Genomic DNA, 243,793 nt, shown 5'->3' with positions numbered 1-243,793 from the left:
CTATAACAATAATACTCTATAAAACTACAACAAAAACGAATCTAGATTACAGTAAAATCATAGCCATCCCATACATTAAAGGGTTATCAGAAAAAAATCAACAGAATCCTACAACATTATAACCTCAATATTATCTTTAAACCACCCACTAAACTTAAAACCATATTCAACTCCCCTAAGGATCCTCTCCTCCCATTAGCACATCCTGGAGTCTATTGCATCCGCTGCACCTGTAACTTACTGTACACTGGTGAAACAGGACGGACAATCCCTATACGCAAGAAAGGAAACATTAAATATAACCATTATGGTGAAGCAGGCCTCTCAGACCATGCACTCAACACCTCACACCAAATCAACTGGAAAAGCACCTGCTCTTTACACTGCACAAAACCCTGGTATGAAAGGAAATTTAAGGAATCCTGATAAACCACCCAAATATCAACAACAAATATGGCATGAAAATTCCAAGGATCTGGATGGCACACATTCAGCCTACCTAAGATGTAATATCAAGCATAAATCAGGACTCTAGCCAGTCCTCAGCTAGTATTAGAAACCATTCCATACCAACTGGCTGGAATTATGTTAATATATGTATATAGCAGACAACACTAATAATAGGACTCTAGTGTTGATGTATAATTTTTTATTTTTATTTTTTTTCCCACCAGAGGTCAGACCAACAATTGTTGTAGCGGTTGGTCAGTGTCTTTAACAAACCAGTTTGATTGTAGTATAGCTTGTTGCCTGTGTATAGTTGTATGCTCCAGAAGATGACCTTGAGATAAAGGTCGGAACGTCGAATGTAGATCTTAGTTATATTAAACTAAAGTTTTTATTCAAACACGGTAGTTGTCTCCATAATTTTCAAAGTTACCAAAGTATATTATAAACATAAGTTGTAAAACCATCATCAAATTTCTGTCATGTACCCTCAGGGTGTGTACACTACTACATGAAAAATCTACATCATTACTAACTTCCTATTTATAATTATCCTCCAAATACGTCTGTTACTTATCAAGACTCCAACATTATCAGATCTTATATTTCTATCGTCTAAGACACTTTGTACAGTATTAATCCACTTATATCTTGATCTTCTCTTCTTGTGGGTTGTTTTCTTGCCAACCTGGCAGAGAACACTTGTTTTGCTAATCTTTCCTTGCCCATTCTGTTTAAGTGACCATAGCACCTGAGAAGCTCTGCTAATGCATTCCTGGATGCTGACAATGTCAAGTTCTTTACTAATATCCTCGTTTTTAATATATTGCCATTGATGTGCCATCTGTCCATACCCTCAGGACTCTGATATCTGCAGTCTCTAGTCTTTGGTCAAGTGTTTTACTTCTGACCCAGCTCTCAGATCCATAAGTTAAAACTGGTTTGAACACTGTCTTGTATATAGCTCATTTAGTGTTCTGACTAATTTCTCTCTTATTCCATATGAATTTATTCAATTGACTTCCTACCATATCAGCTTTGTTGATTCTGTTGTCTATTTCCATATATAATTTACCATCTTCACTAAAAATTGGGCCCAAGTAGCTGAAATGTTTTAGTTGTTCCACGGGTTCTCCGTTCACAACACAGTTGATATCTTCAACGATTCTGCCTATTTTCATTGTCTTTTTATTGCTGACCTTTATACAGGGCTGCGGTTGTGCAGATTGTGCTCTGCACAAGGGTGCTCTAATTTGAGGGGTGTCATTTCACCACAGGAAATAATAAAATATATATATATATATAAATTTTCTTATTCTTTAATTATATCGTACTATATAAATTACACAATTACAAAAAATAAAATTTAAAATCAGTTAAATTATGAATTCTTAATAATCTAACACGGGTGCTTAAGGGTCAAAGCTGTATAACTGAGAGGAATCCTCCACATAGCCTTTAAAGGAATGCAGAGAACCGATCAGGGCTTCTGACCTAATGTCCAATCCTCACCTTCTCGTGGTGCACCCTGTTGGGTATCTGCCTGGATACTAAACGAACAAGGATGGGCTGGCAATTTGGGATTTAGCCGCCCAAATTGTATTCTTATTGGATTAAACCAATACAGAAAATGATGGTACAACATGACAAAATTTCATGCTGGCTGGGGCATCGTCCGGTTAAACAAGGGGGTGGGGGCCCGTGTTGTTTTCGCCAGGGCGAACAGCAAAAAGTCAGCTACTGGAACGAAACTGAAAGTCCACCCCAACTCAACATCACTGGAGTTAAAGATCAGTACTATCAACATGAGAGGCCTGAATGGCAAAGAAATGGAGCTAGCTGAGGAATTAGATAAGTACCAGATAGACATAATAGGGATGAGATTATGTTATTGTTGATAGTGATGTTTTCTCCCTCGTGCAGGACACCAGAGTGTAAAGAAGATTTGAAATTGGAAGCGATCACTATTTAGTATTGAGCAGGATAAAATTGAATTTAATATTGAAAAGAATAACATGTAAGGAAGTTTTAAAGCGAATTAGTTGAGCAGCTCTCAGATGTGAATTGTAGACTAAAATATACAAAAACTATTGGGGAAAAAAATGAGTTTCGGAACAGGAACCAAACTTTGGAGATTCAGTGGCAAGCCTTGAAGAAAACCCTGATTGATTCAGCAAGAGGGGCATGTGGTGAGGTCAGCAAGGATAGAAAAATCAGAACTCCATGGTGGACACAGGAAGTTAAAGAGGCAGTGAAGGAAATGAAGAAAGCATATCAAAAGTTCTTGGCAAATAAGTCAGTTTGTGCTCTTAGAGAATACAGAAACAAATGTAACAAAGCTAAACACTGTAAAACTAGCTAAACAAAAGTCATGGGCGGACTTTGGTAAGAATATAAAAAATAAATATCAAGAAGGTGGCAAGATATTCTGGAGGTTGTTGAAGAAGCATAAAATGGAGGAAAGAGTGCTGTAAAAGGAGTTAGAGATGATAAAGATGACATGATAACGGAAGAAAAAGATATCCTTCAAGTATGGAGTAATTACTTTGAAAAATTGCTAAATGAAACAAGCAATGATATCACAGCGGTAAAAAACACTCAATAGGCATACAGTCAGGAATACATATCCATACTTGAAGTAGAAAAAGCAATCAAAGGCTTGAGATGTGGAAAGGCAGCAGGAGTAGATGATATTCGACCAGAAATGCTGAAGTATGGTGGTATAAAAGTCTTACAGTGGCTGCACTGCATCGTTCAGAAAGCTTTGATGGAGGACGGAACAAAGTTTGCACCTAAAGTATCTTCAGGACTGAGGCAACTCGTGGTAATGGTGGACCAAGCTCTCATCACTCCTTGTCTCAGTATCTCCCATAACGCAAAGCACATCTTCTTGTGGACATGTAATGCTATGCATTAAGGGACCCAGACCGGTTTTGACCTTTTTTGAGGTCTCGTCAGTGGGAGCCAAGCCCAAAAGTGGTGATACTAAGGCAGAAGCAATGGAGTTGCCTCAGTCCTGAAGATACTTAATTTGCAAACTTTGTTTGCTTACATTTGGATAAAAGATTAAACTAAATTTATTATAGTCTATCCAAGTGGTTAGACTATAATAAATCTTCCAACATCTTTCTCTAAATCCAGAGTAATCTAATAAAGTGGTACACCTTTTGGCAATTCGTATAGGTAAATATGACCTCTCCATTTCTTCTGCCTTAGTATCACCACTTCTGGGTCTGGCTCCCACTAAAGAGACCTCAATAAAGTTCAAAACCTGTCTGGGTAGTGGCCCTTCCCTTAATGCATAGCCTTATATGTCCGCAAGGAGATGTGTTTTGCATTATGGGAGATACTGAGACAAGAAGTGATGAGAGCTTGGTCCTCCTTTGCCACGAATTGCCTCAGTCCTGAAGATACTAAAGGCACAAACTTTGTTTGCTTACACTTGGTTAGACTATAATAAATTTACTTTAATCCTTTATCCAAGTGGAAAACTTCCAACAGGATATGTACTGTCTGAAATAATGTGGGTTCTGTGGTCAATTTTCTTGGGACTAAAAAACTCGTTCATGCCAGAGATCGACTAACTCTGGAACCGGTCAACGATATGGTTAGATAAAGTTCCTCCAGTCAGTGACTAGGCTTGAACTTAAGTCTCTCTGCTTCATGTGGCAAGCACTAATTCCAATGAACTACACAGGCCTTTTTGAAAAGATTTTTGTCATTAACTTATCAATTTTCCTCCAAATTTGTCAGGATTCCAATGGCAAATCTTCTGAGACGCTTCTTAACTATCAATATGCCTAGATCTTGATCAGATTTTTGCCATAATGACAAAAATAAACTTCCTTTGCTAACTTTTTCGCTCCCACTCTGTTAAAGTGATCATGGCAACTGAGATTAGCTCTACCTAGACATTCCTAAATGCAAACGATGTTAAGTTTCTTTGTAATATCCTTCTTTTTAATTATTCTGGTATCTGTTCATTCCCCTAATCATAAATTCTTGTATGTGGTGTCCAGTCTTTGATCAAGTATTTTATCTCTAACCCTGTTTTCAAATCTTATTTTTTGCTTACCTTAAATTAGTCAAAATATGAAACTGTGTAGTGCTTTGAAAACTGTCTCTTATTTCCTTATTATTTCATGAAGTTGAGAACTTGCACCTTTTTCACTTAAAAAGACGCACTTTACAGCTTCTCTTTGACATTCCGAATTGCTCTTACATTTTGGGACCATTAATTAAAATAAGGGTCACTTGAACACAAGCACTGTGATATCACAATAGTCGATCTGATAACCAAGATGGCTACTAAGTGAGTAGTATATATAACCTGTGGGTAGTATATATGGTACAGTGAATACGCTGGACAAAGGGATGATTCATGGCATAAGATTTCATCACATTACTCAGAACGGCACACAATTTGAAACTTATAAATTGTTTATTTCTATAATTTTCAGACCAGAGTTGGTGGGGGAATTATGGTAGTTGCTCTTAGCCTGCACAGTGTGGGCTAATTGATGCCAACAGAAAATAGTGGGGGCATATTAGTGTCTACTGTGTAGACCAGGGATCAGCAACCTTTTTCATACTGCAAGCCAAATTTTGCAGTTTCTATGTTCACCACTTAATGCACAGGTCATGATGTTAGTAAAAAAAAATATGGTTTATAAATGAAGTACTAAGAATAAAAACCTTTATTCTTCTTATGGAAAAAATTAGTACAAAATTCTGTTAAAAATTATTTTGATATTGCAAACAAACATTTACGTAATACGAAATACTAAGCAGAAAAACCTTTATTCTTCTTATGGAAAAAATTAGCATAAAATTATGTTTAAAACTATTTTGATATTGCAAACGAACATTTAAATAACAAATTTATATATAAATTATTACACACGTACAGTGTCCCATAAATTTGTAAACATTTCAATAATTCGTAAAACTTGGTATATTAGAGTGCGATTTGCATGAAAGTCAATCGCGGGTGAGGGGGAGATTTCCATGGAAAAGGTTTTAGTTCAAAATTTCACCGATGTAGCGATGACAGAATGGCATTAAAACTTATTCTTATGCAGGAAACCCAAAACATATCACTACAGTAATTGTTCAGCGTGTCTGCTGGCACTAGCAATTACATGTCGCAAGCTGGTCAGAACGCCATTTACAGAGGCATGGAGCCTATCTGGGTGGATATGCAAGCAATTTCGCAGCGAATGTCACTTTTAAACCTGCTATGGAAGATGTGCTGCTCAGGACTTTAAACAGCCTGCAATCAAAAATATATATATTGGTGTAAAGTCCCGGGACCGAGAGGATTTGCAATTACACATGTTCGTGCTGATGAAAAACTGCTTCAAGGGAGATGCATTATGAGGTATTGCCCTGCATGAATGTGACTGTGAAGTACATTTTTTCCCCACAAGCATGATACCACGTTTTCGCGCAGCATTTGCAAGTAGTGCTGTGCATTTACTTAGCATGTCTTCCAGCTCCTTGTTGCACATGGCTATTCAAAGAAATAGGGGACCCACGGTGAATGCAACAGCTCCTCTATATATATATATAGGCATGTATGTGTAGATTGTCCTGCACTCACATTCGGCAGTTATGCGTCCCATGCAATGAACAGTGCGCCTTGTCTATCCAGATGTCCATTGTGGATCTTCTGCAACTTTTGTCAAAGCCCACATTGCGAATTCCTCCTGCTTAGTGGTATCACTTGGTAACAGTTGGTAATGAGATTGCAGCGTGTATGGATACAAATTTAACCCACTGAAGGATGCAGAATAACGACGTGTTTGCTATGCCCGTGATTCTTAGAGCTTCCCATGCACTACTTACAGGGCCCCCAGGTCAGGATTTTTGGCAGGTCCCCTACCTGTCGCTCAGGTTAAGGACAACACATTGCTCTACAGGGTTTAGGATCAATTAGTATAAATGATAACACAAAAGCTTAGCCAAATTGTTTTCGATGTACAAAATTACTAGGGGATTAAGTCGTTCTTTGCTATATCTAATATACCTAAGAAATTCCCATTATGAACATCTCCAATCTTCGTGTTCTCTCCTTGAAATGCTAAACCCCTGGTTGATAAAAAATATAACGTTACATCTACAATCCATTGCAGAAGTGCCCTCCACTTATTTGTTTCATATTGAATTTGTAGTTGTAAGTCTTTATCGATTCCATGTTCTTTCAATGACTGCAAAAGGAATTTCCAAGCCAGATATTGTTTTCTGTGTTCGGCACTATTTTCGTGAAGAGGCAACATACCATACAACTTTTTCCAATGCTTATTTCTAGGCGAAAATTCTTCTTGGGCTAAACTGCTTAAGTTTTTGTTATTAGAGTCGCAAAAAATACGACATGGTATGGTAGACAATAAAGATTTTCTTTCGATACACACAATGTTAACCATTCTCTTGGAAAATGTTTTCTTGTTCTTTCATCTTTCGTTTTTGTATATATAGCAAAAAATCTTGAAATTTCATACCATTAAGATCTCATGGCAATTCCTTATAAATCTTTTGGAATTCTTGAAAGCTGATAGTTCGTACTGTCACTTGCCACATGTTGTTTGAGATTACTCTAAGCCAAATACTAGGGTCATATTTTATATCAGATTTTTCAACAGGATCTGCAACTGAAGCATCAACTGTATCATATTCTTCCATTTTTTCGCAAGTGAAAAACCTGCAGGTTTTTCACTTGCGGCCGTTTCTTCCGTTACAAGAGGTTCACATGTAACAGTCGCTTGACTTTCTACTGCTTTAAGAGTTTCGATTTGACACTGATATTCTGTTTGGATTTCAATGTCACAAACATTATCACCACCTTCACTATGATCAGTACTGGGAACTATGTCCTTTTCATTTTCAGATTTTAAAAATTTGGTTATGAAGTGACGATCTCGAGATACTTTAGATTCTCTCTCTCATATTTAAGTTTCCTCTTCTCAGCTCCAGACTTATGTTTGTACTTTGAATCAGACATTGGGATTTTATTTATTTTAACTAAAACGTCTTTGCTTGCTTGAGAGCAATTTATTTAAATATTTTTAATATCTCAAATTTGTATGATCTGGGAAAAAAAATTAAGTTTGTTTCATACAAAAAAAAATCATAACTAAAAAAGCTTTTTATTTTCTTTTTATTACTAACTAGCAAGAATTTAATTCAAATAAGACGAATTGTTCTCAAATAAAGAATTTTGTAGAAAATTTTCAGTTTCTTGAGATCAACTTAGCCAACTAAAACTATCAAATAAAGCTTTCTTTTATGAATAAAATAAAATTCTCTCAGCATCCGTAGCATACGCACCGGTAGGGTAGTGTGCTGGTAACATCGGGGAAAGCGTCGGCATTGAAACGACGGCATGCACAGAAAACGAGACGGACGAACGAAAACTATAGTAAATCCTTTCGAATGGGAAGTTCAGAAGCGTAACCATAAGTCTGAAAAGATGGATAATGGGTTGAAAACGATTGCAAAATATAGTAGTCCCTCTCAGCACATATTCATTCTTATTTTATAAAGTTTCTTTTTGTCTTTTGTTAGTCTCACTTAACTGGCCGACCCAACAAGACGGGCCCCCAGGCTAAGAGCCCTGTCAGCCCTACCCTTGTGTGTGTGTGGGGGGGGCATGACTACTTACACCACTCGTTGATTCTGATGCTACGGCATTCATTTGCGATACCATATCGCTGGTACGGGCTTTGGATAACACCGATCTGCCAGTGTTATCTGGCGGATAATCGCAGTCTGGCGAACTTCCAGTTCCTCAAAACGTCGTATTAAAACGCCTCAAAACGACTAGTCGGGCATGAGTGATAGGACTTCGACCTTTCTTCATTCTTTTCTGCTTTCGAAACCTTCCGCTGCCGATTCCCCTCTTAAGTAAAACAACTTCACTAACAATGCATTAATCACCAACGTCAGCATCACAGCAACAAACCTTTCTTTTCACAAAAACATTTCTCTTCACACCAACAACTGGAATAGCACGCGTTCATTACGTGCTGCCAGCAGTGAACTCTGACTCATTTGCATATATCTAACAATTGGAGCATATGGTGCCGTACCCTCTATTGGTGAAAATTCGAAGTAAATTTATTCTCTGCCAAAAAAAAAAAAAAAAAAAAAAAAAAAAAAAAAAAAAAAAAAACCCACGCCTACTTGCGATTCACTTTCGTGCAAATCGCACTCTAATATTCCAGTCTTCCCGATTTTTATGAATTACTGATACTGAAATATTTACAAATTTATGGTATATCCTGTATTTGAAAGAGATTAAACGACTAGAAGCCGACAGATAAAAATAAAGTTGTCACATATTACTAACATTTGAAAGCGTTCCAGATATCACAGTATTAGGCACGTGCATGCGATCATGATCCTGTAAACGCCGAAGGTGGACAGCACAGCGCAGTGACAAAGATAATACTGAGGTTAGTGTTCAGATGTAATGGATTGAAAACGATTTTCTTTGATTCCACAATTCTGTCAAGTTCGTCTTAGCATCTAAAGATGTTCTCTGATTTGTTCCAGATGAGTGATAGAATTTTTATCATTAGGATCAGTAGAATTAAAGACCTACTTAGTGTGCTTCTTTAGTCTGACCAAAATACGGCATGTTGCAGTTGCACCAAAGACAGTAAACGCTGAGATTTTTTAATCTGTTATGCTTTCGTTTAGGTGTATATTAAGTAAGGAAAGGAATTTAGACAAAGCGAAAGAAGTCTGGAATGTAAATTTCTTGAGAACTTCAGCTAACTTAGGAGAAACAGAGCTGATATACAGTAAAGATATATACAGTATAGCCTTTTACATCATTCCTATCTTCAATATGGCAAGGAGGTGGATTAAATTGTAACTTTCTATCTGTTTAGAATACCTACAAAGAAACTAGTTTAATTCTTTGTTGATATCCTCTTCTTCACAGAGGAGGGAGCGAGCACGTTTACTTAATGTAGAGATGCCAGAGGCAGATAATGAGATTATGCATGAAGCTATCTATTGGTGTGAGTGGGTTTTCTATATAAATGGAGATCTTCAATTTTTCGGATACACGAGTGAGTTTGACATCTAGGAACGGGAGAGAGCCATCAACTTCTAATTCCAAAATAAATTGTATTTTTGGGTGTTGACTTGATGGTTTAGGAACTCTTTTAAGGAATCAGGTCCATAACTCCAGATTAAGAAAATATCATATATATCCACCATAACCTAGACTTTAATGGGAATGAAGTGATAGCTTTTCTTCAAATGTTTTCTTCCAAGTATAAATTTACAGTATGGGGGATAAATGATTGCCCATAGCTAAGCCAAACTTCTGTTTATAAACGGTATCATTGAAAAGAAAACCAAAATTAACAATTACGTGGAAATGATTGCTTTCATAAAGCTAAATATGGCAGCAATCATTTTCCTATGTTTTGCATATATCCTCACAGGAACCATGCTCTTCCTACATTGACTCCTATATGGAAAATTGACGAGGCTGACCAAAATACATTTTCCCATCTTGCAGAATTTAGTATTGAGGCAGTTAGCTGAACGCCAATAAATTAATAAATCCTCAGTTCATTTTTACACCTCGAATAGAAAAATTAAAATAATCAAAGAAAATGTGTTGAATGATTTGCAAATTTATTGCATAGAAAATAATTATTACCAAATATGAATTAGCATCTAAATCTATGTACTTTGTGGATTATATAACCATGTAAACACATAAAAATGTAACAAATTATAAGAAAACTGTTATTTGAAAACATTCACAAAATTAGAATAATGAGAAAATAAATGCACAAACATTACATTCAAAGGAAACAATGTGATAATTAGTACTTTGTTGCATCCCCGCTTAGCTTTTATGACCGTTCGTAAACGGGTGGGCATATTTACTAGTGGTTCAGTCTTTTTTTTTTAATCAAAACATGCTCATGTGGTCTGCAGACTAGAAACAAGTTCATTTTTTTCTTGGGGAAACTTCTTGAAGACGTTTCTTTATAATTCTCCACAAATTCTCAATAGGGTTTAAATCTGGTGAGTTTTTCAGCCAAGGAATTACATCGATTTGCCTTTCTTTGAGAACCATCTAGTAGTGGTCTTGGAAGTGTGACAAGAAGCCGAATCTGAATGAAAAATAAAATCACTATCACATAAATCCTCCGATGCCGGTAACAAAGTGCTCAGGAAATTCTTGGTACACTTTGGAATTGACTCTTTTGTACACAATACACAGACTGCCTGTGCCCTCTGCAGTTATACAAGCCCATATCATGACAGAAGTTGCATTCACCAAACATTTCATGCATTCTTTATCAAATGCTTCTCTTGATAACGTGGGACACAAAACATACTTTCATCGCTAAAAAGTAACTTTTTCCAGTCTTGGCCCCACAACAGTCTTTGCTTACACCATTGCACTCTAGCTGCTTTTGCTTGGAAGTCATAAGCGGCTTCATCTTAGGCACACATGATTTAAAATTCAATTTGTGAAGTCGTCTCAACGTCGTAGATTTAGACTCGTTTATACCTAGTTCTTTCCATTTCATGTGAAATTACCTTATGCTTCGGAAGCGGTTTTTCTTAACGATATTCTCCAACCGACCAGTTTTGCCTTTTACTCTGTGAAGAACTCCACCTAAGCACACAATATTTTCCATTACCATCTAGTCATTCTCTTCGTTTTCCACCGTTTCATTCTTGCAGTCACTGATACAGCTTTCAAGTCAATCTCAATAATCACATTCTTATGCATTTTGTCTTTCAACTCAATGCTATCATTCTTACTCTTCTCATACTTCTGTCATATGCTGTCGAAACACTTAAGACAAAGCCGCTCTGCACTTTCGTTCTCTTTCCATGAATGTCTCGCTCTGCGAAGTGGTGCATACATTTTGCATATGTGCAGTGCATTATTTTTGAGATACAACACAACATACAATTAAACAAAAAAAAACACTTATAATAATGCAGAAAGAATGATCTAATTATTGCTAAATACTTTCAAAAAAGCATCTTTTGGCACCAAAAAATCACCACTTAGCATCTGTTATGTTCATTAAACAAACTCTTTCAGCTTCAGTACTACTATCTTTTAGTTTTTTGAATACTTGTAGGAATTGACAGATTTTTTCATTTGACGTGATCTAAGAAATATTTAAAATCATTCAAATCAATTTCTTATTTAAAATTTCACTTCAATGGTACATTTTCCCCCCACCATTATGAAGTTAGTAAGTAGGTGGTTCTAATCAAAATAATTTAAAATCCTTTAATAACAAAGAAAAGCTGAATAGCTTGGAGGAAAAGGGGGGGGGGGGAATCAAATTTGGGTTCATTATGTAAAAAAGTAATGAATCTAGTTATCATATACAAATAGATGATGCTGTCAGCAGTATATATGCAAATATGCCATGACATAAAACCAGGCATTTTGGAATGGTTTATATTTCATATCTGGAGTGAAAATGACATTTTGTGATAGCAAAATTCTTGGATTTAGCTTCAAGACATCATTCAACCAATGAATTCAAATAGCAATCCATCATCAAAGCTGGCTGAAATCAGGCAGTGGTAGCCAGCTGGTGGCATGCAAGTTGTTCTGTTGTTCACAGATTATGGAACCAATGCCAACAGTCACAAACATCCCAGAGATACAGCAAAGGCCACAAGGCACAATTGCAGTGGGTGGCTGATATCTGTAAATATCTGGTTACCAAAAGAGGAGTGTTACCTTATTAAATCTGCTATGATCTAACCTCACATTAACTACAGGAATATCCATGTCTGCTTCCACTGTGCACAGGCTTCACACAGGTGGTCTGCATGCCACTATCCAAACTCCACAAGAGAGAATGTGTGAAATGGGCCAGGTTCCAAGACCAATGGGGTTAGTATTGTTTACACAGAATTCCAAATTTCCTGTACAAAGCAATACTGGACATGCCATGATACTGAGAGAAGCAGTGGAGGTTGTGTGATGATTTGGGGAGGCATCTTGTTGTGTGAATGCACCGACCTCTATGTGCTTCCTAGTTGCAATATATATATATATATATATATATATATATAGAGAGAGAGAGAAGGTTGTGGACCTCTACGTTTGTCTATATGTGTGTGTGTGATAGGGAAGACAATTATCTTACAGAACAATGCTTGTCATTATCAAGCGTAGCTAAAGAAGAGACTATCATATATATATATATGGAGTAACCACCCAAGTCTTCTGATCTTTGGTCCTATTCAGGAACTATCTGGAAGATACGTCTCAGTATAAAAGTACTTCATCCTCATGAATGCTACATCAGATATACGTGCATTAGGAACAGGAGATGAGGCTGTGATGAACAAACAGGAGGGATATGAGAAATTTACTAAACTGGATGTGAATATGACAAGCTTAATTAAATTGGATATCTGATTAGCATGCTGGATTAGCGATTGGTTGTCTGAGAGATGAGATGTATACAGACCAGTATCCCAGAAAACAACAGTCATTAGCGGTGTATACGTCAATAGTTTTTTTTGGGCTGTTGCTGCTTATCTTGGATTTTAAAGATATTGGAAAGGTTTTAATAGTGATATGCAGTTGTTTGCAGATGATGATGCAATGTTGAGAACTGTGAGGAGTAGAGCAGGATGTTATGCCAGACATGGGCCAAATAGGAAAATAAGTGGGTCTGCTAGTTTCAATGTTGTGAAGTAAAAGATTTTAAATTCGAGATGCATAGATGGAATGCCAAGAATGCAATTGGCAGGGAGATCTTAGAGGATGTGAAGAAGATGAGGGATCTGGTGGACAAAGACATGACATTTCAGAGATGACCAGATGGTAATGGAAAGGATAGCACACTTATGTGGAGTTCTTTGCAGAAGAAAATGAGAGATTGAGTGGTTGGAGAACCACCTGGTGAATGATATGATATAGAAGCAAAAGACAAGGGGGGGGAGAGAGAGAGAGAAAGGAGCAAAAGCGTGAAAATAATGATTGGATTTTGTATATTGATTCATTGATACAAGGTTCTTGAGGAGAGCGTGACAAAAAATCGGGTACAAGTGATATGAATTAATAGCTTCATTAAGCAGGAGTTGCACACAAAGAAGTTGTGGAGGGATAAAGAAAAAGGTGATCACGTGGCAAGTAAATGGAAGAATGACTTTAAAAAGTGCTGATGTTAGGAAGGTAACAGAACTGAATCAAATATCTGAATTACTGAGTGAGCATTTTGCAAGGGTGTATTATCTAGGTGCATTGCCATATCAATGTTATATCTGGCATTGCAATGAATAGAAGCTGAAGAAATGGAGGTCCTTAAAATATTGCAGAACCTAAATACCGATCACAGCCATGTGATTCGGCCCACGTATTAGGAGAATGTGCAAGGAAATTATCAGTTCCATTTGACCAAGCTGTTTAATTTAAGCCTCAGTAGTAAGAAGGTGCCTATGGAGTAGGAGGAGGACAAAATAGTCCTAATGAATAAGGCTCCAAGACAGATGTAGCAAATTAGGCCAATCAGCATCTCAGGAGTGGTGATTAAGCTATTGGAGAAATTGGTGAATGACAGTTCAAGACTGGATGGATAGAAATATGATACTCTATAAGCGGCAAGATGGTTTTGTGAAGGGTAAGGTCTTGTCTTAGTAATTTGCTTACTTTTTTTTTTCTTTTATAATCAAGTGACAATGGAGTTGGATAAATTAACGGCTACTCAGTGATATTACTATACTCTGCTGTTGAGTTTTTCACTTGGTTATATTATAAATTAAATTAAAGATACCAAGAAATTATATACTTGGTTTAATCCATTATCCAAGTGTAAGCAAATCAAAGTTTGCACTTGAAGTATCTTTCAGGATTGTGGCAACTCATGGCAAGGTGGTATACTGAGGCAAGTATCCCGTAATGCAAAGCACATCTGCTTGCGGACATGTATAATGTTATGCATTATGGGAAGGGTCACTACCCAGACCGGTTTCGACCTTTATTGGTCTCATCAGTGGGAGCCAGACCCAGAAGTGGTGATACTGAGGTGGAAGTGATGGAGAAGTCATATTTCCTTATACCAGTTGCCAAAGGGTGTTACACCTTATTATTAAAAATACTCTGGATTAGAGATAAATAATTGTTGAAAGTTTTTCACTTGGTTATATAATAAATTAAAGATACCAAGAAATTATATACTTGGTTTAATCCATTATCCACATACTGAGGAAGTGATGAGAACTTATACCACCTTTGCCACGAATTGTCCCAGTCTTGAAAGATACTTCAGGTGCAAACTTTGTTTTGCTTACACTTGGATAATGGATTAAATTAAGTATATAATTTCTTGGTATCTTTAATTTATGATATAGCCAAGCAAAAAACTTTCAACCATTTATTTCTAATCCAGAGTATTTTTTAATAAGGTGTAACACCCTTTGGCAACTGGTATATGGAAATATGACTTCTCCGTCACTTCCATCTCAGTATCACCACTTCTGGGTCTGGCTCCCACTGATGTGCTTTTGCATAGAAACTGGCTGCTTTCGCTGAGATGTGAGAGGCTCTGCCTGGGGGTAGGTTTTTGCATGTCTCTGAGTGAGGCCACCACTGAGATTATGGCTCTACTTGGTGGTGGGGTGAGCCTGTCACTGAGCGGAACCAACGCTGAGTTGGACGGTCCTTTGGTCACTCGTAAGGAGTGGTCTGGGGGGACCGTCTAATTTATTGAGAGGTCTTTACTTAGACAGCACCTCAATAAAGGTCGAAACCAGTCTGGGTAGTGATCCTTCCCTTAATGCCTGCATTATACATGTCCGCAAGGAGATGTGCTTTGCATTATGGGATACTAAGGCAAGTGATGAGAACTTATACCACCTTTGCCACGATTTGCACCAGTCCTAAAAGATACTTCAGGCACAAACTTTGTTTTGCTTATGCTTGGATAATGGATTAAACCAAGTATATAATTTCTTGGTATCTTTAATTACTAGACATTGTAAAAGCATTTGACAAGATTCCACATAGAACTCTACTGCATAAATTGGAGCAAATGAATTGATCCTCTGTTGTTTAATTTGTATGTCAATGATATAGAAAATGATCTGACAGGAAATATTGAGTTGTTTGCTGAGTTGTAAATTGGGAAAGAGCAACAGTAAATGCAAGTGATGAAAAGGGGGGATACTATGTAAAAAATCGAGATATACACTAATGATAATTAGCCTATATCTAATTAATAGAGTAAGGATTATTTTAAGATATAACATTTAAGTATTCAAGTATTTTAAGGTGTAACTTAATAATTTAATATTCTTTTTCTTCCTCTTGTTTTTACTTAAGCCTTTCTTATATTAAGAGTTTCAATGTAATTAATTCCATAATATGCACACTATACATGAATTACCTAGATTGATTATATATGTTGGCACCCATTTTTAAAAGATAAAGAATATATATATATGTGTGTGTGTGTGTGTGTGTGTGTGTAAATATAATTACATTTCATGTGCTGTGTGTTCTGAACAACTTAAAAAGCATCTGGATGCTCCTTAAGATAAATTGTAATGTCTCTTTCTGCAGACTGATCTAAACAATATAAATATTCAGAGCAACAATGTCTAAATTAAATTTATTTCATGATAAATAATCTATAAAAGGCATGAAGGGACTATTAGATATGAAAATTATACATGTATCTTAAAATACAAAGTTATGTTTTGTATGTATTAAACAAAAATTCATTTTTCTTTAATCATCTGAATAGTAAAATGGATGCTAAGTCAATATAATTACAGTCAACTCTCACTACACAGATAGTATTAGTAATACAGCAAATGCACTCATTATTGAAAATACTATGTCCCATAGCACCAACATTAAAGGAAATTTGCAATAGCAATCCTCCCACTGTAACACTTTTTGGTCCCTATGGGCTCACTATAGTGAGCATTGACTGTAGTAATGATATGAAAAAACGTCAATGATTTTTTAATACTTTGTACTTATGGTTTACAAATAAAAAAATCTGATGGAAATGAACAAAGTACTTTCAAAATAGCCGCAATTAAGCATTTCCTTTATTACAAAAGGAGATAAATATGACAAGCTGATGTACTTAATGACTATCCACAAAAAATTTGCACAAACATGCACTGACTACATAAAACAATTTGTTAAAGCATGGTACATATGATATAAAAATGCAATGTTTTGTAAATATTTGACTAGGTGATTATTTCTTTTTGCTCTTGCCCAAAGTTAAAGTGTGTGACTGGAATGGTGGTTGCTGAGTTTGTACTTGTTGAAGGGCAGCTTTCCTTTTATTGAACTGATTGACTTCTTCCTCTAATTTTTTCTTCTCCTCTTCTAGCTTCTTCTTTTCTTCAGCATGCTGTTTTTTCAGAGAATCAAATTTGGAATGAAGCTGAAATAGTAAATATGCCATTATAAATTAATATCCTTTTAGAATATTAATCTTATAATTCATAAAAATAATACATTATTTGTTGGGTAAACTAGGGCACCCACCCTACAACCTTCAGTCTCCATCACTCAAATCCAGCTTGGTTGGCCGAGTGGTTAGTATATCTGGTCTCCAGCCAAAAGGCTGAGGGTTTGAATCCCGCCATGGATGCTTGCGATTGTCTGTGAAAATAATAGTGGTGGTGGTGGTGGTCGGTGGAGACAGAGCTGTAGAGTAGGTGCCCTCCCTCAATGAGTCTTTGCACTCCCTGGATATGTTACATAATAAAAAAAATAAAAAAAACTGGCACAGGATTATTATATCTGAATTATGTATTTTGCTTACTTGCATGAGCTCAAAGGCAGATTTAGGAGAAATCTTGACAAATATTTTAAGCAAAGCAACAGTTAGCCATTTTCAAAATTCCAAGCAAGAGTACTATTGCTCTAGTGAAACAGAGATGCATGAACCTATTACATTATATACTAAGATTAAAATTATTAAATTTTGTGACAACTATGTATTAAACACAGAGAGAGAGGTCACAGGCTAAACTTACCTAACACTACTGCTGTTACAATTGTTTAAAAAAAGAGAAAATTTTAAGTGAAGGAGAGTGCTACACTACTTAATACTACAGCTATAAGTAAATATGGCAATCTTATTGCCAAAATAAAAAAACTTTTAATGGTACAGATCAGGGCTGTCCAACCTTAGATAATCCGAGGGCCATATTAAAAAAAAAAAAAAAAAAAAAAAGATTTATCTGAGGGCCACATTCAATGTGTATATAGTAATTTAGTGAGCGGCAGTGACACAACGTTAGAACAAAACAGTATAAGAACACTTCTGTTGAATTTTGAATGAATAAAATTCATTACGAATTTATTCAATCACAATTTAACAAGATAAACCCTGAAAGAGTTTAACTTGTTAAATTCTGATGTTAAATTGCTTGCATCCTAGTATATATATTATATATATCTTGGCAAATATAGGACACGGTGATTAAGAAGTAAAATTGTGTATATTTCAGTGTAAAAGAATTTCTACTAGATTGTATATTTGATAGTGAAGTTTGGTAAATTTTATATTACTTGTTAAGATTGATACACAATGAATTGCTGTATAAATTGCATATAACAAAGTGAGAACACAAGGACAAACTATTGGATTAAGAAGTTGCCCCAAGCAGTCTCGTACGTATACGGCACATAAAGACCTAATCTATTCGGAGAAGACACTACGGAAGCAAGACCCACGTGTACAAATAAAAGCGTGACGGGTGAACAACTTAGGTTACAGAGAGTACAGGTAGGGGTTCGTATAAAAGAGTTAGGACCCCATCCCCCCCTTGACAGTGCTTTGATAATCATGTCTTAAGACGTATTGAAGTGTCTTTATTTGAGTAATTTAGTCAAAGTCTAAAGTTTCATTTTTGTTTTATGATCTAAGAATGCTAGATTATGATTCTTTTAGAGAAATGTTTCTATGATATTCATATTTATTTAAAATGCATGTCATCATCAAATTCCTAACATATACACTCAAGGGATGTGATACAGGATATGATAGTACTACATGAACATCACTGCTAACTTCCTATCTACAATTTTACTCCAAATCAGTCTATTACTTGCCAAGACTCCAACATTATCAGATCTTATATTTCTATCGTCTAAGGCACTTTGTACCGTATCAATCCACCTATATCTTGGTCTTCCTCTGGGTCGTTTTCCTGCCAACCTGGCAGAGAACACTTGTTTTGCTAATCTTTCCTCGCCCATTCTGTTTAAGTGATCATACCACCTGAGATTAGCTCTGCTAAAGCATTCCTGAATGCTGAATGTCAAGTTCTTTCCTAATAGCCTCAATTATTAATATGATATTGCCATTGATGCCATCTGTTCATGCCTCTAATCTTTCTCAGCACTCTCATATCCGCTGTCTCTAGTCTTTGGTCAAGTGTTTTACTTCTGACCCAGCTCTCAGATCCATAAGTTAAAATTGGCTTGAATGCTGTCTTGTATACAGCCAATTTAGTATTTTGGCTAATTTCTCTCTTATTCCATATAAATTTACTCAGTCGACTTCCTACCATACCAGCTTTGTTGATTCTGTTGTCTATTTCCATATTTAATTTACCGTCTTCACTAAAAATTTTGTCTAAGTAGCTGAACATTTTCAACAATTCTACCTATTTTCATTGTCTTTTTTATGCTGACCATATCTATTACAGCAGTTATTCAATTTAGTCAGGGAATCTTGCAAACTTGTAGCGGATTTATTTAGAAGTATAACATCGTCCGCATAAAGCAAACAGCAGACATTAACATCTCCAATTTTGATATCATTTTAATACCACTTTCCTTCATAATGTGATCCATATAGATAATGAATAACAGAGGGATAATGTACATCCTTGTCTCACACCAGATTTAACATTAAACCACATTCCTGTACTTCCTTCAATTCTAACTGCTGACTTACAACTCAAATAAAGACTAAGTATTGCTTGATATAATGTCCCATTGACTCCATATAACTGTAGCGTATTGAATAGATTCTCTCTTGGCACCTTGTCATATGCCTTTTCCAAATCGACAAAACTTAAATACAGATCTTTGTTATATTCCCATGCTTTCTCAACTATTTGTCGTAAAGTGAAGATCTGATCCTGGCGGTCTCTATTTGGCCTGAATCCAGCTTGTTCTTCACCAAGCTTTTCTTCTACAATTCTTCTCAACCATTTCTCAAGTATACCTGCATAGATCTTGCCAGGAACACTCAAGTAAGGAAATACCTCTGTAATTCTCACATTCAGTTTTATTTCCATTTTTATATATGGGTACTATTAGAGCTCTACTCCAATCATCAGGAATTCGTCCCTATGTGCAGGCTTTCTGAACTATGCAGTGCAGCCACTGTAAGACTTTTATACCACCATACTTCAGCATTTCTGGTCGAATATCATCTACTCCTGCTGCCTTTCCACATTTCAAGCCTTTGATGGCTTTTTCTACTTGAAGTATGGATATATATTCCTGACTGTATGCCTGTTTTTTTTTTTTTTACCACTGTGCTATCACTGCTTGTTTCATTTAGCAATTTTTTGAAGTAATTACTCCATACTTCAAGGATATCTTTTTCTCCTGTTTTCATGTCACCTTTATCATCTCTAACACCTTTTACTGCAGGATAAAATTTCTAAGCTTCTTCAACAACCTCCAAAATATCTTACCATCTTCTTGATATTTATTTTCTATGTTCTTGCCAAAGTCCTCCCATGACTTTTATTTAGCTAGTTTTACACAGTGTTTCGCTTAATTACATTTGTCTCTGTATTCTCTAAAAGCAGAAGCTGACTTATTTGCCAGGAACTTTTGATATGCTTTCTTCTTTTCCTTCACAATCATGCCTCTCTGGCTGAATCAATCAAGTTTTCTTTAAGGCTTGCCACTAAATATCCAAGGTTGGATTCCTGCTCTCAAACTCGTTCATTTTTCCTTCAATAATCTTTGTGCATTTTAGTCTACAGTTCACATCTGAGAGCTGCTCAACTTTTATTCGCTTTAAGACTTTCTTACATGTCATTCTTTTCAATATGAAATTCAATTTTATCCTGCTCAAGATTAAATAGTGATCACTTCCAATTTCAAATCCTCTGTACACCTAGTGTTCTGCACCAGGGAGAAAACATCACTATCAACAATAACATAGTCAATGAGACTTTTCTTATTCCTTGCTTCTTCTCTTCATGTGAATTTGTGCACATTTTTATGTTGGAACATGGTGTTAGTAATAAGAAGTCCATGTCCTGATCAGAAATCCAACAGGTATTTGCTGTTATTATTAGCTTTGCTCTTTTCTCCAAATTTTCCCAAAATATTTTTGTATGTCTGACAATCATTTCCTACTCTGCTATTTAGATCCCCAACAAGGACCAACTTTTACTTTTTCATTGTGTCAGTTGCTTTTTCTAAAGCATCAAAAAATTCCTCCAGTTTTACCTTAGTAGAACCTTCTGTTTGACCATAGGCACAAATAAGTCTCATTGTCCAATTCCCCATTCTGCTACTTCATCTTTTCCTTGTCATTTCCTGAATATAACATTTTGTATTTGTTGCTCAGAAAGATCTCACCAGTTTTTCTTTTTTTGTTTCAGTCACCCCTATTATGTTAATCTGGTACTTATCTAATTCCTCAGTTAGCTCCATTTCTTTGCCATTCAGGCTGCTTATGTTGACAGTACCGATCTTTAACTCTGGTGATGTTGAGTTTGGGTGTGCTTTCAAATTTGTAAAATGTAAGTTATTTTATTTAACATTCTAATAGTAATGATTGATTATTCTTTACACTGTATGACAACAAATATGATGAATAAACCTTTTGCTATTTTTAATTTAATTTGATTGCCTGTGTCTAAGAATCCGATGCACCACTCATAAATTATTCGAATCTGAGCAGTAGGGAATAAACGATAGTTAAGGTCATGACTGCAAAGGTCAATAGTGGGTACATCTGCAAGTTCACTTCTTGATTGGGAAACTCTTTTCTTAATCTAAGGGTTCTGGGTGGCGCAGTAATAAAAAAAAAATTTTCCCAGAAGTTTAAGAGAGGCAAATTTCAAGCTTTGTCACCTAGGAATTGGCTTGACCTTGAGGCAATTCCTTCGTGTTCTCAATAGTACCACGTGACATCCAAGGAGAGGTATACTATACAACATATAGATATATAATAAGAAGATTAGGACATAACACTTCTTTGACATATTTAATATTTGAAAATCACGTGGGTATAAGTGATATAAAGACACCAAATAAAATTACCAACATCAAGATTATCAATTAGTGATAGAATTAAAATATGTAATACGCATTCCGTTTAAATTGTTATTGTATTTTTTTGCTGGTGAAAATCAAAACCCACTGGCGGGCTGCACAAAATTGCACCATGGGCTGTGTTTTGGACAGCCCTGGTGTAGATGACCAAACTGGCTGGAATGTTTCCTTAATCCAAGCTATTCAGAATAACTTTCTTTGCAAAAATTATTCTAATTTTTCATCTGCATATCTGTTGTAAATAAAGGATTTTTTATGTCATTTATGACTGAGTAAAAATATTATTAAACCATCACATGCATTTACAAGTAAAAAAAAAAAAAAAAACAGGCAGTGATTTGCTATATGATGGTGGGCTAGAACTTAATGTGTTGTATGACTGAGGTATGCCGATTCTATTATTTTTCTCCTCCTCCAGAATTAGGCATTTGCCTGTTGCAGCTTCAGTGGTCTTTCCATCTTACAGTTGGTCTCTATCTCTCGCTCTCTCCCCCTTCCTTTCAGACCATATTTATCCACTTCTTTTGGTATCCAATATCTTTCCATTCTGCTCTATATTCCTTGATATTTTCATTGTAAATATCTAGCTCTCTCCAGGTGTCTGTTTCTTATGTGGTCCAATTTTGAGAATCCTTTAACTGCTCTTAAAAATTTCATTTCTGCAGCTTGTATTTTACTTTCATCTTTCTTTTTAACAGTCCATATTTCTGAACCATATAATAGTGAGAGAATGGCCATTACTTTTTTAAATGAGTCGTTTCTTGTCTTTTAAAAAAAAATTTTTTTTTTTTTTTAATTCGCTGTTCCTCAGATTTTCAGTAATTTATTTTTTCATCAATGTCTATCTTTTAGAATGGCCATTAATATCCTAGATAATGTTATTATGCAGCCTAAATAATTAAACCGTATCACCTGTTGTATCATTTTATTTTCTATGACTATTTTTGATCTAACATAATCTCAACCTTTAAATGCCATGACTTTTTTTCTTTTGTGAAATTCTGAAATTCTATTGTTAGATTATTTTGTTTAATTCATAAACCAATTTTTGAAGATCATCTTCATGGTCTTGTAATATAATCTGATCATCTGCATACAGCATTGTATTAATAATAATAATAATAACAGTTCTGGTTACTGGAAACCTTGTTTTATTGTTATTTTCCACATTTTAATAATCTGATCAATATATACACAGTTTGGAAAGAAGTCAACAGACACCCCTTAATGGACAAGGTGCATCGTGCCATGCAACTAGTCATGTTTTTAGCCAGTATAAATTGGAGGAATATGATGCTCCCAAGTCGGTGCAACTATGACTGGGTGAAATGGCTGTGAGAAGGAAACTAATGGAGTTTGAAAGAGGCGTTGTAATAGGATGCCATGTTGCAGGCCTATCTGTTCAGCAAACTGAGCCAGTCCCAGGTCAACAATCAGTGATACCATACTGAGATGGAAGTGTAGAGAGTCAACTGCAAGTGCTACCTGCAGTGGACGACCAACCACACTCATCGAACATGACTGTAGGATGCTACAAAGGATAACATGTAAAAACCATTATTCACTGGCCAACATGTTGAACGTAGAGTTTCTGGCGCTGACTAAAACACGAATCTGCACAAAATCATTCGGAACCAAGGCTCACAACATGGGTTTCAATGGTAGAACTGCAATAAGTAAGCCCAATGAAATAATAAGCTCTCTAAATTCCCTCAAGGTCTTAGAGAAAGATGGTTGAGAGCAGTGATACTACCTAAAGACATCCCAGATATGCTTAATAGGATTAAGGTCAGGAGACCTAGCTGGCCAGTCCATACATACAATAGTCTCTTCTTGAAAATATAGGTCCACGAGCTTCACTTGATGAGGACAAGCCTTGTCTTGTAGGATAAATGTCTTCCTATGCACTTCCATATGGATGAACATAGGGACCAGGACCTCGTCTCTAAGTTGTAGCATTCATGGCTCTGCCAGGAAACATACAGATCAGTATATACCAACCAAATAAGATACCTACCCAAACCAACACATTGCCTCCACCATAAATGTCCCTTTAACAGATATTAGAATGATGATAATATGTCCTTTGTCCTCTGCAGATCATAGCAAGTCTTGTATCACTCTCGAATCAGGGCTTGTCTATAGACAAAAATAGACATATGGTAAAGGTAGAGTGATGATTTTGGATCCCAGTGGGTGGATGCACCGACCTGTGTGTGCTACCAAGCAGAATCACGAATGCTGCAACTTATAGAGACAAGTTCTAGGATACCAATGTTTGTCTGAATGTGGGGGTACAATAAGAAGACATCATGTAAGATGATAATGCTCATCCTCGTTGAACAAAGCTCGTGGACCTGTATTTTCAAGAAGAGAATATGGGATGCTCTCATCCTCCTTCCTGAAACCTTAATATTATATATAAACTGAGCTCCTTGACACCACTATAAACAGTATGAAACATTATCATGAGTGTTGCATTGCTTGCTGTCAGAGTGACCACATTCCTTATTGAGACACTGACAATCTCATTTTGACCTATTGTTTTGGACCATCGTCTTCACGTACCTATTTGTTACTGAATTAAACTATTCCTTTACAATTTTTGTGGACGTTTCTTATGCAACTCATATCGTACTGCTTTTTCATCAAAATGCATAAATGTTCATCATACAGTTTTCTGAGTTGTGATTTTTCTGTTTGTTCCTTAATTTATGGAAACCAGTGTACATACAAGGCTGAGTTTGAAGTCTGTATTTCTATAAAGTAAATAAACATCCCTTATTCAAGTTGTATATGCTATCCATATGATGACTTTTTAAACATGAATTCAGGTAATATAGGTGGACTAGTTTGGTTTAACTGACATTATGGCCAAAGCAATCAAGGATATGAGGCCAATATATTATGCTTTGTGTATTCCATCAGCCAGTTTGCCTGCTGTGCAGGATTAAAAAAATCCTGCATCTTCAACAAGTGACGGACTAACCTGCCTTCAGCTGAAAAGCCTTTATAAAAAATTATTCGCATCCTAGAATGAGAGCAAAGAGGTCAAAAATGAGTCATCCTAACAAGTGCTTTATTCAGTGAACTCCATAAGGCATTTATAATCACCCTAGCAAATGCCTTATGGAGGTTCACTGAATAAAGCACTTGACCTGAGTGATGGCACTTCTAATGGGCATACAGCTAGGCTTCATGAAATGTTGATGCTGTTTATGTGTGAGTAGGATAGTATGAGTTATAAGTGAGCTTGATAGTTTGTATCAGGAGTGAAAAGCATTTTAGATCCAGAAGAATTTGCCACACGAGTGCTTAACTTCAAACAAACTTTGATGAAATTATTTTTTTATTAAAAGTGTAAATAAAAATAATGAATGAATTGCCATTCACTTTCCTCATTCACCCATTTCACTATCCTCCAAGCAAAAAAATCTCATCTTAACACCCTTGCTAATGCTAACCACACTCTTATACAATTCTCAGGAGTGACTACTTGTTTTCTCTCCACGCCTGCCTTGTACTGAAGTCTTCAGTGATATGTCAATGCTATAAAATCCCTTCAATAACTTGTATGTCTCTATCATAGCCCTCTTTTTTGCCTATCAACTAGATTTTGTAGTCCACCAGAGACCTTCAATCTATTGTCAGGGAGCATTCCAGAGACTTCTCACAATCATCTTCACTCACCTCTGAATCTTCACCACCACCTCATCCCCATGAATACAGGTAACTAGATTCATGTGCAGTTGTCCAGATATGGCCTTATTAAAGACCTATAAAGCGAAACAATAACCTCTACCATCTCTGCTTGTCAGTGTGTTTTTCAACAACCACGTAATGTTATGTGCTGTTTGACCACCTTCGGAACATGGTCTCATTTTCCAAAAGTTTAATTCCATCAAATATAGTACACAGCTTATCTCTTCTTCCCAAAGAATTGTATTACCTTAAACTTTGGCATGTTAAACCGGCAGCCTTTATCTTCACCCCCATATTGCCAGTATATCCGAGTCATTCTGCAGGATTGCCAGCCACATCATCTTCATTAACTAACTATCACTCCTTCCCAGCTCTGCATCAGCAGCAAATAACTAAACATTTCCCCTCAAATCATTTCCTTTAATCACTGATGTCCAAATTAAACAGCAGAGGACCAAGTAATGAGTCTTGAAGCACACCATTAGTCGCTGGCCTTCTCATAGACTCAACTTCCCTATAAACACTGATATCTATCCATCCTCTAATCCAAATCACCAGCATTACATTCATTCCCATTTGCTCCAATTTATGCAACAGAGTTCCAAGCGGAATCCTGTCAAATGTTCTTATATGATCCATCAGTATCAGCGAGTAGCCATTTCTCCTATTAAACTCAACTGTCACTATTATAAAATAGTAAGCAAAATTACCAAGGCAAAACCATCACTTCACAACACCATGTTGTCTCCTATAAGGCATCACATTCCTGTCTGTTCAGTCTTGAATTTTGCCTTTTTTTTTATTTTTTTATATCAACTTCTCCAATATTCTAACCATCAGTCCTGAGATACCAACTAGCTCATAACCTGCCACTTATATCCTGGAGTTCATCCCCTCCCCCACATGCAAGTGGAACCACTTTGTCTTCCTTCTCTGTTGGCACATTTTCAAAAGTGAGGCACAAATTGAACAGCTCGGTTTGATATTCTAGTAAAACACAGGCTGGCATACTATCTAATCCCACAGCAAAATACACATTAAGGTTCTGCCAAATTTATCAACCCTTCTCTCTCTCTCTCTCTTATCAGTCAAATGTCACATCTGGCAAGCAGGTGCAAAAGCAAATGTAATACAACCTGAATGATACACACTTGCAAAATAATCGCTCAGTAACAACTATTTCATTTGATTCTGCCACCTGCCATCAGCACTTTTTAAAGTCATCCCTTCCACAGTCATTCTTACCCTTACTTGCTATGTAGCAAACTCCCCAGGATTTTTTTTGACCTACTCATAATTTGCTCTGATCCTCCTTACCATACATGTCATCCCTCTTGCCTCTGCCTTGTACTGGTCACAGAGATACTGTCACTCCATTTTTTTCTCCACATTCTCTCCACAACGTTTTCCTTTCCACAAATCCTGCTTAATGATGTGGTTCATCCATCCAACTCGTACTCAATTTATCTTCCTGCTCTGGGCATACAGTCCAACACTGCTCTCCTCAAACACCCCTGACCACTTCCCATGCACTTCCAACATCTCTGGCCTCAATTCTTATGATATGGCACTGCTGCAAGCTGATTTCCTAGCTTGAATAAGTGAAGCAAAAATTAAAGAAGGCATTTATGTTGTTCCACAAATTCATACTTATAAAGAAAAGTTCTTTCCACAACATTTTAAATGATACTGCCAATTCTTTTGTTAAATAACAGAATCTTGTAAAAAATATACATACAACCCAATGGAATTGCAACAAGCTATTTTAAGACTTGCTTTCTGTATTCACATTTGGATTTCTTTCCAAACTTGAATGCTGTCAATAATAAACATGGCTAAGGAAACTGGAAATGCAGTATGCTTACTCATGTTTGTTAACTCTTAAAGAAATCAGTGATGTCAGCTATAAGAAGAGGATTCTTAAATTGTAAACAATTTAGATAAATATATGCTATTTTTTTACATCAAATGCAGTTAGTGTCAACATGCAATTCTGATTCCTGAATACCAATTGATGGCATATGGTAATAATGGCAATTTCAAGTTCAAGGGAACTTGGCATACTTAAAATAAATCATTTACCTACAGTCATTTTAAAACAAAAATGTTCGGTGTAATTTAATATATTAAGAGTTGAAATATTATAAAAGCACAATGTTCATTAGATTTCACCCAAACCTCTAACAGTGTTAAATAGTGATTAGGCATATGCATAGGCTACAGGGGCGGTGCCATATGCTTGTACACTGTGCGAGTTCTTGCCAGTGTACAAGCATATGCAACGCCCCTGTAGCCTCTGCATATGCCTAATCATTATTTAGCAGGAGGATACTTAGCAAGTAACATGCTCCTAAGAATCAAATTATTCAAATGGAGCATCCAAGGATGGAGGTTTAGGGAAATTGCTATTAAACCATATAAGAGTCCTAAGCAGGCTGTAATAAAGAGACCATAGTTACCTCCTTCTCTGCTTCTTTTAACTCTGTCTCTTTCTCTTTGACACGCACTACAAACATCTGTCTCATTTCTTCTTCTTTTCTTTGCAGCTCCTGTAACAAAGAATATTTTCATATAATTAATAATAAATGCATATTTAAACATATAATCAAGTTTGTATTGACTTTTACAACTTCAGTGGAAGTTGTCTAATTACTGAACAAAGCTGCTATATTAGGCATGTTAAAAGAAGGCAGTATCAATCTGGTGTTACTTTAGCTATTCATAAGGCTTATTATGAAATGAATAACCAATTGGTGCTGCTGGGTCTAGTAACACTTTTGCAGTTACTAGCAAAACAAAATACATGCAACTTCATTACTTAAACCAATACAATTACTCAGTCAACAAATAATATTGCACTACAGAAACATAAAATTAACCAATTCACCATTATATTTTACTTCTCTGAATCATGTGCCATTTCTTGTATGCCTAATTCTGTAACCTGTATTTATTTATATATATATATATATATATATATATATATATATATATATTTATTTTTAATATTAACTGACTTAAAACCCGAGAATTATAACAAAATGAGATTTATTTGAAAACGCAACATGTTTCGTCGAGATTGACTTCATCAGGCGTTAAGAACATAGAAAGATATTAAAAGACACTGAAAATAACATTGAGACACTCTAAAGCTATACAATTATAAAGTTATAATATTCGACTGTGAATTACAGTTATTATGAACTTGAGCTATAGTCCGTGTTAAAGTTCTATTGTTGTACACTTGTGCGTGTGTGGAACCACGCGATCTCCAGTATCTGATAGTAGAGCTGAAAGAGTCAGGCAAATTATAGCTGAGATTATTGTTCATATGAAGCGGGTCCAAGGTGATTTCTTTTGACTCCACAATGCAGCGTTCCACCTCATCACGGCAAATGTGTAGGTTTGAAGTTGATGTCCAATTTATCTCATGTTGGCGGCTTTCGTTGTTCATGTTTATTGAAAACAGGACATGGCCCGACAGAGCAGTTGCTCTGGTTCTCTTATAAGCAATATCTCTCTGGTGTTCCTCGAGACGTAGTAGGATAGATTTTTCCGTTTTCCCATAGTAAGGCTTTCCGCACTCACATGTGACCTTGTATACACCTGGGAATTGTAGAAGGTTGTGAGATTGTTTATAGTTGTTGAAATGTGATCTTATTTTTGGCAGAGTCGAGAAGCACGTTTGTATGTTAAACTTCTTTAGGATTCTACTCAGCTTTTTGGATAGTGTGCTGATACATGGCAAGACGATATGACCTTTGGAGTCATCCTGTGTCTCTACGTTGCACATTGACGGTGGGATAATTGGTTGTTAATACTTTTTAAAGAGTAGCCATTGTTTTTAAAGGTCCATTTAAGATGTTATAGTTCTTTTTTTAGTTCTTCATCTGACAGTACAGATCTTGCACGATTCGCAAGAGTTGATATAATACCCAACTTTTGCGCTGGATGGTGATGTGAGGACGCATGCAAATATCTGTCCGTGTGTGTTGGCTTTCTAAATATAGAGACTTTTATTGATTCAGGCGTCTTGGTGAGTTTAAGATCTAGGAAACAGATGGAACTATTTTCTATATAAAATAAAGGACTTAAAACTAAAATCTTCTGACATCATGGTGAGCTTTGATGTGGTAGCACTCTTTACCAACATTCCGACACAGGACGTTCTCCATATTTTAAAGAACAAGATTTCAAATAAAATGTTCTCTCTGCTATCTCACTGTGTAAACTCTGGCTATTTTGAATTCGAAGGTAAACTATATAAACAGGTCAAAGGATTAGCTATGGGAAGCCCCCCCTCTCTCCTGTATTAGCCAATATTTTTTTTGAGGATTTTAAACAAAAGGCAATCTTCTCTTTTAGTTTAAAACCAAGAATTTGGCTTAGATATGTGGACGATATTTTCCTCATATGGGAGCATGGTATTGAGAATCTTCACAGGTTTCTCAACCACTTAAACAACCTCCATCAGGATATAAAATTGACCATGGAGATTGAAGAAAATAGTTCCATCTGTTTCCTAGATGTTAAACTCATCAAGATGCCTGAATCAATAAAAGTCTCTATATTTAGAAAGCCAGCACACACGGACAGATATTTGCATGCGTCCTCACATCACCATCCAGTGCAAAAGTTGGATATTATATCAATTCTTGCGAATCGTGCAAGATCTGTACTGTCAGATGAAGAAGAACTAAAAAAAGAACTACAACATCTTAAATGGACCTTTAAAAACAATGGCTACTCTTTAAAAAGTATTAACAACCAATTATCCCACCGTCAATGTAGCAACGTAGAGACACAGGATGACTCCAAAGGTCATATCGTCTTGCCATATATCAGCACACTATCCAAAAAGCTGAGTAGAATCCTAAAGAAGTTTAACATACAAACGTGCTTCTCGACTCTGCCAAAAATAAGATCATGTTTCAACAACTATAAACAATCTCACAACCTTCTACAATTCCCAGGTGTATACAAGGTCACATGTGAGTGCGGAAAGCCTTACTATGGGCAAACGGAGAAATCTATCCTACTACGTCTCGAGGAGCACCAGAGAGATATTGCTTATAAGAGAACCAGAGCAACTGCTCTGTCGGGCCATGTCCTGTTTTCAATAAACATGAACAACGAAAGCCGCCAACATGAGATAAATTGGACATCAACTTCAAACCTACACATTTGCCGTGATGAGGTGGAACGCCGCATTGTGGAGTCAAAAGAAATCACCTTGGACCCGCTTCATATGAACAATAATCTCAGCTATAATTTGCCTGACTCTTTCAGCTCTACTATCAGATACTGGAGATCGCGTGGTTCCACACACGCACAAGTGTACAACAATAGAACTTTAACACGGACTATAGCTCAAGTTCATAATAACTGTAATTCACAGTCGAATATTATAACTTTATAATTGTATAGCTTTAGAGTGTCTCAATGTTATTTTCAGTGTCTTTTAATATCTTTCTATGTTCTTAACGCCTGATGAAGTCGATCTAGACGAAACATATTGCGTTTTCAAATAAATCTCATTTTGTTATAATTCTCGGGTTTTAAGTCAGTTAATATTAAAAATGAACATATCCCAACCCCGAGTTAATAGTAGTAGTCATATATATATATATATATATTAATGTCCTTATATAAAGAAATAATTTCTTTTGCATATGCTACAAGATTTCAAATGACCTCACTCTCATGTAACTCCAAACCATGAAAAGTTGTAATTTTAATGGTTTGGAAATTTTTTTTTACCTGATCTAGAGACCAAATATAGAACTTTTTAAGCCACTTCAAGCCTTCAAATAAGCAGGGTAGCAGTCTTACACCAGGTGATGAAATTCATCTACTACCACAGGATAATCACACACACATCCATGCCCACAATGGGATTCCAACCACTGGGCTGCAGGTTGGAATAAGCTAACCATTTGGCCAACTACGCCAGTAACTTGAAATCAGATAGTTTTGCCCCATGCTTTTTAAACACTAGAAATACAATCATCTATCATGTTACTTATTTCTTGACTTGCAACAGAACCATGGCATTGTGTTTATCTCTTTTTTTTTTCCCCCAGGACTTAATGAACATTTATTCAAAATATGACTCTTGTTTTTTTTTTTTTTTTTGATAAAAAGATGGTCTATTTCTGATTCATTACTAGAGGTCTGATTCACATTACTATATCATCACATGAGAAAAAAAATAATTTTAACATCTCTTCAACAGTGAATCCTCTTCATCTACAAAAAATGCAGCTTTCACCCACAGTCTGTTGAGAAGATTCTATAGTAGATGAAGAGCTCTTTTGTGTGTTAATATTGTTCTGAGTGGTGAAAGAAAAATCCCTTCCCATTAAAAAAGCATAAGTAAACTCAGCTGCTAAGGTATAAAACCATCCTATAATCAAAAATTATAAGCTTATTTGCATACTAGACAAACTAAAAAATTACTGAATACTGACAAAATCCAATTATTATGAACATAATGACTTCTTGGAAATGTGTTTACAAAAAAAGTTTGCAAGCTCAATTAAATTAACTTTTTTTTATAAGCTATATGGTTCAATTTGTTAATGCATTTCTGCAATAAATTACCTTAATACAAAGAAATGCGATATGAAAATAAATTTTTCACTTAATTTTTTTTTTTTTTTTAAGTTTCTTCGTACATCTGTTGGTAGCAGAACAACTCTGTTAATGCTTTTGCAGCAGTGTAGAAAAACTGTGAGTTGAGTTTTTTTCTAATTCTGATCCTGAATCTGGGTTGTGGCTAGCCTTCTGCAGACTTCTGTGAGGAAAGGATATATATGGGATTATAAGGTTGGTGATTATGACAAGCTTATAATCTTGTTGAACAACTTGAGACAGGTTGGAGCTATAGCATGAAATGAGGAGTTGAGCAATAAGGAAATAAATGCTGCTTGGGAACTGACAAAGAAATACATAACAGCATCAATGTGTGAATGCATTCGAAGGCCAAAAAGCAGAATAAGGTAGGAGTAAAATGGATGAATGAGAGGCTTAAACATGAAATCTGGAAGAAGGTACTTTGGAGACAGTACAGCATAATGGTAATTATCAGTTACGTGAAGAGTATAAAGAACAAGCCAGGAGAGTGATTCAGTAAGGAAAACAAAAGTGCAGCATGAGCAGGAATTGGAAAATCGGGCAAAAAAAACCTAGAGACTTCTTTAGATATGTAGCAAGTAGAAGGAAGAATGATTATGGTAAGATGATGTTAATAGATGAAGATGAAAATGGTAGAATGGTTAACTGCTGCAGAAGACATTCTTGAAGTATTCAGTGATCAATTTATAAGGGTGTTTCATCGTGACAGGGTGCAGGAACTTAGGTGTAGAAATCATAGGAGAGGATGGCTTAATTGTGAGTGAGTAGGAGGTATTTGAGGAAATAAATAACCTTGATGTCAATAAGGCAAAAGAATTCATTGACATATCACCACACAGTGAATCCTCAGGGAATTGGCAGTAACATTGGCATGCCTGTTAATAAGTCTTACGACAACACAGGTTCAAAGAAAGAAAGTAAAATTGTTCCTGCATAAAGGAGGTGATAACTGTCTCTTCAAATTATAGGCCAATCTGTATATCTGGAGTTCTTGTGAACGACAGAAATGGGTTGATAACAGCAGTATTCTTTGTGGTTATCGGCATGGGTTTGTTAAAGGGAGATCATGTTATACTAACTTTTGCACTATAGGTGACAAATACCTTGCACAGGGGAGATGAATAAACAGTGGTGTATTTGGATTTTGCGCAAGCTTTTGATAGACTGCCACATGACAAGCTGTTAAATAAATTGAAGCAGATGGGATTGAATAACAGACTTCTGAGTTGGATTGGTGACTGGCTGTCAGATAGGTATGAGAAACTTGTATATAAGGCAGTATCCCAAGAGAGGAAGTGGTGTGCAGCATGGGTCAGGGACCATTGTTGTTCAATTTGTATGTTAATGATTTTGGGATAGGTTTAACTAGTGATATGCAGCTATTGAAGATGATGCAAAATTGGGGAGAGTAATGCAGAGTCAAGCAGATGCTATGGCTTTACAGTAGGACTTGAATAGATTGCATGAATGAGCAGATAAGTGGAAATGTCAGTTCAATCTTGCAAAGTGTAAGATTTTGAGATTTGGTAAGCAACAATAGGATGCAAAGTATACACTTGGCAGTGAAACTTTAAAGGAAGTAGGGGAGATGAGAGATCTGGGAGAGGTGGTGGAGGACAAGGACCTGAAATTCAGGGGCCACATTGCACAAGTTGTGAAGACATCAGTCCAATGAACTATGTTTGTTATTAATAACATGCTCTGTAAGTCCAGACTGTTCAGGCTCATGGTATTTAATATAAGAATTTTGTTTTTCTAGACAAATAAAAGCACATCTTCCTGTTTGTCTAAAATAAGATAATCCACAAGAGCAAGGAATTTGGTAGATGCCTTGAAAAACCTGGAAGGCGAAAACTTGTCCTTAGGAGAAGCAAGAAATGTGGAGATTTTTCTGATGGGAAGAAAGGTAACAAAAATATTCAGTGGTTTTTCAAACTTTCGCCATACATTCAGAAATGCTTTGCACATAAGAAATATAAAAGCAAGTTATTTCTTCTGTATTGGAAGAGGCAGATATAGTATGAATGTTAGAAGCTTTTTTGATGAAAAAATCCTTAACACTATTTGATAAAATGTGGATTTAATATGTTTTAATTCTTTCTGTAAAAATTCATCTGAAGAACCTAAAGAATGAGTATGATGTAATAAAATCTTAATAGTTCCAGCTTTTTTTTTTTTTTTTTGACTAAGATGGTGGTGAGATTCAATGTGGATATAATGGCCTGTACAATTCTTCTGAAAAACTAAAAATTGTTTTCATGTTATACCATGAATTAGCATAACCATGCCAATTCATGGTATTCCATTAGGGAAACAAATCACTAGACTTTATGGAGAGTTTAATTCTAACAATGTGCTAGATATGCAAACTTTTACTAAAAAGGCTAAATGCCTTAACAGAATTTTATATTTCTAAAATGCAAGATGGCTCAAGTTATTCCTACTTGTTGTTAAATAAAATAAATTCATAGGACTCCTAAAGTCCATCAGATTTAATTAAAGACTAGTAGATACTTTTAACTGATCATTACAAAGCTAAAAAATCTCGAGCCCCCCTCTTAAACAGGGAAATCAATTCTGTCAAGATTGCTACAGAATCTGTAATAGTGGCTGAAATTTTTAGCATTATTCTTCTCATTTCATCTTCTTATCAATGTGTTTTTTTTAAAAATTATACTCATGATAATTTAAAGCATAAATCTGATTCACTTGTAAGTCACTTTAGAACCAGTACTCATGTCTGTTACACAGATAAGCTCTTCTTTATCAAAAGGACATGCTTTGGCATTGCTCCTAATAAGAATTTTTTTTCATTGCATAGATAGATGTCATCATTCCTTATCTCTTAAAACAGCAAATAGGATTCATTTCGAATGTGCAAAATTGTTTCAGTGATAAGCCTCCATGTTTTAATCTTTCTTTTTCTGAATTTAAAGCACTGAAGTCCTTTAAGAATAACAACAATTTAATTATTACTAAAGCTGAGAAGGGAAAGGCTGCTGTTCAAGAAAGGACAATATGATAGAAAAGTATGTCATATTTTGAGACATCTCATATCTGATCCTACCTGTAGTCAGATAAACAAACACCATATTTTTCACCTTATACGATGCACATTTTTGTACATAAAATTTATATGAAAATTAGGATGTGTCCCATAAGCCGAATGCATCTTATAAACCAGTGCATCTTACGGTGCATCATCGCTTGTCGATGTGATCAGTTTGAATAGTTTATGACTTAATTTTTAATGGTATTAAAAACACTAAACAATTTTATCAAAAGATATTTTATTAACTGCGTATATTTCGCTGAATTTCAAATCAGCATCAGAGAATAACACACTTGTACATGCGACAGTGAGTAAATGAAACAATACAATTGCAATGGACAAAAGATCTAGAGTCCTATTGGCACTCTCTAATGATGTAAAAAAAAAAATAATAATAATAAATCATGAATAACCATCAACTAGTAGCAATAACCAGCATGCATTTAAACTAGTAATCAATAGATTATCATATTTAATTTTTTTAATAACACATGGATTCTATGAAGTACAGACACAGCTATACAACCAAGTTTAAATAGTGACTGAGTAAGCAAAAAAGAATGGCAATAGGGCAGCACTTTGGGCCTCTGCCTAGATAAAAAATTGTATGAACATAATGATACATAATGATACAAACAGATTCATCAAAAATGCTAGAAAACAAGACAATTTTGAATTTTCTCTTTTAATTTTGAACTAACTAACATGGATGAAGTACCCTCTGACTTTTGATGTGTCCTCTAACAAGAATGTTGACTCCAAGGATAAAAAAAATATTCTTAAAACTTCTGGTCACAAAAAACCCACTATACTGTTGTTTTGTTGTGCTGTGCAGATGGAACAAAATTGCCACCTTTAATTTTTAAAAAACAATGCCCAAAGAAAAACTTCCCAAAGGCATTTGCATTCATATTCATACAAAAGGATGGATGTATAGATGAGAAAGGGATGAAGTTAGAGATAATAATAATAATATTTACACGAAAAATTTGATGCATAATTCGTGCGTCTTATACTGCAAAGAATATATATCATCATCAAATTCCTGATACATACACACACACACACACACCCTCAAGGGGTGTACAGCATATGACACTACTACATGAAAAATTACATCATTACTAACTTCCAATCTACAATTTTCCTCCAACTCAGTCTGTTACTTGTCAAGACTCCAACATTATCAGATCTTATATTTCTATCGTCTAAGGCACTTTTTACTGTATCAATCCACCTATACCTTGGTATTCCTCTGGGTCGTTTTGTTGCCAACTTCACAGAGAACACTTGTTTTACTAATCTTTCCTCTCCCATTCTGTTTAAGTGACCACACCACCTGAGATTAGCTCTGCTAAAGCATTCCTGGATGCTGACAATGTCAAGTTCTTTCCTAATATCATCATTTTTAATATGATATTGCCATTAATGCCGTCTGTTCACGGCTCTAATTTTTCTCAGGACTCTCATATCTGTGGACTCTAGTCTTTGGTCAAGTGTTTTACTTCTGACCCAGCTCTCAGATCCATAAGTTAAAACTGGTTTGACCACTGTCTTGTATATAGCTAATTTAGTGTTCCGACTAATTTCTCTTTTATTCCATATGAATTTATTCAATTGACTTCCTACCATACCAGCTTTGTCGATTCTGTTGTCTATTTCCATATTTAATTTACCATCTTCACTAAAAATCGTGCCTAAGTAGCTGAAATATTTTACTTGTTCCACAGGTTCCCCTTTCACAATGCAGTTGACATTTTCAATAATTCTACCTATTTTCATTGTCCTCGTCTTTTTAATGCTGACCTTCATACCATATCTATTACAACAGTTATTCAATTTAGTCGGGGAATCTTGCAAACTTGTAGCAGATTTATTTAGAAGTATAACATCATCCGCATAAAGCAAAGAGCTGACATTAACATCTCCAATACTGATATCATGTTTAATACCACTTTCCTTCATAATGTGATCCATGTAGATAATGAATAACAGAGGGGATAATGTACATCCTTGTCTGACACCAGATTTAACATTACACCACCTTCCTGTACTTCTTTCAATTCTAACTGCTGAACTTACAACTCAAATAAAGACTAAATATTGCTTGATATAATGCCCCATTGACACCATATAACTGTAGCGTATTGAATAGCTTCTCTCTTGGCACCTTGTTATATGCTTTTTCCAGATCTACACAACTTAAATACTGATCTTTGTTATATTCTCATGATTTCTCAACTATCTGTCGTAAAGTGAAAATCTGATCCTGACAGTTTCTATTTGGACTGAATCCAGCTTGTTCTTCACAAAGCTTCTCTTCCACAATTCTTCTCAACCGTTTCTCAAGTATACTTGCATAAATGTTACCAGGAACACTCAGTAGAGAAATACCTCTAATTCTCACATTCAGTTTTATTTTCCTTTTTATATATGGGTACTATGAGAGCTCTACTCCAATCATCTGGAATTCATCTGTCTGTCCAGGCTTTCTGACCTATGCAGTGCAGCCACTAACTTTTATACTTCCACACTTGAGCATTTCTGATCGAAATGCTCAAGTATGCTAAAGTAGAAACAGCCATCATCTACTCCTGCTGCCTTTCCACATTTCAGGCTTTTGATGGCTTTTTCTACTTCAAGTATGGATATGTATTCCTGACTGCATGTCTGGTCAGTGTTTTTTACCACTGTGCTGTCATCAATGCTCGTTTCTTTTAACAATTTTTCGAAACAATTACTCCATACATCAAGGACATATTTTTCTCCAGTTTTCATGTCACCTTTATCATCTCTAACTCCTTTTATAGTACTCTTTCCTCCATTTCTGAGCTTCTTCAACAATCTCCAGAATATCTTACCACCTTCTTGATATTTATTTTCTATATTCTTCCCAAAGTCCTCCCATGACTTTTGGTTAGCTAGTTTTACATAGTGTTTAGCATTCTTGCATTTGTCTCTATATTCTCTAACAGCACAAGCTGACTTATTTGCCAGGAACTTTTGATATGCTTTCTTCTTTTCCTTCATTGCCTCTTTAACTTCCTGTGTCCACCATGGAGTTCTAATTTTTCTGTCCTTGCAGACAACTTCACCACATGCCTCTCTAGCTGAATCAATCAGAGCTTTCTTCAAGGCTTGCCACTGAATCTCCAAGGTTTGATTCCCGCTCTCAAACTCTTTCATTTTTTTTTTCAATAAACGTTGTGTATTTTAGTCTACAGTTCACATCTGAGAGCTGCTCAACTTTTATTCGCTTAAAAACTTTCTTACATGTTATTCTTTTCAATATGAAATTCAATTTTATCCTGCTCAAGACTAAATAGTGATCACTTCCAATTTCAAATCCTCTGTACACTCTGGTGTCCAGCACCAGGGAGAAAACATCACTATCAACAATAACATAGTCAATGAGTTACTAAATATATGAAGAGCCAAAGGCTTCAATTCGACGACATATAACTTGTAACTTAAACATAGTCAATGAGACTTTTCGTTTTCCTTGCCTCTTCTCTCCATGTGAATTTGTGCACATTTTTATGTTGGAACATGGTGTTAGTAATAACCAGTCCATGTCCTGAGCAGAAATCCAACAAATATTTGCCATTATCATTAGCTTTGCTCTTTTCTCCAAATTTTCCCAAAATATTTTTGTATATCTCGCAATCATTTCCCACTCTGCTATTTAGATCCCCAACAAGGACCAACTTTTCCTTTTTCATTGTGTCAGTTGCTTTTTCTAGAGCCTCAAAAAATTTCTCCACTTCTACCTTAGTAGAACCTTCTGTGGGACCATAGGCACAAATAAGTCTCATTGTCCAGTTCCCCATTCTCATATTTGCCCACATTACTCTACTTGAGACTGACTGCCATTCAAGAAGATTAGCCTCGTATTTGTGTTGAATACTATGGCTACTCCTTTTCCTTGATTGTCAGTACCTGAATATAACATTTTGTATTTATTGCTCAAAAAGATCTCACCAGTTTTTGTCTTTTTTGTTTCAGTCACCCCTATTATGTCGATCTGGTACTTATCTAATTCCTCAGCTAGCTCCATTTCTTTGCCATTCAAGCTTCTTATGTTGATAGTACTGATCTTTATCTCTGGTGATGTTGAGTTGTGGTGTGTTTTCAGATTTTTTCCAGTAGCTGACTTTTCGCTGTTCGGCCTGGTTCCCTGGCGAAAACAACGGGGGGGGGGGGGGGGCTTGTTCAACCGGGTGACACCCCAGCCGGCATGAAATTTTGTCATGTTGTACCATCATTTTTTATTTTGGTTTAACCAATAAGAATATAATTTGGTCGGCTAAATCCCAAATTGCCAGCCCATCAGTTATTTCACGACTGAGCTACTTATATATAGAGGCTAATGACTTCACATCAATTTCCTTAGTATCCCATAATGCAAAGTATAGTCTGCCCACAGTCGCGAGAACCATAGCTGACAGAATGCCAAGAAGCATCAATTCATGTTCAAGGGGAGAAAGGAATAAAGCAATGTAAGAATTCATTATCGACATGCAAAATCACCATATGTAAAATTTTCCAACTGTTGTACAAGCAAAATAGTTACCACTTTAAAAACTGGAACGTTCATAAAAGAAAAGAAAAGCTTAATAAACAAACTCATCTCATGAAACGCATTGATTACCCTATTATCAGAACACCTTCTGTCATGCGCAGAAGTGTTAAGGGGTCTGTGGTTGGACTAAACATATCCTTATGGATATGTATAATGCTATGCATTATGGGAAGGGCCACTATCCAGACTGGTTTTGATCTTTATTGAGGTCTCATCAGTGGGAGCCAGACCCAGAAGTGATAAAGATTGAAATAATTCATAAGTCATATTTCCATATACAAGTAGTCAAAAAGTGTCACACCTTATTACTAAAATACTCTGGAAGAGAGATGCTGAAAGTTTTTTTTCACTTAGTTATACCATAAATTAAAGATGCCAAGAAATTATATTCTTGGTTTCAGCCTCTATCCAAGTGTAAGCAGCAAACAAAGTTTGCACGTGAAGTAATTTCTTACTGGGCTACTTGTATATAGAAACTAATGACTTCACATCAATTGCCTTAGTATCCCAAAATGCAATGCACATATCCTTATGGACATGTATAATGCTATACATTATGGAAAAGGCCACTACCCAGACTGGCTTTGACCTTTATTGAGATCTCATCAGTGGGATCCAGACCTAGCTCCCACTGATGAGACCTTCCCATAACACATAGCATTATACATGTCCATAAGGATATGTGCATTGCATTTTGGGATACTAAGGCAATTGATGTGAAGTCATTAGCCTCTATATACAAGTAGCCCATTCATGAAATTACTTCACATGCAAACTTTTGTTTGCTTATGCTTGGACAGAGGATGAAACCAAGAATATAATTTATTATTATTATGTGATGCCTCTGGGGAGTCCAAAGACTCATCAAGGGAGGACACCTACTCTACAACTTTCCGTCTCCACTCAATCCACCAACTACAATGAGCCACTACACCAATGCCATCTACCGCCCACCACCACTAGTATTTTCATAGACAATCACAAACATCCATGCCCACAGCAGGATTTGAACCAGTGACCTTTTGGCCTGAGAGCAGATATGCTAACCACTCGGCCAACCATGCTGACTAATTTCTTGGCATCTTTAATTTATAACGTAAGTTATCTTCATAACTCTGCTACTAGTATGCTCTTGTGGTTATATCAGTTGCTTTAATATCGTTTTTGCTCTAGGTGTTTACTGGAACTCCCCCCCCCCCTCCCATGTATGTTGTGAGTTGGGGACTGATTGTATTGAATTCTTACTTCAATTCTCTCACACACACTTGGATATTAGAATGACAACATTCTAATATCCAAGTATTAGAATAAGTCATCCATCAGTCAGCTATTTGAATGCCTGAAAACTTGGGTTTAGCATGTGAAACACCAAACACATAAGAACCCATTTAGTTATAAAAAAAAAAAAGGGGGGGGAGGGAAGGGGGTTCTTAAAGATTCGTTTTTCAAACATTTCTGAGAGAGGAGTAATTAACATCTGATGTAGTCTATCACAGAATTTATTAATGAACTGATCTAGCAAACTTATTGAATGTATTTAAATTAATTAACTTCGATGCCCCACATTTTTTTTTAAACTGAACAGAAGCACTAAAATAAAATAGGAATTATCAACAGTTAATTTATTAAATGTATCCAATGCTTGTTTCAGTGAATTTATTAAATTCAATGAAACAAGCTACATTATTATTTTTCATGAATTTTTTTTTTTTTTAAATCATACCTGCAGATGTTCCTGTCTTTTCTGCTCATAAGTTTCTTGAAAGCTTACAGGTTTATTGTCTGCTCCAATATCAGAAAAACCCATCTGCTCTAAGCGCATCCTCCTATACAATTCATAGTGACGAGTATGGGTCTGTTCCCTCATGTCTTCCATATTAGTTCTGATTAACATTTCACGTAACTTTACAAAATCACAATGATTTTCATTTTCCACTACAAAAAAGTAAATTTTTTTTTAATTTTAATAAAATTCATTACACAATGTGTTGTTGGAACTTATGAAAGCTGCTAATTTTTATTGAACTATGCTTCACAAAAATTGTGGTTTATTACTTTCAATTTGATTTCCTTTCTAAACTAGATATTTTAATACTGGGTTCAAATTTTTCCTAAAGAAAGAACTATTTTGAATTATGTAATTCAAAGAGTAGGTAAATACTCAAAAGATCATAAGTATTATCTGACTCGGTGGTCAGCAGTTTTTTTTTTTTTTTTTTACCTGAAAGATAAATTTGCATCCAGCTTCACAACAAATAACTGATCAAGAAGAAGAGAATACCTAGTTTAGATGCTTGGAAAGCTATTAATGTCACATGTTTAGCTCAGGAGATACTGAAGGTAAATATTAGTCCAAGCAAAGGGATCTGATCCTGTTTGGTGTTTTGTGTATTATTGAAGGTACGAATAGGTGAACCAAGATCCTTAGGCAAGAGAAAGGGCAACACTGCATTCTGGTGGCACTGAAGGTGGCTAGATTCTCTTCATCCCACTGAAGGATTTTACAGAGATTAGTGTTTAAGAATAATTGAAAATGATCTTGAAGAGGAGATGTCTGAGCAATGCATAGTTTGTCAAAGGAGTAGGAAGTAGAGCATACTATTATTGGCAAAACTGTGAATGGGATTAGTGGTGATTGAGAATAGGTAGTTTATGTATAGGAGAAAGATGATAAGTGATAAAACAAAGTCCCAGGCACTCCTACATTGGTGATAGAGCTTGGAGACAGAGAACCATCAAAATTACATGTAATGAAAGTTAAGAGAGGAAGCTGGCTATAACATTAAGAGAGGGTGGCAGATAAAGCAACAGATAACAATTTGTTTAGCAGACCTTGATGCCCTTGCAACCAAAAACTCTGGAAATGTCTAGAGCAACAATATATATATATCTCAAAACATTTTCATGGCAGTGGTGGGTGATGTAGGCTGTGGATTTTGATTGGTGAAATCCATACTAGTAGTCACTGATTAACTGGTGGGCCTCTAGGTAGTAGAGAAATTGACTGTTGATTACTTCTTTCATTATTCTGGAGAGGACTGAGGTGATGGTGTTTGGTTGACAATTTGAAGGCAGACTTCTATTTCCCATATATGCAAGTATACTTCTACACATTGGAATAAGTGACAGCTAAGTACAGAAGATTGAAGAGACAATACCGGACAGGTATTAGCTCTGCAGCACAATGTTTGAGTACAAATGGAGACAGCCATTGGGATCAGAAAACTTTTATGTCTAGTATGTTTAGTATTCTTCTGATGTCTTTTAAAACCAAACTAAAAATCATATAGTGCTCAGATTCTGCTATGGTGGGTGATTTGCTTTGTCAGGTGGTGACCTTTGTCTTTAGGTACTGTAAAAATGGTATCATCTGTGAGAGAGAGAAGTAAAGTGCAGGTGAACAGAAATTCCATCCAATGGTTCCGGCAAGGGCCCATTGGATGCAAGATGGCACAGCTCCCATTTAAACAGAAAGCAAGTTTTCTACTACTGGAATTTAGGAATTCAGATTTTTTTTTTTTTTGATTTTTATAAAAAGCCATTTCATTAACAGATTCATTAAACTAGAAGTTTTTATGAATTCCATTAAAAAAAACTTAGTTTAATAACATTTCATGTTATATGTAAAGAACTCAGTAAATAATTACCATACATACTTTTTTATGCATAACTACTCGAAAATTATTCAAAATACTTTTTTTTTAAATAATTCAAATATATTATAAAGTAGAGATAAGATATAATAACTAAGGTATATTACAAGATATTAAGAAGATGTGACAGGAAGTTAAAAGTGAACCATTAAAATAATTTCAGAACCATTATTACAGATAACAAAGGACATAGTGCTATTACTAGTATTTGATAATTATTGCAATAATCAAATTCATTCATCATTTTGAATGAAAAAGTTATGGAATATTTAGTGCAAAAATATTAGTATTGAGGATTTATTTTCCATAAAGACTAATAAAAATAAATCCATGCTACTTACCATGAACTGTACCCCAAGGATACTGCCTTGCTCGAACCATTTTGTTTGCTACTCTCACAAAATCTACACTCCCAACCACTGCAAATGGAATATGTGCCTAAAAAATGTTTAATACATAGTTTTTTCCCCTTAACTTTGATAAACCAAAATAATACAATAAATTAAGAATTATGAAATATGTAAGTTAAAAACTTAGCAAATGATTTAAACAACAGGTTTAATAAAATAAACAATATGACCAAACAAGTTTCATTACGCATCTGATTTACAACAGGGGTACCAAAACTTATGTAAAAAAGACTAGAAAAAAATTAATTACATAGCAGATGTTATCGGAACTTCACAATTAGTGCATACAAACAAGTGACCAGAATATTGATTACTCTATACATATTGGAACAATGCTAGTTGTTGCTGTCATGTTCTGTGGCATGATGTGTGTTATATCCCAGGTCTTATTACAAAATGTAAAAAGTTACCAAAGCAAGACTACCCCTTAACAAGCTCATGCTGCTATCAGAAAGACTTCCATACTCAATCAAGTTTTGTATCTCTAAATATCTTCTAATATCTCTCTAATATCTTCACTACCACCACCACCTTCTCACCATAAGAGAATCTCAAAACAGGTGTAGTGGTGGTTAACTTCCTTTTTGCATTCCTGATATATTTTGTTCTAATTTTTTGTATTTCTTTTTCATCTTTCTACTTCTGACATGCATAAGAGTAAGCTCGATGATCTTCCTGACAGTTGACACATTTAGCTTTTTTTTTTTTGCTTTTTTTTTTTTTTTTTTTTTTTTGCAGAACAAGATTTGTTATCACATCGAGCATGGTAGTGAAGCTACAACAGGCAGTTTGAACATGCCCATATTTCTAACATTTGAAATATCTTAGTGGATTAGGAATGTATGGTTTAACAGGACAGTTGAGATACCCTGCTTTTACAGATGTTGGGGACTTAGGTGTATCAAAAGTATGGATGATGTTCCTTGTTGAAACCAGGTGACCATCCCTACATATCACAGAATGCACCTCACATCTATCACTCCCTGATCTTTAAGCTCTGAACATATCTCTTCATCAGGAAGATCAAAGAGATCTCATTCTCTTATCACTCCTCTACAAGAGTTGGGTTTTTTTATGAGGTGTTACTGTGATTGGTATTCCACCTATTGATGTTGATCCCAGTAGTTTCTTGAAATTGCTAACATGATGTTTCAACAAGGCTATCATCAGAACATAATATCTGAACTTTTGGAGATCCTGCCAGTTCTAAATCCTTTTGAATAAAGAAGGGCAGCATTTTCCCTATTGACTTTTCACCTGTTGTGTGGATAAAAACATTGGTATATTTATAATAGTATCATATAGCTTTTGTTTCTTACTTCTGTTACCAAAACACTGTATCTATGGTATCAGTAATTGGTTGGGATTTTGTTAGGGCCCCCCTGAAAAATTTGAGGATAAAGAATTCATGCTTGCTGAAAGAATGAAATTTCTGTTTAGATCAAGAAAAGTCATAATTTTCTCCTTCCACAAATTTATATTAACTTTTAATTTGAAAATGTTATATAACTGAAACATGCATTCAAAAGATTAAAACAGGACTATTTTTAAAACAAAGTTGAAAACACTTGATTTTAGCACTCTGTTGGTAGTGAAATATACAAAGAAACATACTGCTACACTCAATTTCATTAGGGCAAATACTGTTTAAACAAACTCATTCCTCACAATAAACTACTGGACAGTCCTTAATAGGTGCAATAATCTCAAAGAAATTCACTATAGCAAACTATCTCCACAACAAAATATTACTATGATCAAGAGTGTTATGATAAGAATCAACTGTATTTGAAAGAAGCAGGTACCTTAAAAATATAGCTACATGAGGAACTGTGCTTTATAGAAAAGCTCGAGTTTTGATATTTCTAAAATGTGAAAACAATTTGAAACTCACTAGTATCATTTCCTTCATTGTTAGATCTTGTTATATCACTGAAGGTTTTAGTGAGTATAGACAGAGCATGGCAGTTGTATTATCCCAATTGATGTGATTTGTGGTAACATCGAACTTTTTCTTTTTTGAAATGCCAAAGATGTCAAAAAGTAAATCAACAATCACTTGCCTTCTGGCAGAAATAAAATAAACATAGTATATAAAATTAATGTTTCTACTCGGGAGGGGGGGTTAAAAGCCAGTATGACTTAAAATTTGTTTTTCATGGTGGAAAAGTAAACAATGCTTACAAATTAAAGCATATTTCAGATAAACCATTAGAAAACAACAATCAAAATAAGTCCCAAGTGAAGAGCAGCATACATCATATGTTTTCTAGGATTACTTGGAAGTGACAGAAAAGTTGAAATCAAGTATGCTGAAAGATCTGATTTAATTTTAGACATCTTAAATGAGCTCGGGTTTCTTGAGGATCCAAGTGAAATGAATGCAATGCATTCCATGATATGACATGAAAAAATTTGTCTTCTGGATAGTGCATGGTGGCTATATACCAATCACTGCAATTTATAGTAGACGAATGATGTACAAATGCCAGATTTTTCTCCCTTTTTTTGTATTCCACACTGCCGAGATGTTTTTTTATTTCAAAAACCACTTTTCTAACCTATGTATGCAAAACCACAAGAACAGAATTCTATAGAATATCTTTCAAAGATCTGTGACAGCTTCATATAGTTTGAATAGTTTGCTCTACTCAAAAGCATCATGATGTCAGAGGTTGCTGGAGTAACCTCACCCACACACTTATCTTGGTGGATTTCTGAACAATTTCCAGACAGTGATTCTTTTGTCAAGAAATCAGTCATCTTGTTCAGGAAAAAAAATAAAATAAAATAAAAATAAATATCGAATATTTCCATTCCATTGTCTGACATCCATCCAAATTCCAAACTTACCTATATAATTACTCTTAAACTATATAGGTTAGTTAGAAGTACTGACAGCTTCATCTAACCAAATGTCACAACCAAGCACTAACATAACAAGATGAAAATCATTTGTTTCTAAAATTAAATACTTTGTTTCAGAATACTTCTGAAACAAAGAGGTTTCAAAATGCTGAAAGTGAATAAGACTTAACTGCATTTTTTTAAGTGCAAACATTTCATTTAATTACACATCCAGTAATTAAACTTCAAAATATACTTCCACTTTAATAAAAATTAAATAAATAAATAATGATGCTCAATGGTCTTAACACAACTTTTTTTTTTTAAATGAAAGTATCTTAAAGAAATGCTTACATTCATAGAAGAATTCAATTCAGCAACTGTATCATCATCAGTGGGAAATTGATATATCTGCACTCCATTACTAACCAATTCACTCATTATCTGTATTAAAAAGATTACCATTGAAAAAGATAGAAAAGATTAAAAACTTGCCCTATCAATTTATAAACACAACCTATTTACAATTAATTAATACAAACTGTAAATATATATCAAATATCTTTGTTTACTGATACATGCAAGCCATTTCAATATTGGATAATTTGTGTAATTTTTTTGAATATGCATTCAAAAAAACATGACAAAATTTCATGCCGGCTGGGGCGTTGCCTGGTTAAACAAGGCCCCCGTTGTTTTCGCCAGGGAACCAGGGCGAACAGCGAAAAGTCAGCTACGGGAACAAATCTGAAAACAAACCACTACTCAACATCACCAGAGTTAAAGATCAGTACTATCAACGTAAAAAGACTGAATGGCAAAGAAATGGAGCTAGCTGAGGAATTAGATAAGTACCAGATCGACATAATAGGGGTGACTGAAACAAAAAAGACAAAAACTGGTGAGATCTTTCTGAGCAATAAATACAAGATGTTATATTCAGGCAATGACAATCTAGGAAAAGAAGGAGTAGCCATAGTATTCAACACAAAATACGAGGCTAATCTTCTTGAATGGCAGTCAGTCTCAAGTAGAGTAATGTGGGCAAATATGAGAATGGGGAACTGGACAATGAGACTTATTTGTGCCTATGGTCCCACAGAAGGTTCTACTAAGGTAGAAGTGGAGGAATTTTTTTGAGGCTCTAGAGAAAGCTACTGACACAATGAAAAAGGAAGCATTGGTCCTTGTTGGGGATCTAAATAGCAGAGTAGGAAGTGATTGTCAGACATACAAAAATGTTTTGGGGAAATTTGGAGAAAAGAGCAAAGCCAATAATAATGGCAAATATTTGTTGGATTTCTGCTCAGGACATGGACTGGTTATTACTAACACCATGTTCCAACATAGAAATGTGCACAAATTCACATTGAGAGAAGAGGCTAGAAATAAGAAAAGTCTCATTGACTATGTTATTGTTGATAGTGATGTTTTCTCCCTGGTGCAAGATACTAGAGTGTACAGAGGATTTGAAATTGGAAGTGATTACTTTTAGTCTTGAGCAGGATAAAATTGAATTTCATATTGAAAAGAATAACATGTAAGAAAGTTTTAAAGCGAATAAAAGTTGAGCAGCTCCTCTCAGATGTGAACTGTAGACTAAAATACACAAAGATTATTGAAGAAAAAAATGAAAGAGTTTGAGAACAGGAATCAAACCTTGGAGATTCAGTGGCAAACTCTGAAGAAAACATTGATTGATTCTGCCAGAGAGGCATGTGGTGAGGTTGTCTGCAAGGATAAAAAAATCAGAACTCACTGGAGGACACAGGAAGTAAAAGAGACAGTGAAGGAAAAGAAGAAAGCATATCAAAAGTTCCTGGCAAATAAGTCAGCTTGTGCTCTTAGAGAATATAGAGACAAATGCAAGAATGCTAAACACTGTGTAAAACTAGCTAAACAAAAGTCATGGGAGGACTTTGGCAAGAATATAGAAAATAAATATCAAGAAGGTGGCAAAATATTCTGGAGGTTGTTGAAGAAGCTTAGGAATGGAGGAAAGAGTGCTGTAAAAGGAGTTAGAGATGATAAAGGTGACATGAAAACGGGAAGAAAAGATATCCTTGAAGTATGGAGTAATTACTTTGAAAAACTGCTAAATGAAACAAGCAGTGATGACAGCACAGTGGTAAAAAACACTGCCCAGGCATGCAGTCAGGAATACATATCCATACTTGAAGTAGAAAAAGCCATCAAAGGCTTGAAATGTGGAAAGGCAGCAGATGCAAATAATATTCGACCAGAAATGCTAAAGTATGGAGGTATAAGAGTCTTACAGTGGCTGCACTGCATAGTTCAGAAAGCCTGGATACAGGGACGAATTCCCAACGATTGGAGCAGAGCTCTCATAGTACCCATATATAAAAAGGGAAATAAAACTGAATGTGAGAATTACAGAGGTATTTCCCTACTGAGTGTTCCTGGCAAGATCTATGCAAATATACTTGAGAAACGATTAACCATTGTGGAAGAAAAGCTTGGTGAAGAACAAGCTGGATTCAGGCCAAATAGAGACTGTCAGGATCAGATCTTCACTTTACGACAAATAGTCGAGAAAGCATGGAAATATAACAAAGATTTGCCCAAAGAGAAATTAGTCAAGATATAACAAAGATTTGTCCAAATCGACAAAACATTAAGTTTTGTCGATTTGGAAAAGGCATATGACAAGGTGCCAATAGAGAAGCTATTCAATATGCTTCAGTTATATGGTGTGAATGAGGCATTGTATCAAGCAATACTTAGTCTTTATTTGAGTTGTAAGTCAGCATTTATAATTGAAGGAAGTACAGCAAGATGGTTTAATGTTAAATCTGGTGTGAGACAAGGATGTACATTATCCCCTCTGTTATTCATTATCTATATGGATCACATTATGAAGGAAAGTGGTATTAAACATAACATCAAAATTGGAGATGTTACTGTCAGCTCTTTGCTTTATGCGGATGTTATATTTTTAAATAAATCCGCTACAAGTCTGCAAGATTCTCTGACTAAATTGAATAGCTGTTGTAATAATAAATATGTTATGAAGGTCAGCAATAAAAAAGACAATGAAAATAGGCAGAATCATTGAAAATATCAACTGTGTTGTGAATGGAGAACTCAGCTACTTAGGCACGATTTTTACTGAAGATGGTAAATTAAATATAGAAATAGACAACAGAATCAGCAAAGCTGGTATGGTGGGAAGTCAATTGAATGAATTCATATGGAATAAGAGAGAAATTAGTCAAGACACTAATTTAGCTGTATACAAGACAGTGTTGAAACCAGTTTTAACTTATGGATCTGAGAGCTGGGTCAGAAGTAAAACACTTGACCAAAGACTAGAGACTGCAGATATGAGCATCCTGAGAAAGATTAGAGGTGTGAACAGATGGCATCAATGGCAATATCATATTAAAAACGAGGATATTAGGAAAGAACTTGACATTGTTAGCATCCAGGAATGCATTAGCAGAGCTAATTTCAAGTGGTATGGTCACTTAAACAGAATGGGCGAAGAAAGATTAGCAAAACAAGTGTTCTCTGCCAGGTTGGCAGCAAAACGATCCAGAGGAAGACCAAGATATAGGTGGATTGATACGGTACAAAGTGCCTTAGACGATAGAAACATAAGATCTGATAATGTTGGAGTCTTGACAAGTAACAGACTGATTTGGAGGAAAATTGTAGATATGAAGTTAGTAATGATGTAATTTTTTTCATGTAGTACTATGGTATCCTGTACACCCTTGAGGGTACATGGCAGGAATTTGATGATGATGATAAAATGCATGTTCTTGCTTTAATTATTTCATTAAAATTACAATATAATAAAGGCTTTTATTCTGCAATGGATGAATTTCAATATACAAGTTTTATCAGTGTTCTGTACTATTATTTGCAATTACTCATTATGCTGTAATTATTTAGCTAACACTTTTTTTTAATCTAAAACAATATAAAATTTTATCTGAATACTATACTTTACCTCCAACAAAGAAGGTAAATTATAAATTATGTATCTTTAAACAGTTATCAACAGTCACATGATTGTCAAAGACTATCATTTGCCCCGAATATCATTAGCAAGCTTATATGAATTGACTTATGTAACTGAGTGAGTGAGTGAGCACTTCCTGTCATTCAGAATACTGATTAAAAATTCAAAGTGGAGGGGGGTGGGAACAGCTCTATCATGAATAAAAAAGATGGAAAATATGAATGTTATGAGAAGTGCAGTGATGGAAAAAAAAACTTACTTTTCACAGAAATAGTTATAGAAAAAAATAAAATAAAAATAAGTATACAGACATCACAGGATGTTTAATCACCGTACCGGCCTAGACATGTATATATGTCCATAATTACATGAATGCAAAGTACCCATTGAAGTCAATATAATCTTCATACATGATAGAAAGAATGATATGGATACAAAGTGTATATTTTCAATATATTATCTGTGCGGCCGGTAGGGTGGTTAATTAAAAAAACTTCTTAGTCTTATTGAAATGGAATAATTCTAAGTCTGATTTCATCAGATTTATGAAAATCTCATGAACAGTAAACACCACATTAATATTTACCTGTACTATTCATGAACATACTGCTGTAAAACTCAGATAATGACTTCATGAATCAGAATGTTTTCCTTTGTCAAGAAATTTGTTTCATTATAACTTTGAATCTGTTGCTGTTTATTGGTGACTTGAACAGAAGAAACTAATATCTTGATTTTGATTTTATTATGCTATAAGTACTATTAAGAATGCAAAAAATCAGTATAGACTTTGGAAGAAATTTTCTCCCCCATTGTAGCACATTCGATTTGGGGAAAAACCAACGACAGAGAATACAAATTTGATTTTGCTATTCAAAATAATTTTATGATTACTAATATTTTATATCTTCATAAGCCATCAAGAAATTGGACATGAACCTCGCCTAATAAATGTGTCCACAAGTTAACTAAATGCATACTTGTTTGGACAATGCATATAAAACATCAGTTTACTTCCTAAAACCAAATCTTTCCCAGGAGTCGATACGGCAGTGACCACAACATAGTCATTGCTACCTTGAATCTAAAATTAAAACAAAAAGATAAATCAAAACTAAAAAAAAAAAAAAAAGACAGCATTAAGAAGTTGGAATCACCCCATCTCAGACAACAACATAAATCCCATACTGCTAATTCCTTGAATACTTTCCATAAAGAATTTGGAAGTATTGAAAATGAATACAAACTCTTTTCCAAAGTAATTTTATAAGTAGCTGGAACTGTAATAGAGAAATCTCATAGGATAATCAAACTCTGGATTACAGAAGACATTTTACAGTAATGTGAACAAAGGGGAAACTATAAAATCCAGCATAAACAAGAATAACGACAACAAGAAACAAATATAAAGAACTAAACAAAATAAGAAAAAATAAAAACAGCTAAAACCAACTAGATTTTGAAAGAATGTGAAAAGACTGAAGAACTACAAAAGAAAACTTAAGAAATGCTTTCAAACAATAAGCATATAACAAAATCCTTTATAAACACTAACTGGTCACTTTAGGAAGAAATGACATTTTAACTGGAAAGGACTAAAATCACTAAACTCTTGCATGCTGACATGATTACACAGCTACCTGTTTTTCAAAAGACTTAATAATCAAAAACTTTAAGACATAATACAACTAACATTGGATGAAGGACACTGCCCTATTTTAAGAGAAGAGGGTAGCAGCAGTTAATTCTTTGAGAGTGGGAAAAGTGCCAAGCACAGATGGGGTAACTTCAGAGCTACCGAAAGCAAGGGGGAGAATCTATCATAGATGCTCTTTTCAAAATCTGTCAAGATGTATGAAATAAAGAATAATGGCCTAATGATTGGTGCAACTCTATTCTTATTTCTCTACCCAAAAAAGGGAACAGTACAAAATGTAGCAATTATAGAACTATCAGCCTAATCAATCGCCCAAGAAAAATGTTCTAAACATTTTACTCTCAAAAACTGAAAGGAAAATAGAAAGTATACTTTCAGAGCACCAAGAAGGATTTGGATTCTGTATAAAGAAAAGTACAACAGACCATTTCTCACTGGGAAAAAATATATGAACATAGTATTCTTCATCTGTTCATTGGATATCCACAGATGCCGTATGGTCACTCCGATGCTCGGTGATGTGTTACACCAGTCCTCCCCATGTCCTGTTGTATGCTTAAGGCTCTGACTGTCTGAAGATCAGTCACTCCGCACGCACACACACACACACACAATCCATCTGATTGATAGTCTATCCCTTCTTTTTCCAGAAACTTTACCATCTATTATTGTTCTGAAAGTCCTCCATTTCAGTATATGATATCCTCAAGAACCTTCTGTAACACCATATCTCAAAAGTAGCTATCCTTTTTTTTTTTTTTTTTATCTAACTTCTTTAGGTTCTAAGTCTTGCATCCATAATCCTCATCTTTGTTCCCATTGAGAGAGATCCATCCTTCCAGATTTTAGACAAGTCTCTGACTGTTGTTTTAGTCATTCCTAATCTTCTGATGTCTTCTGAACAGCAATTCTTCACACTGATAATGAATCTTGAACTTGAGTTTCTCAGGAGCTTCCCTGTCTGCATTTCTTTGAGAACCATAATCTTTGTCTTGCTAGTTTTGAGCTGAAGTCCTTTGTTCTTACTAATCTTATTAACTTTGTCAAGAATTTGTCCTAACATAGACAGCCAAACCTTTATCTAAATCCCCCCCCCCCCATACACAGGCAACTATTAAAAATTCTCTATGCTTTAAAACATTAATAAAAAATCTAACTTGAAAAATACTTGCATTGTATAGCCAGTTTCAATATTACTTCACTATCACTAATATACCTTGACTTAATCCACATTTCTTTCCTGACATAACTGAATTATTCATATTCAACATGTATTCAAGTTACTTCTTATGGAAGGGAAAACAGTGGGAATAGATTGCAATGGGTACCTCCTCCCCTTCTATAGCTAATTTCTATATGGGCAAGAGCCTATCAAAATTCTAGTCAATAATGGAAAATTAGAAGAAAGATTCATTTACTTGGAAAATGTACAACAAAGAGCAGCCAGTCCAAACAGGATAGTCAAGTGTGCACTGCTAAAGCAGCTGCTGCCACTCCAATTGCTTATGGAAGTACAATAAAATGCAGTTAATCACAAGACTACCACATCGACACCCTTGTTAACCCCATCCTGCTATATGGAAGTGAGAGTTGGGCATTGGTAAGGGAAGATGAGAAAAGATCATAAGCCTTCAAGATGAAGTGTTAGAGAAAACTTTTGAAGATACCATATACTGCACATGAGAAATGTGCAAGTTTAAGAGTAAAATCTGATCAATTACCAGAAGACAAAAAATATCACAAAAATACATCAAAAACAGCTCCAGTGACTGGGTCATGTGGTTAGATCTGATAGTTTGCCAAAAATAGTGGTGTGTGATTGCAATGGATTGCCTTTGGATGCTGTGAGTGCAAGCGATGTGAATGAATTCAAGAATAAGTACGATAGCTGGTGTGTGTGTGTGTGTGTGTGTGTGTGTGTGTGTGTGTGTGTGTGTGTGTAGTATGTGGCCTCCACAATTTAGGAAGATAACACATGAACATATGTGCAAGCAGAGAGAGAGAGAGAAAATGATCTTGCATACAAAATTCATAATCACATTCTTTATGATTAAAAAGGTTAGGAAAAATGTTTAAAAACTATATGTAATGCTTAACTACACAATTTAATCTACCTGAAAGTTTTTCAATTAAAAAATCACCATCATGGATTTTACCATTTTCAATCAGAGAATCTTGTTTATGCTACTAATCACTGTACAAACTTCTTGAAAAATTCTGAAGAAAATGAAGTGATTGCTCTTGGAACATCTAAAAAGAGCATCTTGACAGAAGCCTATTAAGTAAGATCATCTTATTTCTCTCTTCTGTAACTAGATTTCCAGTTTTCTCTGGTCACACATTACATGTGATTGTGGATGGCTCTTTATCAACATATGTCAATTACAGCCTGTTCAAAATGTCTGCTATAGTGCCAGTTCATAATTTGACAGAACAATGCAGTACATCACTCTTAATTAGCAACTGGTGTTTTAACAGGCTTATCATAAAAAAAAAAGGTAAGTCAAGTGGTATGTGATCTGAAAGAGAATTGGTGGAAGTTCACATGACAGCTTATGATGCTATGATTCTGAAGAGCAATTCAGAAATGAGTATCTATTTAGAGTGTAAAAATGTGTCGTCTGCACCATTGTAATATATATGATACTAATTTTCTTTAAGTTGATGGTATACTTCATTCAAAATTTATACTTATCTTGTTTATTTTAACTCACTTAACTCTTTATACTTAACAGTCATGACTCCATTGTTCTTAATCTATTGCTTGATTTAGTCTACTACAGTTAATCCTTTCACTCAATTAGACCCCATTTTTTTTTCTCAATGTCGTAACTATGCTTATTCACGTGCACGAATTTTTATGACATAGGAATTGCTTCTGGCTGGAGTCAATCCCTTTGTCTAAACCAGGGGTCACCAAACTTATTTGACCGGTGACCCCTTCAAGAGTTTGACTTTTTATCGACCCCCTCTATTTTACTATTATGTAATTATAATAGGACAAGCAAAAAAAGATGCTTATGCGAGTTTTTAGATTGTTTATTTTATAGTTACAGTGTTTATTGTATGTATAATATAGTATATATTATTATATTACTATTACTACTACTATCACTAGTAATACTAGTGATATTAATCAACTACTGGTATTAATATCCCTGGTATTACTACCAGTCCTGCTCAACTCTTCAACATAGAGAAGTTTAGTTCGTGAATGAATAACGATTGAATTATAATATGTATGTTGATGAATTTTAGAACATTAACGCTCACTTGTATGTCGATGCGCAAAAATGAGACTGGGATTGAATACGTGTAAGTAAATAAGAACCGCGCAGGTGTTGCAATCTCGCTCCCGCCACGCAGGAACCACAAACATCCGTTTATTGGTAAATACGTCATTTTGGCCTACTTGATTGGCCTCTAACTATTTTCATGACCTTGCTCCATCTTACAGGTCCTATTCATGTCACTGTTCCCACGATTCACTCTTAATTGCATTGTCATTCAGGATGGAGGTAATCCAAGTTAACCAAATTAAATATTACCCGTACAATGATGTCTTATATTTTTCTATCGACCCCTAACAATGTTATTTTGACCCCTGGGGGTCGATATCGACCATTGGTCTAAACAGTAAGCGTTTTTCTATATTGATTTCTAAAAAATCACAGATAAGACTATTAGAAAAACACTCAGCAAAGCACGGAATTATCTTTTAACTTATCGCTATATCAAGCAATGCAATACTCTATTCTTCAGTCGTGGCTACTTAGCTCCCTAGGTCACACAGGTTCGGTCTTTTTATGAGAAGTGCATTGGTATATAGGAATCAGGAAAGTTATTTGACAAACAAAACAACTTATTCATGCTAATTAAAGCACAATGAAGTTAACACTAAGCACACAATCTTTTTCCCGACTCTATACTTCTCAGCAATATTAACTTAGATTGTAAATTATCCAATCTAGTTCAACAATTCTCCTTTAAGTAAACAGACTAAGGTAATATTTGTGCCTACACTTAATTCATACAAAACAACAGACCTTCACATACTATACCACAGGCAAGCTTAGACAATAAATAACATTACGCACGTTAACTTTCATCTTGTAACAACGCTAACTTATCTCACACAACTAAGCAAGTTAATTCTCAATGGTTAGCTAATTGCCTTCAGTCCTGAAGTAACATTAACAAAAAAAAAAAAGAGCTAGAGCAATCTCTGCCTCTAGTTAAATCACATATAATAGACCTTACTTGGTATTTAGTCATCTAGTCCACATCAGTAGATCCTTGAGATCATTATCATCTTCTTCCAATATTGCGTACACGCACACGGACACCGTTTTCCGTTATCGACGAGGGCATTTCCACTGGCAGAGATAATCAGGAACCTTGGCGGCTAGAAATCCAGAGCTTGCTTTCTACACTGCATAAACGACCCATCTAGCATCTTTGAGCATCTGTTGGCTGGAACGAGGTCCCTTGACCTAGAATCGGCAGGACATACTCAAACCGGGAGTCGGAACAGAAACTGGGCGAAATCGAACTTATCCAGCGACGACCATCGAAACCAGAACTTGCTTTCTACACTGCATAAACGACCCATCTAGCATCTTTGAGCATCTGTTGGCTGGAACGAGGTCCCTTGACCTAGAATTGGCAGGACATACTCAAACCGGGAGTCGGAACAGAAACTGGGCGAAATCGAACTTATCCAGGGACGACCATCGAAACAACCTCTCCTCCTAAGCGGTCTTCTAGCTAGCTATGGCTGACCTTCTCCACAATGAACCCTCTTCATGATGACTGACCTTCCTCAAAAAAAGCTTCTCTTCCCCATGTCTGTGTGTCCTGCTCTCTCAATGTCATCTTGCTACTATTTTATTCCCCTGGGTATTCATAGAGGTATTTTTCCCCACTTTTTAGATCGCTGCATTAAGGTGGGAAACCCAGTACATTCTTGACCTTTGTATGTGCGTGCGACGGTCTTAGGTCTTATTCTTAATCCCGTCTGGGATATTTCTTTGTCTTAACAATCTATTGTTACAATTCATTCAGACATTTCTTCTTTGTCTTTTGTTGTTGTACAGCAAATCAATAGTTAAATATTAACCAAAATTATAAGTATGTTAAATTAATTTGAATTCCTAAGTAAAATCGGTATAGAAAGAATCTAATCTAAAAATTCTGTCTATATAAGATTTTACAGAGACATTCATTTAAGGGAGATGCAATCTTCAATACGTAAATATCATTAACCTCATGGGGGGGGGGGAGATTTCTTGTACTAACATGAAATATAATTAAATCATTATAATTCATCTGAATAAATCCACACAAAATTTCTCACACTTTTTTTTTGTCCTCTCCATGAGATCTGGCAATATGCATACACAGTGTGCCCAGTAAATAATGAGACAGGATTTTTAACAGGCTTATTGTAGATAGAACTGGCATATCACTTTAATCACTATGGTGTGTATTCAACAAGCATGAGTGTTGCAATTGCTTTATTAGTTCTTGTGTGAACACTGAGTGAGTATAGACTATTTAGTGACTACACCAAGTGTAATCACTAAACAGAATTGGGCAAAACAGTATACCATTTTAACCACTATAGTGTACAACACTCCTGCTGTTTCCAATGAGCATGAGTGTTGCAACAGCTTTATTAGTTTTTGTGCAGACAATGAGTTGGTGTTAGTGCCTGGTGTCAAAAATCACTGCCAAGGTTGTACCATTTTAAAAAGAATGTGATTGGTGATTAATCCTAATGCTTCCAATATCATTAGAAATGAAATGGCAAAGCATGGAATGGCAATAACCAACATTTCCAAGACAGCAAAAGGTTCAACTGCAGAAGTCTGGAATTAAAAGAATGGTGATTTTTTTTTCAATATTCATGGAATTGTTCATAAGGAATTTGTTCTAGATGGCCCAATGATTAAAAGTTTATCAAAGATTATCTTAGCATCATTGCAACACCTGAATTGACACGAGGTAAGATGGGGGGGGGGGGTAATATCAAATAGGCTGCAGCATGACAATGAGCCTGCACATTGTACATTAAACATGAGTCTCCACTTCCAAATCCATCAGAGCTCAAATACCCAAACTGTTTCTGAAAGTGAAAATGAAATTCAAAAGCTGTTCAACTCAGTGGATGTCATCCAAAAAGAGTCTGAATGCCAAGCTCAATGCTACCCTTTTAGATGCCTTTTAAATGATGTAAACAATGCATTATGAGCACATTATATTGAAAATAATTTTTTTCCCTGTAGTTGGTTTTAATTTTAATTATATGAATTTTGTCTTTTTATTTAATAGGCACATTGTGTACATCAATATATCTGAATAATAAATACTTGTTTGCAAAACATACCTTAATTTTAAATCTTTGTAATTCTGTTTTGGATATGGTGTCAGCTTTGGCAATAATAGGAATGATGTTTACTTTGCTATCTAACTTCTTCATGCACACAAGGTCAATAGACTTCAGTCTGAAAACAAATTCCATAAAAAGAAATTCATTAGTGTTTAAACTATATACATAATTCTAATATTAATCACACACACACACACACACGAGAAGGCTATTCAACCTATAGTAAATTAGTACATGGATAGGCAAAAAAAAGCTAAGGAGAAAGAAATAAAAATTTTTAACGTCATGTTCTTTAAAAGATACTTGTGCCATTGAGGTTTCTTTAATTGACATGAAAAAAACAAAAGGAAATAAGTAATAATATTTATTTAAAGCCATATCGTTCAGTCTGAATATGACAGGCCATCATCAGTGGCGACGATAGTTAATTACAACGTTGAATGCGAACAATTGATTGATATGAAACAATAGCAGCAGCATGATGTTATACATAAAACAACTCAATGGCATAACTGAAGAAGCATGGTTTATTAAAAATTCATTAACTGTATTAATTTTACACATAAGTATTATTTGATATGCTCTATAATGCAACAAAATTTGAGCTGAGGTTCCCAGAAAAGCTGAAGTTTATCCCTTTCAACAATATCATCATCAAATTCCTGCCATGTACCCTCAAGGGGTGTACAGGATATGATAGTACTCCATGAAAAATTTGCATCAATACTAACTTCCTATCTACGATTTTCCTCCAAATCACTCTTTTACTTCTCAAGATGCCAACATTATCAAATCTTATATTTCTATCGTCTAAGGCACTTTTTACCGCATCAATCCACCTATATCTTGGTCTTCCTCTGGGTTGTTTTCCTGCCAACCTGGCAGAGAACACTTGTTTTACTAATCTTCCCTCTCCCATTCTGTTTAATAGATCATACACCCAAGATTAGCTCTGCTAATGCATTCCTGGATGCTGACAATGTCAAGTTCTTTCCTAATATCCTCGTTTTTAATATGATATTGCCACTGATGCCATCTGTTCACACCTCTAATCTTTCTCAGGACTCTCATATCTGCGGTCTCTAGTCTTTGGTCAAGTGTTTTATTTCTGACCCAGCTCTCAGATCCATAAGTTAAAACTGGTTTAAACACTGTCTTGTATACAGCTAATTTAGTGTTCCGACTAATTTCTCTCTTATTCCATATGAATTAATTCAATTGACTTCCTACCATACCAGCTTTGTTGATTTTGTTGTCTATTTCCATATTTAATTTACGATATTCACTAAAAATCATGCCTAAGTAGCTGAAATGTTTTACTTGTTCCACAGGTTTTCCATCACAACACCGTTGACCTTTTCAATGCTTCTGCCTATTTTCATTATCTTTGTCTCGTTATTGCTGACTTTCACACCATTCTATTACAACAGTTATTCAATTTAGTCAGGGAATCTTGCAAACTTGTAGCAGATTTATTTAGATGTATAACATCATCTGTATAAAGCAAAGAGCTGATATTAACATCTCCAATTTTGATATCAGGTTTAATACCACTTTCATTCATAATGTGATCCATATAGATAATGAATGACAAAGGGGATAATGTTCATCCTTGTCTGACACCAGATTTAACATTAAATCATTTTATAATTGAAGGAAGCTGTACTTCCTTCAATTATAAATGCTGACTTACAACTCAAATAAAGACTAAGTATTGCTTGATATAATGCTCCATTGACACCGTATAACTGTAGCGTATTGAATAGTTTATCTCTTGGCACCTTGTCATATGCCTTTTCCAGATCGACAAAACGTGAATACAGATCTTTGTTATAATATGTCGTAAAGTGAAGATCTGATCCTGACAGCCTCTATTTGGCCTGAATCCAGCTTGTTCTTCACCAAGCTTTTCTTCCACAATTCTTCTCAACCGTTTTCTCAAGTATACTTGCATAAATCTTGCCAGGAACACTCAGTAGGGAAATACCTCTGTAATTCTCACATTCAGTTTTATTTCCCTTTTTATATATAGGCACTATGAGAGCTACTCCAATCATCGGGAATTCGTCCCGCTGTCCAGGCCTTCTGAATTATGCAGTGCAGCCATTGTAAGACTTTGATACCTCCATACTTGAGCATTTCTGGTCGAATATCATCTACTCCTGCAGCCTTTCCACATTTCAGTCCTTTGATGGCTTTTTCTACTTCAAGTATGAATACATATTCCTGAGTGTTTGTTTACCACTGTGCTATTACTGTTTGTTTCATTTAGCAATTTTTCGAAGTAATTACTCCATACTTCAAGGATATCTTTTTCTCCAATTTTTATGTCACCTTTATATCTCTAATTCCTTTTACAGCAGTCTTTCCTCCATTTCTGAGCTTCTTCAACAACCTTCAACCTCCAGAATATCTTGCCACCTTCTTGATATTTATTTTCTATGTTCTTAAAAGTCTTCCCATGACTTTTATTTAGCTAGTTTTACACAGTGTTTAGCTTTCTTACATTTGTCTCTGTATTCCCTATAAGCACAAGCTGACTTATTTGCCAGGAACGTTTGATATGCTTTCTTCTTTTCCTTCACTGCCTCTTTAACTTCTTGTGTCCACCATGGAGTTTTGATTTTTCTATCCTTACAGACAAACTCACCTCATGCCTCTCTGGCTTAATCAGGATTTTCTTCAAGGCTTGTCAACTGAATCTGGAAGGTTTGGTTCCTTTTCTCAAACTCTTTCATTTTTTCTTCAATAATCTTTGTGTATTTTAGTTTACAGTTCACACCTGAGAGCTGCTCAACTTTTATTCGCTTTAAAACTTTCTTACATGTTATTCTTTTCAATATGAAATTCAATTTTATCCTGCTCAAGACTAAATAGTGATCACTTCCAATTTCAAATCCTCTGTACACTCTGGTGTCCTGCACCAGGGAGAAAACATCACTATCAACAATAACATAGTCAATGAGACTTTTCTTATTCCTTGCCTCTTCTTTCCATGTGAATGTGTGCACATTTTTATGTTGGAACATGGTGTTAGTAGTAACCAGTCCATGTCCTGAGCAGAAATCCAACAGGCATTTGCTATTATTATTAGCTTTGCTCTTTTAACCAAATTTTCTCAAAATATTTTTGTATGTCTGACAATCACTTCCTACTCTGCTATTTAGATCCCCAACAAGGACCAACTTTTCCCTTTTTGTTGTGTCAGTTGCTTTCTCTAAAGCCTAAAAAAAAAATTCCTCCACTTCTACTTTAGTAGAACCTTGTGTAGCCATAAATAAGTCTCATTGTCCAGTTCTCCATTGTGATATTTGCCCACATAACTCTACCTGAGACTGCCTGCCATTGAAGAAGATTAGCCTCTTATTTAGTGTTGAATACTATGGCTACTCCTTTTCTTTGATTGTCATTGCTTGAATATAACATTTTGTATTTATTGCTCAGAAAGATCTCACCAGTTTTTGTCTTTTTTTGTTTCAGTCACCCGTATTATGTCGATCTGGTACTTATCTAATTACTCAGCTATCTCCATTTCTTTGTCATTCAGGCTTCTGATGTTGATAGAACCGATCTTTAAACTCTGGTGATGTTAATTTGGAGTGTTTTTCAGATTTGTTCCAGTAGCTGGCTTTTCACTGTTTGCCCTGGTTCCCTGGCGAAAACATCGGGGGCCTTGTTTAACTGGGGAATGCCCCAGCCGGCATGATATTCTGTTATGTTGTACCATCATTCTATATTTTGGTTTAAGCCAATAAGAATACAATTTGGTCAGCTAAATCCCAAATTGCCAGCCCATTCTTGTTCGTTCAGTTTCCAGGTAGATACCTAACAGGGTGCACCATGAGGTGAGAATTGGACATTAGGTCAGAAGCCCTGGTCGGTTCTCCACATTCCTTTAAAGGCTATGGGGAGGTCTCCTCTCAGTTATATGGCTTTGACCCTTAAGCGCCCCCCCCCCCTTTGCATGATGCAAATAGACACCAAAAAGCCAATGAATTTGAGGTTTTAAGATTTCAGGCTGAAAGGATTTGATTAATTTTGAAATTTAACTCTGTTTTTTTAAGTATAATGTTATAACTGAAACATCATTAAAAGGCTAGCATTATGCAGCCAACTCAAAACTTAAAAAAAAAACCTGAAGTAACTTACCCATGACCAGTTGGACATATGAAATAAAGGCAGATATGGATTCTAGTATCATGATATGTGGATAGTGAACGTTTGATCTTTAGTTCTTCTTGTAGATATGCTTCAAACTGAGCATCAATATAGTCCACAATTGCTTTGAAGCTGGAAAAAAAAAAAAAAGAAAAAATATTATACACTCACATTTTACTAACATAATAGCCAAAATATTAGAATCATCCCATGATAAATGAAATCCATCAGTAACACATCACTAACAACATGTGACAAGCAGCAAACTGCCAGTAATCCATATTCAAATATGTGCAATAATGGACAAAGTTGTGACTGAGTAACTTTAAATAGGAGGATAACAGTGGGGGCCAGACAAGTCATGAGAAATACACAGTGTGCCTGTTAAGTAATGAGAAAATTATTATATCAAAACAAAGAACTATATTTGGAATTGTCAATTACATATTCAAAAATAATCTCTCTCCAACTCCACACATTTACATTTGTCATACAGATGTTTGAAGGCACAGTGGAAGTCATAAACAGGAACCTCCTTCAGTGTCTAGGTCACACTGCACTGTATGTCTTCAATGCCACTGAAGCACTCCCTTTTCAAAGCACACTTCATCTTTGGGAAGAGGAAAAACTGCAGCAGCCAAATAGGGAGGGATGTTCGATCACACACACAGATCAACTTCGAAGCCAGAAAGTGCTTCACAGGCAGCACACAGTGCATCAATGCATTATAATGCAACAGAAACCAGTTGTTGTGGAACAGTTCTTTCCTGACACATCGCATGCAGACATTGCATTACTCCTAATCTCATCACTGTGGCTCAGGAACAAATTCAGTGTGGATAATTCCAACAGCGTCGAAAAAATGACCATTATCTTGACATAAAAGATAATGTGATTTTTGCAACCTGACTTTCTTCTGCTGGGGAGAAGATGTTCGATGTTCTGACATTTCGTTTTCAGATCAAACTGAAAACACCAACTTTCATCACTGGTGACAATTCTTTGCAACACATCATGATCTTGATCAACTGCATGGATAAAATTTTGACAACATACAACCTGATGTTCTCCCTATTCATGTGTCAACGTGTGGTACAAACCTCAAATAAATCATCTTCTTGTGCAAATCTCTTTCTAAGATTAATCTGGCCATTTCCTTACCGACACCAAGCTGTAGAGCAAGTAACCAAGTAGTTATTCGCCTGTCATGGGAAACAATTTTCCTAGCTTTTACCACATTTTCATTTGTCCATGCAGAAACTGGCCATCCACAGCATGGCTCGTTCGCCAGACTTCTTTAAATGTTGAAAACCAGCAGAACATCTGTGCACAGCTCAGACAGCCATTGCTGTCAATTTTTTTTTTTTTTTTTAAGGTCTTGGCACACTTCTGTCGCAGTTTTTCCTAATTTACAGTCAAATTTTATCACTTCTCTTTGATCCATGATGCAAATAGTGACATTCCACTCACACACAATCTTACTTCAATGGTTGCCACATGAAAACTGTTGCAAAACCCGACTCAAAAGTTACACCTGCGATTATAACACACACTAGCAGTTAAAACTATAAACATGTTTGTTACTTTTATTCAAACGGCTGTCCTGTAAAAAAAAAAAAAAAATAATCTCATTACTTAACAGGCACACTATGTATCTCAGATGTTGCCTTACCAGCTGAAACGACTACACAATACTAGGTACTACAAGGAAATGTACCAGAATCAACCAATTCTTAATCTTCTAAGCATTGTAACCATTGGCTAGAAAGGTCTCGTGAATAAAGGAGAGTTAAGCAGAAAAGGAAGCCTGGATGGAACAGAGGTCTGGATAGTTGCTCTTCCCATACTGAGCATTATGAGATACTAAGGCAATTAATGTGAAGTCATTAGCCTCTATATACAAAGTAGCTTAGTCGTGATGATACTTCACGTGCAAACTCTGCTTACACTTAGATAAGGGATAAACCAAAGAATATAATTTCTTGGCATCTTTAATTTAATGCTTAACCAAGTGAAAAAACATTCAACTAGCTCTGATCCAGAATAGTTTAATAATAAGGTGTGACACCCTTTCACTATTTGTGTATGAAAAATATGATTTCTGCATTACTTCAACCTTGATATCACTTCTGGGTCTGGCTCCCAGTGATGTTTATTAATGTTAATCTCTAGGTTTGCTTGCATTTTGTGGAGTAGAAATGCTCTGCTCAGTGGCAGGTTTTCACCTGTCACCTGAGTGGAGCTGCTGCTGGGCTTCTGTCCTGGAGTGATTCAGGTAGAAGTGATGAGTTTAGTATTGATCCTTTAGGATCACTCAGTTTTTGAAGTGGTATACTTTTACTTTAACATACCTCCATAAAGATCAAAAGCTGTCTAGGTAGCAGCCCTTCCCATAATGCTTAGCATCATACACACCCAAAAGGATGTGCTTTGTATTATAGGATACTAAGGCAATTAATGTGAAGTCATTAGCATCTATATACAAGTGGCTTAGTCATGAAGATACTTCATGACTAAGCCACTTGTATATTCATGACGAAGCCAATTGTTAGCTTATACTTGGATAAGGGATGAATCAAGATCATGATTTCTGGTCCAGCCACATTCCCTAGACCTAGCAAGTGTATAATAAGGCCCCTAGTAGTTGTAAACTGTGCTACTACAGCCAACATCAGAATTTTTGAACACAAGGACTACATCCAGTTACATCGTTACACCCATTGAGGAATTGCTGAAGCTTTGAACACCCATCAAATACAAATATGAGAGACTATTCTTCAAACCTCTCAGTCCTGAAAAATTTTCCAAACTTCAACAAATTTGGAGACTGTCCTAAATTTGTTGGGAAGCACTCATCCTCAGATCTTCAGCTCGATGGCCAAGACAACCCAATATAGACCACTAGGGATGCCATTTAGGACTCTAGGCCCAACTTTCTTCAGCTTCATTTGTCCAAGTGTTAGTGCCTGCAGGCCACATATCATTGTTTCTGTGGTCCCTGATGATGGCAAAATAACATTGCAAAAATATAGGAAAGTATTAATTAAAGTTATTATAATTAATATTTTAGTATGTTATTTCCTGAAAAACAATAGTCATCCAATACCAATAATACTACAAATTAAAAGTCTTTCATAATATTCAACCCTCAATACGAAGAAAAACTACTTGAATGGAAAACAATTTAAAGTCAAGAAACAGAGATATATGAAAAAGTGATGCATGCAAACTTCAAACTGAGAAATTGGACAATAAGCCATTTCTATCTAAATCCAACAGAAGGTTCTATTAGGAAAGTATACAAATTTTTTGAATCATCATAAAAGGCAGAGGTGATTAAAAACAAAAAACAAGTTGATTTTTGTAGGAAACCTAATTTCTGGAACTGACATCTGGGATTGAGTAAGAAATAAATCCCATCCCAAACGAATAAATGTTTGGAAAAACTTGGAGAAAAAGGGCATTAATATTAATGGCAAGCACCTGCTAGATTTCAGCTTAGCACTTGGCTCAGTCTGGTAGTGATGTCTTCAGACTGTTCTAAACAGAAGAGTGTACATATAATTTGAAAGCAAATGGTCACCACCTCATGATGTTGAGCAAGTTAAGAATACATAACTATATCCATTTTAGAAATTATGGACTTTACAACCGTGTTATAAATAATTATTTTAATTTCCCAACGTTTCGACTTTCATATTAAGGTCATCATCCAGAGTATATACAAATATACAAGGTCAAGCTGAGTTACATTTCACACAGTAAGCTAAAGAAACAATGATTTGATCACTGGTTATTCTACTGGCATGACCTCTAGTGAAAAAAAAATATAATAAAAAAAATAAATACAGATAAAATTAAAATTTAATTATTTAGAAACTACATCAAAGCTAAATTCTATTTAAGATAACATGAGAGAAACATTCTTTCATATAGATGGTTTTCTTACAGTAATAATGATGTCCTACTTTTAACATGACAATTGTTATATTAGATTTAGGATTCTGGATTATCTACAGTCCTGTTTATAGTTAGCTCTTAGGGAGAAAGGTTCCGTGGATGGAATATGTGCCTTCCATATGCTTTGGACTTTTAGACCATCATTATTGTTCAGATTGGGAAGGTTGATAAGAATCTCACAGTCTTCCTTAAATTTGCGTTCATACCATGTTTTGGTGTGATGTAAACAACTGGTGCTTTTCCAGTCAGTTCTTTGTAAAGTGTTCAGGACATGATCAGAAAGGCCAGCTTCACCATAGTGATTATATTTAATGTGTTATTTATGTTCCTTTTGTCTGATAGGAATTGTGCATCCTGTTTCCCCTATATATGGTATATAGGGGAAACAGGATGCACAATTTTAAAGTTATCAGCAATACTTTTCTAAAAAATGGTTATAGCCAAAACACTATTAACAAAATTCTCTACAAGATCTCAATAAAAAAACAAAGATAAACCAGACTACAATAAAACTATAACCATTCCTTATATTAAAGGGACATCAGATAAAGTAAACAGAATGCTATAGAAATACAACCTCAAAGCCACCTTTAAATTAAAAAATGGTTATAGCCAAAACACTATTAACAAAATTCTTTACAAGACCTCAATAAAAAACAAAGATAAACCAGACTACAATAAAACTATAACCATTCCTTATATTAAAGGGACATCAGATAAAGTAAACAGAATACTACACAAATACACCTTTAAACCTCCTGCACAATTAAAAAGCTTGCTCAACTCATCCAAAGACCCACTCACTCCACTGGCCCACTCTGGAGTATACTGTATTTATTGCACATGTAATCTACCATATAGAGGAGAAACAGGATGCACAATTCCTATCAGGCAAAAGGAACATAAATGACACATTAAATATAACTATGGTGAAGTTGGCCTTTCTGATCATGTCCTGAACACTTTACAAAGAACTGACTGGAAAAGCACCAGTTGTTTACATCACACCAAAACATGGTATGAACGCAAATTTAAAGAAGCCTGCGAGATTCTTATCAACCACCCCAATCTGAACAATAATGATGGTCCAAAAATCCCACGCATATGGAAGGCACATATTCTACCCATGGTACCTTTCTCTCAAGAGTTAACTATAAACAGGACTGTAAATAATCCAGAATCCTAATTCTAATATAACAATTGTCATGTTAAAAATAGGACATCATTGTTACTGTAAGAATGTTTCTCTCATGTTATCTTAAATAGAATTTAGCTTTCATGTTGTTTCTAAATAATTAATTATCTGTATTTATTTATTTATTTTTTTTCCACTAGAGGTTATGCCAGTAGAATAACCAGTGATCAAATCACCATTTCTTTAGCTTACTGTATTAAATGCAACTCAACTCGTCCTTGTATATACTCCAGAGATGACCTTAATATGAAGGTCTAAATGTCAGGAAATTAAAATAGTTATTTATAGCGCGGTTGTAAAGTCCATAATTTCTAAAATGAACGCTGATCACCGTGCAACACTAAAAAAAAGGATAAAACTATATTCACTAAAGCTCTGAAAAGAATCTACATCAAAGAACTCTCAGATTGAACTGTATACTCAAATATGTAAATCGATGCAAAATATATAGCCTCTCGCAGTCAAGTCACCCTCCACTTTGTAGTGGTATAGCCTGTTTCCACAAATGGGGCTTTCACAAACCTGGTGAGCATTGCCACCACAAAGGCATATTATCTTCCCTAGTTGGAGCAAATGCCAACTAAGTGAGTGATACCCTCAAAAACATACCAATCTCACCGTAGGGGGGACCGAACCCCTCTCCCATTCGAGGGTACAGCAGTAAAACAGTTTCACAAGCCAGCCACTGGTTAGTAACAAACCTTCCTTTTTTTGCTAATTAGTTAGCAAAAAAATCCTGCAACCACATATTTTGCCAGTTTATAGCTGGAGGGGAAAAAAATACTATGGCTGCAGGGGGAACTGTTGAGGCTATGTATGGATGGGAGACTGGATCCATCTCTGTGTGGATGGTACGTTTGCAAGTCTGTTGCCCCTCTCTCTGCATGCACCATTTCCTTTTTATATCTTCCTCACCAAACAAAATGACCACAACTGAAAGAAATATGTTTTTACTGTGGATCTCAAAAATTCTCCCACACAAAATAGTTTAAAAAAAAAAAAAAAACATCAAAAATCCAACCAAAAAAATGATAAAAGACAGAAAATGATAAACAACAGAAATCCAACCAAACAACCCACCAACAAAGTCTTACAAAAAAAAAAAATAATAATAAGTTCACATCCACTTCAACATTTGTGGCATAAATAGCAATATAAATTATCTGCATCACCACCTACAGTCATCTAAATCAGAACTAATATTCCTTTCAGAACCCAACTGTCGACCTCAACAGCCACTGTTCACCTCAACTGCCCAAACTACACATTACACAGCTTTTTCTGCCACAAGGGTGGCACATGCATTTGTGAGAACTAACATATCATGCTAAAGACTGCAAATCCTTGAATCCCCACTATTTGATCTGCTTTGGCTCAAAATTTCACTACCAAATCAACCTGCCCTTTTCATGCTCTCTCTATCATTCTCCAAACTCAGTCAACCATTCTGACTCTTCAACTTTCTTTCATCCTTCTTGGGGATTTCAATATTCACAACTCATATTGGATCCCCTTCTCTAGTTTCACTGATCAAGAAGGCAGAGATGCTGAGGTCTCAGAGTATTTTCAGTATACTTTCAAACCAAGTATATAATTTCTTGGTATCTTTAATTTATAGTATAACCAAGTGGAAAAACTTTCAACAATTAACTATTAAGGTGTGACACCTTTTGGCAACTCGTATATAAAAATATGAGTTCTGCATTACTTCAACCTTGGTATCACCTCTGGATCTGGCTCCCACTGATGAGACCTCAATAAAGGTTAAAACCGGTCTGGGTAGTGACTCTTCCCATAATGCATGGCATTATACATGTCTGCAAGGAGATGCGCTTTGCATTATGGGATACTAAGGCAACTGATATGAAGTCATACCACTTTTACCACGAGTTGCCCCAGTACTGAAAATACTTCAGGTGCAAACTTTGTTTGCTTACACTTGGATAAAGGATTAACCAAGTATATAATATAACAAGTACAAAAAACCAAGTATATAATTACCAAATACAAAATACCAAGTATAATTTCTTGGTATCTTTAATTTATGGAAACAGGTCCACATCCATCCTATCCCAAAGAAAGGTGATAAAAATCGACCAATGAACTACTGTCCAATTGCTCTCAAAAATTATGGAGAAGGTCAACAACCAACTCTTGAACTATCTAGAGACATACCAACTAATCAGTGACCAGCAATACGGATTCTGCCACTCGTGATCTACAGCTGATCTTGCTTTCATCACCCACCCACCTATGGACTCAAGTCATGAAGAAATCTGAAGAAACTCATGTGGTTGCCCTCAAGATTTCAAAGGCATTTTATCAGGTTTGGCACAGTGGCCTACTCATCAAATTGCCATCCTATAGTTTGCCCTCCCCACTCTGCAACTGGATTGCCAACTTTCCCACTCACATGATGGATGGCTTACTCTCCTCAGGTTTCCCAACCAATGTGAAAGTACCCCAGAATTCTGTTCTTTCACCCACTCTCTTCCTCTTGTATATAAATGATCTGGCCTCACAGAGTTCCAATCCTATCCATAGCTTTGCTGACGACAGTACTCCATTCCTCCTTTTCATTTGACAAACCTTTTAGTACTCACGTATTAGAATCCTCAAGATCAACCATGACCAGGGACCTGAACTCAGATCACTTATCTATATCCCAACGGGGCAAGGCAACCTTGTAAACTTCAATGCCATCAAAACTCTGTTCTGTCTGATCTCTCACAAGAAAGAGCTGGCATCCCTCTCCCTGACCTTCAGTAATACTGAGATATCCAAACATGATCAGCTTTCTCTTCTTGGACTGACTTGCACTTCCCATCTTTCCTGGCACAACCATATTTCAACTACTGCTTCTGCAGCCACCAAAAAACTCTTACTTTTTCACACAAGACACTACTTCACACCTGCTAACTCTATATATACAAAGCCCAAATCTGTTCCAGCTATGAAATATTGCTTGCATATTTGGTACTGGTGCACCAAAATCCTCTCTCAGATTGGTCGATTCTATCCAGAAGAGGGCAATCTGGCTAATTAATGATCCCTCTGTCACAGCCCCACTTCAATCCCTCTTTCATAGACATTCAGTTTCTGCTTTGTGCCTACCTCTTCTACAGACATAAACAGTGCTCTGCTGTATTGGTATTGGCTACTGTTATTCCTCCACTCTCCTCCAAAATCATTAAAACAAGAGCCACTGCTAACCAACACCCTTTTTACAGTCCATCTTGAAACTCAACAAACAAACTTCACTGCAAGGGTTTTTAAAAGTTTTTAAAAGCCAAATTTTTAAGCAAATTAGCAGCCTTGGATGGGATATCAGTCAACACTATCACAAAAAGTAAGTTTATTACGGAAAGTTTCACAAGCAAAGGAATGCAGTTGCCAAGAAGTCCATCTTCAGTTATGACACTAATACATAATTATTATAGTAAAGTGAAACAACTGTACATCCAGAAACTGGAAGTATTCAAATGTGATAATAAAAAACTGAGTATTTCAATAGATGAGTGGACCAGTTGCAAGAATTGCAGATACATGAACATTCATGTATACTGCAATGAGACCTCTACGAACCTTGGTTTAATAAGAATACATGGGAACTGTCCTGCAGAAAAAGTGTTATCCTTGCTTCAGGAAAGATTAGGAAACTTTCAGTTAAAACTTGTAATTGATGCAGTTGCAATTACAAGTGACAGTGCTGTTCTGGAAAAATTCGGAAAATTATCATCGACTATTCAACAGTACTGCTACAACCATGCACTACATCTAGCTGTAACAAAAGTATTTTATGTTAAAAAGTTGAAAGGTGAATCATCAGTGACTTGTAGCAGTGATAGTAAATTCAATACAGATTCTGAATATGATAAAGATGATTAACAGTGATTCTGAGTTAGATGGTGTGGCCCGAGCTGATCAGTATGATTTGCGAGATGATCTATCTTCGGCAATTAGCAGCATACGAAGAATTATGAAAATATTTAAATATTCTCCAGTAAAACATTCTCTTTTGCAGCAAGAAATAACCAAGAGTGAAAAGAGGAAACTAGAAGTCATTTTGGACTGTAAAATATGCTGGAACACAATGGAGAGAATGATAGAAAGATTTTTAAAGACTGTAAATCCGATTAAGACTGTTTTACGAGAGCTGAAACTCGATCACTTATGGAAAGAAAAGTATTATGAAATATTGAGAGGTATGTTGAATTGCTTACAACCAATTAAGATTAGTAGTTGAAGCCTTAAGCAATAGAGAAGCTAATATTCTCACAAGTGAAGGAATTTTTAAGTTCCTGTTCCTTTAGAAAACCAGAATTCTTCAATGAGCCAAATAAAGGAAATAAAATTTGAATTAGTTAAACGTAGAAATAGAGATCTTGTGTCTGTCTCTCACAAAGTACTTGAGCAACGTTAGTTGTTTATGTGAGATGGAAGAGGGTGAAATTTTTGCCTTGTCAAGTAAGAACGAAATTGCACAATTGGTGACATCATTAATGGAAAGACTTTTTAAAGGAACATTTACAGCAGAAGTTCCAATAAAAGAAATAAAGGATGTCCTTACAGAGAGTTCTGACATTAAATCAGAATCTGATCTGAAGAGTGAATTGACTAAAGCAATATCAGTTTCGACATCAAAGCCTAGCCCTATGCATGCAGACAAAATATTTGCTTCTCTAAGGAAATGAGCTTATATGAAGCAACGCATTCTTTCACTCCCAACTTGAAGATGCTTTTAGACACACTCTGAACAATTTGACCAACGTCTACAGAAAATGAAAGAAATTTTTCCACATCTTTCCACATCTATACTTTCCAAGTATATTTGTTACAAAGCGAAGATCACAATTGTCTGATCGGGCAATTAATGCCTATGTTTCTTAAAGTAATGACAAATAAAAACTAATTGAAGTATTTTTTAATTTTCAAACGAATAATATTTGCATTTGTTTTCTATTAATGTTTAATTTAATAAATAAAATATTTAAATGAGATTGAGAATGTTAATACATTGTGTGATATATGCAAAAACTCACTGTATACTATAAGGTTTGGTTAAATAAAGTTTGCATTAATTACATTGTTTATATTTTGAGAAAACCTGAAATATAACAGAAACCTAGCCAAAAAGATACCGTAGTGATCCCTGTTTAGCGCACAGGGCAAGAGATGCACATGAAATTCCGGTCGACCTCCATTTAGGAAATTTCATTTACTCATCTTATGCTTTGACCTTTTACATATAGGAGTGTCTCGAAACCTCTGAAAGACTGCGGCGAGGCCACGAACCCCGTTTGCCCCACCTTCTCTACGACTTTTCTGTTTATTAACTTTTACTGTTATAGCCATTATTACAGATGATGAATGAAAATTAAATAAAAAAGATTATTTTGAGAATTCTCGGGAAATACGATTTCCCGTTCTCGATTCCCGAAGGTTCCAAAATGTCGGGAATTTGGAAACACTAGTCTAGAATATATCCAAATTCTTGTATGGAAACAGATTCTGATGATAAGTATATTGGAGATGGAGAAACTACTAATCAGGGCAATGCTCTAAAACAGGGATGGGGAACCTTTTTAGTATCAAGGGCGAAAATTGCTAATTTAAGAACTTCCACGGACGACTGGCAATTTTAACTCTTATATATAGTGTATGTGGTGTGCAATATATATCTCAATAAGTAAATGTGCAACGTTCTCATCTGATATGGTATCTTTTCATTACAATTGTGTAGACATAATTATAACAATCAAGCAAAGGCTATATTTAATTTATTTAAAAAATTATATTTATTTTATTTTAACTGAGAACTTTATTAAAGTAATAATAGCATAATAAATATTTCATCAAAGTTAATGAAGCTTACCTTTAATCTTAAACTTTTTAGTGAGAAGGCTGAAACTGCATTTTTTGTGAAAGCTTAGAAATATTAGCCGCCCTTATGAGACTCACTGACTAAATCTTGTCACTGAACTACTCGTAGTTCAGTGACAAGATTTAGTCAGTGAGTCTTGTACGAAGGCAATTTTTTGCCAGAGTTAATTGTGAAAAAAATTGCTCGCACTGATAAGTAGTAGAAAACTGAGAAGCTATTTTTCAAGGCATTATTTTTGAAAGAAGGGAATTTCTCAGAATTAATAGATTTGTAAAAGTCAATATAGGCAGATTACTATATTTTGATCTCAAAGTGTTATCACACTGCAAATCAATCAACACTAATTGCAAGGAATCGGAAGCTTCCTCAGGGCATATATCAAAAGATGTTTTAAATATTTGTAACTCAATTCTTTGATTTTTTATATCTTCAAATCTCCTTTGAAATTGATTCAAAACCCTTTAACACTCATCAACATACTCACTTGTTGATTTTGGATTGTGTTCTCTTAATTTTGGAAGATGTATAAAGCAGTTTTTTTTTTTTCAGTTGGGTAAGAAATAATTGAAGCATCGATTCAAAGCTCTTGATATGAGTGAGCAAAGAGGTCATTAGATGATTGGGACCTTGTAATTTCAAATTTAGATTATTCAAATGACTAGTTATGTCTACTAAAAATGCTAAATCACTTTGAAACTTTTTATCCTCCAATTCTTAAATGGAGACACCTTTAATGTCCAAGAAAATTTTCACTTTGTCTTTAAGTTCATAAAATCGCTTGAGCATTTGAGCTCTACTTAGCCACCTAACTTCACAATGGTACAATAAGTCCCCATATTCAACTTCAAGATCTTGCAAAAATTCTTTGAATTCCCTGTTGTTCAACCCTTTACTTTTTATCAAATTAATGGCCTTTGTTACTACATTCATGACGCTGTTCATCTTGAGTGACTTTGCACATAGATTTTCCATATGAATGAAGCAGTGGCACAATTAAAGTATTTGGGTTCAATTGACGTTTCTTAAATTCATTCTTAATCAGAGCCACAAGCCCTTTTTCATGACCTACCATGGATGGAGCATCATCTGTAGCGAGACCACTCAGTTTTTCATACGGTAAATCAAAATCCTTTAATGCTGAATTGACCATTTCAAATAAATCTTCACCTTTAGTTGTCCCCTTCATTGATTTTAAAGGAAGAAATTTTCTCGCATATTGAAATCTGTAGTAATTCCCTGTATAAATATAGCCATTTGTGCAGCATTTGACAGATCAGTAGTCTCATTGCTAATGAGTAAAACACAAATTCTGCTGAACCTACTTTCAAAGAAGTTTGGATATCATCAGCGATATCTTTAATATGGTCAGAAACAGTTCTTGATAGGCTAATATTTTTAAACAAACCCAGTTTTTCTGGACATAAAATTTCAATGGCAGTAAGGATGTAATCTTTCACAAACTCACCTTCATTATGGGTTTTAAGTTTTTTAGCAATTTGTTCACACAACGCATAACTAGCTTGAGTTACAGATGGTCTTTCCTGAATAAGCTTTTTAAAAAGAGATTGGCTTTTGATTATATTTTCTTTCAAAGTCGCTATCTTGTCTAAACGTTCTGATCCTTCTAAATTTTCATATTTCTTATGCTTACTCAAATAATGTTCAAGATTATATTTTTTGTAAACTGCAACATGTTCGTTACAAATAAGACAAATGCACTTGTCATTAATTTCAATAAATGAAGTATAGTTCTGTCCATTTTTCACAAAACAGCACACATTCACCACTTCTTTTATGCTTTTCGCTACAACTTGTCATTTAAAAAAATAAATTGAATAAAGTTGTCAACTGGTTAATTACAAGGCACTCGCAACACTGCATGAGAAAAACAAAGTCAAAAGCCAATGTTTTGACATGCAGGAAAAGGTCATGGCAGTAATTGGGAATTGACCAATCAGAGAAAGTCTGAACTTACCTGCGAGAAATGCTCCCGATTTCTTTTTATTTTAATGGCTAGTCTCAATTTGATGGTTGCCAGATGTATGACGATTATATTTTATGTAATATAGTTATTTTTGATTTTGTATATTTAATTATTTAAATTTAAATAAATGTAATTATTATAAAATTTTATTTACATGTACATACAAGTATATCAGCAAAGGGGCGAATTGAAATAAGACTTGCGGGCAAAATTTTGCCTGCAGGCGAGGGGTTCACCACCCCTGCTCTAAAAGAAGCCATGGAAAAATCAATTCACAGGTTTCTTGAGGAACCGGAAGAAATAATATCAAATCCAAAGACACTGAAGGCTGAATTTTCAGTATTTGAGGCAACCAATAAAAGAACAAAGAATTTAGATTTATTATTTGATACCCGGAAAACAATAAAATCAAGTTCATTAGCCAGTGAGAGAGCATTTTCTATTTCAGGCAATTTTGTATCTAGAATAAGAACAAGATTGTTTTCTGAAATCATATTTCCTGAAGAAAAATACTAAATGAAATAATTTATAATTTGTACGGATTTTAGTTATTTTAGTTTTTTTTATTTGGTTTTGTATGGAATATATTTTAATTTGTTATTTTTTTTTTAGTTCCATAAATATTAAACTGAAAAATTTTTAAATAAGTATAATTTTTTTTTACTGCTTTAATTATATATTTTTTGTAAAAATTCAAAAACCAGTTTTACCTGTTTTTTTGAAAATACTGGAATTCGAAAACCGGTTTTTTCAAAAGTTAAGTTTTTGTATAAACCCTATTCACTCTCTACTTCATTCTATCTACTTCTGTCCTTTGGAACATTCTCCTCCACTCTGCCTTCCCCAAAGTTTACAACCCTCAGCTGTTCAAGCAAAATGTGAACAGACTCTTCCTTTCTACTATTCCTCTTGCCCCACACACAGCACTAGTGTGCTATAAGTCTTGCAGCCTTTCATGTGTGTAAACCAGATTAAAACACACACAGTATATATTACTGGGAGAAGTAAACAAGTTTAAAAATGTGTACCTTAGAAACTGAGTATTAAAATGTGAAGACAGTGACCAACTCAACCAGGGATATATAATGAAACTGTTTGCAAAGAAAGAAAAATAATTCCATAGAGGACACTAAAAGAAGCAGCCCATTAAATGAAAAAAAAAAACATACAAAAAAGTTCTGGCCAGCAAGTCATGTAAAAAAGTAAACAAAACGCATGGGAAGATTCTGAAAAGAGCACACACATTATGAAGGTAGCAAAATGTAATAGAAATTACTAAGAAAGCTTAGAAATAGGACCACATAAAAGAATGAAGATTCTTCTTCTTCTTAGCATTATGTCCCACCATTTCATTCAGTTTTGCAGCACCAGTAGGGCAGACACCCATGGTTCACATGTTTTCTTTTAAGTTGTCCATCCATCACTCTTATACTTAAACATCTGGGCTAACTGTAAGGTCCTGTCCTGCAACAGATTCCTTGTTAGCTCTGGCCACATGCCCATACATCATAGGTATGCTTCCCAAATCTTCTCTGGAATTGGAACAACAAGGATTTTCCGAATGTCATCATTTGTAATGTGGTACAGTTCAGTGTATCCTAGTCTCCATCGGAGCATCTGCATCTCCATAACATGTAGTTCCTGTTCATGCCGTTTTGTTGAAGGCCAGCACTCTGCTCCATAAAGCAGCATAATTGGTCGGATGACTGTGCAGTAAATCTTGGAATGAACACACACACACACACACACACATACACAAAGAATTAGTTAAACTAGGAAACACTATCAAACCTAAAATGTGGAAATCAGCTAGAGTAGATGATAATGGATCTGAAATGGACATCTCACTGAGTCCAAAGATTCACTGTAGTAAGCCCCCACTAAGTATTATTCACACAATACCTATCAAACCTCTCAAATTTGTTCACTGACAAAGAACAAATGCCTCTGGAAACTCATTCTATTTCTTCAGCTCTTTCAGCAAAAAATCTAATCACCACTCCATTGCTACACATGCTCTTACATAACTTCATTACATCTACACTATTTTTGCCTATCATTATCTAATTTGCAAAACTCTGATATATTATCAGGGTATCCAACAGACCTGCCACTATTTTGATCATCTGCCTCATGATCCTCTCAATCACTTTCTCATCCTCAAGAAACCTAGTTGACCATATCTGTTCACAGTAAACCAAACGTGGCCATACCTTGAGCTGAAAGGTATAGATGGTTCAGGAGGCACTGTTTTTCTGTGAATTCGCATTACATTACAAGATTATATTCCAATCACTCTCATCACTGTATTTACACTGAGATTTGGCAATGCCCTCCTGTTCATCTATCTCTATTCTCACATCATCTGTCCATGATATGTTTAACTAATTTCATTTGGTTCAATTTATTTATTTGTATGGAGTTTCCCCATTTTCTCCCCGGTCCCTTTTTTTTGGGGGGGGGGGGAGCCATCCTAATAAGATATTAGGTATATGAATTTTATAACTTCCATATGTGTTCATGGGGCCATTTTGCCTGTTCTGAGGGACAAAAAACCCAAATTTCTGGGTGACCATCAACCTTCGTACTTTTTTCTCTCAGAGGGAACCTGTAACCCCTAGAGAGCACGTCCCCTGGGTGGCAGATAGGGGAGCACACCATGTGTGTGTGTACATGCGTGCATGTGTGTGTGTGTGTGTGTGTGTGTGTGTGTGTGTGTGTGTGTGTGTGTGGTGGTCCGAATATACTGAATAAGGACTCGTGGACCAACAGAGCAATCATCTTGATTGTAAGGGAAGTGGCACTCCCATGGATCCATAGCTGGATCCATCCTCTTCTTCTACTTTGAGGAAGATCCATTTACTTTTATCTTTCCTATAAGGTCTTATCAGCCAACTCTTCTTATTTTATGACCCTTATGCTATTAGAGTACTCGAGGGCCATGAGATCATTTCATTTCTGGCCTTACAACTATGCCCTCTCTATAAACCTTACTATAATTCTTCTATAATCTACTCTTTCCTCCTTCAATATACCCTGTTCCTTCTATGGGTTTAAATTCAGAAGAAGGCTAGTTCAGAAGCCTTAAGGTAGCAGCCCTACCACTGAACTATTCCATCGTCAGGCTAGTCCCCTGACATGGAGAACATAATTCTACTTGTAAGCTGACAGAAAAAGATAAATCAGATTGAATTTATGGAAAACAACCCTGGAATGGAAAAGGTAAAACAAAACTGGAAAGGACAAAATATAATACACATAGCAAACTGGAATGTAAAAGGAATAGGATATAAAGAAATAGAATTAGATCAACTATTAAAGGAAAGAAATTTTAAAATAGCAGTAATCGCTGAAACAAAAATGAAATTAAAAGGAACTATGAGAACCGAAAATTTTAATGATATACAGTGGAATCGACAGAGATCAAAGAGCACAAGGAGTCATGATTTGGATTCATAACTCTTTCAAAACAGTTAAAACATTATAAATTATGGAATGAAAGAATAATAGAAGCTAGAATAAAAATAGATCAAGGCTATTTAACAATAATTGGTTTATATGCCCCAGAAGAAGGAAGAGAACAGGATAATATTGATTTTTATAATCAGCTACAAAACATATATAATAAAACAAATAAAAATTATTACATAATTTTAGCAGGAGATTTAAATGCAAGAATTGGAAACATGGAAATTAATAATAATATAGGAATACATGGAGAACATACTCTAAACAGGAATGGTAAAAAATTGATTGACTTTGTAGTTTATAATAACCTAAAAATAATGAATTCCTTCTATAAACATAAAGACAAACATAAATATACTTGGGCAGCAAGAGGATGGAAATCAATATTAGATTATTTTATATTAAATGAAAAGACATCAAAATTCTCACTAGATGTTAGAGTTCACAGAGGATATGAAATAAGCAGTGATCACTTCCTTGTTAAAATAAAATTAAGATTACCACCTAAATGGCTACAAGTAACAAGAACAGAAAGATAATTTGAAACATTTGTTTATAAAACTAGACTATTGAATGATACAAATGTACAATGGCTATAAGAACAAAGAATTAGCCAATATCTAGATAAAATAAAACAAAATGAAGAAATAGAATGGCTTAATATAAAAACAATACTAAATGCAGAAGCAAATGAAAGCTTAGGAAAGACCAAAAAATTCAATAAAAGAAAAAAACTGAAGATCTGGGATGATACAATCAAAGAAATAATCAAAAAGAAAAAAGAGGCTTATCACAAATGATTAAGCAGTAAAAGATCAGAAGATGAAATAGAATATAAAAAGAATAAGAGCCATAGCTAAAAGAGAAGTCAGAGAAAGACAGAATCATGGAACAAATCTGTTTCAAATTTAGAACATGATTTATATAAAATAACACACAATGTATATAAGATTCTGAAACACTTAAATGCAGATACCAAAGAAAACAAAATTAAACACCGAATTGAAATTAGAAGAATTTCTAAATTACTACACAGAATTGTAGACAGACAAATATTTTAAAAAAGACAACTGGCAAACAATTAACAAAAATGAAAAGGAAATAACTAAAGAAGAATTAGAAATCAGCCTGAAAGAAACAAGAAATGGAAAAATCACATGGAGAAGATAAGCTATCAGAACTATCAGAACTATATAAATATGCAAGAACAAGTTTCAAAGAAAGATTCTTATTATTTTTAAAGAAAATTTATTCAACTTGTATCCACCCCCCCAATAGAATGGAAAAAAAGCAATTGTGATTCCTATCTTCAAAAATGGTAATAGAGATGACCCTAAAAACTATAGAGGAATCAGTATACTAAATTCCTGTTACAAAATATATAGCAGAATCTTAAATAGCAAACTAATGAAATATTCTGAAAATTTTATTTTAGAAGTACAGAATGGATTTAGAAAAGGACGATCATGTATAGACCCAGCCTTTTGCCTAAAATTAATAACAGAGAAAAGAAGAGAATACAATTTAGAAACACATATTGCATTTATTGATTTTGAAAAAGCATTTGACAAAGTTAAAAGAAGCATTTTATTTAACATATTAAAAGACAAATACCAAATAATATCCTAAAAGTTATCACAAGTATATATGAAAATAATCAAATACAAATAAGATTAAATCACGAGCTATCATATACGAGACAGATAAACCAAAGGGTCCGACAGGGATGTCCCCTCTCAGCAACTCTTTTTAATATCTACTTAAATGAAATAATAATAAAGTGGAATAAAAATTTACATCAAGGAATTAAACTTTCTCCTACAGTGAACTTAAACACTCTCCTTTTTGCCAACAACCAAATAATATTTACAAATTCTAAAGTTCGTCATCATCATTAGTGTTCTGTCTCTTGACAGGTCCAATGGTATAATTCAGCAGACTCTCTTCCCCCAATTTCCTCTTACAGAAAGCTATTTTAGATCTAAATGAGATAGCCAAAGATTATGGTATGATAATATCAACAGAAAAATCAAAAACTATGGCCTTTAAAGGACAAGATCAGCAAGAACTAAAATAGTAATAGATAACAAGATCTTAGAACAGGTGAATTCGTTTAACTACCTAGGATGTATGATCACATATGAAAATGAAAAAGATATAAACGTAAAAATTGCAAAATATTTAAAAAGAACAGGAGTAATTAACTGTATATTTAAACCAAACCTAGTTCAAAAACAAACCAGACTAAAAGTATACAATACATTAGCCCTACCAGTCTTAATGTATGGAAGTGAAATCTAGACAATAAAACAAAAAGACAGAGATTAATAACAGCAGAAATGAAGTTTATGAGAAAAACTGCAAAGTATACCCTATTTGATCACAAAAGAAACGAAGAAATTATGAAAGAATTAAACCAAGAACCAGCAATAGAAAAAATTTAAAAAAATAAATGGATGGAACACGTTCAAAGAATGAAAACAGAAAGATTACCAAAACAAGCCTTAAAGTACAAGCCATTAGGAAAATGAAAACCAGGATGTCCTCTTAAACGATGACTTCTAAAGCCGGAACAGGCCATGCTAGGCCTAAATCCTTGATATGCATGATGATGATGATTAAATACTTTACCTGCTTAGTCGCTAAGACACAAAGATATATACAACTTATGCACATAGACATGCCAGTAGGAAGGCAAACAATCTAGACAGTATAAAGTCCTGGCTGGCATCATCTATGGATATGGTGATGGAATTTTGCTTGCTCTGCCAAAGGTCTCAATATGATTGTCTCCCAGATTTTGGGTAAGGTGACACAGCCATATTTATTCCAGTTAGGAGAATGTTGTGCTGTGGCAGATTCAAGAAATAGTCTTTCAGATTTTTTATTTGTCTCTGTCTAATAAGGAGATTTTAATGGAAAATTTTGAAAAACGAGCCATAGACTCAGCCTCTCTCAAACCTTCTATCTGGCTAAGATATGTAGATGATGTGTTCTCTATTTGGCCTCATGGCCAGACACAGACTCCTTCCTCAGTCACCTCAGCCTACTTCCAAGAATCCAGTTTACAATGGAAAAGGAAAATAACAGTTTACCCTTCCTAGACACCTTAGTAACCTTTCCTTCACTGTATATAGAAAAACCTATTTACACAGGCAGATACATTCACAAACTTTCTCACCACCACCACCACCACCCCTCCCAACAATATGGCATTATTAGAACTCTAGCCAAGAGACAGCCCAGAAAGGTAACGAGTGTGGTAAAAAAAGCAAAGCGGACTATGAAAGGAAACTAGCTTTGCAAGCAAAAGAGAATCCAAAACAGTTCTTTCAATATGCTGCAAGCAAGAAAAAAACTGTACACGGTAAAATGATTTTAAGGAATGACGATGGTAAGGAGGTCACTGAATCAGTCGATATAGTGGAGTTACTGAGCGCGCACTTTGCAAAAGCATATCATCCAGGTGGTGACATTGAAAAAATGAAAGAACTATTAGTTTATACGGGAATAGTGATGAATGAAGTGGAGGTGACTAGTCTTTACAGAACCTTAATGTGAACACATCTGTGGGATTGGATGGTATACCAGCACGGGTCTTGCGTGAAGCGGCTAAAGAATTATCAGTGCCCTTGACCATGTTGTTTAATCTGAGTCTCAGGTCTGGCTTAGTCCCGAAGGTGTGGAAAGAGAGGAAAATAGTTTCACTGCATAAAGGAGGATCCAAGACTACGGTTGCAAATTACCGACTGATCAGCATATCAGGAGTCGTTGTCAAGGTCTTAGAGAAAGTAGTCAAGGGAAAAATACAGGAATGGATTGATGAAAACGAGATACTGTACAGGGGACAGCATGGCTTTGTGAAGGGTAGATCATGATTCAGTAACTTGCTCAAGTTTTATAACAAGGTGACGGTTGAACTGGATAAGGGAAATGGGTTTACAGTGATACTGCTGGACCTGGCAAAGGCGTTTGACAGGATACCACATGGAATACTAATCCGTAAACTACAACATATGGGAATGGATATAGGGTTGGTGAGGTGGATAGGTGGTTGGTTGATGGAGAGATATCAAAGAGTAGTTTATTCAGGAGTAGAGTCCAAAAGACGGCCTGTGACTAGTGGTGTGCCACAGGGTTCTGTTCTTGGACCACTGCTGTTTAATCTGTTCATTTACGATATAGGGAAGGATCTAAGTGGAACAATTCATTTGTTCGCTGATGATGCAAAGTTGGGTAGGGCAATAGTGAATGCAGAAGATGTCAAAGTCTTGCAGGATGACTTAGATAGATTGGAGTTCTGGGCTAAGGAGAATGGATATCAATTTAATGTGACAAAATGTAAGGTTATGCAGTTTGGGGTGAAAAGATTAGCAGCAGTATACCACATTGGTGGAACTGTACTCCAAAAGATTGATGAGGCCAGGGACTTGGGAGTGTTGTTGGATAGGGAGATGAAGTTTAGGGGGCACACTGCAAAAGTAGCTAAATCAGCTCATCAACTCACTTGGTTGTTGAAAAATACCTTGATGAGCAGAGACAAGTAAGTTATTGTACCTCTGTACCGAGCCTTGATAAGACCTCATCTCGACTACTGTGCCCAGATTTGGTCACCTCGGTTTCTCCTTGATGGGGAGGAGGTGGAGAGGATCCAGAGGCGAGTGACTAAGATGATAACAGGTCTATGGAATGAACCATATGAGAACAGGTTGAAGATTTGTGGGTTGCAGAAACTAGTTGATAGGCAGAGGAGAGGAGATATGATCGAGACATTCAAATTGCTAAAGGGATTCTATAGGATTAATTCAGAGGATATTTTTGAGATCAGGACTGGTGGTGGGAGAACTAGGGGACACCTATGGAAGCTGGGCAAGAGTGTGGTTAGCAGGGGTGTTAGAGCTGGGTTCTTTACTTTTAGAGTGGTAAATGAGTGGAATAAGCTGCCAGAGTCTGTTGTGGGTGCTATGACGGTGAACGAGTTCAAGACAAGGTATGATAGATACTGTGAGAATGTAATCGCATAGTTGTGTGGACATGATGTTTAGGGCCTCCCTCGATGAGTCTAAGGACTCCTGGAGTCGCCCGAAATAATAATAATAATAATTTTTGTTCCAGTGGAACTGCCCCTTCAACCAAACTCAACCACATACACAACACCTTCCTTTCCAATGGCTACAGCAATTACAGAATTAAAAAAATAATCAGTTCCTCCCCAATTTCACAGTTATCTCTTCAATATCTTCAGAAGGATTTCAGAAATGCCATCACCATACCCTACATCCATGGCACATCAGAAAAAATAGGCAGGTCCTTAAAAAAAAAAAAAAAAAAAAGTACAACCTCCACACAGTGTTCAAGTCCCACTGTAAACTTTCTACCCTTATCCGTTCTACCAAAGATCAGCTCCCCTCCTCTCTCAGTGCCTGGAGTTTATAAAGTACCCTGTTCCTGCAAGCTGGCTTACATTGGATAGACAAGCAGATCAGCAACCATCCATTTAGAAGAACACAAATCATACATCTGCAATCACAACTATGGTCAATCTGGCCTTGTAGACCATGTTTTGGATACAACCCACAGGATCTCCTGGAAAAAAACTATCATGCTCCACCATGGTAAATTCAAAAAAGAAAGACTATTTTTAGAATCGGCAGCAGCACTCAGAAATCAACTGAATTTAAATAAATACGGTTGCATAAAACTTCCCAAAATTTGAGAAACATTAATTATCAGAGATCCCACCTTACATCCTAGGTCACCTACAATGGATTTCACTTAGTATTGTGTTGTATTTGAGTGTGTTACAATAATTTTTTGTAATCCCTGAAGATGTCTCAGTGAATGAGACGAAATATTGGAAACTTAAAATCAGTTTTAATCCTTTCCGAGTGCTGTATATATTCCATTAAGCTTCTAACATGATGATAAAGCTTTGCAAAGTGGTCACTCAGTAACTCAACTATTTTGTCTGTTTCTATCATCTTGTATCCATCAGCACTCATTTTCCCAATATTTATTCTTTTCATTTACTTTGCACACAGCAAAAGAGCTCTAGGATTTCCTTTGACCCTGCTTGGCTAATTTCTTTTCATATGACCTTGTCTCATTTACCATGTGGTCACCTTTCTTGCCTTGCTTGTTAACCTTTCTCCTTATATACCCTACACAACATTTTCATTTTTGGCAGTTCTGCTTAATGATACTGTTTTATCTATCCTATCTTATTTATCTTTCTTGCTTCGTGTGTAGTCTCTGATGTTGCTTCCTTTAGATATCTCACAATATCTTCAGATATTGAGAGATAATTCATCTGCCTTGAAGTTCTATTTATACCCCCTTATTAACTGAAAATTCCACGTGTGGCAACTTCCTAAGCCAAGAATACACAGTCCAACAGAAGCCACTGTGGCCACCTTGGTTATGGACAGATTTTCAGATCCTATGACAAGATCTAGTAGCACTCTCAAATCCACATCACTGTTTCAAGTAATTTTAGTAAGCAAATAAATTCCATTTCCTTCCCACACTATGTGATGTTTCCTACTTCCAATTTATGTCTCTGTAACTGAAACTCCAATAATAATTACTCTATCTGTACTCCTCATGCTAATTTGCCAATTCATTTCTTCCACATTTATCTGTACACCTCCTGGCCACTCAGCAACAATGCATATTTTGTCTTACTAACCCATATCTCACATGCTTCAAATGAACTGCCTTCCACATCCCTGTGTTTCTGATGTCCTTCCCTCACCACCTTGGTTGTAATTCATCTACCATCAGCAGCAGTCCTGCCAATTAACCTTTTTCTCTCATAAAATATTTTCTACCTTTCAAGTCATTGATAGCTGCAAAAACAATTCTGTCAACTTACCTTTCTGCATTCTGACAGCTTCACTAATATTAGTTTTCACACCAGGGAAGCAACATGTATTCAGGCTCTCATTAAATACTCTTTATATCATGGATTACGCCAAATTTTTTTTTCTTCTTGCCCTGCTTTTCTCAATTATAAGTTCTTGTTTCTTTCTCTTCACAGCCTTACCAATCACCTGTTGTTTCTGTAATTGTTCAATTGCATGCTTTATCCTGTGAAAGACTTCACATAGACCTATAACATTTGGTGGAGATGCACCAACCAAAACCCTCTTGCTCTTATTCTTGACAAGAGACAGCTGACACCAAATCCATTTAAGTACAATTCATTAGCATCATGTAAGTCCTTCCACTTGTCAAAATGAGTCCACAGGTCTACCAAGCTGTACACCATCCCTTCTGCAACACCTACACATTGATTCAATTGCAATTATTATCATGAAGTCATCTTCATTCTCCTGACTTTCACCACTGCACCTTTAACAATATCACCAACAGTTGCATTTTCTTAACTTTTGTCAATATTCCTACTCTGCCATCATGTGCTTTACTCTCTTAACATAAGCGATACTGACTCTGAAAACATTTTCTTTATATATCACTCAGCAGTCTCACTTTTCACAAATCTTTTACCATTTGTAATGAATATATTTCATACACAACATGTTTACAATGGTAATTTAAATGTCAACTAAATGACTCCTTATAGTATGGGGTCAAATCCAGGTTGCAATGCAATTCTGTCCAGCCCTAGAAAATGACAGATTTTGATAAGTTCATCTTTCCTAGGGCCAATAATAATTTGTGAATATGTTTGTAACAGGAAGGAAGGTGAGCAATAGATAATAGACATTTAAAACTCAATTCCAAAGGTCTGTGTAGCTCTGTGGACATATTGTTTGCATCCATACTGCTAGGTTGCCCAAAGAAGCCGTTCTCAGTTTCAAATCTAGTAGCTGAGTAGAGAAACTTTTTCTAACCCTTTCATTGACTGGTTCCTGAGCAAATCAATCTCATGCATGAGTGGGGTTTTTCTTCCAAAAACTCAGTTTTTTTCTTTGTCCCATAAACTCAAGAAAATCTATCATAACATTTGTTTGCCTCTATTAGATAATTATAATTAGCAGTAGTCTTGAACCAGCTATCTCTGATTGGCCACTAAACTGTCCACCCCCCCCCCTCAGTCTCCAAAAGTTACATAGGGCTAAAACAACCTCACCTACTCCCTATAGGGAATAAAAGATTTATTTAATACTTAATTCTCTCCTCAAATGTTACTTCTCTATTTTGAAATCTTGTAATCCTATAGGCTGATCTCTGGCTATCTGAATGAAACTAGAATAGCTGCTTAGTATACATAACTTAAGCTATCACTGATTTTAACAGTTATCCGGCTTACCATTGCATTTAAGAAAGATACAAGAATTACACTCATTTAAATTATGAGAATTACAAGCATTTAAATTATAGTTATACATGCCATACAAAAAATATTTTCACTGTATTAAACATACCTATCTTCTTTGTTTATTTGATCACCATAACCAACTGTGTCAACTATAGTAAGTTTCAAACGAACATTACTTTCGTGGAGTTCTGCAATATACAAACCATTTGATTTAAATTTTAAAAGAAATGCATGCAATAAAATCTTAAGTCAAGTCAATACTGCAAAAATGAACCAAAAATAAGAAAACAGGTATGATGTAATAATGTTAAGGTAATCACAATTAACCTCACTTTCTAAAAATATTTTTTGCAATTAAAACATTAACCAGTGCATATAAGCAAAATCATGGTGGATTATGATTATCACCTGTGAAATAGTACAATCTTATGTAATAAAAATAACTAACACTGGGTTTATTGGGCGTAAAGATTTGATACAACTAGTTACCTACTAGTTTCGCCATGTAAACTAGTAGCTTCATCTGGGTTTGGATAAACATACAAATGTAAATAAATAATTGGGCACTGTACGTATGCTGAAAAAGAGGGTGATCTCTATTATAAGAGATGAAGGAACATTAACAGAAGAATTACATTCTATTTTTCAACTACTGATCAGCGATGGATATCCTAAAAAATAGCAAAAAGAATACTATTCTCTAATCCCTCTCTACAACAAATCCATGACATTCATTACAGAACTCCAATTTCCATCCCTTTTGTTAGTGAACTTTAGCAAAAAAATTGCTAATCTCCTGAAATCTCATGACATTAGAGTAGCCTTCAACCCAATTATGACAATATGAAATCTGTTATTACTATTACTACGGGCGACTCCAGGGAGTCCTTAGACTCATCGAGGGAGGCCCTAAACATCATGTCCACACAAATATACGACATTCTCACAGTATCTATCATACCTTGACTTGATTTCACTCACCATCATAACACCCACAACAGACTCTGGCAGCTTATTCCACTCATTTACCACTCCAAAAGTAAAGAAACCAGCTCTAGCACCCCTCCTAACCACATTCTTGCCCAGCTTCCATAGGTGTCCCCTAGTTCTCCCACCACCAGTCCTGATCTCAAAAATATCCTCTGAATTAATCCTATAGAAACCCTTTGGCAATTTGAATGTCTCAATCATATCTCCCCTTTTCCGCCTATCAACTAATTTCTGCAACCCACAGATCTTCAACCTGTTCTCATATGGTTCATTCCGCAGATCTGCTATCATCTTAGTCACTTGCCTCTGGATCCTTTCCACCTCCTCCCCATCAAGAAGAAACCTAGGTGACCAAATCAGGGCACAGTAGTCGAGATGAGGTCATATCAAGGCTCGGTACAGGGTTACAATAACTTGCTTGTCTCTGCTCGTCAAGATATTTTTCAACAACCAAGTGAGTTGATGAGCTGATTTAGCAACTTTTGCAATGTGCCCCCTAAACTTCATCTCCCTATACACCAACACTCCCAAGTCCCTGGCCTCATCAATCTCCTGGAGTACAGTTCCACCAATGTGGTATACTGCTGCTAATCTTTTCACCCAAAAATGTATAACCTTACATTTTGTCACATTAAATTGACATCCATTCTCCTTAGCCCAGAACTCCAATCAATCCAAGTCTTCCTGCAATATTTTGACATCTTCTGCATTCACTATTGCCCTACCCAACTTTGCATCATCAGCGAACAAATGAACTGTTCCTCTTCGATCCTTCCCTATATCGTTAATGAACAAATTAAACAGCAGTGGTCCAAGAACAGAACCCTGCGGCACACCACTAGTCACAGGCCGTCTTTTGGACTCTACTCCTGAATAAACTACTCTTTGATATCTCTCCATCAACCACTCACCTGTCCATCTCACCAACCCTATATATCCATTCTCATATGTTGTAGTTTACGGATTAGAATTCCATGTAGTATCCTGTCAAATGCCTTAGCCAGGTCCAGCAGTATCACTGTAAACCCATTACCTTTATCCAGTTCAGCCGTCACTATGTTAAAAAACTTGAGCAAGTTACTGAGGCATGATCTACCCTTCACAAAATCATGCTGTCCCCCGTACAGTATCTCATTTTCATCAATCCATTCCTGTATTTTTCCTTTGACTACTTTCTCCAAGACGTTGACAACGACTCCTGATATGCTGATCAGTCGGTAATTTGCAACCGTAGTCTTGGATCCTTCTTTATGCAGTGGAACTATTTTCCCCCCCTCTTTCCACACCTTCGGGACTAAACCAGACCCGAGACTCAGATTAAACAATATCGTCAAGGGCACTGATAATTCTTTAGCCGCTTCACGCAAGACCCGTGCCGGTATACCATCCAATCCCACGGATGTATTCACATTAAGGTTCTGTAATAGACTATTCACCTCCACTTCATTCATCACAATTCCCGTATAAACTAAACTAATGGTTCCTTCATTTTTTCAATGTCACCACCTGGATGATAAACGTTTGCAAAGTGCTCGCTCAGTAACTCCACTATATCGACTGATTCAGTGACCTCCTTACCATCGTTATTCCTTAAAATCATTTTGCCGTGTACAGTTTTTTTTTTTTTGCTTGCAGCATATTGAAAGAACTGTTTGGGATTCTCTTTAGCTTGCATAGCTAGTTTCCTTTCATAATCTGATTTTTTTTTTTTTTTTTTTTTACCACACTTGTTACCCTTCTGGCCTGCGCTTTATACCGTTCGTGTGCCTGCAGGTGACCCTTCTCTTTAGATTCCCTCCACAGTTGTTTCTTTTTTTTGCAGCTCAAGCTTAATGGTGTTATTCATCCATTTAACCCCTACTTGTTTTACTAATCAGACCCTAAGTATACAATCAGCCATAACCACCTGTAAATGCTCCTTGACCACTTCCCATGCTCTATCGACATCCAGCCCTGACAATTGTACATGCCATGGCGCTGATCCAAGTAATCTCCTAAGCTTGTCATACTTGCCAACACAGTAATTCCACACATACCCTGTCTTAATCAAAAATTCCACACCTTTAGCCACCTCCCAGGTCAAGACCTTATGATCACTCTCACCAATAGGTGGCAACATGGTCATATTCATTACAGTCAAATTCTCAGATGCTATTACCAGGTCAAGCACTCTCACACCCCTAGTATTTTCAATTAAATGTCGTCTCAGATATTTATCCCTTAATAATTGAATAAAATCCATTTCCTTCCTCACATGTGTCCTCTACCCCTTCCAATCAATGTTACCATAGTTGAAATCCCCCATAATAATTACCCTCCTTCCATTCATTTCATCAATTTGTTTATGCATACTATCTCCACCATCTAATCCATCACCTGGTCTATAGCAGCACCCAACTGTATATTTTGTTCTGCCAGTCTCAATCTCACACCAAATAGCCTCAAATGAGTTCTTTTCACTATCCTGCAATACAACTTCTATTCTCTTTGGCTGCAGTTCATCAGCTATCATCAATAACACTCCTCTCCCAATTTTATTCTCTCTCTCTCTGTCCCTCCTAAACACACTATAACCTACACATTCTATCCCACTAACTATATCATCTTCCGTCAGCCATGTTTCACTAATGCCAATAACCTGTGTCCAGGAAGAGCCAACCAAGGCCAAAAATTCTTCCTTCTTGTTCCTAATACTCCTGGCATTAGTATACATGAAATGCAGAAATCCCTTTGTCCCACCCCTATCTTGATGCGTTATTCTAACTATCCCATTCTGATTTTTTGTCCTTAGTACTGGCTGGGGTACATTATATACATTCTTACTCTCAACTGTCTCACTGATGTCCGCATATCCACTCCCACCCCCCTCCTTGGTAGTTCTAGTTTCCCTGGTTCTGCACATCCATTTTCACTTCATTCAGCGACACTTTTTCCAGTCTCCGCACACCAAATCCATTCAAATGCAGGCCATAAATTATGCTCACCCAAGGACTACAACTCTTTCAGCAAACATCCTGGAGTTTACACCATCCCATAGGACAAACTTCGAGAAGTTTAGAAATAAGACAAAAGGAACATATTGGAGATGTCAACAACAACAGAGATAACAATTCAGGGTTGGCATTCCATTTCTCCAACACTCACCACAACATTGAATGGAATAAGTGCTCCATGCCATACATAGAAGAAGACTACAGCTCCTGCAAAATAAAAGAGGCTACAGTGGTAATCCACTCACAAGGTACCCTAAACAGAAACCAAGGAATGATTCTGTGTGACATTTGGAAGTCACTCATCAGATCTCTAAACACAGAGTTTAATTTCTCTACTAACTATTGGACGCATCTGCTGAAAAATGACTGACCATGTGCCAGCATCCACGCTCCACGTGTTTCTATTGTGCTTGTGTAACAGTTCCTATGCATTTGATATTATTTTAGTAATGTATTGATTCATAATCAAAGATTATTGTTTATTTATATTTGTATGTTCATCCAAATCCAGATGAGGCCACCAATTTATGTGGCGAAACTAGTAGTATCAAATCTTTATGACCAATAAACCCAGTGTTAGCTATTTTTATTACATTAGTTATGTGGTTGAAAATAACATACTTATAGTACAATCTTAGTGGAATATGTGGTCTTGTGTATGGGAGGGGACTTCTCTTTTTCATTTGCTCCCCCTTATGGGTAGTATAAGCAATATCTTTTACAAGTCTGTTGAACATATCATTGTATGTTCAACATACCATTGATAGAATATCTTCCTCCATTCAAGTATGCAGAAGTTAAGCAGTTCCAGAGACCAGCTATTAGACAGCATAAAGGACAAAGTTTCAGAAAACATTTCATGTTGCCTCCCAACCAGCTAAAAAATAAGTTCCTTGCAATAGAAAATTTTTTTTCACTGGGAAAAAGCCAATTATATTTGACAAATTATCTTCTTTTTACATCTTTATTTTACACAAGTGTGAGCAAATAAAAATTCGCACATAAAATATCTTCACAACTAGGCTGCTTAACATATAGAGGCAGCAACTTAATGTCCAGTTGTCCTAGCATCAAATAATGCACAACATACACACCCTTCTCAAGTATACACTATTCACAACTGATGAGAAGGAAGATTCCACAAGGCTATATCGCCAATAAAAGGGTCAAAATCAGTCTGGATAATGATCCTTCCCACTATGCATAATATTACATTTCAGTATAACTACATTAGAAATTACAAAATACTATTTAAAAATCCATGACCTCTGACATTCTGTATTAAGAAACTCCTCCTTTATGATCTCGTTATAATTTTTTTGTTTCAATTGTAAAATATTAATTTGCTATCTCAGCTGCTCTCCAAACACTGCAAATCATTCTAATCTTTTCAACTTCCTACTCAAGAATTTTTCTTTTCTGTTTCACCTATCTCAATCATTGGAATTCATATTTTGACTGTCTTCCATTTTCCAGTCGAAAAAGGGATGCATTCTGAAAGAAGATATAAAGTATTTGTTGTTAGCAGTGACTAATGAATTATTCAGTATCAGTCAAGAGCAACCTTGACTGATATTTATTCATAAGAATAAGACAATTCTCACCATTCTCAAACCTCATTTCGGTATCAACAAAATCTTTGGTTGAAAAGGCATGTGTTGGACTTTTCTCTAGGATGTGAAGAATCTTTATAAGAGCTTTTCAGAAGGTGAGTTAGCCAGTCTCATGCACGAGTGGTAGGGTTTTCCTTTTCTGGAAATACATATTTTTCATTCTGCAAAACAGGCAAACCAACAAGAACACACTACACACATGCAAAACCAGACATAATATACTCATAGCCTTAGCTGTAATTCCAAACAATTGCATCCCATCCTTACTAATAATGCTTTCCAAGTTGTATGTGACAATCTAGGCTATTGATTTATTAGGATCTCACAGTCAATATACTTTTTTGTTCTTTTTATTCAGATCAAAGCCTTACTGTTCTTTATGAATACAGATCATGATGAAGAATATGAATGTTGAATATCAGTTGAATGATACCCCCCCCCATGATGAGACTGCTGACTCCAGTGGAGGGTGCGATGATAATATAATAGTTTGAATTTAATTTTGGAGACTACACTATACTGATTTTTAGTTATTATCTCCTTAACTCACATCATCATTTATGAGGCTCAGTCAGCAATATCATTAAAATGAATGAAACATCCCTAGAGAACATTTATGGAAAGAACTCTGAACACCATCAGCTATGATAGCAGCATCCATTACCAACACTGAAGTCTATCCACATGATATAGATTTGTAATATGAACTGATGTCTGACTTCTGGAGTATCCATAAGAGCTCAAAAACCTCAGTTCAAATTCCATCTAGGAACAAAATATCTTTATAAGGGCTTTTCAAATGAAAGCAAATTAGCTAGTCTCATATGAAGGCAGTAGAGTTCATGGAAACTCAGGTTTCTGAGCCTGCAAAACAGAAAAACTGGCCAGACAATCTATGCAATTAAAAGACATAATATTCTGACTTTATGGCTTTTGTTGCTTTGGCCATAGTTCAGAAAATTGACTTAGTCATTGTTTTCATTTTGCCTAGATGTTTTATTTTATTCCTAAGATTCCCCCACCCATACTCTCAAAGCTACAGTTCATCCTTATTTTTCTTTTCTAGTTTTGTCGATCCAAGCTGAAACATCCATTCATAATGCCTTATATATATATAAAATCAGTGAATAATGTTTTATTTAATCATAAGTTTAAACCTCTATTATTTAAACCTCCAAAGATTGGAATTAGAGAGTTTCATGCCGAATATAGTATAGTAAACTATAAAGGTATTGGCGACTACTAGCGTGAGCTAATGCACATAGTCCAAGTACATAGTACAAACTCAGGCAACTCGCAGCAAAGGTCAGAACTTTACCACCTTCGCTGCGAGTTGCCCGAGTTTGTACTACGTACTTGGACTACGTGCATTAGCTCACACTAGTAGTCGCCGATACCTTTATAATTTACTATACTATATTTGACATGAAACTCTCTGATTCCAATCTTTGAGTTTCTTATTCAGTTTTAAAATAATGTGGGATTTAATATCCCCTTAATTTAAATAATGTTTATATTACTGAAATGAAGCCTATTGGCTCCTTATATTTAAGTAACTAAATAAGAGTGCTTTACCAGTATATTAGATGGCAAATAAGAAAAGTTGGGTAACTACTGATTGATTTTTTTTAAAAATCAATTTGTTTCTAAACTGTTTTGTACCAAGTGTGGAAAACTACTTAAAGCAGAAAAATCTAGATTTTAAAGTTCTACTGATATTGGATAATGTACCCAGCCATCTGAAAGATTTAAATCACCCAAATGTCAAAATAATTTTTACCCCAAATACAAGTTCATTACTTCAACTGTTAGATCAAAGGATTATAGCTATATTTAAAACTAATTACATCAGGAAATCGCTGCAATGGATTTTGAATAAAGTCGACGACGAATCTATCGAAGTCATGGAAACTTTTTACAATTTTGGACTGTATTAATCTCATAACTTCATCCATGAAAGAAATAAAACCAACAACTTTAAATGCCTGTTGGAAAAATATATGGCCAGAATAAGTTCAAAGCGAAAATCTAATCATGCCAGCAGAAAACAGAATGGATGCAATAATAGAACTTGCTCAGTCTCTAGGAGGGGAAGGTTTTTGCGATATGAATGTCGAAAATATTCAAGAATTACTGGAAGAAGAGAATGATGAAGCAAATTTGGTGGAAATGGCATCTGGGATAATCCAAATTAATTCAGAGGACAATAGCACAGATGGAAACGATGAAGTGAAACATTTTACCCTAAAAAGCATAATAAAAGGCCTAGACTTAGTCGAACAATTGGAATTATGTTTTCTAAATGAAGATCTTTCCACTGAAAGAAGCACAAAATTCAAGAGAGAACTTCACAAGTGTTTAGTTCCATACAACGAAATTTATAAAGATCTCTCAGCTAAATGCACACAATCGAAAATAACACATTTTTTGCAAAAAGTAGAGCATAGAACTCAAGATGCTGCTGAAGAAAGCTCAGAAGATGAAGATATTTTGCCAGAAAGAAAATGCCCTCGTTTAATGGTGCTTAGTAGTGATGACAAAGGAACATTATGTACCATTATTATTATTATTACTCGACACCTCCAGGGAGTCCAAAGACTCATTGAGGGAGGGCATCTACTCTACAACTCTCCATCTCCACCACCCACAATCTACAATGAACCACAACTACACCAACACCATCTACCGCCCACCACTCCCACTAGTATTTTCAGGGACAATCACAAACATCCAAGCCCACAGCAGGATTCGAACCCGCAGCCTTTTGGCTGGAGAGCGGATACGCTAACCACTCGGTCAACCAGGCTGGCCGAATGGATTATGTAAACATTATATAATGATATTAATATGTAATATTTTTGATCAATTATTGTTTTAATAAACATACATTTCTCTTAGTTATAAAAAGAAAATAGTATAGTTTTTTTTAACTTTTGGAACCTAACCCTGTTTTTTTGTACTAGTTCTTTGTTTCATATAACACGAATTCATGTAACACGGTATTTTTAGGAACCTAACAATCGTGTTATACTGGTGTTACCTGTATATAGCTAAATAAACCTGCAAGCATTTCACATTTATCAAATGTGACTAAGTGAACAGAAATAATTCAAAAAATTAATTTAATAAAAACACTTAAGGAATATCGTTCTAGAATTACTTGGTTTAACATTAGCGATGATCACTTTTCTAAAAAAAAATTCACTTAAGCAAGCTTTATTTATAGCATGCCAACTAATCTTAACACACATACACACTTAATTACAGTAAAAAAAATAAAGTTAAAAATAATTTTAAAAACTAACGTCATCCATTCCACAGCTTTATTAGCATTTAACCCAGTCAACACCTGATTCTCTCACTTCCAATTCTCCTTATATACTTTGCCTCCCTTCTAAATAGTGGATAGCATCATTTACATCAGTATGATGTACACTGATAAGTGCTCATTCAATATTTCCATTATATCCTTTGCAATGGTCACTCTGCTGCCATGACTATTCATGAATGTCAACCTGTCATAATTCTTCTTCTTCCTCTTGCTTGCCATATAGTGGAAGAATTCCCTTGAATTAACCTTGGCCCTGACTAGTCAGTCAATCTTCTCTCATACTACATCTTTTCTTTCTTTACCACACAATGTCACCTGCACTTTATATTATCCATGGACCTGATCACCACCAACTGTCTTCCATAAGATTTTTTTACCAAAACAGGCTTGCTTGATTTCACTGTTCATCCATTTCACTCTTACTCTGTTTACTCACTTAACTTTTGGTATGCAGTTATACACACTGCTTGTGACAAAAAAATGCCTTATGAATTCCCATACACTGTCAACATCTTTTCAGCACATCTCATTTATCCAATGTACTGATGCTAGTTGACTACAGAGCATCCCATAATCCCACATACATCCTTTTTTTTTTTTGACAATAACCTTTTCTTGTTTCACCATTTCCCAAATAAGTACTTCATGATCATGCTCACCAACCAGCAGAAGTGTTAATACCTCACTAACAACTATATCTTGTGAAGATATAGTTGTTAGTGTTTTGGATTTGGTGATAAATCCAAAACACTAAAAACCTCTAGTTGCTTCAGTCACATGCTGCTTTAAGATATTTATCCCTCAGAAATTCAACAAACTCACACTCCTTGTTCCCATACACTATCTCCTCCTTCCATTCTATATTCCTGTAAATGCTAATTAATTCCTGTAAGTCTCCCATCAGGATCAGCTTCTTTTTACATGCCCAAAAATTTTCCTACACATTTCACAATTGGTATTCTCTACATTCCCTGGCCTATAACAGCATCCTATCAGATATACTACTCTGTTAATTTCACACTTCACCTCATAACACAGATTCAAAATCTGCATGTGCGCTTTCAACTTCTGCATTTTGTGGAAGCAATTCCTGTTCAATCGTTAATAGTACCCCCCCCTCCACTTTTCATCATCTTATCCTTCAAAAAATTGTATATCCTTTAACTTCCATTACTGACAGTACATCATCCTCAGACAACCAAGCTTCACAATTATCTTTGCACATACTTAATCAATGCAACAAACTCAGCTCTCTTATTTCAAAGACTGTACTTTTGTATACAAATATAGCAATCCATCCCAGTCTTTGAGGCCATTCTACCAACACTGATATTCTCTACTCCAGTTGCTATATCACATCTCTCTCTCTCTCTGGTTTGACCACTTCCAGTTTCCTGATCGCCATTCATACCTGTCTCATCCAACCTTTATGCATTCATCACCTTGTTCTATCAAAATCAAATCTTCAATCTCACATCCATCCTCCTCCTCCTGCCATACAACCCATTGCTATCCTGCTTCACAAGCATCCTTTGATCATTAACTATGCTTACTTCTTGATTCTGTTCCTTCTCAGCAAATAGTAGCTTTGCTAAATGTTCAACATTAAACCTGTTTTGTCTAACTGTTCACAAATCTTTTACATTTTTTAGTGCATACATGAAACAATTCTCACAACACATCCAGAGCAGAACTATCATCATGCCAAAGCTTTCCATGCCACACGTGCACTTCTTTGTGGACGCCATTTTCAGAAAGCAGAAGCAATAGGAACAAACAAAACAAGCATAGCAAGAACATAATTACAATAGTACACTACCAAAGAACATGTATCCAGCATGGAAAAAATGATGCACAATTATACAAAAAAAAAAAACACTATACACTATTTAAAACACTTTTCTTAACACAACTCAAATATACCACTATATTCACTTAAGACCCTAGTGGCTTTTAAGAGCATGAGCTTACCACAAGATCAGATTTTGTTATACAGGCATCTGTGAAGCAAAGACTTAATACAACAGTGTTGTTGGTATTCTTATTATATAAAACAGCTGGAATTTTAAATAGTTTATTAAATAGTTAATTACTTGATAGTTTCAGAAATTCATGTATTTCATATAATCAAGATAATTAAGTGAATAAACTAAAAATTAAAATTAAATCACATTACACACAGGTAACATTCACTATGAAAGATTTCATAACATGAATAACATTTAAAGTGCATGTGCTATGAAGTTAATTGCTGGCTTGTGGTCCTCTGTGAACTACTGGCAACAATGTGCATATGTTTAATGAGAGAAGATGAGACTTGATATAAAGTTCATCCCTTGTTTCTTATTGCACTGTTGAGGGTGTTTTTTCCTTTCAGCTGGCTCAAACACAATTTGTATTCTAAGTGGAACATTTTGGTTTGTTTGCCATAGTGCTCAGTGCTTACTTTCAGTTTATATGCTTCCTAGTCCTGATTTGTATTTTCTATTGTTCTCCGTGTCCTTGATATGTTCAGACTTTCATGTCTCTCCCAATCTGCTTGTCTATCCAATGTAGCACAACTGACAGGTGGAGATGATCTTATAGATAGCAGGTTTTTTAAGTGACAGATTAGGAAGTTCTGGAAGTTTTATAGAGACATTCTTATATATTGACTGTATATAAGAGAGAATCACTACTCCTCTGAAATCTTGCATTTTGTGTTTATCAGACTGTCTGGGATATTGATATAGAATTTTTTTGACTAATAAAGAAACCAAGAGCTTGAATTCCTCACAAAAAAAGCAATTCTTCTGAAAATAGTAGATGTAGGACATTCGGACACCAGCTTAAATTTTGTTTTTGTATTGTTTTCCCTGTTGTGATTGTGTGCTCTAACCTTGATAATTTTCATTGACGGGATGTCAAATATTGGTAATGAAATATTTTCCTCTTTTACAACTAGTGTTTTGCTGGCATTCTTACCATATAAAACAGGTGGAATTTGAAAGTTTATTAATTACTCAGCTAGTTTTGTGAAATTCATGTTTCTCATCGTCAGGAGAAACAAGTGAATAAACTAAAGATTAAAATCAAATCACACAGAAGCAATAGAGACAACGAAATATTTGAAAACAGAATATAACAATGGAATGTGGTTTGTGGTTCTCTGTAAACTAATGATAACCACATGTATACAGTGTTTAATGAGAGAAGATCAGACCAGGCTTGATGTAAAATCATCCCCATTTCTTGTTGCACTGTTGAGAGTCACATTTCAGCTGACTCCTTGAATGGTCTTGAGAAGAATTTGTAATCTATGTGGAGCATTTTGATTTGTTGCATTTTACTTGATGGTTAGTTTTAGTTGAATGTGCTGCCAGTCTTGATTTGTATTTTCTTTCATTCTCCACATTCTTGATGTGTTCCGACATCTCTAGCATATCTTGTCCAATTTACCTGTCCAATGTAGCACAACTCACAGGTGCAAAGATGGCCATTTGTTTTGGCAGAGGTGAGTCTTGTCCATTATCTTGTCCTGCAGAAATCATATCTTCAATTCATATCCATTCTCCTCCTCATCTTTCTCAACTAGTTCAAGAAAGCACAAAATATTTAGAGGATCGTAATTGTAGAAAGGCTTATACATTGGTTAGACATAAATCTAATTTTTTAGGAAATAACAACATAACTATATTATTGATTATAAAAACTAATTAATAACTACCTATATTTTGGCAATGCTACATTGTTTTGTGATCCCTGAAGATGGCAATGTAACATTGCCGAAATATATGTAGTTATTAAAGTTTTTATAATTAATTAATATAGTTTACATTGTCATTTCCTAAAGTATATTTAGAAGATTATCATCCTTAGTCAAAACAAGCACTTGACCAAGAGGACAGCCAGGATAGCTGACTAATGTCCAACTGTCCTGGAGGTGCAGTCAGGGACCATTGCGAGAATATAAATACATTGGCCCTTAGTAATCAATCACCTTGTGACTAATCTTGAGGATGCCTTGATAACTGGAAGGAAATATTGGTAATGAAGTATTTGCTTCTTTTACCTGCTGTTTTGATAAACACATATACTAACTGAGAAGTTAATTATTTCATTAAATGCAACATACCGTAAGTATTAGACTTCAATCGCACACCAGGTAAACTATGAGGACTTTGTGTGGAATCAAAAGTTGTATTGAACAGCGAATCAATCAAAGTAGATTTTCCTAATCCTGTTTCACCTAAAAGAGAAAAAAGGTACTTCATATTAGTTGAACATTATCTGGAAATAAAATTTGATATTATGTTATTTAAGTAATATTAAATAAAGCCATTTCTGGTTATAGGTTTTTCCAATTTGTCACCATCCTTCGCTGAGGCTTTCTCCATCTAAGTCATCCTTCCATCTTTTCCATCGAGGTATTTGTTTTCATTCATATGGATGGCAGTGGGTGATTATCTTTGTCCATCTACTGCTTCTCATCCATGCAACATGTCCTGCCCATCTCAATTTAAATTTTAAAATCCCCCCCCCATATCCAATGCTTGTTTCTTTTCTTACATCTTCATGCTTTATTTTGTCTTGCAATTTGATGTTTAGCATGGCTCTCCACTGTATGCCATTGCCGTTTTCCTCATTCTGACTAGTACTTGTTAAGTTATTGGCAATGCCTCTGTAAAATATACCATTTCTTTACTTTTCATTTATCTGTTTATTTATCTATGTTCTTACTTATACTTATTCTTGCCCCCCCCCTTTTTTTCTGCAGTTAGACCTCGTGTTGTAAGTCTAAAGTAACAGTCCCTGAGCAATCACACAATCAATTAAGAAATATTTCTTAATGACTGCACCACTTAATTGACCTTTTATGTTTGAAAGTCAGTGTAAGAAGATAGCAAAAATTAAGTTATTACTTCTATACAATTTCTAGAGCCTGTGTTGCTCAGTGGATGTGGCGTTTGCACACCACGGCGCTTGGCTGCACGAAGGAAGACTTGGTTTCGAGTCTAGTCAGCGACTAGAGGAAATTTTTCTAAGCCTTTTTTCGACCGGTTCCCGAGTTAGTCGATCTCTGGCACAGGCAAGCTGGTTTTTCCTCCCGGAAACTCAAGAAAATCGACCGTAGAACCCACATTATTTCAGACATTAAATATATTGTGTTAGGGTTAGGGACCACGAGATGGCGGCACATTTGAGCAGTCTCTCTTCACTGTGTACCGCTTAATTAGTGATAGCCTTGGGCCATCTATCTCTGATTGGTACCAATGGAGATTGAACTGCCCACTCAGTCTCCAAAAGTTAGATAGGGCTAAATGGCCTCGCCTACTCCCATTTACAGGAATAAAAAGGTGTTTAGCTGATTTTTTTTTATACAATTTCTTTACATGCAAGTCGTGGCTTGTTACTGTATTCTGTTCCCGCAGGCACGTTAATATTTTTGGGATAGTGCATTGGCTAAGGAATGAGAACCAGGTAATTACAAAACAAAAACACGTTTATTATCAAACTAAAAGATATGATACAGAGCATATAAAAGTTAATAGAAGATTAACTTAATCCAGGGCCGGTGAGAGAGTATCTGGCACCCCTATACATTGTCTGTATGCAGTAATTAGTGCGTCATTTTTTTGATATCCAAATTCTATTAGTGCACCTATATACATCTTAAAAATAAATGTTACAGATTTTAAAAATTTTCTATCTATACATTTTTATAGCTAACTATTTTAAAAAATCGCTCACCAGAATGAAATAATTTAGTTACCGATTTAAAACATTTTACGAAGATATTTTTATTGGCATACTATACTACTTCCATGTACACTATGTATACCAGGGTTTCCCAAACCGTGTTCCGCGAGAAGTTCCCGGAATTTGTCATTTTAGTTTTCTAAGCATTTTTTATGAATAAATATTTTATAGTGGAAATATTCTGAGGAGAATAATATTCGAGAATATGTTGAAAAGCTCAGACCCAGAACACCTAATAATTGTGTATCGTTAATTTTTACACATCGAAACCTTTCAACATTTGGGAAAGGGAATAACGCTGTTTATGATCGGTCATAAAAATTGCCTGCAAGTGGATTATAACAATCGGCGCAGTCTTCTGTTCTCAAAACTGTGAAGGAAATGACATCTGTGTAACAAATGTCAGTGACCAAGTGGCATATTTTTAAACATGGAAATATTCATGAATTATTGTTAATTTTCACACATCGAAATCTTTCAACAATCGGGAAAGAGAATACCATTGTTTATGGCCGATCATAAAAATTGCCTGCAAGCCGATTACAACAAATGGCGACGTATAATATTTTTCGTGCAAAATTTAGCTCAATTCTTTGTTAAGAAGTAGAATAATAAAATTTATATTTTGAATATGTTTTATTGTCTTCCAGCTTCATTATTTTCCTTTAACTAGGCCCTGAGACATATCTTCATTCTTTTATAAAAAAATTAAGGTTCAAAAAAGAAATTTGAGAAAAGAATTATACTTTTTCCCATAGGTTATTATATTCGATTAGTACATTTTCGATTAATGCACCTGTTTTAAAGAACACATTAGGCGCACTAATCGAGGTATTGCTGTATATATATTTTGTCATATATATACAGCAATATCATAGATATTTATAAAAATAATATCATTAAGAACGTTTATATATAAAATTTATTAATCAAAACCAATACATTTGTATACATATATCATTACATCTAATATCTGTACAGCAAGAAAATTAATCTTGAATACAAAAATTATGAAAAATTAATACTTCAAGCTTTTGCTTTGGCAAAGTTTTGAATTAATTCATCCACATTGATTGTAGATGCAATTTCATGCTCTATAGATATTATTGCTAGACAAATGGGTCGTTCCTGAGCCATCGTAGAGCGAGTGCAAGTTTTAATTTCGAGAAACTGCTTTCTGAACTTGCTGCCGATACTGGCAATGTCGAAAAAATTCTCAGAGCAATAAACACATTTGGAATGCTATTTTCTAAATTATTTTTGCATATGTATGACAGGACATCTAATGAGGAAGTATTTTCTGGAATTCACCTTGCTATTATTTGCAATTCACTACATAAATCTGTTCCGTCAATATCTCTAGAATTATCATGTCTTAAATAATTTTCCAATATCAAACATTTTTTAAACAGTTCTGCTGAAGTAATTTTTTGAAATTCATATATATTTAAAAGAAAACTAAACTTTTCATTAATTGTAGATATGTGCTTGAATTTTTCATCAACAGATGCAATTGTGGTAATAAAATAATATTTTTATTTTTCAATAAAAATGAACAGGTTGAAGATTTGTGGGTTGCAGAAACTAGTTGATAGGCGAAAAAGGGGAGATATGATTGAGACATTCAAATTGCTAAAAGGATTCTATAGGATTAATTCAGATGATATTTTTGAGATCAGGACTGGTGGTGGGAGAACTAGGGGACACCCATGGAAGCTGGGCAAGAGCGTGGTTAGCAGGGGTGTTAGAGCTGGGTTCTTTACCTTTAGAGTGGTAAATGAGTGGAATAAGCTGCCAGAGTCTGTTGTGGGTGCTATGACAGTGAGCGAGTTCAAGGCAAGGTATGATAGATACTGTGAGAATGTTGAACAGCTGTGTGAACATGATGCTTAGGGCCTCCCTCGATGGGTCTAAGGACTCCTGGAGTAGCCCGTGGTAATAATAATAATAATAATAATAATAATAATAATAATTGAAAAATAAAAATCTACCTTAAATTTTTGTTTAAGACTGTTATGAATTCATCCTCTGCTTCATACACAAATTGTTTCTTTTTTTTTCTTAGTCTAACTCTTTCTTGTTCAAAATTAGGCATTACACCTAAGACCTCAGCGATTTTTTCCGCATCTGTTAACATCTTTTCAAATTCATCCTCATTTTGGATTTTCATTAAGAAATTCTTTGTATTATTAATACAAAGCTTGATATGGCACCATTTATATCAAGGCTTGTATTCTGAAGTTGTTTACTTGTAAAGTTTATTTCAAAAAGGATATTATACCACATTACTAAGGATGCGATAAAGGGAAAGTAGTCTTCCTTAAAGTTTTAAGAAGACTACTTGCATCTAATTTCATGGTATTTCCACTTAATCCACAAAGTATCATCTTGAGATATTTCTTGCAGTGCTTCGCAAACTTCGGACAAATTATATCTTAGGGCTTTAATGAGTCAATTCGACTCTCCCATCATGTATCACAGACTGGTTTGAGTGTAAAATTACTTTGTGTCTTTTGAGGAATTCCCCGTCGATGAGTCGAACCAAAAAAAAATACACACAGATAATATACCGCATCAAAAAATGCTGTGGCATCTAAAGTATTAGCAGTGCAATTCACTACTAAATTTAATGAATGTGAACTACAGGGTACATACATTGCTCTCAGGTTAATATTTGAAATTCATAGCCACACACCTTTTACATCACCTTTCATATTACTGGCGTTATCATATCCTTGACCTCATAAATCTTGTATTGGTAATGAAAATTTGTCTAGAGTTCCTAGTATTTTCTTTTATAAAAATTCTCCAGTGGTAATGACCAATGTTGGACGTACAGTCAATAATTAAAAAAAAAAAAAAATCAGCTAACGCCTTTTTATTCCCTTATACGGGAAGTAGGCGAGGCCATTTAGCCCTATCTAACTTTTGGAGACTGAGTGGGCAGTTCAATCTCCACTGGTACCAATCAGAGATAGATGGCCCAAGGCTATCACTAATTAAGCAGTACACAGTGAAGAGAGACGGCTCAAATGTGCCGCCATCTCGTGGTCCCTAACCCCAACACAATATATATAATGTCTGAAAATAATGTGGGTTCTACGGTAGATTTTCTTGAGTTTACAGGATGAAAAACCTGAGTTTCCGGGAGGAAAAACCTGCTTGCCCGTGCCAGAGATCGACTAACTCGGGAACCGGTCGAAAAAAGGCTTAGAAAAATTCCCTCTAGTCGCCGACTAGAATCGAAACCAAGTCTTCCTTCGTGCGGCCAAGCGCCGTGGTGAATTATGGAATAATATTTTGCAGCAACAACAGATTCTAAAATTTTCTTTTTTATCGCATTGGCGAAGATGTTTATTATTTCATTTTGAATATCTTTTCCAAGATAACATATGTATCTTTATCTTTTATTCTTCGAAGATGTTCATTCATTATTGGATCAAACTTGGCTAGAAATTCGACAAATTTCAAAAAATTTCCGTTTCCATGCAAAAACAATGTCTCATTTGTTCCTCGAAATGATAAATTTTGAATAGCTAACACCTGAACTAAAGCAAAGAGTCGTTCTAATACTTGCACCCAATGTTTCTCCTCTTTTCTAATAACTAGCAAGTTCTCTTCATCAATGGTTTTCTTTTCTTTTATTCGAATTTCTAATTCTTTCCACTTATGGAAATTTTCAACACGTCTTTGACTTTTTTTCATGCGCAGCTAAAATAGAAGCAGCATTTTTCCAGTCCCTCAATCCAGAATCAGCAAGGTTAATCTACCATTGATCAAATAATAAACAGCAGAAGCAAAATGTAGAATCTGTGGATTTTGAGTACAATAACCACAGATGCTGCATTGTCTCGCCATTAAATAGTCTTCGAGTATAATGAGTCATTGAAAATCTTCTATTATTGTTATCTTTCAGAAAATCAAAATTATGAATCTGTTCAGGTCCATGTTCAACTAATAGTTGACATAATTGATTTATATTGGAAAATTTTACAGGACACCAAGTTGCTGGATCATTATAATTTAAATTTGTAAAATCAAATCCTTTTATGATTGGATCTGTAGAACAACCAGCTTCAGAATCAACAATACTCATGATCTGTAGATTTCTCCTTCGATGTTTCAATCCAATTTTTGGTATCTGTAGAATTCTCCAATTCATTAATCGAAACTATAGACGAATTATTCAACGAATAATCTTGAAGATTTTCTTCTTGTATGTGATTACGATCTTCTCGGCAAAGATATTTTAAAAATGCACCTTCTTGTTTTTTCAATCTTTCTTCCTTTTCCACTTTATGTTTAAGATATTGAAAACCTGATTTCGTTTTATCCATTTTCAAAATCCAGTAACTGAAATATTTATAAATAAAAATAAACTTAATTATAAAAAACATGGACTTTAAACTTATTCAGTAATTCACAAATAAATTTTTATACATTTACTTAATGAAGTATTTATCAATTATATATACCTTATAACTACATAACTTATCTATCATACATTTATAATCAAATAATTCAACAATATCGTTTTCTATGAACATAATTGACAAATTTCTCAAATGCATCTGACTTAACGAATTGTATAAATATTTTTAACGCATTTAAGTACAGAAAATGAGCGTTCACCACTAGCATTAAAAACAGGCAGTGTCCAGGGCCACATTTATACTTTTGGAGGCCCGAGGTGCAACATCATTATGAAGCCTCAAAAATAAGCACTTTTTTTTTTTAGTTTATTGAAAATAAAAGTCAACATTTCCATAATAACTAATTTTAATAATACAATACAACATTGGTATACATATATTTGCATTTTAAAAAACGTATAAAAATAAATCAGTTCAAATTTAAATTTAAAAAAATCAATAACTAAAAGTTTTTTTCTGGCTTTGGTTTTAGCAAATATATCTAAAATGATATCATAATTAATCTAGTCTATTACATGTGAATCAATGCATAATAATGACAGGTCACTTGTTTTATTTTGGTGCAAGTTGCTTCTTAAATAATTTTTTTATTCGTTTCAATGCTGAAAATGAGCATTCAGCACTTGCATTTGAAATAGGCATCGTCAAAAATATTTTTAAAATTGTTTCTACGTTCGGAAAAGTAGACCTTAAGCCATCGTTTATAAATTTGTACATATTTTTAATTGAAGAATTTTCTTCCTTCATCATTATTAAAAATTGCTTAACTTCACTAAATTTTTCTGGATGAACGTCAGTCCCATAAGTTTGTAAAATTTTATTAATAGTAGTCTTGTACTTGTCTTGATCTATATCTTTCTTCAAAAAAAAAAAAAAAAGGCAAACATATCTAATCTGCCGAAATAGCTTTTTGTTCTTTCATTAATTTCAAAATTAGCTTATCGCAAATCAGATTAAAAGTGTTCACAGCGAAATTTTCTTTCCCATGTAACATAATCTCATTGTTAGATTGTGAAACTTCGTCACTCATTTTTTTTTTTTTCGTTTTCTAACTCTTTCCTTTTCATCTTTAAATTTTGTCTCATCTGATAATAAATTCGCTTCTTCATTTACAGCAGCAAAACTATTTCTTATATCTAAAATCAAACCAAGTAAAGACTAACAAATATTTAGCTAAAAACAAATCCATATTGGGATCTTGTAGAGATTTACTAGTAGCATCTATTTGTTGTAAACTTCTGTCCCACACAACTGTTAAAATTGCTGTTTCTGGTTTCTCAAAATGTTCAGCCAATGATGAGCTCTCTAATTTAGAAATAGGTTTTTCATGAGGAGAAATGGATAGTACAAGTAATGCGTCTTTAATTTCTTTATATCTACGTTTATATCCAAATATATCCAAAATCTTTCTGCGAAAGATTTCACTTGCAGTGTTGATTATTGATTTTGAGAACGTTGATTTTGTTTCACAAGCTTCATTGACAAAGCATCATAGTCGCTATGAAAATTCTGAATACCGAAAAAATATTAAAAAGGTATGGTAATAATTTAGTATAAAGATAAAAAAAAAAAGAAAAGAATTTAAATGCAATCCAATTAAGCTTGCTAATCAAGGTAAAAATAGGAACTTCAACTCTAAACTTCAGATATTCTCACTAAAAATAAAAATTTTGAATTTGAGGTAATAAAAATTGTAGCAAAAATCATTATATTTATGGAATTACAACATAGATCTAAATATAAAAATAAAACGTTTCAGTTTGCAGTAACATGCATAGTATGCCTCTCTGGTTGACAGAATGGTTAATGTATCTGCTTTCCAACCATACAACTTTAGGTGAAAGGTATATTTTAATGCAAGACCATCTTACTTACTGGAAGCATGGGATTCACATAAAAAGCATATAATATATACAGCAGAACTGGGTTATAACGAATTCCACAGGACCGCATATATTTGTTCGTAATAACCGTTATTCGTTATATCCAAGAAGGTCATAATTTGAGCGAATTAAAAATGTTTACAGATTTTTCTCAGCAACATAAATACATATGTGCATACACATATAAAGAACAAAAATTTATTTTTAAAACTTCACATTTTTACATAAAAATATCATCAAGCATGCTTTGCTTTGCACAAGACGCATATTTCATACGTTTGAAATTGTTCCTTATACCACTAAGATGCTTGAATGTGTCATCTGAACTTACAGATCACGATTCCATAAAGCTTGTTAAAATATGTAAAGCACTTTCTGCTTCACACCAGGTAACGATTTTCTCATCATTGCTATTTTCTTCCTTGGAATCACTACTACTATTATCTTCTGGTGTCTATAATGGCGTCGCAACTTCGGTATATACCCGAAGTTGCAATGCCATTATCAATGTCTATAAAATTATCAATCTCTGCGCACATTTCAAAATTGTTCAAGTTTCGCGCTTTTAACCACGCCGATAACAGTAAGTTATCCTCTTCATCTTCTTCAGATTCGCACTCATATTCCGCAAGACTGGCTTTCTTCAAATAGTTTTGTATAGTAGACAATGACACCAAATTCCAAGCATCACTCATTAAACGTATTGCGTGAAGTACACTGATCTTCGAGTCGTAAGCATAAGCATTTTCCACGGATTTTTCTCTGCGTTCTATCAGTTCCAATACTAACAGACGACGAAAATGGGATTTAAAACATCTAATTACGCCTTGATCAAATGGTTGCAAGACAGATGTCACATTCAGAGGCAAAAAAACAAGTTTTATGTTTGTTAAATTAGTCACTACAGGATGGGCAGGACAGTTGACCATCAATAACAAAATTTTACGGTTTTCACTGTGAAGATTTTTATCCCACTTGTGAATTTGATTTTCGAAAATTGAAGATGTCATCCAGGCTTTCTTATTCACTGTATAATTAACGGGAAGTTTCTTTATGTTTTTAAAGCATCTAGGCTTTGCCGATTTTCCAATTACAAGAAGCTTTCTTTTATCGCTACCGGTCATGTTCGCACCAACTAAAACTGAGTCTATTTTTGGCAAGTTTTCGGCCAATACACTTTTCGTTTTTAAATGGAAAAGTTTTATCGGGCGTTAAATTATTAAAAATCCCTGCTTTGTCTGCATTATAAATGTTGTTGTATCCATACCTTTGTTTGATGTCCGGCTACATTCTTGATTGTCAGAAACAATGTGTTTGTCAATGGACAACGCCTCGCCACTTACTTTTGCGTAGACAATATTGTTTCTGTTCTTAAAGCGATCGATCCCACACATTGTTGCATTTAAAATCGCTATAACCCAGTTAAACAGCAAATTTTTCAGCTTAAACTTTCAAAATTGGTCTGCTAATAGATAAGCCAGCTGTTCTTTGTACTTTAAATCACGAAAGAAGTGCCTCGTCAACGTCACTTTTATTACACTTTTTAAGTTTTTTACACTTCGATAAATTGTTTTCAAAAGCTTTCAGAATCAACTCGCGATTCTTCCAAATTGTTGATATTGTAGATGGGGACAAATCATACTTCTTTGCTACCGTCAGATTTGATTGGCCACTTTCCACCTCCCGTATAATTTCTACTTTTTCGGAAACCGATAAAATTTTCCGTTTGACTCCCGACATTTTTCCACAACCAGAAAATGCATACGTACAAAATGTCAGTAAAGGAACGACTAATGTGTATTATGCGTTTGTTATTCCCGTGAAACGAATTCATAATAAACATGAAATATACATGCATTAAATCAAATGTAATTCAAATATACCTTCAAAATTATTCATTATAAATGTGAATTCGCTGTAACCATGATCGTTATAACAGAGTTCTACTGTATATATATATAACTTGTATAATTATATTTTTGTCATATAACTCCAGATTTGATTCTTTTAAGTTGCAGTAATAAGCATAATAATTCCAGCTCTAGTTAAAACGTAGAGACAATGAATAGTAACGATAACTTGCTATGCTCGCTGACATCCACTTTTTACTTGACGTTTTATCCTAAAATAACTAGAATCTTGATGCACAAAAAAATGAACTGAAAAATCATTTAATTTATAAATAATAATAAACTTGAAAATCAAATGCTCTGTTTATGTGATATAGAAACTGCTCTTACCCAACTAATTAATACAAATAGCAGCAGCACACAAAAAACCTCTGTTGTCTCAGGAACGTGTTTCAAAGTGATCGCAAGTTCAATACTCAGCTATCTGTTCTTGCTTAATTCTGGGAAATCACAGGGTGAAATATTCTTAAGAATGTTATGGATTAAACTGACCATATATTTAATCTCTGGATTAAACTGCTGAGTCATTCAATAGTCAATACAAGTCAAACATTTACTAAGAGTAAATTTCCAGAGAAGGAGATAGAAATTTTGTAATATTGATAAGAACAATAGACCAGGTAGTTCAGAAGCGAAAACCATCTGTGACAAAATGAAACTAGTTCAAAATTAAAAGCACAAAAATACAATTTATTAAATATATATTTATAGAGTTCATAATTAAAGGACTAATAATAATAATAGATTTCTACAGATGTGTCTCATCTTGTTTTAGTATTATCAAAATTATCCTGAAGCATTATGAATTTTGCTATTTTATTATTATGCCGCTAATATTTCTGCAAATGCGGCACTTTTTACAACAAAACTGGCTAAGTTATGTTGTATATACCTGTTCGCAAATATACTCAAAATCCCTTTGACCTAATAAAAATGTATAATGCTGATGAAACTTCATCAGCATTCTATCTGTTAAAATGCAATTACCCCCCCCCCCACCTTCATTAATGAATTATTGTCTTTATGTGCACTGTATTACTTCGAATTTCTTTACCGTCTTACGATATTTGACCCTTTTTTGCTGCACAATTTATTGTGTCTCTTCCCAAATAAAAACGAATTTCACATGTGCGAAAATAAATAATCAAAACGTTTGTTTGCATTGGAAATATGTCAAATATTTATATTTTTTAAATAACATTTATTGAAATAAATGACATTTTGCTTTCTTTCCTTGAAAATAAAATTATATAGGTCGCACATTTCAATTTTAGGAACCTTTTTTTTAATGAACAACAAATGATGTTAAACATTACTAAGGGTTTCCAATTGTGAGTCTTTTTAATATCAAAAATTTATATATATATATCCAATGGTATTTTATCAGAGATTCTTCACCTTTGTCTTTTGCTTAAAACTGCAACAGTACAATTACTTTGGAAAAATAACGAATTCAAACAACAAGAAAGTGCACATGTTATCTAGCAGTATTTTTTTGTGGGGGAGGGTTATAATTTTGGGAGGGGATTAGCAATTAAAGGCAAATTAATTCTGTTATGAAAATTTTGGAAATAAAATTTCATTTTGACGCATGCACCTACACATGTTTCGAAGATAAAGTGTAGGGAAATTATCACTACTTCAAAACTGCCGCATAATACCGAAAACGTACATAACAGTTGACTTCATAACTGCCGTTTATTTCAATTTGTAGGGAGTGATTAGGGAAAACCAATTAAGTTGAAATGCAAAAACCTACAGATTACGTTTATAAAAATTATGCATTACATGATATGATTCAAGATTTACATATGATTCTCTATAAAGCAAAATTTAAAAGTGCAAACCTTTGTGCAATCTGTGAACTAACCTTTGAACTAAGATTATGAATAAAAAACAAAACTTAATTAAAAACAGATGGAGGCTGTATTCATTTTTAGATTCGAATTTTCATGAATTTATAAAATAACTGTTTGACAAAAATAATTATCTTCAATCAAGTTCTGGGAGAATTTTAAAATGTATTGGTGATTAAAATAATTAGCCAAAAAACTGATAGTGACATTGATCTTCCAAAGTAATGCAATATGAAGTGAAGAAAGTATAAAAGGATTTCTTATTTTGCGCTGGCATTAAAAACTATAATTATACGATAAAAACAAGCAGCAAAAATGAATATAACTCATAGGTATTTAGTCTGATATAACTTAGATTCCGGTTACCGAGCAAACAGCAAGCAACTGCGTTTCTTGCTGTAGGCAACTGAACATAGCTACTACATATGCCAAGTAATCTAGTTAAGTGTTCTTTTCAGCGTGAAGGATTATTGCCCCTTCTAATGGACATGACTGTCAAACTACACTTATCTTTCAGCAGGTGGACAGAATATTATCCAGGTTTGCTAAACGTGTATATAAGTCCAGTAAAGAAATGGTACGCTTACATACATGAATTTTATGGAACACAGGAGTTCCTGTTAGTTTTATATGTAGCAAAATCTGGCGTCCTGAAGTCTTGGTACCCATAGACAATTGCCTAGGTTCGCCTAAGGATAAAATCGGCCCTGACTTAATGAAAAGCACTTTAACACACAAAACTACTTTCTATCTGAGCAACAGAAACTATAGTGCGTTCACTAACAGAAAACCTATTGTGCCTTGAAATAAAAGTGTTTTCTATGACATAACTTGGCTTACAATCATGCATAAATTTTCCAGGAGGGTTTACATTAACTTTCTTCCAACACATTCAATACTTAAATGATACTAATTCAGACACTATCACAGGCAACCTGTCAATTAGACATATTTAACAATACATATTCTTCCGTTATTTCACATTCAATCTTACCCATCAGTTAAGAAGTAACCTCTCTCAATCCTTTACGATTTCGAGTTACATTTACAAACATACTACCACAAAATAATGGCTTACTTGCTAACAACCTCGAGAGGAAAGTCCGACTTATATTCCGTAATACACATTGAAACTGGAAGGTCTTCCGTCCGGTCAATCCTCGAGAGCTTTCCTTTGTCGGACGTGCTGGGATTCTGCTGTAGCTATCTGGAGCCTAGAGAGAGCTGGCCCAGAACAACATTGGGCTTTGGCGGCGGGAAGAACGATCTTCCTGGATTGCAGAAAGGAGCACCCGTAGACCTCACAGGTGAAGAGCCAAGCACGAGACCAAGGATCAAAAAGCCAGAAGTCTAGAAACACATGCTGCATTGCCTTTTATTCCATTTTCAGTCCTTTGTTCTTAATTAGGCACATTCCAGGATTAGCCAGGAGCAAATGAAAGAATTGACGTCTTGCTGGCCGCTTGATCCTACGATTTTTGTTATTCAGCGCTACTCCGGCTTAACTCCTATTAAGCTTTTACCAATAAGTCTAAAGTGCAGGTGCATTCTAACTAATTTATTCTTTTATATTTTTTTACACATATATGTCATAAATGGGATGATAATGGTTGAAATGTTTGGCTCTATTTCGGGTTGAGTTTTTTTTTTTTTCTTTTCTTTTTTTTTTTTTTTTTTTTTTTTTTTAACAAATTGCTTAGTAAAACACACACACACACACACACACACACACACACACACACATATATATATATATATATATATCAAGAATAGTAAATAGTATCACAGAGCATCATGGCAAATTTACCATGACATATTATAGCAGGAATTGCACTGTTTTCCTAAAAAGCTATCAAATTCCTGATCAGGAATTTGATGCGTCCCTTATGTGGCAGATGGGGAAAAACTCTACCATCCGTTGGATATCAGGGCACCTCTGAATATATTGAATAAAGAGCTGTGGACCAGTGATTTTGGGACTGGTGATCCCATGTGAAAATATTGCATTCACCAACCTGCACAGGGACAGAGTAGTGAATTTATGGCCTAACCTTCCAAGATGAATCTGACAGAAATAAAATGGCCCTCATTCCCTGGAGGCCAGATTGTTACCACATACGGCAGCAGGCAGTTAAACATGAAGGCAGAGGGTGTTAAGAATCCCCAGGTAACCAGATCATGCTGCCATTGGAAACTAGACCTTGGAACATTAAACATGATTCAGTGAAGCATGGCTAACTGAACTAACTGAAGAGCTAAAGCGACTAAAATGAGACATTCTTGGACTGTGTGAAGTTAGACGTAATGGTGAAGAAATTCCTCATTTAAAAAATGGAGACATACTATATTATAGAGGTCAAATAAGGAAATAATCAGTGGAGTTGGATTCTTGATCAACAAAAACTGAAGAACAACATAATAGAATTTGACAGTATATCCAATCGAATAGCAAGTATTGTTGTTCAAATCTCAAAAAGATACACTCTTAAGATCACCCAAGTCTATGCACCAACAATAAGTCATACTGACGAAGAAATTGAAGCCTTCTATCATGATGTATCCCATCTCTATAATAAAGGAAAACATTTGTGGAATTTGTAGATGTGTGGAGTGAGTTCGATGGGCAAAACGATTTATATAAGATCGATGAGTTACATTTGAATTAATTTGGTGTACGGAGTTGGTGGATCTAAAGTGTGTTTTGGGTGGTGAGGTGATATCGTTAAAGAAAGTCAGAATATAGAAAATAGTGATGTGATAAGGAATTGCAAGGTAGTACCAGATAGGTATGAGAGCATCGTTGAAAGTGTAAATGAAGGTAGAAATACAGAATGAATGGATGATTTAAATGATAATGAAAATGGTGAGATAGATGCAAGTAGCGAAATCACATGGCTGAGCGGAGCGATACACAGAGCAAAGCGGCAACTGGAGCGTATGCAAAAATGTGTACCGAACGTACCGACTAATAAATGGCGAAAGTCTGATACGAAAAATAAGAGAATGTTCGTAAACCTAAATAAAATGAAGAAGCTAGTGCTGTACGGAGATTCGTAATTAAGAGGTGTGATAGTTGAGAGTCTGATGAAATCGTACCAAGCAGGTGCGAACATAAAGGATGTCAGCAAGTCTATTCGAGTGCAAAAACAGAGGGTGAAAGAAATGATAGTCGTGGCAGGAACAAATGATTTGAAAGAAGACAAAATGGAAATGATAGAGGATGTGAGGGAATTACTTGAGGTAGCAAAAGAGAAGAGTGAGAGAGTTAGGATGGCGAGTATTTTGCCGCGGTATGACAGTGAAGTGTTTAGAAGGAGAGCCATAATTGCCAATGACTATGTGTGGGTGAGCAGTGTGGAATTTGTGGATGTGTGGAGTGAGTTTGATGGGCGAAAGGATTTATATAAGATGGATGGGTTACATTTGAATGGATTTGGTGTACGGAGGCTTGAAAAAGTGTTGATGAATGAAGTGGATGTACAGACTCAGGGAAACTAGATTTATTAAGGGGGGGTAGATATGCAGACTTTAGGGAGGCAGTTGAGTGTATGAATGAGTATAATATGCCCAAGCGAGTACGAAGGACAACAAATCAGAATGGGATAGTTAGTATAAGGCATCAAAGTAGGGATGGGACTAACGGGTTTCTGCAATTCATGTACACTAATGCCAGGAGTATTAGGAACAAGAAGGACGAGTTTTTGGCCTTGGTTGGCACTTCCAGGCCACAAGTTGTTGGTATTAGTGAAACATGGCTGACAGAAGATGATAAAGCTAGTGAGATTGAATGCGATGGGTATAGCGTGTTCAGGAGTCACAGGGAGAATAAAAAGGGGGGAGGAGTGTTATTGATGATAGCTGATGAGTTGCAGCCAAGGAGTATAGAAGTTGAACTCCAGGACATAGAAAAGAGCACATTTGAGGCTATTTGGTGTGAGATAGAGGCTACCAGAACAAAATATACAATTAGGTGCTGCTATAGACCAGGTGATGGAATAGATGGTAGGGATAGTATGCATAGGGAAATAGAAGAAATGAGTGGAAGGAGGGTAATTATTATGGATGATTTCAATTATGCTAACATTGACTGGAAGGAGGAGAGGGCTCATGGGAGGAAGGAAGGAATTGGATTTTATGCAGTTATCAAGGGACAACTATCTGCGACAGCATGTAGTGGAAAATACTATGGAGGGGGCAGAGAGTAATTGCATCTGAGAATGTGGCTGTAACGAACATGACCATGTTGCCACCAATTGGTGAGAGTGATCATAAGGTCATGACTTGGGAGGTGGCTAAAGGAGTGGAATTTACAATTATGACAGGTACATGTAGAATTACCGGGCTGGTAAGTATGACAAGCTTAGGAGTGTGCTTGGCTCAGTGCCATGGTATGTAAAACTGCAAGGGCTGGATGTTGATAGTGCATTGGAGGTGGTTAAGAAGTGTTTGCAGGAGGTAATGGTGGTAAGAAAAGCAAAAGCGGATTATGAAAGAAAATTGGCCATGCAGGCTAAAGAGAATCCCAAACAGTTTTTTCAATATGTTGCAAGTAAAAGGAAAAATGTTCATGGCAGAATGATTTTAAAAAATGCTGAGGGTAGGGAGGTAACCGAATCAGTCGATATAGTGGAATTACTGAATGAGTGCTTTGCAAGAGTATATCATCCAGGTGGTGACATTGCAGGAATGGAAGAACCAACAGCTTATACTGGAATTGTGATGAATGAAGTAGAGGTAAATAATCTACTACAGAGCCTCAATGTCAATACATCTGTGGGATTGGATGGTATACCAGCTCGTGTCGTACGTGAAGCGGCTAAAGAATTGTCAGTGCCCTTGACCATTTTGTTTAATTTGAGCCTCGGGTCTGGGTCAGTCCCAAGGAGGTGGAAAGAAAGGGAAAATAGTTCTGCTGCATAAAGGTGGTTCTAAGGCTGCTGTTGAAAATTACTGGCCAATCAGCATAACAGGAATCGTTATCAAGGTCTTGGAGAAAATAGTCAAGAGGAAAATACAAGATTGGATAGATGAAAATGGGATACTGTATCGGGAACAGCATGGTTTTGTGAAGGGTAGGTCATACCTCAGTAACTTGCTCACATATTATAACACAGTGACGGCTGAACTGGATAAGGGTAATGGGTTTACAGTGATTCTACTGGACTTTGCTAAAGCCGTTGACAGGATACCACATGGAATTCTAATCAGTAAAATGCAGCATATGGGGATGGATATAGGGTTGGTGAGATGGATAGGAGGGTGGTTGATGGAGAGATATCAGAGAGTGGTGTTTATTCATGAGTAGAGTCCACAAGACGGCCTGTGACTAGTGGTGTGCCACAAGGATCTGTTCTTGGACCACTGCTGTTTAATTTGTTCATTAATGATATAGGAAAGGATCTGAGAGGAACAGTTCATTTGTTTGCAGATGATGCAAAGTTGGGTAGGGCAATAGTGAATGCAGATGATGTCAAAATTTTGCAGGATGATTTGGATAGATTGGAAATCTGGGCTAAGGAGAATGGATGTCAATTTAATGTGGCAAAATGTAAGGTTATACATTTTGGGGTGAAAAAGATTAGCAGAAGTTTACTACATTGGTGGAACTGTACTCCAGGAAATTGATGAGGCATGAGATTTAGGAGTGTTGGTGGATAAGGAGTTGAAGTTTAGGGGGCACATTGCAAAAGTGGCCAAATCAGCTCATCAAATCACTTGGTTGCTGAAGAATACGTTGACAAGCATGTTATTGTTCCTCTGTATCGAGCCTTGATAAGACCCCATCTCGACCACTGTGCCCAGATTTGGTCACCTAGGTTTCTTCTTGATGGGGAGGAGGTTGAGAGGATCCAGAGGCGAGTGACCAAGATGATAGCAGATCTGTGGAATGAACCTTATGAGAACAGGTTAAGGATTTGTGGGTTGCAAAAATTGGTTGATAGGCAGAGGAGGTGAGGTATGATTGAGACATTCAAATTACTGAAGGGTTTCTATAAAATTAATTCAGAAGATATTTTTGAGAACAGGGCTGGTTGTGGGAGGACTAGGGGACATCCATTGAAGCAGGGCAAGAGTGTGGTTAGTAAGGGTGTTAGAGCTGGGTTCTTTACTTTTAGAGTGGTGAATGAGTGGAATGGGTTGCCAGAGTCTGTGGTGGGTGCTGTGACAGTGAATGAGTTTAAGGCGAGGTATGATAGATACTGTATGAATGTTGAATAGTTGTGATGAACACGATTTGTTGCCTCACTCAATGAGTCTAAGGACTCCCTGGAGTTGCCCGTAATAATAATAATAATTTCAGAATTGTAATGGGAGACTAATGCTAGAATTGGTATACAACATTCAGATGAAAGATCAATGGGAAATTTTGGATATAGCATGAGAGACAACAGAGCAAGGTTAATAGAATTTGCAGAAAAAGAAACCTTGTCAATTCTTTTTTTCAAGAAAAAAAAAAAAAAAAACGCAAGAAAGTGGACATGGAAAAGTCCAAATGGAAAAACTAGTGAAATTGACTATCCTCAGCAATAAGAAAAACATCTTTCAGGACTGCTCTGTTATAAACACCTTCAACATTGGAAGTGACCATCGTATGGTATGCAGTAAAATCCAAATAAACTGCCAAAGAGAAAGAAGAAAAATGTTGCGAAGATCAAAGCAAAAACATAGATGTACACAAACTCAACATTAAAAAAGATATGTTCCAACACAAACTAAATAATAGATTTAAACATCTTATTATAGATGACAAAGCTGATCTTTCAAAAAGTAATGACATTATTACCCAAAACCTTTTACAATGCTCACTTGAAATAGCTAGTAACATAGAACAGAAACAAGACAAAATTTCTGAAGAAACAAAATAGTTAATGAAGACACAAAACAATCAATTAATCTACAGAATAAAATTGAATACACTGAATTGCGCAAAACGATCAGAAAACATATCACAGAAGAAATAACAAAATTCAATTGTAAATTCATACAACAAACAATTGAAAACAACCACAGTCTCAAAAAAGCCAAACAGCAACAAACAGATGGTTGCAGTCAAACTACAAGATGGGACTATCACTAAAGATAGATATGCTATAGCAAAAAGAGTTTAAGAATTTTACTCAATATTATATCAGGATGATGAATTAAATGAAGAAGAAGACAACTACGAAACAGCTGAAGTACCACAGATTCTACCAGAAGAAGTTATGTGGAGCATCCAAAGCTTGCAAAATGGGAAAGCTGCAGGTGAGGATGGAGTCATAGTTGAACTTCTAAAAACAGGCAGAAAAATAATCTACAAACTCTTAGCAAAACTATTTACTTCATGCCTGAAGAAAAATTATGTACCTAGAACATGGAAGGCTACCCTAATTCTGATACATAAAAAAGGCGAGGTAGAAGACCTGATGAACTACCGACTTATCAGTGGTTTACAAAGTATTTACAAGTAGACTAGACTCAAGACCTAGCACAGCCAAAAGAACAGGCAGGCTTTTGAAGGGGGCTTTAGTAAAATGGACCATATTCAAGTTGTACAGCAGATTATTGAACAATGTAATGAATATCAATTACCACTATGTCTTGGTTTTATTGACCATGAGAAAGTCTTTGATTCACTTAAAACTTGTGCAATATTTAAAGCATTACGAAACCAACAAGTGGAGGAGCCATACACCAGGACCATCAAATCAGCATACACCAATGCCACAGCAGCAATTCATTTCAATGAAAACATCTCTACTGTGGAAATACAGAGGTTTAAGACAGGGTGACACAATATCTCCAAAATTATGCACGCCGTGCCTAGAAGAAATATTCAAACTTCTCGATTGGGAAGGGAAAGGTCAGAAGATAAATGGAAGATATTTAAGCCATTTACACTTTGCAGATGACAGTTATCTTTAATTCAACTGCACATGAATTACAGACTCATATCCATGAACTCCAAATTGCTAGCAAAACAGCTAACCAAGTTATGTTCAATAGCTATGTCTAACCAGAAATAAGAAAAATCAATAATGAGGAAATTAAACAAGTAGATCATTACATGTACTTAGGATGACAGATATCAATGGAATAAAATATCATGGATGAAATTAAAAAGGCACATGGTGCTTGGGTGGAAAGCATCTGGAAAATTACATTCAACATTCAAAAGCAAACTACCATTATGCCTGAAGAGAAAAGTTTTTAACCAATGTATTCTTCCTATACTGATATATGGCTATGAAACATGGACACTGAATGCAGAGAAAATTCAAAAATTAAGAACAACACAATTTAGTATGGAAAGAAGTATGCTTGGTATCACAAGATTGGATCACAATCTTGTGATAAGGAATACATGGATAAGAAAAGAAATACATGGATAAGAAAAGGAATACATGGATAAGAAATCAAACCAAAGCCTCTGACATCATAGGAAGAGTGAAACATCTGAAGTAGCAATGAGCTGGGCATATTGCTTGAAGACAAGATCAACGATGAAAAAGAATTGTATTGGATTCCATGAGAGGAACAATGACCATGCCACCGATCTAAATCATGATGGATTGATGATATCAGATTTGCAGGAGTGACATGGGAAAGGAGAGCCATCGACAGACAGTTTTGGAGTAATCTTGGAAAGGCCTTCATCCAGCAGTGGATGGACAATGGCTGATGATGATACACACACACCACCAGAGAGTTTATTGGATATTATGATGGTATTAAATTAAGTTACATCATTACTAACTAACAATTTTCCTCCAAATTCATCTGTTATTCGATCTTATATTTGAGTTTTCTTAAGGAATTTCTTGCTGTATAAATTAAACTAGATTTCGGTCTTCCTCTGGATCTTTTTTCTGCCATCCTGACAAAAAAAAAAAAAAACTTGATTTGTTCACTGTCATTCTGTTTAAGTGACCACACCACCTCATATCAGCTCCACTAACACATTCCTGAATGCTAACATCATGTTCTTTCCTAATATCCTCATTTTTAATATGATACTGCCATTGATGCCATTCTGTTCACTCCCTTAATCTTTAAATGGAGGAAAGACTAAAACAACTCATCCATAAAGAACACATTAGCCCATTGGTGTCTAGTCCAATTTTTATGGATAAAACACTATTGAAAATGTGCTCTATGATGAGCAATGGACAAACTGTGGCAAGATGTCTTGCCACAGTTTGTCGAGATATCCACGTACCTGTGCTTGAACGGAGCCGACTTGTAGAATGACCTGCAATGTGTGTCGATTACATTTTGCTGTTATAACCAAAAATCTGTCTTCACACTCCATGGTAGAGTGAGAGAGACATCTCAGCAAATATTTGGAACATGTTCCATTGGTTTGAAACTCTGCCCAGAGCCTGGATACAATGCTATGTGAGATTCCAAACTCTAGCAACATCAGAAATTCTGTGGCCTTCAAGCTTTCCAATAATTCTCCCCTCCCCCCATGTGAAATCATCTAGATTGTCTTTGAGACATTACAAGACATCCTTCAAATACAATTTACTTAGCACAGCTTTTTATCCTGTTGAGTGCTAGTGCTAGTGTATATGATTCAAAAATTTGGGTGTACCCAAATTTTGGGTCTGACCCATCCACTTACTCAAAATTGTCCATTATACAAAGGGCCACAAGCTGGTTTGTGGTTGTAATCTTCAGAAATAGTGTTCGTCCTTAGGTTTTGGATACCAGTGTATGAATTAACATTTCACCTCTGAAAAGCTGCTCAACAAATTTTTTCTTCTAATATAATACTCATTATCTATGAGTATTATTAAATTCCACGTATTCTGAACTAGTGTGAAAAAAACATTACTATTAACAACAGCAACCTTGTTTGTTGTGTTCTCTTCATGTGAATTTGTGCTTGTTTATATTACAGTAATAATTAGTCCATATCTTGGTTTTGAAGAATGTGGTTGGGTGTTTATGAATCTGATAATTTAGTGTCAATATTTGATAATTCAGTGTCAGGTTGTTTATATTTCTTAACTAGTTTCAACAATCTCAACAAGTTGCTTTGATAAGCCTAAAAATATCAACAGCGATTGTTTGCAAAATGAATTTATTATTAGTGTGACAAAAATTACTAAAGAAATAATCATTGGATATGCTTGTCTGATTATACTAAAAATACTTCAGTGATACTTTATAAATATATATTAGATATTGAATACTCAAGTACTTTGGGTAAGTTGACTAGTTTGTGGTGAGATTGGTGTTTAATAATAATCTAAAAGATGGAAAACTAGCAAATTTGTTTTAAATGGAGCAATTACCAGACCAATATATCAGCCAATTTTTATCAATTAATTTCAAACAAAGTCCTAGTAGATGTGACATTAACGTGCGAGGGATTGAGTTTAAGGGCTTACGAAATGGTGCTATCTGCATATAGTCCTTTCTTTCAAAGCTGATTTATGGAATATTCTTGTAAACATTCTACTGTTATCCTCAGTGACATGAAATACACTAATCTGAAAACAACTGTTAACTTCACATACACTGAAGGACCAGCTTCCTATACTCCTGAAAGCAGCTAAGTATTTGAGGGTGAAAGGTTTAGAAGTCACAGGTGAACAGGGTGATTCAGATATTATACAAGAGGAAGTAATTCAGCAGACTTCAAGTTTTCAAGCTTTGTCTCTTAGTGAAGTGCATAAACAAAAGTTACCACCACAACCACCAGACTTGGTGTCTATACCAGTGACAACCGAAAATGTGCTGATATATTCTGATAATCCTCCTTACTGTCGTATTTACTCCAGTTCATATCAGTCACCACCCCCTCCTACTGAGCATCTAACAACCCAACAGTAGGAAGGGGGGGGGGGGTGACTGATATGAAGATAGCATAGAATAAGGAACTAATGCCTGATTATCTGACCCATCCACGCCCAGTTATATTCCTTGGGACTCAGAACAGGTTATCAAATCAGGTGCCCTGGTATCATTTGAAGACTCTCCCATATCACCTGCTAGTTCTTCACATCAAGTTACAAATAACATGACTGAATTTACCAGTGCTAGATTGATTCACTCTCATCTTCAGGTGGAATATGATCCTTGCCTAGGTGCATAGGCCTTTTCTTTTAGTCCTTTGGAATACAACAAAAACAACAGTGCAGATAACAAGCCAAAAGGCTATTTTACCGGCGACATAAGTTAAGTTTAAGGGAGATGATAAATCCCTTAAACTTAACTTAAACTTAAACTTAATGTATTATTGTACAGCCGGGTACAATAATACGGGATCCGAGTTTCGTACTCGGCTGTACAATAATACGGGATTTACCATCTCCCTTAAACTTAACTTAGTGCAGAGTTGCCACCATTAAGAAGACAAAAGAGGAAGGCCTAGGAAAAGATTTCCTTGCTACTAAATTAGTAAATATATAAAGAAAGAAGTGAAGGTAAGACCCATAGACCTGATCACAACAAAGATGGTCCAGGATATTAATGAAGTGGCAGTGCCAATCACAAGAGAAGGAAGATTTTCATCAGCTGACTCTCCATTAACTCAAGTTTCCCTTCCTCATTCATATGTAAACAGTGGTGCAAACTCAGACTTTTTCAATGTTCAGCGTTCTGTTAATGGCAGAAGGATTGCAATCTGGAGAAGTACAGTAATTTATATAGAGTTGCCTCCATTATCAAAGATTAAGACAACAGATAGTAATATCCTCTGATAGAATGCATTATCAAGGTACCTTGATATCATTTGGACAGCCTTCTGTATCTCATTTGTTTTTCACGGGATGAGAGTAGCTCTTCGGTAAATGATATGGGTGTATCTAGAGTGCATGCTATCCCTAGTTCAAGTAACCATCAGGTAGATAAGAAAGAGAGGCAGATGGATTTTTAAGATTACAATGGAAAATATAGGACAACCTCAGAGGTGCTGCTAAAAAGTGTTTGGAAAGAGTCTGATGCTTGCAAAGAAAAGAAAGAAGCCGCCACACTCAATAGCCAATCAGTTCTAGTCTCGGTTCTGTTTACTAGGCTGAAGCAGAGTGTTGCTCCAGTTATCTATCCATCCAATACACTAGTGCTAAATGCCAAATTTTTGCTGCGGATCTACAGTCATATGAAAACAGCCTACCATTTATTCCTGGTCCTATAATGTCTCAACTGCGATGTCTGGAAAGAGAAATGGAGGTAGTCAGAAAGGAAGTGGAATGTATGAGAACTGAATTGAGGGCAATGAATAGAAACATTAGGGCTCTTTGAAAATAGTTTAGTTGATATGACAGGAACAAGAATGGGTGTGTGTGAGAGAGAATTAGTCAATGTGAGAGCAAGGGAGAGAGAGAGAGTGGAGATGACAGGGAGTTGAGAAAATGAAAGAATGTTAGAAAAAGAGGTAATGAGAGGATGTCATGAAAGTGTGGAAGAAAGGGAAAGCATGATAAGGAGAAGGAATGAAAGTGCAAAAGTAATACGAGAGAGAGTATGAAAAAAGAGAGTAAAGGATGCTAGTGCAAGTAGTAATGATACCATGACAGGGATAATATATAGTGATTCCATGATTCAGGGTGTGCATGAGTAACACATTCTAAGAGTGCTTTCCTGGTGGAACAATGGACAGGACGACTTGAGAGGCAGCATTAATAGGGTGGCAAAGGATTTGAGAGAGCAATGTTAGAGACTGCAGCAGAAAAGTGTGATGCGCAGGGTAGTGAGTGTACTTCCTTGCTTTGACAATGCAGAGTTAAATAGAAGAGCAGTGATAATGAATGATATGATTACAAGAATGTGTAGAAAAAAGAAGTCTAGAATATGTTGATATTCAGAGTGCATTTGATGGCAGAAGAACGCTGTATGCAAAAGACGTTATGCATCTGAATAGGGATGGAGAGATTACTGCTCTCTGAGCAACGGAAAGTGTTTGGACAAGGACACTAGAACTGATAAGGTTGAGAGCAGGAAATATAGCCTCATGTGGAAAAGATGTTTTGGGAGATAAGATAATGCTGAGTGCATTGGAGATTATGGAAAATAACATATGGGGCCAAGAATAATGACTGAGGTGGCATATATAGAGAGGACTGAGAAGTACCTTATTCTATATATTAATCCCAGGATCATTAGGAATAAAGGGAATGAATTAGTAGCACTGATTGATTCAATCTCTCCTAAAATTATTGGTATTAGTGAAATATGATTAACAGAGGATAATGTCTTGACAAGAATAGAAGTAGAAGGACATACTATTTTCTGGCAGGATAGGGGAGTAGAAACGGGTGGAGATGTACTGTTTATGGTAGCTGATGAGATGCATCCTTCACGGATAGATGTTGCTATAGGTCAGGAAATTTTCAGACAAATTGTATTGGTGAGTGGAAAGTGGGTGTTTATTAAGGTTATTTCAATTATGGAAATATAGATTGGACAGAGGAAGTAGCCTGTGGTATTAAGGAAACTCGATTTTTGGAATTCTTGAAGGACAAATGCCTTCTTAAACAGCATGGGTTGGAGGGAACATGAGGATCAAGAGTTTTGGATTTGATTATAGCATCCAAGGATTTGATGGCGACTGAAATGTCATTTGTCTCCACTTGGTGAAAGTGACCATGCGGTATTGATCGGGGGGGGGGGGGGGGGGGGGGAGAGGCTAAAAAAAAAAAGGTTATGGAAAAAGTATAGGTATAGAATGAGAGGTGAACAGCTGCATGGGGAATCCAAAGTTCAAGCAAGAAAGGTCACTAGTATAGTCAGGAAGGGAAAATTAGAATATGAGAGGTGGCTAGCACTACAATCAAGGGACAATCCTAAGAAAGTTTTTCATTATGTGGCTAACAAAAGAAGGAATAACTGTGGATGAATTGTCTTGCTAGATGGAAAAGGAGGTATAATAACCAAGGCAAATTATAATGTAGAACTCGCAAAGAAATTCTTCTTATCCATGGGTAATTGTCTGTGAGGCATTGTGCTCTTAAGACTGGTTTGCCTGCTTTGCGGGAGGAAAAACCCAAGATAAACTGGGGGGGGGGGGAGACCTTCAGTCCATGCCCAAAATCGGCTAACTTGGCTATGTCAGAGAAAGATCCTTAGCTCCTCACGTCAGCGACAAGAATCGAACGCAGGAACGCACTCCTTTCCCAGGCATATGGTTGCAGAGCACGTAACCACTCGGCTAACCATGCAGACGCTCACAAAGAAATAGATAACATTAATATGTGAATATATTCTAAAGGCCAAAAGGCTGAATAAGGCAAGTGTAAAATGGATGAATGAAGATTATACGTGAAACCTGGAATAATGGTAATCAGTTACAGAAGAGTATAAAGAGCAAGCCAGGATAGTGACTCAGTAAGGACAACAAAATGCAGTATGAGAGAAATTAGCAAATTAGAATTATCAAAGAAGAATGATTATGGGAAGATGACATTAATGGATGAAAAAGAGTAGAATGGTAACTGCTGCAGAAGACATCGAAGTATTCAGTGAACAATTTATAAGGGTGTTTTATCCTCATCAGGGTAAAATCATGATGAAACTCAAGTATTGAGGACACAGGAAAGGATGGCTTAATTGTAAGTGAGCAGGAGTTATATAAGAAAATAAACTTTGTCAACAAGGTGATAAGATTTGATGAAATATTGCCATGTGTCTTAAGGGAATGTTCCAGGAAATTGGCAGTAGCGTTGGCATGACTGTTTAATAAGAGTCTCACAAGTAGCACATGTTCCAAGAGAATAGAAAGAGGGTAAAATTGTTTATTGCATAAAGGTAATGGTAACAATGTAGCTATATACCAATTATAAACCAATCCTTATATATTCTGTCATGTTGTGCCATCATTTGAAATTTTGCTCTAAGCCAATAATACAATTTGGTCGGCTAAATCCCAAATTGCCAGCCCATCTTCGTCCGTTCAGTATCCAGGTAGATACCTAACAGGGGTGCACCACGAGAAGGTGAGGATTGGATATTAGGTCAGAAGCCTTAGTCGGTTCTCTGCATTCCTTTGAAGGCTATGTGGAGGTCACCTCTCGGTTATATAGTTTTGACCATAAAGCACCCCAAAAGACAAAAACTGGTGAGATCTTTCTGAGCAATAAATACAAAATGTTATATTCAAGCAATGACAATCAAGGAAAAGGAGTAGCCATAGTATTCAACAATAAATACGAGTCTAATCTTCTCGAATGGCAGGCAGTCTCAAGTACAGTGACGTAGGCAAATATGAGAATGGGGAACTGAACAATGAGACTTATTTGTGCCCACAGTCCCACAGAAGGTTCTACTAAGGTAGAAGTGGAGTAATTTTTTGAGGCTTTAGAGAAAGCAACTGACACGATGAAAAAGAAAAGTTGGTCCTTGTTGGGGATCTAAATAGCAGAGTAAGAAATGATTATCAGACATACAAAAATATTTTTGGAAAATTTGAAGAAAACAGCAAAGCTAATAACAATGGCAAATACCTGTTGGATTTCTACTCAGGATATGGACTGGTTATTACTAACACAATGTTACAACATAAAAATGTGCACAAATTCACATGGAGAGAAGAGGCAAGGAATAAGAAAGTCTCATTGACTATGTTATTGTTGATAGTGATGTTTTCCCACTGGTAGTACAGGACACCAGAGTGTACAGAGGATTTGAAATTGGAAGTGATCACCATTTAGTCTTGAGCAGGATAAAATTGAATTTCATATTCAAAAGAAGTAAACATGTAAGAAAGTTTTAAAGAGAATAAAAGTTGAGCAGCTCTCAGATGAGAACTGTAGACTAAAATACACAAATATTATTCAAGAAAAAATGAAAGAGTCTGAGAACAGGAACCAAACTTTGGAGATTCAGTGGCAAACCCTAAAGAAAACACTGGCTGATTCAGCCAGAGAGACATGTGGTGAGGTTGTGTGCAAAGATAGAAAAATCAGAACTCCATGGTGGACACAAGATGTTAGAGGCAGTGAAGGAAAAGAAGAAAGCATATCAAAAATTCCTGGCAAATAATTGAGCTTGTGCTCTTAAAGAATACAGAGAGAAATGTAAGGAAGCTAAACATTGTGTAAAACTAGCTAAACAAAAGTCATGGGAGGACTTTGACAGGAACATAGAAAATAAATATCAAGAAAGTGGCAAAATATTTTGGAGGTTGTTGAAGAAGCTTAGAAATGGAGGAAAGAGTACTGTAAAAGGAGTTAGAGATGATAAAGGTGACATGAAAACGGGAGAAAGAGATATCCTTGAAGTATGGAGTAATTACTTTGAGAAATTGCTAAATGAAACAAGCAGTGATAGCACAGTGGTAAAAAACACTGACCAGGCATGCAGTCAGGAATGCATATCCATACTTGAAGTATAAAAAGCCATCTTCGACCAGAATGCTCAAGTATAGAGGTGTAAAAGTTGTACAGTGGCTGCACTGCATAGTTCAGAAGGCCTGGACAGAGGAACGAATTCCAGATGATTGGAGGTAGAGCTCTCATAGTACCAATATATAAAAAAGAAATAAAACTGAATCCAAGAATTACGGAGGCATTTCATTACTGAGTGTTCCTAGTAAGATATATGCAAGTATACCTGAGAAACGGTTGAGAAGAATTGTGGAAAAAAAGCTACGTGAAGAAACTGGATTCAGGAAAAATTGAGGCTGTCAGGATCAGATTTTCACTTTATGACAGATAGTTGAGAAATCATGGGAATATAACAAAGATTTAAGTTTTGTAGATCTGTAAAAGCCATATGACAAGGTGCCAAGAGAGAGAGAGAGAAGCTCTTCTAAATGCTACAGTTATACGGTGTTAATGGGGCATTATATCAAGGAATACTTAGTCTTTATTTGAGTAGTGTAAGTCAGCATTTATAATTGAAGGAAGTACAGCAAAATGGTTTAATGTTAAATCTGGTGTCAGACAAGGATGTACATTATCTATATGGATCACATTATGAAGGAAAGTGATATTAAACCTGATATCAAAATTGGAAGTGTTAATGTCAGCTTTTTGCTTTATGTGGACGATGTTATACTTCTAAATAAATCTGCTATAAGTCTGCAAGATTCCCTGATTAAATTGAATAACTGTTGTAATAGATATGGTATGAAGGTCAGCAATAAAAAGACAATGAAAATAGGCAGAAGCATTGAAAAGGTCAACTGTGTTGTGAATGGGAAAACCTGTGGAACAAGTAAAACATTTCAGTTACTTAGGCATGATTTTTAGTGAAGATGGTAAATTAAATATGGAAATAGACAACAGAATGAGCAAAGCTGGTATGGTAGAAAGTCAATTGAATAAATTTATATGGAATCAGAGAAAAATTAGCCAAAACACTAAATTAGCTGTATACAAGCCAGTGTTTAAACCAATTTTAACTTGTGGATTTGAGAGCTGGGTTAGAAGTAAAACACTTGACCAAAGACTAGAGACTGCAGATATGAGAGTCCTTAGAAAGCTTAGGGGCACAAACAGATGGTATCAATGGCAATATCATATTAAAAACGAGGATATTAGGAAAGAACTTGACATTGTCAGCATCCAGGAATGCATTAGCAGAGCTAATCTCAGATGGTATGGTCATTTAAACACAATGAGAGAGAGGAAAGATTAGCAAAACAAGTGTTCTCCGGTTGGCAGGAAAAAGACCCAGAGGAAGACCAAAGATATAGGTGGATTGATAGAAGACAGAAATATAAGACCTGATAATATTGGAGTCTTGACATTTAACAGACTGATTTGGAGGAAAATTGTAGATAGGAAGTTAGTAATAATGTAAATTTTTCATGTAGTACTATCATATCCTGTACACCCCTTGAAAGTATGTATCAGGAATTTGATGATGATGATATATATATATATATATATATATATATATACAGTGATACCCCGAAGTTACGCAGAAGGTGGGACCAACGAAAAGCGCACAAGTCGAATTCGTGTAACTTGGGGTATAATTTTGCATGTCATTTATATATACAAACGTACAATTGGGACCAAAGGTTTACAAAAACACCTATATTTTTTAAGAAATATATAATCATAATTGTAGGTTTTCATACATAAAAAAAGAAAGTTATTTCGATGTCGATGGTTTTATAAAATCTAATAGATCCATCTGACAGCATAATGTCTTTTTCTTGTCACGCAAAATTTCTTCATAGCAAGTCAGTGATTTTTTTTATTCCTTGCCTTGTGGCTACAATTCGTTCCTCGTTAGAATCTATGTCCTCCAAAATCTGTAAACCTTTCTTAATTAAGCTGAGACCTTCTGTTAATTTTGCAATTGTCATGTGCTTTTCTGGTAAAACTGGATCTGAGGTTTTGGTCTCTTCGCTACTGAAGGGTGTCTCCGATATCGGAGTTTCCAAAACTCTTTAAACAGACAGTTGCTCATTTTGTCTCATAGCTTCATTCAGACTTGCAAACGAACAGCATGTGTAGTACACTTTGAATGTTTTTCTTTTCTTGCTAGTTGTAGAAGAATCGGACTTGCTTCTTTTGGGCGACATTATTATTATTTTTTATGTGATAAAATTTTTATCGAGAACATAACATTAAACCATCGCAAGGTTTGTAGACTATAAAAATCGTGTATGAATGGAGACTGTACGAAACACATCAGTGCTTGTTCACAGCACGTGCGACACTGGCGAATTCGGCCAGCGCCGGAAAGATACAACTAGTGGCGAGGCGTGACCGGAATACGTACATATAAGAAACCGCATAACTCCGAATTCACATAAGTCAGGGTATGACTGTATATATATATATATCTGGAGTTGTGGTCAAGGTACTAGAGAGAGATTGGTGAGAAACAGGATACAGAAATTGGTTTGATAACAGCAGTAATCTATGGTGTCTTTAAAGGGAGATAATGTTTTACTAACTTACTTATATACTATAACAAAGGTGACAAATGTGTTGGACAAGGGAGATGCATATGCAGCGGTATACTTAGATTTTGCAAAGCTTTTAATAGACAGCGACACGAGAAGCTGTTACATAAATTGAAACAGATGGGATTGGATAAGAGATTTCTGATTTGGATTGGTGACTGGCTGTCAGATAGGTACCAGAAGGTTGTATATGTGGGTGCAGTATCCTGAAAGAGGAAAGTCACTAGTGGTGTGCCACAGGGGTCAGTTTTGGGACCATTGTTGTTTAATTTGTATATTGGGATGAGTGTAACTGGTGATATGCAGCTGTTTGCAGAGGATGCAAAATTGAGGAGAGAGCAATGCAGATTCAAGAAGATGTTATGGCCTTACAGGAGGACTTGAATAGATTGCATGAATGGGCAAGTAAGTGAAACTGTCAGTTCAATGTTGCCAAGGGCAAGGTTTTGAAATTTGGTAAGAAATGGTGGGATGCAAAGTATAAACTTGGTGAGGAAACTTTAAAGGAGATAGAGGAGAAGAGAGATCTGGGGGTGGTGGTGGTGGCAGACAAGGAGTTGAAATTCAGGGACCACATTGCACAAGTTGTGAAGACATCACATTGTGATAATGACAATGATGTGGGGGACCCTGACATGCAAAAATAAAGATGTTATGGCGTCATTTAGAAGGCCTTGATCAGGCCTCATATGAATTATTGTGTACAGATTTGGTCACCGAGTTGTCATGGTGATGAGGATATGTTAGAAAGGGTCCAGAGAAGTTACACAAAAGGTGGTCAGTGGTCTTTGGAATGTGGATGTAAATTGCAAAGCCTTGTTAACAGGAGGAGTATAATTGAGACATATAAGCTAGTCAGGGGTTGTTATCAGGTTGGCTTGGAAGAGAGTTCAATTTGAATTTTAATGATATTGGGATGGGTTTAACTAATGATATGCAGCTGTTTGCAGATGATGCAAAATTGGGGAAAGCAAAGTGAAGTCAAGCAGAGTTAGACTTGAATATATTGCATGAAGGGCAGGTAAGTGGAACAGTCCATTCAATGTTGCAAAGTGTAAGGTTTTGAAATTTGGTAAGCAATGATAAGATGCAAAGTAGTATACACTTAGTGGAGAAACTTTAAAGGAGATAGCAGAAATGGGAGATCTGAAAGTAATGGTTGACAAGGGTCTGAAATTCAGGGGTCATGCTGCACAGGTTGTGAAGACGTCACATCAGATAATGGCAATAACTTGGAGGACCTCAATGTGTAGAAATAAAGAGGTTATGATGCCATTGTATAAAACCTCGATCAGATCTCATATGGATTACTGCATACAGATATGGTTACCAGTCACAATGATGCAGAGGATCCTGACATGCAAAAATAAAGATGTAATGATGCCATCGTATAAGGCCTTGATCAAGCCTCATATGAATTATTTTGTACAGATTTGGTCTGGGTTTTCATAGTGATGAGGATATGTTAGAAAGAGTCCAGAGAAGATTCACAAAGGTGGGCAGTGATCTTTGGAATGTGGAGAACGAGAACAGGTTGAGAGAACATAAATTGGAGGGGGAGTGAGTGACATAAGCTAGTCAGGGGTTGTTTTTCAGGTTGACATGGAAGAGATTTTTCACGAGGGTGTGAGCAGAGGAGTGAGGAGAAGGTTCTTTACATGGAGAGTCGTTGGTGAGTGGAATGCATTGCCTGAGTGTCTTATGAATGTAGACACACTGAATCAGTTTAAGGCATGGTTGGATGATTTGTGTATGCCTCCCACAATGAGTCTCTGACTTCATGGAGGTCAGATGTTAATAATAAAAATTGTAATAATAATATAAACAGATTCTTGAAGTGTAAACAATTCTCACTATAACAATCAGTTACTGGCTTATTTGCAGAATTAAATAATTTTCTTTGCTAGGAAAGAAAGAAAACTTTGCTGATGAAAGCAAGTTCTAATTTCATTGTTTGGTTTTATTTCTTAGACTCAAGTGAAACTAGCTAAAGAAATATACATTTTTTTAGCAACAAAATTAAAAACAGGAGAGAAAAATCCAGGTATTTCAAAACTCCTATTTCATTTCTATATATACTTCTATATGTTATTGGATTATGATATTTCTGATCATTTTCTGACACAAAGGATATATAAGATATGACAGTTACTATAAAACAACTGTTGGCATTATTCCAGCCTCCTGACAATTTTCTTCAAAATTGATCTGTCATTGACCAGGTATTCAAGACTCACAGATTGACCTGCAATACATCCACCAAGATCTTGGTGGAACAATGCAGTTTTCTTCAATTCCATCAATCATCCGTTTCCTCATTTTTCTTCTCCCATTCCGTTTAAGTGACCACACAGATTTTCATGCATTCATGAACAATAATATTTTCATTTTTAGTATGATTTTTCCATTGATGCCATTCATTCCCTTCTTCACAACAAAATCTCTAGTTTCCAATCAACTATTTCTAATCCAATTCTCAGATCCACAAGTTAAAACTGGTTTGAACATATTTTATGAACAAAAATATGAACACCATCCTGCATATTGCAAGTTTGATGTGGCTAATCACTCTTGTTGATAAAATAAACTTTATGGCCACTAGTAGTTATAAGAAATTGGGTTTTAATTGGTTATTAACAAAATATAACAAAACATTAGGAAACAGACTAATTTCTTGAGAGACAGTTTCTTCAGGATAAATACATATAAAGAAAACAATGCAAATTATCATTAAAAGAAAAAAAAAATAGACAAACCATTATACTTTTAACAATTGAAGCAAGGAAATATTGAGGTAAGGAATGCATAGCACTGTTTGGAGATAATTAGCTATGTTAAGTGATCTAATCAATGATTTCCAGATATCATTTAGGATAAGTCCTTAATTTTTTCAAAAAAAAATCTCCTTTGGAAAAATTACAAAAAAAAGTTACCCCCCCCCACTTCTCTAACCAAACTGTACTCCAAGTTTCAGTCACAGTAATGTAAATTAAATAAATTTTAATAACAAACTAATTTTTATGATGATCAGCATGTCTTTTCACCTACTACAGGGTGAAGGCCTTTCCCATTGCAGGAGGGCTGGGTCTACTTCATCCATGGTGACCCAGTCTATCTTGGGAGAATGTTTTTTACCTACAGCCCCTTAGCTGGAGAGTGGATACGCTAACCAATCAGCCAACCAGGCCGGTTGGCTGATTGGTTATTGGTTAATCAGTATCTTCTGATGGTGCATTAGTTACTCAGGGGTTGTTAGGATAAGTCCTTAGTTTTTTCAAAAAAAAATCTCCTCTGGAAAAATTATTAAAAAAAATTCACTTATTCACCTATTCACTAAATTAAGAGCTAAAAATATGTAATCTTTTAAATTATAGTTTATATTTCTACATATATTTCACTTTTCTCTAACAAGGAAATTGAAATAATTACTGATAATTATGCCAATGAATTAGACTTTTCTAATTTATTCCATCAAGTGAACATATTAAGACTGCATAAGATTTTTCTTCACTGAGAGATTATATATCAACCAGTTCACAACCAAGTTTTGTTCTATCCAAACGTATCAACATTTTTATTGTTTTAACGATCGAAAATCTGAACAGAGAAGATAATGATCAAGTGACAGACTTCAGTATTGTGATTCCTAACAGCATTGCAACAACCTTCCTCCGTTTTTCTAAATTTTTAATTTCATAATTACATATCTTAACTGATATTATATTGCTTATTTATATTAACTTACCAATAGATAGAACATTGAAAGTAAATCCTTGTTGCACAGATTTACTAACCAATTGTTCAGGCAGACTATCAAAACCAACATGTCCTTGTAGTTTAAGTGATCTCAAATTGTCTGTAGGCTGGGGGGGAAAAAAAAGTATAAAAAATGTGAATGCTTATTTTCTATGCCAGGTAATTTGCTAACTAAATAACTGGAAAGAAAGCATAATGAAATATTTATAATTATTTGCAATGTATCAAGAAAAAATTAATACAAAAAGGTAACTACTTCAGTTATAGATTTTTTTTTTCTTTCAAAACTATTTCCTCATATTATACACAGTAACTCATGATTATATCACAGATTCCTCAACAGCAAAAGTATACTTCAGTTATGTTTTTGAATATACAACACATACTTAATTCATCATGATGTATTTGCAGTTTTAAAAACAGATGGCAATGAATGACTTGCTCATTTACTATCTATCAAATGATACTTGTAAAGGAAACTGTCAGGACAAAAATGGGAGGTCTGAATGGCCCCACCTAGTATACTGAACCCCCTTTCCCCTCCCAAAAAAAGCATAACAGTAGCACAGTGATATCAAACAATATTTATTAACAATGTTGATAGGTCAAAGTAACAGGGACAAAGTCGGTGGTCCAACTGGTGCCTTCAGGTTCAAGGAGGCAAATGAATATGAATTAACACGTTCGCTGCCACGCTCCTCAGGCATAGTTTGTTACCACACGCCAAGCAATTTCTTCTTCAAGGTCAGTACGAGTAATCTCATTGCCGACGGTAATCGACATATGAGTATATTCGTAGTTGGCTTGTGAGGCTCATATACCAACTACAAGTATACTCGTAGTTGGCAGCAAACGTGTTAATGAATGTGCTTTATACTACTGCATTACACTACATATGCGAGTAATAAAATTCAAAATGTTACATATGAAAATTAACCTGGATGCAGTACCGTCAACAGGGTGTAGTATAGAGGCAGCCTGCCTCACGACGCCACTTAATAAGGGCGCTCGTTCAGCCATATTGCGGTAAGCGGTGTCGCTATGCTAACAATTCCTATTAGTGTAGCAAGTGCGGAAAGAAGTTTTTCCAAGCTTAAACTGATTAAAAATTATTTGCAAATAGCAATGACCCAAGAAAGATTGGTTGGTCTAGCAACTATATCGATATAGGCAGACATAGTTTATTATTTAAATTTAGAAGAATTTATAAACAGTTTTATTGTGCGATATCTCCATAGAGCAAACATTTAATTAATATTATTATGTAATTGTTTTGCATTAATGTTTCTCTTGTAATAAAAACAAAATAGCAATTTGAGATTTTCTTATATTTTTGTCTTCTAATCCATCAGGGGCAATATTTAATTGCTTGCCTCACGAAGTGATCTAATCTGGCGACGGCCCTGCCTGGATGAATAATATTTTATAAAAATGATGACAAAAATCAACTTTTTTAGTTCTGTCAGTTTGTTCAGCAAAACTCCTAATTCCTTCAAAACGGTATTTAGTTTTTGTACACATTAACTTTCTTAGTTCCTTGTAAGACCACCACTTTTAGTGTCTTGAAACCACTACAGTGACACTCATCTGATAATGGACTTATATAATCAGTTAATGGAATATTTCAAGAGTTTGATAACAGGAAGCATTGAAAAGGATTTTTGTATGGATGGGTAAAAATTCACTGTGATATTTAAAATATACTGAAGCTGTAGATCTGCATAAATAATGATTTTAAAAAAAAAGTAGTTGAAGTACTAGCAGCTTACATAACCATCTTAAAAGCCACCTCAAAATTAACTTACTAAAATGATGAAAAAAAAAAGACAATACAGCATCTTCAACTGAAATTGCTGATGTTAAGACTGATTTGAATTCCTGATCAAAAATGACATTTTAACAAAATAATTGATGAATTTTTCTGCTAGAGTAGCATGCATGACAACATGGGATGGGTTTCCATTTAGTAAATATATGCACTAAATATAATATGCAATATTCGACGTGTTGCTATTAGTAGCAGTGGGATGCCCTTGTGCCGTGAATGACCTTGAAGGTTCTAGAAGCAGTTGAGATGAGCATTGTTCGCTGTCGCTCATCGTTAGTCTGTAGGCAGTTATAAAAGAAACACATGCGAAGTCGCTTTGCCAGGATAATGTCTAACGTTAAACTCAAGCAGCACATTAATCTCAAATTCCTTGTGAAATTGAAGACATTGCTGACCAAGGTTGAAACTGTTGCAGGAGGTGTATGGTGATAATGTAATGTCACGTGCGTGAATGTTTGAATGGCACAAACGCTTTGCTGAAGATCAAAAAATTGAAGATGATGAACGACTGGGTTGCCCTATCACGGCAGCAACCAAACAAAATGTTGCAAAAATTAATGAAATTGTCTGCAACGATTGCCAGTTAAACATTCAGATGATAGCAGACATGGTGCACATTGATAAGGACACTGTATGACAAATTTTGCATGAGCAATTGAACATGAACAAAGTCTGCACTTAAATGGTTCCGAAAAACTTGTGTCAGGAGCAGAAAGACATCTGGAAACAAATTTGCACTGACATCATGGAACGGCTGACAGCAGAGCTGGACTTGCAGGAGAAGATCATCGCATGTGATGAGACGTGGATTTTCCAGTACGATCCAGAAACAATCGATGCACTGGAAAACTTCATGTGACCGAGAATGAAAAAAGCAAGAATGAGCAGGTGAAAACTGAAGGCAATGCTGATAGTTTTTTTTTTTTTTTAATATCAATGGCATGGTAATGGTTGAATGGGTACCAGAGGGTCAGACAGTGAACCAACATTATTACCTTGAGGTTCTGGCCAAGCTGAGAGAACGAGTGAGGATAAAGACCCGATCTGTGGAAGAACAACACTTGGATTCTCCATCAGGACAACACTCCAGCCCATAGTGCACTGTCTGTAAAGCAGTATCTGGCTGATATGGACCATCCACCTTACTCGCCGGACTTAGCTCCATGAGACTTTTACCTTTTTCCAAAGTTGAAATCCATATTGAAGGTCGCCCATTTTCAGTCAGTGGATGAGGTAAAGGAGAAAACAGCAGCACGCTACTGAAGCAGATAATACCTGATGACTTGCAGCACTGCTTCCAACAATGGGAAAATTCGTATGCAACAGTGTATAGATAGAGGAGGAGAGTATGTTGAAAGGGATAACAATTAAGTTGTACAATTGTAATAATAAACCACATTTTTGCAACCAGTCTCGTTATTTAATAGCCAAATCTCGTATATACAAATATACAATAGGCAATAAGGAAGATAATCATACTTAGTAGAATGCCTTTGATTGAAAAGGCATTCAAACTGAATGTTAGCAATTCTATATTTGAAGATGTGATTAAGTCATCTTCAGATTAAGTTCCTTTAGCTGAATTATCAATAAAGGAAACACTTCAATTGATGATTTAAACACTGATGTAGCCTGAATACTATACTAACACCTAACAAATTGTTAGAAAGGAAATGATGTATTTTCAAGAAAAAATAAGTGAAAAATATTTAAAAATGGCTTTTGATTGCAAAATGACCAGTCTACTAACAAATGTTGAATATGGGAGAGCTTTTTCAACTACTAATTAATCTGTACAAATTTAGGTCGCATTTAGTGAGCCACAGCCTTGATAAGTTATATTTTCTATATGCTCATTAAAAAAAAAAAGCATCAAATAAATAAAACAGTTTTTAAGTTGAAACAGTTTTAAGTTTTTAAGTACTATACTAACACCTAACAAATTGTTAGAAAGGAAATGATGTATTTTCAAGAAAAAATAAGTGAAAAATATTTAAAAATGGCTTTTGATTGCAAAATGACCAGTCTACTAACAAATGTTGAATATGGGAGAGCTTTTTCAACTACTAATTAATCTGTACAAATTTAGGTCGCATTTAGTGAGCCACAGCCTTGATAAGTTATATTTTCTATATGCTCATTAAAAAAAAAAAGCATCAAATAAATAAAACAGTTTTTAAGTTGAGTTATATATGTGTGTTTTCCTTATCTTTAAAGATTATTTATATTTGAAACAAAAATTTAGTTTATGATTTTTATATATATATATATTGAACATAAAACATGACAAAAACTAATTTATTTTCAAATAAATATATATTTGAAAATAAATGAGTTTTTGTCATGTTTTATGTTCAATAAAATTTTCTTCTTCTTCTCTTCCGTCTAAGACGGGTTGAGTCTTCTCTTGAGCAGGATCTTCCAGTCTTCTATATTCCTTGCTGTTCGAAAAAGTTCCTTATATGTTCTGCATCCTGAGATGTTCTTTATTAATTTCAGCCAGGTAATTCTTGGTCTTCCAGGTCTTCTTTTTTCCTTTGGAAAAGTACTGATTAGGATGTTAGGAAGTCTGTCTGCATCCATGCGTACAGTGTGTCCAAACCATCTCAGTTGTTGTTTTCTAATTTTTTCTATTATTGTCTTTTTATACAATAGTTCTTGTCTGACTGTGATGTTTGTTTTCTTTTCTATCCAACTTGTTGTATTTATTTTTCTTAAGCATTTCATTTCAAATGCCAGCAGTTTTTTCTCCTCTTTTTTTTTTAACTGTCCACGCTTCTGCTCCATAGATGACTGTTGGTATAATTATTGCTTCATATAATTTGATTTTGGCTTGTTTAGATATCTTGTTTGTTTTCCAGATTTTCTGTAATTTTCCCATGGTGGTCCATCCTATCGCTATTCTGTGTTTGATTGTTTTGAGTTCATCTATTGTTTCTGTTAGTTTTGATCCAAGGTATATGAAGTTGTCTACTTGTTCTATTTGTTCTCCGTTTAGGGTGGCTGAGATGGTAGTTTTGTTCCTCCCTATTTTCATCACTTTTGTCTTTTGTATATTTATTGTCATGTCATATGCTTTACAGGTTTCGTTTAGCTTGTTGATCAGCTTTTGTAGTTCATCTGGGGTTCTTGCAAGAAGGACGAGATCATCTGCATATTTGATATTATTTATGTTTAAACCACCGACATTGATTCCAGGCTCATTGTCTATTGCTTTCTTTACAACTTCTTCTAGATATATATGTTGAATAGGCATGGAGATAATGGGCATCCTTGCATTACTCCTTTTTGGATCTCTATGGGTTCTGTTGCGAGTGTGTCCTTTTTAATTATTGCATTTGTCTTAGAGTAATATTTTATCAGAAACTGTATTATATATTTGTCTATTGCTTTTTCTAGTAGAATTTTAAGAAGGATTTCTCTGTTGATGTTATCGAAAGCTTGTTTAAAGTCCACAAAACAACAATATAGTTCTTTATGGTCTTCCCAGCTGAGCTCTGCTAGTTGGTGCAATGTGAAAATTTGGTCTATTGTTGAATAGTTTCCTCGGAAACCAGCTTGTTCTATGCCTATCATTTCTTCGTAGGTGTTTTTTAATCTATTTTGTATAATTCTTATGAATATTTTATAGGTGTGAGAGAGTAAATTGATTGGTCTGTAATTTCTGCAGTCTCTTTTGTCTCCTTTCTTGTATATTGGGATGATCTTTCCAGTTTTCCAGTCATCTGGGATCTCTCCTGTTTGTAGTATCTTATTGAATAGGGTTGTTAAATATTCTATTGATATACTGCCTCCATATGGCCACAGTTCAGTAGGGATAGTATCAATGCCTGGTGCTTCATTGTTTTTCATCTGTTTTATTGCGTATCTAACTTCTTGTAAAATTTTTGGGTGATCATTATTTTCTTCTATTGTTGGCATTGTAGTTTTGTTTCCTTGGTGGAAGATAGTCTTAAAATGGTTTGACCAGATTTTTCTTATATGTTCAATATTCCCGGTTTCAGTCATCTTGTTATTTATCATTTTATTTAATTTTATCTTTTCTCTTCTATGGTAACTATGATTTCTTGGGTTATCCACTGTTTGTTTATTTTGGGTTTGGAACCTAGAGTGTCTTTTGCGATTGATAACACTGTTTCTTTTCCTTCTTCCCAGTATTTTCCGCTGTTCTGTAAGATGGAGGGTTTTAATTTCAAGCACATCTGTTCTAACTTCTGCTTAAGCTATCTTTTAGTTTTGATAGGTTGATGATTTCTTCTTTTCTGATATTATTTTTCCTGTTGAATTTTATCTTTACTTTGGCAGTTAATATTTCATGGTCAGTGTCAAAATCAAAACTTCTTAATGTTCGTACATTATTTACTGATCTTTTCCATTGTTTGTTTATGATGATATAGTCTATGCAGTTCTTTATATTACCATCTGGAGATGTCCATGTATATTTATTATTAGGGGGTTGATAGAACAATGCGTTTGTAATCATTAGATCGTTTGCTTTACAGAAGTAGAGTAATTGTTCTCCTCTGTCGTTAAGCTCTCTGTATCCAAATTTCCCCATCACATCTTTTTTGTCTGCTGTGAACTGTCCTATTTTAGCATTAAAATCTCCCATCACTATCATGAGTTCTCTATTTTTGGGATTATCTATTTCCTGTTGTAGTTCTTCATAGAAATTTTCTATTTCTTCTTCTGAATGGTTACTGTCTGGTGCATATATTTGGATTATTTTAATTGTTTGACCTTTTTCTTTTGCTTGAAGTTTGGCTGTTATTATTCTAGGAGACACTGGGTTTATTTCAATTACTGAGTGTGTAAGTTTCTTTTCATTTAGTAATTCAACTCCTTCTCTATGTATGTTATCTTTTCTTCCTGAGAAGTACAGTCTTCCTTCTGGTAAATCCATGAATCCATCTCTGCACCAATGTGTCTCTGATAAACCTAAAATACTCCATTTCAGTCTTTTTAAATTTTCCTGGACTAACTGTAATTTTCCAGGTTGGTATAATGATCTTATGTTGAGGGTGGCTACATGTTTCACATCCTTGGCTGACCACATTGCTGATTTCTCACCTACTCTATGTGGTCTTTGAGTAGGCGCGTCGGTTGTCCCGTACGCAGTAACACTATCTCGGTTTGTAGACTTTCTCCTGCTCATGAAAGTTACTGGCATAATAATGTAGCCAGCTTGCCATGCCTCTGCTACATCCTTTGGTCCACGGCTCTTTATTCTTTATTCAGAGCAACCCATTTGGGTTTCCCCCATCCGCCACCCAGGGGACGCGCCTGGTAGGAGTGTGGTCTCCCCCAAAATAAAATTTTAATTTTTTATTAATATTTAATTTATAAAATTTTTTATTTCTTATACTGAATATTTTTCAGTATTTTAAGAAAATGCATGAAATTACCAGTGAGTTACCAGAAATCCGGTATTTATGAAATTTTTTTTAAATTACTGATAACTGAAAGTTGATAAATTTGCAATCTACTTATATCTACTCTGAAATCACATGTCAAAGGTTGGTTAACATAAGGCAATTTTTAATCTTCCCTACATTAAATTTTTATCTTAATCTATACAATTCATTTGCTGCCTCAAGCTCAACAAACTACTGAACATTTTAACGTTCTAACCTAACCTCCTAATGCAACTTCCTCATAGCAAAGCTATCCTCCTTGGCAGTATTAATATGCACACCTTTGACTGGATGAGGAAGCAGAAAAAATATATTGCATTTCAGGCAAACAGTGCATATATCCACCAGAATTTCTGATCATCCTGTTGAAATGTTCATAACTGACAGTTCAACCTTCATATTAAGATCATTGGGAGTATACACACACACACACACACATGGCACACAGTTAAATGGAGAGAATAGAATCCAGTTTGCACACTGGTATTCCTGGAGTACCCAATGCCATGAGGAGACCACATCCTATGAGGTCAGACTGTTTAAGACAAAATGAGGTGCTATTGCATTAGTGTACCTAATAAGCAAGACATTGGGTACATACACTATCGGATTAGCTTGCTAACTCTTCCTGGAGGTGTCCCCCCCCCCCTTAACATTTTCTTCCATATACGTTAATATTTTAAAGCTGGAAGCACATACTGGCAACAATGAACCTATTCAAGAATCACATTCCAAACATGTTTAGAATTTTGTATGTTTTACTTACTCAGCAGTCTTCTTTTCTAAAATATTGTTTGGTTCTATCTTTTTTTTGTGTATTTTCATTCTCACTATTAAAGGATTCAAGATTTTGTTATTCTTCCATTACTATAAATTGAGTCATTTTCCCCTAGAATTCGAGATAATGCAAAATTTCTCTGTATAATATTAAAATCTGTTTTCTAGAAAAATTTCATTTCATTTAAATTTTTTATACTTGGCATTCTTCTTCCCATATGTGTGTACATATGTAATCATATATGCATGCATGCATGCATTCACACACACACACACACACACACACACACACACACGGAGTAAAGGATTAAAGATGAAACACATGCAGATATCCTTTGATATCTTTGCTTAGCTCACAGCATTACACGCATTAAGGTCATCGACAATACTCCCTCTAATTTATTTTTTTATTTCTGACAGCTGTGTGTGTGTGTGTGCGCATGTGCAGAAATTGTTTACATGACTTGACAACTGCACAGCAGTTCAGAAGTTTTTTTGTAATATACATATAAAACAAATGATTAAGTCTACCATCCTAGCAATAATTCATTGTGGGTGGGGGGTGGGAACATTTCAGTTATTGTGAACTGTGCAGCTTAGATCAAAACACTGGATGCATAAGTCATTGCCTAGAATTTTAATAATCTTAAATAAATATATGTTTCAATTGTTTTTGTTTTTTTGCAATATATCTTTCCACTACTAAACAGAAAAATTCCAACCTTTATTTCACAAACAGTAGCTTCAGAGACTTTGGATTTACTTATCATCAGAAAGGAAAAAATACGCTTACAAGAAATTATATTCTGGTTTCTGAATTATACTTAACTGATAAATATCTTTCAGACAACTATGATGACACTAACTGCGTTCCATTAAATGAGTTCATAAAATTCTGCAATATACTTTCATTTTATAATTTTATAAAATGAAAGTATTATTTTATAATTGCAATATAATTTCATATACTTCAATAAACTTTCTCAGGTACAGTTGACATACAACAAAAAATACCTTTCTGGCCTGCCTCACTTAGTTCTAGGTCCTCCATGGAGGTTCCATGTATTCATTTAACTGCTATGGTGTTTAAAACTGGATCCCACGTGGCAGCAAATGATTGATTTGGCATATTCATTGTATTTTTCGATATCAAAATATTCTTGGCTGAAAGAGGGTGTGACAGTCCTATTCCCCCCCCCCTCTTTCGAAACTTGCAAGAACTGTATCAAAGGGGTATACATGTATATTATATAATATATATATATATACGTTGGAGAGTATGTGATCACAAGTGTTAAAAAAGTGTGCTTAACATTAAAATTACTATATTAAACACAAATTAAGCACGAAAAGAAAATTAATTTGATACTTTCAGTGTCATCAAGACATATAACTAACACTTACAATAACAGTACGTTCCACTTCTACAGCAGACATAGTTTCAAATCTTTATTTTTCTAGAGAATATTTTACTACTTTCTTTACTCAAGAAAAAAAAAATTCACATTTAACAGCATATGTACACAAACAAATGCATCTACAAGATCGCATACCAAATTTCCTGTCCAGTTAAATAAAAGTAACTATAAGCGCACAAACCAGCGACACCTATTGAATAAAAATAAACATTTAGACATTTTTGGAAATTCAAAATTCTAATACAGTATTGCAATATTATCAATGGTCCATTTAAAAAGCAGAGCCATATATTGTTGTTTCAATCCTTTTATCTAAGCGTGAGCAAACAAAACTTTTACGTGAAATATCTTCATCACTAAGCTAACTCTATATAAACTGTGGACTTCACATTAGCTCTCAAACTGCCATAATACATGATAATATACGCATCCGAAAGTGCGAGGGTGGGCGGAGGGCGGCTGTGAATTGTAGGACACTGAGGCAATTTGATGTCAGTTCTACGGCATCTGAATATAAGCAGCCTAGTCGTGAACATACTTCAAGTGCAAACTTGTTTGCTCATACCTGAATAGAAGATCAGAAATAATAATATAATTTCTTTTAAGCATATTTTTTCCTTCCTGACCAATCGAATAAACTTGTTACATTCTTTCATAATTTACGAAAGAATGCTGAGGTGGTGAGCAATTTTTAAAATTACGTTTTTGTAAAATTTCAAGTGATTTAAGCCAATTCTCAAATTCGAACTCACGGTCATTTATCTTTTCGCTGATCGTCTTATGTCTTGAGTACAGTAAATGAAGGAACAATAGCATAAACCTAATGACAACGAGTGCAAATATGGCATCATGAATTGTAATAATAGAGTCCTAGGAAGGACTAGTAACCCACGTATACAACTGGATTACGAGAAGTTCTTTTAACCATAATTAACTTTTGGGATTCGGTAGACCTTCTTTTAAGCAGGCCTCCACCCTTATCTATCAGTGATAGCTAAATCTACAGATTCCAATAATTTTCGAGTCATCACTGTGAGTGGTACTGCAGATAGTTCAGACAATAACCTTTTCATATCACAGACAGGAACGCAATCAACAAATACATCAAAGTCCTAAGCCTCTCTCTCTCTCTCGGTGAAACTTAAGATGAACATGGAAGTCGAGACGGAGAGGTGGGGCTTTCTTTCCAAGATTAAGCATGAACAGATATGGCAACTCATGCTAATGTATAGCATCCAGTTACTTTTCCTAAAAACAACGCCCTTTTCTAGTAATCAGGCATTCTCGAATCCTATTCACTCATCATTTGGGGAGGATCGGGTTCGAAGGAGTCGTTATATTAATATGGCTCCAAATCCATGGATTTCTTTTTAATTTTTAAAGAGATACTATTGGAAAGATATTAGTCACTAACTGGGGTAAAATGACACACAACCATATTTCTCAACATCTGTGTCCATAATGGGAGAGTTTTCGAATTGTTCTATTTAATTCCTTGAAGAACTCTTGTTACATTGCCCACGAATTATAACCACCAGCGACTGAAATTTGTTGAAAATTTGTTCCAACACGAATCTCCCACAATGAGTCTTCTGACTCCATGGAGATACTTGTATACTACTCCTACCACCACCACCACCACCACCACTACTACTACTACTACTACTACTACTACTACTACTACTACTACTACTACTAATAATAATAATAATAATAATAATAATAATAATAATAATAGAATAGAATAAGTTTATTGTCATTCATATATACTATATAGAGTATTTACAAATATATAATTCAGATTCAATAGAAATATATAACATATATAAATTATAATAAGAATGCTGATTTTTTTTGCAATTTCACTAATGTATTTACAATACTATATTTACAATATATAAAAAAGATTTTTTTTTATAATAATGAAATATTTTTACAGTAAATATGTTGATTTCTAAAATGTTTCAAGAATTACAATAATCATCTTTAGTGACATTCCAATTTGCAATTTTTACAAAATTCATCACATAATGCTGCATATGTGATTTTTTTTCTACATTGCATTTGAATTAAAAATTTAATAATAATACTTTTTTGCATTTATATTTACAACACGTGTTTTTCTAATATTAACAATAAAGATTGCACGGAATTTTTGAATAATGGCTAATGGTAATATGATAATGTCTCAGATAAATTACATACATGTATTCAGTACAGAATGCAAGGAAAATATCTTATTTAAATTGCGTAAATAATGATATTAACAATGTGTTTTACATCTTTTTCACATTCATGTTTACAATGATTCATTTTGTCTCAAGGATATAACCAAAGTGTTCCTGATACGGAATACTCCATAGATATTAAAGTTCAAAATATCACTATCTACAATGTCTCCAAACCTCCATCTTAATCCTGGCCTGATCAGATGGACTGACCTCCTTCTCACCCGGCTATCTATGTTGGTGACTTCAATTCCCATCACAACATGTGGGACTATTCTTCTAACAAACAGGATGGTAATAATCTAGCTAACTGGATGGATACATATAACTTGTATTTGAATTATGATGCCAAGCAGGACAGCACTCTTTACTCAGCCAGATGGAACAGAACCTACACCCCCACATCTGTGCATAGTCACTGAAGGGTCCGAAGACCACCCTCTTCCATCAACTAGAACCATCCTTAACACATTCCCGAATAGTCAACATCGTCCAGTCATCAGTGGAACACCAATCGTTAGATGGAATATCCGCAGGTCCAACTGGACTGCATTTCAGAAACAAATCGAGAAAACCATTAGAGCAATTCCATCCACTCCTAATTGCTTTCCTAGATTTGTTAAACTACTCAAATCTGCAACAAAAGTCTCTATCCCTAGAGGCTACAGAAAACAATATATCCCATGTTGGAGTAGAGAAAGTGAGGAACTCCTAGCCAAATATGAGGAAACTGAAGATCCAACTATTGCTAAGGAGCTCATATCAACCCTGGATAAAAACAGAAAGGAAAGATGGACCTCAACCATCAATGAACTCGATTTCGTCAGATCTAGTCGGAGAAGCTGGTCACTTCTGAGAAAATTAGGTGGAGCAGAGCCAATAACAGAGATAACTCCTGATCAAACGGCTAACCATTTATTGAAAATCTCCAGGATTCATCCCAGCTCTACCAGGAAAATTGCTCTACAAGCTTCCATCAGACAAATCCTGAAGATGGAACCCGAGTTTCCTGAACTCGTACACCCAGCATCTAGGGAAGAGGTACAAATAGCCTTAAAACTTACCAAGAATGGCAAAGCTGCAGGAGTGGATGGTAAAACATCTTGGTCAACATGGCCAAACATGGCTGGCTGCCCTTTTCTCAGAAATCATCATGACTGGTAAACTACCAAAGCTGTGGTAGTTTACCAGTCATGACTGCATTTAGTTGTAGTTTACCAGTCATGACAGCCAAAATAATTGCCGTGCCCAAACGAGGGAAAGATCCAAATGATGTGAAAAACCTATAACCTATCTCCTTGCTTTGCACCTCCTTTAAACTCTTTGAAAGAATTCTCCTTAAAAGAATTTCATCACTCATCGAAAGAGACTCCCGACTGAACAAGCTGGCTTCAGGCCAGGAAGAAGTTGCTGTGACCAGATCCTGGCCCTGACAACTCAAATTGAAGCAGGCTTCCAGAAGAAACTTAAATCTGGAGTCACTGTCATTAAACTAACATCTGCTTATGACACTGTCTAGATCAGGGGCCTCCTCTTAAAAGTAGGAAATATTATAAAGTGTAAAAACTTCACAATTTTTTGAATCTATTCTCTCCAACAGAAAGATCTGGGTCCACATTGGTGGAAAAAAAAGCAGGCCCAGATTCCTTTACAAGGGTCTTCCTCAGGGTTCTGTGTTATTCCCTATACTTTTTAACATCTACATGTATGATCTGCCTTATACCAGATCAAGCAAGTATATGTACACCGATAACCTAGCGATTTTACATCAATCCATCTCCTTTACCAACCTAGAATCAACCTTGAATACAGACCTGGACACCCTGGAAGAGTACTTCAAGCAGTGGTACTTGAAGCCAAATCCAACGAAAACAGTGTCCTCAGTATTTCACCTGTACAACGAAACCTGTACAAAGGCGAATCGACAACTCGACCTTTCTTTCTGTAGAAAAATGGTAGAACACGAGCCTCACCCAAAATACTTTGGAGTGAGCCTGGACAGAATCCTAACCTATAAAAGGCACATCATCAACCTCTCTAATAAAATTAAAACCAGAAATAATACATTTCAAGGCTTGCTGGAACAACCTGGGTTGTTGTGCAGGTCCTTAGGTCGTCTGCACTAGCCCTCTCATTCTCTGCAGCAGAACATTGTGCCCCTGTCTGGGAAAGAAGTACACACACAAACATTATAGACACCCAGCTAAACTCTACCATGTGCACAATTAGTGGGACAGTGAGAAGCACCCCTCTCTCCTGGCTGCCTGTTCTATCTAACATTGCTCCACCACACATAAGGAGAAGACAAGCCTCGATTAAGGAATTTAATAAAGCAATGAGCAACCCACTCCTGCTCCTACAGTAGACTCTCATAAACCCACCTAGTCTTGGCCTCAAATCTAGAAAGTCTCTCTGGTCTATGAACGAACTCTCTTCAGCTGCGCTGCCATCAATATCTGACATATGGAGAATACTGGTCCAACAATCTCCCAACAAACGGCTTCCTGGTAGAAGATCCCTGTGCTCTGCAGCCTAGCTTTGATCTTCCTAGGAAGACTTGGTCATCAATAAACAGGATCAGAACTAGTCAGGGCAGATGTGGCTACCTTGTACATAAATTGAGACTGTCAGATCACCCTTATTGTGATTGTTCTCCAGTGGCTCAGACGATTACTCATATTGTGTACGACTGCCCAAGGCGCCAATTTCACAGTGGTGGCCTACGGGACATCCACAAAGTGACGGTTAAGGCCTTAAATTGGCTTTCAGCCTGGAACTTGACCTGTAGTTCGTGTGGCGGTGGCTATGGAGGCAACAGGAGATCACGATCCCGTCTCACTATGAAGACGTTATTCTCGTAGCCACTCTCATAGTCCTCGTCATAGTATCATCAGAACTCCTCCTCATGTTAGAAGATGATGATACAATGTGAAATGGGCCTCCTCTAATGGATCAAGTTTTCTCACACAAGACACAATTGCTCTCTAATTAAACATTGGATGCAGCTACATTTATGTTGTGAAGTGTTGTGAAAACATTCAAGCTTGTCATACTTGTTGCAGCAGGACGATAATTGTCCCTGGCTTGATTATGACAAATTACTTATGCTTTATTTTAAAAAAAAGGAAAGACTTTGAAAGCAGGTTGTAACTTTTATGCAATGAACTTTTATATGTTAAGATTTTCATCATTTGTTTCTATTGTGATTGTACTTTTCACTTACCAGTTTCATGTAGCCATAAGCATAAATAAATAAATAAATACTTACTTGTTTCTTTGGGTGGCTTCTTCCTAGAAGCTTTACAGAGCTTGTCTGAATAATGTTATCAGCATCTTCATTATTGTTATACACCTTACTGACTGTTTTGTTACATAATCTGCAGTCTTTGATTATGAGGATTACATGTATATGAATGAGGCGGATTAATCCCACCTACTTCGAAGCTTGGGTTAGCTTTTATGAAGAGAGTGGGATTAGTCTTCACTATTTATGTTGTTGTTACTGTTTATGGGTAGGATGAAGGCATTGGATGCTGGTGATTTGTGAAGTGTATATTAGTGTTAATCTGTATTAACTTTGTTGGTATTTTTTCCAGAGTTCGTGTTTTAATGTTCTTTAGTTATCGATGTGTTTTAAATTTCTAGGTAGGTAGGTTGATGAGTAGCGTGGGTATCTGATGTGATCTCACAAAAGAACCGTATCGTTGTTGAAGGGTGTAGGGATATAGAGAGTTGTTGTAGGTGGTGTTATACGATATGTGTCTCTGTTGTTTTGATAGGTGATGTTGAAGTGATTCCTTATTAATGTTATGTAGTGTTGTAGATTTTTTATGCTCAGGATTCTTTGTATCACCATGTGCTGGTCGGATATTGGTTGTTGCATGCAAGGTGTCCAATTCGCTGTTGACACAATTTTCCTATGTAATATTTCTAATTTTGTTAGATGGCTGTTTGATGTGTTTGCATAGACTGTTATACCGTATCTGTTTATTATTTGTTAGTATCTGTTTATAATTAATAATAATAATAATAATAATAATAATAATAATAATAATAATAATAATAATGAACGATTCGGAGATATCAGCTTTAAGCGTTGAATTTTCCAAGATGATTCCTTGGCACCATTGCTCTTCAACATGTCTTTGATACCTTTATCTATGATTCTGAACAAAACAAAACTTGGATATGAAATTCTTAAATTTAACATTAAAATTTCCCATCTATTGTATATGGATGACTTGAAGTTATATGGAAAATCAGCCCAGCAAATAGATCTTTATTAAACACAGTTCATATTTTCAGTCAGGACATCAAAATGGAATTTGGTTTAGATAAATGCGCAATTTTATCTATTAAACGAGGAAAAATTAATGACACTAGCAATTTTAATTTTGATCAAGAGAAATATATAAAAGCAATTTCAGCAGACGAACACTATAAATACCTAGCAATATTAGAAACCAGTGTTCTCCACTCGAAGGTTAAACAACAGGCAGAAGAAGAATACACTAAAAAGAGTTAGAAATATTCTGAAAACAAAACTAAATGGATTAAACACAATTACTGCAATGAATTCTTGGGCTATACCAGTGACCGGATACACAGCTAGAAAACTAGAAAATTAATGACTATGCATCATGCATTACATCCACAAATTGATGTTGGTCGGTTGTACCTACCGAGGAGAATAGGTGGACGTGGTGTGCTGCAAGTGAGACAGACTGTGGAAGAAGAAGATATTAGCTTAAAAAGTTACATCAACAATAGCTCTGAGCAAATGCTTCAAGCAAGTACACAAGAAGGCCATCTAAATGCAACAGGAATCAAATCCGATTACAAAAAGGAACAACAGAATAACCGATATGTGGCTGGAAAAATAAAACCTTGCATGGCCAATTTCTTCGAGATAGTGAAGGCAAAATTGACGTGAACAAGACGTGGCAATGGCTACAATGTGAATATATTAAAAAAGAAACAGAAGGATTTATTCTAGCAGCTCAAGAACAGGCATTACAAACTAATACAATGAAAGCAATAATTTTGAACATCGATGATGACAGCAAATGCAGATTATGCGATCAGAAAGATGAGATTGTAGAACATCTAATCAGTGCCTGCAGCAAGATAACACAACCTGACTATAAATACCGCCATGATCAAGTGGCCAAAATAATTCATTGGCATGTATGCAAAAAATATGGCTTTCCTACTTCTGATAACTGGTGGCAGCATAAAATAGAGACAGTAGTGAAAAACGAAACAGCAAAAATTCTCTGGGACTTTCGAATATAAACTGATCAGCATTTGGAACACAATAGATCTGACATCACAATTATCGAACATCGACAGGTTTGGATTATTGATATCGCAGTACCCAGCGATAATAACATTAACAACAAAGAACTGGAAAAAAATGACTAAATATCGAGATATGGCAATCAAAGTTGACAGGCTGTGGCTTAAACACACTAAAGTTAACCCAATAGTTATCGGTGCACTTTGTGCAATTTCACAGACGCTATCCAACTATTTACATCAATTAAACATCAACGAAGTGACCCACTCCATTTGACTTACAAAAAACAGCATTACTTGGAACAATCCATATTTTACGATGCTACCTGACAAACTATTCTTAGTTTCTTGGGTAGAATCTGAATTGTTCAGTATCACGTGTTGTTTAAATCTTGTTTTGAGTGTGTATCATTTATGTAAATAAATAAATAAATAAATAATAATAATAATAATAATATATATTTTTTAAATTGATTTCTAAAATATTTACACAATTACAGTAATCGTCTTTAGTGACATTCCAGCTTGTAATATTTACAAATTTAGCATTAAGTGCTGCATATGTGATTCAGTTTCTGCATTGCATTTCAATTAAAATAATAATAATAATAATAATAATTTTTTTTTAATTTTTAACTATATTTATTACATTCCATACATTTCATTGCCATTAATACATTTACGCAATGATTAAAGTACACATTTGAAATTAAAATAAGTCCTAAATTTTTTTGAAATAATATATATACAAAATAAACAAAAAGTAGCAAAAAGTAATATTTATCATTCGTTACATATAAAAATTCACATATATCAGATTTATACAAAATGATATTTCTAGATTATAAGTAAAATATAATATAATATTTATTTTAATTCAATGATTTTTATTATTAAAATTATGATTGCATATTATGCATTTGCAAAACATGTTATTGTATGTTTTTTTCTTTTTTTTTAACAATGAATTTCATACAAATTTTCTTCTTTTTTTTGTATAATGTGTTAATAATAGTTAATACCAGGGCCACCGAGAGGGTGGTGACATCTGAGACTTTTGTCACGAGCCCGGCATCGAAAAGGGCCCGATCGTCACATAACCTTGTTTATAATGCATGGTTTTAATTCTCGTAATAATACAACAATGATAAAGTACAATGGCATATTGAGAATGATGTTGTGTTTTGTTTTAGACAGACGGTTACGCTCTTTAGCTCGCCATGAGTGTCCGGAAGACACTGATTCTCTCGGCTCGGATCGCTGTAGTTATAGCAGGTGATGACGTGAATAGGCGTTCGTACAAGGTTGTTGCAATCGGCTGCGCTAGCGCTAGCTAGTAGTTGCATTCACAGTAATGTTCCCTGCCAGAACGCTTCGTTCTTGTTAGTATTTTGATAGACGAAGGTTTTGTGATTGCTTGTAAAGCATGCAACTGTATAGTGTAGGCTGTGCGCTAAAAAATAAAAGTAAGTATTCTTATTAATTTTATTTTTTAATTATTAAAATTATATTTTTAATAATAAAAATTTGACCAACAGAAATGTATCATCATAAATATGGAAATCAAAAACGAAAGGAGAAACTTGTAGTCCGGTCCCACTTAAAAAAGTGGGGCCAGACCACAGACTTGTCACGGGCCGGAAAATTTCTCTCGGCGGCCCTGGTTACTACTGATGGTAATTTATAGTTTGAAATTGAATAAGATTACATTTTTAACAGCATTTATAGTATAACAATATGTTTATTTTATAATTTTTGCTTTTAATATATATAAGACGTTGAGATAGAACAAAGATGGCAGATGTTGGAGCAGAGGTCAATTAGCGTTGGTTAGAACTTTACCAGCTAATTTTGGCAGCAGTATTTGTAGATTCTCAGTTAAATGTTTCTCTGAAGTATGTGTTTATATTTTTGTGGGGGGTATTTTTTTTTTTTTTGGTATAATTGGTTTGTATTTGACATCAGACTGTATGGGTATAGAATCTTTGCCGTTAAGCCTAATGTAACTATTGTGGTAGTGATGTTGTTAAGCCTAATCTTGCTATTGTGATAATGATGTTGTTAAGCCTAATCTTGCTATTGTGATCGCGTTGTTGTTAAGCCTAATCTTGTCATTCTCTGAGCATGTGTACTGGGTATTTAATTGAAAACTATTGATTATAAGTGTATAATATTGAGATGATTATTTGAAGCAACGTATTTTTATTGTTTAATGTTGTCTGTGAAATGATGTGTTTGATGAAGCATTTTGGCAATTCCTGCAGTTTTTTAAGTAGTTAGGGCATGGTACTTTAAAGAATCCTAATTTTCTGGTTATAGAATCCTAATATGAATATATTATGTTAATGCTAGTTCAGAACTCAATATGATAACAAGATCACAGAAAATTTGCTTGAAAGAGCACAATCACAAAGATAATATATTAAGTATTTTTGATAAATTACTTGCTAGTGAAAGTTTGGTGGATGTAACATTATCGTGTGAAGGGAATGACCCTTAAGGCTCACAAAGTAGTTCTATCTGCAAGCAGCACTCTTCTGTACAGCTTATTTTTAGAGAACTCAAGTAATCATCCTGTTGTGATATTAAGTGATATAAACTTTAATGACTTAAGGTTGATGGTCCAATATATGTACCATGGAGAAATTAATATTTCACAGGATATGCTTGCATCATTGTTAAGAGCTGCGGAGTTGATAAAAATGAAAGTTTTTTTTGGAAGTTGCTAATAAGCATTATGATTCTGTAAAAGGCACACAGCAGGGAGTTCAGGTAATGATCTGATCGTCAGGAAGCAGGGAAACCGATCATGCATAGTCATATTGTGTCTGGCCAAAGAAAACGGCATTCAAAGAAGGAAACACAGATAAGTAAGAGTCAAGAAGGGGAATCGTCAAAACGTCCTATGATGGACTTAGATCTGAACGTTCCAAAGAGTCAAATGGCCAAAAAGTCTGATATAGTTAATGTAAGGCAGCTGGTGTCAGAGATTAAACATCTTGAAACGATGGTTTCTATCCCACTTAGTAAAATTAAACTGGGTAAATATTTGAAAACAACATTTGACAACTGAAGTTGACAGTGTTATAGATCAGTGCCTCACATACTTCTGGATGTCAGGGCCCCCTCTGCAAAAATTAAAATATTTCACGGCCCCCCTCGAAAAAAAAATCGTAATAGAGATGTATTATTATAATATTTATTATATTTATATTCAATACAAAACATGCACAGCGAATATTGCAAAAATCAAATGCATATATTACATTTTTTGCCTCTTACCGTTTGGTTCTGAAGACGATGCGGGCTGTTCTGGTAAAATATGAAATACTGTCCTTTTTTTTTAGTCTGTTTCTGCTTCTTCTGATTGTTCGCGGGATTTTTTTTTTTATTTTTTATCAACCACTTATCCATCTCAGGGTTAAATTTTTTAACGTAGAATAGATCAAATAATATCACCGCTTACCGAGACTGGCACACCACAGACTGATAACATGAAATTAGTGAATATTATCTGAATAAGGGAATCTCCTGACCAGGAACATTTTTCTCTTTTGTGACTTTTCTCCTTTTACGGTAATTAAGCCTAACGCGAAACAGACAGCAAAGGCAGTCTGTTTATTAAAACGTGCATATGATTGGTGCGGTATTAACAAAAGATCGCGCAACCGAAAGATAAAAGCATAGCTGACAATTGAGTTGAAATGCTAACTCTCTTCAACCGAATTCCATATGTGAAACTGCCATAACATTCATTATATATATATATATATATATATATATATATTAATTAGTTTTAACACTTTTATGAATTTTAACACGTTCGGTTGAATTTTATTGCTGCCTTGGGAAATCGAACTCACACACACATCTAATTAATAACAATAGTTTTTAGTTAAATACTGTGTTTGCCCATGCAACATATGGTTTTGTTTCAGTCTATACAGCATCGTTTCTGTATGAGGGGACATGTGATTCATTAATTAGTGTTTTTATCCCAGTTGTCTCTAATTGCACTATTTGTTGAGAAATATATTACACAGACTCCTCATACCTCATTCACTGGCATAATAAAAGTACTTATTTTTATTGCCTCTGCAGCATAGTGGCTCTTAGGGAGGGCGTGTTGTTTACCACTGCAAGCGAGTTACTATATCCCCACATGAACTTGTTTAAGCTTTTTTTCATGTGTGAAGTATATGCGAAACTCTTATTGGTAACAGAAAATTAGCTCGGATGACAGTGATAATATAAAACGAGTTTGATATGTATATAAAGTCGATATCAACAGTCCCTGATTACGAACGCGTTACGAAAGGGACAGAAAGATTTGGAACTTCCCTGTAGAGCATTCGAAGTAAATACAATTAACCATTGCTTTGAAATGAAATATATGAATAAGCAATATTTACTAATATTCGTTAAGCGCCGAAATACGCAGGAAGTAAAGTTTGTGAATCAACACCAATGTGTGAATTTTTCCATTAAAATATAAAAAATAACAAAAAAGAAATAATAAAAGTTAAATACGTTTCTTTTAAAATAAAAAAAATATACTTCGTCTTAAAACATTTTAAATTTGTTTTCATTATTTCACGGCCCCCTTCAACAAAACCTATGGCCCCCAAGGGGGCCGCGGCCCACAGTTTGGGAAGCGCTGTTGTAGATGACTTGGTATCATTAAAGGATAAGGAGTCAGACTTGCCAAATGAGTATGGTCATCTAAATCAACATTCAGGTGGCCTTGAACTGGTCGCTGAAGGCCAACTATCAGGTGAATGTGTACATACCAGTGTATTGTCCCTTTCAGTTTCTGATTCTTCAGTTAATTCTCACCTACCAATCAAAATCTTGGGTAGTGATGGCAACAATTCTTTCATCAATTCAGATGAATGTGTGCATACCAGTGTATTGTCCCATTCAGTTTCTGATGCTACAGTTAATTCTCACCTGCCAATCAATATCTTGGGTAGTAATGACATCAATCTTTTATTTTCTAGTTTTGATATGTCATCTGAGTCAACCATTTATTCTGTAGTTGCTACGGATGTCAATCCAGATTACGTAACATCGTTATCATCTTGTGTGTCTATGGTATCATCTCTTGAATCTGATGTCAAGGTAGAAATGAAAGATAATGCAGTCCATTTCACATCTTCTAATGTATCAACTGTTTTGCCTGTATTAATTGACTCGTATAAACACCGAAGTTTTAGTGTAATATATGATGATACATCTGGTTTGTCTAATATCCCAAATTTAAGTGATCATCAAGACTTCACAGTTAGGTGCCATCAGTCTCATAGGAAACATTCCTTTTTTATACAGCCATATCCCAATGTATCTGATAGAAGCATGTGGAGTACACTGTTGTGCAAGTTCTCCTGAGACAAAGGAACTGGCATTATTAAATGACTGTAATATATTCTATAATTTTGATCTGACCAAATTGTATAGTCTATCTTTCAACATTCCAATATGTTCTAATGTTTTTTATGGAATAGAAAGTATGGGGGGGGGATTAAGAATGACATGGAATGAGAATGACAGATTATTTAGTAACGGATTAAGTGAGTGTGTGCATGGAATAAATAGTGCAGAAATACGTACACAGAAATTGCTGAGCGATATACAAAAGAATGTGGGAAGAAGATCAGGGACAAAAACAAGCATCAGTGGGGATAAAGGATGTCAAGTTAAAAAGAAGAAAAAAATTACTAAATATATGAAGAGCCAAAGGCTTCAATTCGGCGACGTAAAATTATTTAAATTAAGGGATATTACATTCCATATTGTTTCACAGCCGAAAGAGAAACTCAAAGAGTTTCATGCCGAATATAGAAACTATATAAAGTTCGGCGAGTCCAAGCGTTAGCAAATATATGAAGAGCCAAAGGCTTCAACAATATGGGATGTAATATCCCTTAATTTAAATAATTTTACGTCGCCGAATTGAAGCCTTTGGCTCTTCATATATTTAGTAATTTATTAGGACACCTTCTTGGCAATTCTTATAGTAGGGTATGTAAGCTCTGTTCGCTACAAACTTGGTATTATCTAGGTCTAGCTTCTCACTGATGAGACCTCAATAAAGGTTGAAACCGGTCTGGGTGACCTTCTCTCATAATGTAGAACAGTAACACTCTCCTAGAAGCTGGGTTTCACATTATGGGTAAATACCAAGAATAGTGATCTGAACTTGCTCCACCCTTACTATGAGTTGCCTCAGTGTTGCACTACCAAATGGGTCATGTGTTGCACTATCCAGGTATTTGCTAACGCGTGGACTCGCTAAACTTTATATAGTTTCTATTCGGCATGTAACTCTGAGTTTCTTTTTCGGCTGTGAAACAAAATGGAATGTAATATCCCTTAATTTAAATAAAAGAAGAATAAAAGATATTGTACTGTATGGGGATTCTATAATGAAGGGTGTGAAGGATGATAGAGTAATTAAAGCGTGTTATCCAGGGTCAAAGATTAAGGATATAATCTTTATATCTGAGGCTGTGAAATTTCAGAAAGATAGAGCGAGTGAGATTATTGCATTTATAGGGACGAATGATCTAGGTAGATTTTCTGTGAGACAGGATTTGAAGGATTTAATGATAGCAATGAATGTAAAGAGCGAGAGTGGAAAGATCATGAATGTCACCGGTAATAATCCGTCTGACAAGCAAGGCTACAAGAGACAATCTCATAAAAGCCAGTAGACTGAAAAAACCAGTAGTCAAGGATTTAAATGCATCGCAAGACAATACGCCAATCTTTCTATCTGAGTATTTAACACCTTTCAATCAGAATCTTTTGAACCAAGCAAGAAAAGAAAAAACAGAAAAAAAGTATCAATTTTTATGGATCAAAGATGGCAAAATATTCTTGAGAAAGTCACAGACTTCAAAGTCTATACAAATAAAAAAAACTCGGAAGATATAGATAGGTTGCCAGAGTGAAACAAAAGACTCGAACTTAGTTCAATAAGAAGATCTCAACACAACAAAAATGAATGTGAACCAACAGATAGATGCAATTACACCAGAATACACCAGTAATTGTACTTCGAATCGCTTGATGCATGGAAACAACACACAGTACAAGGGAGAGGTCTCTCAACCTTGCATATTAACACCAGAAGCATCAGAAAACCTTGGTTATTGTTACAGGCTTATCTGAGGAATTACACTGATATTATTAATATATTGATTCTAACAGAAGTATAGTTCGCCCACCGTTTGTAGGTCCCTGCTTCGCGTCTTTCCAAGAATAGTCGATTCATGCTGAAGGGGAGAAAGAAATGAAGGACGTCCGAATTGGTCGCTAACACGCGAAATCACGTGCTTTATAGGTAAAATTTTCCAACTGTTATACAAGCAACATAGTTAACAATAATCATAAAAGAGAAGTTAATTTTCCGACCAGCAATAATAAACAACTCATCCCACAATACGGACTGATTACCCTATTATCGGAATGGATTCTCCTTTTTCTGAGATGCACAGAAGTGTCAAAGGATCTCTAATCGGTGGGCGAACTATATCCATAACTAATTACGAAGCACTGCTTTCAAAATTCCAGGCTTCCAACAACATAGATCATGCCGGCAAACAAAAAGAGAGGATGGAATATTAATATTTATCAAACAAAAATTAATAGCAAACGAAACGACCTATCAGTTTGAGCATGCTGAAACCCTTTGCCTCAAAATCACTAATACCACCAATAGACAGCATCCCATAATACTAAATGCTATTTACAGGTCACCAAACCTAAACATGATAAAATTCTTGCACAAACTCAATTGCTGGCTTTCACGCCAAGAAATATGCTCAACCGAATACCTAATGATAATTGGCGACATAAACTTAAATATTGCAAACAAAAACCAGAACACAATACAACACCTAGACACGCTATCCATGTATAACCTAATACCAACAATAACATCATGTACTAGAGAAGAAATATTCGGAAATACTATCACTGCCTCCTGTCTAGATCATATAAACGTCAGAGCCACCATCAAACAGTTACACTGCATCAGTCATAAAGTGCAAAGTAGCAGACCATTACTTCACCGCTCTAAACCTGCACACCAAGAAAATATCCATGCAATGTCCCACAGAAGAAAAGCGACAGAAAACAATAATAGTCGAAGAAATAGTCAACCACGAAATAAGAAAAACAGACTGGGAACATCTGGCATCAGATTCAGCAGATATCTTATACAACAACATTAAACTCACACTGGAGGAAATATATAAGAAAGCTACAAAGAAAGTCAGAATTCGTTCAAAAACAACACAAAATCCTTGGATAACACAAAACTTAATCCTAGAAATACACAGAAAGGACGTCTTATGGAAAGAATTAAAGCGATATCCAAATAACACAGCTTTAAAAACTGAATATAAGATAACAAGGAATCGTCTTACAACACAAATCAGAAATGAGGCTACTACAGAAAGAAGCTACTAGAGAGACAAAATAACCTCTGCTCAAAACAACATGAAACAAACCTGGCATCTGATCAATGAGATGCTAGACTGTGTTCCCAACACCACCGCCTCCGAAACCATAAAACACAGCTTCATGAAAGACTCAAAACCTATCCAACAACTAGCAAATGACTTTAACCAATACTTTGCAGACTCCATCCAAGAACTGCACAGAAATATTCCACAATCACAAAACGTGACCCTCCAATTGGACCACAATTAAAACAGACATTATAGTTCCCAACCATAAAAGAAGCAGAACTTCTCTCTGCAATACATCAAATCAAACAAAGACCCAGGAATTGAGTATAAGACCTAAAGATATAAAGCAACATGCAACTAGTTTAAGTCCTATCCTGCTAAAATTAATAAATAAACTATTTAAAACAGGACAGATACCACGTATACTAAAGACCGCCATAATCACACCCATATACAAACATGGAAAAAGAAATTTAATCAGCAATTACAGACCCATAGCAACATTACCAATTATCAATCAAATTATGGAGCGGATCATACTGAAGAAACTCACAGCATACACAGAGACCTTTCATATTATCCCCAAAACACAATATGGTTTTCAGAAAAATAAGGGAACGACTTCTCTCTTGGAAGACTTTACAGACGTAATTAATACCAACTTAGACAAAAACAAAATTGCCGTGGTAGTCTTTATTGACTTAACTAAAGCATTCGATACACTCACACATCAAACCTTGTTAGAAAAGCTGAGGCATGTTGAAATAGATGGGCCTCTTCACAGGTGGTTTACAAACTACCTTCAAAATAAAAAGCATATCACACGTATCGGGTTAAACCGAAACAGAGAGCTACCAGTAACCTGTGGAGTACCACATGGAGCTGTACTCTCCCCAACTCTATTCAACATTTACACGCACGATATTAATCAGCTACCACTCAAAGGTAAGATATTCCAATACGCAGACGATACAGCTATAATATCCATCCATAATAACGCAAGCGTAGCCCAAACAAATATGCAACATGACATAAATCTGATCATAGACTGGCTCACGAAAAACTCCATACACCTAAACTCAGAAAAGACAAAATTAATGATATTCAGAAATCCACTGACTCGACCAGTTGATAACAAATATATAACCATCCAACATCCACTTTCCAACATAAAAAACACCCAAAACCACAGCAAAATCACTACAATCACTCAGGTTGAAACAATGCGATACCTCGGAATTTACTTCGATGCAGATATGAACTAGAACAGACACATAAACCATCTAACACAACAAAGACCGAAAAATAAGTGGCAAACTCTACAGGTTAAAAGACATAGTTCCCATACGCCTAAAAACACTAATATACAAAGCACAATGCCAAAATATACTAAGATACGCTATAACAACGTATGCTTTCTGTGCACCCTACGAATTAAATATATTAATGTCGCTACAGTACAAAATGATAAAACTGATCTTTTGGGAACAAGGAGAAAATAACGACCTTATATACATTGCAATGTCAGAACACAAAATACTGACAGCAAAACATTTATGTAACTATGCAGCTTTGCTAAAACATTATTTCAATGCCAACTACAGGACAAGAAATACATACCGTATAACAAGACCTCAGACAACTAACTATATCACATATAAATACAATAATCACTACGGAAAGGCCACGTGAAACTTCTACATCCCAGACATGATAAACAAATTACCTTTTGAATACAGAAACCTTACAAACTACAATAGCCTGAAAAGAGCTCTAAGGACATACTATGAACAAGAAACACACACCCAAAATACCATACAAACTTAATGAAACACAATATATTCGTTCAGGCTTCCAGTTCAGCGACGCATCAATACATTCCAAGTTATTGTGTGTGCGTGTGTGTGTGTGTGTGTGTGATCTTCAGTATAATGGTTGTTGGGGATGGCGTGTTGTTTGCTGCGAGGAGCGAGTTTCGCCTCGACGTGAACATGTTTAAACATTTTTCGTGTGCGAGGTATATGTAAAACTTTTTAATGTCTTTTTTCGTAAAGTAAATTCAGGGGTGCGAGTTATACGCGAGGGCAAGTAATATTCGAGTAAATACGGTAAGCGTTTCGCAGACAAGTTGACATCCTTCTGCTGTTTCCCCTGCTCAGCTGACTCTGTGGTGAGTTACAAAACATCAAAAATCAGCTAACGCCTTTTCGTTCCCGTATAGGGAGTAAGCGAGGTCGTTTTTGCATAAATATTTTTCTCACTGCCGTTTTTTTTTTTTTCAAACTAACATCATTAAAATCAATTTAATAAATCAATAATCAATTTTACACTGAATGATAATATTTTATTACTGAATAATATTTATATATAAATGAATATTATAAATAAAATAAAATATTATTTATAAAAATAATTATATATATATATATATATATATATATATATATATATATATATATATATATATATATATATATATATATATATATATATATATATATATATTATAAATTTATAAATAAATAAATAAATTAAGTTAGATTAATTTTCTATTAATTTTTCCCTTATTAAAACTGTTTGGCACGTCAGCAATTCAATTGGTAAATTTGGTAAATTTTTGGCAATTGCACATAAAAAGGTTCGCCACCGTAACATCATACATCGCCGAAATGAAACCTATTGGCTCTTTACTTTAAATAATTTATGGGTGCACCTTTTTGACAACTCGTATAGCAGAGTATATAAGTTCTTTTCGCTATACCCTTAGTATTATACTTTGGTCTACTACTCACTGATGAGATCTCAATAAAGATCGAAACCGGTCTGGGTAGTGACCTCCCACCATAATGTATAACATCATACATCTCCTAGGAGATGGGTTTTACATTATGAAAAAATACTAAGAAAGCGATCAGAACTTTCTCCACCTTTGCAACGAGTTGCCCTAGTTTGTACTACGTACTTCAACTACGTGCTTTAGCTTACGCAAGTAGTCGCCGATACGTTTATAGTTACTATATTCGGCATGAAACTCTTTAATTCCGATCTTTGAGTTTCTATTCGGTTTTAAAACAATGTAAGATTTAATATCCCCTTAATTTAAACAATGTTTTACATCGCCGAAATGAAGCTTATTGGCTCTTTACTTTAAATAATATAACGGAGTTTTCTTCAAATATAGAAAAATTATAATTACATGGAGGATCCAAAAAAATTAAAGGAGAAGTCCATGATAAGAAAAAAGCATATAAAATTTCTTGATTAATGTCTGCATAGTTCAGTTGGTATAGATGAGACCTTTGGCTGGAAAAACCTAGTTTCGAATCCTGTCTATTACATGAGGAATCTTAATCAGGAGTCTTTTCAAATGATAAGTTACCAGTCTTATATGAAGATGGTGGTTTTACACCCATAAACTCTGCTTTTGCGTCACTCAAAACCGACCACGTGAACACACAAATCTAAATAAGTTCTGTGTGTTCACGTGGTCGGTTTCTGGGACGCAGCAGAGGAGTGGCGTGATGGATGCATTAATTCGCCGTAACCCCTAATCAGGGAACTATACTTGCCCAAAGGGACGGATGGATTGAAGAAAAATAATGCGGAAGAAGGAGGATACAACAAAAAATGTAAGACAGTTAATTTTTTATGTGAATTTCATCTATAAAAACTGTAAACCTATTACATATTTTAGTATCATGGATAGCTTAATGGTTTCATCATTTGACAACCCTGCTCTAGAGACTAAACATAATGCTTTTCTAAGCCACTTCATGCCTCCAAAAAAGAAGAGTGATTATCTTCCATCAGAAGACGAGAACTGTCTACCACCTGAACACTTTGATATTCACACCTGCGATAGTGGGTGTGAACCCATAAGAATCCGTTATCTGTTGTTCAACCAACCAGGCACCAGTGTGGTCAGCCATGAAAAGATATTTGAAAGAATTCAGAAAATAAATATCATAAAGAGACAATATTTTTTGGAAGATAGGGGTAAAAGAAATCTTAGAATATAAAGAAAAGAATACATAAAAGAGAGAATAAAAAAATATTATTAAAAACACAATGGAACCACTGTAGAAAACTCCAGAAGGAATGGGCTGCAGAATAACACAGTCGTACTTGAGGCAGAAAAGCCATCATAAACCTAAAGTGACGAAAGATTTATGATTGTTAAATGATATTATTATTATTATTATTACATGACACCTCCAGTGAGTGCAAAGACTCACCTACTCAACAGCTCTCTGTCTCCACCACTCAATCCAACTACAACTACTTTCATCATCTACACCAACGCCATCTACTGCCGAACACCACCAGTAGTATTTTCACAGACAGTCACAAACATCCATGCCCACGGCGGGATTCGAACCCGCAGCCTTTTGGCTGAAGAGCGGATATGCTCAGCCAACCATGCCGGCTACTATATTGGGCATGAAATGCTGCCACATACGTTACTAAGCTTCTGGAAAGATTTTTGCAAACATATTTGCAAGAATTAATATGCAGCCAATTCCCTCTTTTAATGCTTTGAGATACTCAAAGCAACATATCTGCTATTAACTAGCCTTGTTTTTTTATTATGGAAATTGATATTAAATCTCATATTTAAATATGATATTGAGCTTAGTTCTTTATTCCTATACGACTGACCTAAATAAATAATATAAACCCGTTAATGCTTTTTAAGGCAGTAGAAAAGGCCATTTTAGCCCTATCTAACTTTTTGAGACTGAGGTACAGTCAAATTCACTCTTAGATCAGAGATAACTGGTCCAAGATTATCAATGATTTTAAACAGCATCAGGTGAAGAGAGTACAGAATATAGACAGCTGCTGCTATTTCATAGCCTCTAACTCTAACATATTATATTATTGTCTGAAACCGTGTGAATTCTACTGTCAATTTTCTTAATTTTGGAATTTTAAAAAATCGAGTTTCCGGTAGTAACACTACTTGCTGATCGACTAACTCTGTAACGGGATGAAGAAAGACTTTGAAGTTCCGCTACCTGTCGGCCATAATCGAATTTAGAATTCTCTTCTTACAAATGATGTCATTCTCTGAAATGCATGTGTACTACTCAAGTGTCTTTAGTTTACTTTAATAATACGGTGACAAATTCGATGTCAAAATTTGAACTGATACAACTAAACTATGAAAAGAGACAGTGAAACAGAACAATTAATTGCATTCTCAGTATTGAATTCATAAAAGAGATTGCACATTGTTGTTATTTCGGCACAGTTTTTAGAGAAGATATAGGATTAATTTGGAAATAGATAATTGCATAAGTGAGGCTGTTACTGTAGGAAACCGATTGCATAAAATTATATAGTAACAAGAGAGGGAATCAGTCAAAAATCATACTAATACAGGAAACCCTCGCTTAAAGCGAATTCGATATGCGCGATAATCAGTTAGCGCGATTAAATGAAATGATACTATTTCCCGTTTTAAGCGAGTGATTAATCAGTTAACACGGTTTTTTTACGTTGTGCGAAATTTTACATTACGCGAAATTTTTTGTCGCTAATCTGCAGCGAGCGGAAAAGCTGGAAGTCATTAAAAGACATGAAAGTGTCGCTAGTAATACAGTGATTGTGCGAGACCTGGGATACAGCGAGTCTACAGTTTGAACTATATTAAATAAGAGCAAAGAATACAAAGAACATGGAAAAAGTTGCTACTGGTTCTTTAAGCATGCAGATCACCTTAATAGAAGCCATTTAATGATCGAGATGGAGAGTCTTCTATCACTTTGGATTGAGGATTATAACCAAAAAAAAAAAAAAAAGAATACCTTTTAGTACAGGGAATATTCAGATGAAAGCTCTGATACCTCAATGAAAGAGACCAAATTTCAAGAGTAATGTGAAAGTTTTACTGCGAGTTTAGGATGATTTGAACTTTTTAAAAATCGAACTGGACTGTATAACCTAAGAATAACGGGGGAATCTTTGGCCAAGTTTCCTGAAGAATTGCAAAGGATAATTCAAGAAGATGATTATGACAATCGGCAAATATTCAACGTCGACGAAATTGGTCTGTTTTGGAAGCGTATGTCAACAAAAACTTTCCCCCAGCTAAAACTAAAGTATCTCAACCAGGATACAAAGTATCTAAAGATCGTCTTACGCTTTTATTAGGAGGCAATGCAGAAGGGGACTTTAAACGCAAGCCTATGGTAGTTTATCGTGCGCAAAATCCAAGATCTAACATTATTGAAGAAATCAGCACAATTTTAAAAGAACTTTGGTTTAATGAACTGGATAATGAAGATGTGAAAAACTTTCTCGATTCCTATTCAGAACATTTAAGCGAGAATAATCTCCTTTAACTAGAAGAACAGCGTGCATATGAAGAATAAGAAGATTAGGAGTGCAAACAAGAAGAGAATATTACGACTAAGAAGCTAACTGTAAAAGAACTTGAGCTAGTTTTCAATCACATTGAGTATGCTTAGGAAATTTTATTTGATGCTGATCCTGATATGGAACGAAGTTCCGAATACCGCCGAAATCTTGATAAGTGATCGCCAGCAATCGCATATTGCATGAAAAGATGAAAAAGATACTGAAAGCAAACATTTAAGTGAAGATGTTTGAATCGAGTACGATTCAAACATCTTTACTTCAATGTTTTTGTAAAAAAAAAAAAGTAGTTTAATCAAAAGTTAAGACATTAAATAAAAATTTAAGCAATTGATTTTTATTAACTTTGAATGATTTTATCCTCTAATATAGCTTCTACTGTAATTATATATATTTTTCAAATTTACGCTAAGTGATGAATGAATTGTAATGATTCCTATTGTTTCTTGCATTCGCTTAACGCTACTTCGCTTTGCGTGCATTAATTGATGGATTAATTAATCGTGTTAATCAGGTTTTCCTTACTAAGAAAAAACAATGTTAAATCAGACTTTATTTAATTTTTTGTTTCGCTTCAAACTGTGCAAGTTTCCAAAATTCCAAGTGAGACTGCGAAGTAAGTCGTAACGTTCATGGTTTAATTAAATATTTTTGTATTATATTTTTAACTGCGCAAATTTTAAATTTCACTACATATGTTATTTCTAGGGGTGCTTAAGGGTCAAAGCTGTATAACTGAGAGGAGACCTCCACAGAGCCTTTAAAGGAATGCGGAGAACCGAGCAGGGCTTCTGACCTAATGTCCAATCCTCACCTTCTCGTGGTGCACCATGTTGAGTATCTACTTGGATACTGAACGAACGAGGATGGGTTGGCAATTTGGGATTTAGCCGACCAAATTGTATTCTTATTGGTTAAACCAAAATAAAAAATGATGGTACAACATGAAAAATTTCATGCCGGCTGGGGCGTTGCCCGGTTAAACAAGGCCCCCGTTGTTTTCGCCAGGGAACCAGGACGAACAGCGAAAAGTCAGCTACTGGAACAAATCTGAAAACAAACCCCAACTCAACATCACCAGAGTTAAAGATCGGTACTATCAACGCAAGAAGCTTGATTGGCAAAGAAATGGAGCTAGCTGAGGAATTAACAGGGGTGCCAGATAAGTACCAGATCGACATAATAGGGGTGACTGAAACAAAAAAGACCAAAACTGGTGAGATTTTTCTACGCAATAAATACAAAATGTTGTATTCAGGCAATGACAATCAAGGAAAAGAAGGAGTAGCCATTGTATTCAACACAAAATACGATACTAATCTTGTTGAATGGCAGTCAGTCTCAAGTAGAGTAATGTGGACAAAGATAAGAATGGGGAACTGGATAATGAGACTTATTTGTGCCTACGGTCCCACAGAAGGTTCTAATAAGGTAGAAGTGGAGGAATTTTTTGAGACTTTAGAAAAAGCAACTGACACAATGAAAAAGGAAAAGTTGGTCCTTGTTGGGGATCTAAATAGCAGAGTAGGAAATGATTGTGAGACATACAAAAATATTTTGGGAAAATTTGGAGAAAAGAGCAAAGCTAATAATAATGGCAAATATCTGTTGGATTTCTGCTCAGGACATGGACTGGTTATTACTAACACCATATTCCAACATAAATTCACATGGAGAGAAGAGGCTAGGAATAAGAAAAGTCTCATTGACTATGTTATTGTTGACAGTGATGTTTTCACCCTGGTGCAGGACACCAGAGTGTACAGAGGATTTGAAATTGGAAGTGATCACTATTTAGTCTTGAGCAGGATAAAATTGAATTTCATATTGAAAAGAATAACATGTAAGAAAGTTTTAAAGCGAATAAAAGTTGAGCAGCTCTCAGATGTGAACTGTAGACTAAAATACAGAAATATTATTGAAAAGAAAATGAAAGAGTTTGAGAACAGGAATCAAACCTTGGAGATTCAGTGGCAAACTCTGAAGGAAACATTGATTGATTCTGCCAGAGAGGCATGTGGTGAGGTTGTGTGCAAGGATAAAAAAATCAGAACTCCCTGGTGGACACAGGAAGTTAAAGAGGCAGTGAAGGAAAAGAAGAAAGCATATCAAAAGTTCTTGGCAAATAAGGCAGCTGTTACTCTTACAGAATACAGAGACAAATGTAAGAAAGCTAAACAGTGTGTAAAACTAGCTAAACAAAAGTCATGGGAGGACTTTGGCAAGAATATAGAAAATAAATATCAAGAAGGTGGCAAAATATTCTGGAGGTTGTTGAAGAAGCTTAGGAATGGAGGAAAGAGTGCTATAAAAGGAGTCAGAGATGATAAAGGTGACATGAAAACGGGAGAAAAAGATATCCTTGAAGTATGGAGTAATTACTTTGAAAAGCTGCTAAACGAAACAAGCAGTGATGACAGCACAGTGGTAAAAAACACTGACCATTCATGCAGTCAGGAATGCATATCCATAATTGAAGTAGAAAAAGCCATCAAAGGCTTGAAATCCAGCTTGTTCTTCACCAAGCTTTTCTTCCACAATTCTTCTCAACCGTTTCTCAAGTATACTTGCATAGATCTTGCCAGGAACACTCAGTAGGGAAATACCTCTGTAATTCTCACATTCAGTTTTATTTCCCTTTTTATAACAGAGGTATTTCCCTACTGAGTGTTCCTGGCAAGATCTATGCAAGTATACTTGAGATACGGTTGAGAAGAATTGTGGAAGAAAAGCTTGGTGAAGAACAAGCTGGATTCAGGCCAAATAGAGGCTGTCAGGTTCATATCTTCACTTTACGACAAATAGTTGAGAAAGCATGGGAATATAACAAAGATCTGTATTTAAGTTTTGTCCATTTGGAAAAGGCATATGACAAGGTGCCAAGAGAGAAGCTATTCAATATGCTGCAGTTATATGGTGTCAACGGAGCATTATATCAAGCAATACTTAGTCTTTATTTGAGTTGTAAGTCAGCAGTTAGAAACGAAGGAAGTACAGGAAGATGGTTTAATGTTAAAACTGGTGTGCGACAAGGATGTACATTATCCCCTCTGTTATTCATTATCTATATGTATCACATTATGAAGGAAAGTGGTATTAAACATGATATCAAAATTGGAGATGTTAATGTCAGCTCTTTGCTTTATGCGGATGATGTTATACTTCTAAATAAATCCGCTACAAGTCTGCCAGATTCTCTGACTAAATTGAATAGCTGTTGTAATATATATGGTATGAAGGTCAGCAATAAAAAGACAAAGACAATGAAAATAGGCAGAATCATTGAAAATGTCAACTGTGTTGTGAATGGAGAACCTGTGGAACAAGTAAAACATTTCAGCTACTTAGGCACGATTTTTACTGAAGATGGTGAATTAAATATAGAAATAGACAATAGAATCAGCACAGCTGGTATGGTGGGAAGTCAATTGAATAAATTCATATGGAATAAGAGAGAAATTAGTCGGAACACTAAATTATACAAGACAGTGTTCAAACCAGTTTTAACTAATGGATCTGAGTGCTGGGTCAGAAGTAAAACACTTGACCAAAGACTAGAGACCACAGATATGAGAGTCCTGAGAAAGATTATGGGCGTGAACAGATGGCATCAATGGCAATATCATATTAAAAACGAGGATATTAGGAAAGAACTTAACATTGTCAGTATCCAGGAATGCGTTAGCAGAGCTAATCTCAGGTGGTATGGTCAATTAAAACAGAATGGGTGAGGAAAGATTAGCAAAGCAAGTGTTCTCTGCCAGGTTGACAGCAAAACGACCCAGAGGAAGACCAAGATATAGGTGGATTGATACGGTACAAAGTGCCTTAGACGATAGAAATATAAGATCTGATAATGTTGGAGTCTTGACAAGTAACAGACTGATTTGGAGGAAAATTGTAGATAGGAAGTTAGTAATAATGTAATTTTTTCCATGTAGTACTATCATATCCTGTACACCTCTTGAGGGTACATGGCAGGAATTTGATGATGATGATGATGTTATTTCTAACAGCACACTAGAATAAAAGCTGAATCAAACCAATTTTAACATATTGGTTGGAGAGCCAGGTTAGAAATTAATCAAAGACGGAGGAAACAGATTTGTCAGTTCTGAGGGGGAAATAGGGGAGTCAACAGATGGTATTAATGCAGAACCATGTTAAAAATGGGGAAAAAAAGCCTCGATATTAGTCATATTCAAGAATACAATAATAACCTGTACAAATGACCCTTCCTATCTTACTAATGTAAGATTGTAAGGTCATTTGAACACAATGAGTGATGTAAAAGTGTTTATAGCAAAACTTGCAATTAAAATCCAGGAAGAACATCAGCATATACGTAGGTCGATATAATATGGAGTATTCAGCAGAAAATGTAAGTGCGGATTAAATATGACAAATAATAGACCGATTAAAAATGGTTAGATCGGAAAGTGATTATGAAATACTACTTGTGTTTGACTGTCATGATATTTGGTATATATCAAAATTTTATGCATCAGAAAATGATATATAAGAAATGATACACATCAGAAATTGATATGAAGAAAAATATATATATATATAGAAGAAAAATGATAGCAATGATGATGCTATTCATGTTTAAAGATGAATCATGATGTTCTTTCTTCATTAATTAAGCAACTTCTTCTTCTTCTTATAATAAATGTACAAGTTGAAATTAATTATTCAGACGATATTCACAAATTTTGTATTATATCTCTACTCTACAGGGCAAATTTATCAGTGTGATTGGGATTTTATAAGATCAAGAAATTCACACATCTCCAAAGAAAGAAATCTTCAAAGGTAAGCTGAACATATCTACAGAGTCCGTCAAAAAAATGTGTACACACTTTAACAGATGTTATCTATGGACTTTTTTTTCGAAGTAGGATCGAATTACAGTAACAATGTGTAGTATGATGTTCTCAAAAGATGTCGTTACTCACATGAATACTAGCATCAACGCGTGAGCGGTAGGACAGTCAAACAAAATGGCCGAGGAACGCAAGACCATTTTAAAGTGGTATTTCAAATTTGAGAATGTTGTTGAAGTTCAATGACAATGGAGATGTACGTTTGCAACACAACCGCCAACACGCCTAACAGTTGAGCGTATTCGTGATAAGTTTGAGACCCCTTGGTACCATGTGTGATGTGCACAAGGGATGATCCGGGAGGCCTCGCACAGCAACAATTCCTGCTTCCTGGACTGTGGTGTTAAAACAGTTTACACTCTCACCACAGAGGTCTACCACACAATGTGCACGTGAGACTAGAGTTAGTAGTGCAAGCATACGGCGCATTCTTATGGGAATGATCAATTTCTCTTCCAAGAAGATGGCACACCACCACACTACCACAGATACGTGAGAGCTTACCTCGATGAGAATTTGCAGGGATAATGGATAGGACGAAGAGGTGCAGTTGAGTTCTCCCCCCCACGTTTTCCTGATTTAATACCCTTGGACTTCTACGTATGGGGGGTGGGACGTAAAGGATGTAATATATCGTTGAAAACCAGCTACACTGGTGGCCCTTCGGAAAGAAAATGAAACGGTATGAGCAGCAATTCCACTGGACACTTTGGCCAACGTTGCCCAAGCAGTACTTCGCCATAATAATAAGTGTCTGGACGCTAATGGTAGTCACTTTGAGCACCTTGTGTAATTGTAGGTCAAAGGTAACTTGTATTCATCCCTTGATGTCTGTATAAATTTAGTATTACAATTTTTATGCGGGTTTTTCTTTTGCTGAAGTGTGTATACACTTTTTTGACAGACCCTGTATATAAAATGTAATTTTAAAACCATGCTAAACCTTTTCAATTTTTTTCACATGCTCAGTTTTTAAATTACATTCAGAATTATGTGTCGAATCATCAGTTGATGTGGAAACTGACAACACAAAATATTAAAAAAATGCCTGTGTGTCCTTGGAGCAACTTTCTTTCTATTACGTAATGCTAGCACGTCAGCAGTAATACTATTATAGGTTCGATTCTAATTACTGTCAAATTCTTCTATTTCTTTTTTTTGTACTTCGATTCTGATAGGTTTTAGTGATTTTTCTTACGGAAAATTTGGGTTTCTAACTGATCATCTCATAAAAATCGACCGTGGAACGCATTATTACAAATTCAATACAAGTATTAGGGTTAAGGATCCCGAAATTGCAGTAACTGACTTCTCTCTCTCTCTCTCTCTCTCTCTCTCTCTCTCTCTCTCTCTCTCTCTCTCACACACACACACACACACACACACCATTGCCTTTTAAATCATCAATAGCTATGATTTCTTCTTTCAGTGACTACTAATAGTGAACTCTCCCCCCCCCCCCAAAAAAAAATAGAACTAAAAGCGTTCTTCTGACTCCTTTGGGAGGGCGGGATTTAAGGCATTACAGGTTTATTTAATTAATATTTCTTTCCTTATGTACCTCTAATGATTTTATTCCCTGGTGATCTGGTGATCTAGGCAGCGAGATATTCGTCACCATGACTATCTCTGTAACTATAAAATTTAATTGCAATTAAATTCTCCAGTTTGATGACATTTGGTATTTTAAATGTTATCTATGTGCATAAAGGGTTTAGTTTCTTCAGTAACACATTAAACTTTATTCTGTTTTGACCATATAGTTCAACATTTTTCAAGTTCCTGCATTTTACAATGGCTTCTCATCCACGTATGCCTATTGTACTGTTGTGAGTCTCGAGGGAATATCGTGACTCTCAAAGAAATCATTACTCACGCTTTCTTTATTCCTTTAGCATCCTTTCTTTTCTTGTGCAATATCTTTACAATCAATCCCTTTGTAAATTTTACATCTGACTTAAGAGGAGGGGTTGCTAAAACACCTATAATTTATTGTTTAATGTCTATTGTGTATTTTCTATGGGCAGCTTTGTTTTTATACACGATTCTGTTTCCTGGTGTCACACCATTAGACTTCCCCATGGATAATGTTCCTAACTACAGCATGGGGTATCTCATGAACATTAAATTTGAATAGTACAGTTATGTTCTTGACAAGTCATGTTCTTTTTAACTAGGCAGACCACCCCTTTTTTACCTGTTAGCGGCCGGAGTACTAACTGATTCATGTGAAGGCTGCACTTACTAGGTGGTCCTTACGGAATTAATGTTGTGAAAGACGGGGCGCTACAAGGATGTCTCCAGGAAGGGTGGCTCGTATGCTTGTTGATTTACAAGTGGGCCGTCGTAAAGTCGAAAGCTGTCATATTCATATCCAAATAGAGTGACGGTGAATATGAATAATACTTCAGCTCTGTTTTTCTGAATAATAATAATAATAGATAAATCCGAAAATATAGACGTTTTGTGATTTTTAACGCAGTATACCGAGGTCTGTGATTTCAAAATATAAACATGTTTTTTTTTGTTGTTGTCGTTGTTTTGCGTAATAATACTAAGTAAAAGTAAACATGAACATTTCGATGTCGGGATAGTAGTTTATTTCTGATCGGCATTTAAAAAAAAAGTTATAAATACTAAAAAAAATTTACACCATCGCTTTAAACTCAAATTGAGTTCTTTTCATGGGCTTACTACCTACCAACCAAATACTTATATAAAGATGGATATCTGTTTTTTTTTTTCTGTACCGTAACCAGATTTACAATGTAAGACATGGATTTCTCATTTTATTATGGAAAAATAGACTATATTTAGAACCAAAATTTTAATCTTTTTTTGTAAGAGGACAAAATTTGCTCGCTTTCTGCAGTTTTTGCTTATATCACGCGAAGTTTTTCATAGAATGTGTGACATTTTCCTTTTCTTTTTGCTTTTACTTTCCCCTAATTTTGATTATTTTTAATCGCCAAAAAACTCTTTTAATTATGGCAATAATATCGCAAAATGTCTTTAGGAAAATATTATTATTTTTATTCAACAATCTTTTACCAGGGAGAAATAAGTATGGCATCTAGTATGGCAACGGCATGAACTCAGTGAATTACCTAATTCTTATATAATAAGGAAATGTTAATGTTTCTACCAAAATTAATGCTCCATAAGTTTTTTTTAATGTTTTTGAGAGGAAAGCCAACCCTATATTCAGAGACTGGTTAATTCAGAATTAGAAGGAAAAAAAACAATCACAAAAAATATTTATTTATTTTATTTACTTTGAGTTTGCTTTTCACACACACACACACACACACACACACACCACCACCACCAACAACAACAACGACAACAACAGAACAAATGCCAGTATATTCGATAGATGTGTTAATCAAGAATAATTGTAGGTTTTATGACAATATGTTAATTGTAGCTTTTTTATATAATTATTATTAAAATTTTTCTAATAATTATTATTAGAAAAAGTCGAGAAATCTCTAAACTAATGTTATTTCACTAGTTTCAAAACACAAATCTTTCATCAATACCAATAACCAAATTCCAAAATAATTTTTCTAATGCTATTCGCAAGTAATATTTAAAAATTAATCTCATTAAGGGAAGTGCTCAAAATATTGACTGCGGTTAAAATTTGCATCGGATAATCTTGCTTGCTACTAGTACAACGCAAACACGATACCCTAATCGAAATCAGAATATTTTATTTTCATTTAGAATGAAAGGTGATTTCTTCTAAGCGCTTCCGTAGCTCAATCGTTATCAACGATGCTCTTTAGTCGGGAAGACCTGGATTCGAATCCCGTCCTAAGACGCGAAGAATCTTCATCAGAGCTTTTCAAGTGGACGTAGAAGGGTTTTTACTCCTAGAATCTCGGGATTTTCATCACGCAAATCCACTACAAGAACACACGCAATTAGAGATGCAGATAAGATTAATCGCCCTATCATAAGGCACTTATCAGGTTTATAAGAAGCCAAGTTACTTGACCGTGACAGGCTATAGAGCCTAGCACGAAAAGGATGGGTAGAATGGGTTCTTCCGAGTGAAACATGTTAAAATAAACTCCTTTTATAGTTCTGTAAGTCTTTATATAAGTATATGCCATGTAAACTCATCAGAGCAATTGTAATAAACAAAACAAATAATTAAAAAAAGGGGAAGCGGTTAGCACAATCTTGTTAAAAGCAAAATGCTGCCTATTTTTTAGTAAAATTCATTGGATAATAAACAGTTGTTCGCCATGCTAGTTACTGTACACAAAAATCAGCCTCCATAGATCAGCTGATAACAACCACGTCCTTTGGTGTGAACGACCTGGGTTCGAATCTTAAATGGTCCTTGACAGTTTTAGGAAGATACAAAACGGCAGAAGGATCAAAGTCTGAACTGTATGGCGATTGATTCGAAACCGCGAAAACAAGCCGTGTTATCTGCTACGTCATTGTGTAAAGGTCACACATTAGTCTTGGGAGAAAATCTGCTGTATTGACATAGATAAGTTCTAATTAGTGCTGTTTAGAAAATAAGCGCTATTTTTGTAATGCTTGAAGGTAGCAATTGGAGCTACTGGTTGTTCAGGCAGAATGAATTCTCAGTGGAGTGCTCCATTCATTTAAAAAAATAGTGACATTTTCATACTCCAGTAAGCTTTAACAGCATTAATGGATTTGTCCAGGATAAAGAACATTACTTTTCAGCACGCCCCTTCATATCAACGGCTATTTATTGGAAACTTTATATAGATAGGGTAAACGGCCCCGCCTACTCCCTATACGGGAACAAATAGGCTGATTTTTTTTTTTTAAATTTTATTTGAGATTCCAGATCATGGAGGTTTTCTGCATTGCAAAATAGCACAGTACACGATCAGCTGTCTACACTACTTAAAACCGTCTGCCTATACCTTATCCTACACAATACACGACATTATTATCATATTTATTTAATTGTTCGTTATAGTTTTTTATTAAATCATTATTTATTTATTTTTATTTCATTTATTTATTTTCCGAAGTACACTGCCAAGCAATTGTCAATAACTATTGATTGGCTGACTAATCTTGGAATTTCGCAAACAATTCAAGGAGAAAATTATTGACTTAGACTCTAATTTTCTTTTCTTCTTCTTCTTTTTTTTTTTTTTTTTTTAATGAATAGTCATTCCTTGGAGCATCGTAATGCGGATGCAATATGATTTTTGACTCAGCTGATCAGTCTCTCATGTAGCGAAACGATTTAAATGAATTCAAAAAGCATGTCTCGGATATGCGAGTTGATGGCTGTGTGATCTGTTTTTCATCTATCTGTTTTTATTAGTGTTTTACACATTTAAGAAATCATCACTTCCTTTTAATTTAAAATTATACACCCAACCAGTAGCGCACTCAGGATTTAATCTTGGAGGGGGGGGGGGAGAAGGGACCCGAGTTGAGTAGACGATTTGAGAATACACATTACGCACCGCATACGATCTATGACTGAGCATCTGCAATGATCGCTAATTCATAAATAGAAATAGAAGACACGACACAACATAAATAAACAAAAATGAATTTTAATTAGGAATAGATTTTTGGAAATTTTTTTAGTGTGTTTTCCCTTTTTCTTTGGGGAGGAAGGCCGGGGCCCCCTTGTCCCCCCCCCTCTGAGTGCGCCACTGCAATGTTGCGTAGTAACTGGAAGTCAATAATTTAGATAGAATCATTTGGAAATGACGATAGTAGCGCCTTTGTTCAAGAGAGTTATCTTTTAAATAATTATTACATTAAATCAAAAGCGAACAAAAAGCATTGATTTTTGTTTGCTTTTGAATATATATTAATGTTTTAGTGTATTATCGAAACAAACTCAGTTAAGCAACATATTTCATTGGGAAATTTATTTCCTGTTAGTCAGAACATAGCTGGACGGTTGCAGCATGTCCAATATCTCGTCCCTTGATACCATTAGCAATACAGTATTTATCTTCGCTCACTAAAAGTATGGACTGTAATGATGAAGCATTACAGGTGCACTTCTAAAAATCATTTTATCATTCTTTTGCGCACATTTTTTTCTTACTATTATATGTCATGCCTTACCCCACGACCGATTTTCAATCCCACTTTACTTTTGTATTTTCATGCAATTTCCTTTCAAGTTATGTATGATTCAGTTATAAATAAGATGCTTAACGCACTACAGCGTGAAGACTTCTCCTATTTGGTCTACTTCTCCCATTGTGACCCAGTCCATCTGGGGATAGTGTATCCATATTGGTATGAATGAATGTGAAAAATAATCACAAACATGCTCTAGCGGGATACGCTAACCACTCGGCCAGTCAAGCCGGCTTGAGAAAGGGATAGAATTTGTAAATAAATTATATATTTTAGTACTGCACGACTTATTACAGGAATTTAAATAAAGTGCTTCGACTTTCACTTGCTGTCTTATAATTTTGACTGCAAGTTAACCAATGAAAATAAATTTGACACGATAGAAATTTTCTGTAGACGAGGTGCACAAAGATGATCATTTTCTATTACAATGGTAGTTTTCTTTTATCATTATCTGTAAATAGCAGTCTGTTAGTGAAAATAGAATTTTTATTTTATTATTATACAACTCTATATCATAAAGAATAGTCAGTGGGAATATGAAAATAAATAAATCACGGGATTCTTGCATTCTCAAAATAATGAAAGATTTCATGTAGAACTCAAATTCATCAAAAAAAAAAAACGGCTCAATTATTCATTCGTTTTTTGTTCTACAATTTGCGATCCTCAGCAAAGTAAAAATGTCGTTTTTCATCATTCCTTCCAACAGTATTTAACGAGATGATCATAAGTCATTTATTTATTTAATTAATGAAAAATTCACACCTTTTCTCTTGCTTTTCCTGTCAGTCATCATTCTATTATTCATAACTGAAATGATAAATGGATTATGGCTATATTATCTCAATTTTACTAATGAAAATTAGTTTTAATTGCTTTTGAAATTTATAAATTTGTCTAAGTGGTAAGCTTAATCGGTAAAAGCATTTCACAGGATTGTTAGGTTTTTATAATATTAATAATAATTTATTATTAATATTAATTAAAATTAATTATTAATTAAAATTAATTATTAATTAAAATTAATTATTAATTAAAATCATTTATTAATTAATATTCATTAAAATTAATATTAAATAATATTTATTTTAATTAATATTAAAGTTAATTAAAATTATTAATATTAATATCATTAATATTAATAATGTAATTTGTATAGCATACTATTTCATCATCATAAACATGAAGAGTTAATAGTTAGCGAAGAGAAAAGTTTGAGGCAAATCGGCCTGAGAACTCGCACAATATACAGACAAAAAATGCTATTGATGGCCGGTAGATGGCGTTGAGTGTTTATTGTGGATACTGCTGTTGTGTGTGTGTGTGGATGGAGAATTAAGTAAGGAAAGCAATGGTTTGTGTGAAGTAAAGTGCCCTCTCGCGATGAGTCCCTGAACTTCTTGCAGGTGACATAATAACAATATGTATTTTTGTTTGACAAATTTGAGGTGCAGAGTAAACTTCTATTTCTATTAATAGCAACTGACATATTCAGGATATTTTTTCAATGGAACGGTAGTTAAACCGAAAGTTTTTTTTTTAATTTTTTAAAAGTACTATATTGTATTTTGTATCTCGTTTTCTGAGTAGTTGTATGGGGAAGCGAGAATCTACTAATATTGTTATGTCCTGCGAAATATGATCTTCAAAATTATATCGAATAAACTTATACTGTGTAAATAGGATTTAAACCATTCATTTGCATGCCTCTTGCCGTACATCAATACATTTCCTGTAGGAGCAGATCATGACGAATACAATCAAATGCTCTGGAAACGTCGAGATTGGTTTGATTTAGTAGTAATTACGACCAAAGTAGCTACGTCTATGAGGTCAAAAATAATAAATTGTTTTCTAAATAATAAATTAATAAAAAGTTTCGACTGTTTTGTGGGATAGGGAAACCCTAGTTTCTGGGCGAAAACATCCCCACTTTATGAGACCAACTAATTCTTCTTCTGGAAAGTTAGAAAGAAGTAGTGCATTGATGAACCCCCCCCCCCAGATAAACTGTGGGAAAAACCCTGCTGTCCACGCCCAAGACCGGCTAACTTGGCTATGGCTGAGGAAGATCCTTGAGCTCCTCACGTCATTGACGGGAATCGAACCTAGGATACTTCTTTCCCATGCATATGGTTGCGAAGCTCATAGCCACTAGGCTAACCGCGCCTACATAAGTTTCATAATGCATTCCGACCACCGTGTAACGTGAAAGAAAGGAGTCAGAGATTTTCTAACTATAGGTATTATCACCGTGACTCTTAATATTGCAGGTATGAATAGAGCAACGAATACAGAAATTCAATATTGATTTAGTCACGTTAATCACGAAAGCGTTCAGTTAGAACAAGACGAGGCGTATTCTGATGTTTTTAAAGTATGCTTTTTATGTGACTCTTACCCTCGAAAGGTTGTAAACCTGTAGTACATGATTACCGTGAGTGGGCTAAGTATATTTTTTAATTTTATTTTTAGATAGTCCGGAGACCATGCCTCTAACAATCGAGGCAATGATCTTTACACCTGGAGAAATTCATCTCCCGCCTAAAGACAATCACAAACAACCATGCCCACTACGAGATTCATATCTGCAGTCAGTTGATTGGCGAGCGCTGACCGTTCAAGTCAACCAGGCCGGCCATGTGGTAACAGTCATTGAATTTTTAAGTGAAAATGCTTTTCATTTCATGATTATCATGGAAAAACTTCGGTTTACTACATAGCAAAAATTTCATGGAATGTTTCGCGTTTTAAACAGAATTTCCTTCATTTATTGTAAAACTGTTAATCACATCCAAAGAAATCAGTAAAAAAAAAAAAAAAGAAAGATAAGAAAATATTCGCGATTAAGTTACTGAAATAATGAAAAAAAATAGTCCGCTGTATCAGCCTTAAAATCTAATAGTTAATTTTATTTTAAATGTAAAGTTAGCGGGGGGGGGGGATACAGCACAGCAGAGTACAACGCAATGCAGATACAACCAGACAGCCAAATATGTGCTTGTCTGCTCTTTGGCATAAGACTAATAAAGTTCCGAAGCATGTCAGAGTAGAGGGAGGTCTGAGAAAGCATTTCTTCCTCCCTCCCCCTCTCTTGAAGATGTAGATGTGCGTGCGTGTGCGATAGGGAGATCTCTCATCCTTATATCAAGATAATTACTAGCATACTTTGTGCGACAGATGCATGGATAATTGGCTATTTGCCGAGTTGCATTTTATGAGCATTTCTTTATTGTCGCTAAAAAAAAAAAAAAAAAAAGTTTTTCTATAAAACGAACTTTTGTTCTCAATATAATATTTATATACCTACCGTTAGTCATTATATTCTTAAAAGCTGAAAATGAGTATATATATATATATATATATATATATATATATATATATATATATATATACACACACACACACGAAAGTTTCTGTTGTATTCTTCAGTTTGTTTAATTATTAATTTACAATATAAACCCCTAAAGCCTTTCGACTATTGCTATCGAAGACGGTACGAGATCTCCGTATAGTGACCAATCGTTTTGCAATCTGCCCCAGGGTCTCGTTGGTGCATCAGTAATTCTACAAGTGAAATAGTTCCGTGTGTGGTAAAGTGAGAGCGCGCGCGCCCGTGGGGGTAAGTGACACTGGTCTGGACTCCAGAAGAAAGCAGTAGGAGACCCTAGAGTCCATGCAGACATTGACCTGCCGTTCTGTGTATATTTAACGGCCCGCCGACGCCACTATTACCGGGATATGTTTGCTTAAGTCTTCGGGCGGTAGTTTCAGCGGTAACTGGAGGTAATTAATCAAGGACGTGACCACCAACACGGCACGAGCCTGCCGCTAACCAATAATCGAAGTTTTCTTCTAGTGCTTTGTAATAGAATAGTGGTTTTAGAGGGGAGGGGGTTACAGAGTGGTGGGGATAAACAATCTCTACCGCTGATGTGTTCCATCTTAGGTGACATTTAAAAAAAAAAAACTATGAGAGGATTTAAATGGAACAGTTTATTTTTCAAAAAATGTTTAAATGTTAGAGAACATTTTTCTTTAATATTCGATTAACCAGATGGTAAGTTCTCTCGCAATACTGTCAGTGAGGCCTGTAATAGATCACTTTGATTAATATCACCAACAAGATATACTGCATAAAATAACAGCGTATCTATGTTATATTTCGGCATGTCCCAAATTCAAGCTGAAACGTATGACACTGATTATGGTTATCGCAGTTACACGACAGATCTTAAGGATGGACTATGGATCTTCAGTATGTTATAGTCTCATAATAAAATATAGTTTATCACCTATCATGGAAGGAAACAGATGAATACGAATAGAGTAAATTAATAGACATGCGGTAAATTTTAATAAGAGTTTTGTGTTCAGAACGCAATTGAAATAATAATAAGAATGAAAATTTTTGGTGACATCTTGAAACATCGATATAAAATACTCATTTGGATGATGTAATCCTTAAATTCGACTATAATTAACTTTTAGAATGCAATTTTTTACAAGATTTTTTTTAACATTTTGATTTCTATTATTTACCAAAATACCACAGAAAATTACTTTTGGAAAATCGCCGATTATTGTAAGGGTATAAACGAATTTAAGGTGGGTGGATAAGGATGAAATGGACAAGATTTTTTTTTCCTTTCCTAATCTTAAAGAAGTCAGTCCTGTTATGCATTTCGCTCTCTGACATTCACGAACACATTCTACTGCTTTATTTAGCTCATCATTCTGTTTATCTATCTTTCCTTTCGTAACCTGGCATCCTAGAAACCAGGGTACTGCTTATGATAGGATGGTTGATCGTTATTTACATTGTGTGCGATGGCTATAAAAAATCACTTGTGTTTTTCTGATTTACCTGTTTGGCGAAATTAAAAAATCCGAGTTTCCAGAAGAAAAAATCCGTCTACCTCCCTATAAGACTGGTTGACTTACTCTCAGTTGTAAAGCCTTCATAAAAGTTCGCGTCATTACATTGGATTCGAACCAAGTCTTTCCTACGAAAGGGTGTCGTCTATACCGACTTTGCTACGAAGACTATACTCTGTTCATAAAGTTCATTGTTTTAGTTTGCATAACTTTATTTGGTGAAGAGAACCTCAGCCTCACGATTAAGAAATGAAAGCTGTGGAGAACATGTGAGACTGTTGAAAATTTGAAATGTTTCAGCAAGGTGAGTTTTCTGTAAAGGTTTCATATATTCTTTTAACTCTTTATGTCTTCTAAATTTTGGAGTATCTACGTTCAGTGAATGGAACCTTGAATTTCGAGACTTATTCCGGAAAGTACTGATTGTGTAAGTTCTTTATAATATGATTAATAGATGAGGACATGGCACAAACGAATAGATCGGAAATAAAATTAATGGTGGAATAATTTTATAAAATGAAAAAAAAAAACGATGCAAATTAATATTGACAGAACTGTCAATATTGTCAAGAACACAATTAAATCTAGAGATAATTAATATGGAATAAGCTTAAAACATGTGAATTTTATAAGACAAACTGCCAACAAGAAAAATAAAAGTGTGTTGTCAGATGTAATTCAATGTTGACAACAGTCTTTTGTTGTTGTTTCAAAATGCCAACGCGCTTTATTTATTTCGATTTTGGAAATTTTCTTCATTCCTACCTTATTCAGTCTGCTATTCGCGCTGTCCATCCTTCCAAAACATGACATAAATAAATAAATAAACAATATGTGCAACAGACAACTTTGACATCTATTACCATAACGTAACATACAAACAAAAAGCAGTCATTCCGTTTTAAACTCCTCTTCCATTTGCTTATTATCGAAATCATAATTCATTCTATTTTCCTGTCTTCACTGCCTTTCACAAATCAACTTCTAAGTTTGCAAGAACTGTAAAATCGATATAACCGAAACATATTTAATTCTCAATGTCAGTAATAAGCAGTCATGTGCAGTATGTGATGGTATACGCGAGCATTTCAGAAGACACGACTTTTTAAAGTAATATTTTTCTTCAAAATTGGCCACATTGGGTGGAAAGTCATATTAACCTGCTGGATCAGGCAAAAAAAGATAGAATATAGTGAGGCTTTCAAAAACTAATACATCTTTTCATGTTGAAAAAAAAGATGATTTCAAGCACAAATCGATACATTTCTTAAAATCAATCAATCAATAAAAATAAATAAATAAATAATATAAAATAAATATTCCAGAAAACTGTCTGGAACAAACTATTTCATCTTCTCAGTTTTACCATCAATCCAATAAAAATCTGATATTTGCTCTAACACAATAATAATAATAACCATACATGGCATGACTGTGGGGATTCCATGACTATACTAAACTAAAAGGGATGCGCTTGAAAAATATCTTACAAGACATTTGTGCCAAGTTTAAATAAAGCAGCTTTTAATCTGAATTTAAGCACTTTCGAGGTTGTTAATCTATTAAGTCAAGAGGCATGCTAAATGGAAGATCGGGTTCGAAAGTCTAGCTTTCAATACTTTCAAAATTAAATTGCCGTGGTCATGTAAATAAATAAATAAATAAATTTTAAATTTAAATAAAATTTTGAAAGTGCTATTGTACATCCTGGTATGACTTACATGTATTAACCTCGAGAGAGAGAGAGAGAGAAAGAGGAAAAAAATCAGGTGTCTTACAGTACGATGCATTTATGGAAATTAGAATAATAATTTTAATAAAAAAAATAATATTCTATAACAATTATTTATCGTATTTATTTTAAAGTAATGATAATTAAGTATCCTTATAGCATTAATGATAAATATTTATTAATACATTAATAGAATAAGTATGTTTGCTTTTATGAAACACAAAAATAATTTTAAGTTGAACTTCATTTATCAGAAAATGCCTTTGATTTAGAGATCTCCAATAAGAAAAACAGATGAGTCATCTAAATATTATTATATAGTGCATATACTATGTTCATCAACGTGCAATTGAAGCTATTTTTCCATAATCTCCAAATTGCATTTTATGTAAAAGTCAATGAACAACTAATATTTACGAAATTTTTGGGTGCCCAAAATTTCGGGCCTAGAATGCTTTGCACTCCTCTTTGGTCGATACTGAATACCAAAACAAATATATAGAATAAGGAATATTTAATGAAATGCAACATAATTTCACAAAGTACTTTCAAAACTTTTTTTTACGAAGTATTTATTCGATAATTAAGAGCAATTATCTTTACTCTTAAAATAATCCTAATATTAAATTTTTTGTTGCAAACACACTTTTGTACTGATCGTATCGTTATACGCGTGGCCGACTTACTATTCATTTATAATTATAGACTCATTGTGATATTGTCTATCATAATTTCACTTCATTGATTATTATGCAAAACATAAATTATAACTGACAAATTCAATTCATTGATTCATTTTATCACAATTTCAAGTGAATTGATTTTGTGTTTGTTATAATTTCATTTTATTGATTAATAAACAAACCTGTAACCTGGTTTGTTTATATGTTTGTTTGTTTATTATAAATTGCTCGGTTATAAGTAAATTATAACCGAGCAATTTATAATAAATCGTATCTCTGAAAATAATTTACTCAAATAATTTACTCAAATTACTCAATTTACTCAATTAAAAATAATTTACTCAATTAAAAATAATTTACTCAATTAAAAATAATTTACTCAAAAGTTTGTTGATTCTTCAAGAATCCAGACTTGATTCTTGAAAAAAGGATCAACAGTCTTGTTGTTTTTTTTGTCAGCCCAATTTCAATGACAAATATATTCTAAATATCAGCTCCTCAGCCTTTGGCTTATGGTAATATATTGATATGATATATTTTATTTATCTAAAAATGCATATTTATGAATATGAAAGTTTATACTTTTGATCTTAAATTTCTCATAAAAAAGAAAATCTAGGACTGCTAAAGTAGGTATGTAGCTTCCACTATTATCATCATTATTAGCTTACAGAACCTTTAAGATTGTAGCAAGTACGATTCTCCTCAATTCGTTTCTACTTTTTCATTTATCCCATGAATGCCTTTCAAATCATTCAGATCCTTCTTGAGATTATCTTTTCAATGGCTTCAGAAACGAAGCCTTTTACCACTTGGTAAAAGGCTTCGTTTTTACAAATATTTGTCTGATTTTTATGCTTTCTTTCGTTCGTTCAACAAATTCAGTCCATCTCAGTTTGCTGACTCCTATCGCTTTTATTACTGTTGATGATTTTTAATTCAGATATAGTTATTTGTTGTACATCTTTTTCTCCACCTTCCTATGACATTGTCTCTGAGGATCCATATATCTTCCTTTAGTATTTTGTTCATAGACCTCTTGTGTCAAGAGGAAAAAATTTATATTGTAGTTCTGTGTTCAAAAGTTTCGAATTTAAATGTATGTGGTAAAGCAAAGACGATTTTATTTTCCGCTTGTATTTCTGTGCTGAAAAAAAAATGTCCACGCTGAAAAAAATGTATGTCGACTTCGATCCCAATTTCTTGCTATTAATACTTTGATTGTATATTCCCAATATCTGTTTGAGAGTAAAAATGTGACCATTTTTATCTATTTTTTTTTTTTTTTTCTAAATATAGCCTGCTACGTTCATATATTATCTTCGGCAGATGTGATATGACTGTTACTAGTCTACATTATATTTCTTGCATGCAATTCTCAGTAGGACTGTTTCGCAAGAAAAAAAAAAAAAAGAAAGAAAAACAAAAATTAAAATTATTTAAATTTTCACGTTACATTTAAAACAAATAAATTGAACTCGACAAAAGCTGATAAATATTCTTATTAGTTTATTCTGACCCTAATTTTTTTTTTTTTTTTCAGTACAAGGGGATGACACCGTTCTACATAAAATTGTTCTGTGTATTTTGGATGAGAAATGGATGTGGGAGGGTTAAAAAAAAAAACAATAGCCCAGAATACAGCAATGAACTTTAGCAAGTCTAAAGCATAAGTGCAAATACTGCTAGTGCAGTACCTGATTCGAGACATGCTGTCCGATACCTGTTCTTCCCGGTCGGGTTCGGCCAGTCTCCATGGTGGTTTGGCGTCGTTACCCCGCTGCTTCGCTACCTCCCATACTGCTGGCGGGAAATTAATAATCGGAACGCCCCCATCTAAAGCAAACTGCACCCGCGGTTCAGATCGGGATCTACAAATCTGTGAGTCCACGGAACATGACGTGCATGAGTTGGCGATGGCGCTTGCGGCGTTCGTTACAATAAGACACCTTTCTTCTCTCGCTGTTACCGGTCATTTTATGAATTGCCAGGGGAAATTTGTGGAGTAACTTGACGGGGTGACGGCAATATAAGGACGGACCACAAGACGCCGAAACCAGCGGGATATTAGCCTTCCAAGCGAGTGCACAATATAAAAAAAGGAAAAAAAAAAAAACTATCGTCAGTCCGTGATGTTATTAGGAGGTAAGTCCCACTCTCCCTCTGGATAGTATCTATCGGACTCCAGCAGGGTGTAGTGTGGGCCAGTTGAAGAAAAGACTTCTTTCTTCTTAATGGAGTAGCCTTCATCCCCCGGCCTCACTTCTAGAATCGGAAGTTGCTTCCATAATGCACAGATCTTAAATAAATATATGCATTAGGTTTCATACCAAAAATATCTTAAATTAAGTTGTTATATCATAAATTAAGATTCTGTGTTTACTTGAAATTGATCTGAAGGTTGATTTAAATGTATTGACTTCTCAAAAGTTAAACTCCGTTGGAAGGAGTGCATTCGATGCACCGTATCGGGATTTATTAGAGAAGGCTTGTCTTGATTGAATTATAAGCTGCGATGGTTTTAAAATCCGAAAATCGCCCCATTCAGAGGTGTGCTACTATTTGCAAGAAATTTGCAATAATGTAAATAGAATGAACTCAGAACTGATAGGCTTTTAATAACTTTTCCTAAAGCTTTGTTAAGTCGTTCAGTTAAATAATATTAACTGATCACAGTTAATATTATTTAACTGATTTTCTGTGATCAGTTAAACGCCAACAGTAGGGTCAGTAGGATCAGCTAAACGCCAACACAAGTTCCTTTGTGATTTCAGTACATGATAACAAATTGCTTTCGTTTTTCAAGTTTTATAGATCAAACTGAAAGAGATATGGCAATATTTACTGCAGGTGATTACATAATTTATGACTTACCCATCAACACTTTTTGCCAATTTTCTAAAACGCCAGATGTTTTTTTTTTTTTTTTTAACAAGGTCCATTTTTCACTAAATGAACTTTGGACCCAGTGGAGATATAACAACGAATTTCTTCTCTTCCTGGCACTATCTTCTGCCACATTGATTGATATTATTTGACGCTATAAGAGGAAGGTGGACAATTATATGCACTTAATTTTTCAGTTTATATAAACAACAAGGTTATTATAATTAAATAAAGTGTTGATGTTGAATTATTATTTGTTTATTAAAACAATTTTTCATTATTCAAAAAACTCGCAAGCAGTTACTACAAAAATATATATTTGTAGTAACTGCTTTGTCGAATTAGTTACTATTTCTGTAGTAACTAATTAGACTAAAATGGATGTTATCTAGTATGCGTCTACTCTTAGATGGACTGTATTCCAAGAATAATACACTAACACTCTTAACAACATTTAATGCACAACATTCATAATAAGCACTTTTAGGTATAATTGCATTTGAAATGTTCCTCTGACTTGAGCAATTCATAAGCTTCGCTCGGGTTTCTCTTCTTTTCTTTTCGTAAAATAAGACTCTCTTGCCTTCCCTACATTGGATAACAGCTATATTTTCACTCTATGTCTTATCTTGTACTAATATTTAGCTCTACTTTTTCCTGATATAAACGCTTTCTCTATAGCTGCATCCGTCTCAAAACAATTTCGAGTCATTGCAAGAGAGAGTTTGGTGCTCTCCCTTAGAGGAAAATCAACTGTACGTGATAATTACAATTCACAAAGACAGCACTTCAGATATTTCTTTTGTCAGTAATATGATCCTTAGCAAATATAAACCGACACTTATTTTTATTTATTCTTTATGTGATTCCTACTCACGAATTGTAATCCTATGGTACTATGGTATCATTTTGTAAAAAATCGAATTGTAAACCTATCGTATCATTTTATAGTACTATGGCTGAACTAAAAGGTTATGTGATCAATAAATCCTGCTGTAGTGACCGCAAGGAAAACTTTTTATGCCACTTCATGCCTCCAATAAATAGGATGATGGTCTTACACAGGGTAATGAAGTCCATTTATCGCCATTAGGAGTGAAACATATTGGATTCAACCTTTCTTGAAACAACCTTTAAAAACATCTCCACTCTTATCGATGATATTTCAGCAAAGGTCTTTCAAGTGACTTTTGACAAAACGAGACAAAACTTCTGAAAAGACGTTCCAGAATCGATGAACTGAATGGTTTCTGCTTCATGGTGTTAATACATGAAATTGCAGTGGAGTTAATGATTACAAAATATATAAAAAATTATTCTGGGACGCTGAAGCTTGAAAAAAAAACCGTCATTAATGTTTTATCCTTCAATATTCTATGAGAAAATGAGTAGAATATGTGTGATAGTGTCAAATAATTTAAAGCATTAGGTTTGCAAGGGACAGCTTGCACTTCTACAGTAACTAACTCTACAGGAAAAAATAATAATATAAATAAATATTGCAGATATTTTAGCTGAACACTTTGTTCGTAATGAAAGAAGAATTATCTGTAAAATCAAAATAACACAAGCTTCATGCAAATTACATCTTTGTGGTTGTTATTGTTATTAGCTGTTTTGAGGAATATTTTGAAGTTAGGCTCAATAAGTGCTTCAAAACAAGCACAGGCTTCTCATTAGTTTTCTGTATATGTTTGAAAAATTGCATCGTAATTTATTGTGTGCTAATCACTTACTAATGACTATACTTACAGTTTAGATATTATTAAAAGCGTTACAGGAATGTTCGTTTTAACAACTTAAAAATGTTCAGTTAGTAATTTTAAGTTTATATGATTTATTATCTATTAAAAATTATTAACACCGAAACTGCTATTACTGGAGGTTCCAGTGAAGAGAAAATGGTTAGGAACCATGGATAGATGATTAAAATTAAGAATGAAAAAACCCTTTTTGTTAATGACTTACCCTTGAATTTATTAACAAACTCGGTAATCGGTAAAGAAGATGATGATGACCTTTAGTCAGAAAGATCTGAGTTAGAATTCTGTCTAGGATGCGAAGAGCCTTTATGTGATAAGAGCTTTTAGGCTGAAGGTGAAGTTAGCCGATAGACCAGGGAAATAGCGGTATTATTTGTTCTTTCACAAAACAGACAAATCGATCAGAATTACAGAATTATAATTACACGCAGTTACACACAAAAATACGTTTGCCAGGAAGTTTAGGGTAGAAGTGCTCTCCTGCGATGAGTTCTGACACTTCACGGAGATGTAATAATAATTCCCCCAATTAGCACACACTTTATGTTACGATATTTTCTTATTATAACTGCACTCATCAATGAATTTGGTGGAAACGAGCATGCATCATTTAATTAAGACTGTTCATAAATTGACGGTTGCTGGTTATTATCTGAAGTATCAATACGAATCCGTCATTGGGTGGTGTGTGTGTGTGTGTGTGTGTGTGTGTGTGTGTGTGTGTGTGTGTGTGTGTGTGTGTGTGTGTGTGTGTGTGTGTGTGTGTGTGTGTAGAGAGAGAGAGAGAAAGAAAGAGAAAAGATATACGTATAGTTATATCCACATATCATGAGGTGAGGTGAAGTATTTTTATTGGTTTAATACAGTGTTTAAAATAATGTTTTTATTCTGAAAATCTCAGGCTTTCCATTCATTCTCAATGTGCACTAAGTGGGTATCTGAGATGTTTAAATACTCTTGCGATTAAAAGCAACATGAATATCTTCCTGAAAAAGAAAAAAAAATCTTTCTTATGACGTACAAAACCTCGGGTCCTCTTTGTTGACATTTTGTTTTGACAGCTTTTATTTTATAGTTAAGTTTCTCATTAAAGAGGACGATCGTACTTTGCATGTTAAATGGGGAATGCTTTTAAGTATTACCAGTTAACCCTAACTGTATTCTTCCGTTAACCCTAACCTTACAGCTATCCTTATTCAATATACATGATGAAGTATTACCATTGTGCAGAACAAGCTTTTGACTTTGAAACCCACGAGATGGGGGCTACTGGTGAGTGTGCCCTAATACTCTACCACAAAAGCCACTAAAACACTCGCTATTGAAAAGTTAATGGTGGAGCGATTATGCGTGTCATCCCGTTCATTAATCTCACCAAGATCCGGGTGGTCAATTCTTCTTATAACCAGGAAGGTCAGAAGGGTCAAACGTCTCGCTCGTGGTATGGATAAGCTGAAAGAATGAATTCAAGTTACCTGTACCGTTGCGCGAGTATAGTCGCCGAGTTTATTCTCCTGTTCGCTATCATGTAAGTCACTAAAGTGACTCAGTATCTCATGCCTTATTCTCATGCTTTTCTTCTTCACTAGTGAGGTAAATACTTATCGTTTTGAAGGAAATGGAAAAATGCTAATCTTTGCCGTATTGCATAATTAAGATAAACAATAAAAATCAAGTTAAATATTGCACATTTTTTCTGAAAAAAATTGAAGTTAGGTCTTTTTCTCCCTCTTATTTTGGGTCAACCCCAAACAACAACAACAAAAAACTATCTGATAACATTCAATGCCATTCGTCCACTTCCAAACACCAACATTCATTTTGAAAATAAACAAATCACTCATAATAATCAATTTAAAAAGTACTTTGTTTAATAAATAAAAAATATTTATTTATTTATTTTTAGTATTATCCTGAGACTGTGTATTATTACTTTAAGGCAATAGGAATCCAAATCAATGTTTCAACATATGGATATGTATAAGCAATTTTCACAGGCAAGGCCCAAAGAGCGAAGGCTGGTCCTAGTTGGAGCAATAGAAAAATATGATTCTATGGTCTGTAGTATTTGCTATATTTGCTTAATAAACAAATATATTTAAGCAGAGCTCTTTTTATTGCTTGAATGATGATTAGAATAATCATAATACTCTTCAAACTTTTTAAAAGATTGAAATTTCCACCCCAAAATTGAATAGACTTAATTTTTTCTAATATTTTACTAACTTTTTATTTTTATTTTTTTCTGATATAATGTGCTTCTTCACTGAACACGCTATTGGTTATTTCATAAATAAAGTATATTTAGGGAAGAGTTTTTATTTATGAATATGGCTAAGCGTTTCCTCCTTTATTTTATTATTTTATTTTATTGCCTATTATTTATTTATTTTCTTAGTTATTTATTTATTTTTGTATGCGAAATTATTTCTCAATCAAAATTGCTATTAAAAAAAACAAAACGGTTACTCCTTTTATTCCCTTATAGTGAGTAGGCGAGGCAGTTTTAGCGCTAACTTTTGGAGACAGAGGGGGCTGACAGTTTATATGTAGATTGAAATTTATTATACTGAAATGCAAATTATTTATTAGTAAGACTACTTTCCTGTTTCCGTGCGTCGTATATTTGTAAACATGTGATGTCATGTTCGTAAACATTATCAAGGTCATCTCAGTCCACGGGCATTATATCCAAAATAAATAAAATAGCTTAGAGTTCATTTTTGTATCACATATAGAAAGTTAATTGATAATATTATGTTTATTGGCTGATTAAAATTATTTTAATTTAAAATTTAATAAAAATAATAACTTTTTCTTCCACTAGGTGGACTGTTTGCTTTCATAATATTTATCGGATGTTATTTCATTTTTGTGGTGCATCCAATTCTTTGTTTTGCAAACTATTGTAAGTATTGTATGTTATTGTTACTAGCCATTCAGAAGAAACCATTACGCATAATAACGGTAAGTTTATTAATAACGTCAAGTTTGTAGATTAATGGAGAATATTTGCATTTTAGCATTTTTTTTTTTTTTTTTGACTAAGCCTAATTTATACAAGAATCACTCGCTTACACATTGGTGTGTAAGTACGTGTCTTGTCTCTTGTACTCGCTCGCACACATGCATTGCTGCTAAATTTATTCCTAACTGTAAATCTTGGTAGTAATTTTTTTCTTATTCAACTTATAAACCTTTATTCTGGAGAGGAGTTGGTTTGTAAAATGAATAAAATTCAATTATACGGTTTAATTCCTTCACTACGAGTTTTTAACTCTTCAGAAAGTAATAGAAATCTTTTATCGAGGAAACACCTTTCAAAATTAGTTTTTAGTTTAAAGCACTTCATAAAAAATACTTATTTTATATTTATCAGCATTTTTAATGTAAAGGTTCTATGAAAATAAATCTCATTTCTCAATTCGATCAATTAATCAGATTTCCTCTGAAATCCATGATTTACATACATACATTATATATATATATATATAATGTTTTAATTTTATCAACATTAGTTATCGTCATTAGCTTTAATCTGTAAACAGACAACAAATTATTTGCGGATACAGTGGATACTCAGAATTAAATCATTAAAACTTAGGGGATGGGGCGAGTTGAGTGAATGATTTGAGAATACACACTACGCATCGCATACGACCTATGACTGAGCATCTGCAATGATCGCTAATTCATAAGTAGTATAGAAATAGAAGACACGACATAAACAAAAAAAAAAGAATTTTAATTAGGAAAAGATTTTTTGAAATTTTTCTAGCGTTTTTTTTTTTTTCCTTTTTCTTTGGGGGTGCTAGGGAACCTTGAACCCCCACCTCTGGGTGCGCCATTGTGCAGATACATTTGAAAGAATATTAAAATTTCTTTTCGAGAATTAAAATCAGCAACAAAGGTATGAGGTCAGTGTATTATGTCTATTAAAGACATGTATTCTGGCGGGTTTGCTGTATGAAAAATTCGAGTTTCCGGGAGGGAGGGAAGGGAAAAACGGTGTCTCCATGCGAGACTACGTAACAGTTGAAAAGCCGTTGTAAAAGTTCTACATGTTTTAGACGGGATTTCAATTTCTATAGAATTCTATATTATAATATAATTCTATAATTCTATAAAAATTGCATTTAATTTTACTTTTCATTGAGTTTTCCGTTAAGGTTATCATTCCTCTAGATACCAGGTTACTCTGTAAGCTACACTAGATTCACTTATTTAATAATACAGTCGAGTACTTCAGCCTGTCGTTATTTTGAAATATTAGTGAGACCCTTTGTGTGTCTGCCTATTCGTGTGTTGTACAGGAGTAACAGACAGGTTTTGATTGTGTAGGCTACTGTTGACTTTCGGAAGTAATATTTGAATACGGATACCACCAACTTTTTAAGTAATCTTAACTGCATTGTCTTCTGTCTAAGTAAAGACAATGCAGTAAGATTTACTAAATAGAGAACTGTTTTGCATCAGGAATGAAATTTGCATGAATACCAATTTAAAAGGTCAAACGTTTAAAATTTGAAAACCTTGTCAGAGGCAAACTCAGATAATAACAGCAAATTATTGAATATTTTAATTTCACGTTTTCTAGTAATACAGTTATTAATAGCAATTGCAATAAAATACTTATTTATTTGCAATAAGTATTTTATGTGCAGTAAAAATACTTATTTGCAAATAAAATGTGCAAGGCTCTGTTCTTGAACCATTGCTGTTTAATCTCTTTACTGACATTCAGTTGTTTGCTGATAATGCTAAGTTGGAGAGGATGATAATAAAAAAATAAATAAAGACAGATCCTTCAGGATAACTTGAATAAGCTGACATTGTCGGCAAAGGCTAATGGTTTTTCTTTTCCGTGTAGCAAAATGTCAAGTTATTCACTTTGGATTGAAAAGGTTTCAATCTGTATATTATACTGTTAGGGATTTCACTTCTGGAAATTTATTAAGCCAGAGGTTAAGATTAAGCCAGACATACTGCAAAAATTGGTAAACATGGTGGATCACTTTGATGCTGAAAAATTTTGATTAGCAGGGACAAAGAAGTCAATATCTCCCTTTATAAGTCTTTCAGAGACAGTAGCTCAGTTGGTTTTCAAAGTGCTCTTTAGTTGTAAAGATCTGGGTTCGAATCCTGTCTAGGGCGAAAAACCTTCATTAGAACTTTTCAGTTGAAGGTGAGTAAGCCAGTCTCATACGGAGGCGGTGGATTTCCCTGCCAGAAATTTCGTTTTTTTTTCATTCCGCAAAGCAAAAAACCAGCCAGAACACATGCAATTTACAGACATAGGATACTACGCGAATAAGGAGTAACTAAATTATTCCGTCGCATCTGGTTTTGATAGCCTGCACGGTCTACGCACGGGAAGGATAAGTCTTTGATACGTCCGCAGACCGCTATGCTCAGATGTGGTTTGTTGCCTGGATTTCTTAGGTATACGGAGGCCGGACCAACAATATAGTTTAGGTCTGTGGACTGCTTCGTGTGATGATAGATTGAAGCTTTGTGGAATATTACAAAAAAAAAAAAAAAAAAAGAAAAGTTGATAGACGGAATAGCGGGAATGTGATATAAAACATATAATCTTCTAATGCAGGAGAAATTTTCAATATGTGACATAAGGGGAAAGAACATGAAGTCATCGTTGGCAGTTGAATAATAGTTCTGTGAAGTTGATATTTTTTGTTAGTGAGAGGAATGATGTCGTTAGTGAGAGAGGAATGGGTTGCCCAAGGTGTAGCAACACATATTTTCTAAGTTCCAAAGCAATCAGTTCTCAAAATGCATAAACGTATTTTTGAAAGAATGACCCTGCACAATGTTGTAAAAAATATAATAAAATAAATAAATCCGCTAACGCCTTTTATAGGGAATAAAATGCGTTAGCGACATCTCCTACTCCCTATAGGGAGTAGGAGAGATCGTTTTAGCCCTGTCTAACTTTTGGAGACTGAGCGGCAGTCATTTTCCACCATAGCTAATCGGAGGTATGGCTATCACTAATTATAAACGGTATCCGGTAAAGAGAAGCAGACAGGTGCAGCCACATCATAGTCACTAGTACAATACATTATTGCCTAAAATAGTATAGATTCTTCTGCCGATCTTCATGAGTTGCGAGGAAAAAACTGAGTTTCTGGAAGAAAAAACTCAGTTTTTTCCTTCCAGAAACTCAGACCAAACTCGGAAACATGTAGTAGAAAAGTGTACAAAAATTTCCTGTCGTCAGCGAGAATCGAACTTAAAGAGCGTCTTTGTTCAAGTAGTTTAGCCTGAAGAAAGACGCTCCCAGTTCGATTCTTGCTGACTACAGGAAATTTTTCTAAACCTTAAATGGATGCAAACGTCATTTCTACTGCACAGGCTTGGGCATTATGATCGCTATTCTAAAATGAAGTAGCACTGAGAATTGTTGGCAGTATCCAATTCAAATGGATAAATAATCAATTGATAACAGTGAAAATGTCTCCACTCATTATTTTATGATGTTACGCTTGAATCAATTATTAAGTTATAATGTCTGAACTAAGCATGTGGAATTTTCAGTTAAGGAGTATATACGTAGAACTGCAGAGCAAATAATTAACGATAAACTTATGAGATAGCTTGCAACATTATTATGGCATACGAAGCTTCAAGAGAAGCATATTATTAGTGCAGGGGAAATGGTCATGAAGGTTTGAAGAAACCAGTGTCAGACTGTATATCTAGATTGAGGAAGATAAATCAGGTACGAGTTACATGGATAAATAGTATTCTTAAGCAGAGGTTGCAGAAAAAGAAAGTTCTGGAGAGAATATAAAGAAAAGGAAAACGGTGATCACCAAGACCATGAGCAGTGCAAAGTTTAGCAAGTAGAATAACCAGCATGGTAAGGAAGGAAGAATTAGATTATGAAAGGAAATTAGCCGATCACCAAAGGAAATCCCGATGAGTTCTTTCGTTATAGTGGCGAGTGAAAGAAGAACGATTATGACAGGATGACTTTAATGAACGCAACTGGTAGTGAGGTGGTACATGCAGAACGAACAGTTAAATTGCCTAGTGATCATGATCGCTCTTCGAGTCTATGTCATTCAGATGGAGTTTTGTGGCAACAGATATAGCATGGACCGATGTAGGAATGAAGTAGATGAATTGAGTGCTTAGGATATTACAAAATCTCAGTGCATTATTCTGCTGTGGGATTAGATTGGATATAAGCTTGTGGGTTAGCGAGATTCAAAAGAACTGGCTTTGTTCAAACCACACTATTATGTCTCATCTTAGCTTTGGCAGAAGCACAAGAGAAAACAAGATATCAGATTCATTCATTACAATAAAAGAGACCCCAAGACGGTTGGTTGGTTGGTTTATGATTTATTGGCGAAAGAAGTAAAGATCATACTGTGCCATGTCCAAGGTTATAGCAGTACTCAGGGTATTAATAAATAGTTATAAAGAAATAAATTACTAAATAATATGTTATGTACAAAAATTTAAGCAATGCGATAATGAATTTTTGTAAAAATTGAACAACGTCATGCAGTTAGTACGAGTCCGATAACATCTACTTGGGTATATATGGCTCGGACAGATAGGTTAAAATTTCATTCCTCTCTCTTGTCCAGGACAGATGAGATACATTACAGACAGGTCAGTATCTCAGGAGTAGTTAACGGCAGAATTCATTAATGGCTGGTGAACAGCTTTGTGAAGGATAAGTTTTGCCTTAGTAATTTGCATAATAAAGTTACAGTTGCGTGGGATAAAAGAAATGCAACAAGGTGATAGTGCTGGACTCTGCTGAGATATTTGATAGGTTATCTCATGCAAGGACTCGATTTCGTAAATGGAGCAGATAGGATGGATAAGAAGCGGGCAACGTCAATAAGGTGGCTGATGTTGGTGTAGACATGAATGAATAATATGATGGAGTAGAATCCAAGAGAAGGCAGGAGGCCAGTGGTATGCCACAGGTCTGTGTACTTCGGCCGTTGCCTTTTAATTTGTATATTAAATAATATACAAATTAAAAGGGAGAATTTCCAGTTATGCGTAAATGAGCAAAACTTGGGAGGATAATAATAAAAGTTATGTAGATGCTGCAGTATTAATTAAATACACTGCCTTTTATGCAAAGAACAATCGCTTCTGTTTCAATATGACAAAAGTGTGAAATTATGCGTTTGGAACTGAAAAGATTACGAGTTGTGTATTATATTAATGTGACTGTACTGCAAAATTCAGTTCAGAACGATACAGAGTTCTGTTGTACACACTGACTTTCTGCCTTCTCTTAGATTCTACTCTGTCATATATACTTCTCTTTGATATTTGCACCAGGCAATTTTAGTCCATGTCATCAGCTTCATTTGGAGGTGATGGTGAATACGAGTTGAAGTTTAAAGGTCCTATTGCTATTTGCCAATTATTCTGTAGTACATCCTTTAAACCAACCAACCGTCTTAGAGTCTCCCTTATTGCAACGAATTATTTTGATCTCTTTTTTCTCTTGTTCTTCTGCCAGAGCTGAGATGCTTCTTAAATAGTGTGGTCTCAGGCAAAGCCAATTCTCTTAAGTCTTGCTAACGCATGCAACAAAAAACACACTAGAAGATAAAGATAAGGAAGTTATGATCCATCTTCTTTGATACGGCCACATCTGGATTACTGTGAGAGGATTGCCTGGTCTTCTTGTGCACGTAGATGTGTTGGAGAGAATGTAGAAGCCAGTGACCAAAATGGTGACTGTTACATGTCCAGACTACGTCAGCAGAACTAGAGTTATGATGTCAGTCTATAGTGTATTATGTGTGTAAATTGCCTGTGCTCTATGGCTGGTTTACATGTTATGCGGAACGAAAAACAGGATATACCAGAGGTAAAACTCTGTTATCTCATAGGAGACCAATTGACTCACCTTTAGTTGATTACGTTGTGACAACTATATTAAAATCATGAATCACTTTACAGTAACAGAAATACAGCAGGATAATCACAATATTCAAGAATGTCTTGTAGCACAGGCTGATTTGGACTATCAGCTATCGCCTTTCATTCCCTTATAAGGAATAGGCGAAGCCTTTTTTTTTAGCCCTATCTAACTTTTGAAGACTGAGTTGGCATATTCATATTCAAAATTGGTAACTCAGTCTCCGTCAGTAGCAAATCAGAGATAGCTGGTCGAAGGCTATCACTAATTTAAGTGACAAGCAGTGAAGAGATGGCTAACAAGTGCCGCCATGTCATGGTCCCTAACCCTAACACAAGATTTTTAATGTCTGAAATAGTATGGGTTCTACGGTCGATTTTCTTGAGTTTACGGGACGAAAAACTCGATTTTCCGGGAGAAAACCCTTTCCCTTGCCAGAGATCGACTAATTCGGGAGACGGTCTAAAAAAGGCTTAGTGAAAGTTCCTCTAGTTGGCAAGTAGAATCGAACCAACGACACTCTCTTTGGTTGCAATGCAACCACCACTTCCACTGAGCTACACAGGCTCTGATGATTTGGGCCTCGACTGATTATAATATATTACTTTCAGAAGCTTCAAGAGGCTTCTGAAAGGAATGGCATTACGGTAAACGTTTAAAAGACATGAAATTCAGGATGAGCTATTTGGTATTGCACTACTGGAAATACTATTTGAAATATATATTTGAAGGTACTGTTCACAGTTTACCAATTTTGAATATGTAGACTTCAGACCGGTAAAAATCAATTGTAAAGAGAAATACATTGGGTTTATTTGGCCGTAATGATATAAAAATGAAAAACTAGTTTCACCACAGGCAGTTCTGACTTCTCAATATTTCATCCTAACCTAGAAGCTACACGTAGCTGTGGCGAAACTAGTCGGTTTACATTTTTATATTGTTACAGCCAAATAAACTCAGTGTAAATAAATTCTATATTTTATTAATATATTTAATTAGGGATCTGACAACACTATTTGGACTTGTTCCAAGAAGTCAGAATACTTGTAGAATACTCATGTTGAAGGTGTTATTAAGCTTATAAGTTTGGCATCAAATGGAAATCGAAATCGTATTAAAAAAAAAAAAAGGTTAACAAGGTTTCTTGGTAATTTTAATCTTGGTGATTAAGCTGTTTAGAAGAATAAAATATCCATTTCTTCATATAGGAGAAGTTATTTCAGAAAGAGATTTCTGAAAGTTTGTTAATCACCAAGATAGAGCATTTTAAGACTCTTGAAAAAGTTTCTGTTCCTCAGACGAACTTACGAGTCGCATAATTTTCAATATTAGTTAATGCAAGTATTCTGAGTTTAGCTTGGTCTGTGAAGAGACTTATAAACTTAGAGACAATGATGGCAGCTCAGTGAGACTCTCTCTCTCTCTCTCTCTCTCTGTACATAAAAAAACTAAATTCTCGTCGTGACCACCATCACATTGGATAGTGCTTGGGAAGTAGCGAAGACCTAATGAAGTGGTCATTCATCATGCCTTGCTGTGGGTTTGTTTAGCTTACTCTTTAGCATTGACATCCGAATGTTCACAGAAGCTAGTCTGAGTTAATGGAATCATTTTTTTTTTTTTATGAAATTAGTTATGGATCATTCCGATCTGTCATTGATGGTAACGCTTTTTGAACTCGTTCCCAGTCTCCAGACTAACACTAGGATCATTACTAACGGCGGGGCTTGGTAATGAAACAACTGTTCAGTGTTAGACTTAAGAAGTTGTCTCATTTCCAAGCCCCGCCCATTAATAGGGAGACTGAAATTGAGAGAGAGCCGTTTTCGTGAAAACACGATGCAACCACTTTTAAAAATTTCTGGTTTCTTACTCAAAATTAATTCCTACATTGATCCTTTCTGTAAATTGTCTATATACTGAGTTTCATATTTTATAGTGTGTACTGTTATTTCAAACGTCAAACGATCATTGAGAGATCATTATATATATTAACTTGCTGGAACGTGATTTTAAACCTTAATCCAATTTTATTAGGGAACAGGACTTGCCCTACTTCTGCTTATACTAATGATTTTGTTGTGATTCTGATTAGTAGTATTGGTGTCCATAAGAAAGTATAAACATAGCTTTAACTTTATTCGTATAAATGTTATCTAACAGTTTATTTCCTATCTTTTTTTTTTTTCGGAATATATTTTTAAGTCCTTTTTAGAAGTCATATAAGTTATGACCTGTAAAAGCGTCTTGCAGTATTTGCTGCTCCGAACTGGTCCTGAATATAGAACTTGTTTATAACATTACTGGACGAGCGGTCATCTTTAGACATAACAGTTTATCAAATCTCTGAATACATATCTCTTCAATATACTCAAATTTTCTAGTTAAGTGGAATAGCATGTTAAATATGGACATGATATTTGAGTGATTTTTACATACAACACTAGATGGCACCACGGGGTGCGGTATTGTATATACAGCATATCGCTGCTTGAGAAAGACACATATTGGAGATATTTTAGATTTATTAAAAGAGATATTAAGAAAGGTGAAATGAAAAATGTGTGCTCACGTTAGCAGTTGCTTTAAGTGCGGAATAAATGTGTAAAAGCTGTTTACCAGGAACAACCATAATAAGACTCAAGGAAAGAGAAGTGTCTGATACTTCCTGGAATGTATTATACAGCTGATTACACGTTATGGTTCTCCCTCTCACGTATAATACTCTTGCTTGAGAACCATGATGGATTCAGTTATAACACGGGTGTCGGAATGACTCTATACATTGTTATTTGTGCTTAATATAATACATATATGTAATATATTTAGATGCCAATTTATTCTTAATTCATCCTTGTCTTTTATGTATTATATAGAGCAGGGATTCTCAACCTATGGTACGCGTACCACTGGTGGTACGAGAGCCACTGCCGAGTTGTACGAAAACAGATTTGCTTACTGGTACATCTAATATCTTGAATTAAATATAGTGGTACGCCACTGGAAAAGGTTGAGAAGACCTGATATAGAGCATATATATTGTTATTTGTTACTCCAGTATTTTCTAGTTATCAGTAATAGATGTAAAAATTTAAACTGAGAAGTGTAAACAGCATTAAATATTGCCCATCACTCAGGATTGACAACCTCAGAGGATTAACCTTTTATACCCTGTGAACCTTAGAGGGTGTGTCTACATTATACGAGCAGGTCCCCTACACTCCTATTTTAAGGTATCCCATCGATTTTTTTTTTTCACTTTTGCAATGTATATTTTGAGAAGTATTTGTAATTTGTAATTCGAAAACGGTGTTATGAATGAGTAAGTTGGTTATTTGTCCTAAACATTAAATTCGACAACAAAATAAATAAATAAATAAAAATAAAAATAAATAAATAAATAAAAATAAAAATAAATAAAATAAAACAAACCACTGAGTTACGTATTTGCATTACACACTTCTGATATGCAGTATTCATAATATTCAATAATGCTCATGACTTGCGTTCCTAATATAGACATGATATTCATAACATCTTACTTATTTTGCAACTTGATTCACCTGTTAAGGCTCATTGACAGCTCATCTTATTTTGATATGTACCATTATTATCACACTAAACCAGTTTTATTTTTATTTTTTCGTTCACTTGATGTGATATAATGTTTCGTTTTACGTCTTTCTCGCTTAATTTTAATTTTCGCGTTATAATAATAATAATTATTATTAATTTAAACGACTAGAATTTATTTCTTTTATATTCTTCATAGATCTTCTTTTTCGTCTTTTTCTCCTTTTTCTTGCTTTTTATAGTTAGGATTTACTAGTATATTTGTGTTTTCATCATCCAGACTGTTAACAAATTCAGAATAAACGAGATTTTTAGCAATCATTCTCTTATAATTTGATAACTATTTTCTTAATTCCTGCTGTTTTGAAAATAATAGTTTTTATTAAACGTATAGAAGTGCAATTCAGTTGACAATATTACTTCTTGAATTTGATTTTTGTAATTTTCAGTATTGTACGCTTTACCAATTAGGGTTGTTTATTATACAGCTATTTACAAGTGTTAATAAAATTAGTGACATCTGTAACTTGGATGCCAAATAAATTATTTCAATTTCTTTTTTTTTTTTTCAGAGAGAGAGAGACGGTAATACTATGTCTTGTATATTTCTATTATAATTTCTATTTCAGAGAATTTTGGAAGATAATAAATGATATATAATGAATGATGAGGTCTATTTCATGTATGCATTCTAACTTTTTCTGTACTAATTTTATTTCAAGTAAAAGTCTCGTTATTCAGAATCTATTAAGCTAAGCAGTTAAACAACCGCTTAACTTACATCATGTATTTTAATTACTAGGAAGTAAGTAGTTGTTCACGTGTCTGAAATCCAGTGCTGAAGTGAACTAGTAGACCTGTTGTAACATTGCTTAGAGAAAGATATTTTTTTAAAATAAATACATCAACTTTATTAATATAGTTATTTAATTTTTCGTATGCTTTCGTTATGCAGCAAATCCGTGTTGTGGACAGCCCTTTCTGTAGTGTATTGCATGCAAAAAATGTATTGCCTCCATTCCACAGCGAATCACTGTGGACGGATAAAACCATTCTTGGAAGCTGATAACAAAAATTTCTTAGTTTATGTAAATCATTTTATCTGAACTACATAATTGCAGATGAATATAAAATCACAAATACGATAAATAAGTAGTCTTTCAATTTTAGCACCGTGTCTCTTAATTATTTCACCGTTTGTTCGGCGAATTACGTAGTTCTCTTTCTTTCTCTTTTAAAGAAATATCAAGTTGATTGGCGGAAATAAAAGTTATTTTGTCAGTAAGTAAAGTACGTTTGTATTGAAAATTTTAACAGACTAGTTAGTTCCCCTTGCTTTATTGAAATACCAAAAAAAAAAAAAAAAAAAAAAAAAAAAAACAGAGAAGGTAAAATCAGTGGGTACACATCACAGGCATATTAATATGGAGGCCATCACCTCATAGCATTTTAGCTAAAGGAAGAGCCCTCTTGCTGTTAAAATATAGCAAGTGTGCACGACCTATCCAAAACTTTAAAAGATCGTTTCAACCAACTAAGAATAATGGCTATTAAAAATCCTGCATTTTTTTTTAAATGGAACGTTCTTATCTTCTATAACTAGGCTAAAGACGCAGTATTATTGTTTTTGTAATTTCATTCATTTCTTTCTTTCTTGATTTCATTTTTTTATTCACAAATTATCTTCCGTTTTCAGCTAGAACAATCTTTTGCTCATAATACTGACCTCATAATCTTTCACTTTTCAAATTTTACGAATCATTTTCTTTTTCTCGAAGGAATTGCTGAGGTGAGAGACATGCGAAAGATATAATATATATATGTATGTATGTAATATGCTTTTCCTACCTATCCCCCTCTCCAAAAAATGGAGCCATATTCTCATTTTCCATCAGATCGATATACCTAGTTACTAGCCCTTCCGTTGGCGCCGAACCACTGAAACTAGGATTCATCCGGCTAGACGACCTGTTTCCTCTTTTCGAGCATAGTCTTAAGGGCAATGCGACATTTGCTCTTCAGGTAAAAAAAAATAGATCCATATTTTTGAATCTTAGAACTTTATGAACCGTTTATAAGAACCCTTTATCTAAAATTGAATTAGCTGGTCTCATATGGAGGTTATAGAGTTTTTCATTCCTCAAAACAGACAAATTGGCCAAAGATCACACGCCAAAATAACATACATAATACATTGACCATCATAGTCATAATTTTGGCCGTAACTCCAATAATTCTAACCAAACTTTTCTTCAGGTGTGGATGTTCCTGTGCTCCATGTACCTGTGTAGTTGTTTATTTTTAGGAGACATGAGTGGAAGTGGTGTGATCATCTGCCACTGTTCTTCATTCGTGATAGGATCCGATGCATTTTGCTACTTTGATTGATTGTGGCTTCTTTACTAAAATATGCTACTGTATCTTTTGGTAAAGAAGTCTTTCCATACCACAGCTGGTTAGCTGATAAGAGTTTTGAACATCGATCTTGCAGCATCAGCCGGTGTTGCAGGTTTTTCTGAAATGCATATTATCAATGAGATTCCTTAAATTTGAAGATAGTAAATTAGCCAAGTACTATACTATAAATTAGTGAGCTTTTTTTAGTCAAATATAAGTACTCAAATTTGAGCACATAGTAAGCAAAACTTGCTCTATCATAAATCCATCTGGCTTTAGGAGAGTGTATATTTACCTTTATTTTTAAGAAATTTGGAATGATGAAAATGTTTCCCCATCTTTTTAAAAATATTTTCCCCCTTTCATCTCCTATCAAGACTATACATATCTAGAGGAATGCATGGTTATTTATTTATTTTTATTTGAAAAGTATGAATAACTTCAAAATGTTGGGCTTTTCACTCATATATATAATAGAAATAAAACTTCAACATGTTTCGCTAACCATTAAAGATGTCATCTCTCCAGGAAGTTAACTATACTAGAAAAATATAGAAAATACTCTACTAAGCTTTTAAAAATTATAACATTATTATAGTTGGGGCCCTACAAAAATCATTTGCCATATGCCAGTAAGGTGTTGATTGTTGCAAATAGCTTTTAGATGGTTATTAACGTAATGGAGGTCTGATATGTTACATAGACATATAAGATACTTCCAATTATCAAGATTCTTTAATTCAATTAAGCAATTCCTATGACAGATTTAGCATGAAAATTTGCATTTTTTTAAATGAGAAAATAAAAGACTACTCTATTCTCAGTGAATCAATAATAGATCCATATTTTTGCTAATTAGGCATAATTTTTAGTGAAGGTAGCAAACTAAATATAAACGTAGATATTAGAATAAGGAAGGATGTATTATTATTATCATTATTGTTGTTGTGTTGAATATGGACATCTCTGTGGAGTCCATAGACTCATCGCGGGAGGTCCGCTACATCACCCACCAACCATCAATACCTGTACAGTGCTTTTTCAAATTTTGCTTTGAACTCATTCACCGATGTCATATTAATGAAATCGATATTTGACGATTGAGAACAATTTTTAAACATCATTATGGGCAATTTTAACTCCAAATAATATCGAAAACAATCCTAATATTCGGCAAAAATGTTCACTTTTTCCTTTTTGAGGATTCTGTAAAGCTCACACTTTCTTATTACAAACACCAAGTTTGCAAATATTATTGTTTGGGACAGTGATAAGTAAGTTTTTCCCCAGTTTGCAATATTATACTTAAGACAACAAAACATATGATACTGCAAATAATTAATTTATCTGAATGCTGAAGAGATGATGGAACATAAAAGGTTGGAGAGTGGTGGCTTTCAAGCGTTTTGTTACTTTAGAACACTAGTTTTTCAAACAGTTCTTTTAAAAATGAAAATCGGTTGCGATCAGTTAAATGAAATGTGTTAGTAGTAAACATATTAAAGAGGACAAATTGGAAAATTTCAAATTGGAAATATTCAAAGAGGACAAAAAAGGAAAGACGAATTGCAGTTACTGCCGACAGCTTCATACCGGTGACTGTGCACTCCATTGTACCACCTAGCAAACATCCACAACGAAAAATATATTTTCATATTATGACAGCGCATATGGTTAGAACGTAAGTGCAGCATAATAACAGATTTTTAAAGACAATCTTTGGGGGGGGGGGAAGAAGTGCATTGCGAATTACGTTCCCAACCCCTTAATGAGACAGGACAGGCACTTTACAAATCTTATTGCTAACCCTGCACACGCATTCCCGTTGTGTGTAGGTAAAACGCCATCCCAGGTGAGCACGCACATGTCGCAATCCATGCCGCTTAATGTAACATGAGAAGCCACGTGCTATCTGGAAAATAGCATTGTTGCGTGTCAGCATTCAGGAACTTTTGAGGGAGCGTGCGCTTTTCCCTCGCGCTCAGGTCTGCAGTAAATGAGCAGCAACCCGATGACATTGCAATAACTGGGCGGAGTGGATCGATAAACGTTAATCGGCGGCAGCCTTTCCTCTATATCTTCTGGTTCCGCCTCCCTCGCACTTCCCGTTCTAAGGCTGAGTGTTTAACAGCCACCACATTAACGGAGGAAGCAGTCTGGGTAATAAACTCCCTGGACCATATCAGCAGATGATGACGATTCCTAGATGGAGCCGTTCATTTTTGAGTAGCATGGCTAGGTAGTCGGAGATAATAATAATAATGAGAAGAGCATCGTGTAGTGTAGAATTGGTTCCTTGAGTACTGAATAGGCCAACTTTAATGGACGGCGCACAGTGGCCTTAAATTATAAAAAAACATTCTAGATGCATAGAAGGCAGGAGATATGAAACATTCAAGGTTGGATAAGGGCTCGAAGCCAACGGTAGAAGACTCTCTTAAGATAATATAGCAGGAAGTATTTTCTAAGAATACAGCTCTCTCGTGGTTGTTTAGAATATTTCCTTAGGTATCCATATTTATTTAGAAGCGTTTCTCACACGTACCCTTGGTAACAGTAATATAATTTTTTTTTCAGTTTATACTCTTATTGCGTTTTACGTTATTATTCCCAAATGTTTTTTTGAATGAGAAGGAGTACGAGTTTTCAGCTGAATGATAGGGATGATCGGACCACTGCTGCATAGCCCAAGTTTTAACAGCAGGCTCGTTCTATTATGGACACTGTATTATATATATATATATATATATATATTTTTTTTTTTTTTTTTTAACTGTAGAATTTAAAAATATGTCCTCGATAATACGGGGATTAAGGGGTGAAATGTTGGATTACTTGTTGACATTAGTTAAGTGCCAGCTTGGTTGGCCGAGTGCATATAGTACGACCTACGACCAGTAGACGCTACGTTTAAGTCCCACCGGGGGCATGGATGTTTGTGAATTCCTAAATGGTAGATGAATTTCATCACCTGGTGTGTGTGGGGGGGGGGGGGGGAGAACTTTCCTACTTATTGAAGACGTGAAGAGACTTTAAAAGGTTTTATGTTAGTATTCAGAGTATGGTTCGACAGATTATCTAATTCTTTGGCCATACACAGTACTAATGGTATGTGGGTTTATATCCTTTCTCGGGAAGGATTCGCAATTTTAAAAAAGCATTAATTTAACTTTACAGTTATCCAGTTACCTGGTTTTATTCTAAAGAGTTCAAAGATAACAGTGTATGTATGTATGTATGTATGTATGTATGTATGTATGTATATATATATATATATATATATTTGTCCTTTTGTGTGTGTGTGTTTAGAGGTCATATGATCGAATGAGAAGTTCCTTCGTTGCACTTCGTAAAATGAGGAGATTACTCGTAATTTTAGCACGGTGCCGTAACTATGGAGTTTCTTCCTATTCCCCCTTACCCCCAAATATCTCTCTCTTTTAGGAACTGCATAAAAACCAAAGTTATTAAGAACCAACGTGTAAGAAATGAAAGAGAAAAAACAAATGTTGGACTGGAAGCAGAAATAGATAAATTGGAGCTCTTGTTTTAAGAGTAAATTATCCATGCATCTTCATTGGAATCGGTAAGAAGCATTCAAAATTCAAATGAAAACTAAAAATGAATAAATCGTCGAACACCTTTTTTATTTCTCAACCAGGATATTCTTTTACACCCAACTTTATTGGAAATTAGTGGGCAGCCGATCTTCACCTATTGCTGTTGAGCATTTTGCAGTTTTCTAGACAAGAAACACATGAGAAGATGGCAAATAATTGATGTCATATTCTCATGTAATGTTCTGCTAATGTGATAGTTTAAAAAACCCGAGCTTCTTTCTGATAAAAAAAAAAAAAACTATATGCACAAATGCTCAGCTAACTCTGGAATTAGTTGATTAGCGCTTTGTGACAATGATTACAGTGAATTGTTAAAAGAAGCCTTATCACTACCAGCTGAGAATTGTAATGCTCCCATCCAGATTTGCCCAAAAATCTTGCCATTGGGCAGACGTAACATCAGCATGCATGGTCAGCAAAGATCCAGTTAGCAATTCTCAGACTTCATCATTCTCCGTAATCTTTATCACAAAACGCTCATCAGGTGAGTTGATCTCTGGTTCATGTAAGTAGAGTGTTTTTAGGAGTAAGTAAGTCCTTTAAAAAAAAATAAGTAAGTCCTTTAAAGAAAAAAAAAAGGAAAACATCTTGATGGTCACATGTTTGAAACAAATTTTATATTTCAACGAAATGTTTAATAATGACTTAGGACACAAGGTCCGGAATTCTACTGCTGCCATCAGTCCATTGTTAGCATGCTATGACAAATGCCTTAATCGTCACGATGACTACGTTGAAAATAGCCTGTGCGTGAATATAAATTGTGTTTTGTATTCAGAACAGAACTTTCCGAAATAGGTAATTAGTGATAAATTTGACTGTTTCGCCTGTTTAGTTATTCAGAAAATATGACAAGCCTATGGTACAGTATATGTATTATGTACTGTACGAGGGTAATTTTACTTCCTCAATAGTACATGCATTTTTCTAATATGACTTAAGATGATATTATTATTATTAATTGATACCTCAAGACCTCTTTACGGGAGGACACTCTAAATCGCATAGCTGACCATCTACATTAATTAATTCTTCATCTATACACTACACCATATGCCCATTAATAGTCTTTTTGCCTGTTACTTGTACATGTTCTCTTGCCGATTTCGGTATGCTAATGAAAAAGCTGAATTTCCGGGTGACAAGACCTGCGTATGAGGTTGGCTACGTTGAAAAAAAAAAAAAAAATTCCTCTCGATGGAGAGAATTGAATTCAGGTGTTTTTTTTTTTTTTTTTGAACCGAAGGGTACAATCTCGCGGTTCTTCCAAATGCTTTCATTGTATGAAATTGTGTCTGTCTTAAAATTCGTACCTTGTCAAGTGGACGGCAACTTTAAAGAACGGAAGTATTTTTTGTTTGTTTGTTTCTTTCTTTCTTTTTCAGTAGTAATAGTAGTAGTAGTATCATTATCATCATCACCATAATCTGTTAAATGTAATAGTTGTAGTAATGGTGAATCATCTCAGTCCTTGTAGCAATGTTTGCGAAAGTGATAATACTTCAATATATGTAGTTATATTGCATCAGGCGCGCGTCTAAGAAAATTAAAATTATTCTACATTTTAGTTTTTCAAAATTATTCTATAAGATTGCTAAACTGAAATTTGCTTATAGTACACAACGTAAATACTGGGAAATTGACATTAAATATTATTATTATTATTAACAGAGACCTCCAGGAAGTCAGGGACTCATGGAGGGAGGTCACATACTACACGCACCAGCTATTATTCTTGAATTCATTCACACTGCTTGCACACACAGCATCTAATGGCAATCCATTCCAATCATGCTCCACTCTATCAGAGAAAAATCTAGCCCTCGCTGCATTAGCGGCATTCATTCTCAGCTTCCAAGGATGCCCTCTTGTCCTTTTTCCACCCTCCATAAAATGAAAAATTACGTCAAATGAAATCATGTATGACTCTTTCAGAAGTTTGTAAGTCTCAATCATATCACTCCCCCCTCTTTCTCATGTTTGCTAGTATATGCAGTCTACAAATTTTCAATCTGTCTTGATAATCAGTAATCCACAATCCTGATATCATTTTAAATATGCTCCTTTTCAGTCCCTCTGTTGTATCAGAATCACAACGGAAATCAGGAGACCAGACCTGCTCACAATATTCCAAGTAATGTCTTATCAAGTCCTTGTAAAGAGGCAAAATGGCATCCTTATCTTTCCATGTTACATTTCTTTTCAGCATTGCAATTATCTTTTGATAATTGCAATTAATATATTTGCAATCTTTGCTACATGGGCCCCCCCCTGAACTTCAACTTCATACCTACTAACACTCCAAGATCTCTAGCCTGATCAGTTTCTTCTAACATAATTCTACCAGTATAATACGACATTGGTTATCTAATTACGCCAAAGTGCATGACTTGACGTTTACTGGCATTGAACTGACATCCATTTTCCCATGCCCACAATTCCAGCTTCAAATCATTTTGGAAGTACTGCATATCATTAGCATTCCTGATTACCCTAGCTATCTTTGCGTCATCAGCAAATAGCTATGTCGCCTGTCAAATCCTTCCCGGTATCATTAATGTACAGATTAAATAACAGTGGACCGAGGACTGATCCTTGTGTTACACCATTGGTTATCTTAAATCTGGCAGACTCGCATTCACAATATACCACTTTTTGATATCTGTCAGTAACCCATCCTCTTATCCACGCTAATATTTTATAATCCAAACCCATATTCTCCAATTTATGCAACAGTCTCCCTTTTCTGGCAAAAGCTTTAACAAAGCCCCAAAGTCTCATGGTGTACAATTCCCTTTTGTCTAGTTCAATGGTAATTACTATAGAATGTAAACATGTTGCTAAAACATGACCTTCCCTTATTTAACCCATGCTGTTCATTGCAAAGTAGAGATTCTGAATGTGAGCCCTAACCGATTTTTCCAAAATCTTCACCACCACTCTTGAGATACTGATTGGTAGATAGTTGGATATATCGGTCTTTGCATCACCCTTGTGCAATGGGATTACCATACATTCTCTCCATTCCTGCGGAATCTTCCCTGTTCTAAGACTCAAATTATATAGCTAGGTCCAAGGAATAACCAGTTCAGCTGAACACTTTTTTTAGCACCCGTACTGATATGCCTGAGTTTCTTCATCCAGTGAAGAAGTAGCAGTGAACTCAATGTTGCATACACCACGTTGATAGCTTTTAGCAAAATAGGCACTCAGTTCAAACCTTTCTGCATTTGTCACCCTCACACCACCATCTACATTTAGTAGTTATTCTTTCATATCCATTCTTTCTTTTACTTGCAGTATATCAACAGAATTCTTTGGGATTATCTTTAGCTTGCAGAGCCAGGTTCTTTTCATACTCAGCTTTCCGTACAATAGTTGTGACTCTTCTGGCCTGCTGCTTATAATTTTCATAATGGACATCATCCTTATGCACAAGTATCATTCCTTCCACAACATCCTTTTCTTACGAATCTCTTGCTTGATAAGATTACACATCCATTTGACTCCTACCCTATTTATTCTTCAACCTCTCAGGACACATTCTCATATTTCATTATTTAAGTATTTTTAAATACTTTCCATGCACTGTTGATATTCTTCCCATTCAGCAACTGATACCATTTGCACTGAACTCAGTAAACTCCTCAGTTGGTTATAATTTCCTGCTTTGTAGTTCAGCATGTAACCTTTTCTGAATAGAACATTCATAAACTTAGCCACTTCCCAAGTGAGTACTGCATGATCACTGTCATCAACAGGAGGCAGACTAGTTACGTCTTTTACTGAAACATTCTTTGACAATATAATCAAATCTAGCACTCTTTGTCCTCGAGTTACTTCTGTCACATGCTGCTTGCGTGAGTTATCTCACTCACAACAGCTCAATAAATTCAGTTTCATTCTTTTCATGAGATTTTACTGCTACCCAATCAATACTTAAATAATTAAAGTCAACCGTTATGATTACTCTTTTCGCACATTGTCTTTATTACGTGATGCATTTCCATCACGATCCGCCAGGTCTGTAACAACACCCCGCTATGTATTTAATTTTGATAGATTCCACCTCACACCAGATGGCTTCAAACTCGCTGTTACTGGTACTACAATCATGGGTCTCAATGCTAACTGGATTCAAATAATCGGATATCATTAGCAGCACTTCCCTTCCTCTCCTATATTGTCTGTCCTTCCTAAAAAATACTGTACCTTTTACACTCAATACCAGTTAGTATGTCTGATTCTGACAGCCTGGTCTTACTAATGCCTACAATCTGAGGTCCCACCTTATTGAACAAGGCAACAAAGTCTACCTTTTTGTTTATGATGCTTCTAACCTTCGTGTACATAATAATCTACCTGCATGTTCTTTTGTATACTCTTGTCTGTAGTCTGCAGGACACAATTGGACAACTTGCAGATCTCTGTTCTTTTCTAGTGCTTATACATGTAGATATTTTTGCACACGTTTGATGGGACCGAACCAGATGAACCCAAAGTCGAAAACGTTCTCTCCTCGTAATAATTTTCCATGATTATGATGATGATAATAATAATAATAATAATAATAATAATTATTATTATTATTATTATTATTATTATTATTATTCATAACTTAAGTTTCTAACGGTATTAACAACACCAAATAATTTAATCAAAAGATGTTTTATTAACTGCTTATATTTCGCTGAATTTCAAATCAGCATCATCAGAGCACAACACACTTGTACACGCGACAGTGAGTAAGTAAAACAATAAAATTGCAGTGTACAAAAGATCTTCTAAAGTCCTATTTATGGCGCCCTCTAATGTTGGAAAAAAATCATTACAGCTATGTGGGAGTTGACAGTCTCACAAATTTTTGGCAAATTAATGCAGCTATACTTGTTCAGGTTAGAATTCTTCAAAGCCATTGCTGACTCAAAGAATAATCTTTCAGATCTGTAACAACTCCTAAATAGCACATTTGTTTTCTTCCATCTAATCCTGTGTGAAGGAGTAGCCAAAGCGTGGTCTGCCAGTCCTGACTTGCCATAGTGATAGTAGCGAATGTATTTTTTATGTTCTTCCAGGCGGATGTTAACTGATCTTCCTGTTTGTCCATAGCAGGCCAAGTCACAGTTACAGGGCACTTCATACACTCCTGGATGTGCTAAAGGGTGAAGTTTATCCTTAGGCGAGCGGATCAGAGTTGCTAGTTTTATATGTGGTTTGAAAGTAGTGCGAAGCCCATGTTTCATCAGTACTTTAGGTATCTTTTCTGATGTACCTCTGACATAGGGAATAGATGGTCATGTTATGTTCCTGTGTATTAGGGGAGGGAGGAGTAATGGGACTGTGTATTATTTTATCTGTTTTGTAGGGATTGTAGCCGTTGGCTAAGAACGTATGGTGCAGATATTTGAGTTCTGTGGTCAGAGCTGTATCGTTAGAACAAATGGCTCTGGCTCTGTGTGTGAGTGTTTTTAAAATGCCATACTGTTGGACTGGATGATGATGATGTAGTTGTTTATGTAGGTATCTTCTTCCTGTGTGTGTAGGCTTTCTGTAAATGGAAAAAGATAGTGATCTATCTGAAAAGCGGGTGACTAATGAGTCAAGAAATGGTAAACAGTTATTAATTTTTTATCCTACTATGAAGTGGATTTTGGGGTGTTGACTGTTTAGGTATGTGACAAATGCATCCAAAGTGTCTTGTCCATGGGGCCAATGGCAAACACATCATCTACATAGCGTAACCAAACTAGTGGCTTGTATATATGTTCTTTTGTATACTCTTGTGTGCGGTCTGCATGACACAATTGGACAAACAGATCTCTAGTTTCCACATTGTATTCTTTATGCTTTTCCAATAAAATGTTCAAGGTAAAGTATCCATCTGCACAAATGAGGCCTCTTCTGAAGCGATTATGCTCTTCTCCTATATAAACAAGCCACTAGTTTGGTTACGCTATGTACATGATGTGTTTGCCATTGGCCCCATGGACAAGACACTTTGGATGCATTTGTCACCTACCTAAACTGTCAACACCCCAAAATCCACTTCACAGTAGGAAAAAAAAATAATAACTGTTTACCATTTCTTGACTTATTAGTCACCCGCCTTTCAGCTGGATCACTATCTTTTTCCATTTACAGAAAGCCTACACACACACACAGGAAGATACCTACATAAACAACCACATCATCATCATCATCCAGTCCAACAGTATGGCATTTTAAAAACACTCGCACACAGAGCCAGAGCCATTTGTTCTAACGATACAGCTCTGACCACAGAACTCTAATATCTGCGCCATACGTTCTTAGCCAACGGCTATAATCCCTACAAAACAGATAAAATATTACATAGCCCCATTACTCCTCCCTTCCCTAATACATAGGAACACAACATGACCATCTATTCCCTATGTCAGAGGTACATCAGAAAAGATGTACCTCTAACCTAACCTGAACAAGTATGGCTGCATTAATTTGCCAAAAATTTGTGAGACTGTCAACTCCCACATAGCTGTAATGATTTTTTTCCCAACATTAGAGGGCGCCATAAGTAGGACTTTAGATCTTTTGTACACTGCAATTTTATTGTTTTACTTACTCACTGTCGCGTGTACAAGTGTGTTGTGCTCTGATGATGCTGATTTGAAATTCAGCGAAATATAAGCAGTTAATAAAACATCTTTCGATTAAATTGTTTGGTGTTGTTAATACCATAAGAAACTTAAGTTATGAATAACCGTCAACACCTAAACTTATCTGTTAGATTTATTATTATTATTATTATTATTATTATTATTATTATTATTATTATTATTATTATGTAACACCCTGCAGGGAGTGTCCAAAAACTCATTGAGGGAGGGAACCTACTCTACACCACTTAATCCACCAGCTACAACGAACCGCAACTACACCAATGCCATCTACTGCCCATCACCGCCACTAGTATTTTTACAGACACTCACAATCTCTGCTTTTTTTGTTTCTGATGCTTCTAGCCTTCGTGTACATAATAATCTATCCGCATGTTCTTTTGTATACTTTTGTATGATAATGCCCATTTCCGTCATTAACACAGTTATATACCATTGTCGCTCTTACTCTCGTATTCTCACCATTCCTCCCTTTATAATTTAGTTTCCCTCACTCTCTGTGTTAGGTCTCATACCAGTTATTAGTGTTTCAAGACTCCTAATACCAAATGCATTCAAGTGTAGTTTGTCCCTCTTATACAAATCCAATCTTCCCCCAAACTTACTCCACACATCCAAAAACTCGCATCCATTCCTTCTAAACAGTCTGCGCATCGAATCATTTGCTATCATAGCCCTTCTTCTTAATTAATTTTTATCATATCGAGGTAATATACTGTAGTTACTATTTTCACTTTCTCACTCTCACCTCTTCGAACAACTCTTTCATGTCCTCTCTCATACTGAACTTATCACTAGTTAAGTCGTTAGTACCTACTACAATTACGATCTCGTTTATTTTTCTTTTCTGTTTTTGAATAGCTTGCGTTATATTTTTAATTTTTGCACCGGGAAAACTTGGCGTTATAACCCGCTCATCAACAGCATGTTTTATGATAGCGTCACCATACCAAATAACATCTTTCTGTTTTACAAACAACGTTACTTACCTGATTTTCGTTACTTACTGATTTACCTGATTCCGTGCTTTGTTGTTTCTTATTTTGCCGCTTAATTTTCTTATCCTCCCTATGTTCATTCAAACGCCTCTCGACTTTCTGTAATTCCCGCGTCGTCTATCTTATAATCTGCTTTAACTTCGCTTTTGGAGGTTAATTCATTTTCAATGACCTCCTCAATATCTTCAATAACCTCCTTAGCGGGGCAAGCCTTCTTGTTCTCGTCTTAGCTGCTCTTAGCGTTACGTTTCTTGTGCGTTTTTCGCTCCATGTTTAACTATATTTAATATTTCAATATCTTAAAAAAAATATGTTACGAAACTAAATACGCAAAATGTACATTAATATATTCTAAAACACAATTTTTTTAAGGGGAAAAAGACAATAAAACAGATTGAAAAATCACCAATTTTACACGAGAGCTAAATTCACCGACCAATCCCAATGTTACGCATTAAACGGTATTGTAGAATTTGTTAAATAGCTTTTGATACAGACAATAGGCAAATTATGTTAACAGCTCATATATCACTGAACCATGTATGTATGATCAATTATGTATTGAATATATCAATTATCATCATCATATTCTTCTTCCTATCTTGTATTAGGCCTCAGAGCTTGTTATGGTCTCATTCCATCTTTTATATTGTCTTCCAACTGATCTCTTTCCCCTACGGGTTTGTATTCAAGGATTTGTTTAGTGATTCTACTATTGTCCATTCTTTCAATGTGCATTCAAGTGTAGTTTGTCCCTCTTATACAAATCCAATCTTCCCCCAAACTTACTCCACACATCCAAAAACTCGCATCCATTCCTTCTAAACAGTCTGCTGTTTCCATTTTCATCTATAGTTGTGGATATATTCTGTTATTGGTTGTTCGTTCATTTCTTCCACGATTTCGTTATTTCTTTTAACAAGGATCTAACAAAGTGTATCCTGCGGTTTTCCCTCATAAATCTCATTTTGCTGCAGTTATTCTTCTCTCATCCTCATTTTCTGATCGTCCATGCCTTACTTCCATAAGTCAGCACTGGTCTTGCCAATGTTTTATAAACTCTAATCCGAGTATGTTTTTGTACCTTCGAGGGTTTAAGAACTTGATTTATAATATTTAAGGCTCCATTGAAATTTGTTATTTTTATTTCTATGTCTTTTTCTTCTCTGTAGGTTAGGTGATATCCAAGGTATTTGAAATAGTTGACTTATTCAATAATTGTATTGTCTAAACAGATTTTACTTCTTGTTGGTTCTCTTCCCTTAAAGACAAGTGCTTTTGTCTTTTCTTTTAAAATTTCCATATTAAATCTTTTACTATCAGATTAAGATGATGGATAGAGTATTGCAGATCAGTTTAGGAGGTTGCAAGTATAGCCTGATCATCTGCAAACAGTACATGGTTATATCCTAATTAGTGCGTTTGTTAATTGGGATATAACCATGTACTGTGAGTCTTCAATGTCTTACTATAGAATTCATATAGATTGTGAAGAGAATGGGTGATAGGCCTTACTCCCCTATTTAGAGGTTCCCAGTCAGAGATTCTTCCATTAACTTTTACTGCAATCATGTTGTCTGTATATGTATCATGGATCGCTTTAATTAGGTGATGAGGAACTCTATCATATATTAATATCTCAAAACGTTTATTGCGGTTACTCTGTCAAATGCCTTAGAATAATTAATAAAAGCAACATGGGTTTTCACATTGTATTCTTTATGCTTTTCAATAAAAGTTTTAAGGTAAAGTATCCATCTGCACAAAAGAGGCCTCTCCTGAAGCCATTCTACTCGTCTCTTCTCTTCTCTTATCTTATCTTCACAGAATTGGGACAGTGTATTTTTCAGAATTTTACTATTTATATCCAGAGTTTAAGAGACTAATTCCTCTATAAATTTTACAGTCATTAATATCGCCCTTCTTGTGTATAGGAATGATTATTTCCTTTTGTCAGTCTTTTGGTGGTGGTGGTTCACCATTCCATATTTTATTTATTAGTTTAAGGAAACGAATTTTAAGGTTTTTTTAACCCCTTTTTTCACCTGGTTTTTACAACTTTTAGAGTAGTTTCTAACTCGTCTATTGATATAGGATCCAACATTGTCTCATTATCGAAGTTTATTGTTTCAAAAAAATCTTTATTATGATTCCAAAGGTTTTTATAATAGCTTAGCCAGGTGTTCTGTTCGAATGGGGGGGGGGGGTGTCAGACGAGCGTTTTCTCTTAGATCTCTCTTTAAATTATTTAATATTTTAAAAGTTTTGGACTTTGGGCGTGTAATATCTGTTTAAATTTCAATTCCACAGTCATCTTTTTTTTTTTTTTTTCTAAGTATATTTTAGAAGCATTCCTTTTGTCTTCAATAATTTGGGCGGTCTGATCATCCCATCTTCTAATTCCTTTTCTTCTCTGCCATTTCCTCTTCTTTCCCAGTGATTCATTGGCCGCGTCTGTTATAATTGTTTTGATGTTATACCATTCTTCCTCGACAGTTTATATTTTCTTTATTTTTCATTAATTCTTTTTTTTATAGAATCATTTAATACTAGGATCATTTCAAAGGCCAATCTTAAAAAAGGTTTCCTGTTCAGATGAATGGGCTTTTCTCATTAACCATTGAGGTGGGAATCTTAGGTTAGAAACGAGAAGAAAGTGGTCCGTTTCTAATTCACAACCTCGGTGTATCTTGTGTATAGAATGAATTTTGTAAGTTTTTTTTATTAGCTATTACATAATCTATAATTGTCTGCGAATCGCATGCTGACCAAATATATTTATGGCAGTCTTTATGCTTAAAGAATGAATTTGTGATTTTTAAACTATTAAATACTGAAAAATCAATTAATATTTCCGTTGTTATTGCATATATATTCTCCGTAGTTTCCTACACAATCAGAAATAGGGATGTCTCCAGTTCTGGCATTAAGGTCTCCGAGAACGGATATGTAATAATTTTTATCTATTTTGTTCCAGACAATTTTGTAGCATGTTGTAGAATTCATTACATAAACTGCTATTATTGTTAGACGTTTTTGATTTAACCGTATTCGAGCCTGTAATATTCTTTTATTGTGATATATATATATGTTAAGAATACCAAGCAATTTTTAAACCTGGTTTTACTCCATTTCCCAAGTAAGCAAACAGACAAATAAGTCAAGTTTGCGCCTGCAAGTGATGCAAGTCTAGCTGATCCTACAGGTAGTGCAAGACCAAGGCAACTCGTGGTAAAGGTGGCATGAGCTCTGATCACTAATCTTTATATTTACCCTTAATGCCAAAACACATCTCCAAGAAGGAGATGCATGATGTTTTGTATTAAAGGCAAGAGGCCACTACCCAGACCGGTTTCGACCTTTATTGAGGTCTCATCAGTGGGAGCTAGGCTAGAAATACCAAGATTTAGTAATACAGAGCTCATAAGTATTTTACTAGAACAAGTTGCCATAAGGTGTTTTAACCTTATTAAGGTCCTCAATAAAGGTCCTCAATATTGAGGTCTCCTTTATTAAGGAGACCTCAATAAAGGTCGAAACCGGTCTGGGTTGTGGCCTCTTGCCTTTAATACAAAACATCATGCATCTCCTTCTTGGAGATGTGTTTTGGCATTAAGGGTAAATATAAAGATTAGTGATCAGAGCTCATGCCACCTTTACCACGAGTTGCCTTGGTCTTGCACTACCTGTAGGATCAGCTAGACTTGCATCACTTGCAGGCGCAAACTTGACTTATTTGTCTGTTTGCTTACTTGGGAAATGGAGTAAAACCAGGTTTAAAATTGCTTGGTATTCTTAACATTTATTATACCCAAGGTAAAATACTTTCTACATATATATATATATATATATATATATATATATATAGTTTTCTGTATTATTTTTTAAGGAATTATGGAGCATAAGCATTATTCCACAGCGAGCCGTTTCTTCTCTAAGAACACAAGAATAGATTTGAATGTAGATTGATGTAAGTTTGGTTCCTTTTTGCTTCCTCTTAGTTTTTGTTATAGCTGTAATTTTTATCTTTTTTTGTGATAGCATTTGATCCAATCGATTATCCTTCTATGTAATTCCCTGTATGTTCTGAGTTGCCATTTTAAAAATGTTTTCCTTTTTCCAATTCTTATCCTTGATCGGGACGAGTCGAGAATCCAATTTAGGCTGTTCAAATTTTCTTCCTGTATGAGACTTGAAAGCAAAGTAAGATGTCCTACAAATTGGTTGCTGGCCAAAGTATAGTAAGTTCAGTGGTAGGGCTGCTACCTTTTAGTCTCTGGTCCGGCTTGTTACAACCGCATTTCCTCAGTTCTTGATTATATGGTTCCGCCAATACTCGAACGTCAGAGCCTCGTCTGTTAGAATCCGGGCTGCACCACGTGGAATTGGGATTGACATTTGGTTAGGAGAGGCTATATCTTGCGCTATCACTAACTCATTAGCTAGCCCAATATATTATAAGTTTGCTAAATTTAGAATTAAAAACATTCACAGTATATCCAACCTGTAACAAACTTTCTATCCAGGCTGCTGTTAGTTTCTAGGTCTCTTGAGAGAGGAAATAATTTCGAAATAAGAAAAAATAAAGTATAGGTAACCCTCCCCCCGTATAACACGGTCGTTAGGTTCGTAAAAATGCGAATTCGTGTTGTACGAAACAAAGAACTAGTACAAAAAACAGGGTTAGGTTCCAAAAGGTAAAAAAAAAACTATACTATTTTATTTTTATAACTAAGAGAAATGTATGTTTATTAAAACAATAATTGATCAAAAGTATTACATATTAATATTATTACATAATGTTTACATAATGTTACATAATTACATAATGCTTTCTTCGTCAACTACTAAGCACCATTAAACGAGGGCGTTTTCTTTCTGACAAAATATCCTCATCTTCTGAGCTTTCTTCAGCAGCATCTTTATTTGTATGCTCTACTCTTTGCAAAAAAATCTGTTATTTTCGATTGTTTGCTTTTAGCTGAGAGACCGTTATAAATTTCGTTGTATGGAGCTAAGCACTTGTGAAGTTTTCTATTAAAATTTGTGCTTCTTTCAGTGGAAGGATCTTCATTTAGAAAACATAACTCCAATTGTTCGGCTAAGTCTAGGCCTTTCTTTGTGTTTTTTAGGATAAAATGTTAACTTCGTCATTTTCATCTGTACTATCGTCCTCTGAATTAATTTGGTTTATCCTAGATGTCATTTCCACCAAATTTGCTTCATCAGTCTCTTCTTCCACCAGTAATTCTTGAATATCTTCGACATTCATATAGTCAAAACCTTCCCCTCCTACAGACTTAGCAAGTTCTATAATTACATCCATTCTGTTTTCTGCTGGCTTGATTAGATTTTCGCTTTGAACTTATTCTGGCCATATATTTTTCCAACAGGCATTTAACGTTGTCGGTTTTATTTTTTTCATGGATGAAGTTATGAGATTAATACAGTCCAAAATTGTAAAAAGTTTCCATTCCTCCATGACTTCGATAGATTCGTCGTCGACTTTATTCAAAATCCATTGTAACGATTTCCGGATATAATTACTTTTAAATGAAGCTATAATTCCCTGATCTAACGGTTGAAGTAATGAACTTGTACTTGGTGGTAAGAAAATTATTTTGACATTTGGGTGATTTAAATCTTTCGGATGGCTGAGTGTATTATCCAACATCGGTAGAACTTTAAAATCTAGATTTTTATGCTTTAAGTAGTTTTCCACAGTTGGTACAAAACCGTTTAGAAACCATTTTTTAAATAAATCAGTAGTTACCCAACCTTTCTTATTTGCCGTCCAATATACCGGTAACGCACTCTTATTTAGGTTTTTCATTGCACGAAGATTGAAGGATTTATAAACTAGCGTAGGTTTTACCATGTGATCGCCTGAAGCGTTACTGCACATAAGTAATGTTACACGGTCTTTTGATGCTTTAAAACCTGGTGCAACCTTTTTATTTTTAGAAATAAATGTTCTCTTGGGCATTCCCTCCCCCCCACCACCACCACCACCAATAGATCATCTCGTCGGCATTAAAAACCTGATGTTCACTAATACATACACAAAAATGTACAAAGAAGAAAACAGTGAAAGTCTTAAAATATGTTTAATACTCCACGAACAAAATGAATTTAAAATTCTAATAAATTCTAAAATTCTGTACGCAAATCTGACACGACATACACGCTCGAATGAGATGTGCTTGCTCTTAAAAGCTCTTATCACGTCCAGTGTTGTACGGGGATTTCTCAAATTCTCGAAGAGCAAAACCGTGTTGTAGGAATGCCGTGTTATACGGGGGTTACCTGTACAAATAAAAGCAAAAATAAGGACTCCTCTGAGATATCTTTTAACCACAGTATCAAAACAGCCTATGCTGTAAGTTATGCATGCTTCGTAACTAACTTGCTCTCAATTTCAGAAATTTAGTTTCTTACCGTAAACGTCAGTTTGCTAACTTATAAAGTACATGGGTCCCCCCCCCCCTCCTCTGAAAACTTTGTTTCCAAGTGTTACTGTCATTCCATAAACGATCATCTGTTTCATTGAAATCCTATACTCTGTGATATTTTACTTCTGCTCGAATATCATTTTTATTATGTATTCATTGCTATAGAGTCATGACCGAGATGGCTAAAGATCGCGATAAGTGGAGAACCTTTCTTCCTAGTGGACTCTGCCCGTTATCAAGCGGATGAGATGATGATTCATTGCTCTTATTAGCTATTTGCATTCATCCCATACTGTTGGATCCTTTTTTTGTTCTTTTCTCTTTTTATTTTTCTGTAGCCACTCATAATATTGTCATTCTTAATAGTGTGTGTGTGTGTGAGAGAGAGAGAGAGATTTGTTACATTGCCTCGGATGTCAGATTACGGTCGATCTTAAAATTCTATTTTACTTGTTGACTTCAAACATTAAAACTTGAAAAGAACTTCAACCATAGATCGATAAGCATGTATACTGGTACTCTTGAATATTTGTGCTGTGATGCTTATTATCTGCCGAGTTTATCGATCTATGGTATATAGCAAAGAGACAAGTAAAAGTTTGTTACTCTTAAAAACCTTCACTATCCTAGCTTTTCAAACAGTAGTGAAATGTTCTCAGGACAAAACTGGCGGTCAGACGGACAAAATGACACATAAGTGCATACGCATTTTGCTAAACGTCCAGTTTGGCGTCTCACAAACATGCTACAATTTTGTCACTCACATTCGTCTTTTTTTGAGGATGGGTGACGTTTTATTTGATTATGGATTTGATATGAATGTTGCAAAAACTAAAATAATGGTGACAGGTTCAAAAAGAACAAGATAAGATAGACAAAACAGTGATTAGAAGAAAGAAAGAACATTGGAGAATTAGCATCATTCAACATTATCCTGGAAGTATTGAAGAAGCTGGAAGACAAAAGTCGAAAATACGAAAAATAATTGCTATGCCAAAAGAAGTGTTAAAGAAGAGATAATTTATTGCAAGTAAGATAAGTAACCACATACGAAAAATGTTTATAAAAACAATGATTTGATGTTTATCCTTATGTGGTTATGAGACTTGAACTATTACACAGAAAACTGGAAAAGAATAAACATTGGAAATGTGCTGGTGGATAGTACCGTAAAGAAATTTTATGTGAAATATAGCAGAACCGAGTTTTAAGAAGAGATATATAGGAAAGAAAATGAAATTCCTGGGACACGTATGACGAGATAACAAATGAATATCGGCCATATTAGAAGGAGACATTAGAGAAAAGAAGAAGACGACCTAAAGTTACATTATTAGAAGACGTTCCCTCTAAGCCGTGTAAGCAAGTGCACAAGTCATAATGTCGTGTTGGACTGGAAACCTGAGCCTGGGGACTGAGTTTCGAAAAAAGTGCATACTGTTTATATTTATAAGCTTCCAAAGCCATAAAAATTGAAGGGTTACATATTTTTATTCAATTGAATTAAAACTGAAGTTCATTTAGCCACGATAACTTAAAACTTTCTGCACTTTGTAAGTTCCTGAATGTCACCGTGATTGTCTTGCGTCAATATTTATACTACATGTTTTGGAATCTTGGCGGAATCAAACTTAAAATGCATGGATGTGCATTTTAAGAAATGCATGAACAAAAACGCATGGACAAAATGCATGGACAAAAAACGAAGAAATGCATGGACAAAAAACGAAGAAATGCATGGACAAAACTGGCACATAAGTGCCAGTTTTGTCCATGCATTTCTTCGTTAATTTCTTCGTTAATACGACGATAACAAAAGCACACTCAGCTCATCTTCTCTGACACTGATAGGGGGACATCTCGTGCGCGGACGTGCAACGGCCCTGCGCAGCTGTATGCGCACAGCTGAGAGGGGACATTGTTAGAGAATTGGAAGCTATTGAAGAAAAAAAAAAACAGGAGATAGAAAGACTCGAAAGAAGGAGCTCACCATAGCGACCGTCTCCTAGGATGATAATGATGTTTACCAGTCTGTAGAGAGTTGAATAATGTAGCTTTTTTTTCTCGGAGATATCATGTAGTTCTCGCGAAAACAGCTAAAACCCCTGTGTAGATGGAGGGGGGGGGGATATTTGTCAAAAGAGTAGTTTTTTCAACTAGTCATCTGTCAAGTGTGCGTGAAGAAATATTTTTATATAATTTGTTTGTGTAAAAACAATTGAAGACGATAACTTTTTTCTTTTTTTTATTTCGCTATGACTAGATCATTTTAATGGTAAAATTAGGCAAAACACATTTATGTCTACAGTACACCTGTCAAAAAAAAAAAAAAACGCCTTTAGGTTAAATTTTATATAACAACCTCACACATGTGAGGCCAGAAATGTATAGCAGAATAGTGCTGTGTGTCTGGACAAGTGGTTAAAGGAGAAAGAAGAAACCTGCTTTGTTTCTTGAACAGCTGGAAGTTGTCCTTGGGAAAAACAGTGTGAACAAGGCTGTTCCAATGAACCGAGAGAAATGCAGTGGAAGAGAGATAAGAGGTTAATTTGTTAAGTTTAAATCTGAACGTTGTATCTGAACGTTGGACAGAGCTGTTTGGATTTCTCCATGCCTAGAAAAAAGTGGAAGAATGACAGTGGCGATTTTGGAGGACCAGAGTCCATGAAAATACCTATAGAAAGGGAAAACGTTTCTGAGAAAAAAAAAATAGAGTGACTGTGTAAGAAAAGTTTTACTACATTGCCCTCTTCTTGATAGTATCAAGCACTTTGAAATTGAAATTGAAATTTTATTAGCACAGAAGAAGTAGTTCAAATGAAAATATAATACAATAGATGCAACAAGTATTTAGAACAATACAAGTGATAATAATAGACAGTAAATACTACATATTAATACTACATATGTTATAAAAATATCCTACAATTATTTTTCAAGTGGTAATATAGGGATTGGTAGTTAACGAAAAGACAGGCATAAAGAACAGAAAAAGGAAATAGACTAGAAGGAACTGTACAATGTCTGTAACTAAGGGACGTAGCCATACTGGTTACTATATAAAAATATGAATGTAGGCGATACAGTCACTAAACAATTAAATGACTGTATCCATTTAGAGACTACCTCATCGGACAGTCTCAAAATTACATACAAAAATTACAATGTTATTTCTTAAAAATAGTATACAGTTATATGTATATAGAGTTTCTGTAATGAACCAAAATGTTAAGAATGAGTAAACTTTTTTTTTTTAGTACACCATCTCCAAATAGGATAACACGTTATGACGTGTCTTTAACGGAATAAGCGAAGGAGACCATGGATATAACGTGTTTGTACCTGCAAAGGCCAGGAGTGTAAGTTGGCCTAATATATATATATATTCATTCATTCACCTCACTGGCTAATGGTAAGGAGATCGGTGTTTGAGACAGATTTGCAGCAGATCTTGAAGTTTGGAAGAAAACATTTATAATTATAACGCAGTGAGCGACCAGATAAGAAACTAGCTATCCAGTTGTAAAGGGTGAAAGGCAAACAATAGGACTTGGCGAGAAACATCAACCATCTTATATAGGTATATAATCCCGTATTCCATGCATGATCAAATATCCTGGAAATGCCAAGAGTGACCGCGTGAGTTTTTCCGTTATATCCATTATTCCATGGAATAGTTTGGAGTTTGAAATAGTTTGGAGACCTCAAGAGGATTATCTTGAAACTGAAGATGGCAATGGCTAGCACGACATATCCAATTGAGCATGTGTAGAACGTCCTTGGGCGTCGCAATGCACGCCGACAGAGCCACCTTCTTGGTCACTTGATGAGCTAAAGTCTGCTCTGATGGAAAGATAGAATTTTACCACGGAATATTATAGACACTCGTATATCGAGCATGGTCTACCCCCCCCCCCTCCGACCTGTTTAGCCTTTATAAATGATAATACGCCGTGCTGATGTTATGTGACCTTATTTTCGAGCATATTGTGTCGATTTCTGCAACGTGATCTTTTTTTTTAGTAATTCTTATGCACTCCTACGTAATCTGTTATACCTGTTTGGCGATTCTCGCTGTCTCCTCATTTCATCGATATTCTATTTTATTCCATCATATCAATTTGCCCTCCTTGATTGCAAACTGCACATTTTTGAGTGCAGTTTTTGAGTTATTTGAATTAAACATATTTGAGTTACACATTTTTTGTCGAGTAGTGTGTAGTTAATGCTGAATATTTTTAACTTTTCTTGTTTTATTAATAGCTTTATTAATAAATTTTTGTTAATAAATTGCACTTATTTCAGAAGTGTAATTCGTATTTTTATTTTAAAATGTTTCTTTAAATAATTATCCTAGGTTTAATTTTTGGTTAATTTTAAATGTTTAGTGCAATGTTAATTGCACTTGAGTCAGATCTTGTTCAGTGCCGTGTATTTTCCTTTCCTAATGGTTTTTCGAACATCACTATATCTATAATTAATTCTAAATTTAAATTATTCAAATTTAGAATGATTCATTAATTTAGAATCGATGTTTAAGTTATTCACTTTCTAGATAAATGAATAATTCATGTGCTAACACAAACGCTATGCAAAATCTGCACGAACACAACGCATGTCTGAATATTTGGGTGAGTGTTTCCTCTCAGGTCTCATATGAAATATTCAACAGAGATAACAGTGACCCGCCAATTCCTTCAGTTTTCTCATTTCTCTTAGTTTTTTTTTATAAGTCATAGCTTTTTAGCCTTCGTTAAAGCTACTTGAAAATAGTTGCATCTAGCTCAGAAATGTTATAATCGCGTAGTTGCACGTTGCATAGGTTAACATAATCGTTTATTGCAATGAAGTTACAAAACAACTTCTACTTTTTTTTCTTTTTTTTTTTTTTGCAAAACGTTAAGCAAAAAATAATAGTTGCATTTTTTTGGTCACCTGAATACTGTATTTCGTGACACTGAAGAAAACGTTATCTGACATCAGACTTTTATTGCACTTTTTATTTTTTTATTTTTGTATGTAATAAGAAATCTACCGTAGATTCCACTTTGTTACGAAAATCACACGAGTGTTAGGGTTTAGGGCCGCGAAATACTGTCAGTTGTCAAGCTGTACTCCCTCTTCTGAAAAGCCCTCATTCATTGGTAGCTTGGTAACAATATTAGTGAAGGCTTTGACTACTCCGGTTGGGGAATAAAAAGAGGTAGAGGATTTTTTTTATTTATGCTTAACATTTACTGGTATAAAAAAAAAACTTCTGACTAAGAATCTTTTAATGAATTTTACACTCATCCACCGAAACACACACACAATTCAGATTTATACATCTCTCTTCACCCTTGGGAAGGTCACAATCTACCTGATTTCTGTGCTAGTAAAATTAAATTCTCGCTCCCTCCTCTCTCTCTCTCTCTCTCTCAAGTTCAAAAAAATATATTTCCACTTCTCCTGATAATACCACATCTCTCGGTAACTCATCCCTTTCTTCACGTAAACACATGAGATATGCTGAAAAGTAATACATATATATACAGTATATATAAAGTTTTTTACCTTGGGTATATAGTATGATAAAGCTACCAAGCAATTTTATAAGCTAGGTTTTAATCCTTTTTCCCAAGTAAGCAAACAGACAAGTATGTCAAGTTTGCGCCTGCACGTAGTGTAAGACTGAGGCAACTCTCTCTCTCAAGTAGTGCCACACCGGGCAACTCTTGTAAGTAGTGCCATACTGGGGTAACTCGTGATAAAGGTGGAGTAAGCTCCGATCACTTTCCTTAGAATTTTCCCCTAATGCAATGCACATCTCCTTGCGGAGATGTATGATGCTATGCATTAAAGACAAGGGCCACTATCCAGACCGGTTTCGACCTTTATTGAGGTCTCGTCAGTGGGAGCTAGACCTAAAAATGCTAAGGTTGAAATAATACAGAGCTTATATGAATTTTACCTATACAAGTAAAATTCAAGTTGCCACAAGGTGCTTTGACCTCACTGAATAAAAATCTCAAGATGAGAGTAAGAGGTCAAAGCACCTTGTGACAATTTGTATAGGTAAAATTCATAAAATGTATTACTTCAACTTAGCATTTTTAGGTCTAGCTCCCACGGACGAGACCTCAATAAAGGTCGAAACCGGTCTAGGTAGTGGCCCTTGTCTTTAATGCATATCATCATACATCTCCGCAAGGGGATGTGCATTGCATTAGGTGAAAATTCTAAGGAAAGTGATCGGAGCTTACTCCACCTTTACCACGAGTTGACCCAGTATGGCACTACTTGCAAGAGTTTCCCGGTGTGGCACTACTTGAGAGAGTTACCTCAGTCTTGCACTAAGTGCAAGCGCAAACTTGACATACTCGTCTGTTTGTTTACTTGGGAAAAAGGATTAAAACCTAGCTTATAAAATTGCTAGGTAACTTTATCATATATATATATATATATATATATATGTAGGAAGTTTTTTACCTTGGATATATGTTAATGATACCAAGCTATTTTAAACCTGGTTTTACTCCATTTCCCAAGTAAGCAAACAGACAAATAAGTCAAGTTTGCACCTGCACGTAGTGCAAGTCTAAGTGACCCGTAAAGTAGTAAAGTAGTCTAGGCAACTCGTAAAGGTGGAATGGTAAAGGTGGAATAAGCTCTGATCACTATTCTTAATATTTACCCTTAATGCAAAGCCCATCTCCTTTAGGAGATGCATGATGCTATGCATTAAAGGCAATGGGGGCCACTACCCAGATTGGTTTCGACCTTTATTGAGGTCTCTTCGTCCGTTTTTTCATCCGTACACGCAAATTATTCCTAGATTCTGAATGGGCGGACTTTAATGAACTTTAATATTTTAAATCCTTACAAAAATTTCTTGAGCAGTTGCAATTTTTGTCTCATTCTGACATTTGCACCAGCACAAAGGGGCAAAAACGTCGTCAAAACTTAGTGTTGCAATAATTATTATCTGGATGGTAAATCAAAATTTAGTATTTTGAATATACACGAGAAGACGTATATTGTTTAATTTTCATTTTATTCGGATAATTTCTTTCATAGCTGTGAGTTATTGGTATAAAAGTAAATAAAAATTTAATTTTTTTTTTTCGAAAGATTTTATTCTGATTTTTACATTAATGCTGGTGACTCTCAACTTGTAATTTGCTTACTTCACACCACTCAGGAGGTCCTAAAATTATATCTAAATAAGTGTGCAGTAAATACGCTGAAAGAAACGAAGAAAAATTATTTTCTTCGTTTTCAAAAGGCTTATATAGTTTACTTTTTTTTATGTGCTATTTTTCTCCTGTGGTAGCGTAGAAGTGAAATTCTGTTCGTCAGGTCCGAACTTCAGATATTTTATATGTGTCGCAAATATGCTGTTGGTACTTTTCGGCCCGCAATAAAATGAAATAAATGTAATATTGATAGAATTAATTTTCGTATTATAAGCTATTATAATTTTAGCCAAAAATGGACCTAACCTATTTGAAACAAATGTTAAAGTTTGTTACTTTTCCTCCCGATTAGTTAAAATTTCCCACGGTTTTCCATGCCTCAGTTTTATGATGAATATAGTTAATTTTCTTAAGAGAATTCGAACATTCCGTTAATCGAAATTTCGGAACCTCTGTAGCTCAGTTGGTTTCAACGATGTCCTTCGATTAGGATGACCTGGGCTGAAAGTGCGCGAAGAATGAATGTGAATTAGCCGATCTCATACCGTAGTGGATAGTTTTCCTCAGAAAACCAGTTTACGGATTTTTGATTCGTAAACTGGTCATAAGAAACCATACATACATAATGGAACATAATAATATACTATACAGGTAGATTAAATCACCCTATTAAATTAATTAGTTAGTTAGGTTTTAAATTAGCATTAATTAGGTTTTAAAAAAAAGTTATTTGGTTATGGCCATAACCGTCCAACGCGTGTTCGAATTCGAAAGGATTCAAATTAGGTGACTTTGTAGACTAGGGCATGTTTTGGAACTCACTGTCAACTTTCTGAAGTATTCTTGAATTTTTTGGCTTCTATGGATACTACCATTATCATCTGGACAAACTCCATTACAGGCGCAGGGGGACGGAAATCATCCATCCCCCTGCGCCTGCATATCATGACATGTACCACAAGCTTAAATGGTAGAGGCAAAACATACCAAAGACAATGTGCAACTGTTGGTTTAGGAGTATTTTGAATCACGGTTGAAGCATCTACCTTCTGTTGAAAATACTTTAAAAAAAGGTTCTTCGCTTCCTATGCATTCTAACCCAGGTTCATACAACTAAAAGGGGTGAGACAACACAGTTTCGGCAAGCTCCTGACGACAGATTGAAATATTTTATTCTTTGGTGAGCGGGGCACAATTTTTACCACCATCGGTCCTTGCTTTTTTCATAAGCTTCTGCCATTTTTCCTTGCTGATTGCCAAATTCCTCCAGTTTTTCATTTTCATAGCTTTAATATCATGGATCACTTCATCTTTATATCTCAGTTTAGTCTTCTAGTTTCCTTTTTTCAACACCATATGTATGACATGTACAGCCCAGCCTAATCTATTGAATTTGATGTACTTGATAATATTTATCAAATACATTTAAATCAATTATTCTGTATAGTTTATAGTTATATCTTTTCTTCCACTATTCTCTTCTACTGCTCCAGAAAAGCATCCTGAGCAGTAGAGGAAGGAAATAATTCCAAATTTATAGGAACTGATTTCTATTTGAGAAGGCACAGACTTTTTTAGTAACCGGCATATATTTTCTGTTTTCTTCATTAATCTGTATCTTCTTTGCTGCCTTTTCTAGACTGATAAAACTTTTCTTCGTCGCTATTTCTGTCCTTTCTGTAATATTGATATCATCATCATCATCATATGCCAAACTTTGTACTGACTAAAGAAGATAGTTCTTACGTCACTACCAGCATCTCTGATGACTTTTTCAAGTGTATATTAAACAGTGGGCAGGCGCGTCAAACACCATTTTTGATATGTATTGAACAAACATCATATTATGAATTTTAATTGAGCGTTTCATTGTAGCTGTGACTAGGGTAATAAACTTCTGTGGGATCTGTAATTCCTCCATGCTTTTCCAGTTATGCTTTCATATGTGAATATCGTTGATTTTGATGTTCTCTACCTCCCCTCAAGTTTGTACGTGGAATTTTGAACCACTCTGTATAAATAACTCAGTCTATACTATCGTATGGTGATCTTAATCTATGAAGCTCCGGTTTGTTTCGCATTAAATGCTTTATTATTATTATTATTATTATTATTATTATGTGGTGAACATTGAAAATCTGGTAATTTGTGGATCCTCCTTGACGGAATCCACACTGATATTCGCCGATGTGATTCTCTACAGTACACGGGAGAAAAATTTTTGCGAATAAAATATTTGACATTTATAGTACTGTTTGTATACGTGCCGGCCACTGAACTAGAAATCTTTATATATGCAGATGTACATAAACGTCACTCATGCAACGTATATGCAAAATACTTGGTCAGGTGCGTCTAGGTAATTATTTAAGAATGCTGCTGATCAGTGATCATCAACAGTGTTGATCATGATGGGAAAAACAAAGGCTCTTTCGGAGTTCGATAAAGAGTTTATTGTGGGTGCCCGTCTGACTGGAGCCACGATTCTGAAAACAGCAGAACTGACTAGTTTTTCAAAAGGTGAGATATCTCGGGTGTTTAATCAGTGGAAAAATAACCTATATTGCATGTCTAAGAGACCTAACTGTGGTTCTAAGACTATCAGGAACGAGATCGCCGTCGTCTGAGAAGGCTTGTACGGATAAACAGAACTTCTTGTGTGCGGCAATTGACCGAAGCATTTAATGAAGGCTGTTCTCCCGATCCATCTCTCAACAAAGTATGCACAGAATATTAGCAGCTGGCTGGTATGTGTATTTAATAGCACCACAACTCTCGGCAAGTCGTTTAACCCCCCTCCCCCCCGAGACCACATACTCCCCATTTACTTCCAGAAAGTACATAGATACAAAATAAATATACTGATGTACTTTCATTCTATAAAGCAGTGTTTCTTAAACTGTGGTCCACTGAACCCTAGGATTCGATAAAAACTTGTAGGGGGATCCCTAGAGCAGCATACAAATATTTATAACTTAGATATACTTTCTGAAAAAAAAAATCATCATTGAATGTGGAAATAATTTTTATTTAATTGACTTATTTCTAGAGCAGTTTTGTTGCTTTATTATTTGTAATATTATATATTATATGTTTTCTTGATTAAAATATTTTTTCAGGTAACGATTCATTGCCATAATTCCTTTTCGATAAATTTTATGAAAATTTTCATAGTTTTCTGCGAAAAGAAATATGTTTATGTAGGATTCCGGAAAGATTCTCAAAAAGTTTAAGAATGGTATTCTGTTTATCCTAACGTTTTGGAATCAGTAGGCAGTCGATTTCTACCTGTCACTGAATTCCCGAGTTGCCATATAAAGGGAGATATTCCTAATTCTAATTAATATTTATTTGTGTGTACAGTATTTGTGTTTGCTTTACGTTTTGTTGAGTTACTAGATTTAAAATCCTCTTTTCTCCTTGGAGACAAAGAATCCTGCATTAAGATCGATGTGCTAAAAATATGCTTAGAAAAAAAAGTTCCTCTAGTCAATGAGTGGAGTCGAATGTATAATATTTTTTCTGCTTCATGCCACTTGGTTGCTAAGGCTTCCATCAGTTTGTTAGCGGAGTGACATTATTATTCAGTAATAAAAGAACATAGTAAACAAGTTATTATTATTATTATTATTATTATTATTATTATTATTATTATTATTATTATTATTCCTGAATAGTTTCTTTCTTTTTTCGATTTTGCAGGCATACTTGGTGGGGAGCGGGGAGCGGGGGGGGGAGATATAAACATCTTACACAGGAATCCAGTTTTATCCGAGTAGTAAGTATACGTATGTTGAAATGCAGTTTTCTATTGTACAATCAGCACATAATCTCAACTCAAAGCCAATTCTAGCCGTCAAGCAAGATAAGAAATGCTTCAAGGCGCCACTAAGAAAATAGGGAAGCTGTGAACATGGCCTTTGGAGGAAGGGGAAAAAATAAGTAGGCAAGGTAGTCTCTTGAATTTGTTTTGGAGAAAAAGTCTGCCTTTGCTCATTACTTCGTTATTCCAGTTATTTTGGCTGTTGATTATGTCAGCATTCGCGAAAAGTTATCATTCACATATCTGCCATAATCTTGTGTAAATATTTACATAATGTAACCCATGCTTTACTCAATATAGGCTACATTGATTTCAGTTAGTAAACTGTACATATTATGATCCATTAGCAAGTCGAAACTGTTTTTTATATTGCCATTAAAAATTGGAGACATTTGCGGACGCAAGAATTTAAGGATTTCACGATGTCCATTTCTTATCACACTGGATTTGTCGTGTTATATTTTTAGCTAATTGAACCAGATTAAATTCAAAAGATATACTGCTCAAATTAAGATTCTTATAATCTTCCATTATATCACAATTGCTATACGTTAATCTGCAATAAGTTCATTTAGTTAATCCAAAGAAAATTAACAAGCGTGGAGATAATCTGAAGCAGCCATTTTCTCAGTAGATTCTAGTATAATGACGTCACATTATCAGTACATTTGAACCAAGAGCTGTTTTTGAGTGTATGTACCGTTATTGTTATAGAATTTTTATGTACCAAATTGTTATAGGGTGCACACGAACAAAGCTAATTTAATAGTTGCTCACATTTTTTGCGAAATGCACGTAAACGCAGGAAGAAATCACTTGGATTTCTTTCTTTTTTCTTTTCTTTTCTTTTTTTTTTTCCTTTTATTTATGAATTAAGTGATTTTTACTGATCCTAATCTATTTAGTAATGAATTAATGGAATAGATAGTCTGATATATATATATATATATATATATATATATATATATATATATATATATATATATATATATATATATATATATATATATATATATATATATATATATATATATATATTTCGTTAACAACCACAGGGCTGCACTATATACCGGTTTTCTGTTGGGTACGTGAAAAGGTTAAAAGGTTAGCCTGCGCCCACAAGAGGTAGGAAGTAAACATGTATTCATTATTTTTCAGGTTTTTAAGAGGGAAAGCCAAATGAAAAGTTTTATAGCTGCGATACAACGAGGAAGAATGTCACACACACACACTCTCTCTCTCTCTCACACACACACACACACACACACACACACACACACAAATATGGTTACTTTTAGTTGGAAATGTTTGTGTTCAGGTGCCATCTCCGCAATAGGCAGCCATAAGACGGATCAAACACTACACTAAACAGGTATAAACTTTTAGCTCTTAGCGAAGTACTCTCGCATTCGACACAAAAAAAAAAAAAAAAAAAAAAAAAAAAACCGAATATGTCCACTTTTTTTATGCGTTTCGTTTCACTAACAGGCGAACCGTAGCTCAGTGGACTGATAGTAACTAAAGCACCCTGACCTTTGACCGACATCGGACGACTTCAGAATTAATGAGCTGGGTAGGAATGCCAAACAAGATTTTTCTGTGGTTTCTGATCCTGTTTCTGCTTTTGGATCATGTGCCTGCACATATGCCGCAGGCAACTTCGCGGAGTCATCGGAAACGTGAAAGACAGAAGGGTAGATAGTAGGTTCAGTTTCCGCTTCAAGGATGTTGCAGCTATTAATTTACTTCCAGCTTAGAATGAATTGGCAATAAGTAAGGAGAACAGAATTTCTCTTCAGTAACCCCATGCTGCCCCTTTAAAAGTTAATTTGCGCATATCATTATCAGAGACGATATAATACTTGGCCTCTGTTGCAGTTTTGTCCTCATCCTTTTTTTTTTTTTTTTGTAGTAGTGCGAAGTGACACAGTGCAGTGGGAACAGTTGCTGGTATTATGATTTTAATTTATTTGTTTTTGACGTGAGAATTAGCCTATGGGCATTTTATTTAGCTAGCTTTTTGTTTTCTCTATAAATCATTTTAAATACAAATGGATACGTAACATGAAAGAAACCAAAACATGTAGTTGACGTGATTCAGTACAAATATATGAATACTTTTGATAAATACTGATATTCCTACAACAAAAGGTGGTGAAGGGAATTCAGCGATTAAAAGTCTCCTAATTGTAGCCGCCACCTCAAATAAAGGGCATTTTTCCCCCGCTGGCGGAAAAATGCCCTTTATTCACCAGCGTGGTTGTGTGTTTGGACAATTGGTAACGAATTCTAGTTTAAAAATGTTATGAATATTCATTCACAGAAACTTTATTATTTGCTAGAGACGCTCCCAGAGTTTCAATATGACTTTGCTTCACAGCTTAAAATAAATTTATCCCAACTATACAAATCGTTCGGACCTTTCACCTATGTGGTATCGCTTTTCATAATTTACATCTTTGTATTGCATGCTGACATTGAATTGTGAAGCTGAATATCTCAAGCGGGTTTCTCTTTCCATGGCTCTGCTCACTATATATTCAGATGGGTAATATAAATGATAATCATAGACCTTTACAGATTATTATAATTGGAAATGATCCTTGCTATTGTTTAAACCATGCTGTCGGCGAAAATGCTTAACGAAACTCAAGTCTATGCATGAAGCCCTATTCATTACGATGCTACCATATTAAGCGCGATGATTATAAGTTACTTTAAATTATCTGATTTATGCCAAAGGTGCGAGCTCCGCTGGAAGTGTCAACCGCTGGAATAATCGTTTCAATCCTTTTGGGATCTCATTTCGCTAGCCAGCCAGCGAAATCTTAACCTAAGCGATAGTTATTACGGTGGTCGCAGATTTACATTCTTGCCCTTAAACAAATCATCTATAAATTGACCTCTTTAAGCTATTTGACAGATTATTCATAGAGTATAAATTTTTTTAGGCTTTTACACGTGCTCTGAGGTCATTTGATCGATATTGGTTTCGCCTATTCTTTTCAGCTCAACCGATATTATTGGTGGTGTTATTCATATGATCATTCTGGCAAACTGTCTAATCAGTAAGATAGGAATGTCAACGGGAGTTGTTGTTATTCGGATTTGTCGAAGATCGAAATAAGATATGCACAATGTGTACAACAACAAGGCGAAGACGGAAGAAAACATCGCAGAGAAACGGAAATGACTGCACTCACTTCTAAGCTGTAAGAAAACATAGCTTAGACTTACTTTATAATAGTAATTTTGCCAACCTGGTTACCCGAATGGATAGGGTTTATCCCTCCAACTAGCAGATTTTGGGGTTCGAATCCTACCTGTGACAAATGTTTATGAGTGTCTTTAGATGTGTGACGAATTTTATCGACTCCCGAATTTTATCCGAGGTCGAAGTGGCTTGAATAATTTCTGTGTGGTCGCTGGAGCAGGTATTTTTCCGGATTATTTAACCTTTAGCCTACTCGTATATGATACTAATGTGCGATAGGTTTACAACCTTTGTGAGTGAAATACACACAAAAAATCTGCTTACATTTAGTCATATCTAAATTGTTTTTAACCTTAAAACGAGCTTTAAAACAAAACCTTAAAAAGAGAATATTACCTGTTGAGAGACCATCATGTCAACAGACAAAAAAAAAAAAAAGAAAGTCACCAGTCTAGATAGATCTGCACCTCTGAAAGCGCGTGTTACAGAGTTTAATAAATATTCGAATAAATATTGGCGACTTTCACCAAACCATTCGTCACACTAAAGTCAAAATGACATTTTTTTTATAGGATCGGTAACTGCATGAAAGATATCAGTTACAGAACATGAATTTTTTTCAGTCCGGTACTGACACCGATAATATTGGAGCGTGTGGAAACGCCCTTAGAGTTTCCACTCTCTCTCTCTCTCTCTATAATTGAATCTCTGATTTATTTTCATACTTACTAGGCATCTATTACTCATTCAGTTGGTAGAGTCACATCGAATCATAAGATATTTTGTTTGATCAGTAGATGATCCTGTAGAAGTTTAATGTATATTTGTAGTTCTTAGTTTATTGTACTATGTGGATTGGAAGGTTTTTTTTTTTTTAGCTACTACAAGTTTAATGGAGTATGATTCGCTTCCTCCATATAAATGCTTTATGAAGATTATATGAAGATTTTAGAATGTTTCTTTCAGAAAATAAACAGTCCAATCAAAATATTATGACTATCGCGTTATTTCATAATTGGTCATTCTACCTTGCCAGCTGATGTCATAGCGAAAGTCCGTATACAGGATGCTAGAGTTGTGTGATGTTATGTTCATTTAAAACTGCTGATAGACAATGGCAAGGGACATGATCTGACGAACTTTGAAGAAGGCGTAAGTGTAAGGTACCGGTTGAAGAGTGGCATTATCCAGGAAACTGCCATATTATAGTTTCATAAGTGTAAGGGGGATGGCAAATAATGAATGCACTCAGAATGTTGTCCTGCCTTGTACCAGCCCAAAACTAGATGACAAATGACCACAATCCAATCCCAGACCATAATCCAATGTGTTCTCCTCACATACTTCAGTCAAAGTGATTGACTTACATTAAAGGAGGAGAACAGTTAATGTGCCCATGATTACGCTTAATCATCGACATTAGTTCTGCAGTTTGCATCTGAGAGATGTCATTGGACCATTGAGACATTGAAAAAAAAAAGCCTGTTCGAATGAATCTCGTTTCTGGCTGTGCCTTGTTCATAGTGCAGCACAAACAAGTAGGGGATCGGCAACATTATTCTATCTGAAGTGTTTTCCTTGGAATATTGAGTTGTGATATCCCGTACTATGAGTGAATGCTAATACCTGTGCATTTGGGCTAATTAGTTACGTCTCTTCATTGGTGACTGTTTTATTAGATGGTACAGGTGTGTTCCAGCAGGATATTGCCGGCATCTTTCGAGAATAGTTCGCTGAACACGACAGTAACTTCCCGGTATTACCATGCCTCCTAATTTGTCGGGTTTGAATCATATAGAATATTCGTAGGATTACATCGATCAGGCGATTCGACATTTGAATACTCCACTAACACTCCTACCGGAGGCATTCCTGACGATGTGGTACAACATACTGGCTGCAGCGTTCGAAGTTTTATACTGTAGAACAGTGCTTCCCAAACTTCTGGATGTCAGGGGCCCCCTTTGCAAAAATTAAAATATTTCACGGCCTCCCTCGAAAAAAATCGTAATAGAGAGATATATTATTATAATATTTATTGTATTTATATTCAATACAAAACATACACAGCGAATATTGCAAAAATCAAATGCATATATTAGATTTTTTGCCTCTTACCGTTTGGTTCTGAAGACGATGCGGACTGTCCAGGTAAAATATGAAATACTGTCCTTTTTTTTTTTTTTTTTTTGAGTCTGTTTCTGCTTCTTCTGATTGTTCGCGAGATTTTTTTTTTTTTTTATATCAGCCACTTGTCCATCTCAGGGTTAAATTTTTTAATGTAGAATAAATCATCACTTACCGATACTGGCACACCACAGAGTTATAACATGAAATTAGTGAATATTACCTGAAAAAGGGAATTCCGGACCACCAACATTTTTCTCTTTTGTGACTTTATTCCCTTTACGGTAATTAAGCCTAACGCGAAATAGACAGCAAAGGCAGGTTATTAAAACGTGCATATGATTGGTGTGGTATTAACAAAAGATCGCGCAACCGAAAGATAAAAGCATAGCTGACAATTGAGTTGAAATGCTAACTCTCTTCAACCGAATTCCATATGTGAAACTGCCATAACATTCATTATATACAGGGTGTTCGGGATAAATTTGACATATTTATAATTAATTATATTTTTCCGTAAGTTACATGTATTAACACACACTTCTCTTCATTTAAAAGTTTGGACCCTTCTTCATTCATATACAAGATGTCAGAAAGGATGGATAGCTGGAACCCACCTGAATCATGGAAGAGAATAACTTGTATCATGATGATTCGTGCCCGCCATCAAAATAAGGATATTACGACTGCTGCCCAATGCTCCCTGAATACAGTAAAAACAATCAGGCATGAACTAGAGACTTGCAATGGTGACTACGAGGATGTAGCAAGAAGAAAGATCCCTAGCAGACGATCTGATTGCGTTCGTACAGCAGAATTCCTCGCAAATCTGCAGGAACAGGTGTTGAAGAACCCTGGCATTGGAATTCGGGCTTTGTTCGTGGAGTTGCTAACTGTAGTCAAGCCCTGGATAACAAGGGTAGCCAATGGTAGGCCGTATGTATGGCAGCAGGATTCGGCCCCTTGCCACACCTCTGGGAAAAGTCAAAAATGGTTGTCTGAAAATTTCTACGACTTCACCAGTCCAAATGTTTGGCCTCCAAACTCCCCAGACCTTAACCCCATGGATTATTTTGTATGGGGCGCAGTTGAAAAAGACACCAATCGCACTTCCAGTAATACAAAAGCCCAGTTAATGGATAAAATTAAAACAGTTTTTGCGGCCCTTCCCAGGGAGACTGTAGCATCAGCTTGTTCGAGGTTCCGAAGCAGAATTGAAGCTGTGATCGATGCTAATGGTGGTTATTTTGAGTAAATCTTGTTGATAGTATTGTAATTAACTCTGCCTGTAATGTTTTTTTGTCAATTCATTAAATTTAATAGATACAAAGAAGATTTTCTTTTTCCTTACGAAACTGTCAAATTTATCCCGAACACCCTGTATATATATATATATATATATATATATATATATATATATATATATATATATTACTTAGTTTTAACACTTTTACGAATTTTAACACGTTCGGTTGAATTTTATTGCTGCCTTGGGAAATCGAACTCACACACATCTAATTAATAACAATAGTTTTTAGTTAGATACTGTGTTTGCCCATGCAACATATGGTTTTGTTTCAGTCTATACAGCATAGTTTCTGTATGAGGGAACATGTGATTCATTAATTAGTGTGTTTTTATCCCAGTTGTCTCTAATTGTACTATTTGTTGAGAAATATATTACACAGACTCCTCATACCTTATTCACTGGCATAATAAAAGGACTTGTTTTTATTGCCTCTGCAGTATAGTGGCTGTTAGGGAGGGCGTGTTGTTTACCACTGCAAGCAAGTTACTATCTCCCCACAAGAACTTGTTTAAGCTTTTTTTTTTTTCATGTGTGAAGTATATGCGAAACTTTTATTGGTAACAGAAATCTCGGATGACAGTGATAATATAAAACGAGTTTTGATATGTATATAAAGTCAATATCAACAGTCCCTGATTAGGAACGCCTGATGAAAGGGACAGGAATATTTGGAGCTTCCCTGGAGAGCATTCGAAGTAAATACAATTAACCACTGCTTTGAAATGAAACATATGAATAAACAATATTTACTAATATTCATTAAGCGCCGAAATACGAAATACGCAGGAAGCAAAGTTTGTGAACCAACACCAATGCGTGAATTTTTCCATTAAAATATAAAAAATAACAAAAAAGAAATAATAAAAGTTAAATACGTTTCTTTTAAAATAAAAAAAATCTACTTAGTCTTAAAACATTTTAAATGTTTTCATTATTTCACGACCCTCTTCAACAAAACCTACGGCCCCCAAGGGGGCCGCGGCCCACAGTTTGGGAAGCGCTGCTGTAGAATGTATGTCAGGCCTCGTAGAGGAGTTATCAGTAGGATTAGGGACCAACGAACGTTTAGGACTGTGTCATAATAGTTTGGTTGGTAAGGACTCCCTTACCAACCAAAGGCAAATTTGAATAATATAAAACTTAAATTATACCATGGATAGCTAAAATAACTCCTCTTGTAGTACAATTTCAGAAAGTAGAGATGACAAGATATTTGAAGCTGAACTTGAGTCAAAACGCTCGATATAAGAGTGTTGAGAAGGAAAGTTCAGTTACGTGAAGTGAGCGTACATTGAATAGCCGAAAATGAAGCATGAATATAAACAGTAAACAAAAGAAGATGATGAATGGAATCAACTATAGATTTAGAGTCAGTAATAATAATAATAATAATAATAATTGTTGTTGTTGTTGTTGTATTGACCTCTCCAGGAAGTTGAGGACACATCGGAAATCACACAGTGTTTAAATACTTATCTCTCTTTGAAAACACTGAATTTGAAAATAATTAAACAAATATATATGCCCGCCTGGTTCGGAACATATATATGCGCTCACATCTTGGCTTAAACCATCGGCTGTTATGATTGCAATTAATATTTAATTCAAATTATAGTGAAACGCGCATTTGGTTTGAATACTCAAAATGTTTGTAATTAGGGAATCTTCATCACTTCGGATACCAGATTCAATTCTTATTGACGTACTCCTTCATATTTGAAATATTTCTCATATCAGAATTATGTAATGTTTGTCATTTGCGAAGGATACTGTCTTTCAAATGCCTAAATGCTTCTTCTGTAGATATAAAGCGAATCTTTTTGAGCACCCTTCATGTTTGTTCAAAAAATGCAACCTAAATAACTTATTCTTCACATCTACAAAAATCACTTGTGACGTTCTCGCAAACAGACGTTTTTTGCTGGGCTCAAATAGCTCTCATTTTGTAGACAGTAATACAGAAATCGAAATAATCAAACGTTTCCTTTGAAACATTGATTATCTTACATAAATAAAGATATTAAAATTTATCGAGTTATTTCGATTTTGATTTCAATCGGATTAATTTTGAGACAAAACTGGGAAGAACAATGGTACATAAACCAAAACAGAAATCGATCGAAGTTTCACAAACTCTGCTGTAAATTTGATAGACTAATGTTTTTTTTTTAAGATACTGTTATTCGATAGTCCTCTTTGAATGTCATAAATTTCTAACATGATAATTCTAGAGGAGTTCTCATAATTCTAGCCAAAACGATGGAAATACCAACAAAAATTTAATTCTGTACAGTAGTAAATTGTATTGTGTGTAAAAACAATTATAAGAGAGCACTTCTAAATATGTTGGGTTATGTGTATGAATTTTCATTATTAGGGCTCGATGATTAACTTTTCTTTTCTTTGTTCTTCAGGTCAAGATGAATACCTTTCCCCCCCCCCCCTTTTTTTTTTTTAATTGGACTGTTTTGTTGACCAAAATACTCGAAATTATATTTTCTCTTTCTCTGGATGATATTTACTAAAATGTGATATTTAAGATCCATATTAAAATTTACAAAGCCCATTCAATTTAATTTCCTTGAGACCAAAGAAATTTAATTTCTGGCCAAATTCCGTAACTACAAAACATTTATTATTTACAGTTAGAATTTCAAAATTACACAGAAGAAATCAGGGTGTAGCAGTTATCTAGGTTGAAAAGCAGATTAGATAACTGCTACACTCGGATTACACTTTTGATTTCTTCTATATAATTTTGATATACCGAAGATTATCATATACAGAATAATACAGTAAAAGCATGCAAAACACTTAATCCATTATTATCGAATTTGATAACTTCTTGGTTTTTACACGTTCCTAATCAAGCTCTTGCAGAAAATCTTAGACAATAGTTTTGGGATTTGTAAAATTATCAAAGTTCTTAGTTTGACTGTAGAGCGTATTTACATCTCTATTGGTTATGAATGTTACCAATATTGTTTTCCTGCTTGCCTCACCCACTGCCACTGCTCTGTTACCTGATATGCGGATATATGTAGGTATCCAATGTGTCATGCATTTGTATTTTATCTTCGTCCAGGATGTGAAAGTCTGCACATATATATTTTTACTAAGCATATGCCATTCTTGTCCAGTGCCGCAGTTGAGTCCGAAAAATAACAAATTTTCATTCTGCGTAAGTCCTTATTTTTTCTGCAGCGACATTCTTCAATAGCTTTAAGTCCAAAAGTGTAATTTGAAGATATTTTTCTCTAGGAATTTTTTTGGAATTTTTATATACGTTAGAATATATTATTTCGCCTCCCTTGCTGTGGGAACTGTCAGAAGATTCCCATCGGTGTAGGCTTTGTTTTATTGCCATGTACAGCATTGTCCCGGTGCGAATAGTTTCTTCTCGATTTCTTCTCATGATATGTGGTGGTAGTTCTTTTTTGCTGCATGGTTCCATTAGTTATGTCATTATGGTAAGATTGGATGGTTTTGGTCTAAGGAAAGTAGGGGGTTCTTCAATATAGTAAATTTTTTTTATGTTCCATGTTTACATGTGATTAGATTCGGTCGACATATGGCGGAGTTGATCTTTTTGATCCTAACTTTTTTGTCAGGGTCTTAGGTTCTTATAGAAATATAATTTTCATATAAGGTTCTTATTTTGTTTATGAATTTTTTTTTATCTTTCTTCATTTATCTAGATTTTAACTAAATGAAAGAATAAAGGTGAACATAAGCAGATTCGTTGATGCTGTGGCTTCGGTAATCTTTTGCTGTTCGGGATTATATCCTATCAAA

The 243,793-nt window shown here is 35.0% G+C and overlaps 1 protein-coding gene across 1 annotated transcript; it reads right to left on the bottom strand.

Annotated features, from left to right (window-relative positions):
• Nucleotides 1–16,060: 16,060 nt before the first annotated feature.
• Septin2 (septin 2) lies at nt 16,061–144,555 on the bottom strand. The gene is made up of 11 exons (XM_090395031.1): nt 144,386–144,555; nt 134,952–135,069; nt 100,647–100,760; nt 87,712–87,793; nt 62,822–62,962; nt 58,670–58,787; nt 46,991–47,080; nt 43,721–43,817; nt 41,450–41,661; nt 27,916–28,005; nt 16,061–16,874 (listed from the first exon to the last, which is right to left on the bottom strand). Exons 1-11 carry the CDS (start codon nt 144,416–144,418, stop codon nt 16,683–16,685), a joined length of 1,287 nt encoding a protein of 428 aa, XP_090251157.1. The 5' UTR covers nt 144,419–144,555; the 3' UTR covers nt 16,061–16,682.
• Nucleotides 144,556–243,793: the final 99,238 nt, after the last annotated feature.

This window comes from Typopeltis vanoorti, chromosome 6, assembly GCF_054136105.1.
Source record: "Typopeltis vanoorti isolate ZY-2024b chromosome 6, IOZ_Tvanoo_1.0, whole genome shotgun sequence".
NCBI lineage: Eukaryota > Metazoa > Arthropoda > Arachnida > Uropygi > Thelyphonidae > Typopeltis > Typopeltis vanoorti.
The sequence above is the reverse complement of the archived record's forward strand: the minus strand, read 5'-3'. Positions and strand labels throughout refer to the sequence as shown.

Bases quoted from the DNA above. Each gene is read 5' to 3' on its own strand.
- Septin2 (XM_090395031.1), bottom strand. From the start codon at position 144,418: ATGTCTGCTGTAGAAGTGGAACGTACTGTTATT. The intron at 135,070-144,385 runs GTAAGTGTTAGT...TTTCCCCCCCAG, and splicing joins AAGTGGAACGTACTGTTATT to CCTACAGACAATTTGAGATC. The intron at 28,006-41,449 runs GTATGATTTAAA...TCTTTGTTACAG, and splicing joins AAAGACAGGAACATCTGCAG to GAGCTGCAAAGAAAAGAAGA.